Source organism: Acomys minous (assembly GCF_964271855.1).
Source record: "Acomys minous genome assembly, chromosome: 14".
NCBI lineage: Eukaryota > Metazoa > Chordata > Mammalia > Rodentia > Muridae > Acomys > Acomys minous.
This window is the reverse complement of record NC_140496.1, coordinates 36732140-37006360: the sequence shown is the minus strand read 5'-3', so window position 1 is coordinate 37006360 and position 274221 is coordinate 36732140. Positions and strand designations below refer to the sequence as shown.

At 43.0% G+C, this 274221-nt stretch overlaps 1 protein-coding gene and 1 long non-coding RNA gene across 12 annotated transcripts; one reads left to right on the top strand and one right to left on the bottom strand.

Moving 5' to 3' along the window:
• Positions 1 to 21735: 21735 nt before the first annotated feature.
• On the bottom strand, positions 21736 to 23542 carry LOC311583487. The gene is made up of 2 exons (XR_014774539.1): positions 23152 to 23542; positions 21736 to 22223 (listed from the first exon to the last, which is right to left on the bottom strand). It is a non-coding gene; the product is annotated as an uncharacterized lncRNA (long non-coding RNA).
• A 60823-nt stretch (positions 23543 to 84365) lies between these two features.
• Positions 84366 to 255575, top strand: CHD9 (chromodomain helicase DNA binding protein 9). 11 transcript variants are annotated; one of them, XM_084757124.1, is made up of 40 exons: positions 84366 to 84566; positions 123326 to 123457; positions 140452 to 142066; positions 159020 to 159351; positions 173142 to 173250; positions 177114 to 177260; positions 177715 to 177783; positions 177863 to 177918; positions 178901 to 179018; positions 182837 to 182923; positions 184250 to 184387; positions 185894 to 186015; positions 189135 to 189378; positions 191101 to 191277; positions 193434 to 193577; positions 193678 to 193933; positions 194729 to 194939; positions 197549 to 197744; positions 200460 to 200627; positions 201247 to 201426; positions 203700 to 203810; positions 205580 to 205776; positions 206334 to 206533; positions 209836 to 209995; positions 210464 to 210553; positions 215818 to 215921; positions 216887 to 217004; positions 217629 to 217686; positions 219531 to 219573; positions 220890 to 221109; positions 227319 to 227521; positions 232032 to 232937; positions 233612 to 233772; positions 234786 to 235010; positions 236065 to 236233; positions 239346 to 239485; positions 239937 to 240158; positions 243526 to 243654; positions 250114 to 250218; positions 252147 to 255575. In XM_084757124.1, exons 3-40 carry the CDS (start codon positions 140615 to 140617, stop codon positions 253014 to 253016), a joined length of 8637 nt encoding a protein of 2878 aa, XP_084613250.1. In that variant the 5' UTR covers positions 84366 to 84566; positions 123326 to 123457; positions 140452 to 140614; the 3' UTR covers positions 253017 to 255575. The 11 variants fall into 11 exon arrangements, with proteins under 11 accessions (XP_084613250.1, XP_084613249.1, XP_084613247.1 ...); XM_084757123.1 differs by having other exon boundaries at positions 239934 to 240158; XM_084757121.1 differs by having other exon boundaries at positions 234786 to 235058.
• Positions 255576 to 274221: the final 18646 nt, after the last annotated feature.

Sequence of the window (274221 nt, the reverse complement as noted above, 5' to 3'; positions counted from 1 at the left end):
GCAGATCGAGGCCGATCGTAATGTAGTTCCGGTGAGAGAAGATGATGCCTTGGCCTCTGTGACAGTAGCAAAGAAAGAGACTGTAGAGAGCGTGATGGCATCGTGTTGGCTTGCATGAAGAGGAGAGGGCTAAGTCAGGGATGCTTTTAGATTCTTGTTCGAATAAACAGATGGTAGTTAGAGTCAGTTCCTTTGACAAGGAACAGAGGAACAGATGTCAGGGGCGGAGAAAAAGAAAAGTACGAGTGTGGTTATGAACAAATTCAGAATAATGTGCCATAAGAGACCGATCTCTGTACCCATTTATGCAATAAATACTCTAGGCGTGATAGCAGGTGCCTGTAATCCCAGCGCTTGGGGGATAGATGCAGGGAAATCAAGTCCAAGGTCAACCTTGGATACAAGGAAGCCTGAGTTAGAGACCCTGTTTCTATAGCACACACATCCACACCTGCATGAGCTCTTAGTAGATATCAGGCACAAGTTGAGGTTTTTCTTCTTATGGAATTTAGATTGTAGCTCATCCTCTGGGCTCTGGGTAGAACCCTGCCTACCTCTGCTAGCCAGCTGAAAATCCAACCAGGATTTAACTGGTTCGTTGTAAGCGCTGGCCACACAAGGGGCAGTGGACTCAGTGTTTCCCTTGACTCAAAGATTTCCCGTAACTGGGAGTTTGTATGTTTCTCTTGTTTTCTTTTCAGCCCCAAGTTCATGATCTTCCTGCCGTACGTCTTCCAAGTGGTAGGATTATAGGACACAAAGCTCAGCAGAAGATTTCATTTCTGACGTGTTCTTGCTCTGGTTGCCTTGCCAAAGTAACCTTCTCCTGACCAAAAAAACAAAACAAAACAAAAAAAATGGAGTTCCATGACAGCCAGGGCCATTACACAGGGAAACTCAGTTTAAAAGAAAAAAAAAAAAACAAACCAACAACAACCACCCAAAAAACATACCCCTGATGGGAATGGAACCTAGAATCCACATTGTCCTAAGACAGCTCAGTAAAACTGTTGAGGTCAGTAGGAAGGAAATGCATTGTCCCTGTCCTGTTGTCTCGTCCATTCCCTGGACAGCTGCACAGGAAACATTTCTCCCTGCAAGTCCGCAGACCTTCACACTCAAGGGCTTTGAGGCAGGAATGATGCTAGGCTGTGATTGCAGCACTTTGGAAGCTGGCACAGAAGGACAGTAAGTTCCAGACTAGCCTGTGGTACAGAGTAAGACGCTGTCCTTAAAAAAAAGAAAAAAGCCGGGCGTGGTGGCGTACACCTTTAATCCCAGCACTCAGGAGACAGAGGCAAGTGGATCGCTGTGAGTTCGAGGCCAGCCTGGTCTACAAAAGGGAGTCCAGGATAGCCAAGAATTGTTACACAGAGAAACCCTGTCTCAAAAAACCTAAAAGAAAAGGGGGGGTGCTGGAGAGATGGCTCAGAGGTTAAGAGCACTGGCTGCTCTTCCAAAGGTCCTGAGTTCAATTCCCAGCAATGACATGGTGGCTCATAACCATCTATAGTGAGATCTGGTGTTCTCTCTTCTGGTACAAAACACTGTATATATAATAAATAAATAAAACTTAAAAAAAAAAAAAAGCTCTGAGTCCTTACACAGCAGCAAAATCAAAGAACCAAAATGGCAAAGAGGGGGCGTGTAGAAACCATCCAGCCAGTCTTTCCCAGAGTGAATTCCGTATAGCGCCACGTCCTAAAGAGCACAAAAACTTGGTCTAATACCAGCATTTTAAGAGGTTGGAGGACCACCTGTGATTTGTTGAACCTCTTAGAACTTCAAAGTATATACAAAGATTAACGTATCTAAAACTTGCTAAAGAACCTCCTTAATTCTATGGATCACGTGTGACCAAACTCACTTAGCCATCCAACCCTTTCCTTTTAATGTGCCTGGAAACATGTCCCCATAAAGATATACATGTATAAGCCAGGCACAGTGGCAGAATTTGAGAGATGAGACGGGAAGATCAGGAGTTCAAGGTCATCCTCAGCCACAGAGGGAGCTTGAAGCTAGCCTAGGCCACATGAGACACTGTCTCAAAAAAACAAAAACAAAAAACAAACCCAGGAATGATGGCATAAGCAGAGGCAGGTCTCTGAGCTCCAGGCCAGCTTGGTCTACATAGTGAGTTCCAGGCTTCCAGGGGTACATAGTGAGAACCTGTCTCAAAACAAAAAACAAAAAAGAAAGAAGGACAGACAAATACATACACTTACATTGACATAACAATAGCCACATTTTATTCTCTTTGTTTTATTTATTCCTAAAACAACCTTCTTATTATAGAACCTCATTATATTTGTATGTATTGTAGTTTTAATCATGAATGTCTTCCCCAAGGCTTATACATTGAAGGCATAGACCCCAGCTGTTCGCACAACTGGAAGGCCATGAGGACTTAGGTGTACTCTTGTTGAAGCAGGTAAGCCATTGAAGATGGTATGCGGGTGTCGGGCGCTCTCAGTCTCCTTGCTCTCCCCCTCTCTCCCTGCCACCAGCTGCCATAAAGTGAGCAATGTTGCTCTCAGGCGTTCTGCCTCACTACAGGCCCAGAAACAAAAGCCAAGTGACCAGGGGCTGAACCTCTGAAACAGTGGACCAATATAAGTCTTTCTACCTTTCCATTAATTCTCTTTTTCTTTTGATACAGGGTTTCACTTTGTAGCCCAGGCTAGCCCTACGCTTAAGGCCCTCAGGCCTCATCCTACTAGGTTGTGGCAATATACACACATGTCACCATTCCCTGATTTCCTTAAACATCATGTCACAGTTACAGAAAGCTGACTCTCTCTCTCTCTCTCTCTCTCTCTCTCTCTCTCTCTCTCACACACACACACACACACACACACATATACACAATTTAACCGACGAGAAAATGAGGCTCAGCTGGGTGGTGGTAGTGGTGCACGCCTTTGATCCCAGCACTTGGGAGGCAGAGGCAGGTGGATCTTTGGGTTCAAGGCCAGCCTGGTCTACAGCGTGAGTTCTAGGACAGCTGGGGCTACACAGAGAAACTGTCTCGGGAGAAGAAGAAAGAAAAAAAGGGCTAGAGAGATGGCTCAGAAGTTAAGAGCACTGTCTGCTCTTCCAGAGGTCCCGAGTTCAATTCCCAGCAATTCTCATAACCGTCTATACTGGGATCTGATGCCCTCTTCTGACATACAGGTGTATACGAAGGCAGAACACTTGCCATATTCATGAAATAAATAAATAAATCTTTAAAAAAGAAAAGAAGGAAGGCTCGAACACTTCCTCCAAAGCAATCGAGATGATAAGTAGTGACAGAGCTCAATACACAGCCCCCAAAGTATGGCAGCTGGGAGACCGCAGTTTGCTACTCCAAAAATGCCTGTTTGGCATAAGTATTATTTTGGGAAACAGCAGGCAGCTCTGCAAACAGGAGCAGAAGTTCCCCCGCCATGAGAGAAGTCCACAGACGATGACACAGAGGAGCTCTGCACGGGTGATGATTCTTCATCTTTGTACCAGGAAGGAAGGAGGGCTGATCAGCAGACTCTCAACAGTGAAGAATGCTCGGCTCCAACCGCCCTGCAAACATTGCTCTTGTCTGCCCTCTTTTCTTAACCATCTCCCCATAACCAGCCTTTCCCACACCCTTCCTGCTGCTCCAGCAAAGGAGCTCAGCCTTGAAGTTTACCCTACCCCTTTGTTATTTACTGTATGATTTTACTCTGTTTGTTTGTTTGTTTTTCAAGACAGGGTTTTTCTGTGTAGCCCTGGCTGTCCTGGACTCAGTTTGTAGACGAGGCTGGCCTCGAACTCACAGAGATCCACCTGCCTCGGCCTCTGGAGTGCTGGGATTAAAGGCATGTGCCACCATGCCCAGCTATGATTTTACTCCTTAAGACTTCTTTGAGTGGCTTTCCATGCATGCCGGAGGGATATGTGTTAATCAGTTCGTTTGATTTGCTCTTGTTGATCTGTCTTTTGTAACAGGGAATCCCCCACTAAGAACTATAGAAGATAGACAAAAATTCTACAAAGAAGTAACCATGGTTTGAATACAAATTCCTATGCATTTGTCTGCCCAGCTTCCAACCTAGCCAAATCCTCTCCTGTAATAAATGGAATAGGGCCACAATGCCCTGCCCACCCACACCCCCCCACACACACACAAATGCAGTCTCAAATATTTAAATGCACTCAAAATAAGAAACTCACTGTTTCTCAAAATAGCACATTTCATTATTAAATATCTTTAAATATTTAGAAAGTTCTTCATATTTAATTGAAATCTGCCTTTATGTACCTTCTATTCATTATTTCTGGGTTTCAACTCAGAGATGTTGTACATTAAGCCTAACTTATGTCTATAAAGGCACAAGTCAAATATTTGAAGACAATCATTTTGTCTACTTTCAAACAGATAACCAAACTATAATTAATGTTTTAGAAACGGCCTGTAGTCTGTGCGTAGACTGAGGCTTGATCCAGGTCCTCGAAATATTTTTCCTAATCACACTGTCATAGAAGTCTCCTTAATTTCCACAACGACACAAAGAGATTTGTTTTGGTTTTAGTTTTGGATTTATTTATTTATTTTTAATCCTGTAAGGGAGGGAGGGAGATAAAGCTTGAGAGAAAATGTATATTTGTGTACAGAAGGCTGGATTCGTCACTTTTCTGTTGCTGTGATAGAACACCATGATCAAGGCTTGGGGGGGGCGGGGGAGCTTGTTTGGGCCTATGTTTCCAGAGGGTTAAGAGTCTATCCTTTGGGGGAGGGGTAAAGTTACTTTAAATACTTACGTACTTTCATTTTAGGTATATGAGGGTTTTGCCTGCACGGGTCTGTGCACCACGTGCAAGTCTGGTGCCCACAGAAGCCAGAAGAGGCCATCAGATCCCCTGGAACTGGAGTTATGGCAAGTGGTCTTCACCGCTGAGCCATTTCTCCTGACCCAAAAGTCTGTCTTTATGAGGACTGTGTGTCAACAGGAGCGGGAAGCTGAGAGATCACATCTCTAACAGCAAGCACAAAGCAGAAAGAGTGAGCTGGGAGAACGGTGAGGCTCTTAGCTCCCAAAGCTCGCCCCTAGGGAAGTCCTCCCTCCAGCAAGGCTGTCTCCTCATGTCCTCAGCATCACCAACAGCTGACACAAAGTGCTCAAATGTCTGTGCCTCTGGGAGACGTTTCTCATTTAAATGAACTCTGCGGGGGCAGGGCGTGAGTATGTGTGTGTGTGTCTGTATGCATGTGTATGTGTCTGTGTGCAAAGCACACACGCATTTGGTGCTCTGCAATTTTTTTTTTTAAGATTTACTTATTATGTATACAGTATCCTGCATGTACACCTGCACACCAGAAGAGGGCACCAGATCTCACTATAGATGGTTGTGAGCCACCATGTGGTTTCTGGGAATTGAACTCAGAACCTCTAGAAGAGCAGACAGTGCTCTTAGCCGCTGAGCCATCTCTCCAGCCCCCGATGTTCTGCAATTTTTAAAAGGACAGGAAGAAATCTTAGGATAGACATGAAAATTAACTTGACCTGATCACACCAGTCATCACACACTGTGTGTGTGTGTGTGTGTGTGTGTGTGTGTGTGTGTGTGTGTGTGTGTGTTAAGGAACTCAGTTCTCCAGAAATGACATGGCCAGAGCTTGACATCACCGATGTTTCAAGTACCTGCAGGTGAACCTCACACGATTCAGCCATTAGCATTCCCTTGTGGAGCAGGGTAGAGAGCTCACTAGGCAGCTCAGGAGCTGCACCCTGCTCCTCCTGAGGCGTATCGGAAGTTAATGGTTCCTGGGGATTTTTCTTTGATGGAATAGTCACTTGTAAGTTGCTGTGATAAAACACTTACCAAAAGCAACTTTGGAGAGGAAAGGGTTTATTTCATTTTATAGGTTGCTGTAGCCAAGCTTTTGGCTGCTTTATCAGGTTCTTTTTCCTACCTCCCTACACCAGCCCTATCTCTTCCAACCCCTGAATACTAGGTAGGAGAGAAAGAAGTTTATATGGAAAAGGGGGCATCAATATTGTTAGACTACTCCCTACTCATTAGGACAGCTAGTTCCTTAGGACAAGTTTCATCTTCATTTTCAGGACATCTCCAACCAGCAACCAGACATTCAGCAAACAGCAAGCAACAACAGCAGCAGAAGCAAACAGGAACAGCAACAGGGAGAGCAGCAACTGCCACAGGCATTCTAGGCGCTCTTGGATTTATACCCAGAATTCCATATATAAACTATCTGCAGCTGGCAAAAATCACATCCCTCCCAGAGCACGAGACAAACTATAGTTAGCTGCTGTGGTCAGTCTGAAGCGACTCCATATCCCCTCACATACCTGGGATTAAAACAAAAACAGTCACGCATAACATTTCTGGGTTTTTAAAGAAACCAAAAATTCTCACATCATTGAGGAAAGGAAAGGCAGGAACTCAAAAAAGCAGCTTAAAGCAGAGATCAGTAATGGAATGCGACTTACTGGCTACCAGCTAATTGTCTTATACCTATGTCCACCTGCCTAAGGATCGTAACTGCCCATAATGGGGGGGGGGGGGGAGGAGTCCTTCCTGCAACTACTACCAATCAAGGAAATACCTTCACAGACATTGTCACAGGCAATTCTTCAACTGGGTTTCACCCCAGGTGCATCAAGTTGACAACCAACAGTAACCAGCACAGTCATGCTCCTGTGAATAAGCCTAGTTAAACCTATCGCCTCTCCAAGCTAGACTTGGTGGAATCTTTTTCTTTGTTTTGTCATAGTATCCTATCTAGAGTGCGTAAATATTATTTCCATCTCCCCAGAATAAGTTAACATGATATTTGGCACCCAAACAGAGACTATTTTAGTTTGGGTTTCCATTGCTGTGAAGAGACACCATGACCAAGGCAACTCTGATAAAGGAAAACATTTCATTGGGGCTGGCTGACAGTTTGATAGCTTTAGACCATTATCATCAAGGCGGGAAGCATGGCAGCGTGCAGGCCAACATGGTGCTGGAAGAGGAGCCGAGAATTTTACATCTTGATCTGAAGGTAGCAAGGAGGAGACTGTGTCACACTGAACATAGCTTGAGCATAGATGACCTCAAAGCCCGCCTCCACAGTGACACACTTCCACAGTGACACATCTCCACAGTGACACACTTCCACAGTGACACATCTCCACAGTGACACACTTCCTCCAACAAGGCCACAGGGCCTAACTGTGCCACTCCCCCCTATGGCCAAGCATTCAACTGCATGAGTCTAGGAAGGCCCTTCCTGTGAAACCACTACAATGACCAACTGAACCAAAGTTGAAAGTTTACATGTCTCTATGTGAGTGGTGAGGCATGGACTAAAATGTGCTGTCCGCGGAAGCAGTCATAATAATGACCGCCTTTCCCCATGTAGTATGGAATGGCATGGCCTCTTGCTGTAGTAGCAGTCACACTGGGCCTGATATAGATGTGCATCTAAGGATGAAGGGATTCCATGAGGGGTCTTTCAGGATGGTTGGCATAGGATGACGAGCCTCCCTGATGAACAGTGCTTACCATGAGAGTGGGGATTCTGCCACTGGGGCAGCACGGCTAGTAGTGGCCAGATTAAAGGCTGCCACCGCCACCGCCACCGCCACCACCACCACTCAGACCAGGGGCCACTGCAGCTATCACCACTGCCTCGGAGGCTACACACACACACACACACACACACACACACACACACACACACACACACCAGCCTTGTGACAGAATACCAGAATACTTTCCCCAAGCTTCAGGGAGCCCACTGTCTTCCCTTCTCCCTTGTCCTTCAGCCCAGAGTGCCCGACACTATCACCACTCCCAAGAGCTATGTACCCTTAAGCAGCGGGCCACTAAACTTTAAAGTGGCTCACTGCCAGTCCTTTCCCCCACCCACACCCCCTCCCACACCTCAGTGCAGTCAGCCCCTCCTTCCCCCACACCTCAGGGCAGTCAGCCCCTCCTTCCCACCCTGAAGCTGTGGAACTGGGGAGAGAAAATGGCACCCGCTCTTGTCAAGCAACTCAGCAGGAGCTGTCCATGGCGACGGTTCCTGCTTCTGCCTACTGCTCAGTGAAAACCCGGACAGTTTTCCTGCCCCAGAAAGCCTGATGCCTCAGCCCCGGAAGCAAAGAAGGAGGAATGGGACCCAGGCTCCAAGGCTCCTCAGTTCCTCAGGGTTTTGAGACAACCCTTCCCTGAGAGTGCATCGTCTGTAGAGGAGGACCTCCTCTCAGAGCTGTGAGGTTCCTGGGCTCTGGTGCCTCGGGACCACCAGAGTGGTATGCGGTGATCTAGAGGTCCTAGGGGGGGAAACTGTGTCACACTGAACATAGCTTGAGCATATATGACCTCATATCCCACCTGCACAGTGACACACTTCCTCTAACAAGGCCACAGGCCCTAACTGTGCCACTCCCTATGGCCGCAAGCACTCAACTGCATGAGTCTAGGAAGGCCTTTCCTATGAAACCACTACAACGACCAACTGAAGTAAAGTTGAAAGTTTACATGTCTCTATGTGAGTGGTGAGGCATGGGATAAAATGTGCTGTCCGTGTAAGCAGTGGTAATGTGACCGCCTTTCCCCATGTAGTGGGGTGACCCTGTCCCACCTCAGGGCTGGGATGCCGTCCCAGCTCTTGGAGTTGTGGACATCCTTCCACCTGAGTGGAAGGGATATATTAAAATTCCCGGAAGTAGTATGCATGTAATAAGACCATAAGCTGTCTGAAGTATCATCAGTTCATGGCCTCGCTCTGGAGATAAGACATGCAACTTAAGGTGTGCTGCCTGCCCAGAAAAACAAAACAACAAAACAAAACAAAACTGTCCATGTAAAGGAAGAATTACAACAACAACAAAAAAAAAAAAAAACCACACACAGATTCAACTCGAGCTGGCAAGTTCAAAATAGGTCTGTGCTAAATGACAGCTTGGTTCATGGGACTACAGAAACGGGGCAGGCAGGATCAGTCTGGGTGTGATATTAAGTAGGAAAACCGAGAAACATAACCGCCCCTTGAGGCAAAAGCTGCACAGCGTACGCACACAGTAGCCGTAGGAAGAGTCGGTTATTGAGAGACACGGTCCCCCGTTAGCATGAGGAACTGGGGAACAAATGAAGAACGGCAGGCATTACCGAGAGAATTGGAACAGGCAGTGTGTCATGCCCAATTCACTGGGTCAAGTAGGACTGTTGTTCCCAGAGAGTCAGGAAAAAAAGATAACTCATTAGGGGCCTCAAGTCCGCTGTGGAGCTGGAGTGGCTTTGCTGAGGCCCATGGTAAGACATGATTTTTTTAATAAGTCAGAAGAGGTTCTAGCAGATCTGACTGATTTAGACTAGGATATGAATTGGACCCATAGAATGCTAAAGCAATAAAGAGCAGATGGGAAAGCAAACAAACAAACAAAGGAATCTTTCTGGGTCACTCAAGAGCAAATGCGGCCAAGATGTGTGTGGTGATCTAGATCTAATTCCTAGGAGGGAAACTGACAGAAAGACAAAACTGGTGCTTATGCCCTAAAGCCTTTTCATCCTGAACAGAGATTCATAGAAGGAGAAATGATAAAAAATAAAAATAAAAATAAAAAGATTAAGCTTCGGGGCTGGAAAGATGGCTCAGTGGTTAAGAGCGCCGCCTGCTCTTCCAGAGGTGCTGAGTTCGGTTCCCAGCAACCACATGGTGGCTCACAACCATCTATAATGGGATCTGGTGCCCTCTTCTGGTGTGCAGGCATACATGTAGGCAGAACACTGTATATATAATAAATAAATCTTTAAAAAAAAAAAAAGTAAGCTTCCTTGGGACTAGACAGTATCGCCACAGTGTAACGGTGTAGGACATGATCCTGCTCTCCCTGTGGGCCCTGGGCTGTTCTGAGCATCTGGAGGCTGCCCCACCCAGCTTGTCTGGGGTCAGGGAGATGTATGGCAGTCCCTTATCAGTATCCCAGATGGAAAGATAGGACTGCTCATGAAGGACGCCTGTGAATGGGGGCAGGCTGGCTGGAGCAGTGCCTCCCCTCTGTGGAGCTCGATTCACCATTGATCATGTGGGGGTAAAAAGGATATAATTTTCCTCATCATATCGGACCTGTTCACTTAAAAAAAAAAGGGGGGGGGGAGGGTGTCTCCCATAGTCCATACTGTCTTCAGACACGCTGTGTGCTGGAGAATGACTCTGAACTTCGGATCCTCTTGCTTCCATCTCCCAAGGATTTAGGATACAGATGCACAGTACCAGATCCAGTTTAGCTTTATGTGGCACTGGGTGTTGGGTCCAGAACCAGAGAACCGTGAGGACTTGGTAGCAACTGAGCCACATCTTCCTCAGCATGCTTTCAGATGATGACGTCTGTTGTTGTTGTTGTTGTCTCTTTGTTTTATTTTGTTGTGTTTTTTTTTCTTTCTCTTTTGTGGGATGGGGGGGGGGTGGAGGGGCTGGAGTGGGGAGTTTCGAGACCGGTTTCTCTGTGTAGCCTTGGCTGTCCTGGATTCACTTTATAGACCAGGCTACACTTGAACTCACATAGATTGGCCTACCTCCCGCTGCCTCCCCAAGTGCTGGGATCACAGGTTTGCGCCACTGCACTCGGTTTTTGCTTTGTTTTCTCGAGACAGGGTTTCTCCGTGTAGCCCTGGCTGTCCTGGAAATCACTACGTAGACCAGGCTGGCCTCGAACTTAGCACCTGCCTCTGCCTCCCAAGTGCTGAAATTAAAGGCATGAGCGGTTCCCCATCTCCCGGGAGGCTGCTGGGCACCGAGCCGGAAGTGCTTCTCTGCCGGAAGGTCCAAGCACCTCCAGTCCCCAGGCAGAAAAGGATGAAGCTCGGGGTGCCGAGTTCCACTTCTCTCAGGAATATCAGACTACAGGGTAGGAAGAGGTGGAGAAGGTCCATGCCACAGGATTTCCAGTCCAGTCGGGGATGTGGGAAAATATTTTCTCCTCACTAACTGTTACTGCTCCTTTAGCTGGGCTGCTGGCCAGATGGCAGCGGGGCAACTCAGGGCTCCAAAACCAAGCCAGGTGGTGAGTCAGGCGGCTGCCTCGGGAACAGCTGGGTTATGGTTTTTTGGCTAAACAGCCATTTTAGCAGCAGACAAGCCTGATCAGGTTACTGCTGGAACCTGGGTTCCTGAACTGAGCCAAACAGCAGATGAACTAGCTGCAGCGGAATTGCCAACAAACTGCAGAAGCTCATGGTGGCCAGGCGAGTTCCAAGGAACTGCCTAACCAGCAGTCAAATCCAGAGGTCCAATGAGGAATTCTCCAGGAAAAAAGGGAGGCCTTCTTTCCCCAGCACTACAGCTCAGAATAAAACAGCCAGTCTTAGGCTGGGCGTGGTGGCGCACACCTTTAATCACAGCACTCGGGAGGCAGAGGCAAGCGGATCGCTGTGAGTTCGAGGCCAGCCTCGTCTACAAAGCAAATCTAGGATAGCCAAGGCTACACAGAGAAACCCTGTCTCGAAAAAAATGAAAAACAAAAACAAAAAACAAAACCAGGCCATCTCAGACCATCTTCAGTGAAATAGATGGTGCGTATGCTTGTGTGCGTTCCTGTGTTTTTTTTTCCCCTTGTGAAACCAGGGATTTATTAACCTTGGGCAGTGGGTGGGGCTTTGAGGATGAATGCATCTCATTGGCTGGGACTAGGATGCTGGCAATGCTCTATTTACATGGGGAAAGATAACAGGTGACAAGTTCATGTGACTGACCACCTGTAGCCACCTTGGAGTTGTGTCACATGCTTCTGAGCAGGCAAAGAAACAGGCAGAGAGCTTTGTCCCACACCTTCCCTTTGAGAATTCCGGGGTTTGAACATGCTCCACCTCATTAGCTCCATGCTAGTCCCCGGGAGCACAGTCCACAAGCCCCACAGGCATGTGCTACTATGCCTGGCTGAAGCTGGTTTCTTCTGAGAAAGACTGGCACTTGCTTTGTTTGAATGGACAGCTACGGGCCCTCAGGGATTCTGCTAAGTCTCTGTAGAAAGGTGTAATTACAAAGATGGTACATTGAGGGAATCTAAGCTTTTCACAGATTTAGAAAAGCATCTGGAAGAGTGAAAGTGCATCTCACGGAGTGAAGATGGGAAATCCGTTCAGAGAGGGCGCAAGGGCCCAGCACAGCTTGGGAGTTGTAGTTGAGTAAGGTTCACATGACACCCAACAAGGTAAATGAGGGAAAAAAAAATCCCACAATAGCCTATGCCAATCAACATTAATATAATGGTTAAATAAATTGAATAAAGGTACCTTGTGTGAGTGGAGAAAAACACTTCCAAAGCCATAGAGTACCAATGCTAGGGGTGAGCTACCTCCCTACTGAGTTGTTGGCCAGGAAAGTTCCTGAGGCTTCCAAAATAACACAGGGTATTACCACTGCTGTCTTTCACCCACTTGAACTGATGAGTCTGTTGCTGAAGACATGAGTTTTGATTTCAGGACACAGAGAAATCAAGCCATTGGAAGCTGCCAGATGGAAGCAGGCTACTGAACAAGAATGTTTGTCAATAGTCCAGCTTGGAAATAGTCTTTGTGTGATAAACTATCACTAAAACAGACGAGATGTGCCCGCGGGTGCAACAGTGGCAAGACTGTGATAGAGGCAACCAATTACTTCCTGACTGCATTTAAGGCCTGGTTAAGAAGTTCGCCGGGCGTGGTGGCGCACGCCTATAATCCCAGCACTCAGGAGGCAGAGGCAGGTGGATCGCTGTGAGTTCGAGGCCAGCCTGGTCTACAAAGCGAGTCCAGGACAGCCAAGGCTACACAGAAAAACCCTGTCTCGGGGGGGGGGGTGGAGTTCATGTCTAGTACCATAAGTCTAGTCTAGTTTAAATTAAAAAAAAAAAATGGGGAGCTGGAGAGATGGCTCAGAGGTTAAGAGCACTGGCTCCAGGCCAGGCGTGGTGGCGCATGCCTTTAATCCTAGCACCTGGGAGACAGAGGCAGACAGATCACTGTGAGTTCAAAGCCAGCCTGGTCTACAAAGCAAGTCCTGGACAGCCAGGGATACACAGAGAAACCCTGTCTCAAAAAAAAAAAAAAAAAAAAAAAAAAAGCACTGGCTCCTCTTCCAAAGGTCCTGGTTTCAATTCCCAGCAACTACATGGTGGCTCACAACCATCTATAATGAGAAATGGTACCCTCTTCTGGCATGCAGGTGTACATGCAGGCAGAACATTGTATACATAAAAATAAAAAACATTTTTAAAAGTCTAGGACTCACTACGTCCTTACTAGGCCATAGATTCTAGTGAGGAAGCTACTGTTCTTTTGTTTTGCTAAGTGGACATGATAGGCCTATCAAATTTCCTTCTATATATTTGTCAGCCTGGGCTGAGGAAGCGTCTTTGTACAGAGAGGGATGGTTACTAAAGAGACTCGAAACTACTCAAGGTGCTGAGAATAACTACTGTTGAATTCTCAGACCTGAATGGGCAACGTATGCAACCCCCTCTAAGCCTCAGAGAACATTACAAGAGGGCGTGATCAAAAAAACGTAGGCGCTGGGCTAGAGAGATGGCTCAGAGGTTAAAAGCACCGTCTGCTCTTCCAAAGGTCCTGAGTTCAATTCCCAGCAACCGCATGGTGGCTTATAACCATCTATGAGATCTGGTGCCCTCTTCTGGTAGGCAAGCACACATGCGGACAGAATACTGTGTAAATAACAAAAATAAATCTTAAAAAAAAAAAAACAAATATAAGAGCTGGAAGAAAGGGTGGTGTCTTGTTGAACTCTGACGTGGCACTTTGAAACTATAGCAGCCATAACTGCCCGCATGCACCTCTCAGAAGATTGAACCCATTCACACTCCCTCAAGGAGAGAAGGAAAGCAAGTCACAAGAGGCCCACTAGGTGACTCTCAAGCTGTCTGTGAAGGGACAATGGACACATGAAGTCCTGTTTCTCTCCAAAGACTTCCTGGTTAATGACTGCTTTGGGTAAAGCCATGAGTGGTTTGGCCATGCTCCTACAGGTCACCCCCAGTTAAACTCATTGGCTCACCAACGGAAACACCAATGGACCGTTTCTTTGGTCTATCACTGGTGCCCTGTTTGGAATGAACAGACATTTATTCATGTCTTCCCAGGAAAGATCAACACAGCATGTGTTGAAATATCACACTGCAACCAATAAATATGTGCAATTGCCAAATGTCAATTAAACATATGGGGGGGGGGGCGCAACAAGATGGCTCAGTGGGTAAAAGTGCATAAAGTCTTTGTCCTATGAGCCTGACAAACCAGAGCTTGATTCCCAGATCCCATGGTGGAAGGAAAGAACCAACTCCTGAAAGCTGTTGTCTAACTTCTACAGGCCTATTGTAGAGTGCACGTGCCCACCCACAGCACACACAGACACACGTTAATAATACACAATGCGGGGCTGGAGAGATGGCTCAACTATTAAGAGTATTTGCTGCTTTTGCAGAGGACCCAGCTTTGGTTCCTCGGCACCCACATGGTAGCTCCCAACCATCTGTAGGTTCTAATTCCAAGGGGGGAATCTGATGCCCTTTTCTGACTTCTCTGGGCACCAAGCATGCAAGTGGTACACATACATGCAGACAAACACCCATATACACAAAAAATTAATCTATTGTTTATTGTATGCTGGGCCTGGTAACCCACCTTTTTATCATAAGATGGATGTGGTAACCCACCTTCAGTTCCAGCATTTGGAAGGCAGAGGCAAGTGGATCTCCATGAGTTCAAGGCCAGCCTGGTCTACATAGAGAATTCCAGGAAGGTCAGGGCTACATATTGAGCCTCTGCCTCAAAAATAATAAACCAAAAAGAAATTTAATGAAAAGAACAATTAAATTAAACCTTAGTGATTCAGGTCTGTGAAGAAAAAAATAAAAAAAGAAATCTTGGACCAAAAGTAATGGTCTAATTAAATAACAAGAACAGGTTCAGTGCCTGGCCGCCCCCAACAACCCCTGTGGGGAGAGCTCTTCCTTTGCTAGTCTCGTTCCAGTTTGTATTTGTTTGTTTTGCTGGTTGGTTGGGTATCTTGTTGGGTTTGTTTTGCCTTTTAAATAATAAGGTCATGAAAATGATTCTGCAGAACAGAAGGAAGAAAGAATGGAGTTTGATCAGTATGATTGCTCCTTCTGTTACAAAAACAAAAAACAAAAAACAAAACAATAAGCCAGACAAATGTTCTTAATGGCAAGGTAAGCTATTCTAAATCAATAAAGAACCGTGAAGGAGAAAGAGAGGTGAGGACAGAAAAGCCATGAGCTGCGCATGGTGGCTCACCCCACCACCACCCCACCCCACCCCCACCCCACCCTCGTAATCCCAGCACTCCGGAGGCAGAGGCAGGTGAATTTCTGAGTTCGAGGCCACCCTGGTCCACATCTCCAGAACTTGTTTCAAAAAAAAAAAAATTATGACAAGGCTTGGTAAGAAGCTCATTGGCAGATTTGAGTGTGAAAGAAGTAGAGAGAAGCAGGTGTGTGGGTGTGTACACTCTGCATGTTTGTGTGTGTGCGTGCGTGCGTGCGTGTGTGTGTGTGTGTGTGTGTGTGTGTGTGTGTACCCGTGTGTGTGTGTGTGTGTGTGTGTGTGTGTGTGTGTGTACCCGTGTGTGTGTGTGTGTGTGTGTGTGTGTGTGTGTGTGTGTGTGTATTTGTTCCTGATAAATAAACCCAGGACTACGTTCAGGCGCTCCACCACTGAGCTACTCCACCAATCCCAGGAAGGAATTTGTACATGTTAGGAAAGCCAGAATCGAAATGAACCCTATTTGGCAGAAATTACTTAAAACCCTTTACAGTTCCGGTTGGTGCCTGGACGCATTTCCAAGGTTGTGTATCACAGTTGCTTTGGACATCCTTTGTTGGTAAATCCTAAATATACTGTAAATGGGTATTAGAACATTAAAAAATAATTTAAAAAAACACACACACATCACATTATGATAGGATAGTCACCAAAATGTCTGGGGTTTTTTGTTTTGTTTTGTTTTGGGGGTTTTGTTATTTATTTATTTATTTATTTATTTATTTATCACATATATATACATTGCTTTCCCTGCATGTACACCAGAAGAGGCCACCAGATCTCATTATAGAAAGATGGTTGTGAGCCACCATGTGGTTGCTGGGAACTTTGGAAGAGTAGCCAGTGCTCTTAACCTCTGAGCCATCTCTCCAGCCCTTGTTTTTGTTTTTGTTGTTGTTGTTGTTTGTTTGTTTGTTTTTAGTGTGGTATAGGAATAAAGCCAGGCCTTACCAGTGCTGATGAATGCTTCACCACTCAGCTACGTCCCTGGGCTGGTTAGTTTTTGTCAATTTGACACAAACTGGATCACTTGGGAGGAGGGAACAACAGCAACTAAGAAAATATCTCCATCAGAGTGGCCCATAAGCGATGTCTCCATCAGAGTGGCCCATAAGCGATGTCTCCGTCAGAGTGGCCCATAAGCGATGTCTCCGTCAGAGTGGCCCATAAGCGATGTCTCCGTCAGAGTGGCCTATAAGCGATGTCTCCGTCAGAGTGGCCCATAAGCGATGTCTCCGTCAGAGTGGCCTATAAGCAAGTCCGTGGTGTACTTTCTTGATGAATGATTAGTGTGAGAGGGCCTAGCCCACTTCGGGTGAGCACCCATGGGTAAGTATTCGAAGACAGGCTGAGCAAGCCCCAGAGAGCAAGCCAGTGCCTCTGCTCCAGCTTGACTGCCTGCCCTGACTTCCCTCAGTGATGACCAGGCTCCAGTCACGTAAACTAAAAGAAACCTTTCCCTTCCCAAACCGTTATTGGTCATGGTGTTTATCACAGCAACAGAAAGCAAAGACAATGCCCAACTCAATTAGAGATCTTGTTTTCAAACTCTTCAGTTCTGATTTTAATTTCTTTGTACCACTTAATTCAGAGCATTAACCAAAAGTTTATTGTCTTAGGGTTTATAGTGTGCATGTATGGCCTAAGCATCCCTGGTGCTTTTCGTGTTAACCTATCCTTTGCCAATCAAAACTTCCAAGTTCTGGGCTCAGCGGTTTAGAGCACTGACTGTTCTTCCAGAGGACCTGGGTTCAATTCCCAGCACCCACATGGCAGCTCACAATTGCCTGTAACTTCAAGACCACAAGACACGAATACACATAAAATAAAAATAAATTTGAAAAAAAAATTTAATTTCCAGTATCCAGATCTAAGATAAATATAGTGTGAAAGATTGTCCTTTTTTTTTATTCACATGCTATGTGTTAAGGATGGGATAGGATGGGCAGGAAAGAGTTGACCAAAGCCCACAACGTGCATAAGGGAAGGCACTTATTTTAAAAACAAAATAAAACAAAACAAAAACCTGCCCTAACTGTTCTCCATCCCTTCTCTGTCACACTCACAGCCCCACCCCCTTACATACAGGGTCAAATTATACACTGACGTGAGTTTCTCCATAAGGATGATGTTCTCAAGGTGGGATAAACGCAAGAAAGTGACATGTGCAACTGAAGACGACGAATTGGCCCCTGGGTTAGTGCAAAGCCAAGAAGCACAACCAAGAGATAAAAGATGGAAGAAAGGGTTACTGTTTCCAGCACGTAAGGAATATACTGGAAAAAATTCTCAATGTAACGCCTTCCGGAATAAGAAAGCAAAAGATTTATGTTGGGGCAAATTATACATACTCATACAGAAAGGAGGAAGCCACATCTCCGACGCCGCTCGGTTTAAGGTCGTACATATTGTGCTAAATGAACTGTTACAGGCTGTGGAGCCTTGAGGAGATGCAAACGCTGGCCTGGCTGAAGTACCTCACTCGGTGTTCCTTTCCTACTGCTGTAATAAAATAGCTTGACAACAGTAGCTTAAGGGGGAAAGCACACAATCCGTCCCGTTGGGGGAGTAAAGGCAGCAGAGGCTTGAAGCAGTTGCCCACACCATGCCCACAATACAGACCAGACGACTGAACGCATATTGCTTTGCTTAGCTCCTTTTCTTTTCTTTTCTTTTCTTTTCTTTTTCTTTTTATTTTTATTTTTTACTGTCTACAATTCCGGCCAGGGTATGGTGCCACCCTCTGTGAGAAGACTTTCCCAACAAAATTAACACAAGCTGGAGAGGTGGTTCGGTGACCAAGAACACCGGCTGCTCTTCCACAGGACAGAGTTTGACACCTTGTACCCACATGGCAGCTCACAACCAAAGGCAACTCCAATTCCAGGGGATCTGATGCTGTCTTCTGGCCTCTGCGGGTACCCAGCACATACATGTATACATATGTGCATGTAGAAAAATATTCATGCATGTAAAATATTTTTTAAAGATTTATTTATAAAGCCAGGCATGGTGGCACAGGCCTTTAATCCCAGCACTCAGAAGTCAGAGGCAGGTGGATCGCTGTGAGTTTGAGGCCAGCCTGGTCTACAAAGTGAGTCCAGGACAGCCAAGGCTACACAGAGAAACCCTTTCTCGAAAAAACAAGAAACAAACAAAAAAGATTTATTTGTTATGTGTACAGTGCTCTACCTGCATGTACACCTATACGCCAGAAGAGAGCATCAGAGCATATCAAAGATGGTTGTGAGCCAGCCACCATGTGGTTGCTGGGAATTGAACTCAGGACATCTGAAAGAGCAGACAGTGCTCTTAACCGCTGAGCCATCTTTCCAGCCCCATAAAAAAAATTTTTTTAATGAACTAAAAGTTCTTGTTTCAGTTTTTATGTATATAGATGTTTTGGCTGCATGTGGGTCTGTGTACCAAGTATGTGCATGCAATACCCTTGGAAGCCAGAAGAGGGCATCAGATCCCCTGGAACTAAAGCTACAAATGGTTGTGAGACACCAAGTAGGTTCTGAGGCCTAGAGCCAGCTGTCTGGCTCCAAAATCTAAGAGTTTTAAATAAGAAGTGGACAAAGGGAAGGGTAGCCTGTTGAGCAGGACAGGTAAGTTACCTGATCAACAGTTAATGCTCCTCTTCCCGCATTCCAGAAGAATGGAACTAGAGCAATCACCTCAGGTCAAAGACAGCCTGAGCCAATCTGTCTCTCAGAGGCTGGCAGCTACACTTGCCCCTGGCATCTGAGGCATTTCTGAACCTTTGTGGGAGAGATGGGTGACTCTAGGCCCCAGGGGAACAATCCTCCACAGTTATGTGGAGAGCAAGGACTAACTCTGACATGAACTCTGGTGCCCCATATTTGACGACCTCCCCTTGGAGGGGAGCCCTGGTGGCACTCAGAGAAAGAATAGGCAGACTACCAAGATAAGACTTGTTAGCCTGTGACCATAAAGTGGCAGGGGTGGGGGGTGGGGGGAGATCTCCCTCAGACATGGATCTAGGGAGGGTCATAGGGTCGGGGTGGGGGGCGGGGTGTAGGAGGAACGGAAGGATAGAAGTGATGGGAGAACAATTTAGTTAAAATCTGAATAAATTAATTTAAAAAAAAAAAGAATTTAAAAGAAACCGGTGCTTTCCCTTTCACAGATGAACTTCCCACCAAATTACTGCATGCCTGCCACAGTTGGGGGTGGCTGAGGAATCCTGTTCTCAAAGACTTTGTATTTAACTGAAGGAGCATTTTGCTCCATCTCAGTAGGAAGCAAAACCACCTAAGGACCTCAGGCGAGGATTCCTTCCTCTGGTGCTTTGGGAGCTACAGAAAGAAGCCCCCTGCCGCCCCCCCTCCCCCCCTCCCCTGCTGCCCTGCCTTGCCACCAGCTGGGAGCTTTTTGCCCTGGGTTCTGAGTGGCTTGGAGAGTGGTTCCTACCAAGCCTAGTCCTATTTGCGCGGGTGAATTTTCATTAATGGGGAAGAGGAAGGCAAACAGGCATTTAATAGAGTTGAAAGCAGTTCCCAGGGTTTGGCCTTTCCCCAGTAAGCTGTAGAAAGGCCCTAACCTTCCTGAGGCCTAGTCGCAAGCCCAGGCCTGTTTCCTGGCCCACAGCTGGCTTGCTCAGTCTCCCTGCGGGCCTCCAAGGCTAGCAAGGTCCATTCTCAGAAGCTGCTAGGCTCTGTCGAATAAAAAAAATGGGTTCATTCCGGTTAGTGAGGCTTAACTGCTTTACTCTTGGCTTTGCTGTGCCCTAAAAACAGCCTATTGAAGTTGTACAGCGTGGTTTATGCCTGTGGTCCCAGCACTTGCAAGGTAGGAAGGAAGACCTTGAGACTGAGGGCAGCTTGGTCTACAAGGCAAGACCCTCTCTTTAAAAAGGAAAAAAGAAAAAAAGAAAGAAAGAAGCAGCCAAGAAAAAAAAAACCCAACAACAACAAAAAAAAACTTTTATCAATTTCTTAGGACTTTGCAGCCAAAAGCAGTTTTCCAATAGTGTTTTGGGTTGGCTTGTTTTTTCCTCTCCCTCCCTTCCTCCTGACATCACCCCCCCCCTCCTACCAAGCTCTCCTCTCCTTTCTCCTTGCCAACTCACCCCACTATCCCACAAGAGTGAAAAATAACAGGCCCTGAGTTGAACAGGTCAGCAGTCCACTTCTCCCTAGGTCAGTAGGTCTGAATGGACCCAGTAAGAATTTACAATGAATAGCTGGGCGTGGTGGCACACACCTTTAGTCTCAGCATTCAGGGGGCAGAGGCAAGTGGATCTCTTCTGTGAGTTCGAGGCCAGCCTAGTCTACAAAGCGAGTCCAGGACAGCGAAGACTATACAGGGAAACCCTGTTTCGAAAAACAAACAAGAAGAACAAAAATTTAGAATGATGGGATGGCTTGTCGATCATGTGTCTTCCCCACAACGTGCCTCGGGAGTTTAGAGCCCTAACCCAGTGTTTGCACAGGTGGACCAGGCAGCCAGCCTGTAAATCCAGGCTTGGAAGGTGTGAACAGGGGCATCCCTGAGCAAGCTGGTCATGAGTCTGTCAGGTCCTGCTGCAGGGCGTAGCTGGCATGGCCTGCCCTCTACCTAAGGGTGAGTCTTCCCCTCTCCTAGAGAGTGACTATATAATCCAGACATTTTGATTCCAGGGTCCCCTCTTTTCCCCCACCTCCCTACCCTCTTTCCTTCCCTTCCCCAACCCCCACTGTGCACCCCTCCCTTCCCTGCCCCCTCCCCTGCCTCTTCCAATAAATGTGCATTTATAGTAAAGTCCCATCACCAATTAGCTCATTCTGTTTATTTATGAGACTACCTAGATTAGCAAACTCTAGGTTTGATTGAGAGACCCTGCCTCAGTGACTAAACCGGTGGAAGATTCATCAAAAATGGATCCTGACATCAAACTTGGGCACACTTGCATGTGGACACGCTTGTATGCACACCCAAGCACGTGTGCCAACAGCAAAAACATGCATACACGCAACACACACGTCCATGAAAACAGAGAAAAGAAAAAAAATTATTTAGATGTTAGATTTTAGAGTTTTTTTTTTTAGTTCATTCACAAGAAAGACCATAGGTATGTAGTCTTCAATTAAGATTCTGTGTGAGTTGAGGTCACACAGCTGTGGTTCAGAGCTGGTCTCTGGAGATGTGCACGGTAGCACATGCCTGTAATTGCAACATTCAGGAAGAGAGCAGGTTCCAGAACACACACACAACGTGCACATGCACACTTGTCCTGCTTAGTCATACTCAGGCAAGTTTGTACATTTTCTCACCTGTACAACAGAGATGGCAGCGCTGGTTATATTAACAGACCCCTGTTGAGAGGGTTCGTCGCAAAGCCTAGCACAAAAGGAAGGCTCAGTCCTGCTCCACAGAGTGGCACCCACCCTTCCCTGAAAATCCTATAACCACAGAGCCCCAGTCTTGTCTTTTAAATGTGCTGTATCATCATTTATTTGCAAACATGTCTGTTTGATTTCAAGTGAAAAATGCTTTGGGGTGGCACTAAAAACAAAACGCATTCAGGGGAAAAAGAAAAAGGCTGTCAGGCTCAACGTTAGTAAACAGCAAAATGTTTCTGAAGGCTAGACGCAGACAGTTCAGATGCTGGAGGGCTCAAATTGACAGGCTTTTGTTAGCAGAAGACAAGCGAGCAGAAGGACATTTCCAAGGGCTTAATAACCGGAAACTTGAATCTGCCCTTCCCTCCCACCAGCGCTCAGCCATCCGCTTGCTGTGAGCCCAAGGCCTTGGAGCCGCCGTCCGTTCATGGGATCCCTCCCTGCCCAATCCTGATGATTCCCATAATTCATTAATGATACTGCAAGTGAAATGCTAAATTATTCATGCAAACCATGTGAAGAGAGCCAAATGCGAAAGCTTCCTGTCAGGGATGCTGGCTGTTCATTCAGCTGTTGGAAAAAAAAAAAGGGAGCAGGATTAAGACCAAACCAAGATCCATAGTCCCAACGGATGCTAATGGCTACAGAGCCTTAAAGAGTTCCAGGGAAGGGAAGCAGACAGGATGGCTGGACGTTCACAACCCAGAAGCAGAGAGTCTAGGCCAGAAGAATCAATCTATGTTTTTTTCTCTTTCCAGAAGCTGTGGGTAAGGCCCGAGAGGACTGAAGCAATCCTTTTGTCCTCTTTGCCGGATGCTAGAAAAATAGGACTTGTCTCACTCTCATCTCCTCAAGGCCAGAGAGCAAGCCTGGTGAAGGTCATATCCTAAGCAGGGGCCTCTCTCTGCCCTCCAAGGATAGCTCTTCAGGGTGGGGCCTCCCAGGCCAAAGGCAGGTCCAGGGGTGAATCAAGCAAGGGTCCACTGGAGAAAAAGGCTCAGCTCTTCAGCTCAGAGGTCCCTTCCTTCATTGAGGTGCCCCTGCCATCCGCCGCCTCAGTGCCGGGCTCCACCTTCGGCTCTCCTCCCTTGGGGTGATCTCCAGGTTTCTGGGACCCCTCTATCACCGCAGTGCCCTTGCTGGAATGGCATCCCATTTCACAGGGGACGCGGAGGTCTGGTGTTCTCAGACCTATCGGAAAGAGTTCCTTCCTCGTGTCGTGTGATGAACGGAGCCTGGGAAGCCAGCGCTAAATAAACCCTTCCCCATGACATTGTTACAAAGCGAGCTGCCATGGTTTCTATGGCCACAAGAAGACAACCCCTTGGCCGCAACTGTGAGGTAGGCAGGACTTGGAACCCCTTGGGGGTTGGGGTGGGGGGGCGACGACGACTTCCTTTAGTCTTTCATTTCTTTATAGATCGCCTACCACCCCCACTGCCACCTAGTTACGGGTAAACACCAGCCTACACCTTCACAGACAAGAGAAAGCCGTTACCATGCAACAAGCTGTGGGCTCCCTTCTTGACCTTGGGGCACATCCAGCCCTGGGCCGCACAGATCCCCTGCTTGGAGGCCTGTGAGAGGCTCTTCTAGAATGTCTGCTACCATGGGCTCCCAGGGTTACCCAAACATATCACTGAAAGAACTAAAAAAAAAAAAAAGAAAAGAAAAAGAAAACACCACCGGGTGGGTCTCGGTGCCAAGTGCAGTTCGCCAGTTCACAGTTCTGACCCGACACGTCATTTCTAGCACTCAGTCATCCGTTTAACAAAGTGGAGACAACGTGGAGGCGCAGCCAGATAGGAGAGTCCGTCTGAGGTAGTTACTAATGGCCAGGAGGAGTGAAACCCGCGTCATCTGGCTTCACTCTTTATTTTAGTACAGAGCCTCCACGTGCAGGCGGGGCCGACCACAAACTGACAGTCCTCCCCGCTCACCCCCACCCCCACCCCACCCCCACCCCCACTACAGAACGTGGCTCCCTCTCTTCGGCACTCCACTAGACAAACATTTTAAAGTCTCTATCAAGCCATCTTCACACACTGTCACAGATGTCTTCTTTGGTTGTCCTTGAATAGTTTGTTGGCTTGCCTGCTTCTTTTCGGTTTTTTGTTTGTTTGTTTGTTTTGTTTGTTTTTTTTATGGTTCTGGAGATGGATCGCCCTATTGCATGCTGGGTAACGCGCCTCACTCTGAGCAACACCTCCAGCTTGTCCTTGCTCTTTTAATCTGGGTAGGCAGAATTACTAACTAAATGGGAGATGTCCTAAACTGTCTCATGTATTTGATTTTTTATTTTTTTTTATTTTTTTGGTTTTTTGAGACAGGGTCTCTCTGTGTAGCCTTGGCTGTCCTAGACTCAATTTGTAGACCAGGCTGGCCTCGAACTCACAGCGATCCACCAGCCTCTGCCTCCCGAGTGCTGGGATTAAAGGCATGCACCACCACACCCAGCTGTCTCATGTATTTGAATACCCAGCCCCAGGTGATGGCACTGTTATGGAGAGGTTATGGGATCTTTGCGATACAGGGCCTCTCTGGAAGACATAGGCTACTAGGGCCAGGCCTTTTGATCCACACAAGGTGTGAGGGGCCTCCACTTTACGTTTCTTCCATTAATGAACCCCCGTGACTTCCCCCACTTGAAAGCACTGAAAATTGTGAGGCAAAGCAATGCATGCGTTTCCTAAGGGAAGCCTGGCTAGGCTAACAGATCACATCAGGTGTTTAGGATCCCTGTGCTCTGCTGTCTACTCTTGTTTTGTTTTCTAAAGATTTATTTATTTATTATGTATACAGTATTCTGCCTGCAAGCCAGAAGAGAGCACCAGATCTCATTATTATAGATGGTTGTGAGCCACCAAGTGGTTGCTGGGAATTGAACTCATGACCTTTGGAAGAGCAGCCAGTGCTCTTAACCTCTGAGCCATCTCTCCAGCCCTTGGTTTGTTTTCTAATCACCTTGCTTTCCCTTTGTAACTCTAACTAGGGCATCGTAATCATTTTCCATTTCTTTTACGTTTGCTTGTTTTTATTTTATGTATATGAATGTTTGGCCTACATGTACCACGTGGAGCCTGGACTGGACTTATGGATGGCTAAGAGCCACGAAGAGGGTATTGGGAACCGAACTCACGTCCTCTACAAGAGCAATCAACCCTCTTTAACGACCGAGCCACTTCTCTGGCCTCAGGGCTTCACAGTTTTGACCCAACACCCAGGAAGCTGGAAGGAACATCAAGTAAGTTTATGAAATAGATTTTCAGAGGAGCACAGGATCTGCTGTGACTCTCTGCTGGCCCCTTGTACAGCCACCAAGAGTCCAGCCATCAAGTCCAGTGCATTATGGGAGGCTGCTGCATGCTCCCCTTGGATACCTAATAGCAGTCCTCCCAGTTGGGCTCACAACCCTCCGGTGCTATGTATGAGGCGGAGTCATTAATCCTCCTCTGCAGTGAAAATCAAGTCTGTCAGGGTCAGGTCAGTTGCTTCAGGTTTGAAGTCATGAACTTGAGCAGCCGGCTCATGATACAAACTCAAGACTTGTTGCCTCCAAAGCCTATCATCTCCGCCCTCTCCCATGCCCTTCTGCCTCTGCCGGTCAGTAGCTTTCCTTCTCTCTGGGCCTGGGAATTCACCGAGCTGAAAGACTGTGGCCCAGCTCCCCTCTAGGTCACCTTGCTTTGAGTCAACAGCTTGGCAGCTTGGCAGCGTGACAGGAAGGCACTGTGGTGTCCCGTCTTTACATCTGCCATATATACGCCAAAAACAGAGTGCGGGACTGACAGAGTGGAGGGGGAACTCTGTTTAAGGCAAACCCTCATTTGGAAACTCTAATGCCAGCACTATAAACCTCTCCAGATTAACTATACCGATCGGGGGTGATGCCAGGACTCAGGCAGCACAGACCCTGGGAGCAGGCGAATAGCCCTCACTGAGTTTAGACTTTGTGTTTTAATGCCTGGCCAAGAGGAATAGGCAGGGCCCTTGGCCAAGTAAACAGGGTAAGAAATCTTGGCTTGCCTGGTTCCGTGGGACCATTTATATCATCTGTGAGGTCAAGTACGAAATTAGCTTTCATTCAAAAGTTCTTGAGAAACTCAAGACGGCAGCACTTTAAGGGAGGGATAAAGTGTGCATCGTGTGCTACACTGAGTCGCTTCCAGATACGGACTTGCCTCTGATGGAGACCGGCAAATGGCAGTCTGTTAGATGACTTGACACTGGAGGCATCGCCCAACAGCCAAGCCGAAGATGGACGAGGCGTGAACAAGACACATTTAGAATACTTTTAGGCGTTAGCCTGCTTCCTAGCCAGGGATGGTAGTACTTGCCTCTAATCTCAGCACCCAGGAAGCTAAGGCAGAGAGACTCTGAGTTCCAGACCAGACTGGGCTACGTAGCAAGGGCTCAGCGTGCAGCTCCGTGGTACCATGCTTTCTTGCCCCGGTATATGGAAGAGTCTGGGTTTTATCATCGAGGATGAAGAAGAGGTGGAGGCAGAAGAGGAAGTTGTGGCCTCTGGACTGGATGGGGCTGACAGTGAGGAAAGATTACTCGTAGAAGAAGGTGCGGTGGTCCTGGTGGCTGGGTGTGATGGCTTTTAAGGCAAGGTTCCCACATAAACAGGCTCTTTCTTGGCTTTGTGCCCCTCCAGCCTTTGTGAGAAGTTTAAGACATGTCAGGATATATATTTTATCAATACCTTCAACGCACAAACACACACACACACACACACACACACACACACACACACGAGAGAGAGAGGAGGGGGTAATGTGCCGACAGTTTCATAATAGGATATGCTATAGACATAACCACACTTGGGGAGAGGTTGGTCAGTTTCTTTTAAATACACACTAGCCACAGGGCATTTATCTGTATTGCTGGCTGGCTGGCCATCACAAGAGGAGCTTACATAACAGACAGTGACTTTCTCACAGAAGTCTGGAAGATGAGGGCCGTGGTAGTGGTGCCAGCTCCTCTGGTTTATGATGCGAGCTCTTTCCATACATTTCCAAACGCCTCTTTTCCATCCTGAGTGCTCTTGTAAACAGACATGGTGTCTTCTTATGTACAACCCTTGCTGCCTGGGAACAAACTCTGTGGACCAGGCCCGTCTCAAACTTATGAGAAGCCCTCAGCCTCTGCCTCTGCCTCCTCCGCTCTGTCTGCTGTACCTCTGCCTCTCTATAACTCTGCAGTGCTGGGATGACAGAAATGCACCTTCATGCCTGTTATGATTTACAGAATAAGAAAATAGCCGGGCGGTGGTGGTGCACGCCTTTAGTCCCAGCACTCGGGAGGCAGAGGCAGGTGGATTGCTGTGAGTTCGAGGCCAGCCTGGTCTACAAAGGGAGTCCAGGACAGCCAAGGCTACACAGAGAAACCTTGCCTCAAAAATAAATAAATAAATAAAAGATGAGATATGATAAGGTGCCAGACAACAGATACTATATTATAGGAAATTTATTAAGTGAGCATGGGGGGAGAAGGCGGGGGAGAGGTACCCCAGAAAGAGAGAGACAGAGGGACAGACACAGAGACATAGGAAGAGAGGGGAGAGAGAGGAAGAGGAAGAGGGGAGGTAGGACTGTCCTTTTATATAGCCCTGGGCAGGGCCACGCCCCCATGACAGGTAAGCAATGACATCATAGGTAGGCCAACTGAAGCAGAATGCTAACAGTAGCACCCTCCTAGGATCTCAGTAGGAGGCTTGAGCTCAGATCTTCCCTCCTCGGTTCCTGAGAACTAGGATTGTACGCGTGCACTTCCGCTCCCTGCTCAACTCTCCTTCTACCTATTAGTGCTGGTTTGTGTCCCTTTCTGTGTCCGTTGTCAAGTCGGGGGCCCTGTGTATGCTAAGCAAGCTACAGCCCCAGCCTCGAGCTCTGCTTCAGCACAGCTGTCCCAAGTTTCATTTTGAAGGTTGTGTGGCTTACAGACCTTGAACGGATCTCTCTGGAAGAGGCCTGAAGCTGGAGGCAGAAGCGGCTTCAAAGCAGAGACTTACCCTCCAGCTATGGCTGTAGTCAGGACAGCAACTGAGTCCACAAGCATGCTGGGAAGAGGCCGGTGGGCATAGGAACCTTTATTCCCTGTTGAGGTCAACCTTAAGGACACAGGGCAGGAGGGGGGATGGCAGCTGTGGAGGGGGACGCCAGCCATCTAACAAAGCCACCTGGATCCTGCTCTCAGTGTCATGGATTCTGTTAGGAGAGACAGCATCCGTCCAGAGAATACAGGATACAGGAAGCGTTTCAACATGGAAAATAAGTCATAGTGGAAGAGAGGACGGGACATTTAAGTTGGCCCTAAAAGGATGGGCAGAATGTTAGCTACAAGGAAAGGAAGAACATTCGGGACAAAATGAAAAACTGGCTTGTCTTCCTCCAAGAGCTATGTCTCAAAATAAGTAAAAAGGCACACGGGGACACAACTCGGTGACAGGGCAGGTGAGGGGTCCCAAGGTTCAGGTCCTGGTATGAAGAAAAACAGAACAAGAAGACAAAACCCAGGCTGGGTGATGCACATTTATCATGCCAGCACTTGGGAGGCAGAGGCAGGAGGATTGCTGAGAGCTCAAAGTTGGCCTGGTCTACATAAGTGAGTCCTAAGCCAGCAGGGACCTACAAAATGACACCGTGTCTCAGGACACCAGAAAAGGATGAAAGGAGGGAGAAGAAAAAGGAAAGAGGCTGTAGAAGGGAAGAAAGGGAGACATTCCTTCCTAGAGCCCACCAGGGTGACACTGTCTTCTAATGCTCTAATGCAAGCTGCCCGCCCCACCTCCACTGCCCCCGCCCGCCCTTGGGAGCCTGAGGCAGGAGCATCACAAATTCAAGGCTTGCCTGGGCAACTTAGTGAGACCTTGGGCCAACTTCCAACTTCATCTTCATTAGCTTCGTCCGGTTTGTAATGCCAACTGGGCATGCCTGTAAGGGTGTGTCCAGACAGATTAACTCAGGAGAGGAAGGCTCACCAATGGATGGATGCGGGCCTCTGTAATCCCGTGAGCAGGCATCTCAGACTGAACAAGAGGGGAAAGAGGAAACAGCGGGCTGAGCACCATCATTCACCTCGCTCGGCTTCGTGCCCATGGGTATGACATGACCAGCCACCTGACACTCCTGCTGCTGTGCCTTCTCTGCCATGATAGACCACACACACACACACACACACACACACAAAAAAAAAAAAAAAAAAAAAAAAAAAAAAAGAAGTGAAGTCAGAACAAAACAGAAGTGCAGAGACCATCTGGAGAAAAGGGCTGTTCCAGGTTACCTGGTAAAACAGCTGTCAGCAATTATCCTATCTTACAGAGAGGACAAATAACTTGACTTCCACATTCCTCATCTGCTTCTGGAAACACTCCTGGCCGTAAGAAAGGAATTTCTCCCTTGATCTCAGTCCCCGGGGAACAAGAGTGACAGAACCTTAAGCCCACCAATGACGTAATTGCTTGAAACGATGCTAAAAAGCCATAAATACAGGAAAAGCTTCCTCCTCTGTGCAGTGGCCCAGTTACAGAGACAACTCCACGGAGCCCATGGACATAATAAACTCCCTGGTCCTCCACTCCGTTTCTGCGGTGGAGCATGGCAGCTTCCCTTTGTGAAAAACACCTTAAACTGTGAGACAAGTCAACTCTTCCTTAAGCTGCTTTTGTTGGGTATATTTTGGTTGTTTTGTTCCTGTTGGTTTTGGGTTTTTTTTGGGTTTTGTTTGTTTGGTTTTCTTTTGATTTTTTTCAACACAGGGTTTCTCTGTGTAGCCTTGGCTGTTCTGGACTCACTTTGTAGACCAGGCTGGCCTCGAACTCACAGCGATCCGAATAACTGATTCTTGATTGATAAGGCAAGGTCAGTGACAGCCTGCTGTTGGACCTTGTAGTATATGGAAGGAAAAGCATTTTTAAAAGGGGGTGGGGGTGGGGCAATTTGTGATTCGATTCAGCCAAGCCTGATGACCTGAGTTTGATCCCTGGGACCCACATGGTTTGGAGAACTCCCACAAGTTGCCCCCTGATTTCCTCAAATAGACTTGCTGCGCGTGTGTTCACGCGTACGCACACCATAAATAAACGTAACTAAAATGAATGTTAAATGTGGACGCGTTGGCAGGTACAGCAACTGTATTAGCTACTAGTCTTGTTTCTGTGACTGAAGCAATTTAAAGAAGCCTTTTATTTTTGAGTCACAAATTGAGGGTGCCATCCATCGTGGTGGGAGGATGAGGCGGCCAGTTGCATCAGTCCCACAATCCAGAAGGACAGAAATGGATGCTGATGTTCAGCTCACTTTCTCCTTTTCTTTTCTTTCTTTCTTTCTTTCTTTCTTTTTTTTTTTTTTTTTTTCCTGAGACAGGATTTCTCTGTTTAGCTTTGGCTGTCCTAGACTTGCTTTGTAGACCAGGCTGACCTCGAACTCACGGTGATCTGCCTGTCTCTGCCTCCCGAGTGCTGGGATTAAAGGCTTGTGCCACCACGCCTGGCCCGGCTTCTCCTTTTCATCCATTCCAAAGAACCGGCCCACGTAACGGGCCAGCCTAGGCAGTCATTCACAGGCTTGTCTCAGATGGGACTCCAGGTTCTGTTGAGTTGACAATGTTAAGTGTCCCAGCCCCAGACCAGGAGGTGCCCAGTCATGTTCCAGTCATTTATGATTATGTTGTGACTCCTAAAGTCAAATTGTTCTTCAGCCTTCTTCCAAGGCCCAGCATCCTTCCCTTGGTGAGCATCCAATCCATTGCTTCTTTTGTCTCTTTGGCATCCTTGCCCTCTTCCCCAAACATCCTTCTACCAGGTCCTGATGTCATGCTGCCTGCGCCCACAGGGCCTCCCTTTCTCTATCCATCCACTTTGGATAATAGAGCGGGTTCTTCCCTCACTAGCCCCCTCACTCACATCTCTCTCAGAGCATCAGCTCACAGTTTCTTACATAAACATTAGGAAATTTCTCAGAACATAATAAACTTAATATAAAAGCAAAACATGTAATAAAAGTATCAGCAGGAAATGAGAAGAGCAATACGCTTAGACTGAGATGCCTGGTCCCTCCTGTCTGCTGCACACACCTGGAGCTGGTCTGCACAGGTGCGCTGAGGTCAAGCCTGAAGCGCACGGTTACTTCAGCATTACGAATTTGCTTCTTCACTGCTAATGTGATTTAAAGACAAAAATAAAAATAAAAAAAAAATAAAAAAATAGTGCCTACTGTGTAGGATTATTGCGAGGGTTATTTTAAGTCAGTAATCTAAAGTCCTCGGTGTCTAATATGTTATAAAGATATTGAGGGCCTGGAGAGATGGCTCAGCAGTTAGGAGTACTTGCTACTTTTCCGGGGGACAGAGCTTTGTTCCCAACTCCCACATCGGGTGGCCTACAGCCTCCAGTAACTAACTTGGGCCCCATGGGATCAAAAGTCTTCTTCTGGCTTCTGATGGTACCCACACAAATGTGGCATACATTCACAAGGACGGACACACACACACACACACACACACACACACACACACATGTGAGAAATGTGTTTTGTTTTGTTCTGTTTTTCCTATCAAAGGTAGTAAAGCCAACTGAGTATCCACAGTTTCTGAACTTCCCCCATCCCTCACAACCCCCTGGCCTGATTAACCAATCTCATCAGATTGTAGAGTTTTGGCCAATAGGATGATTGGCAGTCACCAGGTCCATCAGGAATGAAAGACAGAGGCCTTCTTGCCTGGTGGTCCTCACTATCTGGGCTTGGGTCCTGAGGCATCCATCCTTTTTACAAAAGGAAACTGCTTTATGAATAACTTCAGTTTTGCTCATGTGTGACACACATATGAATAAAAATAAATCTTTAAAAACAGTTTTTATTATTCCTATTTGGTATGTGTGTACGTATGTGTGTGTGTGTTGTCTGTGTGTGTGTGGGGGGGGAATAGGTCTCTTGAAGCTTGAACAACTTCCTCCCCTTCCTGTCTCTATCTCCCTAGTGCTGGGATTAGAGGCCCGAGGCACCATGCCTAGTTCTATTCTTATTATTGTTGACATTATTTCTACCTATCAAACTGTGCTGTCCCCTAAAGAGACCACAACCTAAGTAAGAGGAAACACATTTGTTGATAGCTGCAGTTTCCAAAACATCACGGTTAATAGAACAGGAAAAGGCTAGGAGAGCTTCTAGGGGGGAAAGTCCTGGGTGCTTCCAACCTCATTAGGTCATGCCGGGCATCAGACGCCCTCCCAGAGCGAGGCCTTTGCCCAGGCATGCACTGGAACATGGCAGAGAGGAAAGAGCCCTGGTAGGGTCTGAGCGGGGGCAGTGGAAGTGACTCAGAGGCATCTGAAAGTGAAGGAATGGGAATTTACCTGCCAGCTGGGCCGCACCTTGGGCTGGCAGCTCTTCTGTGACCTGTTCGCCTTCATGGCGCTACTCTTCAAAGCTCTTCCCGCTAAGGCACACCTTCCACCTGTCCACCCTGCCCCTTGGGCTTCTAGGTATTGTCCCAGGGTCTCACCTTGCACCCACCTCTGCCTTTGATGTTCACCTTGACCAAATTACACCAGGGTAGGGTCCACAGAAGAAGGAGGCACACACGCACAGGGTGACTGAGACCAACCAAGCACAGGGTGGGGTGGGTGACGGGATGCATGGCTTTGACTTTTCAAAAACTTGCCTCAGGGTTCCACTGGTGTCACTATCACCCAGTGTCATGGGGATAACTGGCAGGATTAAAGGAAGTTTTTCATCTAATTTAACAGCTTGCGTATCTTACTGTCCTCCCCGTCTGCCTCTGGGGTCCTGTAAATGGGTATTATTTTGTAATACTATGATGTTGAACTAAATTGCTTCAAGCTGTGTGTGTGTGTGTGTGTGTTCTCATGTCAAATGTGTTAACATGAGGCAGGTATGTAGCTCAGGTAGAGTAATTGCCTAGTACGCTTCAGGCCCTAGGGTCCATTTGTAGCAAAACAAAGGGTTTAGATATTATATTAAATTTAATTTAGAAAAAGGGAGAGATTAAAAAAAAAGATTTTTTTAATTAAGTATACAATGTTTTGCCTGAATGTACACCTGAATGCCAGAAGAGGTTACAGATGTCATTATAGATGGCTGTGAGCCACCATGTGGGTGCTGGGAGTTGAACTCAGGACCTTTGCAAGAGCAGCCAGTGCTCTTAATCTCTGAGCAATCTCGCCAGCTCTCAGGCAAGCAAACAAAGATTTTTAAAATAGTGTTTTTATAAGTTCTCTAAAGCTGGCTGTGGTAGTGCACAGCTTTAATCTCTGGCCTCTGGTCTCAAGTTCAAGGCCAGTCTGTCATAAATTTCAGATCATAAATTTCAACAATGTATTTTGATTATATTCACCACCCAACTACTCCTAAATTTTACTCATCCAGCTTCTTGCTGCTTCTCTGTCTCTCTCTTTCTTCTTCCTCCTCTTCCTCTTCTTCCTCCCCCCTTTGCCCCTTTCTCCTTTTTCCCCTCTCCGGTTTGTGTTGGGGTCAAACTGTTTAACTCAAACTGACTTTCCCTCCCCCAATAGCTAAAGCCAGTACTCCTCAGCTAGATGTAGAGGCGGCGGCCATGGGATTTCGTGGTGTCCTTGTTTGCTCAAGTGTCTGGTGTATAGATGCTCAGCTAATATTCATTTAAAGAAGAAATAAGCCGGGTGTGGTGGCGCACGCCTTTAATCCCAGCACTCGGGAGGCAGAGGCAGGCGGATCGATGTGAGTTCGAGGCCAGCCTGGTCTACAAATCGAGTCCAGGACAGCCATGGCTAACACAGAGAGACCCTGTCTCGAAAAACCAAAAAAAAAAAAAAAAAGAAAAAAAGAAAAGAAAAGAAAAGAAACGAAAAGAAAAGAAATAAACGAGACATAAGTGCACTAAATAATCCACCATTTAAAAAGGATATACTTAGTTACTGTGTGTGGCAAGTAACTATACCAACCCAGCCATTTCTGAGGCTGGCCTAGAGCTTACCATGTAAACCAGGCAGAGGGTCTCCTGCTTCTGCCTCTCACCCCATCACTCTATGGGTTTTTTTTTTTTTTAATTTGTGCTAACCCACTGTTTCTGTTCACCTTGTCTTCCTTAGAAGAAAATACTGAAAACCGCTAGAAAGGGACAGGCCTGAAGATCCCCTCAGCTCTGCAAGGCATGGTAATAGGACTTCCGCGGACAGGGTACTTCATTTAGTGTCATCTGATCTTAATTATCAGCTAATTAGTTCTCAGCCTGGAGCTATTCTCTCTCCAACCAGGGAGACATTTGGAAATCCGGAGGGGTGTTTTTGGCGTCACAGTGATGAAGGGGGTGGCTGCTAGCATCTTATGCTAAGGAGTCCGGGATGTTAAATGACCTCCGGTACCAGCCAAAGACATGCTAATGAGCCTCCGGGAGAAACACCACCTGGGTGGCCAACTCCCAAGGGTTCTAATTGTGTCTACTGGACTCCGCCCCTGTACTGGCACAGACTGGGCGTTTCATACAGGTCAGCCTAGGGTGAAGGAGGGGAAGAGTGGGAGGTGACGCGAAGGGCTGCTGATAGGGCCAGGCATCCCTGGGCTGGAAAATAAACCCAGTCCTGGGCATCTTCGGATGCTTCCTGCGTGTTTTTAAAGGGAGAAGCCATGCCACGCTAGAGTGCACTGAAAGCTGACGGTGGAAAAGATCCACGAGCCCTGCCAGGAAAATCCCAGGGTGGATCCCGGGTCAGAGGCCCAGACCTGACAGCTCCTCGACGCCTCCAAGAAAAAGTACAGCAAATTCCGTTCCCCACGCTCCCCAAGGGGAGAAGGTGGTGCGGCCCAGGCCGGATCTGCGCCCCCGGGCTCCACCGTGTTGGAAGCCGCCCACGTGGGAAGGCCCAGCTGCATTTCCGCCCTGCACTGCACTCGCACCTCCCAGCCCCTGCCCGCGCTACCGCCCTACAGCCACTAGGTGGCGCCTGCGCTCTAGTGGGCGCCTGTCTGGCGCGGGCGAGGGAGACAGATGGAACCAGAGTCCTAGGGTTCCGGGGACTGGAGGACAGCGCCGGCAGCCAAGGTAGGGATTCCTCGGGCGTGTCCCTAGAATGTCTGAGGCTGGGGTGGACTGGCGGCCGCGGAGCTCCGTTTGTGGTCTGCATTGCTGACCAGAGAGGACATAGCGGCCACATATACTGTTGCCCCAGGAGAACCTGGAGCCCCGCAGTCCCTGAGCTGGGCCTAAGATGAGCAGAGCCCCAGGTCCCTGGCTCACACCCAGACATCCTTTACGAGCCTGGGCTTCTGAAAGGCGTGCCCAGCCCCCACACAGCAAGTCCTCATCACAGAACGGTGGCACTACTGTCCAAGGGTGCCTCCAGCCTGAGCTGAGAGGGGTGAACAGGGTCCTAGCACTTCTCAAACTTGGGCATGCATTGGCTGTTGGTTAAGGAACAGTAGGGCAAGCTGCTGTCTGGGTTCCGTACCTCCACCCCCACCCCGAACCCCCAGAATGTAATTGGTTTGAGTTGGACGTGGAGATCTGGCTATTAAAAACTTCCCAGGGGATTCCGGCTTGCAGCCAGATTCAAGGGCCCTTTGACCGAAAGAGTTTTAGAGAAAAACCGAGGGTGCCTATTACAAGCCTGGAAGGCTTCTCCTATCCCATCCCCCACACCCCCTTGCTTTTTTGCCCAGCAATTATCTCTGCCTTTGGGCTTTCAAACTCAGTGTGACAGGCCAACACCCCACCCTAAAACGGGGGAACCCAGACGTGCCAGAAGGAGGGAAAAAGCCAGGCGTGTACAGCGTGAAAGGGCTCCCCACGTGGGTTTTAGAAGAGAGGCGCTCTCCCCCACCCTAATTCCAGATTAGTGCAGGAGCCGATCCAGGCTGCCTTCATCATTCTGAGAAACGGAGCAAGGCAGACTAGGAAAAACCTCTGTATCTAGTAAAAATGGCCTCGTGTATCTTATGTAACAGCCAAGTGTCACCAACAAGAGCCTGGACACTCCCTTATTTATGACCTTAGATAATTCACTGAACCACCCTTGCCTTCCGTTTCCACATCTATAAAATGGGTACAGCAGTATACAACGCTTAAGAGTTGCTATGGGAACCATTAAGACTGAAGTCTGTGTTTACAAACGATTCTGTGCCAGGCACTGTGCATCCTGGGTGCACAGTCGTCCTGAAGCCTTACCATAATCCACAGGGTAGCGGCTAACTATATAGAGATGTCTCCCATCTGATAGCCGAGGTACCCTACTTTGGTGTCCAAGAAAAGCTGGGGTTCAGAGAGGCCAAAGGACCCTCGGAAGGTTATCAACGTGAGCAGAGGCAGATTGGGAGCTTGGAATGTGACTTTGTGGCCCGAGTACTTGCCGAGCATACACGAGGCCCTGGGTTCTACACACACGTACACCCACAGCAAGCAGATCCCGTATTTGTGCCCTGGGCAGCATGACTTCTAGCCTGTGTAGAAAAGGAAGCTCAGTGTTGAGGGATGTGGGGACAAGCACCTAGTCCAGGGGTGAACCCATAGTGTGTCTCCATATTCCTCGTTCGCGTGGGCATGAGGATGACCCTTCCGCTAAGTTCCTCTATTCCTCGGTGGAAGTATAATCATTATCTGACACTTACTGTGTGCCAGAGCAATTTCTTGACACCAGTAGTAGAATGTGGGCAAGGTGTGGGGGTAAACCAGCGCTCCATGAAGCTCACACTCAACAACGGAAAAAGCTAGGAGCTTGCTTAGATGGACATTAGTTTAACAAGCTCGAAGGCTTGCTAAATTGGATCGCGTCTCCTCAAACCCATATTCCTGGCACTTTGGCAGTCTCATTTGGACTTTGCAGCGCAGCACAAAATGTTGTTGCCTGAGCTGGGCGTGGTGGTGCACATCTTTAATCCCAGCCTCCATAGAGGCAGGGGCAGGGAGGAGCTCTAAATTGGAGGCCAGCCTTGTGTACAAATCGTGTTCCAGGACAGCCAGGGCTACACAGAGAAACCCTGTCTTGAAAACAAAAACAAAAGTTGTTGTCCAACACTCCTGAGCTGTGGGCTCTCCAGCAAGGGGAAGCTTTGTCATCTCATTGTGCAGCCTTCCGCGTGCAGACAGCCGCTGGCTTACAACGGCTGAACCTTCGGTCTTAACGGTGGATACAAAAGCCACATGCGTTGTGTGCAATGTGGACTTTACTTCGTTGTCAGTCTTGGTCTTTCCTTGGACCAGCAGTGTGCAGAAGGTCCCTTTCTTGTTCTGCAGAGCAGCAGCGATGAGCTGCGTCTCTCAGGCAGCCATGCATCAGAAGGGGAGCGGCCTACAGGCTCCAGCATGCCCCCTGTTGCTGAGCTAGCATGTTCAACAGGTTGGATGCATGCAAGGTAGCTCTGACCGACACCGTTTTCCCTCTTCCAATTGGCCTGCGGGTATTAAGGTTCCTCACAAGTAGAGGATATTTGTGTAAACTAGTATCTGTTCCGCAGTCTGTTGGTTGCCACGATTTTGTGTGTGTGTGTGTGTGTGTGTGTGTGTGTGTGTGTGTGTGTGTGTTTGTTTGTTTGTACTTTCTCTTGGTGACTTGGCTGATAATAGTGGTCCCTGATCCTAGTGCTAGCTTGCTGACTGATGTCCCCGAGCACAGAAGTCAAGTATGTGTTTTGTGATAGAATTCATGTTGGAAAAAAAAAAATTAAAAATCTTTCTTTAGACAAGTATTGCTGTGCAGCTGGCAGAGTCCAATGCTAAGGAGATAACATGTATTAAATAGGAAGGCAGCCTAGTGGTGGGGTTCACCCAACATGTACAGGGCCCTGGGTTCCATCTTCAGCGCAACGTACACATAGGTCTTTAAACAGGTACACATAGGGCAAGGTTGTGTATTGATGTCAGGTGGGGGTAAAGTGAGAGATAAGGTGTCCTAGGTAGAAAGTGCGAGTGTGTAAAGGTCTGGAAATGGGTAAGTTTAGAGACTTCTGCAGACCCAAGGGCCAGGGAGCGTGGTGGACACTGGGAAGCTATGCTAAAAGAGTAATTTGCTGGAGGGAGCCTGAGCCAGGTGCCACTGTGTTTGGTGTGGCCAGGTCTTATTTCATCCTATTAGCCCTGTAATCCTGGCAGGCTGGTCAGGATCATTCCCACCTTTGACAGAGAGAGGATCAAAGGCCTGTGCCATTAAAAGAATTACTCACCGAATGTGGTGGCGCACGCCTTTAATCCCAGCACTCAGGAGACAGAGGCAGGTGGATCTCTACGAGTTCGAGGCCAGCCTGGTATATACATAGTGAGTTCCAGGATGGCTAGGTCTATGTAGAGATAGATAGATAGATAGATAGATAGATAGATAGATCATAGAAAATTATTACAAAATCAGAAATTACATAGCCGAGATGCCTAGGATTAGGGTCTATGACAATAATCATTATCCTTGGGTGGCAAAGGCAGGAAGATGGCAAAGTTCAAAGACAGCCTGAACTACTTAGGAAGTTCCAGGCAAGCTTGGGCTATAGAGTAATACAATTTTATTATTATTATTATTTTAAGTTACTCTGCTGGTAAGTAGCAATCCCCACCCCCACACATATACTAGTGCCCCCTGCCACCCACCCACCTACACGAAAAAACTCTTCACTTCCACTCCTCCCTATACGCACCAGAGCCTCACCCCCATCCTGCCTGTCTTATATAGTGTTCAACAGACTTTTGGATCAGACCTCAGTGTACTGCTCCAGGGTTGATTTGATTGGGAGGGGCATCTGTGACTAAGCAGTGGCAAGGCCACCAAGCATGAAGGAGACCAGCAGAACAGCAGCAGGGGAACCTCGAACTCACAGGGATCCGCCTGCCTCTGCCTCCCGGTTGCTGGGAATAAAGGCGTGTGCCACCTTGCCCCGCCTTATGCCTGATTATGAACCAGGGGTCAGCTAACACTTCTGGGGTGAAGGTCTTGACCTTGGCTAACCGTATGACTCTAGGTGCAGTTATCCAAATCTGCCACTGTAGCGTGAAAGTTGCCACAGAGGGTGAATAAAGAGATGAGTCTAGCTGTGTTCCAGGAAAGTGTTATAGTCACTGAAGATTGTGTTTTGTATAATAGAAGACTTTTTTTTTTAAAAATGAGGGTGTCTGGGCATAACCTGTAACGCTTGTACCCAGGGAGCTGAGCTGGAGGGTCCTGCAAGTTCAAGGCCAGCCTGGGCTTGAACTCAGAACCAAACAAATGCAAAAACAAGTTTGGGTTTTTAAAATATCTTTTCTTTTTGTTTTGTTTTGTTTTGGTTTGGTTTTGTAGTTTTTAGGAGAAGTTCAGTGCACGACTATAATCCCAGCACTCAGGGAGGCAGAGGCAGGTGGATCTCTGTGAGTTTGAGGCCAGCCTGGTCTACAAAGTGAGTCCAGGACAACCAAGGCTACATAGAGAAACTGTCTTGGGGAAAAATAAATAGATAGATAGATAGATAGATAGATAGATAGAAGAAGAAAAGGAAGAGGAACAAATTCAGTGCATTTCCTGTGCTGAATAAACCCTCCATCACTGAGCTACTAATCTCTCCAAACTCATTTCCCCAGCAACCCTCACCCTCCACACCCTCAACTATATTAAGAATTTTGGAACTTTGGTTTCTTTGAAAAACACAGAAGTGTAGGGCCTTGGATCTCACCCAGGACCAGCGGCACACATCAGCCCAGGCTTAGGCCATGAGCTGAGGTCAGAGCCAGGGATATGCATGTGGTTGGTACTAGGATCCCAGGGCCCGAGGGCAGGATGGGGCTTGGGGGCGGGAGGAAGAGGAGGATGGGTGCTTGGCAAGACCAGCCAGTGCTCTTATCCACTGAGCCATTTCCCTAGCCCCTCGATATGAAGGGTTTTTGTTCTGTTTTGTTTTGTTTTGCTCTTTGTTGCCCCGGCTGACTGTAACTCACTGTGTACACCAGACTATCGCACACAGGAACTCCTGAAACTCGGAGATCTGCCTGCCTCTGCTTCCTGAATGCTGAGATGAAAGGCATATACTACCATTGCCATTAAAAAAAAGAAACAAACAAAACCCAGAAACATTATAAGAATATGTTTCTGTTTTAATCCCATGTATGGGAATATGGGACTGCTTCGTGTGGATATGATTTACCTTGTGCTCTGGCAGGGACATAATTATGCCGACTGTAGATAGTTTCTGTGATTGTGTGACATTTGGAATTCTGGGAACTTTAAAAAAAAAAGATTTATTTATTCATTATTATGCATACAGTGCTCTGCCTGTATGTACATGTGCAGGCCAGAAGAGGGCACTAGATCTCATTATAGATGGTTGTGAGCCACCATGTGGTTGCTGCGAATTGGACTCAGGACCTCTGGAAGAGCAGGCAGTGCTCTTAACATCTGAGCCATCTCTCCAGCCCAATCTGGGAACTTTTAAAGTAGTATATAAATACTAAATCCCTGAGAGCGTTGGTTAGTTGTTGGTCATTGTGGTCGTGGTTTGTTAAGTAGTCATGTGCCAAGAAGAAACAACATAAAGAAATTAGATGTACCTGGGGCTGGAGAGATGGCTCAGAGGTTAAGATCACTGACTGCTCTCCCAAAGTTCCTGAGTTCAATTCCCAGCAACCACATGGTAGCTCACAACCATCTATAATGTGACCTGATGCCCTCTTCTGGCCTGCAGGTGTACATGCAGGCAGAGCACTGTATACATAGTAATAAATACATTTAAACAAAAAAAAAAAAAAGAAAGAAAGAAAAAGAAAAAGAAAAAAGAAAAAAGAAATTAGATATACTGACTGAAGATCAAATGCAGGAGTCCTAATGATAAAGTCATCTCCTTTCCAACCCCTGTCTTAATTCAGGGATCTCTTTCCTTTCCTCTTTAACCTTTATTCTCTTATTGTTAAGGGGTTGAAAGGGTAGAGAGAAGGGGTATAAAGCGGTGGAAGAAAGAAGAGCTTACAAGGTAGTAAAAGTTCAGTTATACCCAGTCCCACCAGCACTAGATAGAGTTTCACTACTGTGTGATCCAAGCCCAGGTTCCTGGGGTCAGGTGATCTTCCTGTCTCAGCTTCCTAGGTAGCAGGAATTGTAAGCATGTGTCACCCACCAGGCTGGCTTCGCAGAGGGTTTTGTTTGTTAGATGGTTGGGTGGTTGGTTGTTGTTGTTGTTGTTGTTGTTGTTGTTGTTGTTGTTGGACCCACACATCCCCAAATCCTGGCAGTTATCAATGCAGGGGAAGGGCTTGTAAGGACAGAAGAGACAATCAGACCAAAACTTGGTGGGAGGTTCTGGAAACTTCTTTCTACCTTAAGTTCTGGTTAACCCAGCTGGACACAGAACAACTCTCTCCTCAAAGGGAGGAAGAGTTTATTCTTTTGTTTGTTTTTTGTTTTTTGAGACAGGGTTTCTCTGTGTAGCCTTGGCTGTCCTGGACTCACTTTGTAGACCAGGCTGGCCTCCAACTCACAGCGACCCGCCTCCTGAGTGCTGTTTGATTTGAATGTTTCTTAAAGAGTTGCCCTTTGCTTTTTTAACCTCTAAAAGGGTAAAAATCCTTCTGAGCTTACTGCCTGTCTGTACAGGGACGTGCAGTGTGCGGATATGAGCTGAGATGTTTTACAGGCTCTTGCTCCAGAGTTTTAGGACATGAAGGGTCAGAAGGAAGTGACCCATGAAGAGGCGGGGTAGCCTAGGGTGTTTCCCCTGGAGTCAGCCATTGGCCCAGGGTTGCCGCTAAGCCATCCTCTCTCCAACACATCTGGCCCGAGCAGCTGCTAGGCATTTTTTTTGTGGCTGGAAAATGACCTACAGCAGAAGGAAGTGGGAGGCACCTCAGCCTCTGTGTGCTCTGGGGAGAAGACACTAGTGAGCCAAAGCATCAGCTACACAGGTTGTCTGACCTTGCCTACTAAGGATGCTTCTCATTGGCTAGGTCTAAGATGATCTGGGTGGCACTGGAGCCAGTGATCAGGATAGGAAAGGCTTTCTCCTCCAGTCTCCCTCCTGCTCTGCCTGCCTCAACAGCAAGCACCCTTAGGCCACCTTTTAAAAATTTTTTTATTTTTATAGGAACAGGTGCTCCACCACATGGGCTTGTCAGGCCTTTCACTTCCTTGACTCACCAGGTTTTTCTTTCTGATGGCAGTCAGCTGGTGGAAGGCCCAGGGATGTTCTAGAATGTTGCAGGGCCTCACGTTTCGTTAAGCAAGAGCTAACACTCCTGGCCCTCTAGAACGCCTCTGTGACACTTGGTTTCTCTCCTTTTTAATTGAAAGACTACTCTTCCAGGTGAATGTTTTAAAGGACAGGAGTAAATGTTATTTAATAACAGCACTAAGGTCCTTACAATTTTGCCCAAGCTCTGGTACCTATGCAAAATAAAAGTACTGAAGATACTGCAGTAGGACCTAACAGAGTCCTTCTCTTCCAATCTAGGATGCCAGCAAACCCGCTAAGAGGACCCTTGCTTGGCTGCAGCCAGACCGGGCTAGATGTGGGAACTGTTTCAAGAGTAACAGTAACAATTGAAGCCCTCAAGAGAAACAGTTTGAAAACATTGTTTCATGTTTATCTCTCTACTTACCGTTCACAAAGGCCAAGATTACTTTGAGTTGAGTATAACAGCAGTACAAAGTTTCCTTTGAAATAAATTAATAAGTGTGAACTCGGGCATGAAGACTGGCAGTAGTGGCATAGACATTTAGTCCCAGCACTCAGGAGACAGAGGCAGGAGGATCTCTGAGTTGGAGGTCAGCCTGGTCTACCTAACCAGTTCCTGGCCAGCCAAGGCTATATATAGTGAGACCCAGTCTCAAACAAAAGCAAAAAAGGCTGAGCAGGCCTGGTGGCCTTGTGTAATCCCAGTATTCTTGAGAAACAGACCTCATCGCCAGGACAAGCTGCCTAGCTGGAATCAGCAAATTCCTGTTTCAGCAAGAGGTTTTGCCTCAAATAAATAAAGTGGGGGAGTGATCCAGGAAAACACTTGTGGGCATGACATGCAGTGCAGACACGTGCATGGGCTCCTGCACATAGATGTGCATCCACATGTGAACATGCATAAGCATATACAAATGAAAAAACCGAACTAATGAATAAATCATTAGAACTGAGGAAACAGTGGCTACCCCTGTAATCCCCATATCAGAGAGGCAGAAACAAAGACAGTGAGTTCAAGACCATCCAGGCTTATGAAGACAGCCAACAGCCTGTCTCAAATGTCTTCAAAAAGCAACACAGTGGCGGCGTGCCTCCCCCCCCCCCCCCCCAGCAGCTGGAAAGGTGACTCAGCGATTATGAACCCTACCTGCTCTTCCAGGAAGCTCAGCGTGGATAGCCAGCACCCTCAGGCATCCCCCAATCCCAGGAGAGCCAAGAGCACCAGGTCCCCACACATGGTAGGTAGACACACATGCAGACAAAATACTAATACCATAAAATAAAAACTGTAAAGATCAACAAGTGCATAAATTACTAAATTAATTGATAGAAATCATGTATCATTTAAACGAAAGCATTAAATAATAAGATAGGTGGTGTAGGGTCTGGAGAGATGGCTCAGCAGTTAAGAGCATTGGCTCCTTTTGCAGAGGACCCAGGTTCAGCCTCCAGGACTCACATGGCATTTCATAACCGTCTGTAATTCCAGTCCTAGGGGATCCCATGCCCTCTTCTGACATCCTAAGTCTGTAAGCACCAGGCAAGCATATGTTTATATGCAGGCAAAAATGTTCATATGCATAAAATAAATCAATTTTAAAAATTAAAAGATAGCTGATGTTATAAGAATTTGCCAGGTGCTGGGTGTGGTCATGCATACCTTTAGCACTTGGGAGTCAGAGGCAGGCAGATCTCTGTGAGTTTGAAGTCAGCCTGGTCTACAAAGCGAGTTTTAGGACAGCAGCCAGGGCTCTTATACAGAGAAACTTGTGTGTGTGTGGGTAGGGTTGGGAGAGCAAATAAAGCTGCTATTTATGGAGTACTTGCCCTATGTTCAGTACTGTTTCAAAATATAAAACGTTAAATTTTATTTATTTGTATAAAGTGCCCAGGACAGGACCCTGGGCCTTATGTGGCATTTTAAACAGCTGCTCCCTAAGAAGCTGTACCTCCAGACCTTGTCTGTTTTCTTTCTCCTTCTCTTCCTTGTCATCATTTTTTTTCTGTTTGTTTAGAGACAAAGTATCACTGTGTAGACCAGGCTGGCCTCAAACTCACAGAGATCCCCTTGCTTTTGCTTCCTGAGTACTGGCATTAAAGACATTTGCCACCACATCAGCTCTGCCCTCCCTCCCTCCCCTCCACCAAAGTCCCACTGCGTGTAAGCACAGACTGACCTCAAACTCAGTTCTCTTGCTTCCTTCCTCTAAATGCTAGGATTATAGGCAAGTTACCACCTCATCTGGCTATTTAATTGTCACACAGTAATTGAGTGTGTTTATGAGATGTGGTATACTATTTCAATACTCTTTTATAATATGTGATGATTGAATCCCTCTGCAAGTACTTACCTCTTTGTCTGTCTGTCTGTCTGTCTGTCTGTCTCTCTCTCTCTCTCTCTCTCTCTCTCTCTCTCTCTGTGATCTACATTATACATTCTAGGTCAAGGTCAATCTGGGTTACACAATGAGACCCTGTCTGAAAAATAGCTGGAGAAATGGCCCCGTGGTCAAGAGCACTCACTGTTCTTTCAGATCACAGGAGTTTTGTTCCCAGCACCCAAGCACAGGGCCTCTCACAACTCCCTCTAATTCTACTTCCAAGGGGGATCTGACACTTCTGGCCCGAGCAGGCACCTGGACTCACATGCACACACATGTAATTAAAATAATAAAAATAAACTAAAAGCAAACAAACCAAAAAGCACGCCCCCTGTGCAACTGTTTTTCTGTACCCACTGAGTCTCCTCTCTGCCTCTGTCTACCCTCCCCCGCCTCAGCAATCTCTAGGAGCCACTGTCTTACACTCTACTTTTGTAAGACTAACATTTTGGGTTTTTTAGCTTCCACATACAAGTGAGAACATGTAATATTTATCTCTCAGTATCTGACTCATTTCACTTAACATAATATCCTCCGGGCTCATCTGCGCTGCCATAGATAGTAAATGAATTAATTTCAACGGGTCGGCCTTTGAATTTATCATAGCTCAGATCCTCCCAAGCATGAGAATTACATTTGTCAGCCTGGTCTACAAAGAGTCCAGGGCAGGCAAGGCTAGACAGAGAAAACCTGTCTCAGGGAAAAAGGAAAGAAGAAAGAAAGAAAGAAAGAAAAGAAAGAAAGAAAGAAAGAAAGAATTAATTAATTTCATATGCACTCCTCCACATCCAGCAAGTAGCAAGATTTTGTTCTTTTTTGTGGCTGAATAATATTCTGTTGTGTATATATATACTGCATTTTCTTTCTTGTCTTCATATTTTGGGTCTTTGTCACATTTTATTTTTATTTATTTATTTATTTATTTATTTATTGAGATTTATTTATTATGTATACAATGTTCTGTCTGCACCTCTGCCTGCACTCCAGATCTCATTACAGGTGGCTGGGAGCCACCATGTGGTCTCTAGGAATCGAACTCAGGACCTCTGGAAGAGCAGTCAGTGCTCTTAACCTCTGAGCCATCTCTCCTGCCCCTTTGTCACATTTTATTCATGCACTTATTCCCTGGTGAAAACCTGGCTTCATTCCTTCTTATGGCTAGCTTGAATAATACTGTAGGAATGCAGATGTCTCCTCTTTTTGACCTTCAATTTCCATTTGTTTGGGGAACCCCTCTGTAGCAGGATTGCTGGATTGTATGCTAAGTCTATGCCTAACCTCCATACTGGTTTCCATAGTGATTGTACTAATTTACATCCCAGCAGCAGCGGAAGAGTTTCCTTTTCTCGGCATCCTGCATCCGGCCACCGTTCTAAACCTTTCCTGTGGATAATTCCACTCATCCTTACTGCAGCCTGCAGGGCTGAAGACTGGCCATTCAAACTAGATGTTGTTAGCTTCATTTCACTCATGAGAACTGGAGGAGTTGAAGGAGTTAAAAAAAAAAAAAGTTTTGCCCAGAGTTGCAGAGCGAGGGAGGGCTTGGCTGGGGATGAACTCATGTGGTCTTCTTGCTCCAGAAACAAACACTGGAGAAACAACAACAAAAAAGTTAAACACTGTCAATGCCCCCATCGCCCCCAACACACGCACACACATGCACATACATGCAAACACATGCACACACACACACACACCACCACTGCCCTCGTGATGGAGGAGTTAAATATAAGGGCCCTGCATCTTAGATAGGCACTCTGTCTCTGGACTAGTATTGATCTATCCTAACCGATTTTTAAACGCTTCAAGGCAGGCCTTGAACTTAGAACCCGCCTCAGCTTCCCAGCCACTGAGATCACACAGCTAGGCCACGAGGCCTAATTTCAAAGCAGGAGCCTCTGAGATGCTTGCAAATATTCTACTTCTTTGTTGTTGTTGTTGTTTTTCAAGACAGGGTCTCTCTGTCTTGGTTGTCTTGGACTCGATTTGTAGACCAGGCTGGCCTCGAACTCACAGCGATCTGCCTGTCTCTGCCTCCTGAGTGATAGGGTTAAAGGCCTGTGCCACTACACCCCAGCCCAAATATTCTGCTTCTAAGCTGGTCGCCAGCCTGAGACAGTGATCTTAGTCACAATGCTGTACTGCTTTTCAGAGAGTTGACAGAAAAGAAAAAAAAAAGAAAAAAAAAAAAAAAGAAAAGAAAAAAGAAAGGGGGAAATGATATTTGAATAACTGAAGTAAAATGTGAATTTAAAAAAGGTTTCCCCCCCTCTGCCCCCCTCTCCCTCTGGGAGCCTGGCCACAGGGGAGACCTGGCTTACCTCTGCCCTCCCCTTCACCTCTCCACCAATAAACACTTCTCTTGTAACTGAAAAACAAAACAAAACTCTTCTTAAAAATATTTAAGCCAGAAGATGGTCCCCTAGCAGGGGAAGCAGGATCTGTGAGTTGGAGGCCAGCCTGGTCTACAGCATAAGTTCCAGGACAGCCAGGGTGGCACAGCGAAAACCCTGTCTCAACAAAACCAAAACAAAACAATTAATCAAGTTTTGTTTTTGGAACAAGGTCTCACTGTGCAACCCTGACTATGCCAGAACTCACTACAGAGACAAGGGTGGCCCGGAACTTGCTATGTACACCAGGCTGACCTCCTACTCACAGAGATCTGTTTCTCTCTGACTCCCACGTTCCGGGATTAAAGGATTGCATCACCATACCTGGCTGTAAGTTTTAATCTTTCTTTTTATTTCCTATCATCATTGTGTATGTGTGGCGGTGGTAATGGCGGGGCGCATACGCGGGTCAGAGGACAGTTGGCTCTCGCCTCCCACCACATAAAGCCGAGTCTCAAATTCATGGTGTCAAGTTTGCATGGTGGGCACGGAGACAAGATGCTGAGCTGCCTTGCTGGCCCCTTTTCTTGTTTTTGGAGACTGGAACTCACTCTGTGGCCCCGCCTGGCTTTGAACTTGAGGTAACAGTCCTGCTGCTGCCTCCCAAGGACCAGGATTGCACGTGTTGTGCCCCCAGGAGGGCGAGGGCCCCTAGGCTTTTTGTTGTTTTTCCTGGTGTTGCTCTGTATCTGTCACCTCTTGGTTGACGTACTTTCTCCTGGAACCTCTGAGAACAATCTTTCCCCTTTCCATCACAACAGTCCCGATTGACACTTGGTGACAGCATGCCAGGTCCTCCTGGATCTTTGCTGTTGTAGCTTGAACATTGCCATTTTTATATATAAAAGTAAGATAGTGATAGATACAAGGTACCAGATAATTATGTCATATGAGGCTTATTAAATGAGCATTGAGAGAGAAAGAAAGGGGGAGGGGAACCCCAGAGAGAAAGAGAGAGACAGAGAGAGAGAGAGAGAGAGAGAGAGAGAGAGAATAAGAGGGAGAGGAGAGAGAGAGAAGGGGAGGTGGGAAGGGGTCATGTGGATGGTTTGTCCTTTTTGATAGCCCTGGGCAGGGCCATGGCCCCCAGGGCAAGTAAGCAACGCCATCATAGGTAGGAGGGCTGAAGCAGAGTCCTAACAGCCATTTCCTTCTGTTTCTACTGTTCTTCCCCCTTGGCATCTTCCCCAAGCAGAGGGCCTCCTTCTTCCTCATTCTTCTCTCTTAAACTTACAGTGTTAGTTTTGTTCTGATTTGTTCTTTCTTTCAGGTATCCCACAACTCATTCTGAGTCAGGGCAGATGACTATGGCTAGGTGATAGATGTATTGAGGGCTCACCGCTTACTCAAGTCAAAAGGGAGGCAAGGCTAGGGAGCAGCTCCGTGGTAGAACACTTGTCTGTCATGTGCAAGGCCCTGGTTTCAGTCCCCAGCACACTCCTCATGCGTACCTCCGCAGGAGAAATCCCTCCTGGTCTAGATCGTACATACTAAGCTGATAACTGGTGGTTCCAGAGTCATTGCAAGCCAGGAGTGGAGAGCCTTCTGTGTGCTTGGAGATAATCAGACAGAAAGGGATGGACCCGTCAAACTTGCCAGAGGCTGGTGTCGAAGCCAGACCACAAACATCAAATCACAATGGGAGAAGGAACTGCAAAACAGCCTGAGCCCCTTATGCGAACTTGTCAGCACATTCCTTCCCCTGTGGGGAAGGCCAGATGGAAAGGCACATTCTAGTTAGAGGGTTGGTATTCATGGACTCAAACCAAGGTGAGCAAAATAAATGATTTCATATCCAGGGAGATATGTGTGCCCTCTTAAGAGGAGTCCAGAATTGCCACCCCCCTGGTGTAATTACCCACCCTTGTTGCCATGGCAGACATAACTGGTCAATTACTGACCTATTTCCTTCCAGTTACTCCAGATACTGGCCTGAGAAAGCCTTGTCATGAGTATCCTGAAGGGGCTGGTGAGGTGGCTCTGTAATGCAAGTATGGAGATCTGAATTTGGATCTGCACACCCATCTAAAAAGCCAGGTGTGTGTGTGTGTGTGTGTGTGTGTGTGTGTGTGTGTGTGTGTGTGTGTGTGTGTGTAACTCCAGCCCTGGGGGTGTATGGAGATGGGCAGATCCCAGCAGCTTGCTTCATGCTCCAAGTTCAGAGAAGACACTGTCTCAATAAGTAAAGTGGGGAGGGGCTTGAAAAAGGGCTCGGCAGGCCAGGGCACTTAGACAATCCAAGCCCGATGACCTAAATTCAATCCCTGGAACCCATGGAAAATATGGAAAGAGAGAACTGCCTCTCCTGGTTGACCTCTGGCCTCCACATGGTGCCATGGCATGTCCCCCTGCATGATGATGATGATGATGATGATGATAATGATTTTCTAAGATTAAAAAAAACAAAGTTAAGAACAATGGAGGGAAAGACCACCAAGGTAGACCACCAAGTAAGTACCCTCTCCTGCCTCAGTGCTCTTCGGCAGGCCTTGTATGATATACATAGGCCATAGCTGAATGATAACAGCCACTAACAGTTTAAAACTGTCATGCAGGACTAGTGAGATGGCTCCGTAAAAGTACATGGCTTGCAAGTCTGAGGGCCTGAGTTCGAGCCCCAGAACCAGAACCAAAAGGTGGCTTCTGTCTATAATCCCAGTCCTACTGGGAGGTGGAAGGTGGAGACAGAAAACAGCCTAGAGTACGCATCACAGCAACAGAAACAAGACAGACCCTGTGTCAACAGGGTGGAAGGGAACAACCAACTCTGGAGATTCCCTCCTCACACACGGTGTGGCTTGCACATGCCGGCATACGTGCACACATGCTCACAAATAAATAAATTGAAAATAAAGCAACAACAACAAAACCCCAAATGCCCTGCAATGCTGCCATTTTGATAGCAGAACAAAGCCTGCATCACATTAAACTTCAACAACTACTTCTTTTTTTTTTTTTTTTTTTTTTTTTTTTTTTTGAGACAGGGTGTTATGTGGCCAGGCTGGCCTTGAACTCACAGGCAGGGATGACCTTGAGCTTGTGATTTTCCCACCTTTCATCTCCCACGTGCTGGAATTACAGACGTGGTTTTATTGTGCTGGGGGTGGACCCAGGGCTTTGTGTACACCAGACAGGCATTCTAACAACTGGGCTATACCCTCAGCCAGCAAAGTTCTTCTTAGTTGCTGCTGGGCGCTACATGTGTTGACCTGTGTAATTTGCCAGGAGAAGCCACGCATACGACATCCATGCTTACTGGCCTGCCAAAGTCCTTAAGGAAGGGACAGGATGTGTCTCGAGACAACGCTGGCCAAAGAATGCCTGGAAATAAAATCAAGACTTAACAATGAGAAAAGAGAAAGCGAGCAGGCAGGCAGGCTGTATTAATGAAAGCTGTGGAAATAATTGGCAGACAGGAATAATCTGGTAAGATGCTCAAGAGCAGCGCCAAGGGATGTCTCTGAGAGCCTGTGCTGTCTCATGTTGTCCAGGCTCTGGAAACTTCGTTAAGCAACCCAGGCAACTCTGAGGTCTGGCCGGAGCTTCCAGGAAAGTCTCTGTCTCATTTTCACCACTCCTCCTTACTTTTTCTCCCCTGTGTGTTGAATGCATGTGCTGATGTGTGTGCGCACACACGTGAGTGTAGAAGTGCTTGTCTGTGCCCGTGCCTGCAGAGCCCATGCCTGACAAATAACTGAGTTGGTTTTTTGTTTGTTTGTTTGTTTGTTTGTTTTTGTTTTCTCCAGTGCTAAGGTTTGAACCTAAGGCCTCACACTTCCTAAGTTTGCTGATGTTGAATATTGCTCCCCCCCCCCCAACAAAAGGGTTAGCATTCTTAGCCATGCATGGTAGTCTTCTGTAATGGAAGTTTTGGTTTCTTTGTAAACTCAGTTATGTTTTTGTTTTAATCCCAAGTGTGGGATTTTTAGTTTGGGCTTTAATTTGTCCACAGCTTATAATTGTCTCACATGGGGTGTGGTCTTTGCCAGCTGGTTAATGGCCTGTCTCCTGGCATGGAGAGGGGCATGGTCTAGGACTCTTAAGGAAGATTAATAGGAGAGCCCAGAGAGAGAGAGAGAGAAAGTGTCAGATGCAGTGGTAGCATGTGGTATGTAACAATTTGGAGAGACCAGAGATGATTGTGTGGTGAGAAACGTTTCAACACAGTGGCTTGGAGGAGAGACTGCTTGGTGCATTTGCTGTTGATGGAGATTGGTGTTGCCCCAAAAGAACCCAGTTGACCCTACACAGCCCGGAGAAGTAAAGGGGTCTGCGCCACCTCTCTACTAACCTTCTCTCACTTACCCAGGGTTAAGGGGTTGGTAGGAAGGAGGTAGAGGCTTCAATGCCTCAGATAAAATATAGTTTAAAAAGACAAGTGTCAGCATTCTTCTCTCATATTCCTAGCCCTTGGAGTGCTGAAGCCTGAGGAGCTTTAGTTCAAGGCCTGACCAAAAAAAAAAAAAAAAAAAAAAAAAAAACAACAAAACCCAAAAACCAAAACCAAACCAAAACAAAACAAAACAAAAAAACGAAAACAAAAAAACAACCTGAAATACATAAATAAGAGAGAATTAAAATTCCTATTATTTTTGAAGCAATAAGACCTTTGACCCTTGACCTTTGACCTTTGGCCAACCTTAGGAGGTGTTTGGGGACTGAAGTAGCACTTGCCTAGTGTGCTTGAGGTCCTGGCTTCCATCCCTAGCACTGTATAAAACGCACAGGCTGCCACAGCTCTTCTTTTCAGACACTAGAAAACCTCTAACTGACCCCCCCCAAAAAGAAAAGGCTTGTGGAGCTCTGGGCCTTCTGAGCCTCTTTGAGCCCCTGAGAAGGAAGGTAGCCCTTGGGTTACAGGTAGGTCCAGACTAACAAAGGAAGTTTGGTTCTCACCTTGGGAAGGCTGCCAGCCCAATGGAAGAGGCACTCACTGTCCCTAACCTCTCGAGCTCTGATAAAGGACAGCACTTACATCCCTTGGTGAGACTGTGGGCCGTCTGCCAGTAAGCAGGCAAGGTGGGGACTGGCTTCAATCCCAGCTCCGCCCCCAATGAACCTGCCCAGGGGCAGCTTCTGAAGATGGGTTCAGGAATTTGCTGTTTGTTTATTTTTGGAGACAGGGTTTCTCTGTGTAGCCTTGGCTGTCTTGGACTCACTTTGTAGACCAGGCTGGCCTCAAACTCAGAAAGATCCTCCTGCCTCTGCCTCCCCAAATGCTGGGATTAAAGGCTTGTGCCACCGTACCTGGCCTCTGTTTGTTTTCAAGATTAATTTTTAAAGATTATGTGCAGGTGTGTCTGTGTCGGCCTGTGGGGGTGTGTGTATGTGAGTGTAGGTGGGGGGCCAAAAGAGTCATAAGCTGGAGTCACAGACATTTGTGAGCCTCCTGGTGCGGGTGTGTGTCGGGAGCCAAGCTCTGGCCTCCCGGGAGAATAGCAAGTGCTCGTAACCACCGAACTATCTCTTCAGCTCCAAATCTGCTTGATTTTTAATAGAACATACACATATACACTATTTTACCATCCTTTTTTTGAAGACAGATTCCCTTGCTCTGGCTAGGAGACCAGAGCTCTCGCTCTTGGACCTAACTGTATGGACCAGGCTAGCCCCAACCTCACAGAGATCCGCCTGCCTATGCTTCCTGGGGGCTGGGAGTAAAGGTATGTGCTACCACACCTGGCACCATAAATGGTTTTATTTATCTTTTTAAAGATTGGTGTGTGCAGCCGAGCGTGGTGGCGCACGCCTTTAATCCCAGCACTCGGGAGGCAGAGGCAGGCGGATCACTATGAGTTGGAGGCCAGCCTGGTCTACAAAGCGAGCCCAGGACAGCCGAGATAACATAGAGAAATCTTGTCTCGAAAAACAAAATGAAACAAAAAAGATGTGTGTGTATGTGTGTGTGTGTGTGTGTGTGTGTGTGTGTGTGTGTGTGTGTGTGTGTGTGTGTGTGTGATTTAGGCATATGTTCTTATATGAGTTTATATGCACTATATTTGTGCAGGAGTCCTCAGAGGCCAGAAGAGGGTATCTGATCCCTTGGAACTGGTTCTAGCCACCCATGTGGGGTCTGGGAATCAAACCTGGGTCCTCTGTAAGAGCTGTAAGAGCTCTAACCACTGAGCTAGCACTCCAGTCCCCAGAAGACACCTTTGTGGAGTTAATTCTTGCCTTCCTTCTACCACGTAGGTCCCAGATACAGGGCTCAGATCACCAATTTGGTAACTGGCTCCTTTGCTCCTGTACTCATTATGCCAATTCTCAGGCCCAGAATTTATGTATTTTTTTAAAAAATAGTTTAAATTTGCATTTGATACAATCGTCCAGAGCTATCATATAACACCAGAGTTTCCCTATTTTAATGTCTTGCCTTACTGTGGTACAATTATCTTAACAGTGACATCCTGTTGAGCATATTTGTTAAAAGCTAGTATTAATATTTTGTTGTGATGGTTACGGTATAAGACTTCAACAAGCATCCCAGTTAACCCCAAGCCAAATAATGACTTATATGTTGTGGTTCTGGGGACCGAACCCAGGTCTCACGTGCTAGGCAAGTGCCCTACCACTGAGCTACATACGGGCCCCATCCCTGCCCTTGGAAAGATTTCTCAAAATGTACCAATGCTCAAGAAGACCCCTGTATGGCTGGTTCTTATCCAAGATCACCCTCTTGCCCAGCTGGCTGTGCTCCTGAGCCTTGGTTTTCTCAGCTGAAGAACAGAACTAAGGCCGGGTGTGGTGGCCCATACCTTTAATACCAGCACTTTAATACCAGAGGCAGGTGGACCGAACTGTGAGTTCGAGGCCATCCTGGTCTACAAAGCGAGTCCAGGACAGCAAAGACTACACAGGGAAACCCTGTCTCGAAAAGCCAAAAACAACAAAAAACAAACAAACAAACAAACAAACAAACAAAAACCAGAACCAATATCACTACCTGCCATGGAAGCTCCTTGAGGGCCATACCATGGCTTCTAGAAGGATCAGTTGTTATTAGTGTTAGTGTGGCCTGAGGATCTCTCTTACATTTCCTTCTAAGGTAACAAGACTCTCTTGGCAGTGAGTCACCACCCCTCCGGTCACCTCCTCTTCCTTCCCATGCAGCCTTCTCACCCACTTTCTGCCTCTCATCACCTCACTTTCTGACAAACAAATTGCCTTCTCCGTGTGCCGGCACCCTCATCTCTTCAAACCCACCGGGACCACCACTTCCTGCTGTGACAACTGCTCCCCGAGCCCAGCAGCAAGTCCCTTTTCCTCCTTGGAACAGCCAGAAGCACAGATACACTCCTGCCCTGCAGCAGCACTTACCGCCTCAGCCCCTGTGACGGTCAGGCCTGCCAGTCTCCCTCTGAGCAAGGCTTTTCTCTCACCCCTCTCTCCTGCCTGCCAGCACTGACCTCCTGGTACAAGCCTGTGGGGCTTGGCACCTGTGGTGAAGCTTTGACAAGACAAAGGCCCTGCATCACTCCCATTAATTATGTCTGTATGTAGCTATGAGTTTTCTGGTGGTAAAATACATGTCACAAAATTTACAATCTTAGCTTCTTTTGAGGTGGCTATTGGGCCTGAGCCCCAAAGAGCCATCTGGAGTGGGTGAGTGTTGTGGGTCAGAGCGGTGGCTCCTACCTGCCCCACAGGGTTGATGCTTTTCTAATTAGCAGCTAGGGGATTAGTGATGTTGAGCATCTTTTTTCCTTTTTCTTTTTGGTGTTTTGAAAGAAGGTCTCCCCTCAGTGTTAGGATTATGGGTGTGTACCATCACACCCAGCATCTGACACTGGGTATTTTTTTCAGGTTTGTTTTTTTAAAAATATATTTTATTAATTTATTCATATTACATCTCAATTGTTATCCCATCCCTTGTATCCTCCCATTCCTCCCTCCCTCCCATTTTCCCCTTACTCCCCTCCCCTATGACTGTGACTGAGGGGGATTTCCTCCCCTGTATATGCTCATAGGGTATCAAGTCTCTTCTTGGTAGCCAGGTTTTGTTTTTTGGTTTTCTTTTGTTTTGGTTTGGTTTGGTTTTTTGAGACAGGGTTTCCCTTGGCTGTCCTGGACTTGCTTTGTAGACCAGGCTGGCCTCGAACTCACAGTGATCTGCCTGCCTCTGCTTCCCAAGTGCTGGGATTAAAGGCGTGCACCACCATCGCCTCGCTTTTCAGGTATTTATTTCCAATTTGAGTAACATACTTGGACACATAGCTGTTCCTGTCCTTTGCTCCTGTTTTATGGTGTGTGTGTGTGTGTGTGTGTGTGTGTGTATGTGTGTGTGTGTGTGTGTGTTATGTGGATGCATGCGTATGGAGGCTAGAGGTTGCCTGCAGGTGTTTTGTCTAATCTTCAACTTTTTTAAAGATTTATTTATTTTATGTGTATTAGTATGTTGCCTGTGTGTATGTATATGTGTACCACATGCATACCTAGTCTCCTCAGAGATGAAAAGGAGGTCAGATTCCTCGGAACAAGAGTCACAGATGGCCCGGCGTTGGTGGTGCAAGCCTAAGCCGAGCTTTACCCCAAGAAGCTCAACACCTTCTTCTAGATGCAGAGACCTGAGTAAAGCTCCAGAGAGGTGGAGGAGGAGAAAGAGGAGGAGGAGGAGGAGAGGAAAGAAAGGAGGGAGGGAGGGAAAGAAGGAAGGAAAAACAGGGTTAAATGGATCCAGAATGTGGCTCCCAGCTCTTAAGGAGAACAGGACCTTTTGAATCATGAGTTCATGCCTACATGGTAAATCAATTCTCATTCATTTTCATATTCTCTCTCCTCTCTCTCTCTCTCTCTCTCTCTCCCTCCCTCCCTCCCTCCCTCCCTCCCTCCCTCCCCCTCCCCCCCTCCTCTCCAGTGCTGGGAATGGAACCCTAGCACTTGGGAATGCTAGGCAAGTATTCTTTCACCTAGGCATACCTCCAGCCACCCAGCTACTCCCGCCTTTTCTCTTTTGAGAAAACATTTATTCATTTGTGAATGTGTTTGGTAGTGGGGGTGGGTGGGTGGGGGGTAGTGTGGGCATCTGTGGAGACCAGAGAACGACCTTCAGGAGCTGCTTCTCTCCTTCCATCTCATAGGTCTGGGGATTGAACTCAAGTCCTCAGGCTCGGCAAACAAGTGTCTTTATCTGCTGAGCTATCTCAAGGGACCCTTCCCTCTCTCTCTGAAAAAGGCCACAATCCCAAACTTGAGTCCCTTTGTAATCTGAGATCAGATAGTCCTAGCCACCCACCCTGCTCTGACTGTAAGAGGGAGCCAGGGAGTTTCTCTTCCTGGGCTAGAAATAGACAGTATATTATTGTCTCAGGTAGACCCGGCAGAGGGACTGTAGGGGCCCAATACTGTAGGACATCTCTCCAGCACATGCCACTGAGAGTGGTCAGAGCCTGGAATTCCTCTGGAACCCCCTGGAGCACCAGCATCAAGGAGCCCTCCCACCTGTCACAGGAACTGCATTTCAGAGAGCAGAGGAGGGAGCAAAGCCAGGTCCCCTGTGCCGCAGCTCAGCTGAGGGCTGTGCTGGGGACAGAGCTGAGGGACAGAGAGCTGCCAGCGCATATCCTCCTGTTACTCTCTGGTCTGCGGCTCAGTGACAACAGACACTTGCAGTCCTTTTCCAAGCCTTGGGTTTATTTTGCTTCCTGTTTTTCAGGCCTGTGGGACACTTAACGTAGCACAGACACACACAGCCTCTTTCTTCTGTGCCAGTCCTAATGACTCCAGAATTCCTGAGCTCCAGAGTCTGAGACACTGTCTCCTTTCCTATCTCTTTCTGTCAGGTAAGCCCGCTCTCTTAGCCCCAGCTGAAAGGCCCTCTGCCACAGGGCCAGCTCCACCCCAGCCGCAGCTACTGCCAGCTCCAGCCAACTCCCATTCCCATTTCCATGGCAACCAAAACACATTTCCCAGCCTTTCCACCTCAGAAAGGAAAGCTCTTGTTCCCTCTCTTGCTCACTCTTTCTTTTCTGTCTGTCTTTTTGGCCAGCCTAGAGCCTACGAGGTGGAGGGCCAGGCTGGCCTCAGATTTGTGCTATTCCTCCCACCTGGTCTGCAGAGTGTGAAGGCTACAGTCACGAGCCGTTGTGGCTGGCTTTTCACTTCTTTTTTTTTTGGGGGGGGGGTGTTTTTTGAGACAGTCTCTACATAGCCCTGGCTGTCCTGGAACGCACTATGTACTCAGGCAGGCCTTGAACTCATACCTCCGCATACCTCTGCCTCCTGGGTGCTGGATTTAAAAAAACATGTGCCACCATGTGTCTGTATGTGTGTGTGTGTGTCTGTGTTTTGAGTCAGAGTCTTATTTCGAAAAGAACTGAAAGTGTATCTGTTGTCATGGAACCCCCCACGGGGAATGACGAGGGCGCCTCCCAGGCACAGGCTCCAGCGGCCTTCAAACACAGCTGGGGTACAGGGGTACAGGGGACCTGGTTTTGTTCTAGTCTGTCTTCAGACTCTTGGCAGTCCTCTTAGCTCCACCTTTGGACTTCCTAACATGCATAAAGCCCTAAGTTTGACCTCAGGCACCTTTTTCTCTTGTTCCGGGTTCTCACTATGTAGCTCTGGCTGACCTAAAATTCACTGTCTAGACCAGGCAGGTCTTGAACTCACAAGACATCTGCTCACCACTACCTCCCAGATTCTAGTGTTTAAATCAATGAAGGAAGGATGGCTTCGCGCTTTGCCAGCCCAGAGGAGGATGAGGGCTTTTGTCACAGTCCTCTGACAGTGCTGACTTGCAGCACTGGGGCGTCTGTTTATTTACCTCCTTGTCTGGAGAAGCCAGAGGTTGCCTGGAGATATCACTGTAGCATCTCTGAAAACGAGCCCCCCCCCCCCCCCCCCCCCGAGTAAAGCATGGTTTTTAGGTTGTTTGAACAAGATTAGTTAGGTGTTCGCTCCTGGTATTAGGTAGATCCAAGCTCTTCGGCTTGCAATAAGCTCACAGAACCTTGGTTGTATGGTGTGAAGGGCCTGGGAACGCGCCCCCCCCCCCCCCCGTACATCTTTAGTGTCTAAAATGTTTCTGTTACATTTGTCCACACGCACACACTCAAGTGCTGAGGTGCACATGTGGAAGTCAGAAGGCAGTTTGCAGGAGCTGGTTCTTTTCTTCTACCATGTGAGTCCCGAGGATTGAACCCAGGTAGGTCATCAGGCTTAGTGTCAGAGGAGTATTGACAAGTCAGCCCTGTGAACAGTGTGCCCAAAGGAGTGTACCGATAAGGTGCTGGGCACTTGGCAGGCCTAGAGTAAAGCAAGGCCTCTGTTCGTCACCTCACCCCACCTGCCTGGTGCATCTCTGTCATTTGGCTGTTGCTGACTTGTATCCTTTATAAAAATGTGGGCCAATGCAAGTGAAGTGTTTTCCCTGTGTTCCAGGAGGCTGTTCAGCCAAACCCGCCAACTTGAAGGGTGCCTTAGTTAGGGTTTTCTATTGCTGTGAAAAGACAATTATGACCATGGCAACTCTTATAAAAGAATGCATTTAATTAGAGCTGGCTTACAGTTCAGAGGTTTAAGTCTGTTATCGTCGTGGTGGGAGCCATGGCAGCAAACAGGCAGACAGTGCTGGAGAGGTAGCTGGGAGTTCTAGATCTTGATCCTCAGGCTGCAGGGTGAACAGTGAGCTATAGTAGGCGGAGCTTGAGTTTATGAGACCTCAAAGCCCAGCCCCAGTGACACACTTCCTCCAGCAAGGCTATACCTCCTAATAGAGCCACTCTCTATGGCCAAACATTCACATGCATAAGTCTGGGGGCCATTTCTTTCTTTCTTTTCTTTCTTTTTTTTTTTAAAAAGATTTATTTATTTATTATTATGTATACAGAGCTCTGCCTGCGTGTGCACCTGCAGGCCAGAGGAGGATATCAGATCACATTATAGATGGTTGTGAGCCACCATGTGATTGCTGGGAATTGAACTCATGACCTCTGGAAGAGCAGTCTGTGCTCTTAACCGCTGAGCCTTGGGGGCCATTTCTATTCAAACCACCAGAAAGGGTTTGTGGGAACCCCCTGAAATTTTGTTTTTGTTTTTTGTTGTTGTTTGTTTGGTTTTGGGTTTTTTTTTGAGACAAGTGTTACCAAGATTCAAGGGGAAAGAATGCCAACTCAAATCATCATGGCCAAATTAATTAAGTCAACTTTTTAACTCATTTACACGGACTGTGACCCCCAAAGGCAGAGTTCAAGAGGTCAACTTTTGGGAGGCTGGAGAGATGGCTCAGCAGCTAAGAGCACTTGAGTTCTTTCCCAGAGGTCCTAAGTTTAATTCCCAGCAAGCACATGGTGGCTCACAGGCATCTGTAATGGAATCTGATTCCCTCTTCTGATATGCAAGAAGATGGAGTACTCATATACATAAAATACATAAATACATAAACTAAATAACTTTTTTTAAAAAGAGGTCAACATTGGATGTGGGGAAGATAAGGTTTTTGTAGCTCAAGAGTAGGAGGTTTTGTAAATGGGGAATTTTGCAGGCAGATAGGCAGAGTTGCAGAAGCAGAACATAATAAAGTGGTCATAACAAGTAGTAGTAACAACAGATAGTCATAACAACCTTTTGAAACAATGGTAGGGTGTCAGGATGGTTATAACAACTTTCTGAAACAAAGACATGGTTGCCATGTTTTGGAACAGGCAGCACAGTGCCATTTGTAGCTAAAGGCTGCAGGTGTGGCATAGCCCCCATCCCTGAGAAACAGACGTTTAATCGTAAACAGGAATGAGCCTAGTTTATCTTTTTTTTTTTTTTTTTTTTTTTGGTTTTTCAAGACAGGGTTTCTCTGTGTAGCCTTGGCTGTCCTGGACTCACTTTGTAGACCAGGCTGGCCTCGAACTCACAGCGATCCACCTGCCTCTGCCTCCTGAGTGCTGGGATTAAAGGCGTGCGCCACCACTCCCGGCTGAGCCTAGTTTATCTTTTAAACCGATGGCTTTCACGTTCCTAAAATGTAAGCGGTCTGGTTCATCACAGGGTTTCTCTGTGTAGCCCTGGCTGTCCTGAAACTCACTCTGTTACCCAAGCTGGCTTCAAATTTACAGAGATCAGCCTGCCTCTGCTGCTGCCACTGAGTGCTGGATGAAAGGGATGCTCTAGCACGACCTGCCTTTCCCTGAATAGTTGTTGGATGTCTCTGTCTTTTCAAAGCTGGATAATATCTAGGTTTGATGCTTATTTATTTATTTAGAGATAAGGTTGCTACATAAGTCACACTAGCTTCAGAAATTGCATTGCTTCCCAAGTGCTGGATTGCAGGTCTGTACCACCATGCCGTCCCCCTGCTCCATGGTAGAGGTACTATGCACAATTTGCTTACCTGTTCATTTCTAGATGGTTCCTTAGAGTGCATCTATTTATTTTTCTTTAAAAAAATTAGACTTAATATTATACACACACACACACACACACATATATATATATGAATGTTTTACCTGCATGTTTGTATGTGTGTCATGTGTGAACTTGGCGCCTGAGAAGAGGGCTTGAAGTCGCAAGCTATTGTGTAGATGCTGGGAATTAAACTCCTGTCCTCTGCAGACGCTAACAACTTAACTGCTGAACCAACTCCTCAGCCTCTTCTTTGTTTTCTTGAGACAGTATCTTCTGTGGACTTGGCCTGGGACATAGTTCTCTGGGGTGTATGGAGCTTTTGAGTACAGACAGTCACTGGGACTGAGCCTGTGGGCATGCCAATGCCAGGTAGCCGGCGGCGTCAGAACAGAAACTACATCGTAGGCACCAGCTGGTGTTGGCGAGTTGGTTGGCATGGGAAATGCACGTACACACATTTGCTATTAGATGAGGGTTCTGTGGGTGAAAACATTTGGGGGGCACATTTTGGTAAGAAAGCATTTAAAAAAATTAGCTAACTAGTCCAGGACAGCCAAGGCTAACACAGAGAGACCTGTCTCGAAAAACCAAAACCAAACCAAAACAACAACAACAACGACAAAAAAACTATTTCTGGCCTCACCAATGCCCCTAAGAATGTAGATAGGAAGAGACTTGTGTAAAAAGTACTGGAATTGGTTATTGGTATAGCACTTTGTTTCTTTTTAAAAGGGGGGATTTTGTGTGTGTGTGTGTGTGTGTGTGTGTGTGTGTGTGTGTGTTGGGAAAATAGAGTGTGCGTACACCCCCACAGGGAGACAATGTTTGTCTAAACTTGGGTCTTTGTCTCAACAGCATGCCACCCCCCACCCCTGCTGTCCAAGCGAGCCGGGGCCTTTTAAAGTCACTTGTGATGTGCTTTTGAACACAACATGGGGGAAGAGCCCTCACAGTCTGCTCAGCTCTCCTCATGAAAAATACAAGCTGGGTTTGACTGAATGACAAAAAGAAATCTGTGGATCCAGGAAGCGTAGTAAATACCGTGACTCTCTGCAAATGTGCACAGCCCAAACAGCTTTTTCCAGTCTGGAAAAATGAAGAGATGTGTCTGTGCAAAACCAGCCAAGGCTCTGCCCCTCCTCCCTTGCTCCCGCTCCACTCCCCCCTCCCCGCCCTCCCCCCCCACCCCAAATCCTGGCAAGGCCTCCCACCCTGCCCCAGACATTCAGTCATAGCTTTCATCCTGTGTGAGTTGTAGTTGCCCAGGAAATAACATTGCCCAAGCTCGGGGGACATGCACCAGCCACTCCCAGGCAGCTTTCCGGGATATCTGTCAGGGTGGGGGTTGCCAGGCATCCCTGACCTTGGCTAGGGCTGGCTCCCAATGAGATTGTGTGGAAGGTAAAGTGGACCCAGCATCTTTTCTATAGCTTTAGTCTCTGCTTCTTCCACCCCCCCACCCCCACTTACCTACCTCCTTTGGCATTGGAGCAGCCTTCATCTCACTCTTATTTCTATTGTAAAAGCCTTCCCAGGGGGTAAAGGTAGAAGGAGAAAGCACACAGTGGCTATGAATGGCACCCGGGTAGGAGCAAACTCTGTACGTGCAGAATATCCGGGCAGAATCTCCATCTTGGAGAGGTTTGCAGGGTCTAGTTCCACACCTTGCCTTGACAGTTCATTTGCATAACAATTGCTCTGCTCCCTGCACGGTATGCTGTGGGTGTGGTGGAGCAAGGAGGCACCCACCCCAGCCCCTGGAATTGACAAATCCTACCTGCAGTTCTGGGTGCTGGGAAGGGCCCTGGGATTGGAATCAGAATCTCAGTGGGTTGCAGGTTGACTCCTTTAAATAGGAAATACTTGTTTTCCTCTCCGATGGAACCACAGCGCCTAGTTCAAGCCTGCCCAGACAGGTAGCTGTGTCATTGAGTGTGTGAATGATAACCCTGGGTATTTTTCTTTTTTGGACCTCAGTTTCCTGGCTAATCAATCAATCAATCGACCAATCCAGGCATGGTGATGTATCCCTAGAACCTTAGCCATTGGGTGATGGAAGATAGAGGATTGGAAGTTCAAGGTCATCTTCTGCTACTTTGCCAGCTGGTGGCCAGCCTGGGTGGACTGCGAGACCCTGTCTCAATAATAATGTGACGTGGGTGTGGCATGTGGCTAATGGCATTATGTTGATAATCCCAAGGAAGTAAAGGTCAGCTTCATCTGTGTGTGCTAGTAGGGTGCAGTGGCGGAACAAAATGCAGGAATGTTTTTTATAAATAGGGATTTAATAGTCAGTTTGTCTTAGACTCTTTGCTTTTCATCTTCTGTTTGGATGCATCAAGGTTTCCTGCATCCTCTTGCTGGCCTCTACCTTACAAAGAAGCCAAGAGTGACCTTGAACTCCTGACTCTCTTGACTCTACTTCCCAAGTGCTGGGATTAAAGGCTTTTCACACTATGTGCCTATGACCTGTGTGCCTGCCTGAGTGCGTTGTGTGTGTGTGTGTGTGTGTGTGTGTGTGTGTGTGTGTGTGTGTGTGTGTCTGTCTGTCTGTCTGTCTGTCTGTCTGTCTGTCTTTGGGGCAGATCTCACTATCATGCCCTTGCCTGTTGGCATGGTAGTCATGATTACTGTGCTGTGCCTGACTCAGGAGAGATTTTAGGGGATGGCTCAACACAGGGTTTCTCTATGTAGCCCTAGCTGTCCTGGATCTCTGTAGACAAGACTGCACTCAAACTCAGGGATCCACTCTCTCTCCCAAGTTCTGGGGCCTAAGGCATGGGCCACCACCGCTCTGCCAGGAGAGGTTTTAAAAATGCTTTTATTACCGGGCGTGGTGGCGCACGCCTTTAATCCCAGCACTCGGGAGGCAGAGGCAGGTGGATCTCTGTGAGTTCAAGGCCAGCCTGGTCTACAAAGTGAGTCCAGGACAGCCAAGGCTACACAGAGGAACCCTGTCTCGAAAACCCCCCCCCAAAAAAAATGCTTTTAGCTAAGTTTGTTGTTGTTGTTTTTAATGTGAGACTGTTCACAGCTCTCCTCTCGCTGATGGCCACTACTATTATGGCTCATACTTTGTCCCACAACTCCCCCAAACCCTTCCCAGGCCGAGCTTGCCTTAGCTACAGCAATAGATTTTTTTTTTTTTTTTTTTGGTTTTTCGAGACAAGGTCTCTCTGTGTTAGCCTTGGCTGTCCTGGACTCACTTTGTAGACCAGGCTGGCCTCGAACTCACAGTGATCCAGCTGCCTCTGCCTCCTCCCGAGTGCTGGGATTACAGGCGTGCGCCACTACGCCAGGCTAGCAATAGATTTTCTTCAAGTGCTGGGCCCCAACCTCCAGGGCTTTGTCTGTGCTGTCTCCCTACCTTACCTGCTCTCCTTCCCTCTGCCTGTCCCATCCCAGTTCATCTTTCAGACCTCAGCTGAGAGGACTTCCTTTTGCACACAGTCCCAGCCTCTCCCTTCTGCCTTTTAGACCCAGCTTCCCTTGGGCCCTCACTACTTCCTCTTTCAGGGCTCTTGGCTGAATGAGTGGCTCTGCTGACCACTTGTCAGCCATCTTTGCCTGTGGGCCCTTGAGAACGGCCCTACTCCCTGCTCCCCACCCCGCGCCCCCATTTCCACTGTCCTGGGGATTGAGCCTAGGGCCTTGCTTGTGCGAGGCCAGCGCTCTACCTTGAAAGCTTTATTTACAGCCCTCTTTTTTACTTTTCTTATTTTGAGACAGGGGTCTCACTAAGTTGCCCAGGCTGGCCACTCACCGTGATCATCTTGCCTTAGCCTCTCAGGTAGCTGGAATTATATTTGGACACTCTCGGGCCTAGCTCTTTTAACTTTGGTGGTGCCGGGGCTCAAACGTAGGCCTTGTGCACGCTAGACAAAACTGCACATTGCTGCAAGTTCCCCTGCAGACCGCCGTACTGGGTAATAAAAAGTGCTCCCCCAAACACATATTACATGGTACAGCATTGAGGTGGGAAATGGACAGTGGGAGGCTCGAGGCATGGAGGTGGCATTTACTGAAATAAGAGAAATAACGCGTGTACCAGAGTGGCCTGCATACAAACCAGGATGTGCACACACCCAGACACGCCTGCGTGCTCCCTGCTAAAGGCAAGCGCTTGTGCAACATGCTCTCCCTTGCTCTGAAATTTCACCTCTTGTCACCTCCTCCCGCTCACCTTTCTCGTTCCTTAATATACAGAGAATGGCAAAGCTAAAACAACCTACCCAGCAGCAAACCGGTAGTAAGTAATGCCAATAAAGAATGAGGTCAGCCGGGCATGGTGGTGCATGCTTTTATTCCCAGCACTCGGGAGGCAGAGGCAGGCGGATCACTGTGAGTTCAAGGCCAGCCTGGTCTACAAAGCGAGTCCAGGACAGCCAAGGCTACACAGAGAAACCTTGTCTCAAAAAACAAAACAAAACAAAACAAGAAAGAAAGAAAGAGGTCAGCCTTGCATCCTTGCTGATGGTTTGCTTCATCTTCTTACTTTTTTCTTTGAGACAGAGTCTCACTATGTTGCCCTGCCTGGCTTGGCTTGGAATTCACTACATAGTCCAGGCTGGCCTAGAACTGAGAGATCTGCTTCTGCCTCCCCAGTGGTAGAATTAAAGGCGTGCACCGTCTGCCTCAACCCCCCCCCCCTGCCAGACTTTTAAGTTTGCGTCTGTTTGTACCTAAAAACAAACAAACAAACACTAAATATTGGGGCCAGGAATATAGCTATAAGGTGCTAAGTTTGATCCTAAACACCATTAACGAAGGAAGAGGAAGAGGAGGAAAGGAGGAAGCAGATAACAGTTTAATATGTGATTTCTTCAAACTGAGCTTTGGGTTCCTTCTTCATTCTCTCAGATATGAGAAACCATTTTTTCCCCCTTAAAACATACTCCTTTTCCTTTTAAAAATAGCCCAAGTCCTATTGTAGTGGTACACACCTATAATCCCAGAGCCCTGGAGAGCTGAGGCCAGAGGAGCTCTAGTTTAAGACCAGCCTGGTGGGGCTAGAGAGATGGCTCAGTGGTTAAGAGCACTGCCTGCTCTTCCAAAGGACCCAGGTTCAATTCCCAGCACCCCACATGGCAGTTCACAACTGTCTGTAACTCCAAGACCCGGGACTTTCACACCAATGCACATAGATTAAAAAACTAAGTAAAATATTTTTTTAAAAAAGAAAGAAAGAAAGAAAGAAAAGACCAGCCTGGGTTGCATAGGAAGATCCTATCTCCAAAGAACAAGAGCAGAATAGAAAACAAAACAAACAAACAAACAAACAGAAAAACCATCTCTTTAAATATGCAGTTTCTGGTTACTTCTTGGAGTGTGAAAGGAAAGAAGGGGTCATTTGACTCTTTAAGATATGCAGACATTATCTTCCAGACTTTTAAAAGCTGACTCCAGTGTGTCAGGTTGGTGGCAACTGATGCTCTCCTTGAAAGAAACCGTCCTGAAGTGGCTTGGAAGTGGAAGAGTGTTTGGACGAGTGGGGGTGTCAGTGGTTAGCACCCACAGTCAAAGATAGCAACTGACCAAAATCACAGAAGCATGAGAGAGTTTCATGCTGGGGACGGGGGTGGGGTGGGGAGTGCAGTGGGGTGAGGGTGGGGGGGAGACAGTGAGGAGGCTGGCCTTTTCAGCTTGCTGCTGAGGACCTCACACAACAGTGAGCTTCATCCGCATCCCTCCTGGCCACCTCTCTTGTACCCTTGGACTCCCTGACGCCCTGTAGATGCAGCACCAAATGGTAGGCTGTTCCAGAGCATGCAGACTGCTGTACAGTTTGGTTTGGTCCATCGTGTCAGCCTTTGGAGCGTCTTCCACTCAGATCTGTTCCTGCTCGGCTTGTTGAGGTAATGGAGGGTGTGGCCGCACAGCGCTCCCGCCCTTCTGTAGTAACAGTCAGCTCTGGGCTCAGAAGTCAAGGCTGCCCCTCTAAGGTTTCTATTGCTGTGATAGACACCATGACCAAAAGGAAGTTGGGGGAGGGAAGGGTTTATTTCACCTTATAACTCTCAGGTCACCCTCCATCACTGAGGGGAAGTCAGGGCCGGAACTCAGGATAGGATCATAGAGGCAGGAACAGAGACCTAGGAGGAACACAGCTTACTGGCTTGCTTCCCATGGCTTGCTCAGCCTGATTTCTTTATCTCATCCAGGACCATTTGCCTAGGGATAGCACCATCTCCAGTGAGCTAGACCCTCCCTTGTCATTCATTTAAAAAAAAAAAAAAAAAAAGAAGCCAGGCAACCTAATGGGAGTATTTTCGCAATTAAAATTTCTCTACTGCTGGGCGTGTTGCACGCTTTTAGTCCCAGATCTCAAGAAGGAGAAGCAAGCATTCTGTATGAGGTCAGCCTACTTTACAGGATGATTTCCAGGCAGGCCAAAGCTACGTAGTAAGAAGACTCTGACCCAGATAAATAAATAGATAGATAGATAGATAGGTAGATAGATAGATGATTAATCGAATCCCTTTTTAGATATGTCTGTGTCCAGTTGAGAAAAACCAGCCAACACTTTGCCATTTACAGAGAACACTTTGTCCCTGGTCCTCACTGCAGCCTTCTGTCTTTTGTATTCCTCCCCTCCCCCCTCCTTCCAGGACATTTATATAGCTTGCTGGATCCCTAAGGGTATCTGAGGCCTCTTGACCTCTGTCTGGGAGGAATACCTTCTGTCCCCGGGGGCCCCTGATGCTTGAACATCCTGTCTTCCATCCCCCCCTCACAGCTGATGTGTCTGCTGTTGTGTGTAGTACAGAGAGCTGGCTCTCTCTTCTTTGAGGGAAAAGTTGCCATTAGATGAAGAAGCAGAAGGCCACGGGGTAAGAAATAGGCAAGGACTTGCCTCTCACTGCCCAAACGACACACACCCATTTTAGCAGTAACCTTCTGGGAACCGTGCCCATTCCCCCAGCGCCCCACCCCCCTCCCCAAACCCTTGATTAGTGACTTTCAAAGGGGAAGTTTCAGCCAGGCAGAGGGGAGCAGATGGCTGGGCCTCAGGCCTCCTGTGGTATGAATGATCTGGGGGAGCCCAGGCTTTCCTGTGCTGAGTACTTTAGTCTCCTCCCTGAACCTCCATCCCTCAGGCTCTTGAGGTGCACGCTCCTGCCAGTCACCCTGGTGATTGAAAACTGCTCTCCTTGCCCCCCTCCCCCTTTTTTTTTTTAAACAAACAGGGGAGCTGGAACAGAGCTTTAAAAAAAAAAAAGGGCTTTTTCATGCGCTTTGGGAAAGAATGAGCAATGGAAAAAGGAAATTGAGAGCTTCGGGGAGTTTACAGCAGCCCAGCTCTGGAGTTTGAAATAGGAGCTGGGAGTCCATATGTTTGAGAAAAGAAAGAACGTAGCAGCCACACGCACAGAGCTTCAAGGCTGTGTGCGGAAATAGTTATGGGAAAGGGGGCAGGGAAGCCCACGTGGGTCTGCCTTTATCAGACCCAGATGTTCAGGCAGCAGCTCTCAAGATGCCTGTGAAAGGGTCCAGAGCCTGCTGGGCTGGACTGTGTTTTCTTAACTACCAAGAAGCACGTGAAATCAGTGGCTGGGCGCTTTCCACTGTGCACTCAATGACTCCCTGGGGTCCTGCTGGGGTCTGTGCCATACCAGTGATGCAGAGGCCTAGCTGCCTAGGAGCAGGCCTTAGAAATGGATAGCACCTGGCTCCCGGGGGTGATGACACAGTCCCTAGCAACCACAGGCTGCTGAAGCTGCCTCAGTTGCCTCTTGCCTCCAACTTACCTTATAATACAGGAACTGGAAACCCAAGGTTCAACCCAGTTCCTAGTTGCATCAATGACATATCTTTTTCTGAGCTTCAGTTTTGTTGGCTTTAAAGTGTGTGTGTGTGTGTGTGTGTGTGTGTGTGTGTGTATGTATTGCTTGCGAGGTGTATACAAGATATGTGTGAGAGAGGCTCTTTACAAAAAATAAAGCCCAAACATGGTGTTAAAAATAGTCACCAGGGGCTGGAGAGATGGCTCAGAGGTTAGGAGCACTATTTGTTCTTCCGAAGGTCCCGAGTTCAATTCCCAGCACCCACATGGTGGCTTACAACCACCTGTAATGAGATCTGGTGTCTTCTTGTTGTGGGCAGGCACATGTATGGACAGAATACTGTATAAATAATAAATAAATCTTAAAAAAAAATATAGTCACCATAGCAGGTCATGGTGACCTAAACCTGTAGTTGCACCTTTTTGGGAGACTGAGGCAGGGGATCACTGAGCCCAGGAATTTGAAGCCAGTCTGGGTTTGAGCAACAAAGTGAGGCCCCATCTCAAAAATTAAACCAAGGTTCTGGAGAGATGGTTCAAAAGTTAACTAATAGCTGCCTATAATATTTCATTTCCAGGGAATCCGCCACCCTCTCCTGGCCTCTGCTGGCACCCGTGGGGTCACAGAGACACATGCAAACAAAACACTTAAACATGTAAATAAACATATTTTTAAAAATTATATTATTTGGAGCTGGAAGTGGTGGCACATACTTTTAATCCCTCTATTTGGGAGGTAAAGACAGGCAGATAACTATGAGTTTGAGGCCAGCCTGGTCTACAATGCCAGAAGTTCCAGGATAGCCAGAGTTATTGCACAGAGAAACCCTGTCTCAAAAGATAGATAGATAGATAGATAGATAGATAGATAGATAGGGCCAAAAATTATTTGGTACATCTTAAAATTTACACTGGCTATGGGGCCAGTGAGACAGTACAGCTGGTAAAAGGGTCTTGCCACCAAACCCAACAACCTGAGCTCAGTTCCCAAAACTCACATGAAGGAAGCAGAGAAACAATTCCCAAAAGTTCTCTTCTGATACAAGCACGCACGCACGCACGCACGCACACCACACCAAATAAATAAAAATAAATACATATAAGAAATTTAGTTATCATAGGTTAGGAGTAACTATGTGTTCAGTCAGGCTGCACCCATAATAGAGCTGCAATGATTATTAACATGTCTCTTTCTATTTCATCAATGTCTCTTCTGACTTCCTTTATCTTAGGGTTATTCTGAATCAACTCCCTAATAGTCTATTGCTTCTCCCCCCGCCCCATTTTCAAAGTCACATGGCTGAGTTGCATCCTTACCCAGTTGAGACCCACCCAGTTCTTGGGTGTCCCTTTTTGTACCCTCCCCTTCTTACATGGTGACATATCTCCTGGCTCTACCATGTACCCAGTGCCCTTAACTCCTTGCTTCAAGACTATCATGACCCATAGCAGCCCAAGACGGCAGTCCTGGGAGGCCCGAGCAGTTTTTGTAACTTAACAGGCTACATTATCTTCTAAGAAAGAAGTGATGCTCTGATGAGCGCAGACAGTGAAGTGTCAGTCCCTGAAAGAACAGAAGGTACTGGGTTCATTTGCAGACCTGTAAGCCCTGACATCACAAATAAGCCTTATGGGGCTGAAGAGGTGGCTCAGAGGTTAAGAGCACTGCCTGCCCTTCCAAAGATCTTGAGTTCAATTCCCAGCAACCACATGATGGCTCACAACCATCTATAATGAGAGCAGGCAAAACACTGTTGTGCATATGATAAATAAATAAATCTTTTAAGAAAAGAAGCCAGGGCCGGGCATGGTGGCGCACACCTTTAATCCCAGCACTCGGGAGGCAGAGACAGACAGATCGCTGTGAGTTCGAGGCCAGCCTGGTCTACAGAGTGAGTCCAGGACAGTCAAGGCTATACAGGGAAACCCTGTCTCGGAAAAAGAAAAGAAGCCTTACACTGACTGATGGAATCCTTTCCTTAATTTGGGAACACAGTACTGAGAATACCAGGACTCTGTGCTCAGTTGTAGCTGCGGGGTCCTCCTCTCTAAGTGAGTTTTCTACCATTGACTAAAGTGTGTGACTGAGGTGGGTAGGAGACGCCAGTCTCTTTCTAAGACTCTAAGCAGTGGGCAGAATGCAGGCTCCAGAGGATCGGAGACCAGATTAGAATCCTACCTCTATGCCTCAGTTCCTCTAATTTCCCAGTTGTTGAGTGAATTATACAATAGCCGGAGATGATGGTGCATATCCATAAATCCAGGACATAGAAGGCAGAGGAAGGCAAATCATGAGTTTAAGGCAAGCCTCAGCCATGTGGCAGTTTGGAGGCCAGCATGGGCTCCATGAGACCTCGACTTAAAAATAAAAAAAGCAGCATCTCTGATGAGGGATGAGTCAATGATCTGACCTTTAGGAGTTGGAGTTCCATCGCAGTGTTTCTTCAACAGAATAATAGTAGCAAGTTTCCCCCTAGAACCTATGACCTATGTAGTCTCAGGCTCGTATCCACTTTAGCAGTGTCAGATAGGGGTTTCCATGACATGGAGTGGGCCTTAAATCCAATTTTTTTTTTTTTTTAAAAAGTGGTTGGTTCCCACGGTTTGTGTCACCGTTGCATCAATATACCTTGCAGGCAGATTGCCGTCAAAGGTCACCGGGTTCATGGCTGGGTGATATGATTACTTTTCTTCCTCCTCCTGGCGCAGTGAACAATAGTGAAGCTTCTTGTTGGGCACCAGCTCAATTTCTCCCTGTTCTATGACATGAGTAAGTTGTGTCTTCAGCAACAGAGCCTCACCATCAGATTATAGAGAGTGGCCTTGTCAATAGCCTATAATGTTTGAGAGGGGAGTTTACGGGACCGCTTTGGCCAGTGACTCAACCACGTAGAATGCCAGTCCTGACACTGAATGTTTTGCTTAGAGGCATAAGATGTCTTGTTGGGGCATTCTCTCAAACAATACTTGGTGACTCCATTTAAATACTTTTCATATATGTCCATATTTTAGGAAGCTTCTATAGTAGTAGGATTTTTTGTTTGTTTGTTTCTTTTTTCAAGACAGGGTTTCTCTGTGTATCCTTGACTGTCCTGGACTCACTTTGTAGACCAGGCTGGCCTTGAACTCACAGCCATCTGCCTGCCTCTGTCTCTGCCTCCACCTCCTGAGTGCTGGGATTAAAGGCGTGTGCCACCACACCCAGGGTAGTAGTAGGATTTCAATGGAGGCCTACAGTGTTAGCTTTCCCTCCTATATTTCTTCCTCCCTTCTTCTTCTTCTTTTTTTTTTCTTTTTAAATGTATTTATTTATTATGTACACAGTGCTCTGCCTGCATGTATACCTGCAGGCCAGAAGAGGGCACCAGATCTCATTATAGATGGTTGTAAGCCACCATGTGGTTGCTGGGAATTGAACTCAGGACATTTGGAAGAGCAGCCTGTGCTGTGCTCTTAACCTCTGAGCCACCTCTCCAGCCCTCCTCCTCCCTTCTTTACCCTTCCTTTTCACCCCTTCCCTGTATAAAGAAGAAGCCTCTGCAGTAGCTCCCTAGGCCACAACTGCAGCTATGTAAGTGCCTGCACTTTCCCCAAAGCGTGTTTGCCCTGACGTTTTAGGTTCCTCCAGCATTTTGGACTTCCTCACTCTTTCTCCAAGGCTTTCTTCATTGCGTGTGTGTGCTTGTCTGCCGGGTGTCTCACCACCACCATATGGCTGCTGAGGTTAATGGCTGGTCCTCGGGATTTTAATGCTCGCTAATAGAATTGTCCTTGAACTTCCAAAAAAAATAATAAAAAATAAGGAGCCGGGCGTGGTGGCACATGCCTTTAATCCCAGCACTCGGGAGACAGAGGCAGGCAGATAGCTGTGAGTTTGAGGCCAGCCTGGACTACAAAGTGAGTCTAGGACAGCCAAGGCTACACAGAGAAACCCTGCCTCGAAAGATCAATATAAATAAATAAATAAATAATAATTAATGCAGTAACCAACAGGATCCTTTTGGTATCGAGTGACAGAAAATTCAACACAAAAATGTCTTTGAGAAAAAATGCCAGTCAAGAGCTCATCTTATGAAAGGGTGTAGGGGCAGGCATGGTGCCCCATGTTTTTACTCCCAGCATTGAACAGGCAGAGGCAGGCAGAAGAGGCCAGTCTGGTCAGCACTGCATAAAAAGACCCTGTCTAGAAAGAGAGAGGGGGGTGGGAGAAGGAGAGGAAGAAGGAGGAGGAGAAGGAGGGAGGGAGGGAGGAAGAAACAAGGAAGGAAGGAAGGAAGGAAGGAAAAGCAACAGCAGCAGCCACCAAGGACATATTGGTGAACTACTTGTTTGGTGTGCGTGAGATCCCAGGTTCTTTTCAAAACCAAACCAAACCCTTCATAGATGGATTGGGGGTTCAGATGGTTAATCAGGATGTGAATTCTTATTTTTATTTTTATGTGTACTAATTTTAATCTTGGGCAACTGTAACTAATAAGATGACAGCATCAGTTCCAGGCCTTGTGTCCTTTCAGGTTTCAGATCCAAAGGGGTTTTCTTTCCCAAGAGACCTGGAGAAAGGCTCATTGACCAGGACTGGGTCCCGTGACCATCCTGGTGACAAACAAAAATGAAACCCCTTAATGTACAGGCTGGGGTTACCAGATCCTCCTGGACTGTGAGGCTGAGGGTGGCTCACACAGGAGGATGGGCATATAGATTGTTATGGTTTGAATGTCCCTTCCAAATCTCATGTTTAACGTGTGCGTGCGTTGTGCTGGGAATGAAACCTTCATTCATGGAGGCCAAATTCATTGCCACTGAGCTACACACTCAGCTTCTACATGTTGAAATGTAATTGCCAACTGTAACACTTTTCAGAAGTGATAAGGGCTCTGTCCTCTGAATGGATTAGCAAGGGAGTGGGGTTAGTTATGGAGGAGTAGGGCCTGGGCATGATGGCACCTTTAATTTTAGCACTCAGGAGGCCACCCGCTGGGTCTACATAGTGGCTTCAAGGCTAGCCTGGTCGGGCCGGGCGTGGTGGCGCACGCCTTTAATCCCAGCACTTGGGAGGCAGAGGCAGGCGGATCGCTGTGAGTTCGAGGCCAGCCTGGTCTACAAAGTGAGTCCAGGACAGCCAAGGCTACACAGAGAGACTCTGTCTCGAAAAACAAAACAAAACAAAACAAAACAAAACAAAAAAAAGGCTAGCCTGGTCTACAATACACAATAAGCATCAGGCTAGCCAGGGCTACATACTGAGAGAGAGGGAGAGGGAGAGGGAGAGAGAGAGAGATTAGCAGGGTTTTTCTATTTCGATTGTGCTCACCTGTCCACCAGTGAATTTTTTTTCTTTTGTTTTGTTTTTTTAGACACAGGGTTTCTCTGTGTAGCCTTGGCTGTCCTTGACTTCCTTTGTAGACCAGGCTGGCCTTGAACTCACAGAGATCCTCCTACCTCTGCCTCCTGAGTGCTGGGATTACAGGCATGCGCCACCACGCCCGGCATCACCGGTTGTAAAGAGCCTCTTCCCAGAGCCATATTCTTAGACTTTTTGCCCTGTAGAACCAGGTGCCAAATAAGCAACCATGTAAATAAATAGCCCTACTATTGTTTACAAATTGCCTAGTGCATGGTGTTCTGTTCCTAAGACAGCTACCAAAATGCAGGTGCATGGGTATCGTTGAAGATGCTACCACTCGCTGTAAATGCCCAGTGTTACTCATGTTGGTTTGGCTTAGCTACTCTTCCACTTTGCTTTATTTTCAAAGCTATGCCACCCTGGCTGGCCTGGTACTTGTTCTCTGCCGTCAGCTTCCCCAGGGGTGGGGTTTAGAGCTGTGCCATGGAGCCCAGCTTACGGCTAGTCACATGGTGGCCTCGCTGTGACAAACGCCTGGCAAAAACAGCTGAAAAGAAGGGGACTTGGACCGTTTGTTTCTGTCTTCTGGTACCGAGGATTGAAACCTGAGGCCTCATACATGCTAGGTACCACTGAGGTCCACCCCTAGTCCAGGAAGCATTTTTTTTTAGTTTGGTCTTTCGAGACAGGGTTTCTCTGTGTAACCTTGGCTTTCCTGGACTCACTTTTTAGACCAGCTGGCCTTGAACTCACAGCGATTCACCTGCCTCTACCTCTCGAGTGCAGGAAGCATTTATTTTGTTCATAGCTTAATAAATTACAGTTCATAGTCAGCTGGCACTGTCACTATGGGCCTGAGTATCATAGTAGAGGGGGCCGTTCACTTCATGCAGACTGGAAAGCAACAGATAGACAAGCACACAGGAAGAGGCCAGGGCCAACAGAAAATCTTTATTATTATTATTATTATTATTATTATTATTATTATTATTATTATTATTATTATTATTATTATTAATTCAGATTACATCCCAACTGTTATCCCCTCACTTCTATCTTCCCGTTCTCACCCTCCCTCCCTCTTCTGCCCTATTCCCCTCCCCTAGACCTCTGACAGAAGGGGACCTCTTCCCCCACCATATGGCCACGTCCTGTCAGGTCTCATCGGAATAGCCTGCTTCCCCTTCCTCTGTGTGCCGGGGGGGCCTCCCCATCAAGGGGAAGTGCTCAAATTGGGGGCATCAGAGTTCATGTCAGAGGCAGTCCCCGCTCTCTGCACAACCGTGGAGAATGTGCTGTCCATTGGCTGGATCTGAACAGGGGGTCTAGGTTTACCGCATGCATTGTCCTTGGTTGGTACAACAGTTTGTGCAGGCCCCCCTGGGTCCAGATCCGCCGCCCTTCATGGTCTCCTTGTCAAGATATAACTTTCAAATGCATGTTCCCTATATTTCTTCCTCTAGGTAGCATCACCTCCCACAGTTCAACGTTCTCATGGGGTGGGGGAGGGGCATGCCAAACAGCTAGGGTATAGTGGTGCACACCTGTAGGCGGATTATTATTATTATTATTATTATTATTATTATTATTATTATTATTATTATTATTATCATTATTCACTGTCTATCAACTCTGTTGAAATTTTGAACCCATGGGTGAATTAACAGTTTATTACAGACACCCACTGAGATCCAGTTGCCCCTGGCAATGCCCTCACACAGACCCAGACCTTGGCTTCTTTAGTTTCCGAGGTGCCCCTCTCTTCAGGCAAGCTGACACTGAAAACTAATCAACATAATCATGGAGCGCTCTGACTTACCAGCCAGCCCTGGCCTTCCATCTTGCAGGGAGGAACTCCAAAGGACAGAGCTGTCACCCCGAGGACAGGACGGACTTTGCCAGCAGTCACCCAGAAATAACGCTGCTTCAGAAGTCCCTGCAGATCTTGAGGGGATGTACAAGGCCTGCCCCTGGCTTTAGGTTAGTTGCCAGGGTGTGTCCCTGTGTAAACAGTCTGGGTTGGTTAACAGTCAGGTCATGTCAAGGACCCATTGTTGATCATCCCAGATGCCCTGGCAGGTGGCAAGGGGAAGGATTGGTGTATAGAGAGGACACTGTCACCTCAGAAACACCCTTTCATGACTGGTTCCTTCTTATTCCAAGTAGCTGAGTGCAAAACTAGGTTTTCCTTGTGTGGGGGTGGGGGGGATGGGGAGAGGGGTGTAGGGGGCAGGGCGCAAGGGAGGGTCACACCAAACAAAACAAGCACACAGACTGTGGTAAGGTGGTGGACACCTGTAGGCCCAGGTCTACACTCTTGCCAAAGAAGCAGGCGGATGGTGAGTTTAGAAGGAGACTGTCTAAAGGAGTGAAGAAAAGGAGGGAGAGACACTGTTGCCTTCTGCCTTCTCCCAGGCGATCTTCATCCCAAAGCCAAGAGCATCTTTCCCAACCCCCAACCCCCCCTGGGGGGCTATCGAGAGAAGGTGGAGGTTAGATGGAGGTGGTTGGCACAGAGCTTAAAGCATCCTCTGTAGTGTGTTCGAAATCTCCAAAGAACCTTGCAGAAAAACCCAGTATCCGTCTTCTGTATCCAGGTCCGGAACACACAGAGAAAGAAGACAAAGGAATGGCCGCGAGCCAAAGTATACCTTAACTACGTGGAGAGGGGAGCGTACTGTGAGCAAAATTAGCTTCTTGATTGAGCCAGCGAGAAGGGTGGAGCTGAGCAGATGATACCAGAGGCTTCCGGAGTCCTCCAGTTAGAGAAACCATGCCACCGGTCACATCCAGGCAGCTGAGATAGATGGAAGGCGTGTTTGGGGGAAACCCCTCATAGTGGCAGCCAGGTGCGTGAGTGTGAGCGACTATAGCACGCTGTTAGCCCTTCTGCCCATCAGTTCATTAAGATGAGAACAGAGCTATCTTCTCCCTAACAGGGAGGCAGGGGTGGTTCAGGGTTCATCACGTGTCCCACATCTGGGTGGGTGGGAAGGCAGGCAGGCCCACAGGCCCGCAGGCAGGCAGGCAGGCAGGCAGGCAGGCAAAGACTGACTGTTTTCCTGTCCAGTTCAGTTCCTAGCAGGTGGCCTTGCTTTTCTCCAGGCATGAAGCCCAGGGCCCAGAGAGCCTCTGTGCTTATGTACTGCTCTTCTCTCCAGCTGTAAAAATTCAGAATGTGGGTGTATAGCGGCTTTCTTGTTTCTTGGCTGCTTCCCAGTCTGTGTTCTCCCACATGGGGCGAGGTGGGGAGAGCGGGTAGGGGAATGGCTGACTTCCTTTTCATGGTGGTGAGTGCCACCCGTCCCAACCCCCATGCCCTGTTCCTGCAGAGCCTGGCTCAAAGTTCAAAGCTGAGATGGCTCTGTTGAGTAATTCAGGGACACTGCTCGCCCGCCCGCCTACCATGTAAGGGGTAAGTCGCACTCCCACACAGGCATTTGCTGAGCATCTGTTGCCCTGCGTTTTGTGGTGTACAGCCTGGGAACGGGCTAGCCACCCCAACCGACCGCAGTGGGGCTGGGCTTCCTTCCTTTCTCTGATGCCCCTGGGCTTTGGGTCTCACACACAGTTCTGTACTGGGCAGGTTTCAGATGTACTCCCAGGGCCACTTGGCGTCGACTGCATCTGGATTCACACCAACCCCTTCCTCCTGGGGGTTCAGAGTGTTCTTGGAAGGAAGCCTGGGAAGGGAAAGGCCTTCCCCAGCATTCCCCAGCCAGAGGTTGGCTGACAGCATATAGCAGAGCTGCCAGGAGCCCTGCAGTCAGACAGAGCCGAGTTCAAATCCCTGGGTGACCTTGGACGAGCTACTCTCTCCACTCTAGTTTCCTCATCTCTGAAAAATGTGACAAGGAACAAGACCCCCGCCTCCTGGGACAGTCATGAGAATTTGACGGGATACTAATTGGCCCATATGCATCTGGCCAGTGGGAGCACTTGAGAAATGGTACCCCTGCTTTCCAGGGGTGTGGTCTCAGGAAAGACAATGAGCATGGCCTCCTCTGCCCCCTCCCACGCCCACGCCCACCCCCACAGACACGGATTCAGTTTTAAAAGGGTACTGCTTCTTCCCTTCTCTTAAAGCTCCTCTGCCTAGTGTGTGGGAGCCTTCAAAGGTGTAAACGCTTGGAGCAAATCAGTGTGGGGGTAAAGGAGCAGGGGAGTCTGGCGGACAGTGGGTTGCAGGATGGTTTCCTGAGCTCTAGGCAGTTATTTCTGCCTCTGCGTTCTCCTTCCCTCCCTTATTTACTTTCACCTTCTTTTCCCAGACTTCCTTCCCTCCCTCCCCCCTCCCTCCCTCCCTCCCTTCTCCCTCCCTCCCTTCTCTCTCTCTCTCTCTCTCTGCTAAATGGAGATTGCATCCCTTTTTTCTTTTCTTCTAATAGCCCGAGCTGCTGGGCCATCCCTTGAGAGCCCTTCACCCAGCTCAGAGAGCAGCGATTCCTCTTTCAAATTGAGTCTGTCCCCTGACTCATTCATTAAAATGCATAGGGCATGTGAGCAAACTGCATAATGATTCTCTGCTGAGGAGGCTGGCAGGCAGGCAGTGCTGCCAACTGCCAAGGCAAACACTTGCCCCCAGCTGCGAATCAGGCTCATTGGCTGTCATGCCCTGGAAGGTTGGGGGCTGCCGTTCATCTCCAGTAAACCAGCCAAGCCCTGGAGAGCTGCAGCCTGGCTCAGGCTGTGGGTCTTGGAAGCTGTGTTGCTGAGGAGATAGTCCAGCCTGTGACCTTTTCTTAACCTTCCTCCACCCCCCCCACTCCACTTACTGTGGTGTTCGCTCATTCATTTATTTTAGAGACAGGGTCTTGTTTTCTAGCACACGCATGCTGATCTCGCACTCAAGATCCCCCTGTCTCATCTCTTGAGTGCTGGGGTTACAAGTGTGCATCCTTGCTTATGCATTTTTAAAGTATTTACTTCTTTAAGTTATGTGCATTTGTGTCTGTGTATGTGTGTATGTGTGTATATATGTATATATATATATATGTAGATATGTGTAGGTATATATATATATGTGTGTGTGTATGCATATATATTTCTTAGCAAATCAGTCAGCATTCATTGGCTCCTATCCACACAGTCCCCATGTCTTCCAGGTGTATCCCACACCTACCTGCTGAGGCACACCTCTTCCCCCTCATACACACCGTGAATCTCATTCTTTGTTTAAAAAAAAAAGCCCTACTGACTTTCTTAGAAAACAGGCCAACCGGATTGCTTCCTGCACGTAGTCTGACATCAGCTTCCCAAGGCTTGTGCCTTTTAATTCTATAGAGGAGGATACCAAAATCTAGTGCTTCTTCTGATTGCCTTGGGCACCAGGGCCCTAAAAAGGTTCCACTTTTAGGTTCTGGACCTATGAAATTGGCCAATTCATAAAACTTGGGCAATAACTTCTTTACTTGGCTGTGTGACCTTGGGAAAGTCACTGCCATCTCTGAATTGCAGAATGGGACTGTTGGCCATTGACTTGTCAGGCTCATGTGGGACTATCCAGAGAAGGCCTGATTAATGGTCGTTGGCAAGATGCAGTTAACGTTAGTGTCATCACCACCATCACTATCATCATGCTCATCTTTTTATTGAGCACCTATTATGTTCTACCCAAGGTACTGTCCTTGGTCCAGGGGGAGAAGTTACAAAGAAGCTAGGCAAGGGCTTTTCTCTAGTACAGATGTATTGCACCTTTGGTTTTAATTAACGAATTTCATTGATTTATTTATTTTTGTTTTTGTTTTTTTGAGGCAGGTTTTCTTTTCCTTTTTCATTTTTTTCCCCTTCTGATACAGGGTTTCTCTGTGTTGCCTTGGCTGTCCTGGACTTACTTTGAAGACCAGGCTGGCCTCGAACTCACAGAGATCCGCCTGCCTCTGCTTCCCAAGACTGCTGGGATTACAGGCGTGCCCCACCACACCCAGCAAAACAAGTTTTCTTTGTGTCGTCCTGACTGTCCTGGAACAAGCTGTCCTTGAACTCACAGAGATCTGCCTACCTCTGACTCCCAAGTGGTAGGCTAAAGGCGTGTGCCACCATGCCCAGTACACCTTTAGGTTTAATAAAGCATTTTTTGTTGTTGTTGTTGTTGTTTCCTGTTGTGCCACATGGTTCTCGTTAGTGCTTTTTACTTAAGCAAGGTCAGTATGGTTGCTGTTGTTGTACCAATAGAAAGTAGAGGTTTTTACAGTTAAACTAATGGAAGCAGGCAGACGCAGACAGGGGTCTTCCTGGCTCCAACACTCTCAAGACAGGCACTGACAATTGTTTTGGGATACAGAGAAGTTCAAATGCGGCTCACAGAGCAAGAGCTCAGCAGAATCAAAAGGCTGTCTTTTGTTTGCCTGTCAGAGTTCCACCTCATTCTGCCTGTGAAGCCTGCCTGTCAGCAAGAACCGACTGTACGCTCGTTCCTGTGGCCCATGCTAACGTCGAGGCTTTTGAGGAACCTTTCTTGTAAAGATAAAGAGAACCAGGGGCAGAGTCATGACAAGCAGGCAGCCAGCTCCCTCACAACTCTGCCCCCGCTGAGGTACCCCGAGCAGGCAAGAAGATGGCTAGGACCACTGACTCTGTAGCCACTGATGATCTTTCACGGCTCCACTGTGCACATCAGCATCCCCCTAGGCAATGCCCGGCAGGACATGCCTGGCGCTAGCTGAAGAGTGCCACTTAGAGGAAGTGAAAGTCCTGCCCAGGGGAAGTGGCTGGGGCAAGTCTGGCAAAGGTCAGGGTCAGATGCTATTAGGAGCCAAGCACTGTAAGGAGCCTAGCGTCCTGAGCATGACCAAGCTAAGGGTTTCCTGACCCCATCGTAAGCAAACTCACCTCAGTCCCACGTGACACTTCTAAGGCTTTACAGTAGCTGATGAAGGGCCAGAGGCCTCCCCACCTTTAGCATCAGGTTTACCCAGTTCTACTGGAGGTACTTATCCCCACCCCCCACCCCCATTCTTTTTACTCTTTTTTTTTTAACACCTCTTTTGGTCCTGCAAACCAATCCTAAGAGGAAGGTGTTCTTTTTTATTTTATTTCCTATTTCTTTTTTATTGACCCCCAAACGTGTGAGGGTTTCCATTATCTCTGACTCTTGATAGCCTTCCATTTTTGGTTGAACCCTGCATAATTCCTGCCTGAGCATTTGGATTTGCCTGTGTTTATCTATGTGCTTAGAATTAGTGGAGTCCACTGCAGATCCCACCCGCATCCCCATCATCCTCCCTCACCCCACCCGCATCCCCACCATCCTCCCTCACCCCACCCGCATCCCCATCATCCTCCCTCACCCCACCCACATCCCCACCATCCTCCCTCACCCCACCCACATCCCCACCATCCTCCCTCACCCCACCCGCATCCCCACCATCCTCCCTCACCCCACCCGCATCCCCATCATCCTCCCTCACCCCACCCGCATCCCCACCCTCCTCCCTCACCCCACCCGCATCCCCATCATCCTCCCTCACCCCACCTGCATCCCCACCATCCTCCCTCACCCCACCCGCATCCCCACCCTCCTCCCTCACCCCACCCGCATCCCCATCATCCTCCCTCACCCCACCTGCATCCCCACCATCCTCCCTCACCCCACCCGCATCCCCACCCTCCTCCCTCACCCCACCCGCATCATCCTCCCTCACCCCACCCGCATCCCCACCATCCTCCCTCACCCCACCCGCATCCCCATCATCCTCCCTCACCCCACCCGCATCCCCATCATCCTCCCTCACCCCACCCGCATCCCCATCATCCTCCCTCACCCCACCCGCATCCCCATCATCCTCCCTCACCCCACCCGCATCCCCATCATCCTCCCTCACCCCACCCACATCCCCACCATCCTCCCTCACCCCACCCGCATCCCCATCATCCTCCCTCACCCCACCCGCATCCCCACCATCCTCCCTCACCCCATCCGCATCCCCACCCTCCTCCCTCACCCCACCCACATCCCCACCATCCTCCCTCACCCCACCCGCATCCCCACCATCCTCCCTCACCCCACCCGCATCCCCACCATCCTCCCTCACCCCACCCGCATCCCCATCATCCTCCCTCACCCCACCCGCATCCCCACCATCCTCCCTCACCCCACCCGCATCCCCATCATCCTCCCTCACCCCACCCACATCCCCATCATCCTCCCTCACCCCACCCACATCCCCATCATCCTCCCTCACCCCACCCGCATCCCCACCATCCTCCCTCACCCCACCCGCATCCCCACCATCCTCCCTCACCCCACCCGCATCCCCATCATCCTCCCTCACCCCACCCGCATCCCCATCATCCTCCCTCACCCCACCCGCATCCCCACCATCCTCCCTCACCCCACCCGCATCCCCACCATCCTCCCTCACCCCACCCGCATCCCCACCATCCTCCCTCACCCCACCTGCATCCCCACCATCCTCCCTCACCCCACCCGCATCCCCACCATCCTCCCTCACCCCACCCGCATCCCCATCATCCTCCCTCACCCCACCCGCATCCCCATCATCCTCCCTCACCCCACCCGCATCCCCACCATCCTCCCTCACCCCACCCGCATTCCCATCATCCTCCCTCACCCCACCTGCATCCCCACCATCCTCCCTCACCCCACCCACATCCCCATCATCCTCCCTCTCCCAGCACCTTGCCTTTTCTACCTATCGTGAGTCTTGGGTTTGCTGTTCTTTCTTTTTTTTTTTTTTTGGTTTTTTGTTTGCTTTTGTTTTTTCAAGCAAGGTTTCTCTGTGTAGCCTTGACTGTCCTGGACTCACTTTGTAGCCCAGGCTGGCCTTGAACTCACATCGATCCACCTGCCTCTGCCTTCCTGAGTGCTGGGATGACAGGCGTGCACCACCATGCCTGGCCTGGGTTTGCTATTCTTTTGTTTTTATTCCATACATTTTTCTAAAAGAAATACTGGGTTTTTTTTCCCTCACTTAAAAGAATACCCTACTACATTTAGTCTTCTGGAATGTACTGCTGCCCTTACACTATTAGGTTGGTAGAATTCACGCAAGCTTGATGTGTAGAGTTGTGCTCCATTCGTTTCTGCTGCCCCACTGCAGTTCCTCTTGTGTTCCACACCTATGTGTCCTTCCACCACTGGGCAGTTGGGTTGTCACCAGCGTTCCATTACACTGAGTGAGATGATCTAGAGATTTTCTATAGGCCTTCTGGAAGAGCAGTATGAATTTAACCAATTCAAACAGTGATGACCTTGCTGATTGGTACCCTTCCACCCATTGGTATTCTTCCCAATTGGAAGGGCACCAAAGGGTAACTAACTCATGTGTGCACTCTGTGCTTTCTGACTGTACGAACACCATTTATCGCTGTTGGTAGCTCCCTGGGGACCTTGAGGATCAAATGAAACGCGGCATACCTTGAAGTCTCTCCCAGTTGGCACCACGTCATTCTCCCATGTTATCTGCTATAGCAGCTCATCATTATCATAAAAACAACAATAATAGAGGAATTATAGATAACATTATTCAGTTTACTAAGTGCCAGGTGCTATGCTAAAGAACACCTCTTCTTTTATTATTTTATTTTATTATTATATCACTCACCCATTCATAACCCCTAGAAGGTAGGTTCCATAGAACTCCCCGTTTTGTAACTCTTTCCCAGAATCACAAACACAATAAATGATGAAGCCAGGGTCTGTACTCAGCACTGAAGTTCTTAGCAATTGTAGTAGAGATGTCCAATAAGTTTTTTCTTTTTCAGCAGTTTAGGTTTTTAAAGAATATTTATTTGCGGACAGAATTTTATAATGTAGCCTTGGCTGACCTGGAACTATGTTGACCAGGCTGGCTTCAAACTCATAGAGATTTGCCTGCCCCTGTCTCCCAAGTGCTGGTATTAAAGGCATGCACCTCTATGCCCAACTATCTTTTTTGGGGGGGGGGCGGGTTATATGTATCTATGTGCATGTGTGTGTGTGCACATGTGAAGGTAAGAAGGCATCAAATCCCCTGGAGCTGGATAGAGGTGGGGGCTGGGAACTGCACTCAGGGTCTCTGTAAGAGCAGCAAGTGCGAGGCAGAGGCAGGTGGATCTCTGACTTCGAGGCCAGCCTGGTCTACAAAGCGAGTCCAGGACAGCCAGGGCTGTAACACAGGGAAACCCTGTCTCGAAAAACCAAAACCAAAGCCAAAACCAAAACCAAAACCAAAACCAAAACCAAAACAAAAGAGCAGCAAGTGCTATTAACTGCAGCAACATCTTTCCAGCCCCCCAGTAAACTCTTTAATGAAGTTCCTTCTGTCCATAAGCACAGGAAAGGCCAAATGCCTTTGGCTCTTTTTTACTTTTTAGCTCATCAAATATGTTTTAAATGTACCCACATCTTGCTTATAAACAAAGCTTAAAGGAATTTTAATATTTCAAATGTTACTCATCTAAGTCATAGTTAATGATGTCTCAGTAATCATCCTGCAGACTTGAGAACTCACTGTGAAAGAGACCTAACCTGCAGGTCACACTCAAACATCAAGAGATGCTCACAGATTCCCCCTTTATCAAAAAATCCCTCATCCTGTTACTATGATGGACCATCTAAGTTACTTATTGTATCTATTACTGATCTGTGTAACTCTGTCATATTTTGTGACTTAGCACTCATATTTGTGATGCCTGGCACACAGGCAGCCCAAAAGATGTTTGTGAGACAACTGAAATGCAAGAATGAATGAATGAATGAATGAATGAATGAGAGAGAGATACTGAGCAGTACATGAAGACTGACTTTAGTATTCTGATTTTGTGCTTTTTAAAACTTTTGTAGCCAACTAGTTTTTCATGCTTCAAATATGTCTTTAGATTGGTCAAGAAGCCGAATCTTTTGTACCCATTGTGTCTAAAGGATTTTTAAAAAGCCATAACCTGGCTACCCAAAGCAATGTTTTACTGCCTTTTCCTTTATCTCTTATAAAGCAATGAGCAGCCTGCCTCATCCAGTATACACTCTGGCAAAGAAGCAGAATGCCTTTGTTTTCTAAACAAAACAACAAAAAACTGGCAGCTAGCATATAACTGGCCATGCCAGCCTTGGGTATCCCAGCCCAAGGCGCCCATTACATAGGCAAAACATCTGATATTTGTGTAACAGGTCCTTAACCCCTGGCAGTTGTGCTTATTACCAAAGGGGTGGTGGTGCATAGAGAGATGCAAGAACTCAAGAACTTCCCTCCCTGTGAAGCATCGGCTGTCTGTGGCTCAGTTCTCAGAGCTGGGCCAAACGGGGTAATTATAGCTTCCCTCTGTGGTGTGCAGGGCAGGAGGCTGATTTAATAAAGGAAGCCTGCTGTCTGCGTCCAGCCTGGCTGTGACTCACGGAACCCCAGAGTCCCGGCAGCACTACCCGAAGAGGGTGGTGAGCCGCTCGGGGTGGGAGGTGAGGGTGGCCAGCTCAGCTAGCCAGAGCCCCAAGAATGAGGAAACTCCCTGCAAGCGGGTAGGAACCAGCAGCTGGAGCCAGAGGAAGTGAGGCTGGGATAAGAGCAAGCAGCTGCTGCTTCTCCCCGGAAAGAAGGCTCCTGCCATGTGGACAGCTACAGTAAACTGGGTTAGTGATTTTCATATTCAAAATCGGGGCGGATGGGGCACAATCCGATTGCTTCTGATAGGAGTGGCCGCCTCCGTGTGATGCGCCAGTGGCTTCCGTTTCTCTTGAGGTCTTGGGTCGGACTGAGTCTGGATTGATCGAGGATGTTAATTTGGTTTCTCACTTTGGCAGGGAGGTGGCTAATGAGGTGTTCACAGCCTCAGAGACAGTGGGGGGCGGGTGGTTTTAGCCAGTCGTGGGATGACAGCTGCCCTGGAAAGGATTTGGATGCCACCTCAGATAGGTCACCACAGGTCATCTTATCCTTCTTTGGGTCTCCAGCCGCTTCTTCCTCTTCTGCTGACAATCAGCCAGACAGGCAACTTGACCTCTTCTTTCTCCTGCAGGCTCAGGCGGCAGGGAGATTCCAGAGCCGCCCCTCCTTCCCTCCCCATCCTTCCCGCTGAGTCACCACCCCCTCCGGGTCAGGTGATCCTCCCCTGGGCCCTTCCGAGAGCACCTTGACCTATATTCCGAACTCGGTGACGGTAGATTGTAATTGTCCCGAGACAAGGCCTGCCAGGCAGCAGGCATGGTGCCCTGGCAGCCCCGACTGCAGACAGGCGCCCGGGGCAGCGGGAGGGGCTCTCCCTCCCCGGAGCCAGCAGCAGCGAGAGGCCTGGAAATGGAAAGTTAAGAGGCTGAAGGCTGTGTGCTTTATGCGGGCGGGCGGGCGGGCGGGTGGCCCGAGGAGGGTGGTGGCAAGCTGAGTCAGCTGGGAAAGCCTACAGCCAGCCACTGGGAGCTTCAGGCTTTCTCCCTCCCCTCCCTCTCCGTGTGCTGCCAGCTCCGGGCCAGGCCTTGCTGTGAGGGGGTAGGTAAACTGGTGCCAGACAGATGCCTCTGTTGCGGCTGTTGACATTACCTCCCACCCAAAGGGGAGAAGTGAAAAATGATGCAAATAGTGGGATAAACCTTGATGACTCATCTGGTCAGTTAGCCCAGGAAAACTGCCCCCCCCCCCAGCGAGTTTCTATGCCCATGTTACCCACAGAATGGCCTCCACTCATCTTGTCTATGGGTTCTTTGTGCAGGCCTGTGCGGTCTTTGTGTCTTCTGAATGGATGGGCCATGGGGGTGCTGTGGGAAGAGGGAGTAAGAGAGAAGCGTTCAGAGTCAAACCTGAAGCCCCATCTCTGGGCATAGTGCCTGAAAAAGGTAACTGCTAGCCCAAAGATCCCAGTCCCCTTTGAATGGGGAAGAGCTCTGAATTCAGAAGCATTTTTAATAACCTCCCTTTACAACCAGCAGTACCGTGACCTCGCAGAGTTAAGTCCTTGTCCGTGTCCTCCTCCTCCTCCTCCTCCTCTTCCTCCTCCTCCTCTTCCTCCTCCAGTCTGGTGGGGATTTCAGTAGAATGTTCCCACTGGATCACAGTGCCCACATTCCATCAGATCATTTGGGTACGGTTTATTCGTTATTATAATGGTGCCAGCACTTGGTGGCACGGGCCTGGAATCTCAGGTGATCGGAAGGCTGAGGCAGGGTGATGAAAACTTCAAAGCCAGCCTGGGGCAACTTAGTGAGCCCCTGCTTCAAATTAAAGGTAAAAGAAAATACAGTAAAACAAGCAAACAAACAAAAATGAATATACAACGAAGAAGGGCTGGAGAGATGGTTCAGAAGCTAAAGCGTTGGCTGCTATTCCAGAGGACCTAGATTCGATTCCCAGCACCCATATGGTGGCTCACATCACAACCATTCCCAAAGGACCCTCTTCAGGCCCACGGGCATCAGGTACATGCATAGGGCATTGACATACGAGTAGGTAAAAGCCTAAACACATAAGCCAACAACAGTAAATAAGTAAATAATTTAAAAAGCGAAGAGCTGAGATCCAGGGATGCTGGCTTGCACCTGTAACCCCCAGTATTTGGGAATTAAGAGTCGGGGGCCTTAGGAGTTCACAGTGATTCTTAGCCACATAGAGAATCAGAGGCCAGCCTGGGCTGCCTGAAACTGTCTCAGGAAGGAGTGGAGGCGAGAGGCCAAGAGGAGATGGTGTCACCTCAGACTTAAGCATCATCTATCACTCTATCAAGCAGACAGCACCCCCAGGTTTGTCATGCATTGTTTTATTCCCTTATATAAGAAAATATGGGGGCTGGAGAGATGGCTCAGTGGTTAAGAGCAGTGACTGCTCTTCCAGGGATCCTGAGTTCAATTCCCAGCAACCACATGGTGGCTCACAACCATCTATAATATGATCTGATGTACACTGTAAACATAATAAATAAATCTTTAAAAAAAAAAGAAAATATGCATGTCTGTCATAGCTTAGGTGAATATCCGTAGAAAAGGCACAATTTTTAAAATTAGCTTTTGTTTCCCCCTCTGAGGCTCAGAGGCAGGGTCTCTTGATACTAGGCAAACTGTCTACCACCGACCAACGCCCTCAGCCCAAGCACCGTTGTTGTCACCTATTTTGATATAAGGTTTCATGTAGCACAGGCTGGGCTTGAACTCACAGTGAGGCGGACCTTGCACTTCTCCAGTGCTGGGCTCACAAGCCTGCAGCGCAATACCTGGTGTATGTTCAAAAGCAGCCCCAGGGTTCCGTGCATGCTAGGCCAGTACTCCTAGCAACTACGCTGTGTGCCTAGCCTCCAGTGTTTTTCCGTTTCATGTGTGAATGTTTTGCGTGCGTGCGTGCGTGCGTGCGTGCGTGCGTGCGTGCGTGCGTGACATGTGACATCAGATCCCCTGGAAATGGAATTATAGATAGTTGTGAGCCACCATGTACATCCTGGAATTTAAGCCCTGGTCCTCAACAGGAGCAGTAAGGACTCTGAGCCACTGAGCCACCTCTCCATTTGTAGGCATGGCATGGATGTGAATTTAGGAAGCTACTGCCTCAGATGCAGTGGGGTGCTAGATGGTAGGTGCTAGTTCACTGGCTTGAAAGGATGAAGGGCCGGGCGTGGTGGCACACGCCTTTAATCCCAGCACTCGGGAGGCAGAGGTAGGCAGATCGCTGTGAGTTCGAGGCCAGCCTGGTCTACAAAGTGAGTCCAGGACGGCCAAGGCTACACAGAGAGACCCTGTCTCGAAGAAAAAAAAAAAAAAAAAAAAAGAAAGGATGAAGGGAGGAAATTAGACAACGTATCAGGACACTATACCTGGTGCTCAGGGCCCTTCAGTTGTATGTGTTCTTTCTAAGGTCACAGACTTGTTTTCTTTGATTGTTTTTGTCTTGGGTTTTTTTTTTTTTTTAGTTTAAAATATTACTAGGCTGTGGCTGGAGAGATGGCTCAGAGGTTAAAGAGCCCTGTCTGCTCTTCCAGAGGTCCTGAGTTCAAACCCCAGTAACCACATGGTGGCTCACAACCATCTATAATGCGATCTGATGCCCTCTTCTGTCATGCAGGTGTACATGCAAATAGAGTACTCACATACACAAAATAATTCTTTTTTTAAAAAATAAATAATTCTTAAAAAAAATAAATAAAATATTACTTGGCTGGTGACATGGCTCAGTGTTTTAAAGAGTTAGGATTCTATTGCTGTGATAAAATGAGAGCCGGGCGTGGTGGCGCAGTCCTTTAATCCCAGCACTCGGGAGGCAGAGGCAGTCGGATCGCTGTGAGTTCGAGGCCAGCCTGGTCTACAAAGTGAGTCCAGGACAGCCAAGGTTACACAGAGAAACCCTGTCTCAAAAACAAAACAAAACAAAACAAAAACCCAAATACCACAACCAAAGGTAGTTTGGGGAGGGAAAGGTTTAGTTCATCTTTGTTCGTTTGTTTGTCTGGCTGCCTTTGTTTTGTTTTAAGACAGCCCCTGGCTGTCATTCACAGAGATTCCCCTTGCCTCTGTGTCCTAAGTGCTGAGATTAAGGTTTGAGCCACCACTGCACAGCTGGTTGATTTCATCGTACACTTCCACAACACAGCCCATCATAGAAGGCGGTCGAGGCAGTTCTCCAAGGCAGGAAGGAACCCTGAGGCCGGAGCTGAAGCCCAGGCCCTGGAAGAACGTTGTTTACTATTTTGCCCCTGGCTGCTTATTATTCAGCCTGCTTTCTTATGGCATCCAGGAGCCCCAGCCCAGAGATGGTACCACTGGGCCCTGTGAAATGGCCCCTCCCACTCCCAATCAGAAAAAGCCCCATAGACGGTGTCCACAAGCCAGCCTGTCAGGGGGTCATTTTCTCAGCTGAGGTTTCTTCTTTCCAAATGACTGTCGCTTGTGTCAAGTTGACATAAAAACTAGCCAGTACAGTGTTTACAGTGGCTTGCTGCCAAGGTTGATGACCTGAGTTAGAATGGTAGCAGGAGAGAAATGACTCCCAAAAGCAGTCCTCTGGCCTTCACCCCCCACCAACACACACAAAATAAATAAGTGTAATTTAAAAACTAAATGAAAAAAAATTTTTTTCAGGGAAATGCAGGGCCTTGTACACGTTAAGTAAGTAAGCCACTACTATCACTAGACTCAACCCCCAAGTTTGTTGGTTTGGTTTTGGAGATAAGATCTTGTCCTTATAACCCTGGCTGCTGGTACTCCCTATGAAACACAGCAGCCTCATCTTCCCAGGTCCTGGGATTGTAGGCGTGTGTCAGCATCCTCAGCCCTAAGCCCTGCCTGTTATCTAATTCTGTATGTTCTTTCCTAAAGCCAGTCCTCAGTCGCACGCCACCACGACACCCCAGCGTTGTTTTAAGATTCACACACACACACAGCAATGCAAATGCTAGTGGCTTAGGGGACATGGCATTTTCTTACTGACTCCATCCCGCCTTCCCAATGAGACATTTGCAGAAAGGTCCATGTGCAGGCCAGGCAAGGACAGCGTCATAAAAACCGAAAGCTTGGAGATGGTGGGGTTCAGGAATATATGGCGTTATCGAGGTAATGCCAGTGATACTCTGGTACTACGCTCTGTGACACTACCAGGTCCTCTGATGCTATAGGGCTCTGCGGCTCGCAGAAGGTCTACATCTGGCTGACACTGGCTGCAGAATGACAGAGAGGCCATGGTTTCTAATCTGGAGCTGTCACTCATCTCATCCTGGCTGGTCTTCACTGGTGCAGTGTATAGTTTCTGCATTTGGTGTCACCTTTTCCTTTTTTTTTGTCCAGCCTCCCACATGCTGTGTAAATGCAGAACCACAGTAGCTGCCTCCCAGCTCTTTGTTTACCTTATTTAACTCTTAGTTTGTCTGCATTTAGGATAAGTGGTAGGTAATTTTATGCCTGTTCCTTAAGTTTTATGAAGGAAGAGACCAAAACCACCCTGTTCACCAGAAGGTTCCTTTCTTAAATTTATTTATTTATATATATATATATATATATATATATCACTAAACTTAGTTTCTTATAGATATTTAAGTTAACAGAACAAGAAATGCAAACGAAACACACACACAAAAAATTCACTCAGATAAACTGCTGGGAACAAGGGCTACATCTGATATCTCAGGCTCCTCCAGTGGGTGCCTTGATCCTGCCCCCTTGGGGTCCTCCATCTTCTTGTGGTAACCAAAATGGAGATTGGGGTCACAGACAAGTATCCTGGGAGAGTTCTTTCTCTTCTTCACCTCCAAAGAAATTGTATTAATACTTTTCATCACAGCCTCCACTTTTTGCCTGTGGCCGTGATGAGTAACACATTTGCACCTGACCACCACAAATAAAAGCCTCCTCACCTCCATAGCAGCTGCCCAGTTTTGAGTCTCCTGTCTCAGATGATGCTCATGACAACTGCCATTCTTCTATTATTCTTGCATATTTTTGTTTTGTTTTTAGAAAGAGTCTCTCTATGTTGCCCTGCTGTCCTGGGAATTCCATATTTAGGCCAGGTTGGCCTCAAACTCACAGAGATCCTCCTGCCTCTGCCTCCTGAGTGCAAGGATTAAAGGCTTGCACCACCCCTCCCGGTCTAAGAGAGTTTTATATTATTGTTTTCGTTTATTTATTTACTTTGGGGTTTTTTTGAGATAGGGTTTCTCTGTTTAGCCTTGGCTGTCCTGGAACTCTGTAGACCAGGCTGGCCTCAAACTCAGAGATCCACCAGCCTCTGCCTCCTGAGTACTAGGATTAAAGGTGTACATCACCACGCCCGGTCCAAGAGTTTCATTTTAAAACAGTTTTATTTTATTTTTTTATTTTGGTTTTTTGAGACAGGGTTTGTCTGTGCAGTCCTGGCTGTGCTCGAACTTGCTCTGTAGACCAGGCTGGCTTCAAACTCTCAGAGAGCCACCTGCCTCCACCTCCCTAGTGCTGGAATTAAATGCAAGTGCCACCACATCTGGCTTAGAACAGTTTCTCACTGCTTAAGCCCACCTTGTCTTATACCTCTGGCTGTCTTTCCAAAGCTTCCTGAGAGCTGGGATTACACGTGTGCATTGCCACATATGACATTGAAACAGTTCCATTGAAAACTGGGCAGTGGGGCAGAGGCAGGCGGATCACTGTGAGTTCAAGGCCAGCCTGGTCTACTAAGCAAGTCCAGGACAGCCAAGGCTACACAGAGAAACCCTGTCTCGAAAAACAAATAAGAAAGAAAGAAAATTGGGCAGTAGTAGATGTCTGTAATCCTAGCATTTGGTAACTGGGGCAAGGGAATCACAGATCCGATGCCAGCATGGGCTACGCAGTGAGACTGTCTCCAAACACCCTGAGGAATAAGGGTGTCACTTGGCAGTGCTCTTGTCCCTCATGAGCAAGGCAGCATGGAAAGAAAGAAAAGAAAAGCAGACAGGACAGAGAGAGCGATGGGTGAGCATGTCCGTGAAGTGTCCCTCCTTGACAGCAGAATAACCCAAGGTTCAGGGAAGGTGATGAATGCCTACTTGTGAGTTTGCTCTGGGCACAGCGCTTGGCTCAGCCTTTACTTAATTCTCTCTCAAAGCATCTTGTAGCTAGTGTTAACCCCATATTTTCAGTCAGACAACTAAGGCTAGGGGACCTGCTATGTTATCCAGCAGATGAGGAGATAGGAGTAGAGTTCTGATCTGTTTGATCCTAATGATTGTATTTGTGCACTTCTGACCACAAACAGTCATCAAGTGGTACTTTGCATCGGGTTATCGGGTGTGGTGGCTCATGGCTATAATCGCAGCACTAACATAGGAGGATCATTGTGAGTTTGAGTGCAGCCTGGCCTATGTGGTGAGACCTTGTCTTAAAAAAGAATAGTAAAAAAGCTGGACTTGGCGGCACACACCTGTAATCCCAGCACTCAGGAGGCAGAGGCAGGCGGATCTCTGTGAGTTTGAGGCCAGCCTGGTCTACAAAATGAGTCCAGGCTAGCCAGGCTACATAGAGAAACCCTGTCTGAAAAAATAAATAATAATAATAATAATAATAATAATAATAATAATAATAATAATAATAATAATAATAAAAAAACAAATAAGTATGGGGAGATGGCTCAGTTGGCAAAGTTCTTGACCTCTGCCTGGAACACTAGCATAAGGCAAAAGCTTGGTGCAGCATCACAGGCCTGAAATCGGTAAGCAGAAGGTTAGGAGGAGGGTTGGTGGAGCTGGCTGGCCAGCCAGTCTGGCTGAATTAGCAAGCTCCAGGTTCAGTGAGAGGCCATGTTTCAAAAATTAAGGTGGAGGGCAATTGGAGAAAACATAGGATATTGACCTGTGGCCTTGACGCATATGTCTATACGGAAACAAAAAACAATTTTTTTTTTTTTTTAATTTTTTGCTTTTCGAGACAGGGTTTCTCTGTGTAGCCTTGGTTGTCCTAGATTCACTTTGTAGACCAGGCTGGCCTCGAACTCACAGTGATCCTCCTGCCTCTGCCTCCCAAGTGCTGGGATTAAAGGCATGCGCCAGCATGCCTGGCTCACAAAACAATTTTTAAAAAAGTGTCTTTTCCTTCCTGATGGTTAGGTCCTGCTGCAGAGCTTGGCTGGCATGGCCTTCCCTCTACCTAGGGGTGGGGCTTCACCTCCCTACCCGCTCTCCGTCCCCTCCCCCAACCCCCAGCCCATGCTTCCCCCTTCTCCCCGCCCCCAATCCCACTCCTCCACCCCCACCCCCGCCCCGTGCTGCTTCCAATAAACCTGCATTTATGTATTATAGTTTCGGCACCAATTAGCTCATTCCGTTTATTTCCCCAATCACTGATGGTAAAATTAGAACAGGCCTGTTTCATGGAGAAAGATGGCGTGTCTGCCACTGGTTCTCAGACCACAACAAGGACACCTCGGAACCGAGCCACCCCCTTCTATAGTCTGTGTGCCAGAGCCCCAGCCCATCGGGAGAGGAAAGGCACTCTGGGAGTTTTTTATTTATTGCTTTGCTTTGCTTTGTTTATGAGACAGTCTTGCTGACCCGGAATTTGTGGTCCTCTTGCCTCTGTCTCCTGAGGACTGAGATTGACAGGAGCGAGCCCTGCCACAGGTGAAACCTCTAGGAAGTGTTCTGGGCAGGTGAATGAATTCCCTCCTCTACATCCCCTGAGTTCAGAACTTCATTAATTTTGGAGTATCATCCAATTTAGTGTCTCTCTCTCTCTCTCTCTCTCTCTCTCTCTCTCTCTCTCTCTCTCTCTCTCTTTCTCTCTCGTCAGACATTTCAGCCAAGCCCCCTATTACTGAGCTATATGGCCCCAGTCCTGAGATCTTTTTCACACAGACACATACACACAGACACACACAGACACACAGACACACACCCTAACGTGGAGATCAGGGAGCAACTTTTGGAGGTTGGTTTTTGCCTTCCAGCTGTCCTTTCCTTTCTGCAGCATTACACTCTCCAGCCTCGCTGCCTCATAAACGTCTAGGCAACACTCTTGTCTCTTCCCATCTGCATGTTAAGGGCTGGGATTACCAGAGTGTGCTGCTGAGTCCAGTTTGTTTGCTTGCCCCCGCCCCCGCCCTCCCCACCCCCTCACCCCCCCACCATGTGCTCCAGGGATTGAACTCAAGTCTGTAAAGGCTTGAATGGCTATCGAGTATCTGCTCAGTCAAATTGCTGGTCCAGCCCTTGGGTTTTCGAGAGAGGTCATTGTGACGTAACCGCAGCATGGGCTTTACATTCTTTTTTGTTTGTTTTTGCTTTTGTTTTTGTTATTCGAGACAAGGTTTCTCTGTGTGTCCTTGCCTGTCCTGGACTAGGCTGGCCGCTTGCCTCTGCCTCCCGAGTTCTGGGATTAAAGGCGTTCGCCACCACTGCCCAGCAGTCTTTACATTCTTAAGTCCCTTGTCTCACCCTCTTGAATGCAGGGGTTATAGGTGTGTGTCCCACCACGCCTGGCTTATTTAATGTGCTTTTCTCTTCAAAGAATTAATTTTTCTATTTTTAACTTACTTGTATTTGTGAGACTAAACTTGTTTCTTTTTTAGTTTTTCAAGCCATGTGTGGTGGCATAACACTTTAATCCTAGGCGAATCTCTGTTGAGTTTGGGGCTAGCCTGGGCTACAGAAAGAGTTCCAGGACAACCGCAGTTATGTAGAGAAACCCTGTCTCGAAACACCAAAACTAAATAAATAAAATAAGAATTATTTTTTCTTTAGTTTGAATAGGAATGATATTTGCTTGCTTTAAAGTTCAAAAGGATGGTAGGAACGCACCTCCTCAGGCCTACCTATCTCAATTAGCTAGTGCTACTTTCTTTTTTTTCTTTTTTTTTTTTTTTCTTTTTCGAGACAGGGTTTCTCCGTGTAGCCTTGGCCATCCTGGACTCACTTTGTAGACTAGGCTGGCCTCGAACTCACAGCGATCCGCCTGCCTCTGCCTCCCGAGTGCTGGGATTAAAGGCGTGCGCCACCACGCTCGGCTAGTGCTACTTTCTAAAGCAGCCAATCAGTTGTTGTTGTTGTTTTATGTATGAGTTTATTTAATAAAACAACAGTTTCCTTTAACCCCAATAGCCTCAAAAATTAATTGACACAGAGACTATGATTTATTTTACAAGCTTAAAGCCTTGGCACTGGGCAGATTTCAACCCTCTCAGCTATTTAGCTATCTCTCAGCTACACAACACAAGTTATTTGCAAATGCCTTGTCCTTGCTGGGCTCAATCTGCTCTGCTCCAGGCGGCTCCATCCGGCTCCATCCGGCTAGCCTAGTCTATCCTCTCCTTCCCTCCTTCCCTCTGACCTTATGGTCCCTTTACCCTACCTAGCCTAAGAACCCCAAACTCTGCTTCCCTTTTTCCCTTTCTTCTGCCAAATTCCAAGCTTCAGCTTTTTTTTTTTTTTTTTTTTTTTTTTTTTTTTTTTTTTTTTTTTACTAACCAATCACTTTAAATTAGGTGAAGCAAGGTTTACACAAGAAAGACTTGTATGTGAGAATGTGCTTGTCTGGGCACCAACCAGTTCTTGGGGACCAGTAATTAGCATTAGAATACAAAGCACCAGACCAACCCCCAACAGTTTTACATTAAAAAAAAAAATTCCATTAAAAAGTCATTCATCAGAGCTTGAGAGATGGCTCAGTGGATAAGAGTGCCACCTGCTCTTCCCGAGGTCTTGAGTTCAATTTCCAGCAACCACATGGTAGCTCACAACCATCTGTAATGAGATCTGATGCCCTCTTCTGGCATGCGGAGTACATGCAGGCAGAGCACTGTATACATAATAATAAATTTTTAAAAATCTTTAAAAAAAAAAAAAAAGAAAAGTCATTCATCTTCCTTATCCCTCCACCCCTTCCTATGCCTTTCTCTTCAATTCATGGCCTCTTTTTCCTTAGTTATTTATTATTTTTCTTTAGTTATTATTATACTCTTCATCCCACAGCACTAGAGGTACAAATTGTGTGTGTGTGTGTGTGTGTGTGTGTGTGTGTGTGTGTGTGTGAAGAAACTGTGGAAGCTCAGTGGTTAAGAGCACCTGCTGCTTTTCCAGAGGACCTGGGTCCAGCATCCATTACTAGCATCCATGAAGCAACTCATAACAGACTGGGTCTCCACTTCTAGGGAGATCTGACCTTTCTTCTGTCCTCCATGGGCTCCTGCACACGTGAACACTTACAGACACTCGGGCATACACGCACATGCTAAAAATTAAGATATATAAAAGGAAATACAACTGGGTGTAGTTGTGTACACCTTTAATCCCAGCATGCAGAGGCAGGTGAATCTCTAGGAGTTTAAGGTCAGCTTTGTTTATTCAGTATGTAGCCTTGGTTGTCCTAGAACTATCTGAGTCCCTGTATAAAAAAGGGAAAAGGGAGGGGGGGCAGGGGAAGAAGCTACATATTTAACTTTGGTGTGTGTGGTGTTTGAGTCTCTCGCTCTCTGTATGTGTGTGTGTTGGGTACATGCTCTTGTGGAGGACAAAGGAAGACACCTGGTGTCTTGCTTTAGCACTCTATTCCCTTGGGTAGTGTCTCTCACTGAACTTGAGGCTCTGTTTTTGGCTACGCTGCTGACTGCTCAGCCCACTCCCAGGATGCAGCAGTCTCCCATGCAGCACTGGGGGTTCCAGCCGTGTATGCCCATACCCCTGCTGGGGATTCCAACCCAGGTCTCCTTCCCTCTGTGCCCTTTCCATGCAGCTATGTATTCCTAACTTGTGACCTTCACCCATCTCTGTTCTTCTACAGCTTGGTTTTCTTATTTGAAACCCATTCTGGCTCATTTCCTGTTTCTTACTTCATCTAATGATTTTGTTGTATTCTGTTTGAGTAGTCCACAGTTAGGTTAAACGGTTCCCTAAGGCAGTCCTTAGCATGTTTCCCAGCCTTGATTGTGATGCTGTAAGGTAGTTCCCAACTTTTTCTTGCATTTTGCTTTGGTTTATTTGTTTATTTATTGGAGACAGAGTCTCAGTGTCTCTGTCTCTGTCTCTGTCTCTGTCTCTGTCTCTGTCTCTGTCTCTGTCTCTGTCTCTGTCTCTGTCTCTCTCTCTCTCTCTCTCTCTCTCTCTGTATTCCCGGCTGTCCTGGAACTCCATATGTAGACCTGTCTGGCCTTGAACTCAAGAGATGTGTCTGCCTTTGCTTTCTGAGTGCTGACGTTAAAGGTGTGTGCCACCATGCAGGATGCTTTTTTCTTTCTTTCTTTCTTTCTTTCTTTCTTTCTTTCTTTTTTTCTTTCTTTCTTTCTTTCTGTCTGTCTGTCTACCTACCTCCCTATGTACTTATCTATCTAAAGATCTCATAGTCCAAATTGACCCAGAAGTTTCTCTGTATCTCAAGCTGACCTAAAACTTTCAGTCCTCCTGCATCAGTTCTCAGGTGCTGGGATTCCAGGCATGGTCCACTGCAACAGGCTTAGTTTGCAACTTTTAAGAGACTAGGTTTGAGGTTCTGCTAAAAGTCTTTGTTTAAAAGTGGTGAGGGTCTCCCTCAGCGTCTAGCAGAAGGCGTTCGCCTGCCATCTGTGAAAGAGGGACCCGCCTAGCCTGCTTTTGGCCTGAGTTTGAACACTAGCAACAATAACAAAAACAGCAATGCAGGAAATTTCCTAAGTGCAAGGATTGCAAAGAAAGGTCACATCTTGTATTCTAACTTCTATTGATGTGTTGAGCTCTGGGTTCTAAGTTACAGGCAGTACTGTCTGTCTCTGGTCTCAGCAGTGATCAGCGCTGTTCTGAATATGGTGTTTTATTTGTGTTGAAGTGGTCTTACTGTTCTTTACAGGCCACGCGTGTCACACATCTATCTATACTGGGCTGGGGATTCTCCAGTTGCTGGATCCATCTAACCTTCGTGCTATGCTGGGTTAGGACATTAGAACCGGTGGCCCCGGCTTTATGAGCTTTGTGCTTGGGAAATAAAGCGGAGTTCTCCAAGTGTGGCTTTGAGGAGCTCAAGCGTAGTAAAAAAGGCATAAACACCAACAAAATACCGTGGTAAATAGCCATTTCCCAAGAGATGGCCGGAGGCGGTGTTGTTAAGTAGTTAGGAACATCCTCTGCCACTTCTGTAAATTGGCTCTCAGTTTTAAGACAGGACCTCATTCTAAAACCGACTCCATTCCATGTTTGCTCAGAGGAAAGAAAGAAAGGATGAGTCTAGGTAAAGATGCCTCAAATGAGGAAACGAGCTACAGCGCATGTGTGGGGTAGCTCTGTGTACCACCTTTCATCCCGACTCTGCCTCCAGTGCTGGAGAAATAGCATAGGATTTGGGGAAAGAAGGAAGGAAGAGTGGGAGGGAGGAAGGATGGGATGAAGGAAGGAAAGGAGGGAGGGAGGATGGGAGGGAGGGAGGATGGGAAGGAGGGAAAGCATCATACTCAGAATCCGAGACTATCTCACATCTCTTCTAGACTGGTAAAAAGAAGGAAGAAGGGTCTACAAAGCGAGTCTAGGACAGCCAAGGATACACAGAGAAACCCTGTCTCAGAAGAAGAAGGAGGAAGAAGAAGAGCAGTATTCAGGACTCTGATCCCTGCCAGATTGGTTCCAAACTTTACTTCTGCATCATCTATTTAGCCAGTAGGTTATTTTAGAGGAGCTAGCAGCAGTTGTGGTGGAGGAGAAAAGGCTAGACCAAGAAGTCCATAGCAGGTGCCTAGTGTTGGTTCTACAACCTAACTGCACCTGTAAGGTTTTGCTGTTGTTTGTTTGTTTGTTTGTTTTTTTGAGATAGGGTTCCTCTGTGTGGCCTTGGCTGTCATGGAACTCACTCTGTAGACCAGGTTGACCTCAAACTCTTGGAGCTGCCTACCTCTGCCTCTGATACTGGGATTAAAGGCATGTGCTAAAACGGCCTACCTGTAAATTTATTTAAATATCTTTTTAAAATTTATCTTTACATGCATTTGTGTTTTGCCCGCATATATGTCCGTGTGAGGGTGTCAGATCCCCTGGAACTGGAGCTACAGACAGATATGAGCTGCTGTGTGGGTGATGAGACCGGAGCATAGGTCCTCTGGAAGAGCAGACAGTGCTTTTAATCATTGAACCACCTCTCCAGCCCAAAGCTGTGTCAATTTATTGCAAAAGGTGTGTGCACAGCTGGACCTAGTGATACAGGTCTGTGATGCCAGCTATTTGGAAGGCGGAAGCGGGAGTTGGAAGGCTGACTGAGACAGAGCATGGTCCAGGCCAGCCTGTACGATTTACGGAGATGCTATCTCATAATGAAAGAAGTAGGAAGCAGTCTGTAGGGGCCTGTGAAATGGCTCAGCAGGTAAAGATGCTTGACACCAGAGCTTGACAACCTGAGTTCCATCTCAGGAACCCGTGTGGAGGGAAGAGACGAACCGACTCCCGCAAGTCATCCTGTGACCACCACTTACACCATATAGTAAGAGGGTGTGTGCACCTACACACACCCCCCCCAAATAAAGAAATAAGATACAACAAACACATACTCCCCACCACCATTTAGAAACCCCTAGTGAAAATCTTGAAGTAATAGTCTCCTTGTTACCTGGGCTAGGGTAGGACAAGTTCATTTGTTTAACAAACATTTATTGAGTACGTGCTGTGAGTCCGGGTACTGTCACGGCTTTGAGAATATGGCAGTGAGCAAATAGAAACTTTGATCACCTGGAGCTTCTGTTCCAGGAGGGAGAGAGAACTTAAACAGCAGCAGTCTAAGGGCGGGCCTCAAGTCCAGCCTGTTCTCACCGCAACGCACGGTGGAGCGGGAAGGGGGTTTCAGTGGAGATTGAACACAGCCACTTGCGCAGGCTTGGTGAGGGTGGAGCCCTGAGCTAAGCCCCACCGCTCTGCTGTGCTGTTCGGCGATGCACCTCCAAGGAGTGAGGAGGCCTTGGGCCTGTTGGGAATCCTGCTGCTGTCTGTTAGTGGGGACAGATATGCAAAGAGCAGTTTGGAGTCCTGAAGTCCAACTAGCGGTATGGTAACAGCCTCAGAAAAGCAAACAGGGTAGGAAGCCCGGAAGTTGCCCTCTTCTCCCCCCTTTCCTTTCCTTCCTTCCTTTTTCTTGCTTTTTGTTATTATTGTTTGATTTGTCTTTTTAAGAGCTGGCTCTTAAAGAGAGTCAAAAATCACTGTCTGTTCTTCCAGAAGGGCCTGGGTTCAATTCCCAGCATGCACATGATGGCTAGCCTTCTTGAAATCCTGGTTCCAATGGTCTGCCAGTTTCTTCTGGGTCTCCACAGCTGTATGCACATGGTAACATGCATACATGCAGGCAAAACCCAGATACATACGATAAAAATAAATATACATGCTGGACTGGAACTCACTCTGTAGCCCAGGCTGGCCCGGGAATTGCTTATTTGGCTTGTTTTTCTGTTTTTTTCTTTGTTTGCTTCTTTGTTTTTCAGGAGAGGTAGGGTTCAAGTCAGTGTCTTACTGTATAACTCTGGCTGTTCTGAACTTACTATATAGACAAGGCTGTCATGAAAGGTTCACAGAGATCTGTCTGCGTCTGCCTCCCAAGTGTTGGGATTAAAGTCGTGTGCCACCATGCCCGCTTGGCTTTAAACTTGCAGCAACCTTCTCTCTGAGTTTTCCATGTGTTGGAGTAACAGGCAAGTGCTACCGCCTTGAACTTTTCTTCTCAACTGCCCAGGGAAACAGCAGTGTGTATGACAGCATTCCCTCCACTTGGAGATTGGATGGCCCCCTCTACAGCCTTGATTTATCTTTGTTCCTAAAAATTCACTTCTTCTAAAAGCTTCTGTGACCATAATAATGACAAACATGCATGTAACAAAGGGACACAAGCAAAGTGTAATGCGACAGAGACAGGTGGGCTGTGACACTTGGAGAGTGCATACTTCTGCTTAGCTCCCAGCACACTGATGAATGCGTTGTAAGAGCTCAGTGTTGCTAAAGTTCTAAAAACCTGGAAGTCTAAACTTTTAGGTTTAAACATTCTGATTTTTAAATATTGGCAATTTGGGCGTGAAGGTGAGTTTATGATCTTTGACATAGACATAATATTTGTATAACAAGCATTCGGGAGGCAGAGGCAGGTGGATCGCTGTGGATTTGAGGCCAGCCTGGTCTACAAATTAAGTCCAGGACAGTCAAGGCTACAAAGAGAAACCCTGTCTTGAAAAGAGGCAGGGGGAAATATATATATATATATATATATTTTTTTTTTTTTTTTTTTTTGTATAATAAGGACCATAATTTTTAAAAGAATGTAGGCAAGGGCTACGCATGGTGTGGCACATGCCTCTCTCTAGTTGTAGCTTCTGGAAGGCTGAGAGGTTTGATCAAGCTGTTAGTTGGAAAGAGGGAATGCACCAGGGAGCTGACCCGCTGCCAAGCTTCTGTCTCCTCTGCTCAGTCCCCAGGTTATTTTGGAGAGAGAAGCAACACCTGAGTCATCCTGGTGCAGCGGGAAAGACGAGCCCCTGTGGGTAACCCCCTGCACCCAGAGTCTAACTTCCCCTTCTGCAGAGCGGGCTGGACTCAAGGGTTTTCAGCATGTGCCCATCTTAGCCCAGCAAGTCTTCAGAGATGCCCTCCAAAGCTGGGGGATGGTGGGACCTCAAAGCTTTCAGAGCGACAGCTCAGCCTTTGTTCTGTTTTCTCTTGGGTTTTTTTTTTTTTTTTTTTTTTTGCTTTTTCTGTTTTATATCTTGGACTTCTGCCAAGAGCTTAAAAATAAAAATCTGAAGAGTTTCCCTAAAGTTTGAAAATCTGGACAAGATGCTCAGCTGTACTGTGAGCTGCTATTAGCTTTTCCTACAGTTTGTCTAACGCTGCTTGTCTGCTTCCAGTCGTTGCTAGGCCTGTCCCCAGGCACCAATGAACAAGTCGCTATCAGATATTATAGGGAGGGCTGACATTCAGCTCAGTGATAGAGCAGGGCAAAGCCAGTGTATACACCTGCACATAAACCCATACATATGCATGCACTACACACACCATACACACACACCCGTGCACAAATATAAACACATGCCCATGCACACGTGCATGCAAACACACACACGTACACACACGTAAACACACAGAGAAAGTCTTATAGGAAGATTCGGAAACATTAGTTCACTAGAGTTTTTTAGATCTGTTTTTTAAAACCCTTTAAAATTAATTAATTAGTTAATTAATTAAATAATTTGAGAGGGTCTCACTATGTAGCCCTGGCTGCCCTAGAACTTCCTATGTAGACCAGGCTGGCCTCAAATTCACAGAGATCCACCTCCCTTGCCTCCCCAGTGCTGGGACTAAAAATGCACCACTATGCCCACCTTCCCCCCCCCCCAAACAGATATGCTCTTATTTCTAGTGTTATATTCCTTATAAGTAATGTAGTCATATTTGCTACGGAAAAGCTTTCCTGGCCATACATGGTAATGTATCTGTAGTCTCTGTTGCTTGAGAGGCTGACATAGGACTTAAATCCAGGAGTGTGGGGCCAGCTTGTGAAACTGCAAAACCCTGTCAAAAGAAACAAACAAAACCCACCGTCAACAAAAGAAACAAACCAATTAGCACCAGAGTCTTATTGAGTCATGAGATTTGATAAAAATAAGTCAACATTTTCCAGGGATCTCCGACCTCCAGTTACGCTGCTCAACGTAAACAAATCTGAATATGACTAATTCACTTTAAAGTATCATCTTTAAAGTTGGATGTAGTGGCCCCAGCCTGCAGAATCTCTGCACTTAGGAGGCCTACACAGCAGGAGCATCAGAAGTTCAAGGCTCATCTAGTTAACACTTAAAAAAAAAAAAAGAGCTATAATTTGTTGATAGCAATATACAGTGAATGTATAAGATTCAAAAAATTAACTGTGCAGAAAAGACATATTTTTGTCTTTGCTGTGATAATAGGGAAACTGAGGCCAGGTGAGATCAAGTTTGCCTGGACCACCAAGACTGTGATGGCTGCCCACCCAACACGGCTTCCCCTGGCTCCCACTAAGGTTGATGGTACCTTTGAGAAGTCAGGTGGCGGAAGGACTCTGGCTTGAAGCAATCTTCAGACCCTCTAGCAAGCTGCTTTCAACGTTAGCTTCCTGGAGTTTCTTAGCTGCTGAAAGGCTCTGGGTGGAAGTTGCTAACACACAGCTGGAACTGCTCACCGCCCTATCTTGACTGATCAGAGGACCTGTGAATTTCAGTCGCCTTTCCAGTGACCTGGATTTCTTCAGTGGAGATGAACTTTGAATCTAGGGTGGAATCTATTGATTTTCTAATGTTCCTGCTGAGTTTCCCCTGATTGGAAAAAAAAAAATCTTTTTCCACACCTAGTTTAAGGGGTTCAGAGTCCCTAGTGATGTTTATATGTGGAGAAGATGTGACACAATTATTGATTGCAGAACTCTTTTTTTAAATTCACTTATTGCTGGGCACAAGGGTTCCTGCCTAATCCGCTAGCATGCAGCAGTTCCCAGGTAGGATGGGGCAATAAAATTAGCTTTCTAAATTATAACCTTCTATCCTATCTAGTATCTTTTTTTTTTAATTATTTATTTTTATTGTATGTAGCATTGGTGTTTTGCCTACATGTATGTCTGGGTGAGGGTGTCAGATCTTGGAGTTACAGAGAGTTGTGAGCTGCCATGTGGGTGCTGGGAATTGAACCCAGGTCCTTTGGAAGAGCAGTCAATGCTTTTAACCGCTGAGCCATCTCTCCAGCCCCTCCCTCCCCCCCCATCTTAACTAATCTGCTAAAGACAGAACCAAGGGCCTCACTGTATAGCTCTGGCTGTTCTGTAACTTGCTATGAAGACCAGGCTGAGTTCCTGGCCCTGTCTCCTGAGTGCTAGGATTAAGGTCTGTGCCTCTGTTCTTGCCTGAGACGCCCCACCCCACCCCCTAGTCTGTAAATGGAAGGAATTCCCTGTCTTCTGCTGGTTGCAGTTGGATCTCCAGTCTCTATTCTGGCTTCTTCCGTTGTGAGCGGGTGGTGTTATGGGCCTCAGTGAAGCTCCTGTCTACCAAACCCGAGTTCTAGCCCGGTTTTCTTTCCCACCTAACAGTAACCACTGCTGTTTTTTTTTTTTTTCTTTTTTTTTTTTCCCCCTTTACCTTCCTCTCCAAGGCAGAAGAGTACTAATTTTCACTTGCACATTCTAGTACTTTCAGCGAATGCTTATGAGCACGTTTATGAGGGACCATGAGGCAGGCAGCATAGGTGTCATTCTCACTTCGCAGGCGAGAAAACGCGCTGATCAGTGACAGCTTGCACTGCAGCTCAGATAATTCTCTTTTCATCCGGTATCCTTGTAATCCTCTGTGTTAGGATTCGGCTTCAGTCTGCCTACCTGCGATGTCATTGCCTACCTGCCGTGGGGGCTTGGCCCTGCCCACTATATAAAAGGACAGTCTCTGTCTCTCTCTGGGGTACCCCTCCCCTCTTTCTTTCTACCCCCCATGCTCATTTAATAAACTCCTCATCTAAAATAAATATCTGTTGCCTGGTATCTTCTTATCATTTTCTTATCTTAAACATAAAACTCTGGCCTTTTGGTATTTGTTAGTTTGTTGTTGTTTTGAGGCACACTCCCACTGTAGAAACACATAGGCCTGGCTGCCCTCTGAACTCACTCTTTGGCTAAGGCTGGCCTGAGAGCCGTGGTCTGTCTATCTTCCAAGCTCTGAGCTGAGAGTTCCCACAGCAGCCTTGTCATTCAACCTTTCCAGTGCAGAGAGAATTGGCTTGTAGTTCCTCTCCCTTGAAAGCCATTTCCTCCCTCCTTTCCCGCCCCGTCTCCCCCCCAACCCCCCGGCCCAACTTTCTCTTTCAGTCCTTTAGAAACAGGATCTCACTATGTAGCCCAGGCTGGCCTGGAGATCACAGTCCTCCCGGTTTTTTTTTGACTGTTGGAATTAGAGACGTGCTTCATCTTGTCAAACACGTGGGGCACGGGTTCTGCCACTCAGCTACACACACCCCTACAGCAGCCCTAAAGTAGTGCTTTTCTGTCTTGTTTGCACAAGTCACTGCGTGAAGAGGTTTAATATCCTGATGCCAAGACCCGTCGCCCCTTAGGTGTGGGTAGGGCGTGAGTAAAGCCAACTTTCAAGTTTCTCTGGAGATGTTATTGTGCGGCATCTCCATCTGTTCTCTGTTGCTATGACAGAACACCTGACACTGGGTAACTTACAAATTTCTGTAGCTCATGGTTCTAGAGGTCAAATGCATAGCATTCGTGTCTGCTTTGTCGTCCACACCTGCCTTATAAAGCCATCAACATTGACCTGGGGAGCTTCATCCCCAAGACCTCATATAATCCTAGTTTTAAAGGCCCTACCTCCCAGTGCCATCAGTGTATGGAACTGAAGATTTAGTTTCTCTCCTGTGAACCTTTGAGAGGCATATTCAAACCATAGCACACGGCAAAGCTTTTTAATTTTTTATCGTTTTGATTTGCTTTTGAGGCAGGGTCTTAACTATACACCCAGGCTGGCTTTAAACTTATATGTGGCTGAGTCTCATCTCAAACTTACAATCCTCCTGCTTCATACACGCTGAGACTATAGGTTGGAGACAGTATGTTTGGCTCATAAAATAAGGTTTGAGAACTTTTGTAAGAAATGTATTTGTTGGGTGCAGTGGTGTACACCTATAATCCCAGCCTGGTCTACACTGTGAATTCCAGGATAGCCAGGGCTACACAGAGAAACCCTGTCTTGGAAAAAGGTGAAAAAAAATTATTTTTATGTGTATGAGTGTTTCGCTTGCATGCATGTCTGTGCCCTACATTTGTGTCTGGTACCAGCAGAGGTCAAAAGAAGGCGTTAGATCCTGTGGAACTGTAGTTACAAATGGTTATGAGACACCATGTGGATGCTAGCAAACAAACTTGGGTTCTCTGCAAGAACAAACAAGTGTTATTAACCACTGAGCCATCTCTTTAGCCCTCAGAGTTGAGGACGTTATTTATTTATATTTTTCTTCTTTTTATTTTTTGAGACAGAGTTTCTCTGTATAGCCTTGGCTGTCCTGGAACTTGCTCTGTGGACCAGGTTGGGCTCAGTCTCACAGAGATCCTCTTGCCTCTGCCTCCCAAGTGCTGGGATTAAAGGCCTGTGCCACCGCTGCCTCCGCCCGCTGCCCCCCGCCGCCCCCCGCCGCCACCACTACCACCCTTCGAGACCTTTTGATAGAAGTGTCCAGTGTCGAAAGCTGGTTAGACGGCAGATATTTTGTTTTTCCCTCATTTTGAGCATCAAGCATGTTAAGCCTGTGCTGTACCACACAGGATCTCACCAGCCCACTGGCAGCGACACTTGTTTCTGCCAGAGCACAAGACATGTTTTAAGGAATAACTCATTCTGTGTAATCTACGCATTGATGGAGCAGCTGAGTACTGGGGCTAGTATGAGAAACCATACTGAACTTGTTTACGCCTCAAGCCGATTTCTTTCTAGTGGATGGAGACAAATAATAAACAGGTAATCAGCGTGTGATAAGTGGCAAGAAGGCAACTGGGGCAAAGGAAGGCTGACTGGAGGTAGCAAGTTCCTCTCCAGACCAGGGAGGTGTGGGGTGTGGGGGAGGGGCATCCAAAGCTTCTGCAAACACAGAAAGGAGAGGCCAGGAAGGCTGGAGAAGACTCCTGCTGCGCTCAGTATCTAAAGGGGATTAGCAGGTAGTGAGAGGTGGCGGCTCGACCTCTCTTATCTTTTACACAAATGACTCAGTATCTCCTTGCCAAGTACTACAGACACTGCAGAGGATCCACACAGCAGAGAGAGCATCCTTCAGGAACCAGGGTGAGGCCGTTCCAGGCAATGGCAATGTCACTTCCCTAGCCTTAAAAACGGCTGCTGCTGGGAAAAGTTTTGACATTAGGCTAAAGGGGGAAAATGCATTACAAATTTGATAGCCAGAGGATTTCGTCAAACCCCTCAGCCCTGTTTATCTTCTTTTCAACTATTACTTGAAAGTAAGCTGTTAGTGTGTAGGACTGTGGAATGCATGCTCTCAAGTGTTGAGAATACAGCTCAGTGGTAGAACACCTGTCTGCTAGCAGTTGTAAGACCATGGGTTTAGTTGTCAGCACGCGGGCGCTCACACACACACACACGTAAAATCTAGATTGTCAGGGAAGCAAACAGACCCCAGACATTTGGTTCTCTGATACGTATTCTCTCTATCTACATAGATAGATAGATAGATAGATAGGCCTATATCTATATCTATATATCTATCTGATATCTACATATAGATGTATAGATATAGATATAGGTCATCCCAAGTTCTCCCGTGTCCTAGGCTGGTCCAAACTCCAAATTCTTTTTGTAGTCAAGGATTACTTTGGGCTGATTAACCTGCCCCAAATTTCAAGTGTTAGGATTATAGTAGGCATATGTCACCATGTCCAGTTTATGTAATGTGGGGAATCTAACCCAGGGCTTCATGGTTGCTAGGCAAATACCAACTGAACTACGTCACCAGCCCCTTTCCCTTTGCTACACCTCTCTCTCTCTCTCTCTCTCTCTCTCTCTCTCTCTCTCTCTCTCTCTCTCTCTCTCTCTCTCTCTCAAAAGTGGTGTGGTGGTAGTGGTAGAAACTACTACCAGGTTCTCATGTATATGTAGCTCAGCCTGGTCGTTAACTTGCTATGTCATTAAGGCTGACTTTGAACTTGGATCCTCTCACCTCTACCTCCCAAGTGCTGAGGTTACAAGTGAGTGCTACCATATCCTGCTACATTTTAGCCAAGAGAGCCCTTCTCTTAATCTGCCCTACTCAAGAAAAATCCTAAAAGGATACCAATGGAACTTTTTGTTGTTTTCTAAGAAAGTTTAAATTGTATCTCTTTAATACGTGCCTTTGCCGGTGAACCACTTGTGTGTTTGGTGCCCACAGAGACAGAAGGGAGCATCAGATCTAGTGGGACTGGACTTACAGGCAGTTGTGAGCTCCCATGTAGGTGATGGGAATTGAACCTGAGTCCTTTGGAAGAGCAGCCTTCCCCCCCACACCCCCACCCCCCCCCCTTTTTTTTTTGAGACAGGGACTCACTGGAACTCGCTCTATAGGCCAGGCTGTCCTGGAACCTAGAGATCCACCTACCTTTGCCTACCAAGTGCTGGGGATTGAAGGTGTGCACCACCACTGAGCACCACCCTGCTTAAAAAATAAAATAGTGAAAGAGGAAAGTGGGGGTGGGGCGCGGGGGGGGGGAGCTCCATGTTCTATTTCCTTTGTTTTGAGTGTTAGAAAAAACAAGATGACATAAGATGTGACAGAGTTGATGGAGTGTTTGCCTAGTTTGCACAAGGCCCTGAACCAGATCCCTAGTAGTCCATAAAACTAGGCATGGGGGTGGGCAGATGGTAGTGGCCCAAACCTTTAATCACAGCACCTGGGAAGCAGAGGCAGATGAATCTCTGTGAGTTCCAGGCCAACCTGGTCTAAAGAGCGAGTTCCAGGACAGCCAGGGTTACACAGAGAAACCCTGTCTTGAATAAACCAAAAAGAAAAAGACTAGGTAAGGCGGCACACGCCTGCCTTGGCAACACACTTGCGATGTGGGATCAGGATGGGAAGTTAAAGGTCATCCTTGGCTACATGGTGAGTTTAAGGGACAGTCTGGGCTACATGAGATCCTGTCTCAATAATAAGCAAACAAACAAACAAACCCAGAATGAGTTTTTCCTAAAAGTAAGATGACTATAATGCAAAGCAGTTAATTAGAAAAATACCATTTGTGTTGTTTGTTTGTTTGTTTGAGACAAAGTCTCACTATGTAGCTCTAGCTGGCCTGCCTAGAATTTATTATGTAGACCAGGCTGGCCTCAAACTCACAGAGATCCTGATGCCTCTGCCTCCCAAGTGCTGGGATTAATCGGGAGGCAGAGGCAGGCGGATTGCTGTGAGTTCGAGGCCAGCCTGGTCTACAGAGCGAGTCCAGGACAGCCAAGGCTACACAGAGAAACCCTATCTCAAATGACCCCCCCCCCCAAAAAAAAAGGGATGGGCCACCACTTCCAGCTCCATCAGTTTTAGGGCTGAGTGGTACAGATTACATATGCTGTTAGATTACAACTATAACTATATAGCATCTATCTATAAGAGTATATAGAGTACAGTAACTATATAGCATCTATAAGCGATGGCTATTACCAAAATTCGTTTCAAGAATTAATGAGATATTTGCTTGCTTTATAAAATAGTTTGCCATGAGGTCAGAAGAGAGTGTCTGTCATATTGGTTGCTGTATTTCTGGTACCTAGCGCTGTGTCCGACTTACTAACAGGTATGTTGTATGCACTACTTGTCTCGTGTCAGCCCTATTTTATGAATCTGCATTCCTCCCCAGCTGATGCACACGCAAGTTTCCCACTCCTGAATAGATGATCCCGGCAGCATGTATGTGGTCTCAGGAGAAACAAATGCATTAGTGGGGTATTGAATACTCAGGGCTGTTTGTCAATGATAGCATCTAAACTGCTATTTTCTGAAGACCTTTTAAGGGGTAGGACATGCAGCTGTTTATAAAAACCCACAGTGTGAGATCTGAACTGTCAAGTAGGATGAGGCTTTCAAGTATATTCCTGGATAGAGGATAAAGCCTAAGTATTCTAAGATCTGCCCCTGATGAAATGGGCCGAGGAATAAGAGTCAGAAAAGCGTCTCCTTGATTGGACATGGCCCTCGGCTGTTGTCACTATCTGCAGACTCTAGATTGGAAAACAGCGCTGAGCCTGCTTGAAAATGATGGATAATGTGCTTAATCTTCAGCTAAAAGTTTGACTGCCTTCTGCTAGCTTAAAGAGAGCCTGGCCAAACAAACAAACAAACAAACAAAAGACAAACAAAGTCAAAAGAGCTTTCTAATGAGGGCTGGAGAGATGGCTCAGTGGTTAGGAGTACTGTCTGCTGTCCCAGAGGTCCTGAGTTCAATTCCCAGCAACCACATGGTGGCTCACAACCATCTGTAATGTGATCTGATGCCCTCTTCTGGCCTGCAGGTGAACATGCAGGTAGGGCACTCATATATGTAAAATAAATAAATAATTTTTTTAAAAAAGGAGCTTTATAGTGCTTTGCTTCACTTCATGTAAGGAAAGCCCACATTCCTCACTGCGTCAAGGCAATTTCACATCTCCCCGAGAGCTACTGGGAAATGAATGTTTACTCAGTAATGAGTCAACCAGGCCCCTTTTTGGGCTCTTTCCCTAGAGTAGAATATTTGAGTTGCTCAAGCTACTTTTAGCGTAACAGATAGAGATGATGTTATCTCCTACAATATAATGTGACAGTATATTCAAGTTAGGAACTCACATGAATGTATAAAATATTTAAGAAGCATACTTTGAGCATTGATGAGTACTTATTATTGGTCTGTAAAAGAATAATTTTTGTCTTTCTTGTTAGTTTGGTTTTCTTTTTATTGTTGTTTCATTTGTTTGTTTGTTTTGAGACAGGGTTTCTCTGTGTAGCCTTGGCTATCCTGGACTCATTTTGTAGACCAGGCTGGCCTGGAACTCAAAACGATCCCCCTGCCTCTGCCTCCCAAGTACTGGGAATAAAGGCGTGCGCCACCACCGCCCGGCTGTTGTTTCATTTTTAAAATATTTATTTATTTTATGTAAATGAGTGTTTTGGTACCTGTGGAGGTAGGAAGAGGGTGTCAGGTCTCCTGGAACTGGTGTTATGAATTGCTGTGAACCAGTTAGTGAGAACTGAGATTCGAACGTTGGCCCTTGTTGAAGGAGCTACAAGTGCTCTCAACTGCTGTCTCTTCAGTCTCTTGTTAGCGGTTTTTTTTGTTTTTTGTTTTTTGTTTTTAAATAGGAATTCTGTCTGTAATCCAGTACCTGCAGCAGCCTTCTGAGGACTGGCTCCTGGCTGCTTTTATCAGAGAGCATCGTATTTCCTGAGCTCATCCGTGGGCTGTGCTTCAGCACTGCATTGCTCTTATAGCTGGGTAATAGATTGCATGTGCGCACCACTGTGTGCCCTTTCATCGGGTAATGGGCAGTTGGATTATCTCCTCTTTGGGATTGTGAGAGTACACCTGCTGTGAACTTTGTGAACAGGTTTTTTTGTGAAGATATTTTTAACTTCTTCTGTGCTGCTGGGTCACGTGGTAACCGGGTCTGCCTTTGAGAAGACATGTTTTGCAGAGTAGCTGCAGCATTTTACATTTCTACCAGCAATGTAAGGCAACTAGTTTCTCCAACTCTTCTTGCTCTTCTGTTTTTATTTTTATTTATTCATTTATTTTGGTTTTTCGGCCCTGGCTGTCCTGGAAGTCTCTCTGTAGCCCAAGGTGGCCTCGAACTCACAGAGATCTGCCTGGGAGTGCTGCGATTAAAGGCTTGTACCACCACGCCTGGCTGCTCTTTTGTTTTTATAATTATAGCCATCCTAATGGGTAAAAAGTGGTTTTTATTTTCGTTCCTCTAGCATTAGGCATATTTCACGTGCATGTTGGCTATTTGGTATCTTTTGGAGAAATGTATATCTAGATACTTTGACCACTTTTACATTGGATTTTTTGTTTTGTTTTGTTTTTGTCTGTTTTGAGTCCGAGTCTTATGTATCCCTGGGTGGCCCCAAACTCACTGTGTATGAAAAAAAGATCTGGAGGTTCTCTCCCACTTTTTTTTTTTCCTTCTTTCTGTTGCTCTTGGTAATTTGGTCACCATCTTCCCATGGAATACTAGTTAGATTTCATTCATCCCACTACCTGGGATTTTGGAAGAACTTCCAAAACTCACTCATATTTGCTAATAATAAAACATACTTGGGCTGGGGGTATATAGCTCAGTGGTATAGTTCTTGCCTAGCATGTACAAGGCCTTGGCTTCAATTCTCTATGGTGAAAAAACAAAAAATAAATCCTATCCTATAACAATAGTGCTACATGGTTTCCTTCCCCTCTTTTTAAAATTATAGTGTCAACATTTGTTTTGTTTTGTTTTTAGTGGGAACAGTTGAGATAGGGTCTCTCTCTTTAGCCCCATCCTGGAACTTGCTATATAGATGAGGCTGGCCTCAAACTCACGAAGATCCTCCTGTGTCTGCCTCCCAAGTGTTGGAATTTCAGATGTGCACTCTCAGGAATTTATTGTTGATTTGTAAGAGCCCTTTCTTTCTACCGGATACTATACCTGTATTAGGTATATGGTTTTCACTTATCTGTGTTTCATCTCCTTCCTTCTCCTTCTCCTTCCCCTTCCTCTCTTGGTCTCTACCTCTTTATCTTCAGAGGCTTACTCTGTAGGTCAGGCTAGCCTGGAACTCCCTGTCTAGCCTTGGATGGCCTTGAATTTGCAGCAGTCATTCTGTCTTTGGGTCCTTTGTACTGGGATTACTCGTGTGAGCCACTTCTTTACGTTTGTTTGTTTGCTTGCTTGTTTATTTAGTTAGTTTTACGTGTATGTGTGTGCCTGGTGCCCACAGAAGAGAGCACCAGATTCCCTGGAGCTGGAGTCACAAACAGCTGCAGACTGTCTGTGCTAACAGCCAATGTTCTTAACCGCAGAGCCATCTCTCCAGCTTACCTTTACCTCTCTTTTTTGAGGCAGGGTGCCATGTTGTCCACACTGGCCGCTTGGGTTTTGTCCATGCTAGGTAGGAACTCTGGTCTACAGAGCTAGTTTCAGGACAGCCAGGGCTAGACAAAAGAAACGTTCTGTCAGCCAGTCAACTCCCACCGTCCTACCAAGAAATAAATCTATTAACTGAAGGTTATCTCCAGTCCTTTTCTTTTTAAGGAAAAGTTTTAGAAATTATCTTTATTTATTTATTTGGTGGGTGGGAATGGAGGTTTAGGTTAGAGGTCAGAGGATAGCCCAAGGGAAGTTAGTTCTATCCTTCTACCATGGGTTCCAAGAATCAGACTGAGGTTGTCAAGCTTGGCTGTAGTGCCTCACACACATACATGCTGAGCCATCTCTTGGATCCTCTTGTCTTTTTTTTTTCTTTCTTTCTTTCTTTCTTTCTTTTTTTTTTTTTTTTTTTTTTTTTGGTTTTTCGAGACAGGGTTTCTCTGTGAAGCCTTGACTGTCCTGGACTCACTTTGTAGACCAGGCTGGCCTTGAACTCACAGCGACCCGCCTGCCTCTGCCTCCCGAGTGCTGGGATTAAAGGCGTGCGCCACCACGCCCGGCTTCTTTTTTGGTTTTTCAAGACTGGGTTTCTCTGTGTTATCCCTGGCTGTCCTGGACTCACTTTGTAGACCAAGCTGGCCTTGAACTCTCAGCGATCTGCCTGCGTCTGCCTCCCGAGTGCTGGGATTAAAGGTGTGCGCCACCACGCCTGGCTCATTTTCTTATTGGTTTCCTTGGAAACAGAACAGTTTTCCCTTTTTGTCTGTTTGTTTTTCGAGAGAAGGTTTCATTGTATAGCCTTGGCTGTCTTGGACTAGACCAGCCTGGCCTGGAACTCACAACGATCCGCCTGCCTCTGCCTCCCAAGTGCTGGAATTAAAGTTTTCCTATTTTGATGAAGTTCAGTCTATCTACTCCTTAGTTTTGGGCTCAAGATTTTCCAAGTGCAACCAAATTGAATTCTCTTTTACCAGCATGTTTGGGATGTCCCGTGTGAGAAACCATTGCCTAATCAAGGGTCCCCAAGACCTTGTTCTGCTCCTGGCTGCTTCTTTCCAGTTACAGTTTTATATGTAACATGATGATCCCTTTGGTTTCTTGAGCGGGGGGGGGAGGGGGGGTCAACTTTATTCTATAGAATGAATGTGCCCAGGTATCCATTTGTGCTTACCCAGTTTAAATGTCTCAACCCTTCTGTAGCTCTAGAGTGAGTTTTGAAATAAACTGTATGGATCTTCTTCTTTTTCAAAGCTGTTCCAACAGTTCCATGGTATATGGATTCAGCTTACCTGTCTTGACTCCTACTTACATGTAGTCTGTTTTCTCCTGTAATAGATTAAAAAAAAAAATCAGAGTCGTACATGTAACTTTTACCAGCACAGAGGTTTCTCTGTGTAGCCCTGTCCTTGACTCACTTTGTAGACCTGGCTGAACTCAAACTCATATCTACCTGCCTCTGCCTCCCAGAGTGCTGGGATTAAAGGCGTGCACCACCACTGCCTGCAAGATATTTTCTTAAGATAAGCCAGGTACATTCTGGCCAAGATGAAGTCACTTTTGTTTTAAGGTATAGACCATTGAGGGGGTTAGGTGTGATGGCTCTCACCCCTGTAATCCCCGTACCTAGGAAACGGGCAGGAATTCAGTCATCCTCAGCTACATAGTGGGTCAAGAAAGACTCTATCTTCAAAAAAAACTAAAAAGGGGAAAATTGTGGGGAATCCAGTTGTCTTGCTTCTGTAAGCATCTTTCCCAATAAATATCACCCAGAAATGCTAGATCTGCAGTCTCAGATCTGTGTGCCTCTCGTTCTTCTGTCCCTGGCAGAAGGGGACCCGTCCCTGTATTTGAGTACAGTGGTGTTTAGAAACATATGGACATCACTTTTCAGGGTTTAATAAAGTAAGCTCTAATCCTGAGTTCTGTGGTTTCAAGCTTGAATGTATCAGTTTACCCCCCTGGGTGAACAGGCAGTGAAAAGAGGTGCTAATAAAGTCAGTTATTTGTTTGTTTTGCCACTTATGTTTTTGGTGTTAAATGCAAGAAACATGTAGGTAGTCAGGTATGGAGGTACATCTGGAGAATTACTGGCAGGAAAAATTTACCAATTTGCATTGTGGAATATTCTTTTGGTGACCTAGATTGAAATGTCTTCACAGGGGATTCTCCCTTCTAAGGTGTCCAAATAGCTACTCACCCCTTCAAAATAAAAGTTTTTATAAACATGAAATTATCTCAAGCTGAAAGCTTAATGTAGTGTGATGGTTAAGAATTATAGGTGTTGAGACCATACAGTTCTGCGTTTAAATATTTCTGTCAGTCAATGACTGTGTAACTAGGACAAATACTGAACCTTATTCGTGTACAAAATGGGAAAAAGAATCCTTTTCTCATTGTGCAGTTATAAAGAAAGACTGTCTCAAAAGAAAAGCAAAGGTACAACGGAATAACCACTACTGCATAGTGCCTGGGGATGATTGCATTTCGGTAATTGACATCCCCTGTAGGATGCTTCATTCAGGGCGTGGAAAACAGCCGTGTCACTGTACAGGCTTTCTGAGGATCTGGATCACTGTGTCCATGGGCGTGAGGCCTTTTTGCTTTTGGGATACACTACGTAAGACTGGAACTGTTCTTTCTTTGGAGTGGGAAGGAATTTTGGCCACCACTTGGCTATGGACATCCATGGCCTGATAAGAGCAGCTTTTGATGTTGTTCATGATATGGATTCTTACTAACTGCAGTTACAGAGTGGAACAGGGACAACTTTGCTTCAGAAATCATCCTCTGCTATTACTTTTGGGAGTTCATTCCAGAAACACCACTGAGAGTACCACCGGGATGTAATAAATAGATGGTCCCAGTTGTGGTCTCAGCACCTGGGAGATAGGTGAAGAGGACTACAAATTGAAGGCTACATGGCAACACCCTTACTCAACAAAACAGAACAACACACTGAAAACCAGTCACTGAATAGCCAAAATAGGTATCAGCAAAACCAGGTGAGAAAGTTGTGGGGAAGGTGATTCCCACCAAAAATAAACTCCTGAAAACTTGATAGTCTAGGGCCAGCAAGATGGTTCAGTTAGGTAATGTGATTTCTGGCAAGTTTGAGGACATGAGTTTGAGCGCCAAGACTCTTATGGTAGGAAAGAACTGATACCCCTGTGCTGCCTTGTGCGCGCACACACACATGCACACACACGCACACACAGGCATACAAACAAGTATACTTACACAATTAATATGTGTAATGAATTTTTAAAATTTTCAATATTTGAATTTTAAGTTCACATAAGAATACCAAAAAGTAAAAAAGCTTTAAAAAAAAAAAAAAAGGAAGAAGAAGAAGGAAGGATGGAAGTTGTTTGGTAAAAGCATTGAGAAGTGTCAGTCTTACAGTGTTGGATTGGAGACATACAAAACCAGACACAGTATCATTGAGGCTTTTATAACAGGAATGCAGTTTTTTTTTTTTTATCAGATCATGGGGGGAGGAAAAGTGTCTTAAAGTAGTCGAAAATTTGCATCTATATGCAATAACTAATTCAATGCCAGGTAAGTGGTACTGGCCTTAAATTTGATTCAAGTTTGCAAATACAAATAAACAACATGGAGAGTTGAGAGTTCCTCGAGCATGACTGAGCATCTCAATCTCCTGGTTCAGTGTGGTTCTCGTTATTAAGTATCCTTCGGGGGAATCACAGTTGTAATCGGAACCTTTCTTTCCTCCCCGCTCTGTCAGTATCTCAGTTGGGAGAATCCTCTTCTGTGGAGGTCATGCGTGTATTCCCTCAAGTAAAGAATGAAATTGCTTAGGCAGAAGATGTAGCTCCCGCTCCCTGTGGAGTACTTGACTGGCACGTGGAAGGCCCTTTAAAACCCTGGCTTCAGTGATGACTCAGCTGGCAAGGAGTGCGTGCTGCCAAGTCTGAGGACCCTTGTTTGGCCACCAGAATCCACATGGTGAAAGGACAGAACTGATTCCGGCAAGTTGTCCTCTGACCATCGCATGCCTCCTCCCCCATAAATAAATGCTTAAAATATCAATGAAAAAAATTAACCACGTCACCATGTACACCGCAGGGACAAACCAGGGCGACACTGTTTCCTTAATGGAGACTCAAATTCAGATTTTGATCCACTGGAGGATGTAGGTTAAATCCTACCCACTCTAGATTTGAAAACAGTAAGCAAGATTTGAATAAACCTATATAGGTAGGCTTACCGAAGTTCACACATTCAGTTATTTTGTCTATCTGAACTTGAATATGGATTGAAAAAAATTTAATTAGGTTATAAGGCCAGTTCTAGGTCTGAAAGTAGAGACTGAGAATTTTAGAGCTGGACCACTTTTGGAAGATGTGTCCAGCCTCTTCGTTATACAGAAGACCAAGGCCCTGAGATATATTGAGACAATGTAGGTCACTTAGTTAATTAGTGACAGTAGGAACTCCTGTGCCCCCGCGCCTTCCAAAGACAGTGATTTTCAAGTGCATGCTCAATTCCTCAACCAGCTTAGCACTCTGATCATTTATTTATGCAGCCCTCCTTTCGTTTTCCTTCCCCTTTTATTATGGGCATCCGGAAGCCCTCCCACTCGAGGCATCCTGTCGCGTGGATTTAGGGCTGGGTCCCAGTGCCCTTTTCGCAGCAGGTGCTCCGCACCTAGCTTTCTTTAATCGCTGCATCATTGGCGGCGGCCTTCCCGGGGCTCCCGATTTTATCACACACGCGTGCTGCCCCCCACCCCCGGGGGGGCCATGGCGCGCACGGTGGACGTGGTGGGTCGGTGTCATGTGGCTCAGGAAGGCTTCCAGAGCCCGCGTGGGTGACCTCGGCACCGACCCCGCAGGCCGCGGGTAACCGGGGCGTGCCCGCGGGGCCTGACGTGGCGGAGCCTGACGTGGCGGCGGGGGAGCCGGCTCTGCATTGCCCCACGCTCCGGCCAGAGGGCGCCCGGCCACAGCCCTTTCCCCGCCCCGGGGACGCGCGAGGAACCCGGCGGGCCGCCCTGGAGCAGAGCAGCAACCCCGCCTCCCGCTGCCCTCAGTCCGAGGTCGGGCCAGCCAGGCAGAGGGGCGCGGAGCGGCGTGGGCATCCTTCTTTCTGGGTACCCCGAGAGGATCCAAGCGACGACCCGAGCCGCGCCGGTCACGGCCGCCCCTGCGCGCCCCGGCCAATCAGCGGCGCGGTCACAGATATGCAAATGAGGCGCCGGTTGCTGCGGGAGTGCCGCTCGCAGGGGCTGGTGGGGTCGCGCTGGGGGAGTGAACCGGGCCAATCAGGCGGGTGCGTGGCGCGCGGGGGGGGCGGCGCCCCTGCTCGCCTCCCTCCTCCGCTCCCGGCCGGGCTCTGACAGGGGGGCCTGGCCGTGCAGCCGGTAAGTGCCGCCGCTCGCCGCTGCCGCCCGCCTCCTCCGGTGTGGGGAGGACACCCCGGGCGCCGCGGGACAGCAAACACTGCTCAACTGGTGGAGACTGGCGGGGGAGGGTCTGTTAACCCGGTGGTCGCTGGAGGCCGCCCCCGCCCGGCCGGCCGCGCGTTGTCAGTCTAGGAGGGCGAGGCGGGGGGCGGCGGGGGAGCCTTAGCCGCGGCGGTGAGTACGTGCGCCCGCCGGCCGCCTGGGGCCGGGGCTCCCCGCGCTGAGGGGCGGACGATCGGGGTTGGGCACCGGGGAGGGGGCGCTGCCCGCACGTGTGGCCGGGCGCACCGGGGCCCGCCCGCCTGTCATGGCTGCGGCGCTGCCCTCGCCTCTAGTCGGGGACCCAGGGTCGGGACCCGGTGCCTCGCCTGTTGCGTGAGCCAGAGGTGAACCCCGGTGTGTCGGGCGCGGGGCGGGCGCTGCTTGTGGTCACCCCCGGGGTCGGTCCCTTCCTAGGCGCGGGCTTCTCTCGTCCTGCAGCCCTGTCCCCCACCCGCTGTCTCGCCTCGGTGACTCGTGACAGGGCGTCCCGCGCGAACAGTGGGATCCCCGGAGCATTGCTTTCCCCTATGCCTCGCCTCTTGGTCCCCCATACTGCTTTCCCCACGCCTCAGGGGCCAACTCAAGGGCCTCTCCGCGTCTGCAGCGTGTGCCTGCCAGCCAATGCTGCTGCTTTCTCAGAGTCTGTCAGGGTGTGGGACATATTGGGTGGCTCCAAGGCTCTCCTCGAGGACATCCATCCCGAAGCCAAGCACGGACCCGGAAAGCCTGTGTGTGTCTTCCTGACCTGTCACAGCTGCCAGCTCAGAGAGTGATTTGCTTGTTCCTTTTTTGGTTTTGTTTTGCCTGTTAAAAAGGGAAAGCAAAAAACTTTTCAGGACAAAGTAGACACGAATTAAAGTTGTGACACACAGTCAAGGTATTAACAGTGCTGCACTGTTCTTTTTTCTGGGAGCTTGGTCCTGAGACTAATGTGACTTTTATCCATTTACCTGAACTTGCCCTATGCAATAAAGTTTATTAATAAAAACCACCATCACACTGAGTTGGGAGAGATGGCTCAGCCGTTAAGAGCGCTTACCGCTGTGTCAGTACCAGAGTTCAGATCCCAGCACCCATATCAGGCAGCTCACAGACACGTGTAACTCCAGCTCCAAGCTGACTTTTGTGGACACGCACACACTCACACTATAAAATCCTAATGAAAGAGTTACTATTGGTAGTTTTCCAGTTCTGTCGCCCCACTTTCTAACTTCTAGTTTTCTCGTTCTTCAACTTAAGATTTGAACAGAAAATAGGGATTGTCTTCTGTAATGTTACTCCACCTAAACTCTACATAACTGTGCAATCATTTTGAAAGAACCATGAGGTCTACAAACACATACACACACAGAATACAAACTTAGGAGGATTTCATATTTGCGGTGTAAGGAGCATGTTTTCAGTGTAAAGGATAATCCTAGTGTTTCTCTTGAATTTACAAAACTTGAATTTAGATGCCCCCCCTCCTTTGCTAACAGCAGGCAGCATTGAACCTTATGCTGGATGTTGGGTAAATGTCACATGAAATTCATCTATTGCTCTGAGCAAGTTAACCTGTGTTATGTGTTCCCCGAAGACACATTGTATTTCTCATGTGGCTTTATGAATCCACACTAAATAGTTATAGTGCCTAGAATTTGAGTTTTTCTCATTGGCTTTAATAATTCATTGGTCCATGAATGGTGACATAGGATTGTAATCGTTGCACTTCCAGGCAGAGGCAGGAGGATCCCTGCAGATTAAATGGATTCCAGCCTAAGTAGGACTACAAAAACAAGACCTTGTCCCAAAAACAACCAACCCAAAAATTCTCACTAAATACAGCAAAGTAATAGCATATGCCAGTGCTTACAGTTTCATTTGAACTATAGACTGTGTACTAGGGACAAGAAATGTGCTGGGGAACAAACTAGTTGTCACTTGGAGTGGGTTAATAGGAACTTTAACATCCTTGAAAAATATCCTGAAAGATATCCAGGGAAATGAATATTGTAGTGAAAAGAAAACACTCCCCATTCTCACACCCCCGCCTGTGTCGGATCGAGTGCAAGAGGATGGTTTAAAGGCACAGAAAATACCATTAGAAAATAACAGTGCTGTTGTAACATTAAAACCCTCTTGGAGTACTTGTTGGCGAGAATGAGTCAAGACTGTGTCTTCACTAGCTGTATAACTGTAGTCAGGTGTCTTGACTCTTGTCAGCCTTGTATTTCTGTTTCATCTGGTTTCTTGGATGTCAGAAGTGGTAGTATACACCTTTTAACGTCAGAACTCAGGAGGCAGAGGCACGTGGATCTCTGAGTTTGAGGCCAGCCTGATCTGCATAAGAGTTCCAGGTCATCCAGAGCAACATAATAAGAAGAAAAAGCAAGGATTCTAAGATCTGTCATCTGAAAACACATACACACACCCCATTTTATGTTAAGAAAAGTCAAAGGTTTAGAAACGTAATGGTATAGTTGGTTTTTCACACACACACAAAAAAAACCATTAAAAAAAGAAAACTGTCATGTTAGCAGGTATGAATCAAAGTAAGAAAGTAGTATCCTTAATGAAAAGTATAAAAAAATTAAAATGCATTAAATAAGAAAATTTTAACTTTGAAGTATCTCAAGCAACTTTTAGCTCAACTCTAACACCCCACAAAACAGGGTCTCACTATATAGCTCTGGCTGGCCTGGAACTCATTAAGTAGACTAGGCTGGCCTCAAACTCATAGAGCTCTGCCTTCCTCCACCTTCCAAGTGCTGGGATTAAAGGCATTTGATACCAGGCTTCAGCTCTAAAAAGCATTTGGATACATTCTACTAGAAGTTATGGCCTGGGTAGTGTGATGCACACCTGTCATCTAAGTGTTTGGGAAGCAGCGGCAGGTAGATTTCTGAATTTGAGGCCAGGCTGATCAACAAAGTGAGTTCTAGAACAGTTAGGGCTACCCAGACAAACCCTGTGTCAAACAAAATTAATAAATCAGTTAGTCAGCAATTTGTACATTTTATTTGTGTGTGCCAGTGTGCATATGCATACATTTGTTTGTATGTGTGCGTGTATGGATTTTGCTCTCCAATCTGAGTTGAAATTCATGATCCTCCTGAAATAATTGGCATTACTCTCATGTGCTGGGCTTAAGGGCCTGTGCTACCATGCCCAGCTAATAAGATACACTTTTTTTGCTTGTTTGTTTTTCAAAATTATTTATTTTATATATGACTTCTCTATTTACATGTACACCTACATGCTAGAAAAGGGCATTAGATCACATTATAGATGTTTATGAGCCACCATGTAGTTGCTGGGAATTGAACTCAGAACCTCTGGAAGAGCAGTGCTCCTAACTGCTGAGCCTGTTTGTTTGTTTTTTGAGACATGATTTCTCTGTAACAGCCGTGGCTGCTGTCCTGGACTCGCTTTGTAGATCAAGCTGGCCTAGAACTCACAGCAATCTGCCTGCCTCTCTGCCTTCCAGGTGCTGGGATTAAAGGCATATGAAATCATGCTCATGGTGTGTTTAATTGCTAAGTTTTATTTTATGTGTACAAGGGTTTTGCCCACATGTATGCATGTGTACCATAGGCCTAGTTGGTACTATGGAAGTCAGAAGCATTGGATCTAGAACTGGACCATATGGGTGCTGGGAACTGAATCCTGGTCCTGTGGAAGGGCAGCCAGCGATCTTACTTACGGCACCTTCTCTCCAGCCCTTTTACAAGATTTTATTTCATGTATATAAGGCTTTGGCTTGCATGTATGTTAATGCCATATGTGACATGGTACCATAGGGGGCTAGAAGAAGGAGTGACATCCCCTGGAACAGTGAGCCACTGAGCCACCCTTTGGATGCCGGGAACTGAGTCCGGGTCCTTTGGAAGAGCAGCAAGTGCTGATTACAGCCCTGGAGACATCTCTCTAACACAAAGATATTCCTCTTTCTCCTCCCTCTCCCCATCCCCCCTCCTCTCCCCTCTCTCTCACTCAGATTTATACAGTATTTGGCCTGTAATTGAGCTAGCATGTCAGAAGAGGGCACCAGATCTCATTATAGATGGTTGTGAGCCACCATGTGGTTGCTGAGAATTGAACTCAGGACCGTTGGAAGAACGGATAGTGGTGCTCTTAACCTCTGAGCTGTCTCTCCAGCCCCCCAAAGTTATTTTTTAAAAGAAAAATATGGCTGAAATAATTGAACTAGTGGAGAATTTTATCAGGTGATGGAATAGTAAGAAAAGACATAGATAAGAATATAGAAGTTTGAGGTTGTTGATAAAAATGAAAGAATATTGGTGTTTAAAAAGGTTTAAACACCAAAAATTAGAAGAAATTTACGAACATTTCACAGAGAGATTTTACTTTTAACTTTCTAAACCTTTGTAATTATAGTCTCAACATGGGCCATAGATTTCTTGCACAAAACAAGGTTTAACCTTTTTGCACTTACTTTGCTACTGAGAGTTGCCAGTTAACCTGCTTTATAATGATTTTTGAGAACTTAGTGCCTCTGTTTACTTCCTTATTAGGGCTTTATGTTATAGGTTTCCACCTCCTGGAGCTTTACCAAGCTTGAATACTCAGGGTTCAATCTACTTATAAATGAAATTATCTCTTGTTATTGTGACTCTTGAGATTTCTCCTTCCTTTTACACATTTGTCTCACTTATTTGACATACCATGCGTGACTTCCTGACTTTGTATTACCTTTAAGTTTTGTTTTTCAAGACGGTTTCTCTGTGTAGCCTTGGCTGTCCTGGACTTGCTTTGTAGACCAGGCTGGCCTCGAACTCACAGTGATCCACCTGCCTCTGCCTTCCAAATGCTGGGTTTAAAGGTGTGTGCCACCACAACTGGCTACCTTTAAGTTTTCAGGAACATTTTTGTTCCTCCTATTTAGAAAGAAATGGAAAGCTGACCAAATGGCACTGGGAGACAGGGAGAAGCGACAAGCCACTTTTACTGTAGTTTGTTTTTTATATGCCAGTGGATCTGTGAACATTCACTCATTAAAAAGATATACTGTGTTCCCTTAGTTACTTTATTAGATGTAACATATTAAATGGTAACATACAAAGTGATTCTTCATGAAACCTATGGTCTAATAGTGAAGATAGAACAAGTAAATAATTATGAAATGACATTTTTTTGTTTTTTTGTGTTTTTAAAAAATATTTTATTTAATTTTAACTTATGTGCATTGGTGTGAGGGTGTCAGATCTTGGCGTTACAGGCAGTTGTGAGTGGTCATGTGGGTGCTGGGTGTTGAACCCCAGTGCTTTGGAAGAGCAGGCAGTGCTCTTAACCACTGAGCCATCTTTCCAGCCCTGAAATGACATTTTTTTTTTTGATGGATCCAATGAAGAAAAATAACCCTTGTTATGAGACACAGATGTAAAGGATTTTAGAGTCTGCGGTTAGGAGGCCCCCAGGTAGCACCACTTAAAGTTAAGACATTAAAGAATAAGGAGTCAGAAGGATAAAAAGAACAGAGACTTTTTGTGAGAAAGAAAAATATATTTGAAGGGTATGAGGAAAGAACTTCATTTATTTACTTATTTTATAACTACTGTCTTGGAGCTAGATATGGTAGCATATACCTCGAATTGCAGAATTTTGGATGTAGGGACAGGAAAACAGAATTCAAGGTCATTCTTGACTTCTTAGCAAGGTTGAGACCTGGTCTACATACATGAGACCTGTCTCAAAAGGCCGCTTTGAAGACTGTTTGTAGAAAGGCAATTGTTCATTGTCTAGGTAAAGCATCAAGGTAGCTGGTACTAGGGTAGCAGCTGTAAAAATGCAGTAAAGAAAAAGGTATATACCTCTTGAATGTTTTATAGATAACTTGGGGGTGGGGTAGGGTGGGAAGCAGTCGACAGCTTCTTGATGGATGGATTGGATATTAGGAAAGGTATCAACAATTATTTCATTGATGATTTCTGGCTTAAGGAACAAGATGATGGTGTGTGATTTGCTGAGACGAAGATGATGAGTGGAAGAAAGGGTTTGGCCAGAAATCGTGTTTTGAACATCATCCGCAGACCTGTGCTTCAGAAGGTTGAGTCTGCCTTTATGTGAATGGTAGGTGCCTTGGGACAGGCTTAATGTATTTGTGAGACTGTAGTAAGATATGTTCATGCAGTGTTTGTTTTTTTGTTTTTGTTTCTTTCTTTCTGTTGCTTATTTTTGAGATTTGCCTTTTTAAAGACAGTCTGACCTGACTGGCCTGGAAGTCAGTGTGTAAACCGGACTAACTTTGAACCCTGCATTGTACTGATTTTTGCCTCTTGAATGTGGGGGCTACAGGTTTGCACCACTGCACCTGGCTTTTTCAGAAAGTATCTTTTTATAGAAAGAAGAAGCAAGTTTCGTACTTCTCCTAAACCTTGATAACTAGGGGCTAGGGACATGGCTTAGCAGGTGAGAGCGCTTACTAGAGTTTGGATCCCAGCACCTAGATCAGGCAACTCTAGCACCAAAGGATCCTGTGCGCTCACTTCTGGCCTCCATGGCCACCTGCATATACACCATAAGAACCTGCATATACACATGGCACACACATACAACACATACACCATAAGAACCTGCATATGCACATGGCACACACATACAACACACACACAGTTAAGTAAATCTTGAAAGAGTAGCTTCTTTAAAAAAAAAACAAACCATAACTAGCTGGGTATGGTGGCATACACCTGTAATCCCAGCACTTGGGGAGGCAGAGGAAGGCCAACCTCTGTGAGTTCGAGGCCAGCCTGGTCTACAGAGCGAGTTGTAAGACAGCGACGGCTACACAGAAAACAACAACAAACAAACAAACAATTTTTTTAAAGATCATGAGATGATCTCTAGCAATACACTTAAATTTTTGAATGCTTATTTTTAAAATTTATGTTTTTTTCTCACCAAGACAGAGTTTCTCTGTGTAACCCTGGCTGCCCTGGAACTTTCTCTGTAGACTGCGCTGGCCTCAAACTCAGCGATCTTCCTGCCTCTGCCTCATTAGTACTGGAATAGAAAGTGTGTGCTACTACTGCCCAGCTCACACTTTTGAGTATGAAGTTTTGATAGTTCAATGGGTAAATGTCACCACCAAACCTAAAAACTTGGGTTCAGTCCCCTGGACACACTTGGTAGAAGACAGAATTTACCTCTGCAAATTGTCTTCTGCTCTCCATATGTATGCCCTCCTACCCTGCATATAAACAAATACAACTGAAAAGTAAGGTGGCTGGCAACAGAGGAATACTTTGACCTCTAACCTCCATAGTCATATGTGCACACATGTACACATCTGTACACATATACATATTAACACATACAAACAAATGATAAATAAAATTAATATAGGAATGTTTAAAATAGTCTTTTTTCTTTTTTCTTTTTCTTTTTTGGTTTTTCGAGACAGGGTTTCTCTGTGTAGTCTTGGCTTTCCTGGACTCACTTTGTAGACCAGGCTGGCCTCAAACTCACAGAGATTCGCCTGCCTCTGCCTCCTGAGTGCTGGGATTAAAGACATGCGCCACAACCACCTGGCTAAAACAGTCTTTTCAAAATTTATTATTTGTATATGTGTTTACCATGATGTGCATTTGGAGGTCAGAGTGTAACTTTGTGGAGTTACTTCTTTCTTTCCACCTTTACATGGATTCTTCCTCACCCAAAGGCATTTAAGACTAGATTTGACATCCTGTTTAGTTTTACAATTGAACCAATGAGGTACATAAAAATTGCCTTGCTTGAGGTCCATATATTAGAGAAGACTTTGAGAAATTCCATATTTTAATGAATTCACTACTTATCTAAGTATGTAACAATATTCTTACTGGTTTACATTGGTCAAAGTGTCTACAAATCAGTGGTATGCCGATCTTAGGAAGCCCTTTTGTAGACCAAGCTGTTTGCCCTTTTTTGTTGAGTGACATCTACTTCTGTTATTTATAAATATTGCCTCATACTTCACCATAGTATTTTGTTGTTGTTGTTGTTGCTTGGCCTTTTTTTTTTTTAAGACAGGGTTTCTCTGTGTAGCCTTGGCTGTCCTGGACTCACTCTGTAGACCATCCTGGCCTCAAACTCACAGCAATCCACCTGCCTCTGCCTCCCAAGTGCTAGGATTAAAGGTGTGCGCCACCATCACCTGGCTGTGTTTTGCTTTTTGAGGCTGGGCATGGAGCTCACTATTTAAGCTAACTTGTCCTCAAACTCACGGCATTCTTCCTATCTCAGCCACTCGTGTACCACAATTACAGGCATGAGCCACTCTGCCTAGCCTAGTTAGGTTTTTAAAAACTATTTTTGTTAAATTATGACAGATGTGCAGAAAAGCATATAAATCACGTGTATTCAAGTCTGTGATTTATTACAAGGTAAACATATCTCTGAAACTACCACCCAGCTTAAAAAAAAATTGAACATTATCATTAGCAGTCCAGAAACTCCCCTCATAGGCCTTTCTAATTACAACTCTCTTTCTGTCTTTCCAGAGGGGAGCGTTTCTCTGACTTCTGTAACCATAGATTAGTTTTCCGAGTTTTGAACTTTATTAAGTGGAATTATATACTATATATTCCTATGCATAGCATTTCTGTGATGTCCATGTAGGAAAAGGACCCTGTATAGTCTCATTGTGTTTATTCTGATAGACACAGTTTTAATTTTGGACTATAGTTCATAATGCAGATATGGGCATTCGTGTCTTGATGAACGTGCACCCATGTGTGTGTATTTCTAAGAGTGGGAAACTTAGTTATAGATATGTGTATGCTCAATTTTTGTTTTGCAGATTTGTTCCAGTTCACGCATATGGAATAAAACAATACATAAAAGTGCTAGTTATCAATTTTTTTCATTTTCTTTTAAGAATTACAGATTTATGGACTGGAGAGATGACTCAGAGGTTAAAAGCCCTGGCTATTCTTCCAGAGGGTCTGAGATCAATTCCCAGCAACCACATAGTGTCTCACAACTATATATAATGTGATCTGACACCCTCTTCTGGCTTGTAGGTGTACATGCAGGCAGAGCGCTGTATACATAATAATAAATAAATACATCAAAAAAGTTACAGATTTGTTTGTTTTATATATGTGAGCTATTGGTGATTGTAAGCCACCTGATTTGGGTGCTGAGAACTTACCTAGGTCTTTTATAAGAGCAGTAAGCACTTTCAACCACTGAGCCATCTCCCTAGCCTGAGACTCTGTCTTTGAGTGTTGTTCTTTTTTTTAATAAATCAGCTATGGTGGTGCACGCCTTTAATCCCAGCACTCAGGAGGCAGAGGCAGGTGGATCTCTGTGAATTCTAAGGTAGACAGATTTACACAAAGAAACCTTGTCTCCAAACAGCAAAAAAAAAGTTATTTAAAAAAAAAAACAAGTTAGCAGGCACAATTTCCAGAGCTATTGATAGGCTGTATATATCATATAAGCAAGTATCCAAGTTGTTGCTCTCTCATACCTTAGGCTTGAAAGGTCAGAAAAGTCCTTAAGGTGTTAGCTGGCTTTCTTTCTTTTCTTTTTTTAGTTTTCTTTCTTTTTTTAGTTTTTTGAGACAGGGTTTTTCTGTTTGGCTGTCCTGGACTTGCTGAGTAGACCAGGTTGGCCTTGAGCTCATAGTGGATGCCTGCCTCTGCCTCCCTAGTGCTGGGATTAAAGGGCATGTGCCACCATGCCTGACTCTTTATTTCTTTTTAAATATTTATTTATTTTTACATATATGAGTGCTCTATCTGCATGTTCACCTGCGTGCCAAAAGAGAGCATCAGATCCCAGTATAGATGGCTGTGAGCCACCATGTGGTTGTGGGAATTGAACTCAGGACCTCTAGAAGAGCAGACAGTGCTTTTAATAGCTGAGCCACCTCTCCATCCTTAGCTGGCTTTTTTTTTTTAAGATTTATTTATTCATTATGTATACAGTGTTCTGCCTGCGTGTATACCTGCACACCAGACGAGGGCATCAGATCCCATTACAGATGGTTGTGAGCCACCATGTAGTTGCTGGGAATTGAACTCAGGACCTCCGGAAGAGCAGACAGTGCTCTTAACCTCTGAGCCATCTCTCTAGCCCCTGCTGGCTTTCTTAAAGTAGTATGAAGTTAAATTTTATATATTTAGTAAGATGTACATTTTAAAGCAATCATTTATAGTATTTGAAGGAAATGGAATGGAATTTGAATGTGAAATGGCATTGTAGAAATGCTGAAATTGTTTCAAGATCTGATTTAGTTTTGAAATCCTAAGTGAATTTAATAGACATTAAGTGGCTGCATAGAACTTTGAATGTGTTAAACTACTTCAAGGAAAACTCCAAGAAAGGAAATCCATGGCACTGTAATGTCATAAGAACCAAAGTTCTTATAAAAAGAAGTTGTCAATTGGACGGAGTTTAGAAAACATTAGAGCAGTTTTCCTTGTGGGTCAGATGTTGTAGCAGGAGCACCAGAGATGAGTTACCTCTCCTTTCCTCTTCTCTCTTCTTACTCATTTATGGGGTTACGTGTGTGTGTGCAACAGCATAAATGTGGAGGATTACTCTCCTTCTATTATTTGGTCCTAGGGATAAAACTCAGGTTGTCGGGCTTGGTGGCAGATATCTTTACCCGCTGAACCATTTTAGCAACCTTAAAGATAGTCAGTCTGTCTGTCTGTCTTTCTATTGTTTGGTGTAGGCCTTTTTAGGGATGAAATCTAACATTGCCCAGATTGGTTGGTTTTATTCCTCTTCATGTCAAGAGGCCTGGCTATAGTACTTATTAAAGCAAAAATTTTATCATTGTATGACTTTCTACTCTCATGAGATTGTATTTTACATGTTTTTGTTTGATTGTTTTGTTTTCCAAGCCATACCTGTAATGCCAGTAACGACTAAGGAAATGGCTGAGAGTTTAAGGCCAGCCTGGGCAACATAGCCAGACCCTACTTAAGAAAAATCAAAATCAAAACAACAGCAACAAAGCTTTTTTCTTCCTTTCTGTGAGATACAAAGACTGAATGCAAACAAAGTAAACAGTTGAATTTAGTGAATGAATTTAGCATCTGGAGAGGAAAGTATTCATAATATCAAACAATACATGAGCATTAAATCCTTTACTTTTCCAAATTTTTACTTGAAAGCAAAGTCTGTAAAATAAAAACATATTGAAGGTGAAATCCTGTAGTGCTAAGGGAGAGAGGGAATGCCTAAAGCTTCTGTGTTCTAAGAAGCTTAGTTGGAAAACACCAACTGTTTACATAATGCCTTACTTGGATTATTTTACAGTTCTTCTATATGATCACCCTTCCCCATTTTTAGAGATAAGAAACAGAGTTTCACAATGACTTTCGTAGGACTACACAGTGTGTAAATGATGCAGCTACGGTTCCAACCACGCTGGCCAGTTTTCAGAGGACACACAGGCATTATTCAGCAGCGCTTAGGAGACTGAGGCAGGATGACTGCCGTGTGTTGAAACCTGGGCTGTATAGTGAGTTTCTCCAGAGACCCTGACTCAAAAAGCCAAAACAAAACAAAACAAAACTCACGTGAACTGCTGCACTGAAGGGTTTTGTGTACAGTGTCAACAGAAACTGTTCTTTCTATAAGGGATATTGGGGAATTTAAATAGGATCACTGGGCCTTTTTTTTTGGGGGGGGGATAATGTGATAAAATATCCATAATTGTGTTTGCCATCTGTATTAGTCAAGCTTCTCTAGAGGAACAGAATTTATAGAATGAATCTATCTATCTATCTATCTATCTATCTATCTATCTATCTATCCATTCATCCTTCCATCTAAAAAGGGGTTTTATGAGGATGACTTGCAGACTGTAGTCTAGCTAGTCCAACAATGGCTACCTGTGAACAGAAAGTCCAAGAATGCCAAAGTTGCTCAGCCCACAAGGCCGGACGTCCGACCTGGTCTTCAATGCTAGAATCCCAAAGAAGTAGGCACCGCTGCCAGTGAAGGAATGGACTTGCTAGTAAGCAGGCAGAGAGCAAAAGCTTCCTTCTTCTATGTCCTGATCCAGTCCTCCAGCAGAATGTGTGGCCCAGATTAAATGTTTGTCTTCCCGTCTAAATACCTGGATTAGATGTTGATCTAGCTACTTCAAGTTAAGCAAAAATCTCTCACAGACATGCCCTCCATTTTTGGGTTTCAGTTCAGTCCAGATGTAGTCAAGTTGACAGCTAAGACTAGCCATCACCCCACCTCAATAAATTATTTAGATTAAAAAAAATGCTTTTCTATTGTATGTGTATGGCATTTCACCTCTGTGCGTGTTTGTGCACCATGTGTGTGCCCTGCCTGCGGAGGTCAGAAGAGGGCAGCATATCTCCTGGAACAACTAACTCAACGTCGTAGATGGTTGCGAGCCACCACGTGGGTGCTGTGACCTGCACCTGGGACCTCTGCAAAAGCAACAAGCACTCTTAGCTGCTGAGATACTTCTCTAGGTGAAGACCTTCTTCATTTTTTATCAAGGTTATCTTCCCTGAGCCACGGTTCACACTGTGCATGTGTGAGGGCATGTAGCAGTTCCTTCTGCCTCCCGCACCTGGATCCTAGGAATGAAACTCAGATCGTCAAACTTGGCAGCTTGTGCCTTTACCTGCTGGATTAGTAGGTGAAGTGAGAAAAAAGACAAGAGATTCTAAGGGCCACCAGATAAGAGCTAGGCAGTGAAGATTTAAACCTGTGCCTCTTCTAACTATGCAGTGACTGATTTGTATTTACCAGATATTTTTCAGTGAAACCTATTTTTGTTGCCGTTGTTGTTATTTAAGGCAGGGTCTCACAATGGCTTGAATATCATTTCTCATTAATTAATTAGTTAATTAATTAATTTTCGGTTTTATTGGGACAGGATTTCTCTGTGTATCCTTGGCTGTTCTGGAACTCACTCAGGCTGGCCTTTAACTTAGAGATCCACCTGCTTCTGCCTCCCAAGTGCTGGAATCGAAGGCATGCACCACTATCTCCTGGCAAATCTCAATTTAAGTAAATACTTTATTTATTTAAGAGAAGACTAGAAGAGGATGTTAGACTCCATGGAACAGTTATGAGCCACCCGGGCATGGTATTAAGAACCAAACATGAGTCCTCTGGAAAAGTAGGATGAACTCTGGCGCTGAGTGAATCTTAAATTTGACCTTAATTCATTTGTTTGCTAGTTGCATGTGCTTTTGGGGACAGTTTCACTAGTTAGCTCAAACTGGTAGGCATCTTGCTACCCTCTTCCCCCTCCCAAGTACTAAGTTATTATTGCTATCATTTTTAGTTTTTACTTCATTATTTTTTTGTGTGTATGTGATATGTGTGCTCACATATGGGTACATTGGAGCCACGTTACCCCCGTAAGGAGGTCAGAGGACAGTTTTCTGGAGTCTATTCTCCCTGTCCAATGTGGGATTGAACTCCAGTCAGCAGGCTTGATGACAAGTATCCTTTAACTTGTTGAGCCATCTCTCAGGATAAGTAATATGGACAATTGTCGACATATCAAGGATACATAGAGGAGTTATGCAGTTCTAGAGCATTGAGGATTATGCTTGGAAGAGGAAAAAATATGGCTACCTGAGTCTTAACACTTGTCCTTTACCATGGAGCTAAGTTTATGGCTCCACCTTTTTCCTTTCTTTAATTTTAACGAGTAAAAGGTTTTTGCCTGCGTATACACATTTGCATAAGACATCTGATCCCTGGGACTAGAGTAACAGATGTCGTGAATCACCATGAGGGTGCTGGGAACAGAACCCGAGCTAAGAGCCTGTATTGTTCTTCCAGAGGACTCGTTTGGTTCCCAGCGCTCACACCAGTCAGCTTACAACTGCTCCAGAGGACCCAGTGTCCTGTTCTGGCCTCCTTGTCCACTCACAGGCATGTATAAATACACACTTAAAATATTTTTTACAACGTTCCCGTCTTGCATCTGATTTAGGGAGGTGCTAGCCATTTGCATTGTCCAGGACCGCTCCCTGTGGTGCTGATGTTGTCACACGCCTCGGTCTGTCCACTTCTCTTCATTCTCTCGTCTTTGTACTTATCTGACCAGATGGTTCCGGTGCCCATGCTCTCTATTTTCCTTTGTTTGATTAAATCTCCCTCAAATTAGTTCTGTTTTCAGCTCAAAATTTCTGATGGGTCCTTTTAATAAATGCTATTTCAGTGTTTTTAATTTGTTTAAGTCATTGTCCTAGTTATTTTCATCCTTGAGCCATGGTTTCCATTTAGTTTTCTGAGCACATTAACAGAGTTTATTGATTCTTTGTCTACTAAATTCAGTAACTTTTTAAGGAACAGAGCCTATGTGTCCTTTTCTTTTTGTATATGTTCAGGTGTGCGTGCGTGCATGCGTGCGTAAAACAGACATATTCAGCATTTGATATTGCAGATCTGTAAATAAGATTATTTTAAGTCTTTTTCCAGCATTTTCTGACCCTGGCCTTTGAAGGCTGGAGTCATTCATTTTCGAGTAATTCTTTCTAAGCATCCTATGAAGTGACTACGTTATTTTTGGGTAGTCACTGAAGTCTCATCTTTAGCTTGTGGTCAGACTCCGTTTTCTATTATTTCTCTTTTGGTTCTAGGGACTGAACCCAGGGTTTCTTCCTTTACCTTAAATACTTTCCCACTGCTATACAAGTATTTTAATATAAATTTTCTTTAATGAGTAGGATTTGCTTTTTGTTACTTTTCTCATTATTCTCTTAGTTGTAAACCTCTGGCTATTTTCCAAGTTCTTGCTAAAGTTGGTTTTGATGGATCCTTTTTGCTTTTTGAAACAGTGGAAAGAAGGGCGTCTGAAGCTGCCTGCTGGGCCGTTTTGCTGACATCACTCTCTCCTGCCTGCCTTTTAGTGAACCAATGATGCCTTTGTGGCTGAAGCAAGGGAGTGATCAAGAGAGGCGAACAGGGCGGCAGGCTGTTGAGGTGGGAGTGGAGGGCGATAACGCAGTCAGAACGAGGTGTGCTGCTTTTATTATGGTGCAATACAGAATCATTGGAGGGTTGTCAGTGAAGTGACCTGAAACAACTGGCATAAGATCACACCTGCTACTTCCTGTTTTGAAATACAGCCAAGTAAAAAGCCAGGGTTAGTGTCAGAGAAGCCAAATATGTGTTAGGTATATAGGTTTGAAGTTGAGGGAGAGATTAATAGATATAAATTTGGAAATTACCAACATATGTGACATTTAATACCACGAGACTACTTAAAATTATCCTGAGAGTCAGTATAGACAGAAACGAAAAAGACTAGAGTACCCTCAAGCACCCCCAACATTTAGAGGTTAGAATGTTTCCAAATACCCTAACATTTAGAGGCCAGTGTACTCTTAAGTACTGCTAGTATTTAGAGCAATGGTCTCAAGCTATGGGTTGCAACCTAAGACCATCCTGCATATCAGATATTCACATTATGATTCATAACAGTAGCAAAATTACAGTTAGGAAGTAGCAAGGAAAGTAATTTTATGGTTGGGGTCACCACAACCTGAGGAAGTGTATTATAGGGTCACAGCGTTAGGAAGGTTGAGAATCATTACTATAAAGAGGAAAGAATCGTGTACAGAGTCTGAAAATGAACATTCAGAAAAAAAGGAGAAAAGTGAGGTGAACTTCTTGTTTATCATTAAGCATTGCAAAGACTCCTTGGTGGTACTGTAACAAACCCTGCTGATAGATCATTTAAGCACAGAGTGAAAACTGAGGAGAGTATTAGTATGCCTTTGGCTGGGTCAGTATAAGGAGATGGTGAGACTAAAACTGATTTCAAGAGATAAAGTGTGCATGGTAGCGCATATATATAATCCTGATACTCAGAAGGCTGGGACGTGGTTGCCCTGAGTTCAGGGTGAGCCTGAGTAGCTTAGATTCTGTCTTAAAAGCAGTAAAAAGAGTTTGGGGTGTGGTTTGATTAACATATATAATACCCCCTGAGTTTATCCCCTGTTAACACACAGACACAATACTTGCTTTTGCTTTTTTGTTTTGTTTTGTTTGTTTTGTTTTTGAGACCGAGAGGCCAGGCGAAGGGGCAGTTCAGGCTAGCCGAGAATTCACTGTGCAGCTGAACTGTACTTGAAGCAATCCTCTCTCAGTCTTCTACGGGCTGGGATACAGGTATGAGGCCCCATGAATAGGGGAAGAAGTTTCAAAAATGTCTCCTGAGGTTAGTTGGAATACTTGAGTTGCAGGCAAGAGTCTTTTTCTGGAATATATGTATTTAGAATAGCAGGTAAGATTCCCCAGGAAGGAAAGAAGACCAAATTAAAAAGTAAATAGAAATACCCTAATGGGAAGAATATAGTTTCCTATATATTTTAATTCTTTTTTTTCAAAGATTTATTTATTTATTATATATACAGTATTCTGTCTGCAGCCCAGAAGAGAGCATCAGATTTTGTTATAGATGCTTGTGAGCCACCATGTGGTTGCTGGGAATTGAACTCATGACCTTTAGAGGAGCAGTCAGTGCTCTTAACCTCTGAGCCATCTCTCCAGCTTCATATTTTAATTCTTAATTTTGTGCAGATTTTTAATAGTCTTTGTTGCAATTTGAAAGTTGTTAATAATGTTGAGACAATTGAGTTCATTTTTTGTAGATATATGCATTTTCATTTAATAATTGTTTGAAACTTTCTTTTAAAAATTGCTTTATAAGAGACTAGAGAAATAGTCCCACTGATTAAGAGCACTGCCTAGTCTTCCCGAGAACCTGGGTTTAATTCCTAGCACTAGCATGGTGGCTACCAGACATCTGTAACTCCCGTTCCAGGGGACCCAACGCCTTCTTAGAGCTTCTGCGGTTGCTGCATGTGTCTGGTGCTTTTGCACAGACATACATGCAGCCAAAACATCTGCATGCATAAAACCATTAAATGATTAGGAATATATAAATTACAGTTTAAGATACTCTTAAGTTAAAAATTATATTTTCTACTAATATTTCCTGGGTTCTGTTGCATTCTAGCATAAAGCTTTTCTAAATCATTTATTCTCAGTAATTATTATAGTAAAGGTGACATCTTCTGTTAGTATGGAAAACATTTTAATATGTATTATAAACTTGGTTATCATATAAAGTACTTAGGGTAGGTGGTGGGCTTTTCTGCTCTTTTGTTTTTATTTACCCCTACTAATAAGGAACCTTGTAAATGACAGTGCCCTACCTTCTAGACTTTACCTTATGACGGACTCGGTGAGGATCATTGTTATCAAGTTTTTTGTGAAACCCTTGTTGTTTGTTTGTTTGTTGAGCTAACTGTGTAGCCCCAAACGGCCTAGAACTTAAAGAGTTCCACCTCTTTCCGACTCCAAAGTGCTGGGATAAATTGTGTGTGTGTGTGTGTGTGTGTGTGTGTGTGTGTGTGTGTGTGTGTGTGTGTTTTAAACTAAAATTGGAATTATTTGCAAATGTGTGTTTCAGAATGTAGATTTGTGCACATGAGGTGCATTGCCCACCAAGGCCAGAAGAGGCTGATGGGTCCTTTGGAGCCAAAGAAAAAAGACAGTTGTGAGCCATCTGATGCAGGTGCTGGGAACCAAACTCAGGTCGTCTGGAAGAGGCGTGCATATGGCTCTTAACAGCCTAGTCATCTCTCTAGTGCCCAGATGTTGGTTCTTTGTCCCATAGAGCAGAACCAATAAGCATGCTCAAAGTCACTTAAAGATAGAGAGTTCCATTCGGGGTTGGCATCAGAAGTCAAGCTCTCAGGTCAGTGTGCATGGCCCTCACTCCACCCCCAGGTGAAAGAAATCAAGTTATATTCCTTGTTAGGATGGAAGGCTCAGGTGGATTAGTACAGACGGAATAGTTAGGACTGTTCCAGCAAGGTGTCTTGTCTCCAAGACTTATTTGTTTCTGCCTTAGTACTTGACCATGTGTGTGTGTATGTGTGTGTGTGTGTGTGTGTGTGTGTGTGTGTGTTGTATAAATTTTACACTCGATCTTAGTGTAAGAGCTGGCGAAAAACTGAAATTGTAAACAGTCATGGTGCTGATGGGCAGAAAATTTACTTTGCAAGAAGATGGTAATGAAATGGGAAAACAACCAGTGGTTAAGAGGGCAGTCAAGTCAGTTTGGCTCAGCCTGGCTCTGCTGTGCCTAGCATCTTTTTTTTTTTTTTTCCCTACAGAAACTCACTATCTTGAAATAAGCAAGCATTCTTAGTGCACATAGTAATCATACAGGGTGTACTTGGGTCAGTTCCCAGGAAAGGAAATTAAGGAAGACCACTAGGGGAATGCAGAAAAGAAAACTTTGTTAGCAACACAGGGAAATTTTGCTTTTTGTTTTCCCCCTTGTTTTCTGAGACAGAGTTTCAGTCCATAGCCCAGGCTGCTCTTGCACTTGTAGCAGTCATCTTCCCACAGAGTCCCCAAGAACAGGAATTATTGGTGTGAGCTACCTAGCTAGCTAAAACTTGGACTGAGTAAAATGATCACAGGGGTTAATACTGCAACACCAGCTTACTTGGAAAAGATTTTTTTTTTTTTTTTGGTTTTTATGAGACAGGATTTCTCTGTGTAACCTTGGCTGTCCTGGACTCGCTTTGTAGACCAGGCTGGCCTTGAACTCACAGCGATCCACCTGCCTCTGCCTCCTGAATGCTGGGATTAAAGGCGTGCGCCACTACGCCCGGCTAAGTTTGTTTGTTTGTTGGTTGGTTGGTTTTTTTGGTTTTTTGATTTTTTTTTTTTTTGCCTTGAGTCATTTTAAATATTTTTAAATATTCTTTTCTTTCTTTCTTTCTTTGTTTTTGCTTTTGCTAGAGTTTTAGTATATACTTCTAGCTGTCCTAGAACTTGCTCTGGAGGCTGGCCTTGAACTAACAAGTGTGTGCCTGCCTCTCACTTTCTAGCATTAAGATTAAGTACGTTAAGATGAAATTATATTGTTTTAGAAAAGCAAGAAAGCAGAGGTGAGAAAGAAGAGCTTGGTGCCTGGAATGACGTGCTTAAGAAAAGCTTATACCTAAGCCTGTATCATTTATAGTCACAATACACCAGTTTAAGGTATTTAAAATAATTTTAGTTGTGTAGTTTACGTACTATATGATTTAATCCATTTAAATGAATAATTCGCTGGTTTTCCACCCTTTTAAACATTTTTATCACTTAGGTCTGTCTGTCTGTCTGTCTGTCCGTGTATGTATGAATATAGCATGTATTGTGGTTGCACATGTGCCATACTTAAGAGCCAGCAGTTTTATCTGTCAAGACATCTCACTGACCTCATTCTTCCACCTCTTCTACTTTTTAAATTTTAGTTTTTCTTAAATTAAAAATGTGTGTCTATGTGTGTATGAGTGTATGTTCCACGTGTCTGTGTGCCCATGGAGTCCAAAAGAGAGTGTCAAGTCAGAGTTTCCAGAGCTGGAGTTAATAGGCTTTGTGAGCCTCTCAGTGTGCATGTGAGACCCAAACACCAGTCCTGTGGAAGAAGAACAGTGAGCGCCCTTAACTGCTGAGCTGCCCCTCCTCCTCCTTTTTGATGACAGAGCCTTTCTTTTAGTCTAGGCTGACTTCCAACCTAAGAATCTTTAGATTCACAGGCATACACCACCACACCCAGCAGTGGTTTCTAGTAATCACAGACTTGTTTAAATATCACTGTAACCAGTTTAGAACATTTTCATCACCTCGAAACATGTGGCCAGTATTCACTGGTCACCAGTCACACCACACAGCCACCCTACCTTCAGCTTTATAACCACTAACCTACAAATCTCTATAGATTTGTTAGGAAGATGGCAAGTTTGAGGCCAGCCTGGGATACATATTGAAACTCTGTCTGCAAAGGGGGGTGTGGGGGAAGCAGAGTACACCTCTGTAATTGTTTTCTCTCACTTAGTGTAAGGTTTTCACAGTTATCAGTTATGAGGCAGTGTTTCATTTTTGTTAGAGTTTTAGTTTTTGCAATGCTGGGAGTTGAACCCAGGTCCTTATAAATGCTATAAAAAGAATTCTACCATAGACTTTAGTTATGTTTTGCGACAGGGTCTCAGCAAGTCACCTAAGTTGCTTTGAACTCAATCTGTAGCCCAGGCTAGCCAGCCTTGAACTTGTGACCTTAAATTTCAGTCTCCAAGTAACTGTGATTATAAGCCAATACCACCAAGTCCAGCTCACTTCTTTTTTTTTTTTTTAAAGATTTATTTATTTATTATGTATACAAATCTCATTATAGATGGTTGTGAGCCAACATGTGGTTGCTAGGAATTGAACTCATGACCTTTGGAAGAGCAGTCAGTTCTCTTAACCTCTGAGCCATCTCTCGAGCCCCAGCTCACTTCTTTTTATTACTAATACTTCATTATACAAATATACCATCCTTTTATTTATGTATTTATCAGTTAGACAGCTGCTTGTTTCCCATTTGGGTATTGTGAATAAATACTGCACTGGGCATTGCCATGTAAGTTTGTGTTTAAGTGTCTGTTTTAAATTCCATTGGGTATTTATTGAGAAGTGCAATTATTAAACTATAAGGAAACTGTAGTTTTAAAGTTTTGAGGACTTGCCAGACTTTTCTACAGAAGCTACATTTTTATCACTAATTGTATAAATTCACTGACTTGCTCTTTCAATCTATCTATCTTCCTTTCTTTCATTCTTCCTTTCTTCCTTCCTTCCTTCCTTTTCCTGCTTAACCATTCTTGCATTCAGTTATTTTCTTGGTGTTTTTACTTTGTCATTCTAATGGTTAAGAAATGATCTTTCTTTCTTTCTTTCTTCCTTCCTTCCTTCCTTCCTTCCTTCTTTCCTTTCTTTTTTGTTTGTTTGATACAGGATTTCTCTGTGTGATCTTTTATGATTTTGGTTTATAGTTCTGTGGTAATTAATGGGGTTGGATTTTTTTTCCTTGTCATTACTAGAGATTTATATAACTTTGGAGAATTAGCTAGATTTAAAAAAAAATATTTGGGCTATTTTATTACTAGTAACTTCTTGAAAATGCTTTATATGTTCTAGATATAAGTCCTTACACATTTTAGATATAATTTATTTTTTGTTTTTGTTTTTTGAGACTGGATTTCTTTGTGGAGTAGCCCTGGCTGCCCTGGAACTTGCTCTGCAGACCAGACTGGCCTGGAACTCAAAGATCTGCCTGCCTCTGCCTCTTGAGTGCTGGGATTGCAGGTGTGTAGTACTGTGCCTTCCCACCTTGGGCTTTTGATTTTAGTGATGTAGCCTGTAAACTTCTCAGGTCAAAGCTTTTCATCTTGATGAAGTAAACACTAGGTTTTCATCTGACTAGTACTGTAGGAGTATTTTGTACCATGTATTATATATATTAGAGTGTATTCTAACCCAGTGAAACTCTAAGAAGTTCCACAGTAATGTGTTCTTTCTAGTTGTTTTATTGTATCTACTCTTCCTAAAACCAAGTTAAGGATGAGTAAACTGCTATTAGCGATTATTTCTATTTCTCCCCTTACAATTTGTGTATAGTGAATAACTTTCTACTCTGCAACTCAAGGGACAACTGCAGTACCTGGGCTTTCTGGGCTTTCGTCACCTTAACCTTCTTCATTGTACTTCACGTCATCCCATTTTACACCATAGTTTTCTCCAGTTAAGATTTTTGTAAAGTATTTTATATTCCAAATGCTTGTTTTTGTTTTGTTATGAGAAAAGGTTTTACACACTAGCCCAGACTGTCCTTGAAGACTCACCATGTATTCTAGACTGTGGCTACGTGTGGCTTACTAAAGCAATAGATGCCATTGTGATCAACATCTAGGTATAACTTATACAAATTTGGTAGTTGAGTTGGGTGGTGATGGCTTAAATCCAAGCATTTGGGAGGCAAAGACAGGTGGATCTCTTTGAGTTCTAGGCCAGTCTGCTCTACACAGTGAGTTCTAGGACAGCTAGGGCTATTACATGGAGAAACCCTGTCTTGAAAAACAAAAACAAACAAAACAAATTTGGTAGTTGTTACTTTTCAGAATTAAAAAAAATAACATCTCCATAGTTGACTAGTTAGTAGAGATTTTATTTAGGGGTGTGTGTGTGTGTGTGTGTGTGTGTGTGTGTGTGTGTGTGTGTGTACGGCATGCATGTGCATGTGTTTTATTTTGTTTGAGATAGGGTTTATCTTTGCAGCCCTGCCTATCCTGGAACTCACTCTGTAGAACAGGCTGGCCTCAGACTCACATAGATCCTCCTGCCTCTGACTCCCAAGTGCTGGGATTAAAGGCGTGTGCCATCATTCCTGACTTAAGCTTTTTTTTTTTTTAAAGATTGTTATAAGTTTATCATTTGTTTAGCTCAGGCCCCTGTTTGTTTTCCATTTAGCCTGAATTCTAGCATTTGCATAGTTTGATAAGTAAAATATGAAACAAGTATATTTCCTAATGATTTTGCAGCTTTGCTAGTGATGTAGTAATGGTCATAACTGGCGGTAGGAAGATGCGTGCATTTCTTTCACAGAAGCCTAAGTCATTTGGCTATTAGGCTGCTCTTCCTGGTAGAGAAGGAAAAGCACCGTGTGAGCTACGTGAGGGAATGTTCCAGCACACTGCAGCACACTCGTGCTAGTGCTTTCAGCCAACCAATCCACATGAGTTTTATTTCATTCTGGGTCACCTTCTCCTGACATCTTTAAAAGTGTGCTTCTGGCACAACTGCATATACCCTGTGGGATCTGGAGAAGGCGACCATAATCTGCTGATGAACCCAGGAACACCTGACAGTAGCTCCTGTAAATCCACAACATTTTGAAGGGCAGTGCCTAGACGTTTTAATCACTGGCTCGAAGTGCTCCGCATGGCTGGGTGACACACTGTAGGGATTCTTTTACATTATTCCATCATAATATGTATACTTCAAAGTAAAGAATGGGCATTTTTACCTTCAAATGAATACTTATATCTGCCACAGAAACCTGTTTTCCTCCATAAATAATAATAATAATAATAATAATAATAATAATAATAATAATAATAACAACAACAATAACAATAACAATAATTTGCAATGAATTATCACACACAAAGTACTATGTGTAAGTTTTGTTTATATAAACTTAACAAATACCTACTACTAATTTTAAATTCCTTCTGTTCTTATTTTCCTAGGATTCTGACGTGTCATGACATGTAGCCTGTAGAGCAATAATGAACACTGACCTGTTTTGGATTAGTTGACAACCCTCAGAAATGATACGGTAATATCTACCACAGGGAAGCCGAACGAACTCTGCTTGGAGTGAACAACTCAAACTGTCATTAGAGTTTCAAAATGACAGACCCAATGATGGACTTTTTTGATGATGCTAATCTTTTTGGTGAGACCTTAGAAGGCTTATCAGATGATGCATTTGTACAGCCAGGACCGGTCTCACTAGTTGACGAGTTGAACTTGGGTGCAGAGTTTGAGCCTTTGCACATAGACTCTTTAAACCATGTTCAAGGTACTCCAACGCATCAGAAGATGACGGATTTTGAACAGTTAAATCAGTTTGACTCAATGAAATTTCATCAAGTTAATCAGTCTTTTGGCAGCCCAGCTGAACATGTATTATCTCCACACTCTCAATTTAATTGCTCTCCAATCCACCCTCAAAACCAACCCAATGGTTTGTTTCAAGATGTAGCAGATGGCAGTCCAATGTGGGGTCATCAGGCAACTACTGGCCTTTCTAATCAAAATGGATCTCCTTTTCATCAAGGACATTCACACTCTCTACATCAAAATAAAAGCTTTGTGGCACACCATGATTTTGCCTTATTTCAGGCCAGTGAACATCAAACACAATGTACTTCACTTCGCTCACAACAAAACAGAGGTAATCTTAACCCAGGGCAAAATTCTCTTGGCCAGTCTAAGAGTTTTATAGACGTCAATGTGTCTGGCGCGCACCGAGTTAATGCTGACCACCCGCCACACCTCACTCACGCTCCCTCCTCACAGCAGTCCCTTCCAGTGCAGTTTTCTCAGACAGCAAACCCTCCAGCACACTTCCTCAAGTGTGGCAATCACCAGGAAGGCAATTTTAACAGACCGTCTCCCAGCCTGACTTCCTGTTCTGTGAGCAACTCACAGCAGTTTCCTGCACATTATTCCTTTTCTAGTGGTCGCGTGTCACCAAGCAGTCTCCTGCAGTCACCTGCTCTTCTCGCACCCAGTCATACACATCAGAGTCTATCCGATTTTGCTGGAAGTAACTCCTTTTCACCTCATCGGGGAATTAAGCAAGAATCCACTCAGCATATGCTAAACCCCACTCCATCATTGAATTCGAATAATTTTCAAATGTTGCATTCGTCACATCCTCAGGGTAATTATAGCAATTCAAAATTATCTCCTGTGGACATGAACTTCCCAGATCCTGTTGACTCAGGACCTCAAATGGGTCATTTCAATGATCATGTGGAAACTAATGGTTTTTCATCATTAGAAGAGAATTTGCTTCATCAAGTGGACTCTCATACGGAACCATTTGCTGGACTTGACCCAGAGGACCTCCTTCAAGAGGGTCTCCTCCCCCAGTTTGATGAATCACCGTTTGGACAAGATAATTCCAATCATGTTTTAGATCCTGACCTTGATCGGCAGTTTACTTCACATCTTGTAGCACGGCCTTCTGACCTGACTCAAACTCAGTTGCAATATCAGGCTCGGAGTTGGCCTTCCTCATTGTCTAACCATCAGCACTTACACAACAGAAACCATCTATGTTTACAGCGACAGGTATGTAGTTCTGTTTTTATTGGGGCGGTTTGACGGGGAGTAGGCTTCTACTCAGTTCACTTTAAACGAGACCAATTCAGGATTTCCTAAAATCAGAATTCTATTGAGTGTGCATATTTTGACAGGTTTATCTTGCTGTTGCGATCTTATTAAGAAGCGATTCTTTGTGTTTTGGAGCTGTAACTTTTAATATGTCTCATTGCTTTTGTGTTTACTTTTAACAGAAGGCTATTTTGTCAAAATTAAACCTTAGTAACCACAATAATTAAATAGGAAACAGCAGTCTAGCAATGGTTTAGTATCAGTATGATAGGCATAGAGCTGATGGTCCTATACAAGTTCATATAGATCTATTTGCACACCCAGCATCTCTCTGATTGCTGAACAAAGCACAGAGGAAGAAATGGCCAAACCAGGCACGGTGGCACTCACCTCTGTAATCTTAGCTTGCAGCTGGCTGGGGCAGGGTTGCAAGTTTAGGCCAGTTTGGATGTATTAGAAAAGCTGTGGAGAAACAAAACACACATCAAAATTGTAAAGCCAAGGTAATGTGGAACTTCAGTTAAAAATCAGTGTATTGAAAAAAATCATAAAATGTAGATCATTTGTTTCATTTATTAGAAACAATTTTTGACATTCATGCTTTTAAAATGTCTTTTTACATTTGTTTAATATGTGTGTATGTGAATGTATTGGAAGCATGCATGCTGATGTGCATGTAGAGGTTGGGACTCTCTCTTGTTTCTGATCGAGATTCTGGGACCAAATTTAATGTCACCAGATTTGGCAGCAAGCACCCTTACCTACTGAGCCATTTCACCAGTCCTAATGTTCATGCTCAGTGCTGACATATTCATGGGGAAAGTACTAATGTGCTTGGTTTTATTCACTGATAGAATACATTTCAGAATGTATGTATTTTGGAAATAATGTTGGAAAACATTTTGACACAAACATAGCAAAAATGATATATCCAAAATATATTGTTAAAATGTATTATTCTATCTGTGTGAGTGTTTTCCCTGTTTGCATGTCTATGTACCACGTACATGCCTGAGGCCCACAGAGGCCAGCAGAGGTTATTGGATCCCCGTGTGCTGGAGTTACAGATGGTTGTGGGCTGTTATGTAGGTGCTGGGAATTGAGCCAGGGTCATCTGGAAGAGTAGCCAGTGCTTTTAACTGCCAAACAATCCCCTCCAGCCCCCAAAGGTATTTGATGTTTATAGCAGGGAACTGGAAACATCACAGCTTATTATTATATACAAATTTAATGGACTACTATGAACATTAAAAAGACCTTGAAGGCTAACACCGAGAAAATGTTAATGATACCCCAGGAATAAGACATAACTCCAAATTATGATCATGATAAAAATAGTTCAGAGTGCAGGTAGTGCAACCAGATTCTGTGCATTAGACTTTGGCTCCTCATACTTCAGATGTGTGATTTTTGAATTAGTTACATAATATCTGTCTGCTCCGGTTTCTCATCTTTTGGGGGTGGTTTATTTTATTTATAGCTGAGTGTGGTAACTCAGCCTTTTAATCTAGCACTCGGGAAACAGAGGCAGGCAGATTTCTTGAGTTCAAGTCCAGACTGATCTATAGAGCAAGTTCTAGGACAGCCAGGGCTACACAGAGAAACTCTTGTCTTGAAAAACAAAACAAAATAAGAAAGATTTGCTTTATTTGCGGGAGTGTCTACCCTCAGAGGTCAGAGGGGGGTTTTATGAGTACTTGGCATCACAGGCATTTGCAAGCCACCTGATATGAGTGCTGAGATCTGAACTTCAGTACTTTGATGGAGCAGTAAGACTCTGAACCACTGAGTTATCCCTCCAGCCTGCTTCCTCATCTTTACATTATAAAACAGTGAGCTAGAGTATAGTGGTGCATGCTGTTAGTCCTGGCATTTGGGAAGCAGAAGCAGGTGGATTTCTGTGAGTTTGAGGCACCCTCGTCTACACAGAGAGTTCCAGGACAGCCAGGGCTTCATAGACCGTGTCTCAGAACACACACACACACACACACACACACACACACACACACACACACACACTAGCAATATCATCTATATAATAGATGTGTTGGGAAGGATTAGATTTTAAAGTACTTGAAACTATTAGATTATAGTTAGGTACTCTTTTTCTTTGAGACAGGGTCTCACAATGTAGCTCTGGCTGTTCTGGAATTCATTCTATAGACTACACTGGCCTCGAACTCAACAGAGATCACCTGCCTCTGCCTTTGGCCTATACATGGGTACTTAATAAATGCCTATATAACTATATATTTTTATAGTGGTATTCTAATATGCAAATGAAAACATACCAGAAGGAAGTAGGCTTTTTTTCAGGGTAATACATTTGTACTTTCTTTCACTTGTATTCTACCATTTTTGTCACGTGAGAGTATTATCTTCCTAAAAAAACATACTAAGTATAATATTTTATGAAGTCTTATTAAATTATGTATTTATGAGATGTTTCAAATTTTTAAAAAAGATTTATTTATTTTATTTATTATGTATATAGTGTTTTGCCTACATGTACACCTGCATACCAAAAGAAGGTACCAGATCTCATTACAAATGGTTGTGAGCCACCACCGTGTGGTTGCTGGGTATTGAACTCAGTACTTTTAAAAGACTAGGCAGTGCTCTTAACCTATGAGCCATCTCTCCAGGCCTGTTTATTTTATTTTATTTTTTGGGGGGACCAAAACCTCACACTTTATAGCCCTGGCTAATCTAGAACTCACTCCATAGACCTTGCTGGCCTTGAACTCACATAGATCCTCCTTCTGCCAACTGAAATATTCCAGTATTTTTACCTGTGAGAATGAGTATACAATGAGACACTTTGGGTTTGGGGGTTTTTTGTTTGTTTTGTTTTGTTTTTGGTTAGACCAGATCTCGTCTTTTACAAGCTGGCCTTGACTTCAAATTTCCTATAGATGACCTTGATCTTCCTGCCTCTATCTCTTGAGTGCTGGGATTACAGATCTATCACATCATACCTGGTTAATATACCTACTTATGTACCTAGTTAATGATTAGGGGATCAACTCAGGGCCTTGAGCATTATAGGCAAGCACTCTGCCACTGAGTTATACCATCAGCCCTCTTTTAAAAATTTTTACTTAATGCTGTATCTGCATGTACACCTGATGCCAGAAGAGGGCTTCAAATCACATTACAGATGGTTGTGAGCCACCATGTGGTTTCTGGGAATTGAACTCAGGGCCTCTGGGAGAGCACAGTAGTGCTCTGGAAGAGACAGCTATCTATCCAGCTCCATCAGTTTTCATTCCAAGATAGACTTTTGTTTATTTGCTTTGTTTAAGACAGTGTCTCTCAATGTCATCTTGCCTGGCCTAGAACCTGGAAGTCAAAGAACTTTCCACTTCTGCCTCCCAAGAACTAAGATTGAAGGAGTGAGCCACCATACCTGGCTCAAGGCAGATTCTTACTAAGTTGCTTAGGTTAGCTTTGAACTAACTCTGTAGTGCAGGAAGGCTATAATTTACACTCCTCTGCCTCAGCCTCACATGTATCTGGGATTTAGAAGCCTTTGCTACCAAGTCCAGCTTTGTTTTATTTCAAATAACATTTCAATACACTAGTTTAAAATTTTTATTAGCATATATTAATTATACATAATAGAAAGCTTTATTATAACCTTTTCATACATATAATATGTGTATATCAGATATATATATATATATATATATATATATTTAATGCATATAAAGTATTTTGATCATATTAACATATGCTGTATTAACTTCTTGTCTCCTCCTCTTGGTCCACCTCCTCTTTCCAACCAGTCTCGATTTTGCTTTTGTTTGTTGTGTAACCTAATGATTTTCATTACAGTTGCTTATAGAAGTGTGACTGGGGGACTATTTATAGAGACCTGAACACCTTGACAATAGCTATAACAGTAATGAAAATCTCTCTCCCTCCCCTAGCAACTGCCTATAGGTTCTCAGAAAGGGGCAGTACCTAGTGAACCTTTCCAGCCTCCATGACTGAAAGTTGGTGATGGATCCAGTCATATGCAGGTTTAAGAGGTAATCACAGCTGCAGTAGACATAGACCTTGGAGACAACACCACACAGTACTCTACCCCTTCCTTCCATTGTGACAGTCTTTATGCTGCCGCTTGTGAAATGTTCTCTGAGCTTTGGATTGGCAATACAGATGTCCCATTTAGGGCAGAACATTCAAATTCACTTACTCTCAGCACTTTGACCAGTAGTTAATTGCTGTCTACTGCAAAAATAATGCTTCTCTGACTTAAAGTTGACAGAAGCTACAATCTAATGGCATAACACGATTATTTAGAAGGCAATTTGATAGGCACATCATATCCACTCAGCAAAACAGCAGCCTACAACCTTTCCAGCCATAGGCTCTTTTGACAAAGTTTACTGTATCAGATGTGGGGCACCCCAATCCAGTCAGACAGCTCTGGGTTATCCTCAAAACAGACTTGTCACTGTTGCACCAGTGGCACATCTTGCTGGGTAGATAATAGTTTAGCACACAAGGGTCACAGCTGAGTGAAAACTGTTACGACAGTTCTCTCCCAGCAGTCTGCATAGCACTTTCTGTGACTATGAGGCAGACTGTGCACGGAAGAAGCTTCCAGATCAAGTCTGACTTTATGTTTCTATCTTTTGCAACCAGAGCATCAATGCACAGGTTTGGGAATGTCTAAGATGGATGTACCAAAGCTATACTTACATATACTTTAAGGGCACATACCTCGCCTCCATTCCACTTGTTGAGTGTTAGGATTTTGCTCCCTCTACTGGAGGCAGAGTCAAGCGTGTTAGTCAGAAGGACCCTGGAGAAGTTCTCCATTAACAGTTCCTCTATTCAGTTTCTTTGTAGTCTTTTACTGGCTTTAACTATTGCTTTGTCCAATGTATGATTAACTTATGAATCATTAAACTTATTTACTTTCCAGCTTGATTTTGTTTTCTAAGAACAAACATGTTTTGTTGGGTTTTGTATCGTTTTTCAATTCATGATTTTCCAAAGATATTTCCAGCTTTGAAAGTAGTAACATTTCTCTTTTTAAATTTTGCAAGGTCACGTCGATGAGTGATGTAGCTTCCTCCATTGCTAGCATATAAACATACAGACGTTGAAAATAAATTATTTTTAAAAAATATTCATTTAAGCTGGGTGTGGTGGCGCCTGCCTTTAATTCCAGCATTCGGGAGGCAGGGGCAGGCAGATCGCTGTGAGTTTGAGGCCAGCCTGATCTCCAAAGCAAGTCTAGGACAGCCAAGGCTACAAGGGGAACCCTGTCTCAAAAAACAAAAAACAAACAAAAATTTTATTTATTTATTATGTAAACAATGTTCTGCTTGCAGGTATGCCTGAATGCCAGAAGAGGGCATTAGGTCATATTATAGATGGTTGTGAGCCATCATGTGGTTGCTGGGAATTAAACTCGGGACCTCTGGAAGAGCAGTCAGTGCTCTTAACCTCTGAGCCATCTCTTCAGCAGCCAAGAGATATTCTTTTAAAACTCCATCTTGGGAGTTGGAGAGATGGCTCAGTGGTTAAGAGCACATACTGTTCTTGCAGAGGACCCAAGTATTATTCCCACTACATACATCAAAGAGCTCACAACTGCCTATAACTCCAGCTACAGGGGAATCTTAACACCCTCTGTCCTCTACACTTATATGTAGATATGTGCATATACACACAAATACATAGTAATAGTAAAGGCCATTTTTTATTTTTTAATATTTATTTATTGTGTGTACAGTATTCTATTTGCATGTGTGCCTGCGTGACAGAAGCGGGACACGCACCAGACCTCATTACAGATGGTTGTGAGCCACCATGTGGTTGCTGGGAATTGAACTCAGGACCTTTGGAAGAACAGTCAGTGCTCTTAACCCCTGAGCCAGCTCTCCAGCCCCCAAAGGCCATCTTTTAAAAACAGCATTTTGCTCTGTATTAATAAGCTGAAAAAGTTTAAAAGCTGCTAACTTTTCTCCCTTTATGAATACAATGTCGAAAAATTTACAAAGGGCATTTGGAATGTTTTTTAATTTTTAAAATTTATGTGTATGGGTGTTATACCTACATGTATGTTTGTATATTGCTGTGTGCTTGGTCCCTAAAAAGGCCAGAACTGGGCATCAGTTCCCTTGGAACTGGAGTTACGTATGTTATGAGTTATATATGTAGGTGAACCCAGGTCTTTTGGAGGAGCAGCTAGTACTCTTAACCATTGAGTGATCTCTCCAGCCCCAGTGCCTTTTTTGTTTGTTTGTTTTGTTATTGTTGTTGTTTTGTTTTTTCAAGATAGGCTTTCTCTGTGTAGCCCTGCTGTCCTGGACCTCGCTCTATAGACCAGGCTTGGTATTAATGGAGATCTCTGCCTCCTGAGTGCTTGGATTAAAGGTGTACACTACCATGTCTGGCTGTTCGTTTTTCTTTCTTTCTTTTTTCTTTTTAAAATCAGGTTTCTTTAGCTCTATCTCTTCAATAATTTTGTTTTGGATTAAACTAGCAAGCAGTATTATAGAAGTTTGGGGACTTAAAGAAATATGAGTGTTTCCTTTATTCCTTTTTTCATAAAAACTAATTCTGAGATAGGCCTGGTGAGATGGTGCAGCACTTGCTACACATGTCTGTCCACATGAGTTTGAAACAGACTCCAAAAGTTGTTTTCCACGTGTGCTCTATGCTGTAAAGCTGTGCACACATACCAACAAGAAAAATAACTTCTGTGCTAAATCCTATATTCTAGATGAGATTTTCTTTGATCTACTTTCTGAAAAGTAACTGGTAGCACCTCACTCAAATTGAGAAAACTCTGGCGAGAACGCTGAATACTTAAAGAGTATTTCTAAGCTTTGCCTCTTCTTCTACCTCAATGACGGTCATGTGGACAAATGTCAAACAACTTATAACAAGGGCTCACTATTTACCTTGGCTTGCCTGGAACTATGTGTGGACAGGGCTGGTCTCAAATTTATAGTGAGACCTATCTCTGCCTCCCTGGTGCTGGGATTAATGGCTTTGTGCCATTCTGCTTATGTATTGTTTGAAAAGGAGGAAAAAAAGTAAGGAAAGAGGCCTGGGTATGGGATAGTAGGAGAAGGGGCAGGAGAAGTCACCTCAAGTGTTTCCCAGTGATTTTTAACTTGTGCATTTTTATTTTATGTACATTGGTGTTTTGACTGCATGTACATCCATGTGAGGGTGTCAGATCCCCTGGAACAGGAATTACAGACGGTTAAGAGCTATCATATGAGTGCTGGGGATTGAACTGGGTCCTCTGGAAGATCAACCAGTACTCTTAACCACTGAGCCATCTCTCCAGCCTCCAAATGAGTGTTTACAACATTGTAAGTGGAGAAAATATTCACTTATCTTCATCTTTTGTGAGAGAATAATTTTGAGAGAGCAGCACTCTAAAACCTTTTTAAAAAATCTTTTATAACAAATATTTAGTTCTGTTTTATAACAGTCTTTAGTTTTTGTCTTTGCAAAGTGAAAATTATATGTGAGTTAAATTCACTGTACAAGTCCTGTAGCAATGAGATGTAGGGTGGCTTAGCTGCTGTTCAAAACAGGAAATGCTGTTTTAGATATGCTTATATATGATGCTCTGTTTCCTTTTAAGCTACAGAGATAATTACTACTTAAAAACTGGTAAAAGTTAGGTTGGGTAGCTGATGCAAGACTTTTTTTTAAGGCAGGGTTTCTCTGTAGAGTCCTAGCTGTGCTTCGAACTCAGGGATCCTTCTGTCTCTACCTCTGGAGTGCAGGGATTTAAAGGCATGTGCCACTATACCCAGCTATAAGGCACATTTTTAAGATAATATTTTCAAGATAAGTTTAATACAAGGTTGCTATAAATAGTTGGGTTATATAAAAGACAAACATGTAAAAAATATTTGTACATGTGATACTGAGTAGATAGGGGTTATGACTGTGTTTCCTCACTCTGGAGATTAAGGCCAGAAGATAAGGAGTTCATTGCAGGCTTGGTCTATTTAGTGACACCTTGTCTCAAAAATGGAGAAAGAGGAGAGAGGGGGAGGAAAAGGACGAAATAAGAACTTGTGAGGCTGTTAGGAAAGATAACCACTGTTGACACTTTGTTATATAAGTAGCCAGTGGGGTCTGTTGTACCAACAGTTTTGCAATTTTTTAAGGAAACAAAGTTAGAAGCCAAGCCTCATTGTTGACACTTTGTTACATAAGCAACCAGTGAGACAGATCCCCTGGCTGGATGGGTTCTACCACCCATGTGTGACTGTCTTCTTGCTTTTGCCTCCCAAAGCCTAGGATTAACCAAATAGGTAGGCACCACGGCATCCTGCTAAGAAAGAGTAAGAGCTAACAGAATAGTGCTTGGCAAAACATAAGTGCTATAAAATACTTGACACACATTAACACATTGGGCCCTCACACTGAACATTTTATTTTGATTTGATCATTTGCTTTAATTTACATGGGAGGAAACTGAGGTACAGAGAAGATAATGATCATCAAGTTGCATAGTAAGCAGTCACTATTAATTCAACCCCGCTTAATTTGACTCTGTTATCACTTTGGGTAAGTATGTTGGTGCTTTATACAATCTATCAATCCTATGCTAATTTCCCCTTCCTGTCCCATTCAGAAGTCAACATTACTACTTCTGGGGAGATGACTCACTGGGTAAGAGCATTTGCTGTGTGAGTAGAGGACCTGAGTTCAGACCCTCTGCACCAGCAGTACTGTGCACTAACTCCTACATTGTGAGGGGCAGCAACGGGGGGATTTGTTGGGACTTGCTGGCCAGCCAGTCTAGTGAAAAGATGCTGAGCTCCAAGTCCATTGAGACAATGTATGGAGGAAATAAGGTGGGGAATAATTAAGGAGGTAATCTAGTATGCTTTGGCGGCTTCCTGGATGTAGGCACACACAGCCACGCCACACCCCATTCAGTTAATAGAAGACCATGAGTTTCTTCAGGCAATGTTGGTAATAGCTTATCTATTAGCAGAGAGAGAACAATCCCAAGGCAAGACAAAAAAAAAAAAAAAAAAAAAAAAAAACCTGAAAAAATTGTATGTAAGATAACAACAGCTGTCCCAAAGGTAAACATAGTATTTGTCTTCAGATGTTTGAAGGATTTTGGAGGCCAGAATGAGAACTCGCAACACAACTGAGATCATATTGTAGTGTGTGGAAGGCGTTCCCAATAATGTCCTTTTACCAAAAGCAGGGAAGTAGAATAATAGCTCAGAATGTTCATAGGAGGAGTTCTGTAATAGGTGGGAAATGGGCTAACTTGATAGCTTATTTCAACTCTTAAAATTCTATGACTGTAGGGGGCTGGAGAGATGGCTCAGAGGTTAAGAGCACTGTCTGCTCTTCCAAAGGGCCTGAGTTCAATTCCCAGCAACCACATGGTGGCTCACAACCATCTATAATGTGATCTGGTGTCCGCTTCTGATGTGCAGGTGTACATGCAAGTAGAACACTCTATACATAGTAAATAAATAAATAAATAATTTTAAAAATTTTATGACTGTAATTTTCGGACATGTTATAGAGTATAGCATTTATATTGTCTGTGTAGCTTCTGAGTAGCAATTACAGTACTCTTAATTCCTTAGTTAATGAAGGGCAAATTAATCTAGAAGATTTGACAAAAATATCAAAACCAAGCATTAATCCTCTAGCTGTAGGTAAATTCCTAGACAATTTCTATTTTGTGCTTTGGCTTAGTCAATTAAGATTTTTGAAATAGCTGTTTTATAATAAGTAGTGACTAGAATTCTCTATTCAAGTAAATATTCAGAACGTATTATGAACAGAAGAAATATTTTACTATGGTGTGGTGGTACTGATATAGGAAGAAATGTTAAGTGCATAATCATGAAACACTACAGCTTTGAGTTACGCACACCCTGGCACCCTGGCTAACTGTGTATAAATCACAGAGAGTGATTTATAAATTGTGGAAAAAGGACAGTCTTTTAACAGGTATTTTCCCTTACTTGAATATGTATTTGTATATCTCCAAACTGACTTTTCATGGGTTCTTGGATTTTAGCACTAGACAAGATCTTTCTATAGTCTAATATACCTAAAGCAAAATGAGTTGGAAAGGCCATGATTTGCCTATTGGAGCAGTTTTCTATCATAGGTAAAAGGCTGTAGTATTTAACAGGTGACCAGAAATGAGAGCAATACCACTCTATGGTGAGACCCCCAACCATAAAATTTTGTTGCTACTTCGTCATTGTGACTTTGCTACTGTTATGAATCATAATGTAAATATATGGTATTCAGAACATCTGGTATGGGACCCCCAAAGGAATAATAACCCACAGGGTGAGAACTGCTGCTCTACAGGCTTGCGTACAGCCCTATCTTATGGAGGCATTTTCTCAGTTGAGGTTCCCTCCTCTCAGATGACTATAGCTTGTGTCAAGTTGACATAAAACTATCCAGTAGCACACCTGTAATCCCAGCACTCTGGGTGACAAAGGCAGACAGATCTCTTGTCAGTTCAAGGCTAGCCTGGTCCATAAAGCGAGTCCATGACAGCTAAGGCTACACAGAGAAACCCTGTCTCCAAAGACCAAAACCAACCCACCAAACAAAAAACCTAGCATTCACTAACTTCTTAGAATAATGTTTTGAAAAAAAATTTTTGAGTAGGACTCAATATTTAGGTGCCTATAAATACCTGTGAATATGTGTGAAGTGTCGTGAGAGAGATAACAGGATTTCATCAGGGATTGGGATGATGGCTCAGTAGGTAAAAGCCCTTGATGTGCAGATACGAGAGCTGAGTTCGGGTCCTCAGCATCCGTGTTGTCTTGTAAAAGCTTAGCATGACTATTTTTACCTGTAACCCCAACAGAACCAAGTTTGGCTGGGTTTACTGGCTATCAGCTTTACTACAGAATGGTGAACTACAAGTTCTGTTGTAAGGGAAGTAGGAAGAGAGCGATGGAGGACAGCAGACATCTTCTCTAGCCTCTACAAATACATGCAGCACACATTAAAAGAGCCCACCAATGTCGCACAGAACACCAGTCTGGTTGCTTGATTGACATAAACTGTATATGAGATATATATGGTAAGATATATAGTGTGAGATATATGTTGTTTGTATAATATGCATGGCTTTATTGTAAATTAAAAATTACTAATATTCTGGCATTGAAGCAAACCTATCTCAACCTATCTCTTTCTTTTTCTTTTTTTGTTCCTTCCTGCCTGCTTGCCTTCCCTCCTTCCCCTTTTCCATCTTACAATTCTTTTGCCTTAGCCTTCTGAGTGCTCAGACTTTTATTTTTAAAGATAGCTTTGGTATATAGCAGTTGGTAGAGCTGTTAGCTATATATACCAGGCTGGCTACAAACCTGTGGCTTTCCTGCCTGTGCCTCCAAGTGCTGAGATTATAGATATGTGTCAGCATCCTTAGTTCTCATTTTTGTATAATCATTTATTGATTCTTTGATTTCCTCTACATAAGGTCTAGATATATTAATCATAACATATATCACTTGATTTAACATTGGTTACTATTGTTCTACATGTGTCCAGTTTTCTTGTCATGATAAACTACTTGTTATTTTAGAACATAATTTAAATGTTAATTATGCTGTCCTGGGCTTGCTCTGTTGACCAGACTGGTCCTGAACTCAGGGATCTGCCTGCCTCTGCGTCCCTAAGTGCTGGGACACAGGTGTGTATCACCACACCTGGCTACTGTTCTAACTTTAACAAGAAAAAAAGCAATGTCATTGTTACCTACTAGGGAAATCTAAGTATCCCAATCACAGGAAAAAATTTACATTTTAAATTATAAATATGACATTTTGCCAGGCATGGCCATTCATACCTTTAACCCCAGCACTCAGGGAGTCCTTTCCCTTTTAAAAATGAAGTCTTAGCTTAGTGTGGCACACATCTATAAGTCCAGCTCTGAAGATATCTAGGCCCCTAGTTAAGGCCAACCTTGACTAAAAATGAGAACTAGAACATCAGCTCACTATCAACAACTAAAATACTATATAAATTAGTATATCAAGTTATTATGGGATATTTGCCTTTTATATTTATACATTTGTGACTGGAGAAATTCATTCATTTGTTCATTCACTCATTTTCTCCCTGCGGATTGAACCAAGTGCACCAAGCATGCTAAACAAGTCGTAGAAAATTGCAATGTATTAAAAAAGTTGTTTTACCTTACCTCATTTGAACAAAAATTGCAGATCTTTAATAAATACTTCCTACACATAAGGATATTTTTCTACATAATCCCAATGTAGCAAATGGGAAATTAATATAATGAAGGCTGTGGTGAAAAGGAAAACAAACTATAATTAAATATATTTGACAGATTTTTATTTGTTTGTTTGTTTGTTTTCAAGACATGGTTTCTCTGTGTAACCTTGCCTATCCTGGACTCAATTTGTAGACCAGGCTGGCCTTGAACTTACAGCAGTTTGCCTACCCCTGCCTCCAGGGTGCTGGAATTATATCTATGAGCCGCTGATTTTGACAGATTTTCATTAATGCTTAGACTGAGGAAGTAGAAATGATAATATTGTGTTTATATTCTTATATAAAGTGTTTGAGTAAGGTAGTGGAAACTGCTGAGCATCTTTGTAAGAAAAGCTAGATGGTTTGGGAATTGTCCCTGATCTGTGACTAGAGCACTAAGGAGAGCAAGGGAAGGAAAGAGAACAAGGGAATCCAGGGTGTGTGTGTGTGTGTGTGTGTGTGTGTGGTGTGTGTGTGTGTTACGAATTCAATATGGCCTTGCTCATGCTACCTAGGGTTTGGACTCATCCCCAGGATCCACATCTTATCTTTTAACCCCGACTACTCAGTTTAAGGATCTAGTTCCAATTTCCAGATGTTAGTGCTCCATTTGAAGCTCAGAATAAGAAGAATTACATATACATACACTTTTTCAACTAGGTTTCCTATTTCTTTTACTGTCTCTTTTACCAGAACTTGGTCTAGTCTCTCTTTGCAGCTCAACCATATTCCATCAATATCTTATTGATATCTGCATCTTTGAAATGACATTAGATGGAGTAAAAATTTTCCTCCTAACTTTATTATTACCAATCTGATATTTTGAGAAAACTGCTCACTTATATTTGTATTTAAGTTGATCCATATAAATTACTATGATTAAATTCTATACCATATTACATAGCTAAAAAGCACGGTCACTTTAAGGAGGCTGTCTTGTCTTCTAATCCATGTTCTCCTATCCAGTAACAATGGGATCTTTAAATTAAATTAAATTAAATTAAATTAAATTTCATTTTATGTGTATGAGTGTATTGCCTGAATGTATGTGTGTGTACCATGCGCATTCCTAGTGCCCAGAGGCCAGAAGAGTGCATCAGAACTTTCAGAACTGGAGTTATAAGCTCTTGTGAACTGCTAGGGACTGAACTGGGGTCCTCTGGAGAATAGCCAGTGAGTGGTAGTGTTCCCAAATGCTTAACCATCTCTCCAGCTCCCCTCAGTGCAATCTGAAGCAGGTCTTTGTGAGAGTGTCCTTGCCTGTAAATGAACAGTTAACAGCAGTGCACAGCTAAATGAGATCTGCTGGATATTAACTAGGACAGTGTATACGAACCATTAATGACTGTGAGAATAGTATTCTATGCCAAATATGCAGTAAGGGGTTTTGTTTTGTTTTATTTTTGTTTGTTTGTTTTTGTTTTTGAGACAGGGTTTCTCTGTGTAATAGACCTGGCTGTCCTGGACTCCCTTTGTAGACCAGGCTGGCCTCAAACTCACAGAGATCTGCGTGCCTCTGCCTGCTGAGTGCTGGGACTAAAGGGGTGCGCCCACGCCTGGCTAAGTTTCAGCTCTTATGTCAATACTTATGTCCCTTTTGTCCTTTGGTAACAATAGCCAGAAGAGTGTCTGCCCTCTTCTGTTTCTCTGTCTCTTTGCTAGTGCTACTACCTGTTTCTCCTTCAGGATTAAATTACTTAGTAGCCATAAATACTTAGAACAGTGCCTGGCACTAACTAATTATTAAGTGAGACTGGGGCTTCTGCCTTGACACGCCTACTACATGCTGTCCAGATTGATCTTTCTAGAACTGCTTAGAGAGTGCTACATTTCTCTTGTAACCTGTAATTTCCCAAAAGGAACAAAGCTAAAACTCTTCACTTTTATACAGTTATCAGATTATTTGTGAAGAAGAGTTGTAAAGGAGGCATTAAATAAAAGACAAAGCCTGGCCACTGGTAGGGGACACCTTTGATCCCAGCACTTGGGAGACAAGAGACAAGCAGATCTCTGAGTTCAAGGCCAATCTAGTCTACAGAGGGAGTTCCAAGACAGCCGGGCCTCCATAGAGAAACCCTGTATTAAAAAAACAAAACAAAAACAACAACAAAAAGATACATTTAAAAATTGGAGCAGTGACGTTTTAACTATTTAAAGATGCTGCTTACTAAAATAGTCTCCTTTTTTTAATAGCCCAGAGTTTGTTTAGTTTAGTTTTGTTTTGTTTTTTGAGACAAGGTTTGTCTCAAACCATGTAGCCCTGGCTGTCCTGGAACTCTGTACACCAGGCTGGTGTTGAACTCTGTCTGCCTCTGCTTTCTGAGTACTCTGAGTACTGGGATTAAAGGCAGCCAATGGCTGGCTAGTCGTCGTCTTCTTCTTCTTCTTCTTCTTCTTCTTCTTCTTCTTCTTCTTCTTCTTCTTCTTCTTCTTTTCTTTTCTTTTTTTAATAGAAAGGAAAGTTTTATCAATCATCAAATTCAAGAGTCAGGTGTAGGCACATGCCTTTAATCACAGCTCTCCAAGGCAGAGGCATGTGTATCTCTGTGAGTTTCAGGATAGCAGAAGCTGATACTGTCTCAAACAAACAAAAACAAAACAAATTCAAGTCAACTTGTTATTTATTTTTAACAAGATATTAAACTTAAATTTCATCTGTGATAGGCTTTGTTAAAACAGAATATGAAGCGTAAAGGCCCAAAAAGATTGAGATTTTTGTCAGAAAATCAATGTGTACATGGAGATAATGAAAATAGTTTTATTTCTCAATTTGGAAAATAACAGTTGCTTTGTTATTATTGCTTTAAGATGCCGTGGAAAGAGACTTAGTTTCTAAACAAGTCACTTGTTAAGTGTTCATTTGCATGACCTGCTCTTTAACCCTTTGTTCATTGGCCTCTACTTTTAGTAGTTTAAATATTTTATTAGAATTTTGTGAAGTAAAGTTTTTTCCCTCCGGTAAAAATTGCATTGAATTAAAAAAAATACTGAGCCACATAAAGCGATTTCTCTGCTGTTTTAGTTACCAGATGATTTTTTTTCAAACTATAGTTTTATGGGTATTTTTAGAAAGCTGACTGTGGGAAGTGGCAGATTGAGAGTTAACGAGTTACGGAGGGAAGAGCAGTCCACTGGGGGTTAAACTGCAGAGTCTAATGGAATAATAACTGGTAGCACCATCTGCTGGCCTACTTCCGCAGAAGGAGTCAGTATTTTTAACGACATCTCTAATATTCATGCTGATGCATTTTGATGCTTTGTGCATTCATTTCTTTCTGTGCTTTGTTGGAATCTGGCTATCTGCTTACAGCTATTGAGGAAACAGCTTTTAGGAGGGCTTGCAGCCTTTATCACCGCGAAAGAGGATGAACAGTAGATGTAAACTTGCCAAGGCAGGAATGTGTTGATAAATCAAAATGTGTATTTGTAGACGGTTGTGCATCTCTTGGTTGCAGCTTCCTAAATAGGCCATTTAGGAATCTTCTTTCAATGCTTTTTTCTTGAGCACTGCCTGGGGTGGTGAAAAAGCAGAGGGCAAGCCTTTGTCTGACGCCAAAAATGTCTTCAGTGAAGAGGCCAAGAGGAAGGGTAAGTGAAAGCCTGAATGAGTGGGAGGAGGAGGGGTTCTTTGGGCTAAAAGGCTAATGGGATTGAATAACCCTCCTCGTTACTGGCTGCTGCTGCTGCGGGAGTCGCGCTGCATCGCCATCTTGAGCTTGGTGCTGTTTTCTCAGCCTTGGTTATTTGTTGTAGTCTGTAGGCCTTAAGGTGGCATTTTAGAGATCGTGCCTAAGCCTTCCTTCCTTTTCCAGTGCTGTAGCACTGCTCGGAAAACCTTGGTGAGGCAGGTATAGAAAAGATACCCAGTAGAGCACTCTGGAATCGGCATGAAAATGTGCTTGGAAATTCTTGTTTTTTCTCTCTGCTGTAGTCAGAGGCATGTTTACGGGTAAGAACATAACAAAACTGCGATCTAAGCCTATATGGATGAATGCGTGTTTGGAGAGAAAATTCTTTTTAAATGCTCTTGGTCTGCTTCCTGTGAGATTGCTAAAATATTAATAATTGTAATATAAAACTGTAGAACTTGTTTCTTTCCCAAATTGTTTGAGCAAAATTATAACGAAAAAGCCAAAAATCCATGTTTAACTCTTTCATGGGAAAACTAAAACTTTCTTTGATTTTAGATATGAGAACGCCTGTTTACTAACTACCTAGCTGTGCTATTGCATTAAAATGGTTTTGTGATCTCTTCTTAGTCTTAAAACAGGGTCTTTATTTTTCTAAAACTCAGTATTAGGAGGAATGATTCTAGGCTACAATAGCTATTTTTCAATTTAATAATAACTTAAGAGTTTTAAAGGAAAGATGAAAGAAAAACGCATCCAAAATGCAAATTATAGTTATGGGACACAATTTGAAATAATTATAGGATAAAGTCAGAAACCTAAGCATGCTGTAGGAATATCAATAAATCCGTCTCTGTTTACTGTGTACTAACATCCAGAGAAGCAGAATGCCTTACTTTTACCTTTGTTTGCAGCATTCACATATTTGCTTATGTCATTAAATATATATATATATACTTTAGTGTGTTCTATTAATTTTTTTCTGTTTTGGTTTCCCTAGCCTCCATCTTCCAAGAAGAGTGATGGTTCTGGGACATATACTAAGTTGCAGAATACCCAGGTGAGAGTCATGTCTGAGAAGAAGCCAAGAAAGAAGGTGGAATCCGAAAGCAAGCAAGAAAAGGCTAATCGTATAATATCGGAGGCCATAGCGAGAGCAAAGGAGCGTGGGGAGCGTAATATTCCACGGGTAATGAGCCCTGAGAACTTCCCCAGTGCTTCAGTTGAAGGGAAAGAAGAAAAGAGAGGGCGAAGGATGAAATCTAAGCCAAAAGACAGAGACAACAAAAAACCAAAAACTTGCTCTAAGTTGAAAGAGAAGACAAAAATTGGGTAAGTTGATTATTAAATGTAGTGTTTTCCAGTTTCTGTTGAAATGCAGCCTGTGTAACCTCTCTGCTTGCTTTTGATTTGAGTGTGATGTATGGACTCCATTAGGAGATTTTTGCATTGCTAGCTACCATGTACATTTTATTTCCATTTTCAATGAATGGTGTGGTAATCCTAGGGTCTCTCAAATACCACTCTTCTGTTAACATAGCATTTTGTGTGTTTGTATTAACAAAACAAAACATGCAGAGGAAGGGAATAAAAACCCATCTTTTTGTGACAGTTCCAAAGTCACTTTCCTTAAAGACACATTTGAAATTCTTTCAAGGATTCTTTACCTCTTATTAGCATTATAACTCACAGGGTATCTAATTGTTTAAAAGCATAATATAGATTTTCCCCCCAGAAAACTCAGCTACTCAAAAACTCTGGAATGTTGGCCAACAATTACAATAGGCATTTACTGGTTTATTTTATATACTAAAGAGGCCAGGTGTTCATGCTTCAAGAGAATCCTGAGAGCATAGAAATACTTACCAATACTATTTATTTATTGAATTTTGTTATTCAATTTTTGTAGTGTTACGGATCAAAACCTCAGTCTTTGTTTTTTATTTTAAAATTTAAAACCAAGGTCTTGTACATGCGAGACAAGCCTCTGTAGCTCACCTTCATTTCCAAGGCCAGTTCTATATATTTTGAACTGATCATTTATGCATTCTCAAAAAATAAATATATGTAGGCTTTGTATGTAAAGCTAAGCTTAATATAAGACCATCATAGCTTACAATTGTTCTCATTGGACTATTTAGTAATTTTTGAGGCTTTATTTAGAATTTTGCATAAAGGGCTTTATCTAAGTTAATGTACGTTTTTTGTTGTTCACATACACAGAGAAGATAGTAAAGTGAGAATTCCTCTGTGTGAGACTCCTTTTCTTTGCTTAAATTATTGCTGTATTGCTACATAGGTTTATTTTTCATTCTGATGTATTCAAATAATTACAGTCTGTTCATGGTATAACATATCAGCAAATAATATTATTTATTGTACAATTTGCAGACAACTGAAGTGAAATTCAAAGTTAAATTTTTACTCCTTTGTTTACTTAAAAAAATATCCTTATGTCAGCAGTCTTCATAGCCAGCATAAATTGTGCTGAGATTCTCTTTTTAGGTTTATTTATTTATTTTCTGTGTGTGCCTGAGTGTATGCGTGTATAGTCAGTTATGAGCCTCCATGTAGATCCTGGGAACTGAGCCCAGGTTGTCTATAAGGGAAATAAATACTATTAACCACTGAGCTACTCTCTAGCCCTTATTTATTCATTAAAAACAAGGCTTTGATACTGTAGCCCTGGGAGGTGCACGGGGAGTCTACAAGTAGCGTATTGGTTAAAAAAACAAAAGAAAACAAAAAACAACAACGAAAAAAACAAAAAAATAACCAAGGTTTTGTTAATTTGTTTTGAATGAAATACCTGTTTTTCCAAAATTAGATTTATTTTTTTAACTTAATAAGCCTGTATGTCACCTTGCAACATACTAAAAGTTAATAATGTTAAGACTTTCTAATTTCAATTTGTTCAGAGATATGGGCAGAGAAATGTAGTATTTAGGAGGATAACCTTGAAAACAGTGATATTGAAATTTGTGGCTAAACTTCAAAAGCTCTAGTAGTAACTGTTATTCGGTCTAAGTCTGAGGGTGAAGGAGACTAAGCATCTAGAGACAAGTAATGCCAGACCTGAATTTGACTTAAGAGAAAAAGTCTAGGTACAGAAAGTAAAAACAGAAATAAAGTCAAAGAGGAACATGGATTTTGAAAATATGAATTAGTATTGTTAGAAATAGTAATGCTGCCATGGGCTGTTTGGAAGGAGACTGGGTTTTTGTTGTTGTTCCTTTTCATTTCCATTTTATATTTTGAGACTGGTCTGGAACCTACTATGTACAGCAGGCTGGCCTCCTGGAACCCATTATGTAGAGCAGGCTGGCCTCACATTCAATGTGGTCTTTCGGCTTCTGCCGCCTCAGCTCTAGGATTATAGACAAGCGCTGTGCCTGGCTTTGGCTCATTTTTTAAGAGGTGTTGTTTTTTTTTAAAGTAAGTAAATTATTTAAAATAAAATATAATACTGTATCACCAATTGCTTTAATGCTTTCCCCCCTTCTTTCTCTCCCCTGCCCCTCAAGTATACCAATCTCTAGTAAGCAGAAAAAAGTATTTGGAGACAATTGTGCTGAAAGTGTCAGGTGGTTTTTTGGGTTTTGTTTGTTTGTTTTGTATTTTGCTTTTCTTTCTGTCTTGGTTAAATACATGGCAAGATACTAAGTAGTTGCTACAAGGAAAAACTTGAGAACATATGGCTCTGTGACAGTTTATTGTCAGACTGGACATTAGCACAAGGCATTGCATTTGGTAGGCAAGCACTCCACCACTAAGCTAGATTCCTATACCTCAACTCTTTTGATAGAGGAATTGGTAAGTTGCAGGCAAGTAAGGAAAATTGAATTTTACCTGCGTATTACAATATTGTTATAATAGATACATAATCTTGATTATCTTTATCACACAGAGATTTAAAAAATACTGTTTATGTCAGGAAAACATAGAATAAAATATTTTAAATTACATTTGCACATATGTACATTCATACTCGCGTGTGCATGTATGTGCGTGTGTGTGAATGTGTGCACATGTATGTGTGCGTGTGTTGCATGCATGCGCAAGCATGCAAAGAAATTTGAGGACAACTTGTGATTGTCATCTCTCTCTCTCTCTCTCTCTCTCTCTCTCTCTCTCTCATTATATGGGTTCTTCTCCTCATCAGGTTGTTCCTGCTTGGTGGCAAGCAACTTTACCTACTGAACCATGTCACCAACATGAAATAGAATATATGAGTGAGGAATGCAGAGTTCCTCTGTTATCCAATTAAAATATTTCATTAGTATGCCTTCTAATAAGGTGGTGACATGATTTATTGTTTTGAACTTGCTCTGTTCTTCATTCTGTTATTTATTGCAGAGCTGGAGGCCAAACTCAGATCCTTTGCATGCTAGGCAAGCACTCTCCCACTAAGCTGCATTCCCAACGCTACTTTTGTTGGTGTTGTTAGGTTTGTCTGCTGTTTTTGGAGTGGTGGCTTTTTTGTTTTTTGTTTTTAAAGACAAGATGTTACTGGGTAGCCCTGGTTGACCCAGAACACAGAAATCAGACAGCTTCACATCTCAAGTACTGGCCTTAGAGGGTTGTAGCACCATGTCTAACTCCTAGCCATTAAAAAAAATTGTTATGTGAGGAGTCATTTAATTAAAGATCAGTTTGTGTCATTTTCAGTAGCATTTAATGATATGTGAATATCATAAAATTACTTTAAAAAATGAAATTTCCTGTGCATTTTAGAGTTGTTCTATTAGTACCAAATTATTGACACCAATAATTTTAAAGACAATACATGCTTCATTTTAATATCTTTCCATCCCCTTCAACACCCAGTGTTAAGTATACATTTAGCAAGCGGATGTGGAGGCTGGAGAGATGACTCAGTGCTTAAGCTTGGGTACTACTCTTACAGAAGATGCAAGTGCAGTTCCCAGCACCCACTTCAGGAGGCTCACAGCTGCTTGTAACTCTAGCTCGGGAGGATCCAGTGCCCTCTTCTGGCCTCCGTGGTCACAGCACTCATATGGACATACACATGTAACTGAAAAATAAAATAAATCTTTAAAAAAGCACATCTGTAAGCCATTATTTATTGATAATGGCCAGTCAGAATTGGTATTTATTTAACCAATAGATGTGATTCTTAGGTAAACCAGGAAAATTAATCTGAAGAAAAAAATCATTGCTTTAGTATGTTTGAAATGTTTTTATTTTTATAGCTTGATGTGATATGTGTGTGTGTGTAGTGTTGTGTTGTTGTGTAATATAGTATATATGTTTGCATGGATATGTGAAGGAGCATGTGTCTACGCATGATGTATGTGTTGAGGCCAGAGGTCTTTATTACGTGTCCTCCTGAACTACTATCTTATTTTTGAGGCAAATTTCTCGTACTTGGAGATCGCTCATGGGGCTAGCCTGGCTGCCAGGGAGTATCAGGTGCTTGCCTGTGTCTACAGGTGAGTGCCACAATGCCTGAGTTTTCACATGGGTGTTAGGGATTCATACAGCAAGCACGTTAGCAATTGAGCCATCTCCCAAGTCCGAGCCCCAACATTGATTTTATTCATTTGTATGTGTGTATGCTATGTGTCTTTGTGGTATGTATGTTTGCATGTGGTGGGCACACATGTGCACTTAATGTGAAGGCAAGGTAGATGTCATGTGACTCTCCACTTTAAAGCAATTTCTCACAGAATCAAAAATTTTCCAATTCTGCCTGTCCTCATGAGCCAGATTACCCTGGAGATCCCCTGTCCCTGCAGAGTTCAGGATTGCAGGGAGGCCACTGCTCTGCTTGGCTTTTTTACGTGTAGGGACTGGAAGTGGGGGGGGGGGTGCTCTGGTCCTCATTGTTATGTGGCAGGCATCCACTGGGCCGTCTCCCACGACCCTAAATTTATGTGTACGTATATGTGCCTGTGAAGGTTTATTTGCAGCGCATGTGTGCAGGTGCCCTCAGATGCTAGAGGGCATCAGATCCTCTAGGACTGGAGGAGTTACAGGCAATTGGGAGCTTTCTGATGAGAGTACCGGAAACCAAACCCTGGTCTTCTGCAAGAGCAGTGTTATCTCAACTGTTGGGACATTGCTCTAGCCCCTAGATCAATATTTTAAAATGTGGGCAGTAAACATTCTTTTCAGAGTACTTCATATCATCTCATTCAATTTTTGTATTAATTCTGAGACATAGCTTGAGCATATAATATGTTAATGAGATTAAATTCTTTGATTTTTGGAGCCAATTGCATTTAGTCACAAGCAATATAAGTCTGCACAGATACTTACCTGCCATCTTTAGAAGAGGGATGATCATATTATATGTCTCATAGTATCATTCTGAGGAGGAAATGGGTTAACATTTAAAATAAATAAAACAATATCTAGAATATATGATCAGTACATACAAGCTATTATTATTTTCTGAGACCAGAAATAGCATAAAGCTATTTAGGAAAGAAATCAAGGCCAGGAGCTACACATCTTCCTAAAGTTTACACTTGTTCCCTGTCTAGGTTATTTCTCCCTCTCTTAAGGCTCTGTTCCTAAGTAAGACCAGTTTAAAAACTGAACAGGAAAAAATATGAAGAAACAGCAGCAACGAAACCCAGTCACTGCTTTATCCTGTTGTCTGAGTTTTTCTTTTGTGGCATGAACCCAGCGTCTTGCACATGCATATGTGATTGGAGGCACTCTTGCTAAACTGAACTGTCAGTCCAAGGTTGCTACTTTCTAAGGTGTTCCTTGGTCAGGACTTACTTTCGGACTGATTATCCGAACAGGCATAACAGAGAGCTTTTGGATCTTCTCATAGCTGTACAAGTTTCTTCAGCTACAGCCCTTGATGACTGGACTCTTTGGTTTTGTATTACTTATAGTTAGCCTGTTGGCTATAGGAACATTATTTATTAAGCACTTGAAGTAGTTTTCTGCTTAGCTATAGCAAAATACATAACTTTTGAGATATTTGTCAAGGTCAAATAGAAATTAAATTGTAGACATTATGACAGAATGCAGTAAGACATTAAACCTCAAGGTTTAATGTGGTCTTGTTGGTTTAGTTACATATGATTGGTTTGGTTTGGTTTTGGTCCTAGGGGGTCAGTTGGCATCTTGTTTGTGCTAGGCAAGGGTTCTACCACTCAGCTCTCTCTCCAGCCTCTTTTAGTACTTTTAAGATCAGTTTGAAATCACCTTGGGGTACATAGACACTATTTGAAGAAATGATAGTGAAATATGTGAGCTGTAATTTCTGTTGGGTTTTTTTTTTTCAAAATAATAGAAATTTTGAAATTGGTGTCATCTTCAAATATGTAAAGGGCTGAATTAGTTGTTTGGCAGATGCTAACAAACGATTATAAAATTATATGGTTTAAATACATTACATATATTCTTATTGTACCGTTAGTAGTCTGTGTAAAGCCAGACAGACAAAATATTCTTTTAATTTTACTATTTAAATCTAAATTATAAAACTCAGATAATGTGAAACAGTAATCTGCAGAGTAAGTAGGTATACATGTTACTTAGGACTTTCAGCTACTGTTTGCTTTTCCATTAAGAATTATGCTTTACAAGACTAGTAAGGTTTCTCATTCGCAGAACAAGGCGTCCTACTTCATTGAATATAAAAAGCTTTTGATCATAACGCACCATCTTTTTGTGTGTCAGTAAGAAAGAAAAGTGTTGCCAATTAAAGCTGTGACAAATTACCAAGAGACTCTTGGTTATAGATAAGTTACATATGCTTTTTTATTCATTTTGTTTCATTTTACCTGTCTTTTTTAAGAATTAAAATTCAACTATGCTGTCAGTCATGATCCCAGCACTGAGGAGAAAGAGGAAGGCAGATCTCTGAGTTCACGGCCAGATTCTTCTATATAGTGAGTTCCAGGACAGCCAGTGCTACATAGCAAGATCCTGTCTCAAAAACTAAAAAGAACTGTACTCAAACATATTAAATGATTGTGTGGATTCTTTTTTTAAGATTTATTTATTATGCATACAGTATTCTGCCTGCATGTGTGCCCACATGCCAGAAGAGGGCACTGGATCTCATAATAGATGGTTGTGAGCCACCATGTGGTTGCTGGGAATTGAACTCAGGACCTCTGGAAGAGCAGACATCTCTCCACCCAATTGTGTGGATTCTTAATAGTTATTAATTTAACACACTGGGGCAGGGACAGAAGCAACATTTAACTCTGGACAGGAAATAATGAAATATTAAAGTTACCAAAAGCTTATAATACAGTATCCTTTTACAAATTTAAGGATTACTGTTTTAACTAAAATAAAAAGCTCATTTAAAACTTGTTTGTTTGTTTGTTTCTTTCTTTCTTTCTTTCTTTCTTCCCTTTACATCCTGGTCACAGCCCCATCTGTCCTGTCCTCTCAATCCCACCCTCCTTCCTCTCCCCTCCCCTATTCCTCAGGAAAGGGGAGCCCTCCTTCCTATCTACTCCAGCTCATCATGCCGCATCAGGACTGTGCACTTGCTTTTCTTAATGAGATTAAATTGAGATGTTGAATTGACTTTTTGGGCGTGGGCACTAGGATTCCCATCTCCTGTCTTTATACTTGTGTAGTAAGCACTGTTCTCACTGAGCCATTTCCTAGTCCCCAAGTGTACTGAGGGGGGGGGAGAGGGGGAGGGAGGGAGGGAGAGAGAGAGAGAGAGAGAGAGAGAGAGAGAGAGAGAGAGAGAGAGAGAGAGAAGAGAGTGTGTGTGTGTGTGTTGTGGAACTCACTCTGTAAACCAGGCTCTGTAGCCTTGAACTCAGAGACCCACCTGCTTCTCCTAGGATTAATGGCATGTCCACGGTACCTGGCTAGAAAAATAAATATTTTTGATACCTTTAAAAATGACCTCATTTTAGGCTGGAGAGATTGATCAGCCGTTAAAGGCTAGGCTCAGAACCGAAAATAAAGCAAAATAATGTAAAAAAATTTTTTTGTCTGTTTTCTGTGTTTCAAATTATGTGGATAGTTCTTGTTTTGGTTTGGGTTGCTTGAGACAGGGTCTTGCTGTGTAATTCAGGCTGGCTTCGAACCCATAGTCTTTCTGCCTCATTCTCCTACATGTGAGGATGACAGGCATGAACTATTTATACCAAGTATGATGGGAGTATTAATCACAACATATGGACTAATTGAGTAAGATTCATTGTCCAATTACTGCAATGAGAGAATCAACAGGGGGCAATTACAGCTTGACACAGTGTAGAGCTTAGCCTGTTAACAGAGTTTACTAGTAATGAATGGGCTGGATGTAGATGAGCGCATAAATTACACTCAGAATCAAATGTAACACATATCTTGGACCGATAGCAAGTGAATTAATCAAGAATTCAATTTTATACCATCATTCAAATTGGCCTTTTCTGTCAGAAACTGTGTGGATATTTAGGAGATTGTGGTTGGTTTCACTTGAATAAATATTGCTAGTTTGTTGATATTAATAACAGATCTTTTTAATATTGTTGTTGAGACAGTATCTCACAATGTGACTGGTTGCTATGTAGACCAGGCTGGTCTTACACTCACAGAGATCCATCTGCCTCTGCCTCTTGACTGCTGGGATTAAGGGCACTTGGCTCCTTTAACATTTTAATTTTTATTTATTTTTATTTTATGTACATTGGTGTTTTATCTACATGTATGTCTGAATGAGGGTGTCAGATCCCCTGGAATAGGAGTACAGGCAGTTGTGTGCTGCCATGTAGGTTCTGGGAATTGAACCTGGGTTCCCTGGAAGAGCAGCCAGTGCTCTTAGCCGAAGAGCCATCTCTCCAGCCCTCCTATACCATTTTTTTTAAATCAAAAGTTGCATAAGGGTTTTATTATGAAGTTGTTTCATACTACTATGTTGTTTTACTTTGTGAATGTGTTTCTCCTTGAATTATAAGTGCATTGTATTTGAAGAATGCATTTACAATGAATATTTATTGTTATTCATAACTAATTCTACATATAGAATTAATAATTCAGGATGTTCTACAACATTTGGGTATTTGTGTACTTGACTACCTCTTATTTGTCTATTACATCGTCTGAGTTCCTTCAGGTACCATTTGTGGCTGTCTGCTGCACTGTATAGCCAGTACAGATCTCTTGTTGTTCAATTGTCATACAAACTTTAAGGTTAAAGATTTACTGATAATAGCACTTCTGTTTTCTGGTTCATCAAACTGTGTAATGCTAAATGTTTATTGACTGAAGTAGATATGCCAGTTTGTTTTAAAATCTGTAAGTGGTCTCATAGTAACCTAGTAATAAAGGGACCTTTGTTGTTGTGTTTGTTTTATTGTTTTCCTTCTTACTGGACTTGACCGTTTTGTTTTGTTATTTGCGCTAAACTCCCCCTGTCTGTTGAGACTGGTTCCTGCTCTGCCTGCCTTAGAGTTTTTCTCAGAATTAACAACTCATATAGGCAAATGAGCTTTAAATTTTTAGTGGTGTCAATAAGAAGTTTAACATTGCTTGGGTATTTATTCCTAATCTTCGGGGACAACAGAGTACTTTGAGGGAAGTACTTAAAACTAGAGCCTATTGTGCTGGCGCATACCTCTAATCCAGTCCCTGGGGAGTCCCAGGTGAGGGGTGAAAGCTGGAGGTGGGCCAGGCAATTTAGAGAGATTCTGTCTCTAATTTGAATGAGCTGTGGGTGTGTCTTAGTGGAAGTGCTTATTTACATGTGTGGAGCTTGGGTTCGACCCCGGTATATTGTTCTTTTCTTTTCTAAATTGATCCTTAGTGTTGGAATCCACCAATCTCAGGTTTCTTTTATTGGCTTGTTTTAGTATATTTGTAGTAGTTTTGATTTTTGCTTTTTAAGTAATTTGAAATAATTTTTGGCTTGCAAAACTAGGTTAAAGGTCTTTTAGGCTTTTTTCTCATCTTCCTCAGATGCTGACATCTTATGTAGCCATAGTACAAGGATCAAAGCTAGTGAGTGAACATTTGTACAGTCCCATTAACTAATCCACGGGTTGCTTTTCAATAGTATTTTTCTTTTGTCTCCTTTTAAAAGAAAACATCCACTGAAGACAGGATCTTGCTGTGTAGCCAGACTTGCTTTAGACTGTTTCCAGTTATCCTGCCTCTCCCTTTCATGCACTGAAATTACAGGTGACATTTTCACTTTTGACATTTACTGGTCAGTCCTTTCTAGGCTTGCATTGTTACTTTCTCTGCTACTTCTCATGAGGACTCTGCATCTTAAATAGACTGCTTTCTATTAACGCCTAGTCTGTGGTAATCTAATACCAAGTTAGTAATTATTACCCTTAGTGTTACATACATGCCTTTTAGGACAGACATAAGCTAATGCAACTTAACAGTTTCCATTCAGTGTTCTGTGTAAAAGTAGCCATGGTTGTATTTCATTTGGTTGGTTTGTTTTACAAGACAGGGTTCCTCTCTGTGTAGCTCTGGCTGCCCTGGACTCACTATGTAGACCAGGCTGGACTTGAACTCACAGAGATCTGCCTACCTCAGTCTCCTGAGTGCTGGGATTAAAGAAGTACATCACCAAGCTTGACTTAGCTGTGGTTTTAAATCTTCAAATATATACATCCTTCTATCCCACCCAGAATTAAGAGAGCCAAGAATTATGTCAAATATAAGAATAACTCTCTGTGACACATCAACTATGTCATTTGTAAACAGAAAAGATTAATATTTTGCACTTAAACTTAGTAAGCTACTATATCTGAAATGCCTGCTACCACATTAGGGTTTTATTTTGCATTGTGATGCCAGAGACTGTACCTAAGGCTCTGTACACGTTAGAGGAGCAGTGTCCCATGGAACTGCACTCCTCTCACAAACTCAGACTTTCCAGGGGGCTGTGGTGGCATTTACTTCAAGTACCAACACCCAGGAAGCTGAGGCAGGTTTCACACTAAATTCTAGGTCAACTGGGTCTACATAGTCAGAAGTTGTCTTTTAAAAAGCCAGTGTGGATTTGAAAAGGATTTTTGCCTGTACAATTCAAAATTATTAGTAAGTTTATAAAATAAAATTATATTCTAGACCTATGCTAGAAGAAAACCATAGACTATGTTAAGTAAAATCATATATATATTTAAGATATATGTTTATGTATATGTGTGTTGTGTCCTCATGTACATATATCTATAGTTCAGAAGATGGTATCTGATCTCATGAGACTACAATTACAGATGATTGTGAGCTGCCATGTGCGTGCTGGGAATTGAACTCAGGACCTCTAGAAGCGTACCCAGCGCTCACTGAGCCATCTCCAACCCTGTGAAATTGAATTTTAAAATTACTAGTTTCTTTTAAAGTTTTCTTTTGTTTAGTTTTGTGTTTACTTATTTGTTTTGAGGGAGGGTCTCACTGTGTAGCATTGTCTGACCTAGAACTCTGTTGAATTCACAGAGGCCTACCTGTGGTGTGTACTTCTATATCTGGTCCTAAGGGTTTGTTTGTTTGTTTGTTTGTTTGTTTATATTTGTATGTGTGTCTGTATATGTGTATGGATGCCTACAGAGGCCAGGAGAGAATGTCAGATCCCCTGAAGTGGGTGCTGAGCCAAACCCAGGCTCACTGCAAGGGCAGCAAGTTTTGTTAATTGCTAAGCCGTCTCTCCAGCTCCTTAGGTAAAATAGTTTTTTAAGATTTATTTCTTATGTACACAGGTGCTTTGTCTGCATGCATGCCTGCAGACCAGAAGAGGGCTTCAGATAGTGAGCCATCATGTGGTTGCTGGGAATTGAACTCAGAACTCAGGACCTCTGGAAGAGCAGCCAGTGCTCTTAAATGCTGAGCCACCTGTCTAGTCCCAGTTTTATGTTTGTTGGTTTGTTTTCTTAAACAACCCACTAATTTTAAAACTCGTTAAAGATTTAGACAGGTAGGGTCCTATCCCATGGAGCATAAACACTGACTTGAACTTTAGAATGTTAGTCTTTGCCTGTCATTACAAGACTTTCTGTAGTCCTCTCTCTGTCTCTTCCTCTTTGTGTGTGTTCTATTCACTATTACTGCGGCACATTTGCCTTGCTTTTCTATGTGTCCTCCTGTCCGGGATGTACCATAGCCTCTCACTATCTGCTAAACTGTTTTTCATCATTTAGTCAACACCTCAAACTCTACCTTTTCTGTAATGCCTCGTTAGTCTTCCATAAACATAAGCACATCTAAAATAGTCACACTGAATTCTTTGCTAACCTCCACTTTTACGTTTCTTGTTGTGGCCCTTGTCTCACTCTGATACTGTAAGGTTAAAGACTGTCATTTTTCGACTGATATAATTTGTACTTTCCATTAGTTGAGAATTACTATCTGTAAAGAGCTAACATAGTATATCAAGTTTCCATTCCTGGAATGAAGCATCTGAGATAAACAACCTCTTCAAATGATAGATTGTTTTGTCTCGTGATTCCTGAGGCCTTAGTCCACAGGCACTGACCAGCTTGGTCAAGACATGGACCAGCGAAAGGGCAGAACTTCATGGCCGTGGGCATGTGGGGAAGGAAACTACTCATCTTCTGTCTGCTGGGAAGCAGATGGAGAGGGTGTGGCCAAGGTCTCAATGTCCCCTCCCAAGGAACACTCCTAATGATAAGCACCACTCCATCATCTTAGGATCAAGCCTTTAATATTAACATCTGTGGAACATTTAAGATTCAAGCCATAAAACAATAACAGTGAGGGATGCTTGTTGTACTAAGAGGTAAGGCTGTCCTAGTTGGGGCTTCTATTGCTGCGACAAAACACCATGACCAAAAAGCATGCTGGGGAGGAAATGAGTTATTTGGCTCACATTTCCACAGCACTGTCCATCATTGAAGGAAGTCAGGACAGGAAGTCAAGCAGGGCAGAACCCTGGAAGCCTTGGGGATGGGGGTGTTGTCTGCAGAAGCCAGGCCCAGCAGCCCAGGGACGGCACCATGCACCATGGGCTGGACCCTCCCACACTGATCACTGATTGAGAAAATTCTTTACAGCTGGGTCTCGTGGAGGCATTTCCTTAGCTGAGGCACCTTGCTTTCTGGTGACTCGAGCTTGTGTGATGTTGACACACAAAGCCAGCCAGTACAAAGGCTAAGAGAGATCAGGCAATTTTCTCAATGTGGAGGATCTAAATTTCTGAATCTGTGATCTTAACATTCTCATAACTTCCAAAATTGGTAAATAATTGTTAAGGATTTGGATCTATTTGATCTACAACATATGAAAATATTGGAGGAGGTTTTTTTGTTTTGTTTTGTTTTTAAGTTTTGGAAATAGCGATATTGAAAAGAGAATTTTGCTGGTTAGTAATATGGCTTATAATTGGTATGGTGCTTTAATACTGGTGCTGGTGAGACAGATAATGGAATCTAGAATCCTTGTACTTATTTCTCCAGCAAACAGAATTTTACTTTAGAGATGCTTGTTTGATATATATATAATATTAAACATAAAAACAGAAAGCTGTACTTACAAATAATAAACTTTTTGTTTTATTTATTTATTTATATTGAGACAGGGTTTCTCTGTGTAGCCTTGGCTGTCTTGGACTCACTTTGTAGACCAGGCTGGCCTCAAACTCACAGCGATCCACCTGCCTCTGCATCCCGAGTGCTGAGATTAAAGGCGTGCGCCACCACGCCCAGCCCCATACTGTTCTTATTCCTAGGTGCATATGGTATAGGTTTGATAAGCCCTGACATAAAATTAAAGTGTTAATAATAGCTGGTTATCATATTGCCTACAGTACAGGAGACATTATTGTAGGATAGAAAGAATTAGAGGCTTTTAGGGAGTGCAGAATTGAAGTGCAATGAGCAGGATCTATATAATAGGCAGGAAATAAAAGAAAGGCCTTGTTTCTGAATTTGTACTATAATAAACTATTTTTATTGTTAAATAGTTGTGTGACTTGAAAATTTTTTCGTGAAAATCCATTTAGAGCCTAAGAAGCAAGTGCTGGACTGTACTATAGGCTGCAGTCCCTCTATTAGTTCATAGTTTGAAATGTCTATATGGATTTCAGGAGAATTAACACGTTCGGCTAGACATGAGCACTATAAAATTATGTTTATCATGGCTCTCCTGACTCACCAAACATAGAAAATGCAGAGTTCTGAATGTTAATTTCTTTCTTCTTGAAACAGCAAACTCATTATTACACTGGGTAAGAAACAAAAAAGAAAGAATGAGTCTTCAGATGAGCAGTCTGATGCAGAGCCGATGTCACAGCACACATTCAAAGAGCACTCTCAAGTGAGTATTAATTCTTATTCTGAGAAATGAAACACGCTAGGAATTATTTAGGGAGCATAATGTTGCCTCATGGATATTTACACTGTAGAGATAAAAGTATAATTTATTATATAGTAAATACCGTAGGATAGCATTATTCCAATATACTTCTAGAATCTTACCATATAATATTAGATGTGGGAGGAAATTAATCTGCCTTCCTTCAACCCCTCATTTTTCAGTAGTGGAACTGAAACTCTGAGAGGTTAAATAACAATACCAAGTCTTGGATGGCTTTTAATGTAAAGCAGTATCCAATGCTATCTTGGACTGGCAGAGTGCTTTGAATGAAATTAGTGGTAGAGATATTAAATTTAAAAATAAAAAAAAAATTGCAGAACAAATGAGTTGACTCATCCCTAGAGTCAATTATTTTTGTCTGCTTATGTTGAAAAAAAGATAACCTATGAAACTAAAATTCCCAACAGACATAAATGTTGTGCATTTTGCCTCTAAAAAACAGGTATATACTCAAAATAATCTTATGGGGAAATATATATATATATATAAAATCTATAGTGAAGGTCATAATAATTCAGGCCACCCTCTGCTTTCTTATACCTAAAATACTGCTGTAGGCCGTAGGGGTGGTGGCAATTGTTGAATTATGGGGCCAGAAAGCCCCTGAATGGCCTTTCTTCTTCCTTATGCAGCTTCTTATCCAATGGGAGAGTAGTGGCTCAAGGCTCCTGGGCTGCTGCAAGAGTTGAGGTAAGGGCAGAGATCGAAGCTCCTAATATCACATGGCCTGGCCTTTTCTTCATATGCTATCCGTAACTTAGGTAAACTTATACTTACCTCATTCAATATCAGAAATTTTAGTTTAATTTTTATTAGAAAAATGCTGGCCATTTTTCCATTTTGTAATTTACCAAACGATGAAACACTAGTATAGTTCTTTGTAAACATATTTTACTTTTTTCACTATAGTGTTAGGTTGCTCTGACAAGTGTGTTGCTTTAACAAAATAAAAAGAGACAGTATATTTTCTAATAAGTATATATCTTCTTATGGTATATTTGATTGTGTCATTTTAGAAATGAGGGAAAGATCCGTATAGCTTTCAGTGACAACAGTGGATTATCAAGATGGACTCTTAAAGTTGAATTAAATTTTAGAGACAGAGAAATCTAGAATGGTGAATATGATGTTTAATTTTATGTCTTTAATCTTGACAAAGAATACTTTCATACTTAGGCCTTAGGCTATATTTAGAGGCCTATATGTTTTTATACATACTCCTACAGCAGATTATGGCAAATTATTTATAGAAAACTATTTTTATCATAACAAAGTATTAGTCACTTAAAAATATAAACCTGTGCTTTCTTTATTCATAGTGCAGTGAGCTGATCTGCCGAAGCCTTTCACACAGGAGGATAAAAGCTAGAAATAAACTAGAAGAGAGAACACACTACTGTATAAAAAACGTGGAGAAAGCCAGAAAAAGACACATTTACTAATTACATGGATGTCAGATTAGTTTGTATATTCTTAAAACTAGTTGGAGATGTCATATGATAGAAAACATAATTAGAGAAGTGATGCGGACTTTGATTTTACCTAAAATGTGTTCCTGTGTATGACATTGAATATGATTTAGGATGAGATCATCTGCAATGTTGTATACACAGACTTTCAAATCAACTAACTAGGCTAATAATCTCATCATAAGATGAAAGATCAGCTTATAATAAGTAGCCCTCATTCTGTCTTTAAATTTTTTAAATTAATTTTTTATTTTTACACATACATTTATATTATTACACACATATATATAATACACTGCCTATAACAGGAAGAACCGTGACATAATCAGGAATTATATAAATGTTACCATCTTAGTTTTTTGGCTATTTGTATTTCATTCTATTGTATGAAGTTGTCTGAGTGTGCATGTTGTGAGTATAAAGGAAAATTGCACACCATACATTTACTTTTTACTAAAGATCAGTGCACATTTCAGAGAACCAAGTAACTAGAAATGAAACTATAATATAGCTGAAAATATATCATAGAATTTTATAATTTTATCATGAACAGTGAAATTTTGATAATACATATATGTTTTATTATATTAAATGCCAAGTTGAGTACTAATTGAAACTATTTTGAACATTAAGATCTATACCTTTAACTTAAGTAAATCCATAAAACTTTCCCTCTAGGGAACAATAAATATTTCATATATTTTTCAAATTAGTAGTGAAAAAGGTGGATTTCTTATAGTCTTTTTATTATGGTTATATAATTTAAAAAGTATTACTTTGATGTTAGAAAATGTAAATGTGTGTCTGGGCGTGGTGGCACATACCTTTAATCCCAGCACTCAGGAGGCAGAGGCAGGCGGATCTCTTGAGTTCCAGGGCAGCCAGTGTTACAGAGAGAAATCCTGTCTACAACAAACAAAGAAATGTAAACGTGTTTATATCCAACAGAGGAGCTGGGAGTTGTTGCTGAGTTATAGAGTCCTGGCCTAGCATTGGCTCAGGCTCCAGTAGAGCCCTTCTCCCACCAATGGGAAGAGTATAAGCAGATGATGACCCATCCTAACAAAAAGGCATGGAATTTGGCTATTCATATATTTCCTTTCTTTCTTGTAGTATTGCTCATCTTGTAAGACAAGAAAGACATGCTCTTATAAAGGCCACACCACTACAAACTTAGTACACTAACAACTGGGTGCCTCATGGCTACACAGATTCAGCTGGTTTTGTTATGGTTGTGAAAATAATGAAAAAGCTCCCACATAGATTGTAGAAGCCATAGATAGAACATATGGGCTATTTTCTGGTTCCACTTCTGTGGAATGTCAGGAATAAAAATCTGCATAAAAGGAAACTAAACAGGAAAAGCAAGAAGGGTTGGATTCACCCAGTAGACAGCTACTGCTTAGTAGACTAGTTAGCTGAAACCCCTCCACCCTAAAGGGTTCCTGGAGGTAAGCAAGTCCTGAAACCAACCTGAACTTTGATTTTTAAAATTTTTTTATTTTAGTAAAAATATCAAAAGTTGTATAACTTTGTTTTGAAATTTTTTCCTTGAATTATAAACTATCATAACAAATATTGGATAAGTAGGGAAGAAATAAAGCCATATACATTTGGTTCTGATTTAAAATTAGACTATTAAAAAGACCTGTTACTACAACTATTACCCTTTAAAAGGTTTCAGTTATTTTTTGTCCATTTTTAATGTTAAAGAAACTATTAAAACTAGTAAAACACCTCAGTATTTCATCTAAATTTAATTAAACAGAATCATTTTATATTATTTTTTAATCTTGAACATTTTCATATGCTTTAGAAAACACTTAATTTTTTTCTGCATTTATGCCCTTAGCAATTATTTAACAAATAACCATTTGATATAACTTTTAGGCTTGGACAAATGTGTGAAACTATTTTTGGTTTGAAGTGTGTATTGTCTAAGGAATAAATTAATTGTTAAATAAGATAACATTTTTATACTTTTTCTAAAGAAAACTAATCCAGCAATAAAGATATTACTAATAGAACACTGCCTTTCCAAGCTGTGAGCTACTTCAAAATAAAATCAGATCTTTTCAGTCTTGATTTACAAAGAAAAATAAACAAAAATGCCACTAAACATTCGTACTTGCAGTTGTGGAAGTGAAGGTTTGGGAACATGGTGAACTCATCCGTGGGCATGCTGCAGCCTTTAATCAGGAAACAGTGAGAGGTTAATTTAAGTGTTGGAATACTTTCAAAGTACTTTTTTTTCCCTAAGAAATCACCAACATAAATCTCTGCTAAAGATTTAAAAATAATTTATATAAATCAGATCCTTATGGTTCATTACAGAAAAGAAGATCAAATCGACAAATTAAAAGAAAGAAATATGCAGAAGATGCAGAAGGAAAACAATCTGAAGAAGAGGTGAAAGGCACCATAAAGATGAGAAAGAGTCCAGCTCCTCTGCCCGGTGAACAGCCGCTTCAGTTATTCGTGGTAAGCCCGCAGTGCAACCACCGCCAGGAGCTCACAGTTCCTTTGTGTTCTTGGTTTCCTCCTCCAAATTACCACCACACATTCTATATTTCCACTTTTAATTTTTCTCATTACACATTATGAGCCAAACATTTAGCCACCACCTGTTTGAGTCGAAACCTTAGGTAAATATTATCTTGTGTATTCCTGTGTTTCCTATATTCTTCTGTATTGCTGAGTTGGTGCGGCAGAAGTGGTGATAGTGGAGGCATCGGAGATGAAGGGCACAGTGTGGTTAGTAACGATGATGCAGATGGTGACAAGGGCAGTAACGACACGACTTGTTTTCTTTTTCTTTTTTTTTTTTATCTCTATCATTTTACATTGTGCTAAATCTTAATACATTGATATTTGTTGAGTGATGATTTTTTTCTTGAGAATATATTATTTCATTTATTTTCCCTCTTTTTCATAGGAAAATCCAAGTGAAGAAGATGCCGCAATTGTAGACAAAATACTATCTGCTAGAATTGTAAAAAAGGAAGTAAGTAATGGTGCATTATACTTTTCACTTTGTCTTTTGTGTCCTGTTTAAATAACAGTTATTAATTTTAATTTTTTAGATATCACCTGGTGTTATGCGTGATATAGAAGAATTTTTTGTGAAATACAAGAATTAGTAAGTATTTGAATTAAAAATTATGAAATGGTGTTTCGTTATATATGAGTTATTTAACTTGTAAGTATATTGATTTATAATTAATGTATTTTTATTTCATCTACATTTTAATGAAAAATTTTAAATTATTTTTAATTATGAGATCTTAATCTTTAAAAAGTAAAAAGGTTGTATTTGAGAACGGTTTATGCTATAATGAGTAATGGTGCATGCCTTTTAATCCCATCGCTCGGCAGGCAGAGGCAGGCGGATCTCTGAATTCAAGGCCAGCCTGGTCTACTGAGCTAGTTCCAGGACAGCTAGGGCTACACAGAGAAACCCTGCTTCTAAAAACCAAAAGCAAACAAACAAACAAAAAACTTTCATGTTAAGATTGAATTCTTGAAATTATATCAAAATGTAAGAGTATTATAAAATGCTATTTTATAAGTTATAGGTACTTAATCCCTTTTCTGTTTTGAGCTCTTCAGGTTGTGTTATTTTTATACACAATTGATTTTTAGGTTGCCATGTCAGATGTATACATTGATTATTTGACTTTAGGGTTGTACATTTTTATCTTATTTATAGGTGAATTATATCAATGTAGCTACCAGTTGTAAGAAAATGTATTCCTTTTGTATAGTTTCCATACTTTGATTAAGTCTTTCAAAGAAAATTATGTTGGTTTTAATGCATATAGCTTTGATCATGACAATGTCAATATAATAAAAGAAATAGGTCATATTGCAGAAACAGCTTTTGGTCAGTTTATCACTATTTACATATGACAAACTGGCTCCTTGGCTACAATTTCTTTAGCATTCAGGGATCAAAATGGCTGTTTTAGAATTCTTACAAAATCTATTGAAATTGAATGAAGTGGTTACCTGTGTGCAAAATCAAAGGTAATATTCTCATATTGGATATTATAATTTAATATACATATGAAAAGCACAGTTTTATATATAATTCTAATATATTGTTTTTGTAAAACTTTTAGCTCTTATCTCCACTGTGAATGGGCCACAGAACAACAACTTTTGAAAGATAAAAGGATCCAGCAGAAAATCAAACGATTCAAGCTAAGACAAGCACAGAGGGCACATTTTTTGGCAGACGTAAGGAGAAAATTTACCACATTTGGTATTATCTATTGAGATTTTAAGGGCGGAGCTAGTAATATAGTTGAGTGGTAGAAAACCTGCCCAGGATACACAGAACCCAACCCTCAGGCCTAGTCTCAGAACCACAGAACAAAACACTGCTTTTTCACAATTCCAGTGTTAGTACTTGATTATAAATGTTATCTACATATAGTATATTTCTCTTCCAAAAATAGCTTGAAAACTCCTGAAATAAGAGCCTTAATATATAGTCATAGTGGCTCATGTCTTTAATATTAGGAGTCAGGGATAGATAGATTTCTGTGAGTTTGTGGCCAGCCTGGTCTCTATAGCAGTTCCAGGCTAGCCATGAACGCCTAGTGAATGCTTGACTTTTAAAAGATAATTAAAAACACTGATAGTTCACTGGCAGTTAACGCTTATATTTTTTAATTAGCATATGTTTTGTTGATTAGAGTTGAATGTGGACCTTTTAATATCGAAAGGCAATTTTCAGTGTGTTCTGCAAGTAATGGAATTGATAATATAGCAAATAAGTGAGAAGCATCATTTTTTTTAGCACATAAAACATATTCCATATTTATCATTCTCGGCCTTGCTGAGTGGCCACAAGTCCTTCTCTAATTCCTATTTCTTTTATTTTTTGCTGTCTCTTTGATATATTTATTTCTTGTCCGGCCTCACTATGTTGCCCCAGCTGGCCTAGAGCTCACCATATAGAGTAGGTTAGGAGTAGACCAAGATGCCTTGAATTTGCAGTGGTCACCTGGCCCTGTGTGTACCTGGCTGAACTCATTGTGTAGTCCAGACTGGCCTAGAATTTAGAGACCCACCTGCTTCTGCCTCCAAAGTGCTGAAAGTAAAGGCAGGTGCCTCCGTACTCAGTTCATTATTGAAATTTTTTAAAGAGTCTATTTTGTTCTTATCCTTTATTCTTTACTCAAAAAAAAAAAAAAAGATGCCACAGGAATGATTGATTTTTCTTTGTCGTGATCATATTTCATGGTGCATGGTAGTTATTTGTTCCATGTTATACCTGGCCAGGAGTGGCTTGACCACTAGTTGACAATGGTAACTGTCAGATTTGTCCTATATATCCCTGGCTGGCCTGGAGCTTGCTCTGTGGACCCAACAGGCCAAGACCTAACTGCCTTTATCTCTCCCTGCAGTGTTAGCCATCACACCCAGCTTATATCACTTTTTGCAATCATTAATTAATATCATCTAAAAATTTGGTTGCTCTGATGACATGTAATATTGTATAGGTGTTGGGAATTCTTCCTATTCCTCTAGAGTCTGACCCATTTAGTCCGGAAATTTCACCAACTGGCAATCTTACAAGTACTTAAATATCATTGAGTCTTTTACAAATATATTTTTTTCTTATCTGACTGAGGTATATCATGTTTAAGACCTAGGTGATTTTTTTTCTTTTAAGCATTGAAATGTCTTTTTATTATTGAACTACATTTGACAAAGATTACAGGAGTTTAATGTTCACAATTTGATCTTTAGTTATATATAAATATTATGAATCACCTCAAATGGATACATCCATCACCAAAAATTGTTACCACTTTTTCTTTTTCTCTTTTTAATTCTGAAAACACCATTCTTACATTGGTTTATGTACATTGTTATCAGGTAAATCTAATATCAAGAGTGTTTTGCTGTTAAGGCATAGCATAGAGCACACTGCTGAGAGGCAATTACAGCTAAGCTGGCTGTGGAAAACGGGCTTTCAAAGATGTGCAGGAATTGCTCAAGCAGATGAAAGAAATGTCAGCAGTCTAGCCAGCACAGAGGAAGCTGAGGGCACAGTTATGAAGCTGTGATAAAATATGGAGTGCTTGGTGTTCTCGGGAGACACTGTGGTACTCTGGAGCAACAGGTCTCAGTTAAAGCGGTGCTAAGCTCTAGGAAATGATGCTTGGGTAAAAGGAAGAATTCTGTTTATTCCTCAGCTAGGAAATGATGCTTGGGTAAAAGGAAGAATTCTGTTTATTCCTCAGCAGTGAGTGCGGGCCTCATCCGAAAACAGGAAGAATCAGTGAAAGCTTTCAAGCAATGGGGCAATATGTGACATTTGAGAAAGATTAGTACTCTGGGGACAGTAAAAAAAAACCCATTCTTTTAAAAAGTCAAAGGAGAAGTTCAGGGATTCCTTGGAAGGGATTGTAACGTTCCACCATTAGGGGCTAGAGAGATGGCTCATCATTGAGAATAGTTGTTGTTCTTGCAGAAGATCAGGTTCGGGTCCTGGAACCTACATGGTTTCATAACTGTCCTTAAGTCCAGTTTCTGCGATCTGACTCCCTCTTCTGTTATCTGCAGGCACCAGGCATGCACATAGTATATATACATGTATGCAGGCAAAACACTCAGTCAGGCAAGGTGAAGTACGTGAGTCTTTAAAAGACTGACATAAGAAGTGTTCAGTGAGGATGGAAGAGACGCTCCCAATTTGAATTAGTTTTTAAAGGAGAGACTGTAGCCAGGTGGTGGTGGCACACGCCTTTAGTCCCAGCACTTGGCATGCAGAGGCAGGTGGATCTCTGAGTTTCAGTCAAGCCTGGTCTACAGATTAAATTCCAGGATAGCCAGGGCTATCCAGAGAAACCCTGTCTTGAGGGAAAAAGTGTAAAAGGAGAGGCTGAGGTAAATATATATACTTCAGTGGTAGAGTACATGTACTGCATGTCCAATGCCCTATATTTGATATCTAGCCCCCCACATACACACATACAGAATCTATATAAAACATGACACATCAGCACATGACAGTACTACCAGTTATTTCATGAGGATCATGAGTTTGATCTCAGTTTGTTTCATAGACCAAAACCTAGTTTTATGCATGCATGTATACATATGTGCTCGCCCATACAGATAGGATGTATAAATTGCCAATTTATTTTGGTTTGTTTTATTTATTTTTTGTGCATCAGTGTTTTGCCTCTATGTATGTCTGTGTGAGGGTCTCGGATCCCCTGGACCTAGAGTCACGAACAGTTGTGTGTTGCCATGTGGGTGCTGCTAACAGAGCCCAGGTCCTCTGAAAGAGCAGCTAAGCCATCTCTCCATCCCCCTATTTTGGTTTTTGAGACAGGATTTCTCTGTATATTCTCGGCCGTCCTGCAACTCTCTCACCAGACCAAGCTGGCCTCCAACTCAGAGATGAGCCTACCTCTGCCTCTCCAGTGCTAGGATAAAAGACGTGCACCACTATGCCCAGCTCCAAGTTGCCAATTTATTAGCTATCACAGGGTAAAACAAGAAAAGAAACCTAACATCACCTCTCCATTTTCGTAAGCTGAGTGTGGAGCAGAGAGCGAGATGTTTCTGTTTTCCAGTTAGAGATTATAGGAAACTCACAGGTTGAAGAGAAAATGAGTGCAGTTGAGTTTGAAGTAGCCACATAGGTCGTTGGTGTCCAGCTAGATACGTGCATGGCAAGAAGGGCCCGTGCGTAAGCGTGAAGAGTATAAAAGGGACAGCTGTAATGTGAGGAAGCATGTGGAGTCATTGGTCTTCATGTTGCAAAGGAAAAGGCAAGGGTGCTTTTATGGCTGTAAACATACCTGCTAGAGTAGGTTACTTACCTGGAATGCATTATTTTTTAGTCCTTTTAGTTTACTTGTATTACTAATAACATGGTACTTAATAACATCCTTTATAGCCTCTGGAAACTAAATTGGAAGAAGTTTGTATATTAGAAATGTAATTGTATTTAAACCAGTGTATTTACTTTTATTTACATCTTTCCAGTTTTTCATAAGATACCATTAAACTGGCTTTTTAATTTATTTTAGATGGAAGAAGAACCCTTTAACCCAGACTATGTTGAAGTAGACAGAATATTGGAAGTTTCTTTTTGTGAAGATAAGGATACTGGTGAGGTAATTATTCAGTGTTGCTGTTAATTTAATGGTATGGCTTAAATAATGTTTATTATTAAGCTATAATTATTCCAGCAGTATTCTTTAACCTGCTTTCTCAATCAATAAAGATACAGCACCTGTTATATTTTAGAATAAGTCTTAGTTTACCTGGAGCTTGCCAGATATTATCCACCTAAACTACTTTCCAATATCTCTTCTCCTGTATTCCATGTCATCTGTTCTAACAATTCCTATCTGGGCTACTTCCCATCCATAATCCCAAAATACTTGCTAAGGATGTTTATCTGGGCCAATTTTTTCATGTGGAACTTCAGAGTTTCTCCTCTGGTCCAGTCTCCTCTTTTTCCCAAGATCCTGTCTTTCCTTGAGCCCACAAACTTTAGTCACCTACCTTCCTCTGGCCCTGCCCAGGTATCAGCTTTCTTTATTAGTCAAACAAGAAGTCAAGGTTAAACAGCAACACTTGGAGTGCCTGACAGTCTGCAGTAAGAATTTCAGGGGGCAGGCAATTAACAAATACAAAGCACCAGACCATACTCCAACAATTCAGTAAAACATAGTTTCTAGGGGGCTAGAGTTCAGTTCCCAGTATCCACAGGGCAGCTGTGGTTCCCACTGTCTGTAACTCTAGTTTCAGGGCATTGAACACCCTCTTCTGGCCCCCGAGGGCACCAGCACTAATATAGTACACTGACATACCTGTAAACAAAAAAATGTATATTAAAATAATTTTTAAAAGTTTCTAACACCTGGAGATAATAAGGCTGCTCTTTCAGAGGACCATGGTTCAGTTTCCAGAACCCACAAGGCAGCTCACAACCACCTGTAACTCAAGTTACAGGGAATCCAATGCCGTCTTCTGACTTCCATGGGTACTAGTTGTGTACTTGGAATACATACATATATGCAAGCAATCACTTATATACATAAAAATAATTAAGTCTACAAATTTATTTTCTAAGAAATACCTTAAAATTTTAAAATATTCAAGCCTAGTACACTTGTAAAGAAAAAAAAAATCTAGTACCTAGCTCATTTTTGTGTGGGGTGGGCTCAGTTCCAAGCACATACATGGTGTGCCTCACCATTGCCTAACTAGAGTGTCAGAGCATCTCCCACCTCTTCTGATCCCTGGAGGCACCTGGCATACACATGCAGCACATAAGTAGATAACCTAATGTACACATAAAATCTTCTTTAAATTTTGTTACTCTGTTTTCATTGATGGAAGTTAGTATGTATCTAAGTTATTTTATAAACATTTTATAATTAAACTATTTACTTCTTTACAAGTGGCAAAATGAAAAACAATTTCTTTTTTAGTCTGTTATTTACTACTTGGTAAAGTGGTGCTCATTGCCATATGAAGATAGCACCTGGGAATTAAAAGAAGATGTAGATCTTACAAAAATTGAAGAGTTTGAACAGCTACAAGCTTCAAGGCCTGACACAAGACATTTGGTGAGAGCCTTTCTTAGATATTAGCACTTTGTATTTAGCAGGTTTAAGGTTGTACAACTGATAACAGTATTCTTTTACATTGCTACATAGTATCTCATGTAACTAATTTAGCTCTTTTCCATTGATACCTAATCCTGTTTTGTTTTAATTTGTTTATTTTTGCTATTATAAGTAATGCCTCATTGAATATTAAGTCTTTGTATAGTTTCTAAGAGATTGGAAATATAATTTATTTGAGTAAATGCACACTTAAGATTTTATTAAGTGTCTATTTACAAATTCCATTCCCACCAAGATGTTCCAGTTCTCCCTGGCTGGATGGCGATGGCCCACATCTTTAATCCCAGCACTCAGGAGGCAGTAGCAGGTAGATCTCTGAATTTGAATCCAGCCTGGTCTATATAGTGAATCCCAGGACAGCCAGGGCTACACAGAGAAACCCTGTCTTTAAAAACAAACAAAACAGAACACATAGTTCTCCCTATCTCTGAATTTGTTTCCTATTATCTCTTTCAGATCATTTATATAAATTTTACTCTCAGTTCCATATGTAACATTCTTAATTTTCCATTAAATGATGAATTTAAGTCAAGCCTACTTTTTCATTATTTCTCTAAACCAGCTATTACTCATAACTATACAATTCATCTATCCTATTCATTTATTTCCTTTTAAGAACTTTTTTTTTTTTTGGTATGGATTAATTGGCTCAACTGTGTTATTCTGTATTATAAATGGTGAAGCTGAGGCTGGAATATTGTGTACCTTGCGATTATTGCTAAAGTGCAATCTTACTGAAGAGCCTTGTACATTCAGCTCCTGTAGTCCTCTTTCTTCCTCATCCTCTGCTCACACACTTGGTTTATGAAGCAGCTTGGCAGTGCAGCACTATGGAGGCGCCCTGCTGTCTGTAGAACAGCTAGTTAACATTCTGTAATCCCTAATTCGATGATATTTGTCTTTTCCTTGTTTGTTGAGCCTACACTACAATGTTGATAATAGTTTTTGTTACAAAAGAACACTTAGTTTCTTCAGATGGCTTTTTTTATGTCTACTAAAATATTTTTTATTTCCTTTTGTTTTCTTGATCTGATTGATTTAAAATTTTAATACTACAAGGCTATTCCTTGTTTAAAAATACCATTGTTGTAATGTATTGCTCTTTTTAAATTTTGTCCATTTATGAAAATTCTGCTTATAAAATTTAAATTTAAATATGTATTCATGAATAATATATTGGTATGTGGTTCCTTTTCATGTAATATCACCTGACATTAGTTAGCATCAGGGTTTCACAGGATGAGTTGCAATGTGAGTCTCACTGTTACAGTTTCTGGAGGAGTCTGAGTAGAATTAACTTGATGTTTAAATAATAGGTAAAATTTCATCACATACTGTGTACTTTGGCGTCTAGGTTCTTTTAAAAGCAAGGTTACTTGCAACGAGTAAGTTGTATGGAAGATAAGAGTGTGAAATGCATCATTCATTTTATTTTTGTTCACAAAGGATCGGCCTCCCTCTAATATTTGGAAGAAAATAGATCAATCCAGGGACTATAAAAATGGTAATCAACTCAGGGAATATCAATTAGAAGGACTCAACTGGCTTTTGTTCAATTGGTATAACAGGTATGTAATGTACCCTAGGATAAGATATTAGCGTATTCATTTTTTGTATATGCCAAAATATGTTAATTAAAATGGGCACTTGCACTTACCCTTCTGTACTGGCAGTGCCAGGAAGTCTTTAGTATTTATAATGAAGATACCTCAGAAAATAATGTAAATTATAATTTGAATGCCAGTTTTAACATTGCTTCTTTTAACTATGCATCACTCACATATTGATTAATAGCTAAATTTAAAATAACTTTCTTATAGTCTGAAACTATCTACTATGTTTTAGCTTTTCAACATACAATTTATGTCAACAATTGTATCTGTATGCTAACACCAGTAGAAATTAGATAGAGCTGTGATATTTAATGTAATCTCAAATGACATAGAATGTTAAACAGTTAATTAATTGAACATAAGATTATGGGAATATAACAATAAATTTCCCTTAGCTAATGTTCATTTTCTAAGTTGTCCAAAATGCTTTATCAAACCTATCTCAAGTACCTAATTGGGGTAAAATGATAATGTCAAATGAGTTGAAGATGGTACCCTAAGTGAGAATGAAGTGTATGTCTAGTAGCATGCATGGATAGCAAGTGAAATTGCTACTCCTAAGACAGCAAAAATTCAATGGCACTTGCTTTGAAAGTCTGCTTTTTCCTGTTTTCATTCTCATCATCCTTCTGAGTTGTTACACTTAGTTGTGTTGAGTTACGTGGTTTAGTTCAGTGGAGTGAGAATGGCCTGCTAGCCCATGCAGGGTTCTCTTCTCTCGTTTATGCCTTATAAATACTAATCATTGTTTCCACAAAGGAATCATACAGGTAAAATAATAATACATTTTAAAAACTGTCTTCCCTTGTTAGCGCCTTTGCATTTTTATATTGCCTGGTTTAAACCTTCACCAGTTTCCTCTCAGCCCTTAGCGTGACTTCGTCCTGGTCACTTTCTTTCTGTAGCAGTGTGTAACTGCAGGGACAGGGGCTTCTCAGTCTAATCCTTCTAGCTCGGCTCCAGAGTCATAGCTCTCGCCTCGTGTGTCACAGCCATGATTCAGTCATGCTACCTCAACTCTACGGGCTGTCTTGTACATCCTCTTTTATATCCTCAGGCCATGCTGCAAGACTTCTTTGCTTAAGTCTATAAGCAATTTGGGTATTGATTAAAATGAAATAGAAAACCGGGAGTCTTTTTGCCTCTGCTTTTCCTTAACTACCTCAAGCGGGATTTGCAATGCCTGAAAAACTAGAGCTCCCCGTTTATTTCCTCATCCCCTGTTTTCTTTTCAATCTGTTACGGCCCAGATTTCTGTTGTGTTAGTTCTTCACCCTGTAGCCTATGTTGGTCTAGAACTTACTGTGTAGATCAGGCTAGCCTCAAACTCATAATCCCATTGTGTTAGTTTCATCAACATTACAGGCGTGTGGTGCTATATCCAGATTTAGACTTTGTTTTTGTTGTTTTTCTGAATTTCTTATTTCCCAATTAATGGACTATTTTTAGCCTTCAGTCCATCTCTCCTGCATTGAATATATACAATTGTCATTTCTTCCTTTAAACTTTCTTCCTATTCTTAATTCCCACACCGTCTGCAGTGTAACTCTCTCCCAGATCTTTTACATCCATGATTATTACTTTCAATGGTTTGCATGTTCCTCCCGTTCTATATTTTAGCTGTTGCTTTTTCCCTCTTGCCCTGGATTTTATCTTTAATTCATTTCTTAGATTCCACAATTATTTTCCCTTAGGCATCTCAACAACCTACCCACTCCCTATTCAGACTAGTTAATGTTTTAATGGCTCCATAACTTTATCCCTAAAGCCTTGAATTATGATTCCATATTTTTTGTCTTTACCTGCCTGAATATTTGATTCAACAGATTCAAAATTAATCTTACCTTTTATTTTCTATATATCGAACTTGTTCTTTCTCCTATTTCCCATATGGTTAATTATAACACAATTCATTCACTCACCCAAACTAAATTCTGGCTGTTACTTCATACATGTAGTTGGTAGACAGGGCCAAGCTGTCGTGACTCTGGTATGTTTCTTAACAGTTTCTTTAGTCCCTGTCCCTGTATTACTATAGCACCTCACTACTTGTGCCCAAACTCTAGTCCTTCACTCTCTACCATCTTTACCACAGCTCTAGAGTAAAGCTACAATGCAAACTTAATTTTATTGTATTTTTAAAAGATGTTTAGTACCTGACTCCAACAGAATGATGTCCACTCTATTCCGTTCATGGATCTCACTTATCACACTTACCTCTTGCCTTCTCTCTTCCTTATTGATCATATTAAGCAACTTTTGGTCCCCTAGTTCATAACATTTTTTTGCACTTCTGATCCTTTGCTTTGCCCTTAAAAAAAAATCTTACCAAGAACTTTCTTCTAGCCATTTTTTAAAATTTATTGTTTTCATATCCCTCTGGTCTTCCATAAGAACAGTTTTACTTTATACATTCTTTACTGGCCACATAGCAAAGTCATTTGTAGCATTTATTTTAAGAATTACAGCTGCTTAGATTTTATTCCATACATACTGAATCAGAATGTATAGAGGAAAGATCTAGTTATATGCTTATTTGGTTTTGTGTTGGTCTGTCTGTCTGGCTATCTGTTTTTCAGACTCTGTAGACTCTTTTAACACAACGCCACATATGAATGCCAGTGCTAACTTTGTTTTCTAAAATGGCACATTGCATGACTACTTATTTAGGTGTTTGCATGTCTGCTTCTCTAATAGATACAAGCCCTGGAAGGTAGAGAACATGTTCTATTTCTTTTGTATCCCATCTTCTCAACTGTCCTGAGATAATAGAAGGTATTCAATAAGTGCCCCCCGAATATTTTGACATGCCTCGCTCTTGCCATTTCACTCTTAAAATCAAGTGCTTTCTGGGCAATATCTCTTTTTGAAGCTATAAAAATCTCTAGTGTTCCCTTACAGGATTATTGTAAAATTGTAATCTTGAACTTACTCTGCATATCAGCAACTTTCTATGTTTTAATAAATGCAAGTATTTTAATTTAATCTTTGCTTCTTTTTATACATTTATCTTTAAAAATAATAGCACTCAGAAAAGCCCAAGTATGCATAGATAACATATTTATTTGTTTCAGACGAAACTGCATTTTAGCAGATGAAATGGGTCTTGGTAAAACTATTCAGTCAATTACATTCCTCTACGAAATACTTCTGACTGGTATAAGAGGACCTTTCCTGATCATCGCACCGCTTTCTACCATTGCAAACTGGGAAAGAGAATTCCGCACATGGACTGATATTAATGTTGTGGTTTATCATGGGAGTCTGATTAGCAGACAGATGATTCAGCAATATGAGATGTACTTCAGGGATTCACAGGTATGCTACTACTAATTTTGTTTATTTTTCTTAAAAAGACCATGGCTGAATAAGATAGTGTTATTTGTCAACAATTTACAATTTGAGATGGATTTTAATTGTAAATTTAACTCTTATGTTAAGCTCCTTAGTATTATATTGTGATAGATTTAGTAGTTAAGAAGCAATGACTAAATAAAGCCAGTTTAATTTTCTAGTTCACTATAGCACAGTATATTGATTTATACAAATGCATAAATTGAATGTAGTCTATATTTTTTAACCAGAATAATTTATTTTTATTTTTCTAACTCCTTTTACATTATACATTATTTCTTGATAAAACTCTCTGATTCCCCTGCTGTAAAATAGAGTTTGAGTCTTCCCCATTTCTCATTCCCCACCTGTAACTTAAGCGACCTGTTTCTAGTACCTTCAAGATGTATCAGACCTGGACACGTCTGACAACACTTTTAATGGTTCTTATGACCCTGTCCTTAGTAGCTTTACACTGTTTCACTTCGGCAGCCACAAAGTCTTAGATACTATCAAATCCCCTTATTAGTGTCTTGTTAGACTTTTCTGTCAGTTTCCAGATTAGTAGCTCTTTACCTGTGTGTCACCTCTCAGTAATACTCTGCCAGCCATCATTTGCAAGCCTGTTATAATCGTACTTTTATTCCTAGCCTTGCTCTGTGTCACAGTGCTTACTGCCTTTCTTACCAGTCATGTCCTGTATTAGGAGCAATAATATGAGGTTCCACTAGGACAACACTTTAGTTTGTTTTACTTCCATTCGTATCTCTAGCCACTAGAACAAGACTAGTACACAGATGCTCAGTAAGTTTTCCTAGAATAAATTGTTTACGTGCCTATTATGATACTCATTTGTTTGCCTTTGTAAACAACAAACATTAGTACTGAAATAGTCTTGGCTAGATTTTATAATGAACACTTAAATAATTGGCTTAATTTCCCCTCACCCCTTCTTACCCCTGAGACAGTCTTACTATGTGTCCCTGAATGGTATGGAACTCATTATGTAGACAAGGATGGCTTCTAACCCACAGATGTCTGCCTGCCTGTACCTTCTTGGTGCTGGCGTTAAAAATATATGCCACCATATCTGGCCTCAGTTTTTTTCTTGACATTTTACTAGGATATACTTACTTATTTAAATAATACACATGTGTAGGCATGCCGTGTGTGTGTGTGTGTGTGTGTGTGTGTGTGTGTGTGTGTGTGTGTGTGTGTGTGTGTGTGTACACATGGCATGTAAAAGCTGGAGAGCAATCTTGGGTTTCATCCTCAGGAACTCCATCCACCTTTGAAGATATGGTTTCTTTCTTTGTCCTAGAACTCATTAGGCTAGACTGCTTGGGCTTCTGTCCCCAGGCCTCCACCTGACTTCACCTGCCTGGTGAAACCACACTGAGCTGGCTTTTTATGCAGGTGTTAGGAAATGAACTGAGGTCCTAAAGCTTATAGAGCAAGCCTTTTGCTGACTGAGCTATCCTCCCAGCCCCATAGAGATGATCTTTTGGTAGTGTTATTGAACAGCTATCTAATACATTTCTAATAATGAAACTCTGTTTCAATGTCTGCATTTGTAAACATGTCAATGAAAATGGTTTATAAAAAGTGTTATTACTCCACTTTATGCCATTTAATAAATGTGAGATTTAATAAATAAAAAGTGAGATTAAGACACTCTACCAGTATATTGTATTTGGTAATTTCTAGGGGCGTATCATTCGAGGAGCTTACCGATTCCAAGCCATCATCACTACCTTTGAAATGATTCTTGGGGGCTGTGGAGAACTTAATGCAATTGAATGGCGATGCGTCATTATTGATGAAGCACACAGGCTAAAAAATAAAAACTGTAAACTCCTGGAGGGTCTGAAACTCATGAACCTGGTAAGTAACTTAAAGAATCATTTTGACTTAGTTTCCTAACTAGATAGTAAAGGACCATGAAAATTCAGAACTAGTGCTAAAACATTGTTTTACATTTTTATTGAATTTGTATTTTTAATCCTGTCTTGCTAATTGAGACATTTTGTTTACATGGCCTTAATTTGCATATGTTATAAAGCCATACCACTTTCTAAAATCACATTTAATTATTTATTAAATTAAAAGAAGAGGGCCTGGAAAGATGGGTCAACAATTCCGAGCAATTGTTGCCCTTGCCAGGGACCTGGGTTTAATTAACAGCATCTCCATGGGCTCACAACCATCAACAACTCTAGTTCTGTGGCATCCTCTGTCCTGTTCTAGCCTCTGTGGCATAGACCTACACTTGTTACACACATCAGGCAACACACACACACACAAAATAAGAATTAAAAGAGGAAACCTGTAGCTATGTACTACTGAAAAGAAAATAAGACCACAAAATTTCAATCCTTAAATTCCTTTCTAGAAAGCCATTTCTTATTCTATATCAAGGAAACGTCTCTTTGCAACAAATGGAGACCATTACAGAAAACCACAACCAATCAAAATGCAGAGTTGTGGTGCCCCAACAGAGATACCTCTACAATAGAACTCCTGAATCTGAGGCTCAGGGATCAGTGTGGAAGAGGGGTTGGAAAGTTGGAAAAATTGTAAGAGCCAGTGGAACAGGCATTTGCTGTAAGATTGTATCTCCTAGGAATACCAAGCTACACCCATAAGGCCATACCACCATGACTGCCTAAACGTGAGCTGAACGAGAACAACAGCAATAGACATGCTAAAGTGGATGGGGAAGGACCCCAGGCCTTAGCCTTGCTCAAGGAATACAGGAGTAAGGATGCTGAGGGCGGGTGAAATAGTTTTCCCAGCAAAGAGCACACCAGTTGGTTTTCCAATACTAAATAGTCAAACCTGAAAACCTGCATACAAGTAACATTATAAAGAATGAACAAGTTATACTTATTATAATGAGAAGAGAGGCCATGAATTTGAAAAAGAGCATGGAGGGGCATATGGGGAAATGGTGTAATTATTAGTCAATCTTAAAAATAAAAGAAATAACTTAAAACTTCTCACATCATTTATGATAGAAAACCCAAGCCTGTTTTTCTCTGAGACACATGTAGAGTCAGAGGGCAACCTGGGAGAGTTAGTTTTCTCCTTGCACCGGGTGGATTCTGGGGATCAAACTCAGGTTGCCCAGCTTGGCTACAAACGCCCTCACTGCCTGAGCCATCTTACCAACCAAAAATCCAATCCATACATTCATAGTGTTTGCCCTAATTAATAATAGAGGTTCTTAAGATCATATTATTGTTTGCATGTTTGTTTCTTTTAAATGTATATATTGGCAACATTTATTTTTACTTACTGTCACATCATTAGTGCATGAATACTTGAGCAAGTCAGCAGAACCGCATACAATAAAAACTAAAGTTCCCCCTTTTGACCCTTATGTATATCAATACCCAGTTCAATTCCTCACTCCTGTATTCACATTTATTTGTCTGTCTTTTGAGACCAATTCTTATTTTATAGATAGGTCGATATAGATATGAAGATATACTGGAAACTTAAAATTATCAACTGAATTTGTAATAATTGTGTTATTAAAATATTCTTACTTTCTCTTAAATATTGATGGAGTTCCATAATCAAAGCATATTCGAGTCAGCCATTTACTTATTTGGATTAAAACCTCAGTGATTCAACACTTTACTTTTCTGTGAATAGCTGAATATCAATATCTAAATTTTGAAACTGAACTTCCCTGAAGCACAAATTCTCACACTGATAATTACATTCAAGGAGACAGCCTTTTTGTTCTTAACGACATCGAAAATATGGTTCTTTAAATGGTTAGAGCTTTTGCAGGCATGCATAGTTAACAATAACGTAGAAAGTACTATGTTGCAAGGTCTATAAAGATGTTTTGTTTTTAACTGGCTGGCTAGCACATTGCGAGGTATTGTCTTGCATTTGACTTGATCTCTGAATGGTATGGTCAGAGACTCTGTGCTTGTCATACAGTGAACATGGGATAACCAACCTATAGACGCCTCCATTTAATTTCAGCACTAAGGTGTTTACACGGTTGTTCTCGTTTTCTGTAGGAACACAAGGTGCTCTTGACTGGGACTCCTCTCCAAAACACAGTTGAAGAACTGTTCAGCCTTCTTCACTTTCTTGAACCCTTAAGGTTTCCTTCTGAATCCACATTTATGCAAGAATTTGGAGATCTGAAAACGGAGGAACAGGTGTCTGTTGGTTGTTTGTAAATAAGCACATCAGGTCTCTTGTTATAATTACTTTCTATGATAATTGAATGTGTACATATTTCTGTCATGCTTTATTCAGGTACAAAAACTTCAGGCTATCCTTAAACCAATGATGCTGAGACGATTAAAAGAAGATGTGGAAAAGAAATTGGCACCTAAGGAAGAGACTATTATTGAAGTAGAGCTTACCAACATTCAAAAGAAATACTATAGGGCTATTTTAGAGAAGAACTTCTCATTTTTATCCAAAGGAGCTGGACAAACTAACGTACCTAACCTCGTCAATACCATGATGGAGCTCAGGAAATGCTGTAATCATCCATATCTTATCAAAGGTAGCTAAAATAATTGCAATAGTCATCTTCCTTTCCAGGAAATAGTAATCAATAAATTAGCAAAGCACCACTGTTTACAGCGATCCCAGTGTTATTACTTTTTTATGCTGTTCAGAGTGCTTACTTACAAGCATCTGAGCGTCAGAGGCAGCATGACCTAATCTGGCTTCCTTTTTGATTTTCCTGCTTCCTTACTTTAATGCCTAGCAGTCACATCCAGATCAATTATAGTCACCCTTTGGTATGACCAAAATTAACATTCTTAAAAATATTAACCATTTGTTTAAAAAATATATGCATGTTTAAAAGCATACCTATTTGTTTCTTTGGATTAGAAATGCAGTTATTTTATTTTATTGGTTTTGAGGGCTTTTTTGTTTGTTTCAATTGGTTTTGGGGTGATTTAGAATGGGATAGGAGGACACAGTAAGGTCTTGCTGTGTAGCGCAGTCTTCCTGCTCCAGCATTCCATGAGCCGCCACTGTGCCCTGCAGCCCGTAGCTTTGTTCATTCTTTTCTAGTAACACTCACTCACTATTTAGCAAACAAAACTCTAAAGACTTTAAAGACTCTCAACACATTGTCTGTATCTTCAATGAAAAGAAGTGTCATGTTGGCAGAGGGTTAGATACACAGTTAAATAATTCTAATAAAAGCAATGTCATTGCCACTAGAAAGTTGTGTATCACACAAATAAAAGAGGAGCACCAATTCTGATTTAAACTACAACAGCTGGAAGTTTCCTGAATTTTTTCATTGTTTTTATCATGTCTTTTTTTTTTTTTTTTTTGATAGGTGCTGAGGAAAAAATACTTGGAGAATTTAGAGATACATACTGTCCATCTACACCTGATTTTCACCTGCAAGCAATGATCCAGTCTGCTGGTAAATTGGTCCTCATTGACAAGTTACTTCCTAAGATGAAAGCAGGAGGTCACAAAGTGCTCATCTTCTCTCAGATGGTGCGCTGCCTTGACATTCTGGAAGACTATCTTATCCATAAAAGGTACAAAAGCGCACTGTGTGTTTTATCTACTTCATAAACTTGGGTGTGATATTTCTATTTCTGTTTTATTTCATTGTTTATAATTAGAACTTATAAATTGCTCTTATATGCTCTGTAAAATTAGCTTATATTTAATCTTTTCTGGTTTGTTTAATATGGGCTTGTTATTCTGTTTCAGTCTTTTGTTCATGAGAATAAAACAGTAGTGACATCAGTATTTATATAAATAAACAGAGCATATATAGAATGTTTTATGAGAATATTAGGCTCAATTTCATATCAACATATTGTATAGGGAAATCAGAAATTTCAGCTGCTGATTTTTTGTTTTTGCTCTTTGTTTGATTGTTTTGTTTTGTTTTGTTTTGTTTTGTTTTGTTTTTGAGATAGGGTTTCTTCGTGTAGCCCTGGCTGTCCTGGAATTCAGTCTGTAAACTAGGCTGGCCTTGAACTCAGAGATATGCCTGCCTCTGCCTCCTTAGTTGCTTGTATTAAAGGCGTGCATCACTGCCACCATCACCTGCCTTCAGCTATCTTCAACAGGAAAAATTTTGATCACTTTACCTAAGTAGAAGTTTATGTTAGTTCATATATATATTTATATAGCTCATTTTTATTGCTAGCTACCTTGTGTGGTATGTGCAGTATGTATGTGTGTGCATGGGGCCATACCTGGAACTTAACAGTTGTCTGGATCGCTAGCCTGTCTCCTCCTCCCAGCCCTGGTCACAGGCCACTGTTCCTGGATATCACTTTTTCATGGACACCTGGGACGAGTACTCAGGTTCTCACCTGTGCATAACAAGCACTTTTCCAACTGAAAAAAATCTTCCAAGCTCCATTGGCACTTTCTTTTCTCCTTTGCAGTACAGTGGTTTGAACCTGAGGCCTTGGTTTTCTGAGCAGTGTTTCCATTTATATGAGCTCATACTAAAATGTGTATTTCTCTCAATTTTATGCCATATAAGATCATTGCATCACAATATTGCCTTTAAAAATTCCTAGCTGGGCCTGGTGGCACTTGCCTTTAATCCCAGCACTCTGGAGGCAGAGGCAGGTGGATATCTGAGTTCAAGACCAGTCTGGTCTACAAAGTGAGTCCAGGACTGCCAAGGCTATGCAGAGAAATGCTGTCTTGAAAAACCAAAAAATAAAAATAAAAATAAATAAAAATTTTTACATTTTCTTGTTTTGAATACTTATTTATTATTCGTTTGTATACATCTGTGCCTATGTGAATTTATGTGCACCACATGTGTGCAGGTGCCCAGGGAGGCCAAAGGGAGTCAAATACCCTGGCAGTTGTGAGCCACCTGATGTTGGTGTGGATGCTGAGAATTGAACCTGGGTCTTCTCAAAGAGCAACAATAGCTCTTATGAGGAAATAAATCTGTGTAAACAGATTTCAGATGATGACTTTCATAGAAAATTCTCAAGACTTTGTTGTTTTTCTTGTTGTTATTTCAAGACAGAGCTCTTATATGAAGATAAATTTGTGTAGCAGTGGCTATCCCGGACTCACTTTGTAGATCAGGATGTCCCCGAACTCACAGAGATACACCTGGGGTTTTTTGGTTTTGTTTTGTAAATTATGAGTAACATTAGAAACTATGCTATTTTGTAGCAAAATACTAGGAAATATGTAGAAAAAGCCATAGGAATTATGACAAATAAATAACATTTAAATCCCTGTGATAGTTTGTAAAATAATATATATGTGATGTCTTAGAATTAAAAAATTGAAAGCCGGGCGTGGTGGCGCATGCCTATAATCCCAGCACTCGGGAGGCAGAGGCAGGTGGATCGCTGTGAGTTCAAGGCCAGCCTGGTCTACAAAGCGGGTCCAGGATAGCCAAGGCTACACAGAGAAACCCTGTCTCGAAAAACCAAAAAAAAAAAAAAAAAAAATTGAATGTTGACCAGATTGTGGTGGTACATGCTTTTAACCCTAGTACTAGGAGGTAGAGGCAGAGACAGATGGATCTCTGTGAGTTAGATTCTGGTCTATGGAGAGAGTTCCAGGATAACCAGAGCTACACAGAGATACCTGTCTCCAACAAACAAAAGTAAACAAACAAAAAAAATTAATGTTAAATGGGAAAGAATAAAAGATGTTAAAGGTTATTGCTTTGTATAATGACTGTAAAGACTTTCACAGTATTTTAGCTCTTCTCCACAGACACTGCTGCATTAGCTGAGAGGATATCATGGGGGACATTAACAGCTTCTTGTGTAATCCTGTCAGCGTTATTATTAAGATGACATCAGCAGCATAGGTTTGTTTGTTTGTTTTTGTTTTTGTGCAGTGTTAGTCAGATAAGGGCCTATGCAATCAGGGCAAGTGTTCCATCACTGAGCAACATTACCCAGATTCAAAAATGGGATTTTTAGCAAGAGTATTATATAAGATGTGCATCTAGGAATGCAGGCATTTGTATCTTTATGTTACCTTGTGTTGCAAATGTAGAAAATATTTGCAATGCTGTTGCTTTTCAACTTTATAGCAGACACTGTGCGCTACAGAGAAGCTGACTTTGCCACTGATTGGCTGAGTGTTCTTTATTTTCTCTATATTCAATTTTTAAACTTACTGCTTTTCATTTAAATAGGTATTTGTATGAGCGGATTGATGGTAGAGTCAGAGGAAATCTTCGACAAGCAGCTATAGATCGATTTAGTAAACCGGATTCAGATCGGTTCGTTTTTCTCCTGTGTACCCGAGCTGGTGGTCTGGGCATCAACTTAACTGCAGCTGATACATGCATAATTTTTGATTCTGATTGGAATCCTCAAAATGACCTCCAGGTAATAAATTTTTGGCTAAAAGGAATGTAAAGTTTTTTAAATTCATGCTACTGGTTTTTTGTTTTGTTGGTAATTCTCATCTTTTATTTTTATACAGATTGACATATATTTCTCTATGGAACACCTGTACATAGTGGAATTATTTTAATTATCATTTAATGATAATAAGATTTATAGTAAAGCACGTTTTGTAGTATTTCTTACTAAGTTATGAAAACATGTAAATAATTGAATACAGTATTTTTCTGTAAAATATATGGCTCGGCCAGGCATGATTTTACATGCTTTTTAATCCCAGCACTCCTGAGGCCAAAGCAGGCAGATCTCTGAATTTGAGGCCGTCTTTATCTGTATAGCCAGCTTCAGGATAGCCAAGGGTATATATAGTGAGACTTTGCCACAAAACAAAGCAAAACACCAAATGTAATAAAATAATACATCATGGAAAAATGAAATGTGAGGCATGGTCACCTAGCTCAGTGGAAGAATGATCCCCTATAAAAAAAAAAAAAGGTGATATCCTAGGTTTGAGTTCTATCTCTGCCTCCTCAAAGAGATCATATAAACTTAAGAGACTTAAGCTGTTCTTTAATTATATCTTACACATAATAAAATTAAAATACTAGAATTTACATGTTTGTCCTAATGTAATCTAAGCATCACATAGGATATCTAAAATTGGCTTGAAGTTGAGACTCTGCCTTAGCCTCATTGAGTAATTGAGTAATTAGGGCCCCAGGACTGCATCCGCACACTCTGCATTTATAACCAGCTATGCCCTGGAGATGAGCAGAATGGGTTAAAGCTTAGGAGAAAGATGATATATTCTGTAGACTCCTTGAAATAAGGAGTTGTTCCAAATGCCAGTTAGCAGGAACTCAGTATGTATGTGTACACACACACACACACACACACACACACACACACACACACACACACACACACATAGCTTCATAACCTCCTGTCTCCACTTCTTACAACATAATGAGATTAGTTTATCATTAAAGAGAAGGTGGTGAGTTAGTCACCTGAGGCTCCAGTCACCTCAGCCCCCAGTTCAGGTTTACCCACTGTCAACCTAAATATACTGCAAAGACTTTCATCGTGCACTACAGAAAAATTTGGAAAATTTTGGGTTAGACTAAAGTACTTAAAGATTGACTTACTGTCCACTAAACATTCTATTTGTAGGTTTTGTATTCGTTTTTAAAATTACAGGTTGAAGATTCTTTATTTACATTTTTGGTGGCCAGAAGTGTTCTAAGTTTCAAATATTTTATATTTGTAAAATTTACAAAATTTTGGGATCTAATTATAAATATTGAATTATTTCTATTTCAAGTACGCCCTATAACACAACTCGAAGTCATTTTACAAAGCATGAAAGTTTGAATTTTGACTAGCCTGTTACACCAGGGCAAGTATAGAGGTTCCCGCTTACTGTCATATTTATAGCCAGAAGTTTTCAGTTTTTAAATTTTATTATTATTTTTAAATTTATTGTCATTATTTTTAAATCTTTTTATTTTAGTTTGAGTAACTTTGTACCCCTGGTTGGCCTGTACCTCACTATGTAGTCTAAGCTAGCCTTAAGCTCACAGAGGTCTGCCGGCCTCCACTTCCCAAGCACTGGGATCAAAGGCATATGGCACTACACCCACCACAATTTCTTGTTTATTTTCATTGATTGATTGATTGATTGATTTTTTTGGCAGCCGTGGAGTTGGGGTGAGGCTGAAGGGTCCTCATGTTGTGGATAGGCTGACCTAAAATTCAACTTTGTAGCCCAGACAGACCTCAAACCCAAAGTGCTTCTCCTACCCTAGCCTCCCAAATGCAGAGATTATAGACACGAACTACCACACTCACTAGGAATTTGCATTTCTAATAAAGGTTGCCAAATCGTATCCCCATTAAAATACAATAATTCATGCTTGCAAGATGACTCAGTAGATAGACACTTGCTGCCAAGCTTAGCGGCCTGAGTTTAATCCTCAGTTCCTACACAGTAAGCGAGAACTAACTCCCAAAAGTTGTCCTCTGACCTCTATACTTGATCATTGGCACACACTTGCCAACATACATGCAAACAGATAAATAAATACATTGATTAATTTTACGTAATTCAAAAACATACTGACCCTGAGACTCACAGCCAAACATTGGACAATACATTGGGAGTCTTATGGAAGAGTGAGGGCAAGGATAGTAGGACCTGGAGGGGACAGAAACCAACAGAGCCAACTAAGCAGGGCCCCGATGTAGCCAGTGGCAGCTCAGACTTCATGTAAGTCCTTCAGTAAGGGGAGTGGGAGCTGTCTCTGACATGGACTCATAATTCTGCATTTTGATCACTTCCCCTTGCCAGGCCACAGGGGAAGAGGGCACGCTCAGTCCTGATGTGACTTGAAGAGCTAGGGAGGACAGAGAGGAGAGAGAATGGGAAGAGGGAGGGAGAGGGAACTGGGTGGAGAGGAGGATGGAGCTATGACCAGGATGTAAAGTGAGCTAACTAAAGAAAGAAAGAAAGAAATCCCCCAAAACAAAATTAAACAAAGCACTTCCTTAATGAATTTATAACTACAATCTTAAAATCCAATTTACTGCTAATTGTTCCTTATCATATAAAAAATTCTCATGCTTTCCTGTTCTATATATAGTTTACTATCACATGTATCTTGTGAAGTGTAATCTGTAACTTTTCTTTTTTTGTAGGCCCAAGCTCGCTGCCATAGAATTGGTCAAAACAAAGCAGTTAAAGTCTACAGATTAGTAACTCGTAACTCATATGAGCGGGAGATGTTTGACCGAGCCAGCTTGAAGTTGGGCCTAGATAAAGCTGTTTTACAGAGCATGAGTGGAAAAGACAGTAATGTCAGCGGTGTATGTATAGTTTTTCACTTGGGCTTTTGTGTTACTTTTACTTGGTTTTACCTCCAGGACCATAGCATTCATATTATTTTGTGCAAAGGGCGTTTCAGAATGGAGAAATGTTTGGTACTTTAGTGCCTGGTGTTCTGTACATGCAGCTTCAGAACTGCAGAACCTTAGGAACCTTCCAAGTCAGAGACATTCTACCTTCTCCTGTGGACATCTGTGTCATGGCTTAACATACTAGAGTTCCCGGGAGCGTCTCAGCTATTAAACAATACCAACTTCTAGCATTGGCTTTCTCTTGTAAATTATTGGCTGTGGCTTGTTTGTTGTTGTTGTAGGGTTTTGTTGTTGTTGTTTTTGTTTTTTTGGCCTTAGGTATTTAGCTTAACATTAATCATAGTACTAAACTTAGTTATTGATTTAGTTTTAGTTAAGTGGTGATTCGTGTTTTTAAAACAACAAAAATCAGTCAATAACTTTAATATATTATTTTAGTGAATTCTTTCTCACATGTGGACCAAGCCCAAAATAAGATGTTGCATGTTTTTAGTATTCTATAGGGGTAGTTCCCTTATTTTGTGATGTTTAAAGTAATATAACATCTAAAAATTACTTTTCTATTTAGATCCAGCAGCTTTCCAAAAAGGAAATAGAAGACCTGCTTCGAAGAGGTGCATATGGAGCCATCATGGAGGAGGAAGATGAAGGCTCTAAGTTCTGTGAGGAGGATATCGACCAGATTTTACTCCGTCGTACAAAAACTATTACAATTGAATCAGAAGGCCGTGGGTCAACATTTGCTAAGGTGACTCACAGTGAGGGTCAGGGCTCTCTCCAGCAATGGTCCTCTCCCTGTGGGTTGCAACCGCACACAGAGATCACGTATCGGATGCCCTGCATATCAGAGATTTACATTACAATGTATAACAGCACCACAATTACAAGTATGACATAGCAATGAAATACTCTTATGGTTGGTGTCACCACAGCTTGAGGAACTGTATTAAAAGGTCACAGCATTAAGGAGGTTGAGAACTGCTACTTTAGAGTTACAGAACTTACAGAATGAGTCTCTCTGTATATATAGCAAGAAGATTTATTAGGGTTACTTCTAGGCTGTGGTCCAGCTAACCCAACAGTGGCCAGGAATCCAAGAGTCGTTCAGTCCATGACACAGGACGTCTCACGTGGTCTTCAGTAGCACCAGAACCCCAGAGAAGTAGGTTGCAATGCCAGTGACAGAGTGGGCTTGCAAAGAAGGGTGAGGGCAAACGGGCAGAGACTTCCTTCTTCCATGTCCTTCATATAGGCTTCCAGCAAAATGTGAGGCCCAGATTAAATATGAATCTTCCCACCTCAAAGACCCAGATTAGAAGTGGGTATTCCAACCTCAAATGATTTAATTAAAAAAAAAAAACCCTCCCATGTGTTTCCAGCCAGCCATTTGGGTTTTTATTAACTGAAGATGTAGTTAAGTTGATAACCAGAACAGCCATCACAGGTCCTAATTTATAAATATGGGAGTGGTGTTTACATTTTGCTTTCCAAAAATATTTGTATCTTTTGTTTCATTTTCATCTTTGAACATACTAAATTAACTCCAATAACCACTTGTGGGTTTTTGTTTTGTTTTGCTTTGTTCTGAGAGAGCCTGTCCTGTAGCCCAGGCTGGCTTCAAACTTAGCCAAGGATACCACTGCGCAGCTGAGTGTGCTGCTTTGCCTCATAGAGTGCTGTGATCACAGTGGTATGCCAGCACCCATAGCCAGTTTTATGTTGTGCTAGGTGTCAGACCCGGGGCTCTCTGCGCACTAGGCAAGCAGTCTACCTGTTGAGCCAAGTCTTCACCTTTATAACAGATAATCTGTTCTGATCAAGTTTTACCTGTCTGTCCTCTTCTCATCCTAGTAAAATGGAATACATGTAATAACTAGAAACAGTTGTACCCATTAATCAGAAAGAAAAGGAGTAATGTGTAATAAAGACAGAACAAACTATAAGGGTGGCTAGAGGAATGGCCCAGTCGATACGTGCTCACCTTATAAGCAAAAGGACCTGAGTTTGCTCTCCAGAACCCACGCAGATGTGCTTGCCATTCTGCTGTTGGTAGGCAGAGGGCGTATGAGACAGACTGAGGAGACTGCTCAGGCATTAACATGCTGCTGCCAGCTACACAAGTGTGAGGCCCTGAGTTCAGGTCTCGATCTACTAGGTTAAAAGCCAGCACGACAAAGCAGGCTAAGTGGTGCACATCTGCACACTTAGCTCTAGACAGCCCTGGAGCTGCTGGCCAGCCTGCCTAGCTGATCAGTGAATTCTGAGTAAAATGAGAGCTTCTGCCTCAAAATAAATAGAAGGTGAGAATGATCTGTGGCCTCCACATGCACACAACACGCACACTATACACACACACACACACACACACACACACACACACACACACACACGTAATTTAAAATTTTAATTATGTATTTGTTAAATGGGGAGTACAAGTGCTATCTTAAATTAAATCCTACCATAATTTCCTTCTTTTTTGTTTATTTGTTAGAGATAGGGTCTCTGTATGTAGTTCTAGCTATCCTAAACAAGCCGGCCTAAAACTCAGAAAAATCTGTCTGCCTCTGCATCTGCCTCCAGTGAGGGGATCTTATCTTCCCATTCCCACCCTCCCTCTCTTTTCTGCACTATTCCCCACCCCAAGACCTCTGATGGGGGCCTCCTGTCCCATTGTCTGGCCTCCTCCCCCCATCAGGTTTCATTTAATGATCCTGGAGTATTTTAGAAAATATGCCTCTGTCTTACGTCGTTTCTTCTAAGAAGAAGATATTGTCCTTGCTTACTGAATGCTTTCAGGTTAACTCACAATAGTAACTTATTTATTTCTGCTCCTAAACTCTAGCCTGTGTTGGTATTAAAAAACATTTGCCTTAAACAAATGCTGTGATATTTCAAGTCACTGTATTGGAACACACCTTGAGTGTTTTTATGCCAAATTCAAATTCTGTGTACAGTAGATGCAAAGAGATAATCGTTAATTTTCAGGGTCTAAGTACTTTAAAAATTTATTCTATATTTCAGGCAAGTTTTGTAGCATCTGGAAACCGGACAGATATTTCCTTAGATGACCCCAACTTTTGGCAAAAATGGGCTAAAAAAGCAGAAATAGATATTGATGCCATCAGCGGCAGGGTAAGTATTTATGAAAATGCCATCAGGCTGTTAACTGCTTGTAGCAGATGTACATATGAACATATGTGTCTGTCATAGAGAAAGTCATCAAAATCTTAAAAGATGATGAGCAAAATACATCTGAAAAATTACACAAATCATTGAAAGAAAGAAAGAAAGAAAGAAAGAAAGAAAGAAAAGAAAAACTTGGGAAAAGGAAAATAGACAATTCTTCCTTATAAAAATTCCAGTTGATAAATGTAGAAGAAATGAGGGAAATGTAAAATCACCCCTAATCCACCGTGATAGTAATTACAGCAGGTAAATCCCTTAATGAGTGTTAAAATTACTGGGTTGTTTAAGAAAAAAAAAAAACGGGACTAGAGAGATGACTCAGTTGTTAAAGAACACTGTCTGCTCCTGAGTTCAATTCCCAGTAGCCACATGGTGACTCAGAACCATCTAAAATGGGATTAGATTCCCTCCTTTGGCATGCAGGTGTGCATGCAGGCAGAACACTCATATATATTAAATAATACAGACAGACAGACATCTTTAGAAAACAAACAGGATATTCCTGTGTTCTCAATGTATACCTTCTAAAATATGTTAAATAGACAAGCAAGACGATTAGCTTTCTACCAGAGAAGCTTAGCAAAGACTACTTGTCTAAACTGGCATGGTGGCATACACCTTTAATCCCAGCACTCTGAGGGCAGAGGCAGGGGGATTGCTGTGAGTTCAAGGCCAGCCTGGTCTACAAAGCGAGTCCAGGACTGCCAAGGCTACATAGAGAAACTCTGTCTCAAAAAATCAAAAAAATATATTACTTGTCTATAATAAGAGACATCAACATTATATACGTATTCTTTAACTACTTTGCATTGTGTTCAAAATAAAATATACCAGGACTTTATCCTCTCATCCCAGCCTCCTTGCTACTGTGGACCCTTTTCTGCTTCAGGGCTTTCCCGAGTATCTGATGTTATTTGGGGTCCCTGTTTCCGGACTTGTAAAGATATTGACTACCTTGCAAAATTCTGATTCTTTGAAAATTGTTTATATCTTAACTCCAAGCCAGCTTTTGTACTCTTCTTGCCTTGTAAACTATTACATCCTGAGTAGTATTTATTTTTAACATATCTTACTGCCAAAACTTTGGATTCCTTTTAAACAGAAACTGTCTTAAAGATTTTGTATCAGTAGTATCTACATTAGAGAAGCAGACACATGAGTTGCACTGAGTTTAGCTGAATTGGTCCTGAGGGATCACAATATTGCCTCACCTTTATATATTGGCACAATTATTTTATACAGAACTGAACGTTTCTAGATCTGCAAAATATTCATAATATGTGACCAGCATTCCAATTCCTGCACATTTTATTTTCCTTTTGTCTTTAAGGTAAACATAGGTCAAAAAATTTTTCTTCAGCCTTATGTGTTATGAAGTTGAAAGCAACCCAAATTAAGTTATTAATCAGCTTTAGATAAATAAATTATAAAGTTGAAATTGGGCCAAAATATATTATGGTGATTATAGAAGCACAGTAATTTTTATACTAATGACCAAAAATACCAATTGTTTTTAGTCTATGATTATAATGACATAAATTATACATGTATCATAACACTTTTAATAGTATTTTTAGTTGACTTGATAGCATAGAAGATCTGTTAGTTACTTATTTTTTCTAATACTATTGTTTCTATAATTTAAACATTGAAAAGTTTTATAATAAATAAAATTCTTTAAGTAACTTCCTTAAATGTAACATTAAATTTTACAGAATAGTTTAGTTATCGACACCCCAAGAATTAGGAAGCAAACCAGACCCTTTAGTGCCACAAAAGATGAATTGGCTGAATTATCTGAAGCTGAAAGTGAAGGAGAAGAAAAACCCAAACTCCGGAGACCCTGTGATCGGTCCAGTGGGTATGGAAGAACTGAATGCTTCAGAGTTGAGAAAAACCTACTGGTTTATGGGTAAGAATATTATGTATATTATTTGTCATAAGTAATTATATATAAGCTTAAATATATACTGTTTTCAATATTATTAGAATCAAAGTTTATTTAAAAGATTTGTTTATTTATTATTATGTATACAGTGCTCTGCCTGCGTGTACACCTACAGGCCAGAAGAGGGCATCAGATCACATTACAGGTGGCTGTGAGCCCCCATGTGGTTGCTGGGAATTGAACTCAGGACCTCCAGCCCCCAAGAAAGTCTATTTTAAAGTATCTCAAATTTCAATGTGTAGCATGTATTGTCTTTCTGTATTTACAATGTTTTAGTGGTCACTAACTTTAAGCTCCTCCTTCTTAAATGGCCCATGCAGTAATATGAAGCAGTGTCACTGTCTGTCCAGAGTAAGATACACTATAAATTACTATTTCATTCTTCTTTGCTCTGTACTCAAGAGAACACCTTAGTAAAACCTCATAATGACAGAACTCTTCCTTTTAACATCTTTTATGCATGAGTTAATGCTTTTTGCTCAGACCTCAGTCCATATTTCTGTGACCGTCCCCTTAACCAGGTGGGGCCGGTGGAGAGAGATTCTATCCCACGGGCGTTTCAAGAGGCAGCTGAACGAGCACGATGTAGAGATCATCTGCCGCGCGCTTCTGGCCTATTGCCTCATTCACTACCGAGGGGACGAGAAAATTAAAGGCTTCATATGGGATCTCATCACTCCCACCGAGGATGGCCAGACACGTGAGCTACAAAACCACTTAGGCAAGTATATGTGTTTCCTTAACACTCAAAAACCGAGCTTCAGAAAATGCCAGGATTGTGGATTGAGGAGGGCTTTATATCACTGTCAAATTTGTATCGCTTTGTAAACTGTTGACCTCATCGTATCCACAATGACTCGATGTAGTTGTGTCTCATTTTTCATCTTTTTCTTAGTATTCCATGGTATGCGTGTGAGATATTTTGACTTGTAGTTTCTTTAATGATGGGCGTTCTGGTTCCAGTTTGACACAGTTGAAAACAAGAGTAAGGAAGGAACTCTGTACACTCTTCTCACAACTATGGGTAAATCTTTCTCCATTGGGGGTATCTGCACCTTTAATGCCATAACTATGGTCCTTGGGTCAGTCAGACCATCTCCTGGGATCTTGTAAGCACAGAATTTTAAGGCCTCACAATCTGCTTTTTAGAGAGTCCTCAGGATCCGTATGTCTCTTGTTGGAGTATGTGAAGCAGTAGTTTGCTGTCCAAAGTGACTAGTTCACAACACAATTATTGGTATATGCAGGTATTTTTTTCACAGCTTTGCTAACAGAATGTTAATTTCTCTATAAAACAAACTTTTACCATAAAACAATTGGATTTTCTATAAAAATTAAGAATTACTGTGCCTTTAAAATTATGTTATAGTCTTGTTCTTCAGAATCACAAAATATTTTATTACCTGTCTAGCATATGGTCTTGTGCAGTGTATATGTGGTATTTTTAAAAAACAAAAAAGACAGCCGGGTGTGATGGCTCACACCTTTAATCCCAGCACTTGGTAGCAGAGGCAGATGGATCTCTGTGAGTTCGAGGCCAGCCTGGTCTACAAAGAGAGTTAATTCCAGGATAGCCAGGGCTATTACATAGAGAAACACTGTTTCCAAAAAAACAAAAACAAAACAAACAAACAAAAACCAATCAAAAAAAAAAAACCCAGCAGATTCCTAAGTTCCTTAACCATTCATTCTAGCTAGGTAGACAGACAGTAGATATAGATAAATTAATTAAGCAGCTGTAGGTTGTAATAAACACTGTGATACAATGCTATAACCTTTGCACATTTCCAAGATAGCACAGAAGCAAACTGGTTTTTTCTTTGTTTGTTTGTTTTGTTTTGTTTTTGGATGAGGTGGTCAGTTTAGGAGACAAATTAATTAATTTGAAGGACTAGTCTTTAGGTAAGGTGAAAAAAAAATCACACAAATATGATTTCACTTTCCCCGTAAAGCCCACGCATAAAGTAAAGGAAGAAATGTAAGGTATTAATCTTGATCAGCTCTATAGAATAGAAAACTTCACTTTTTCATCAAATTAATTGTAGGATTGGGACTGGTTTGGTCTCCGTTGGAGAGCGTCCTGTGCCCCGCTCTCCCGCCTACTCACTATCCTACATCTCAAGTCTGAGTGTGTTGCCGAAATCTAATGAATGGGTAGATTCTAGGTGTACATAAACAGTTTGTACCAGTGAAGAAATACCCATCCCCAGTATTAGTAGTGCTGAGAAAAAAAACCACTGTAACTTAAAATAATGTATCTTAGCAACCTCTTGAATTTAGAGACAAACAACCCAGGGAAAATGTATTATCTTTTCTAGATGCTTGTACATTAGAATATGCAGTATTAAGAAACTATTATTATTCTATTTCCAGACATGCTTTAACTTTTAGATGAAGGTAAATAACAGATTCATGAATTAAATAATATCTTTCTTTGATTTATGTCAAAACAGTGTGAGCAGTTGGAGAAAGAGTGTAGAATACGTAAATTGGCCAGAGCTGAATAGTGATTGGAGTTGGATAGTAATAGAATATGTGGCTCTATCATACTGTTCCATCTACTTTTTTACATGCTTATAGTCCACGCAAAAAGACATAGGCATAAGCCCTCAACAGTAGGGAGACTGAGAGCGGAAACAGCAATAAAAATTTGGAACATGGAAGCAAATAGAGGTGCTGACAATTTTATTAACCTTGAAAGAATTAAATCTTAGCTCATTATTTGAAAAGGGCAGAAACTCTTGTATGTTTCACACAAGAAGTCAGCAACCTCTAAAAACAGACATGAAATGGTAAGGTTATGATTGCAGCTGCTTAACGGAGGTCAGCTCCCTCATACCCGCAGTCTCTTCCAGCCAGATTCTAAACCAACGGATGCTTTTCTTGGGGAGATAAAAGATCTCTCGAGTGTGAGGTGTGAAGGTCGGAAATAAGTGTGTGTAGCCCTGGGGCAGTCTTAAGAAAGAAAACCAAAGACTGAGTGCAACGCCAAATATAATTAATGGCTGCAAAAAACTCCCACAAATTAACCTCTTTTGATCCTGCCATCACAAGCTCTGCCCATTCTTTCATAATGAAGTGCATCATTTTGAATGCTAAAAGGTAATTTTTTTAAGATTAAAAAAAAAAAACTAAACAAACCTTTCTTCTAATTTACTGGGTCTGTTGACTAGTAAGGTGACAATCAAGTGACATAGTCAAAATGGCATCATTATTAATTGCCAAGAATTAAGAGTGAAACAAGTCAGACGTCCTGGAGGTTAATAAAATGAGCACTTCTGGTTACACTGCACATTACTGCACTATGGTTAAAGTTGCTAAACTAAAGCCTCATGAGTTAGCATTGATACATCCTCCGGATTCTGTGGTTAATAAGTACGTTGCAGGACATAAGACCTAGTAAGTGAGACACAGCTTCGAATGCCAACTATTTCATCAGCGTGTGTAGTATGAGTCACAAGGGAGAAGCGTGAAATCATGGACTGCTGCTTTCTGGGACAGGCCGGAGAGGACCGTGTAGACGTTAGTCATGGTTGATTGCCTTCCTGGAAAACTGAATGATTGTGCCACTTATGATCAACCTGAACAGTGATGCTCTTTCATTCTTTTAAGGAATTCATTTAAAACTCTCAAGGACATAAAAATGACCTTAGCTATCTTTAAGACAAGACTGTTCTATGTTACTAATACGGCAAATTCTGTAAAGCAATGAGACAAATGCATGCATGTCTTACTAGTGAGCCAACAGTAGAAGAGAGGGGTAGGTTACACTGCCCGGGGAACCAAAATGAGTGTTGTCTCTGTTTGTGAAATTTAGCTTAATTTTTATAAACCATCTTAAATTGTGTTTTGAGTTGTGACCATGTCATTAGTGTTATCATTAATGTGCTAAAGACATCTGTGTAACTTGCAGAGACCCCAGAAAGCCTCCAGCAATCTCTTGCATTGGAAAAAAAAATGTTTCAAATCATAGCTTCTTGCCCAAATTATTTCTGATTTCAATCATACTTTTCATCTTAACAGGCCTCTCAGCTCCCGTGCCCAGGGGCCGAAAGGGGAAGAAAGTGAAGACTCAGACAAGCTCCTTTGATATACAGAAAGCAGAGTGGCTTCGAAAATACAACCCTGAGCAGCTCCTTCAGGATGAGGGCTATAAGAAACACGTAAAGCACCACTGCAACAAGTAGGTCGTGGGTAGTTTTGAAGCAGTTCTTTAAACATTTACTTCCTAAATGTCCTGATATTAAAACCTAGTCCAGTGATAGCTTGGTGTCCAATCTGACTTCATATGGTGTCTTCCCAGGCATTAATAATGACCATTGTGAAGAGTTTACAGTATCTTTTGTGTAGCATCAGTAATGAGGGTCATTTGATCATATATAATCTTTATTATTAAAAGATTATATAAGCAAGGGGTTGTGCACACACCTATTCTCTAGTGCTTGGAAAGCAAGGGCAGGAGACTTCATCCATGAGTTCCAGGCCAGCCTAGCTGCATAGCAAATTTTCTCTCAAACAAACAAAACAAAAAAAAATTAACAAAAGTCTATAGATACCCCTTTCCTCACTCTTTTTTCTTTAGTGACTAATGCCTTTTTCGTCTTTGGTTTGTTTTATTAATTCACTTATCTATTTATTTGTTTATTTTTAGAGTCTTGCTTCGTGTTAGGATGCTATACTATCTAAAGCAAGAAGTCATTGGAAGTGAGTGTCAAAAAGTATTTGATGGAGCTGATGCAAGGTAACGTAAATGTTTAATAACACGATTGAAGTAAAAATTATACAATGACAGAAAATTGCATAGTAAGGGGCTTTTTCATTCATTGGAGGAAAATCCCCTAGCTATGAAGAATTAACCTCTGCTTTTCTTCTGTTACTCTCATCCTTGGCTCTGTTATAAAATGCAGCAACAAAAGTGGTAGCAGTAGTTTGAAGAATTGTATGTAGCCAACATGTCTTTTGAATAGATTCACATGAAATAGATGATTAATCCATTTCTTCAGAAAAATATGGGTTATTTTGTTTTGTCTATGTTGTTGGGATCAAACCCAGGGTGCTTGTGCATGCTAGGCAAGTGCTTTACCACCCATCTACACCTCTAGCCCAGGACCCATTTTAAGTACTCTGAGGTACTGTGCAACACTGAAGATAGGGACAAGATGAATATTCATCTTAAGTAGTTTATGCTATTAGCAGAAATGAGACCACGCTTGGATGCATGCTCAGAGAAGAAGCCGAGGAAGTACCAGCAGCAGTTTTCCATTTCTAGTTTCATGTTGTTTCTTAACTACTTGCAATGTGTCTGGTTTCTCCTCTAATCTCTGCAGCATCTCTTTTAAACTTGTACACACCTTGAGCACCTACTTAGCCCCTTGCTCTCAGGAAGTATCTATAAGCAAGCCATCAACTAGAAGGGACCTCGGCTTCCAGCCAAAAAATAAGAACTAAAGTTTCCTAAACTCATTCTTTTCTTGCTTTCTTCTAACACAGCGGCCACACGAGACCTTAGCAGCACCCTGGGCTCCTGGGCTCTTGACGTGTTTCTGCTGTCCAGGCAGTCGTCTTTATCACGGGTACACTTGTAGACTTGCTCCTGCTCGCCACTCAGTGTGACTTGGGCATTGCTTCCTCCATTCCAGCTCCCTTAAGACTTGGTTCCTCGCTGGCCTCGTCACAGCACCTTCTCACCACTTAGACAGTAGACAGGACCCTTCTGTGCCCCTCCCTCTTCCCTCATTATTTAGCTTCCTTCTCCAGGATGCTAACTAAGTTCCTTAACCCCACTGCTTGCCTGTCTCTCTGTTCCTTATGCCTATTGTAAGTCAGTTATCTACCTACTTACTGCCTTTCTCTAAGCAACTGAACATTGCTATAAAAAAAAAGCACAATGGGAAATGGATTTCCCTCAAATCCATGAATATCCTCCAAAATCAAGTGAAATGAAGTACAGACTATTTACCACATTGGCTATTAAACCAATTTACTCATCTCATCAAAGCACCCTTCCAACTCACCAACAATGCCTTATAATCACCTGGTGACATATTTCATAGAAAAACAGCCAGCCACTACCTACTTGTCTCCATGTCTACGTACCTGTCCCCTCAGGCAACAAATGCCTCTTCTTTGCCAGTGCTCCTGTGCCTTGGAACACATCTCTTCTGTTCACTTAAGAACCTTACTTTTGTAGTAATCTTTCTTTCCTGAGCCCTTTCTCTCCCCCCTCCCTTCTCTCATATACACACATGTTCATATTGCTCACTTACCATAAAAAAAGGAAAGAGCCTCTATAATCTATATCTTAGCACTATGTTTTTCTGCTGCCCTTCTCAACAGACTCCTGGGTTTTCGGTTTCTCCTTCTTTCTTTGTACTTTTCATCAGCCCATTCTAACTAATCTCTCCTTTCCATGATTGCACAAAAGTATTTCTAAGCATAGACAGTGACCACAGCTATCAATTCTGTTTCCTTTCTTTCTCTCTTTCTTTCTTCCTTTGCCTTCCTTCCAAAAGTGTCCATGCCACTTCTCTACCCACCAATCCTGTCCTTGCATTCCCATCCGTAAGACTTCTCCATCATACTGAATGTGCTCCATGTTGCTCTGGTGTGAATCTTGAGTCTTCTTCCCCCATCATGAATTAGAACCCATCAGCTCCATGAAAAATGTGTCTGTGAGTACCTTCCCTCTCCTCTACTAAATCTCTAGTCCAGCCTCAATTCTCTTTTTAAATTTCTGCTGAGACCTATGAATTAAGTATCCTTGCCTCCACAAAACTCTCTGCATCTTGTCCTCCAAACAGCAGCCAGAGAGATTTTTTTCAAAGCAATGGCACATCTCTTCAAAATGTCCTCTTAAAACGGAATCCAAATTCCAGATAACCTAAGGTAGTCCGACATAATTCTCTGACTTCCTTCACTCTGTGCCTTACTCCCAGCCACTCTTGTTTTTGTTCACCCAACAGGTCAAGCTCTTACTATGTTGTTCTGGTCCAAGTATGCTTTGCCCAGATCTCCCAAAGAACTGTCCATTCAAGTGGCTCTGCAGTTAAGTGCACTGTCTGTTCTTTCAGAAGACCCAAGGATAGATGCTCAAAACTCTGTAGCTCCAGGTCCATGGGACCTGACACTCTCTTCCAGCCACCAAGAGCGCAGAAGTGCCACATAGATAAGCATGCAGGCAAAGCACCCATATACATATAATTAAAGGGGGGGGGGGGACGACTCTCCATTCATGGAATTCAAGTTTCAGCTGACCTGTGCCCTCTCGTGTAGGCCTTCCTGTCCGTACCTTCTAAAGGAGCCGCCAGTCATTTACCACTTCCTTTTTTTTTTTTTTTAACTGTCTCTTAATTTCTTTACTATTCAAAACTCTTTCTTCTGTTGCAATTCAGGTTGCTGTCTTATATGTCATTGTGTTCTCATCCTTACCTTCTATGGCTGGGATTCTAGATAGCTGTAGAGCACTTGCCTAACACACGAGGCCCTAGGTTCAGTTCCCAGCACTCCCCTCCCCAAATGGGGATCTGAAAGATCTTAAAATAGTAAGTACTCAATTGTTGAGCAATTGCCTCTTTTCCTTGGCCTCTGCTCTACTTTTGGTTTCCTGATCATTATTCTGTTGATTATTTCTTTACTTTTCTTTTAAAAAATAAATGTACTTCTGTTTAGATTTTATCAAGCTTACACCTCCCCACCAGGCTCCTGTCCTGGGTCGTTCTGGAGCACATTGCCTTGATATTTGAGATCAACTACCATCCCTTGCTCACCACTTGGCTTTAATTATTTGGGGGTTGTCATCTTGGTGGTTTAAGTTGCTATTTCTATGCTAATGTGTTCAGATCTGTATCTCAAGACTGTCTTCTTGCTTACTTCAAAATCACATTTCTCACAGGTGCCGTGATTAACCACTCTTGCTGAGAACATTTTCTTTCTCTCCTTGTTCTGTTTGGCCCCTTCTTTTCCTTTGTCATGTGGACTAAGCCTGTCTTTCTGCCTCTTCAAGTCTGTGTTGAGGCATATACCATATCATGCCATTGACCATAAATTATTGCAGGTGCCTCTTTACAAAGGCAGGGGCATCTGTTTTAATTGATTGCAGTTATTGGTAGTAAACATTTTGAATGAAAGGCTTAACTAAGGAAGTTTAAAAAGGAAATATTACATCATTTTTTTAAAGGCAGAAATCAATTACTTGGGAGGCTGAAACCGAATAAACAGAACTTTTAGGTCAGCCTGATTTACATAGTGAATTCTAGTCAGCTTGGCCTACATATTAAGACAATGCTCTCAGAAACACAAACCAAACAGAACAAAGAACCACCAAAAATCACAGCATATGCAAGTCTGTCTTATATCCCTTTTGCTAACAGTTCACAAACACCTCGTATTCATGTGGGCACTCAAACTTGAACCATAAACTGTACGTATACCGATTGATGTTTTCACAAGCAGGAACATTTTCAATCTGTTCATCACAATGAGACGGGCCTAAAGCGCCACCTGGTGGTGGACAAGGGAGACGATCTGAACTACTTTTCCCTTTTCTCCTTTGAGTTAGAAACTCTATCAAAAATATTTCCTTTAGCTATGTTTATCTTTTTCAACTTTTAACAAATAGCAAGAAAATCATTCACTCTCTCTTTTTCTCTGCTAAGCCGTTTTTTTCAACTTTGGCTTTTATAGCAAAGATATAATAAAGTATCTATTTAAATTGTTGACAGATTATAGAGGTCTTTTCACCCACAGTCTCAACTGCCAACAACAAAAATGAGCGGCTCATCTTGTATTTACTAAACCCTTGGAAAACTTTATTTCTATTGTCCAGGCCTTCTCTTTCAAGGCCACTGCTGGTCTCATGAAGGGGTCTTTGCCTAGTCCAGTAGCACACGGGCCATTTGTCTGCTTGGTTTTATATGACAAACAAATTACAAAAGGACCTTTGCCATAGAATTTAATTATTACCAGAAAACTTAGCATGTTAAATCTAAAGGTCATTGCTAATTAATTTAGGAAATTAGAGTGATAAGACAGAGATGGCATTACTTTGTATTATATTATTTCTCTAAATCTTTAAACTTTGTAATTTCATGAAATCACATAGCAAAATTCTCAGATCGTTTTGTTTTCTGTAGCATACTCCATTCAGGTTCTACCCTTTGACTACTGAGTATCAGGAAACATGCACAAGGACAGATGTGGGAGTGCACGCGTGCACGCACACACACACACAAACACCATACTTGCCAGTCATCAAACATTAGGAATATATATTTTAGCCTATACATGTTTTAAATCACTGATAAAGAAATGAACAGACCTACAGTTTAGGTTGTCAGCTGTGCTATTTGGAGAAAGTTTCAGAGATAATAGTTTCATCTGGTGGGAGGGAGTTTACTTGAGCTCACCAGCTCTTTCTTACTCATAAAACAGCCAACTTGCCAAAGCATTATGGGTTATTATCAGAGTTTGTAATAATCTGACATTGCTATTTTATATCTTTATTGCTATTGTATCAGAATAATAATTATATAAATACAAAAGTAGTGCTTTGTATGGTTTAATTAAATTATGAGTCAAAACCTAACTTTTTAAGTGTGATCTTCTTAACAAAACTGATTAGGGATTAGCCATAACTTTATTGTGCAACACAAAGCTCTTCCTTTGCCCCTTTAGAACCTAACTTTCTCATATACAAGGTATTTCAACCAGATGATTGTGAGTCTTGCTTTAATGGCTGAACCATCTCTCCAGCCCTCAACCAGATGGTTTTTTTTAAACCAAGCTATTTACTACCATAACATTCCAGTGAAATGCTTTGTGTGCAGATGAGTGAGAAGACTACGCCTTATAAGAACCAGATAGTAACGTTGGCTGAAATGTACTTATTTTACTGAATGAATCGAATGTTAGTTCATTTTATGGTTTCTTTGTTGCTGTTGTATCATTTATACCTTTTGCCTCCTTTATGCATATTTATAAAATTAATAATGTTGTGCTCTTTTTAAGTGACATTGATGTTTGGGTACCAGAACCAGACCATTCAGAGGTTCCTGCTGCATGGTGGGACTTTGATGCCGATAAATCACTTCTCATTGGAGTTTTCAAGCATGGTAAGAAAGCAGGGAGAGAAATTTCTATGGATTATGGAATCCCACTGTTACTTAGTTTATTGGTTTTCTATACTTCATTTCCTTTCCAGAAGGTGGCATTTGTGACTTGTCCTCTGGGCTGTCAGTTTTACCCAGTTATCTCTCTTAGGAAAAGTTACATGAACTATGTATGTGATCAGTTTATTCTTTTTATATATATGTATGTATTTTTGTTGTTGTTGTTGTTAGATGTATTAATTGGTTTTTTTGTTTGTTTGTTTGTTTGTTTTTTGAGACAGGGTCTCTTTATGTTAGCACTGGCTGTCCTAGAGTCACTTTGTAGACCAGGCTGGCCTCGAACTCACAGTGATCTGTTAGATGTATTTATTATTGTTTTATATGTTTGAGTGTTTTGTCTCCATGCACGTACGTGCTCTATGTGCGTGCCTGGTCCCTTCAGATGCCAGAAGATGGCATCAGATCGGCTGGAACCAGAGTTACAGATGGTTGTGAGCCACTATGTGGGTGCTGGGAACAAACTTGCGTTTGCGGCAGAATACCGGCGCTCTTTATTGCTGAGTCATCTCTCCAACTCTGTTTTTCTTGTTTAAGATTTTATTGTTAATGATATGTGCATGTGAAGCCCACATTGTCCCAAAAAAGGAATGTTGGGTCACCTGGAGGTGAAATTAAAGGCTGCTATAGCAGCCTAACATGAGTGCTGGGAACTAAACTTGGGACTTCTAGAAGAGCAGGAACACTCCTAACCACTGGACCCTCCCCTATTTTTCTTTGTAACAGATAAATTTAAATTTTATTAGACTGTGCAATATTTGTAATGATTTCAAGGCAGCATATTTAACCTATATTACTTAAATAGAATATTTCTTCAAGCCCCAAGTATCAGTCCCTCTACATATAAGGAATTCTTGTATTTACCCAAATCTCTCCATGCTCTCTTCCTTTGTAATTGCTGGTGCTTCCAGGTTATGAAAAATATAACACCATCCGAGCAGACCCAGCGTTGTGCTTCTTGGAAAGAGTGGGAAAGCCTGATGACAAAGCTGTTGCTGCTGAACAGAGAGCAAATGACTACATGGATGGGTATGTATGTACGCTCACTCTCCATGTGTGCTCTGTTTCTATTTCAAGCATATTTTTAGTCAGTAAGGTTTATCTTTTTCCTTTAGATTTATTTATTTTATTGCTTAGTGTGTTTTGCTTACGTGTATGTATGTTGAACAACATTTGTGTGCCTGGTGCCCTCAAAAGTCAGGAAAGGGCTTTGGATGCCCCGGGACTGGAGTTAATAGAGTTGAGAACCACTGAGGTGAGTGACAGGAATCAAACCTGGTTTACTACAAGAGCAACAAGTGCTCTAACCACTAGGCCTACTTTCCAACCTGAGCCTCATCTTTGTGTGTTTGTGTTGGGTTTGTGTTAGTGTGACCATGTGCGTGGAGGGCATGGGTCAACTTCAGGCCTTGCCTACCTTGTTTTTTTGAGAGAGATCTCTCATTAGGGCCTCCCTGATTGGGCAAAGCTGGTAAGTGAGCAAGCCCCAGAGATCTTCCCATCTGTGCCTTCCTCCCATTGGGATCCCCAGTGTATACCACCAGTGTATACCATCTGGCTTTTTCTCTGGTGCTAGTCATCAATTTGACCTTTAAGACAACTGAAGGAATCATCAATCCATCACAGTAATTAGAACATTTGTTATTCTAACAGGGATGTGGAAGACCCAGAATACAAACCTGCCCCAGCTATCTTTAAAGATGATATAGAGGTATGTTTTAAATCATGTTTTGAAGGCCTCAGTATTAGGTACTCCTTGTAAATAAGTGATCAACTTAAGTTGACCAACATCACAAATAATCTTTACGATTGCTCAACATCCCCTTCTAGCCAAGATGAAGGCTGGTGTGGACGTGTAAATATAATGCAGTTTGCCTGTATTTTACACTTTTTAGAACTAAGAAGTACAACATCTTGGGACAAAACCTGAAAACTGAGTAAAGGTTGATACTAAGGTAAACTTGAAGACATAGAAATCATACCTCCATGAAAAGGATTGCAATAAAAGATAGCTCCTAGAGGGATCCTAAGGTGCCATAGTAATTTAAACAAAGAAAGTTAGTGTCAATAATTACTAGCTATGATAGTGGGATTTCAGTAATGAGAGCTTGGCTTATACAAGTGAAATGAATATTGGAACGTCAATAAAAGGAGGCTTGCAACTCTAATGAATGAAACCTCAGTGGTGGGAAGAGAGAAAAAACTTCCTCAAGTCTTCCTGTGGCTTATACATGTACACCATGGTTGACATACACACATGCATGCACACAGTAGTTACATAAAAATAATACATAAGTAAATGTGAGAAAATTAAGAGAGAGGTAATCTACCATTCATAGTACTCAGAGTCCCCAAGGAGGATTCACATCCTGGTGTGGACTAAAATCCAGGCTTTAATGGGAAGACATGGCTGTTGGTTATTTAACAGCCAACAAGTTACTCTGCATCCACACACGAAAGCCTTACTAGAGATCTCCCTGCAGGTGGCTGGAAGCATTTCTTACAGTTGCTAAGGGCACTTTCCTCAAGAAAAGTCTTACTATAGACATTTTTCTGGAAAGCACTCAGGGTGGAGATCGGAAGGAAGAGCATCTTCTTAGCAGGAGCTGGGCTCTGGAAGAGGCCATGCTGGGACCTGAGCAGTAGAGAGGGCTTCCCCAGCAGTAGGAAGCAAATGTTTTGTCTTTTCTCCTATGGTATCTGTCTATAGTTTCTTCTACTGACAACCCTTAATGTCCTAGTGACTGTCAACAGGAAAATAAAAGTTGAGAGATGAGATAGCGTGATAGTACATGCCATCTGCCTAGCAGACGTCCCAAAAGGAATGGATGGCTGTCATGCACAAGGGCACTATTTGAAAGAGGTTTCAGTTGTAAAGACATGAATTCTCAGTATTAGTAAAATGAAATCCACATCCTGATACAACTGTAGATCCTCCAAACAAGGCAAGGTTAAAGGCAACCATAGCAAAAGAGGCTCACCTACAACAGGATTTGCCATGCTTCTGACTGCAGCACTTTCCACAATAGTAATGCAGAAGTCTAAATTTGTGACAGCTCTGGGATATCCAGTTGAACTGTTCTATTGGCAGACAGAAGTTGAATCTACATACAAACAGTTTGAGCTAAAGAAAAGACAGATAGTTTAGCAAATAGGAATAAGTGTATCTTTAAGGTGATACATAAAACAGGAAAAGCAGCCCAACAGTAAATCCTAAGGCAGCTCAGGACCAAAGTACTATGACAAAGGGAAACTCTCTTTGAAGGATACCAAGAAAAGAAAGTAATTTCATTAACAAGTGACTGATTTAAAATGTCAGAGGAAACAGAGAAATAGTAATTGTGAGAACTCAGCCAAGAAGTTGTGTTTTGTTTTTGCTAAGTGGATTGATACAAATTCTTTTGTGGGCAAGAGGTAATAGTATTTTAGTTCATTAAGTTCCTAGGTTAATTCATAGCTGAGGCTTTGAAAAGAAGTTTGTTTCTTTTTTCTTTCTTTCTTTCTTTTTAAATTTTGGTTCAATTACTTTGTGACAAATGTCTGTCTTTTTTAAAGGATGATGTTTCCTCACCTGGAGATCTCATTATAGCAGATGGAGGTAGGTTGTACTTTTTCACTTAGCAGTACTCATAAACTATGAGATCAACCAAATCACCTTTTTGTTTTTTGTTTTGTTTTGTTTGTTTGAGACAGGGTGTCCTAGACTTGCTTTGTAGACCAGGCTGGCCTTGAACTCACATCAGTCCCCTTGCGTCTGCTTCCCGAGTGCTGAGATTAAAGGTGTGTGCCACCATGCCTGGCTCCTTTTTGTATTTCTAATTCATATGAGTATATTGACTACTGCTGTGCTTGTCATAGAAACTGTTTATTGGGAAGGTAACCGTACTATTAGTTCTTGCAAATCATTAGCTCTGAATTATAGAATAGACAGTTTGACTATGGCTTGGTTATTAAACTTACATGTGAGATTACATCATTAAATTTCAATGCACTAATAATGCATTTAATTTTTTATTAGTTCTATATAAACGTTAGGGAACAGCCTTATTACTCAGTCTCTACAAAACTAACTGAGCAAGACCTTTTACTGTTATTTTATTGTTGTGGTGTTTTGCAGGGTATGTGTGTGTGAGAGAGAGAGAGAGCTATGGTATTTACTTGTGTTTTTAGACAGGGGTCTCATGTATCTGATCTTCCCAAGTGCTGGGGCAAACACCTGGACATTACGCTTGCTAGGCAAACACTCTTCCCCCTGAGCTCCATTCCCAGTCTCCATAGTGGATTTTTGATATATATATTTAAATACACAATTTTCTACCTAATGGCTTTAAAACTGCTTTGATTGTCAACTGATACAAATTCAATAAAAAAAAACTTTGATGATCCCTAAGTTTACTGTGTTTAGCATCCCATTGACTGGCTTTTAATTTATTTAAGTCATTGAATATATGCAAGGCAATATGATATCGTAGACTCTGGAATTCCAAGAGGGGTACTTCTGTGCCAGAAAAATCCCGTTTAAATAGGAAGCGTCATGACTGCACTTTACCATATCTTTCTTACTTCTCATACTGTAGCGCTTTTTAAAGCTATAAACACCTTTTTCCTTTAAGACAAGGCCTCACTGGCTGTCTTAGCCCTGGTTATCTTAGAACTCACTATAGAGACCATCCTGGCCTCAAACTCAGAGATCTGACCGTACTGTGTCTGTGTCTCATGTGCTGGGTTTAAGGTGTGTACTACCATGCCCAGCCACTTTTTTTTTTTTTAAACAATAACAGATTTGGTTGGTTTACGTCCTATAATCAGAGTGAGGGTAAAAACATAAGTATAACGTTTTTTACTTTTGTGAACGTCATATAATATCTGCTTAGGTTTTATTATTGTTATTGATACAAGTTTCTTTAAATATAGATGGTCAATTGATGGAAGGGGATAAAGTTTATTGGCCTACTCCGTCAGCTCTGACCACACGGTTGAGACGTCTCATCACTGCCTATCAGCGAACTAATAAAAACAGACACATCCAGCAAATACAACCAACCTTCCCAGTGCCTGCCAGTGTCACACAGCCTCTCTACGAAGAAGCCCCCCTTAGCCCTAAAATGGCAGCGAAGATAGAGAGGCAGCAGAGGTGAGACAGTTGCACTGCTTTAATATACAATATCTACGTATGCTTGTTCATTCTCAAGATTAGGACGTTGTTGGGTTATATATGCAGAATTATGAAAAAACTAGCAAGGATTATTATCTTATATTTATAATACCTATTTCATGCTTAATCAGTTTTGTCATTTTTACTAACATTGAAAAATTTTAAGAAATGAAGGCTTATCATAGAATTTTAAATTTTTAATAGATCCAAAGCTTAAATTATATTAAATATAGTCTTATCTATCTTATTTTATGTTAAAACATTTATAACATTTAAGAATGTATGGAAAGCAGTCCCACCTCTACAAGCACAAAAGGCTGAATTGTTGGAACTATTATTGGATGGAGAAGTGAGAGATGTTAAAACAGGGGAGCCAGGCATGGTGGTGCACGCCTTTAATCCCAGCACTCGGGAGGTAGAGGCAGGCAGACTCTATGACTTCAACGCCAGTTTGTTCTATATAGTGAGTTCCAGGACGGCCAGGGCTACGTAAAGAGACCCTGTCTTAAAATGAAACAAGACAAGAAAGCTTCTCAATCACAAAAGTTTTAACTTCTTTCCTTAGAATGTTTTCACGATTTATTCATGCATTTTTATCTGTATATGCATGTATACCTGGTGCCTAAGCAGGTCAGAAGGGGGAGTTGAGTGTCCTGGATCTAGAGTTGCAAATGGTTGTGAGCCTTCTGTTTGTTTGAGACAGTCCTCTGTGTAGCCCTGGCTGTCCTCAAACTCACAGAGATCCACCTACCTCTGCTTCCCCGAGTGCTGGGGTTACAGGTGTCTGCCACTGCACGGGGCTGGTTGTAAGCCTTCTTATGCATGCAAGGAACCAAACCCAGGTATTCTGCATGGACAATAAACCCTTCTAACTGCTGAACCATTAGTTTAGCCCCATGAAATTTGAAAAATATATTTGTGTGTATGTATGTGCACATATGGAGACTAGAGGTCAGCCGAGGCTTCTGTTCCTCAGGACACTGTGTACCTTGTTGTGAATCACACTCTGGCCAGGAAGCCCCAGACACGCCTGTCTTTCTTGTTTGTTTTTACTTATTTTTATTATTTTAATTATGTATATGTAGCAGGTAAATGTACATGAATTTGAGTGCCCATAGAGGTTAGAGGCATCAGATTTTCATGGAACTGGAGTCACAGGCAGCTGTAAGCCACCTGATATGGGTGCCAGGACTTAAATTCAGGTCCTTGGGAACAGCAGTATATGCTGTTAACCACTGAGCCATGTCTCTAACCTCCATCACTGCCTGCGCCATCTCACCCAGATTTTTTTTTTTTCTTTTTACTGTTCTGGGGATCAGACTCTGACACTTGTGCTTGTAAACTAAGCACTGTGTTGACTGATCTATCTTACCAGCCCCAAAAGCTTCAGTTTCTTAAATATGATAAAAAAAAAATGAAAAAGAATACAGAGTATATCAGTAACCTGGGTTCTTTGTTAAATCTAGGTCCTTGAATTTCCTTCATTATACTCTTCTTTTGTTTAATTTATACCCATTCATTTTACCTAGAATTTAGTTTGTGTGGCACCCAGTATGTTAAAATTGCAAAATACTATTATTTCTATAAATATTTCCTTGTAGTCATCCGTTGTTGTGCAGCAGTCACCCCCAAACAGCATGTGAAAGTAGTGTCCGCTTTCAGTTTGTATTCATTCTTTAGATTCTCATTAGGTAGTTCCTCTCCTCGTGATCTGTTGCTTTGGTTCTAGAATAGGTGGGAAATCAAAAGTAGCCTTACTCATGTGGATGGCAGTTGGTGTCAGCCTAGATTTCACCTTCTAAGGAGGGACCTTCCACGTGCCTAAGGCTGCTGCTACTAATTATTATTATATATTTTTCTTTTTCATTGTTGTCATTTTCTATGATTTTAAATAATATCTAAAATAATATAAACTCATTATAGATGTTTCCTTTTTTTAAAGATGTATTTATTTATTATGTATACAGTGCTCTGTCTGAATGTACACCTGCAGGCCAGAAGAGGGCATCAGATCTCATTAAAGATGGTTGTGAGTCACCATGTAGTTGCTGAGAACTGAACTCAGGACCTTTGGAAGAGCAGTCAGTGCCCTTAACCTCTGAGCCATCTCTCTAGCCCCAGATGTTTGTTAAAAGTACAGAAAGCTGGGCTAGAGAGATGGCTCAGTGGTTAAGAGCACTGACTGTTTTTGCAAAGGACCTGAGTTCAGTTCTCAGCACCCATATCCAGCTACTCACTACTGCTTGTAACTCTAGCTCCAGCTGATCTGATAACCTCTGAGCTCCTCTTCCTTCTTCTCCTCCTCCTCCACACACACACACACACGTGATAATTTAAGTTTTTTAAATAGTTCCAAATTATAGACAACTGTAAAGAAACACAAATACATAATGATTGTTCACATTTGGTCATACCACTTCTCTTAGCCTTCCCTCCGCCATATGCTTTCATGAAATCCAATGCACCCTCATTTGGGAGCATATGATGCTTTGTTTCACCATGAATATGCATTTACACTTGATACTAGCTGTCCTAGTTAGGATTTCCATCGCTGTGAAGGAACGCCATGACTAAGGCAACTCGTATAAAGGAAAATACAAACATGGGCTGGCTGACAGTGTAGCGGTTTAGCCCGTCACCATCATGGCAGGAGCATGGCAGTGTTCAGGGAAGCACCGTGCTGGAGAAGGGGCTCCGCAGGCAGCCAGGATGAGACTGCATTCCACATTTGGTGGAGCTTGAGCATAGGAGACTTCAAAGCCTGCCCACACAGTGACACCCTTCCCCCTAAGGCCACACACCTCCTGATAGTGCCATGCTGCATGGGCCTAGCATTCAGACACCTGAGTCTATGGGGGCCATTCTATTCAAACCGCCACACAGACGTTCTTACCCCACAGGGAATAAAACACTCATTTGGGGAAGCTGAAAATGTGGTGGTAGAGGGAACATGTGTCTTAGAAATGATCAACTACGCTTTTTTTTTTTATAAATCAAACTTGAGTTCTCAAGATATTTCAAATTTTCTGTCTTCTTTACTCAAACTATATCCCAAGAATCCTCCAGGTTATAAAATCATTTATCAAAGTATCAAGTTTTGCCTGGTGTGGCAGCACACACTTAATCCCTACACTTGGGTGGCAGAGTAGATGGATCTCTGTGTACAGTGAGTTCCACTTTAGAAAGGGGAGTATAGAAAGACCCTGTTTCATAAGAAGTTTTGGGGGTTTTGCATGGGTTAGAGGTGTGTGTGTGTGTCTGTGTGTGTGTGTGTGTGTGTGTGTGTGTGTGTGTGTGTGTGTTTGCATTCCTCAGCATTGTAATTATAGTGGGCCACAGAGCAAGCACTTTACAGGCTGCAGGATTCATAGCTGTTTAACTGTCTATTACATAGAAAGTCAGAAATTCACAGAACTGTCCCTCGCTAGGTAGATGCTATGTTCATTACATCCATTACAAATGTCATTCTACCACTTTCCTGTGGTGAAAACTATCACAGAACTAGCCTAGACTAGACTAGACTTAAGGGAAGAGAAGCAGATTCCATCTCCACTGGTAATGAATTGTAGTCACTGTTAATGTACTCTGCCCCCTCCCCTTAGTCTGTTAGATGTGGATTAATTTTCCTAAAACAATAGTTTTTTATGACATTTGATTGCTCATTATTTTGCATAGGTATAAAATGTTATATTTTTTGAAGTCTAAGTTCAAAGATTATTACAATTAGGTTTGGATTTTTGTAAGATTTATTATTTTTAAAGATTTTCTTACTATTACTAATTTTGTGGGTATGCCCATGTGGATGCAGGTACCTTAAGAGGCGAGGAGGGTTAGATGCGCTTGGAGCTGGAGTAAAGGAATTTGTGAGCCGCCTAATATGGGTGCTGGAGTCAAACTTGAGTCCTCTGAGAATGCAGTGTGTGCTTTAACCACTCATCTATCTTTCCAGCCCCATCATGATTTTTTTATGTGTATGGGGGTTTGCTTGTGTGTCTGTGCACCATGTGCATGCAGTGCCCACATAGGCCAGAAGAGGTCATCAGATCCCCTGGAAATGCAGATGGTTATAAGCAGCCAAGTATGTGATGTAAATGGAAACTGTGGTCTTATCGAGCCGTCTCTCAAGCCTCTTTTCTGTTACATTTTACTTTGCATTTCTAACTCTACTACAGTTTCCTCAGCCAAGAATGCCCTGCTTATTTTTAGTTCCCCAGTTTATGTTGTCCCTGTCACCTGAAACACCACTCTTTGTACCCTCTAGTCCATAACACAGCCCACGTGGCCCGTGTGTTTGTTCAGTCAGGTTAGCAGTTCTTCCCTGTGCTCACATAGCACGTACCTGATGAAGCTGAGCCATCCCACAATAGTGCTCAAGATATTGTGGTGACATAAATAGATTTTTCTGTATATCTAGGTTGCAATTTTTGTTATGATAACCACTATCATTTTATTGTTTATTTATGTCCTGAATAATGTCCCAGTATATTCTTTGCACCCAAGTCTACAATTCATGACTCAGTTAGTTTCTCAGGCTGTATTTACATCACAGTTATGTTAAACACTCTTTTTAATATGCATGAGTGCTAGCCAGGCGTGGTGGCGCACACCTATAATCCCAGCACTTGGGAGGCAGAGGCAGGTGGATCACTGTGAGTTCAAGGCCAGCCTGGTCTACAAAGCAGGTCCAGGACAGCCAAGGCTACACAGAGAAACCCTGTCTCAAAAAAACAAAACACAAAATATATATATGCATGATTACTTTGCCCACACATGTGTATGTGCATCACGAGTGTGTTTGGTGCCCACAGATGTCAGAAGGCAGCATCATATCCCCTGGAACTGAAATTACAGCTGATTGTGAGCTACCTTATGAATGCTGAGACCTGAGCCCAGGTCCTCTGCTGTAACTACTAAGTCATCTCTCCAGCTCCCCACAGTAAACATTGTACATGGGTTCTGAGAGCTGAACTCAGATTGACCTATTACAATCACTGATGTATGACTATGATAAAAATGAGCCATTAACATTTTCCAAAAGGCTTTGATGCTTTTTCTTTAAAACAACAATTCAGTGAGTTAACCAAGGAAACTAGTGTGTGAACGGATGCTGGAGTATGAAGATCTGTGTAGGAAGTACTCAGTTCAAAAGAGATTACTTCTAGCCAGGCCTTTGGAGCTTTTAGAATTAGACCCCTGCTCTTGCTCTGTTCTTAATATAAGTTCTATTTTTGTCCATCTGGAATAGTTATCAGCCCTTGAAGTACTTCCTGTTTTGCTTATTCTGTGCCTCTCCCTCCACCCAAATTGTAACCTGTCCGATTGTACTCTTTAGTGTACAACTCACCCATGGTGCATTTGTGATTTTTGTTTTTATGTTTTTATTTGTGGGGGTTGTGTATATGTGTGTGTGCATGTGCGTCCAGGCATCAGAGAAAGGCTTGCAAGAATCTCTTCTTACTTTTCACCATCCGTGTTCTAGGATCCAAACTCAGGGCAGCAGACTTGGCAGGAAACACTGTCTTATATACTGAGAGCCATCTTGCCGGCAAATTGATGCTTTTCTTGATCACTCAAGTCTAAACTGACTCTTCTGTCTTCTCTGCTCTCCTAAAATCCCTTCTTTCTATATCAGTGCAATAATAAATAATATTTCATACTGCAAATGTGTCTAAACATACTTTATCATTTTATTTTAGGGCAAGGTTTTACAATTTTATATTCCATGCATATTTTTTCATTAAGTCAGTATACTGAAGCCAGTTAACAATGCCTGAAGGAGCAAAGCAGTATATATCAATCGAGTTATGGATCAATGAGTCAACCAGAATTTAAAAAATTATTTTCAAAGCTAAAATATAGATTTAACCCCATAAGGTATTAGGTACTACAAGTGGTTTTTTTTTTAAGACTTATTTCTTTATTATGTATACAATGTTTTGCCTATGTGTACAACTGTAGGCCAGAAGAGGGCACCAGATCTCATTATAGATGCTTATGAGTCACCATATGGTTGCTGGGAATTGAACTCATGACCTTGGAAGAGCAGGCAATGCTCTTAACCACTGAGCCATCTCTCCAGCCCTACTACAAGTGTTTTAAGTCTGTATTATAGTTGTTATTTTCACCATAGTAAATACTTTAGTGATATGTGTGCTGTTTTGTTTTGTTCTCAATCTGGTTCATTGTAGATGGACAAGAAGAGAAGAAGCTGACTTTTATAGAGTTGTGTCTACATTTGGAGTCGTTTTTGACCCTGACAGAGGGCAATTTGATTGGACAAAATTCAGAGCTATGGCTAGGCTACACAAGAAAACTGATAACAGTTTGGAGAAGTATTTATCTGCCTTCATGTCCATGTGTCGGAGGGTTTGTCGTCTTCCTTCCAAAGAAGGTATGTATAAGTTGTCTTTTCCTTGTATAAATCAAAGTAACAAGATTATAAAAATTTAGAAATGACTAAGTTTTTATAATGTAAATCAATTATGCTGAAAGACCACTGTTCCTGAACCTGTTACTACAGTGAAATAAAGAGGATAAAGATATGCACCAAATTTAAAGAAGTAACTTGTTTAGGCCCAGCACTTGGTAGGCAGAGCAGGTGGATCTTTGAGTCAAGGCCATCATGGTCTACATAGCAAGTCCCGGCTATGTAGAAAGGCCCCATCTTAGACAAAAACTAAGAAGAAAGTAACTTGCGCTGTTTCAAGAACACACTGTTCCCCTCTAGTCATCCACTGCCTCTGGCTCTTACAGTCTTTCCCGTCTCTCTCAGTTCAACCCCAGCACAGAGAGAGGAAATGGACAGGAAGTCCCCTCCGCAGCTAAGGAGCTTTTGACAATTGAGAGTCTTCTTTAAGGATGTAGCCCCTGGTAGGTCTACCGTGCTTCAGTGGCTGGCCATACATCCAAGAGCATGAGAGCCGTGCAAACTGTACTTGATGGGTCTTAGAAAAAATAGCACACAAAACTGGATGGGTAAGGGCTGGAGCGATGTCTCAGTACTCTCCCACTGCTCACTATCTGCTCTCCCAGGGATCCCAAGTTCAGTTCCCCTAGCCACATGGTGGCTCACAACTGTCTATACTGGAATCTGATGCTCTCTTCTGGTGTGCGGGTACACATCCAGATAGAGCACTCATACATAAATAATAGATACAATCTTTTTTAAAAACTGGATGGTAAGGAAGCAAGGGTAGATCTGGGAGAGTTTTGAGTGTGTATGGTCATATCACATTGTATGAAATGCTCAAAATGAGTTAAAATGAGGAAATACCACATGTTTAACAATAGATTTATAGTAAGGAAAAGGTTTGTTTTATTTTGTTTTGCTCTGTTTTTGTAGGCAGAAATAACATATTTTGAGTTCCTCTGAAAAACTGTAAAAGGGTTAGGAGGGTGGGAATGGGAAGATAAGAGCAAAGGGATAACAATCAGGATGTGATATGGATAAGTTATAATCAATAACTTATTTTTTTTAACTGTGAATGGGATTGTTTACCCAATAATTTGCAGAGAATGGGGTCCCCATTTTTAACATGCTTTAAAGAATTTTGATAAGATCATCAATAAAGATGACAGCTGAGCTAACCGACCCTTTAGCTAAGATGCTGTTCTGGAATGGGTATCTCCTGGGAAGCCAGGGAAATCTCATGTGGTATAGTCATGTCAGCACTTCCTTTTATCGTGTAACACGCTGTGGGCAGTCTTTGCTGTTCTTTCGTTTGTTTGGTGTGTCCATATGAGCCCAATATATATATATATTGTGTGTGTGTGTGTGTGTGTGTGTGTGTGTGTGTGTGTGTGTTTTGTTTTGAGACAGGCTCTTACTGTGTAGCCTTGGATGGCTTGGAGCTTGCTTTGCAGACCTCAAACTCATAAAGGCCCATCTGCCTCTGCATCCCACTCTGCACAGCCGAGGGTTCTTTAACTGCTAAATCCAATGGTTTCTTATTTCATGGTAAAAACATAAGTACCTTATTAAGACTCCTGAAAGTCCACATGGAGTTACGGTTTTGCTTTTATTTCCTAACAGGTTTACTGTAAGACTGCCAAATAATGTAACAAGTCTCTTGATTTTCCAGTGTCAGGAAACTCAGGGGAGTTTCAGTCTGCTTTATTTACATGCCTAACATAGGTACTAAGTAAACTTATTATTCTGTGTTACTAGGAAATAATAACAAGGAAAACAAGTTGCACATATTCAGTACAGACATAGTTTAGCCTCATATAGAGGAATTTTAATCCAGCAGCATGGCTACTCTGGCAAGGGATCACATCCAAAGACCTAGGTCTGTGTGATTTGGCTGGAATACAGATGTGACTTTAAGTATACACCTTTTATCCCAAACAATGATGTCTAGTTGAGGGGCAGACAAAGTGACAAATCAGAAAAAGATTTCACAGAGTGGGTCAGATATAGGCTATGCCCAACGCTCATGAGAAGAGACAGGAAAGAGAGAGAGTTGAGGTCACTTGAGTTGGTACAGTTCTATTCAGTTCCTTTAAGTTCTTGCAGTCAATGCAGTGCAGTTCATGAAGTTCAGAAGCAGTTTTCCAAATAGAACACTTTAGTCAGAGGCCAAGAGAAACCAACTTGATTCGATGACTTGGAGAGGGGGAGTTTTGAGCCAGAACAGCTGAGCTGAACCAACCAGGCAGAGTTCAGAAAGAGCTAGAAAGGGTGAGCTTATTCAGCAGTAAGCCTTGGAGGCTGAAAACATCCTAGGCCTAGGTTAGCAGATGGAGGCTGGAAGCTAAAGCTGGAAAGTCTGGGATTACAGAAGATTAGATTGTATGGAGGTTAGAGGCTTCCAGGCCTGGGCCTAGGGATGGTTAGATAGAAACGTGCTGGGCTCAGCCCGAGCCTTGTATTTGTAAAGCTCTCATCTCACTCCCCAACATCTCAGGAAATAAGAGTGGAATTTACAGCCTCCTGAGTATTACGCTAACTGAATCTTTAGATACAGACTATTTGATTTTTACCAATGGTTTTTGTTTTGTTTTTCTTCTGACCCCTGTACATTTGGGGGTGGGGCATGGCACGTTGATGTTTGTTTTGAGACAGGGTCTTGCCATGTAGCCTGGCTGGCCTTGAGCCCACTTGTAACTCAGACTTGCCTTGGCTCATAGTCCTACTGCCCAGTGCTGAGATTATAGGCATCACTACTGTACTTGGCCTCTGCTGATGTACGTTTGTGTTCCAGGACCACCATGTGGCACTTGAATGTTCTCATTGTCCTTATTATCAAGGACCGTAATATCTTTGAAAGTATCATTAATCACGTTGTCATATTTCCTTCTATTTGGATTTGAGTTTTCATATGATCAGATTGAGTGTGTTCATTTTGGCAAGAGTACCACACAAAATGTTATGTCATTTTCTTTTTTTATTATTTTGAAACAGGTCTCGATATATAGACAGGGCCAGCCTCCATCTTTCAGAGATCCACCTGCCTCTGTGCTCCAGTGTTGAGATTAAAGCTGTGTCTCACAATGCCCACTTTGTTGTATCTTTTGTATAATGTTGTGAGGATTGTGCTATCAGAACAATACTCATTTGAATCCCTTGGTCAAAGTAGTTTATGATATATTTTTCTACTTTATCTTTTCCCATGTAATTAGTAAATAACTTGGAATCTCACAAATCTTACTTCTGCTCGAACTTATTGGTGGGCTGAAGAGATGACTCAGTGTTTGAGAACACTGGCTGCTCTTTCAGAGGACTTAGATTTGATTTCCAGCACCCACATGGAGGTCAACAACCATCAGTAACTCTAGTTTCAGGAATTCCACCACCCTCTTATGACTCCTATGGCCAACAAGCTCACACATGGTTGCACATATGTGCATGCAAGCAAAAATTCCACATGCATAAAATAAATAAATCAAAAAATTAATCCTTTGTTTTTAGTGCCGACTATTTAGTCAGTCTTGTATGAAATAGTTTCTCTATGCAATTCCATTTATATGTTATAACCTACAAACTATAAACCCAATACGTTATTTCTGCTCAAATTTCAAGTACATGTAGTTACTATGAGTTCTATATGTTGCATCCTGTAATAATGTAATAACACATTATCTTTTTAAGTTATTTCCAAGAGCCACTAACCAGATTCACAAAGATAGGACCTCATCAAAACAGGTGTGCTGTGATCTTATGCTGAAGCCCAACAGCCTGTCAAGCTCGTGTGGTATTTGACTGATTGACTGTGTTTCCCTCAAACATGAAAAATCTCCTTGTTGCCAGGCATAGTAGCGTACATGGGAGGCAGGGGTAGGTGGGCTTTGTGAGTCTGGGGCAGGCCTAGTGTATATAGGGAGTTCCATGACAGCCAGGGCTATAGAGAAAGGCCCTACCTCAAATAAGCAAAACAAGCAAACAAAATCTCTTTGAACCTAAGCTATCTTATGCATTGTGAGATATGCCAGTTGACATTTGTTTAATGGGTAGCACTAAAACATTCTACTTGTATTTATGAGTAAGCTTAAGTAATTTCTTAAAGTAAGCTCTTATTTATGGTAATATACTTCCAAAATAATTGTATGTTACTGATTTTTAAAACAGATATTTTATTTTTCATGATTTTAGTAATTTTATTTATTTATTTTTGGTTTTTTGAGACAGGGTTTCTCTGTGTAGCCTTGGCTGTCCTAGACTCACTTTGTAGACCAAGCTGGCCTCGAACTCACAGCAGTCTGCCTGCCTCTGCCTCCCAGGTGCTGGGATTATAGGCATGCACCACCACACCCAGCTGATTTTAGTAATTTTAAAAGCAATTTTCACATTTACAATTCTGGGAATTATAATGATATTATATAGAGGTGTATTTTTTATTACATTTTGCTAAATCTCACAAAGCCTTTTTGAGATTAATATTTTGGTCCTTGTTTCAATATAGAATTGGTGGATCCAAATATTTTTATTCAACCAATCACAGAAGAACGCGCTTCTAGGACTTTATATCGCATTGAACTTCTAAGAAAAGTACGGGAGCAGGCCCTTCGACACCCACAGCTGTTCGAACGCTTGAAGCTTTGCCATCCAAACCCAGACTTACCTATCTGGTGGGAATGTGGCTCTCATGATAGGGACTTGCTTATCGGTGCTGCCAAACATGGAGTTAGCCGGACAGACTATCACATTCTGCGCGATCCCGAGCTTTCATTTATGGCAGCTCAAAGGAACTACAGTCAGAGTAAGGCGGCTCATTCAAGGACTTCTACCCCACTTTTACAGCAATACCAAGTAGCACTTTCTGCTTCTCCTCTTACCTCTTTGCCTAGGCTGCTAGGTGCTAAAGGTACTCTTGTAGAAGATATGAAAGTAAAAAGTGAAAGCCTTAAAGAAGAGCCCCAGTCTTCTGAAGAAGAATCTATGTCTTCTATGGAAACAAGGACACGAGTTAAATCTGAGCCTGTAAGTCCAAAGAATGGTGTTTTATCATCACAGGCTACTGGAGACCAGAAGTCTGGTGGGAAAAGTGAAACAGACAGACGCATGGTTGCAGCCAGAACAGAACCCCTAACTCCAAACTCAGCTTCTAAGAAACAGAGAGTCCACAAAAGAGGATCAGAACCCAGTTCTGACTCTGACTCTGACTCTGAGCGCTCATCGTGTTCCTCCAGATCCTCCTCCTCCTCCTCTTCCTCTTCCTGTTCACACTCTCGATCAGGCTCTAGCTCTTCCTCATCCTCATCTTGTTCTTCAGCATCCTCTTCTTCCTCCTCCTCCTCCTCATCTTCATCATCTTCTTCTTCTTCATCATCCGAAGAAAGTGACAGTGAAGAAGAAGTCCAAAAGCGAGGTATATGCACAAATTTGTTATTTTTATGACAGCTTTTCAAATGAAAATGTTTAGAACTTGATTTAAATAACTAAAGCATGCTTAAAGTTGTGAGCTTAAATTTTATGCTTATAAATTTTCTTAGAAAAGCATGATTAAGGAACTAGAGTTACTCACATAATCCCTATTCTGTAATCAAGGTGTTGCCAATAGACTGGTCAGACAGGGGAGTATGAGCCTTATGTAACAGCTTGCATTCTCTATGCTTGTCTTAAAATTACTGTTTTCCCAGAACAAGTTTATTAATGAACAAATGACAGATGTGTATAGCAACCACCAGGAATCTTAGATTAAACAGACAAGCTGGAGTATCATAGGCCATACCTGGCGCTACAGTCAGTAGAGGGATGCACAGTAAGAACTCCTGCCTCTCGGCAGAGTGGCCTCGAGGGGTCCTTTCCTCTGAATGTCTTTGTACCTTGTGCAGGCACAAGGAAATGAGCCAGCATCAAGCTTGTGCAGGAACCACTCTCTACGCGTAACTTTCAGGGATGTCACAATGAGCGTGCCCAGATCTAAGAGTTATCTTATTTAGAGAATTGTGGGGGAATTTAAGAAAATACATAAGACTGTGAGAGTCTGCATAAAATTGTTTTACATGGGTTTTAAAGGGTGGCTGTAATTGTTCTCCTTAGAAGGTCCCCCTCGTGGGAAAGCCTACGATGAGGAAAGTGTTGCATCATTGAGCACTACCCAAGATGAAACCCAGGACAGTTTCCAGGCAAACAATGGGACACCAGAGTCTGCTTACCTGCTACAAGGTGGATATATGCTGGCAGCCTCATATTGGCCAAAGGTAAAACAATAGGTCGTTGATGAGACAGGTCCCTTTTTTTATTTTTCTGAATAGCCTTGATAGAAGACATTCTTTTTCAGACCAGGTCTCACTCTATGGCTCTTGTGGTCAGATTTGCCTCATACTCTCAGACATCTGCTTACCTCTGCCTCCCGAGTGCTGGGATTAAAGGCTTGCACCACCACATCTGGCCTAATGGTAGATATTCTTATATGAAAAAACAGGTCACTGTAAATTTATGGTGATGTTTGGATATTTGCATCAAGAGTATAAATTATTGCTGTCTATTAAGTGAGTTATACTTACATGTGCATGCTTCTCAGTGTAACTTTAGAATGCTCAGAATGAAGGACAGTGGATGCCTTTTGTAGTTGTAACCTACCAAAAGGCTTATTTTAAATAGGTACATTCAGTGATAAAATCAATCTAGGGATTACTATAATCCCCATATGTGACTAGACTCATGCAGGGCACCTATACGAAGGAGGTTGGGAAGTGAGGAATGGAGAGGAGCCTGTTATCTTTCTACATTTCTACATACTACTTTTGTTATTACAAAGAAAAAAGAGGGCTATAGCCCTGCATCTATAGGTGTAGCTCCATCCAAAGAGTACTAGCCTACCATGGCACAGAGCGTGTTTTCCTGGGTATTGCGGCATGCATTTATACTATATTCCTATAATTCCAGTAATTGGGAGGTGGAGGAGGATTGGAGGTTCAAGGTCATCCTTGGGCTATTTATTGAGTTCAAGGCCAGCCTAGAGTACTTAAGACTTCGTTGCAGGAATAAAATATTAAACTAATAAAAATACCTTTGTGGCAATGCTTTTGAATTTCACCTAAGGGAATTTCTACTTGAATAATTTACAGAATTATAATACACATGAGAATGTATGTGCACACTATACACACTCTTATACCTGGTTTAGACCATCAAAGCCTTTAGATTACTTTGTCTCCAAAAGTGTGGCCTAATTACTAAAAGTGTGCCTTGATGTTATCTGTTTTTCTAGGACCGGGTAATGATCAACCGCTTGGACAGTATTTGTCAAACAGTTCTGAAAGGGAAGTGGCCTTCAGCTAGAAGAAGTTATGATGCAAACACGGTGGCGTCTTTCTATACCACAAAACTGCTGGATAGCCCCGGAGCAGCTACAGATTATAGCGAGCCCAGCGTCCCCACTCCCCCAGCTGCCGCTGTCAAGGAAGAACATGAACAGTCAACACAGATGTCAAAGGTGAAGAAGCATGTACGAGAAAAGGAGTTTACAGTGAAAATCAAAGACGTATGTGTATTTTTATTGCCCTAGGGCCTGGTTGCGATTGCGGTGTGCAGCATGCTTTTCCTGCAGACGGCTGCCTGCTCTTACTCTTCTTCCTTCATGTACTTGTTTCATGGTATTTGGATTGCTTCTCTTCTGAGATCTGGGTTGTTCCAGTTGAATATCCCTTTAAAGAGCTCAGCATTAAATATGTTTTTCTCCTGAGTATAGTTCTGCTAACAAGATGTTTCTTAAATAATGTGACAACTTCAGTTCTGGTCTTTTTATATAGCATTCATGTTATGTCAGTGCACTATCTCTGAAACATTTGATGTGCTTCTTTACTAGCAATGCTTATTTTAATATGATATTTGAAGTGTAATTATTTGCTTTGTAAAATACGGGTGAAATGTAATGTGGAGGAGACATATGTAACCCTAGCACGTTAAATAAAGGCTGAGGAAGGAGCAGGGAGAAATTGAGGGCAACTTGAAGGTACATAGTAAGACCATATTTCATACAGAAAAAATGTATATCGGTATATATGTGTATATGTGGGTGATGTCTCTAAAAATGTCTTAAATAATGTACTTAGAGATGTCTGTCTGTAGCTGAAAATGTTAGTTGTCATGTACTTCTCACATGAAAAGCTTTGGTTTGTATCCATAGAAATGATTAATGTGAGCTGGGCATGGTGACACACGCCTTTAATCTCAGTACTTGGGAGGCAGGTAGATCACTGTGAATTCGAGACCAGCCTGGTCTACAAAGGAAGTACAGGACAGCCAGGATAACATAGAGAAATCCTGTCTCAAAAAAAAAAGAAAAAGAAAGAGAAAAAGAAAAGAAAAGAACTGATTAATGTGTTCTCTTCTGCTGACTTGGGAACAGGAGAACCCTAGTAGTGTCTCAGGGACTTGGCCTTCACTCTTTCTAAGTAAAATATTTCTCATAATATCCTACAGTAAGGTTTTTGTTAACATTTTCTGTCTTGATAATGGTTTTTGGTTTGTTCATTGTTTGTTAACAGGAAGGTGGTTTGAAGTTGACCTTTCAGAAGCAGGGGCTTGCCCAGAAAAGACCGTTGGATGGTGAAGATGGTGCCCTGGGCCAGCAGCAGTACCTCACTCGGCTTCGGGAGCTCCAGAGTGCAGCAGAGACTAGCCTTGTTAATTTCCCAAAATCTATGCCAGCGTCAGGTAAATATGCAAATAGTAATGTTTATTAATGGGATATTCTTTGCCATTTCCAAATCCTCTTTTATAGACTTTTTAATTTAATTTTTTTTTTTTTTTAGTTTTGAGACTTCTTTAATGCCTATAAAGTAGTTAACATAATATTGAATGTTATTATTTCCTGGGGTGTGTGTACATGGAGTGTGTGTGTGTGTCTGTCTGTCTCTATATGTGCTAGAGATCAAAGTAGGGACTTCATGTAATGCTTAGCCAGTCACTTCACCACTGAACTGCACCACCAGCCCTGGTGAACTTAACATGACATTTTGAATTATAGCAGTTTGCTTTGAGAGGCTTAAGGATTGAGAAGGAGAAACCATTTTGTCAAGTAGTTTTTAACAGATAAAATTTAAAGTGTCATTTTGGTAAGACAGTATAGCGTGTAGTCAGACTTTGGAAATGGTCCAAGCAGACCTGACACGGGAGTTATTTCTGACTAGTCTTTTCAGTTTCCACAGAACCCTTTCAAAAGCGAGAGGCCCATGTCACTTTAGATAGCTCTTCTTATGACCCAGCAGGTCTAAGTATCAGAAAAATATCTTATTTGGAAGTAAGTTTTGCCTCCTCTTTTTTTTTTTCCTTCGATGATTAGAGTTCTACCTATAAAAGCAATGTAGACTTACTCTTGCCCTATCTATCTGCTTAGTAAATCATAGCATTTTCAAAACAATTACTCTGTTAATTCGTTTCCCCCTTGCTTCTCTATTTCTTCTCACCCTTTGGCAACTTAAATCAACATTAACTGATTACTTCATTTATGCCATGCGCTGTGTACTCTTTAAACAACGAAGAATGCTCGGATGGGCTGGACAGATGGCTCAGTGGTAAAGGGCACTTAGTGTTGTAAAGTGCCTGGCTCACAACCGTCTGTAACTCCAGTGCCTTCTTCTGATTTCCATGGCCACCAGACATGCAGATGGTGCCCACCTGTACATGCAGGCGAAGTAACATACCCATAAAATGAAAATGGATAACTCCAAAAATGCTTTAAATGCTTTCAACACTGTTTTTGTCTTATTTGGCCTCTTTGTACCTGTGTTCTTCTGAAAGTGTCAAGAATTGAGAATGATGTTCAAGACCAGTTGAGTTTTAAGAATGTTCAGCACCATATACTTACCCCCAAAATACTAATTTCCAATTAAAGAAAATGCAGGGGTTCAATTTTCTTTATACCTTCTTTATACAATATTAAAGGTTTACTTTATACAAGGCTAAGGACTCTAGTAAGAACTAAATCTGGTTGCCACATAATACTTGGGGGCATCTCAAGTATGTTAATGTACATGAGTATAGTGTGTGGAACTCCAACAGTTTGGGAGTTGATCGCTGTTTTCAATTGCTGTTGTTTCTGCTTTTTAAATGACAAATTAGCTTGGCTTCGTTGGCATCAGTTTGGTCTCCTGTGGATTCATTAACTATTAATGTAAATGTCCAGTTACTAGGCACCCCACGTGTAAGTCTTGCAGATGAAGGGCTAAGAATATAACTTGGTGGATAAAGTACTTGCCATATAAACCTCAAGATCAGTCTGGGGACCCCTGGTGCTTCATAAAGCCTGGGCAGGTGTGGTATGCCACCTGTTAGTCAGCAGTGGGATCCCTGGTGCTGCATAAAGCCTGGGCAGGTGTGGTATGCCACCTGTTAGTCAGCAATGGGATCCCTGGTGCTGCATAAAGCCTGGGCAGGTGTGGTATGCCACCTGTTAGTCAGCAGTGGGCTCCTTGGGCAAGCCTAGCTAGACTAGGATCAGTGAGCTCCGGATTCAGTGAGAGAACCTGCCTCATCAAATGAAATGAAGGGCAATTGAGGTAGACACCAATGGCAATCTCTGGCCTCCACACACATGCACATGTGTTTGCACACCTGCACACTTGTACGCCCTATCTACTGCACACAGACTCATGTTCCCCCAACCTCTGTAAGAACTGTCAGTGTGGGTGTTCCTATTGATAAAGTATAAGCTTCCCAAATTATGCTTTATGGTGATAGTTTTGTGGTTAAGGGGCTCTTTTCCCAATAAAACATGAGGGCAGATGGAGATCAGTTGTGAGGCCTCTTGCCCACCCTAAGTGGGTTTACTATTCCAGCTCCTAATCTGAAAGCTCCTCTATGGGATACAGTCAGTATTTAGATGATGTGAAGTGGCCAGCTTTCACCTATAAGCAATTCTTTGATGAATAATACTATACATAGTGCATAGTAATTATATATAAAATAATATATGTTGTAGAAAATATAGTTTATGTAGCTATTACTATTATAGGTTTCTTTTTGTATTCTATCAGTTCTTTTTATATTAACAATAGAAATATAAAGCTGAAAGGATGTCTCCGTGGTTAAGAGTGCATAGAGCTCTTGCAAAGGACCTGAGTTCAGTTCCTAGCACCCATGTCAAACAGCCACGGGTGCCTTAACTCCAGCACCATGGGCTTCAGTGCCCTCTTCTAAACTCCACAGGTACCAGTTCTTGTGTTCGTACATCCACACACAGACACACATACACATAATTTAATAATAAAATCTTAAAGAATATAATGATAGTTACATGCGTACTGTGTAACAGTAACTGCAACACTAGTTCTAGAACTGTATAAAACCATGTTAAAGTTTCAAGTATTATTAACACTATGTAGTTATCTCTATTTTACATAATATGCTTTAATAATTGCAAGTGTGAAATCAGGATCTGTCTTTTTTTCCTGGACTTTCTGGAAATCAGTCAACTAGCATTTTTGAGTCTTCTCCTCATCTGTAAAATGAAGTAGGAGGAGAAAGATGTCACATTTTGTGGTGAAGTAAATAAACCAACATGCAAAGTGGCCAATAAAGCTTTAGTACAAGTCCTATAAGCCCTTAATGCAGTGGCTAAGGCAGGGGGTTTGGGAGTGGGAGGCTGGTATGAGCTACTGAGTGAGACCTAGATTACACATCTCCGAGGTTTTACTTTGAGAAATGAGCATGTTTTTAATCCAAGAACTTATTAGTTTAGTGTATAAAAGAACTCATATACACTTAGAAAAGCTGTAATGATTGGTTTAAGTTTTGAGTCACTATTTTGCATCTTCAATTTGATTAGGTACTTCCATTCAGTCAGCCCTTGGTGCCAACGGAGTGATACCAGATAATCAGCCTATAGTGAAGAAAAGACGGGGAAGGAGAAAGAATGTGGAAGGTGTTGACATCCTCTTTATGAACAGAAATAAGCCACCTAATCATGTAAGTAGAACTATTTAACCTTAAGTCTGAAATTCAATCCTAGTAAGTATACAGTTGTTGTTTTATATTTTTAATAAAATAAATAAGGAAATTAGTGTTCCATATTTAAATTGGATCTAAATAATATTTGACACTGACAAAGAGCTATAAAAATTTTAAGTTTAAAAGACTTGGCAGAATATTATATAATAGTTTCTTCTTCTCTAAAACAGAGTGACCATTGAATCTGGGTGTGGTAGAGTACTTGTGTGACCCCAGTAATGAGAAGGCAGAACTAAGAGGCTCACAGCAAGTGTCAGGCCATCCTGGGGTAGCCATAGTGAGTTCCAGAGCAGTCAGGAATGCATAACAAGGCCAGGGAAGGGGGTGGCAGGGAGACAGTGATTCTGCTGAACCAAAATTAGAGTAATAAAGCATGAAAATGAAAATTGTATTTGCTGTTTTTCAGCAGTTTACTTTAGATGTAACCACCTCACAGCTTTCCACAGGGATAAACCCAGCACTGTCCTATGCCCAGCCTCAGAGAATCCCTGATACAGAAAGTCCAGTTCCAGTTATCAATCTCAAAGATGGGACTAGGCTTGCAGGAGATGATGCGCCCAAGAGAAAAGACCTGGACAGATGGCTTAAGGAGCACCCAGGCTACGTGGAAGACTTAGGAGCTTTCATTCCAGTAAGTACACTTTAAAATCTTGGTATTTCTTCTTCTTCTGAGTTATCAGACCTATAATGATGTGAAGTACAAATTCTCAACCACTAACATTAAATATGTGTTTTGCCTAAGATTTAGGAAAATTATCAAAAAGATATAATTACCACCTTTCCCAAAATAAAATTCTGTATTGATTTCATTTCTGCATTTAATAAATATTTAATTATAAAAATCACTTCAGGCTAAGTATGGTGGTACAAACCTGTAATCCTAGTTAGTGCTCAAAAAGATTTTTATGTCCAAAGCTGTTCTACAAAACAAAACAAAAACTTCTAATGTAATATGTTTTATTATACTCAATAAAAGTTACAGTGATATAAAACTTCTAACCCTCTTTTTCAAGAATTTTATTTTAAAGTAGTAATAAATATAATACAAAGCAATATAAATATTAAAAATGTCTAGGCCTACACTTAGTACATTTCACTCATCTCATCTGGGGTGGCTTTATTAGGATAGCATTGTTAAAATTATTTTATAAAGCAGTTGAGATACTGAAAATTTAAGTAAATAAGTAGTTCAAGGCCACACAGCAGGTCGTCTTTAAGCTGTAAGTATAAGCTTCTTTCTCCAAATGGAGGAATTTATATATCAAAATAATGAGTCACTGTATTTCATTTGTATTGCTCCTGTCCTCTGATATGCTGTTGCTTGTCTTTGGGCATGTGCTTTCTCAACCAGAGAAATCTATTGTTTGTTTTTTAGTACATTATTATCAGATAGTAATATACCAAATTTAATGTACTATATATGCAAATGTAACATTTCTGTATACTTTTTAAGGAAAAGAGTAGAAGCATACTCCCTCCTGTGAAGGTAGCATCTTACATAAGTTCTATCTGCCTGTATTATGAAGTTCAAATGTATTATCTCAGGGAAGCAGGGTCTCACCACATAGGCTCCTTGAGGACTATAGGTTTTTTGGTTTGGTTTGGTTTGGTTTTTCAAAACAAGGTTTTTCTGTGTAGCTCTAGCAGTTCAGTTTGTAGACCAGACTGGCCTCAAATTCAGAGATACCCCTGCCTCTGCCTCCTGAGCGCTAGGATTAAAGGCATGTGCCACCATGTCTAGCTTATTTTTTTTTTTTAATCTACTATTTTAAAATGTAAAGTTTTTTAATCCCAGAACTCGGGAAGCAGAAGCAGGTGGATCGCTGTGAGTTTGAGGCTAGCCTAGTCTACAAAGTGAGTCCAGGATGCCCAAGGCTACACAGAGAAACTCTGTCTCAAAAAAACCACATTAAAAAAAAAAAGAAAGAAAAGAAAGAAAGAAAAACAAAACAATAAAATGTAAAGTTTGCAATATGTAGAAAATATGATTATTGCTATTTTATAACAGAATGAAATTAATTTCCTTGTTTTCTTTTGTATAAAGCAACTAGATAATCTCTTATTTTTAGAACATTCTTTATTTTTATAATATAAATTTGATCCAGTATTTCGCTTTTATCACCAAGAAACAGCCTGCTATTCTAAAACAGAGAGCCTTAGTCTGGGATTTTAGATGTCTTTCATATCCCTAGTTTGTACAATAGTTACCACAAATTCTCAATCTTTCCTTTAGTTCTTCTATAATTACATGAGGAGAGGTTTTCACTATAAATACACCAGAACAGAGGCAGTTGGGTCTCCGAATTTGAGGCCAGCCTGGTCTTCAGAGCAAGTTCTAGGACAACCAAGACTACACAGAGAAACCCTGTCTCAAAAACAAGCAAACAAAAGAATATAACAGAGATGAGGTATGCATAAAATGCCATGAACAGAGAGATTAGAACAAGTAACTGCCTAGGCAGAGTGAAATATATGGAGAAAGTAAAAAAATTAAATAGTACATGAGAAAAGACTAAGTGAGCACTGCCTCCTGTCGCATAAGAGGAAGGTATTCAAGGCAGTGCAGAACAGCCATGGAGAGCATTAAAAGAGGGTAAGAGACTAATTTGATGCAGAGTTTTGTTTTTTTATTGCCAGATATGAGGGCTTAGATTTTTTGGTCTTGTTTTTGTTGTTGGTTTAGTTTGGTTCGGTTATTTGTTTTACTGTTCTTGTTTTTGGTTAGTTTTTTGTTTTTGTTTGGTTTTTTGGGGTTTTTTTGTTTGGTTGGTTGGTTGGTTTTTTGTTTTGGTTTGGTTTTTTTTGTTTTTGTTTTTGGTTTGGTTTGGTTTTTGCACACAGGGTTTTTCTATATAGTCCTGGCTGAAGTGAAACTCACTATGGAAACCAGGCTGGCCTAGAACTCAGAGATCTGCCTTCCTCTGCCTTCCTTAGTGCTGGGATTAAAGGTGTGCACCACCACACTCAGCCTGCTTTTCTAATTGATCTTTTTAACTTCTTTGCTAAATGACTTTGAAGAAAATAACCTCTCCAAGTTTTGATATGCATTATAAAAATACAATTAAGAGAGATTAAGAGAAATTAAAGTCTCTAGCACATTATGAACTGTGTAGCCGTGCTTGGTGGCATACACGTGTAATTTCAGGACTTAGGTGTCAGAGGCTAGAAGGTCATTTAGAATAAGATGAGGGCCAGCCTGGGCTACCTGAGGCTCTGCCTCAAAACAAACAAATAAATAAACAAATGGCCATAGCACAGAGGAAGCCTAAGGAGTTTCTCCTGAAATTTACTAGATCAGAAACTTAGCAAAGGAAATTTAGCTCATGAAAACTAACAAGCTGTTTTAGAGGAAACGTCTCCCTTACCTCTGCTGACCCTGCTGTTGTAAGGTGTCTCTCTGTAGGTTTTCTGTGGCTCACTGCAAGGGTCATACTTTCATATAGAACCTTAATAATGGCCAAGCATGGTGGCAAATGCATTTAATCCCAGTACTCAGGAGGCAGAGGCAGGCGGATTTTGAGGCCAGCCTGGTCTACAAAGTGAATCTAGGACAGCCAGAGCTTTTACACAGAGAAACCCTGTCTCGAAAAACAAAAAACAAAAAGAACTTTAATAATGACCATCAAAGTGGTCTCAAATACATGTTCAAGTGTAAAATTTCTAAAAGAAAATGTGAGACTTGAGATAAAAGTTTAAGACTTTAAGTGGACTAACTAGAGAGTAGAGTTTTCACCTCATACAGGGATGAGCTCCTGGGGTCAGCTCACTTGCACCATTCTGAATAGTGTTGCGCTGGGCGGTGGTGGCGCACGCCTTTAATCCCAGCACTCAGGAGCCAGAGGCAGGCGGGTCGCTGTGAGTTCGAGGCCAACCTGGTCTACAAAGTGAGTCCAGGACAGCCAAGGCTACACAGACAAACCCTGTCTCAGGAAAAAAAAAAAAAAAAAAGAATAGTGTTGCACAAGGCCACAGCTTCAGTGTTTTTCTTGATGTTTTAGAGAGTGCCGCTTCATGAAGGAAGACCCAAACAGAAAAGGCATCGATGCCGAAACCCAAACAAACTGGATGTCAACAGCCTCACTGGGGAGGAGCGTGTGCAGCTGATTAACAGAAGGAATGCAAGAAAGGTATGTGTGTCTCCTTTAGTCTTTCACATTGATTATGCATTTAAGAGAAACCAGTTGCATTATACGGTAATCTGTAACAGACTAGAGAACGGGTTGAACCTAGCACAGTTGTGGGAAAAGACATGCGTGGTAATTTTATGTAGTCTAATATGAAGTCCCACATTATTGACAAAGCAAGCCATTCCACAGATGTGGCCAGCAAGTGTTGTTGTATATGGTTGGTACTGTACAAAGACCCTGCGTCTCAGACAGTGGTTCTTTTCAGGGCATAATTTTGTTCCTTCGGGACAAGGAAGGAAGAGGCTGTACCAACCCAAATGTCTTGTGACAAAAGTTGAGAAACTTTACTCAAAAGAGTTATCATTTACATTATCATTGTAATAAATTTACCATATTTTTAGTAGTGTAGTTTTTTTGTCAGATAGGTCAAGTAAATCTTGTTCTCTTAAATGAGTATATTATATAATTTCCTGATGGAAATAAAACATTTTCAAGTTTACTTTATAGGTGAATGGAACTTCATGCTTAGCTCAGGCTAGCTATTCACAAATTATTAATAGTTGAGCTTTTTTCCCTTTCATATATTGTTATTAATATTAACTTTGGTAGGCCTTCCAATAACTATTTCTAACGGCATTTTCGTACATGTATGTCATTGTACTGTGCTCATTGACCAGTGTATTACCTCTTTTGTTTGTTCCACGTACCCGCTAACCCCCATAGTGTACCCTAGCCCTAAATAGTCTCCTTCTGCTGCATGAAATGCTGTCTCAAGAAAGAAAGGGGACAGGTAGGGCGGTCTAGGGAGATGGTTCAGTTAGCAAAGTAGTTGCTGGGTAGGTGGGGACATGAGTTCAAGCTCCCCCACCCCTCCCAGCACCTACCTAGAAGCCAAGTATAGCAATATGTCCCTAGAATCCCAGGGCTGGGGTAAGGGAGGCAGGAGGATCCCCAGGGCTCACTGGCTATTCAGTCTAGCTGAACTGGTGAGTTCCAGGTTCATTGAGAAAACCTATCTCAAAAAATAAGATGGAGAATAATTGAGGCAAACACCTGAAGATGACCTCTCATCTCCACACGAATGCACACACATGCACATATACCCATGTGCACACACATAGACATATTCTTTAAATCAGTTAAAGCTGACTACTACAATCAAATAACCACAGAAAAGCAAGTGTCAGGATTACATAGAGAAACTTATAAAGTTAAAAATTACAGACGGGCAGTGGTGGCGCACACCTTTAATCCTAGCACTCAGGAGGCAGAGGCAGGGGGATCGCTGTGAGTTTGAGGACAGCCTGGTCTACAAAGCAAGTCCAGGACAGCCAAGGCTACATAGAGAAACCCTGTCTCGAAAAAACCAAAAAATAAAAATTACTTACAAAGCAAATAGAATGAATTGAATAGCATAGAGAAAGTAGACAAGAAAAGCAAAAAGGAAAGAAGAATCTGTTAAATAAAAAACAAAACAAGTGAGAAATAAGAGAAGAAAAAACCCAACATACTGACAAAAGGATTACATAGTAAAGATAAAGTAGAAGTTTTAACAAGAGGAATCAAAATCAATAAGCGGCTTCTAAAACTTAAAGGGGAACACGGTGCCAGCAACCAGAAGACAGTGTGTTGGAGCAGCCTCTGTTTGATCCTCCAGTGTCTGTGCTGCTTCTCAGCATGTCTTCGTCTAGCCCTAGGCAGCCTGTCACAAAACCTCGTGTGCTGCGGCTAGATGTACGCAGGCTCCCTGAGTTCTAATTGTGCCTTATATTCAAGCCCCCTAAGTCGCTCAGTCCCAAAACAGTGCATAGATGTAGCCCTCTGAGGTTTACAGAATCCAAAGTTGACTTCTCCCATGCTGATGTGTCGTGCAGGAGTCCCACCTGATTCCTCAATAGGGTTTAAAGATGTGAGAACTCATTCTGTGGGTGGGAGTGACTACCAGTCTCTTTTTAAACTAGGACAGACTAGATTGCCTTCTAGAAGGTTCTATGGGTCTTCCTCCTACTGGGGAATCATGTGAACTGGTTCCTCTCTTACACTGCTTAGCGTTGGCAATTTTTCCAGGTTTTCCCATCTGTTTCGTGATCTCTTTTGTACCTTCTATCACTCTTCTCTTTTTCTCTTAGGTAGAGTCCAACCTTTGCTTCCTTGACTTTTCTCAACCTTGGCATTAAACAGTGGTTGCTTCTAATCCTATGAGTTGAAGGGTTTTTGTTTGTTTTTAATGTTTTTATTTATATGTGTATGGTGGGGCGTGAGTTTGCTTGCTAAGGACAGATGAGAATGTTGGATCTCCTGGAAATGGAGTTAGGGGCAGCTGTGGAGGTGCTGACATGGGTGCTGAGAGGAGCAACAAGCATACTTACTATGCCCACTGAGCTGTCTCTCCAGCCCCGGATTTAGGTTTTTCTAAAGCTCATTTCTGAGCCAGATATGACTTAGTATTTGGTGAAATTATTTTCTATCTTGATTTGTCTCTTTTTCCTTATAATCTAAACAGTAGGTGACTGTGCTATCCTTTGTACATGTAGCTGCAATATGCTGGGGTTTGTTAGGACAGCCAAGCAGTAGACCAGGTGAGAAAGACAAGACTTGGCTCCCAAACTCACTTGCTTCATCTTGGACATTTGTGTTTTGCTTTCTGCTAATTGACTTCACTGCTAAGTGAACAACACGTAAAAACATTTTAACTTCTCTTAAGAAATTCCACATTAAACAAACCATTTAAAAGTAACTGTTGTTTTATATTATTATTTACATAAGCACTACTAATTTCCCCAGTCTGGTAGATGCAGTTTATTCAACTTTTGGTTTGCTAAATGGCACTGACCAAAAGTAAATTGAGGGTGAGTGGCAGCACACATCTTTAATCCCAGCACTTGGGAGGCAGAGGCAGGCAGATCTCTGTGAATTCAAGGCCAGCCTGGTCTACTAAGTGAGTGCCCTATCCCTGGCAAGCCCAGGATACACAGAGAAACCCTGTCACAAAAACAAAAATATTAAATTGGGGAGAAAAGGGCTTATTTCATCTTACATTCCCAAGTAATAGTTCATTGCTGAGGGAAGCAGGGCAGAAATCTGGAGGCAGAAATTGAAGCAGATACCATGAAGGAATGTTTACTGGCTTGCTCTTAGGGCTTACTCAGCCTGCTTTTTTTTTTATAAAGCCTAGGACCACCTGCCCAGGGTTGACCCCACCCACAATGGTCTGGGCCCTCCCACATCAATCATTAATCATAAGAATGCCTTACAGACATGGCCCTTAGGCCAAGCTAATGGAGGCATTGACATCTGTTGAGGTCCTCTTCCCAGATGGCCTTGGCTTGTCTCTGGTTGATAATAACCAGCACAGGCAGAGTCATAAAATGAAAGCATAGACGTCCTAGAGAAAGAGTAAAGAAATATTGTAGTAGCATTTCACTCATTTTCTGCTTGTAAAAGATCAAAGGATGTGCTCGTTGCATTTATACCAAGAAATTCACATTACTGAGCAAGTTATGGTGCACATGCCTGTAATCTAGCATTCAGGAAACTGAGGCCTGGAGAACCCTGAGTTGAGACCAGCCTGAGCTGCACAGAAGGTTGAGGTTTCCTGGTATGGTAGCTGTTCTTGGTTGTCAGTTTGACTACATCTGGAGTGAACTAAAATCCAATCGGCTGGGGAGACCTGTGAGGGTTTGTTTGTTTGTTTGTTTGTTTGTTTTTGTTTTTTCTTAATTAAATCATTTGAAGTGGGAAGACCCACATTTAATCTGAATTGTTTGAGGTGAGAAAGTCCACCTTTTATCCTACTGATAGGAGCCTACACATAGGACAAGAAAGAAGGAAGCTCTTTTTGCCTGCTTGCCCTCAGCTTTCACTGGCGTTGTAACCTCCTTCTTCAGGATCCTAGTGTATCCTGAAAGCTAAGTGAGAGAGCCAGCCTTGTAGACTAGAATCTTGGACTTTGCATTGGTAGACAGCCATTGCTGCACTAGCTGGACCACAGCCTGTAAACCATTCTATAAAGGTGTGTGTGTGTGTGTGTGTGTGTGTGTGTGTGTGTGTGTGTGTGTGTGTGTGTGTGTGTGTGTGTGAGATTTATTTATATATATTTGGATATTTCTTTCTATACCCACAAACTCATCTGTCAGTTCTGTTCTTCTAAAGAACCCCCACTATTACACCTGGGCTACAGTATAATGAGACTCTCTCAACAAACAAAATTTCACATTACTGATTATTTTAATTTGCCTCAGACAGTTTAGGGGTTTATTTTGTTTTGTTTTGTTTTCTTGACAGAAGTGGGGGTTGGTGTTGATTTTTGTCTTTTGAGACAGGGTCTCATGTACCCCAGGTTGGCCTCAAAACTCACCATGTAGCTGAGGATACCCTTGAGATCATGATCGTTTTGCCTCTGCCTTCCAAGCGTGGAGATGACAGGTGTGTACCACCACACTTAGCAGCTTCTCAGATGGTGTTAAGGAGAAGGATTTGCTCTTTATTTGTTGGGTTTAATACTGAGTGAGTGAGTGAGTGTGTGTGTGTGTGTGTGTGTGTGTGTGTGTGTGTAAAAGATCAAAGGACAATATGTACGAGACAGTTCTTTCCTTTTACCCTGTAGGTCCAGGGCTTGAACTCAGGTTGTGAGATTTTGGCAGCAAGTGGCTTGGCAGCATAACCTTGGCCATGTCGCTGCAATAAATATTCTAAATGTTAATGATGTAAACTTTCTGGAATCTTGCTCATTTCCCTTGATGTCTAGGGCTCTCTATGGTCTCTAAGATAAAGGATTAGGCTGATTAATTTCTAAGGAAAGTAATCTTCCTGCTAAGTCCATTTAGTTTTAGGGGAGGAGGTTACATTACACTGTTTTGTTTTGTTTAAAACTAGGCCTCACATCATAGCTCAGGCCGACCTGGAACCCACTGTTTAGGCCTCAAACTCAGGCTATTCTTTCTACACCGGCCTACTGGAGAGTGAATTACAGGTTGTAACTCCACTTCAACCTGAAGCTTTGTTAAGAGCAGACAGAGTGCAACAGAAGTCACTGAGACTAAAGAATGTAAGGAATATTAGAAGAGAACACGTATAGCTATGGGTGATGCTCTCGTTGTGATAAATGAATGTACATCCTGCCAAGACATAACATATGTTCATCAGTTGGGGATGTAGCCATTGGCAGAATGCTTATGCAGCATTCGCAGGCCCTAATTTAGTGACCAGTACTACTCAAGAAAAAAATATATATAATGAATATTCATGAGGGTATAGGTGAAGAAACTGTTCAAAAGAAAAAACCAAACAAACAAACCAGCTTTTAGACTGCAAAGAGACATTAAATTGGTAGGTCAATGTCATTGGTCTCAATATTATTAGTTTGAAGCCTGAATTTATCATGTACAAAAGATATTCATAGTTAACATGCATAGTGAGTAAATAAATGGACTTCAGAGGCCTATGTTTGACTTCTAACTCTAGACATGATTAGATGGCTTATAAAGGTAACTATAACTTCTCTGATGCGCAGGACCTTCTTTTAAAAATAGAAATACTATTTCACAAAGATCCTGAGAACTAAAATAAAATATACAAGTAATGTTCTAAGCCAGTATTTGATTTACACTTACTATAGGCCAGATATTATTGTAAGACACTTTGTGGAAATATTATTGTCACCCCATTTCATAGATCACTAAAAAGACTCAAAGAGATTTACTGACTTACCTGAGTTTCTGTAGCAGGGAAATCTGACTCCAAAGGGTCTACTCTAAGGTAGGCTAGACTGCCTGCCTTGCCTCCTAAATACAACATGAATAACAGCTCTTCATTTTCTGCTCCAGTTTTTCTACTTAAAACACTTAAGATTTTTATCACTTGTGTTTCAGCTCATCCCTGCTGCTCATCCCTGCTTTTGTGTCCAAAAGTAGCTGAGGGAGGAAAGGGCTTGGTTTCTGGTTACAGGTTCAGCATCAAGAGAAGTTTAGGCAGATGTGCAAACAGGGCTGCTGGCTGTTCCACATAGTGTTATCCCTGCCAAGGAGCCACCGCAGAAGTCCTGGAGGGACGGTTTTGGTGCTTTAGTCCTTGCTGTCTTAACTTGGAGGCTCATGCTCAGCTAGCTTTTTATACAGCTACCTGCCTAAGGAATGGTGCCGCCTACAGCCGTCTGGCCCTCCCACATTAATTAGCAGTCAAGACAGTCTGATCTAGGCAATTCCTTAATAGAGAGTCTCTTTATCAATAATTCTAGGTTGTGTCTGCCAAGTAACAGTTAAAGATAACCAGAGGACAAAATCTAATGTGCTTATATAGTATTTCAGTAGCTTATGAAGATTGGTGTGATCTTCTTAAATAACTATACAGATTGTTTGGAGGTTGTTCAAAAATACATATTTTAAAGAAATTCTATATCAGAAATCAAATAAATAACTTCATACTTTGTAGTGTTAACTGTCTAACTTTGTTGGTTTACAGGTTGGAGGTGCATTTGCTCCCCCATTGAAAGATTTATGTAGATTCCTGAAAGAAAACTCAGAATATGGAGTAGCTCCTGAATGGGGAGATGTTGTCAAGCAGTCTGTGAGTATTTCACAAAGACACCATTTCAGAGATTAGAGCCATTTGATCATGACTCAGATTAAACTTTCTTTGCAGAATAAGAGTTCCATGGACATGAGACAACAGCTTTCAGTTCACAGTTTTTATTTTTCAGAATGTGTGATTGGTTATAGAATACGTTGTGGAACCAGAAGTACTTCCTTTTTTTAATTGCTAACGTTGTTTGGATAGTCCTACAAAGAATAATCACATAGGTATACAAATATACCTTTATATAAAATAGTCATCATGGACAAAGTCTCTGTATGTAGCTCAGCCTGGCTTTGAACTATAATCCTGCCTCAACTTCCTGAGTACTGGATTACAGATGTGCGCCACTGCCTAGGTCCAGCATGGTGTAAGAATAAAACAATGGATAATGAACCAGTAGACTTTCTATACAGGAGGTCTATGCAACTCCTTAAAAAATCATGGCTTAGAAGAATATCTGGTGTCAAGAGAGAAAATGTTGACAATATACTAAGTATATTAATAGTTGAGATCTTGGGCTATGAGAGCCTAACTGTACGCTAATTAATTATTATTTCTGTAGGTGTCCGACTGGAAAAGGCAAGGTGTAAAACTAAATTCAGTGTAAATATGTTTTTATTTTGGAAAGGAGAGGGAGAATCTCTAAATAAGTACAGAGCGAATGATGCGTTGTGCACTGTAAACGCTAGCAGTGCTGGGCCGAGTGCTGCGAGCCACGTGGTTTTGCTCTCTTTGTTCTGCTGTGCTTTCTGTGCTGAGCCACAATGCTTTTGAAGCAAAAAGGAAGTTGACCAATTAAAACCAAACAAAAATTAGATCTCTCCTTATTCTGTAAGACTATTATTACATCTGCACCTCCACAGACTGGCCACTAAGCACATGGTTCTAGGTGTGCTCACTGTAAAATACATACTTTTTAGGAACCTGGAAGCTTATTTTAGAAAAAAAAAATAAAACATATCATTTTTATACATAACATAACGAAGTGAAAATATTTAGATCGTGTTTTATTTAATTAGCCTATATTACTAAAATTTATGTGACCACTACAAAATTTTAAACTATGTATGTGACTTTCATTATATTTCTACTGGACAGTGTACTTCAGAGGTAATAAAATAAACCTTTGAAGAATTTGGTATCCCAGAACGTCCTAGGAGAGTTATATAAAGGCAGCACAGATGGTCATTTATCCTGGACTTGTTCACGCTCTGTCAGCAGGTGCCACTGCTGTTCTCAGCCAGGTGTTACGCCCTTATCTTTCTTCCTTTTTGTAAACTGCTAATCACAAATATGTAATTTGAGTGATTATACACCAAATAGCGAACCAGCCTTTTTGAATATAATATAACTTCATGAAGCCTCCTGCCTGTCATAAACATTTACAAGTGATAAGTATGTACACATGCATCAGAGCCCCCTGTAGTATACAGATAATAATGGGTAATAGTGCCTTTGCCCTTTTGAGTAGACCTTTTGTGTCTTGGCTCTGTTTGTCTTATTCCCAAAGTGACAATCAAGACTGATTTGACGCATCTCAGTTTAACACCAACCTTTTGCTTATTTCCCCTGTCTTTCTTTTATTGCTTTTCCAGATCAGAAGGATTTGAACAAGTGGTGATGTGCACCAAGCAAGCGTTATGAAAATACCCTTGATAATATTTATTTGGCTCTTAAGTTTCCTGTCCTAAAACTTAAGCTTTATAGTATAAAAAAATTAAATGCCTCCCTCCATTCTCTATGACAAAAAATAATGTCAGGGGCGCATAGCTGGTTAAGGCCACAACTTAAAGTTATCTCTTTCATAATTATTTCATGTCAATACAGGATAGGTTTATGAGTAGCTACCTCTTAATAGGCTATTTGGTACGGATTTTACCTTCATGTTGCTGTTATTAATAAATGTGTATTTTCTCTAGGGGTTCCTTCCAGAAAGTATGTATGAACGGATTCTCACTGGTCCTGTTGTGAGAGAGGAAGTAAGCAGGCGGGGAAGAAGGCCTAAAAGTGGAATTGCCAAGGCCACAATGGCGGCCGCTGCTCCTGCCAGCAGTGTGCCAGGCAACCCTTTGCTGGCCAATGGATTGCTTCCAGGTGTGGATCTCACAGCTCTTCAGGCCTTACAACAAAATCTACAGAACCTGCAGTCACTGCAGGTGACCGCGGGGCTGATGGGCATGCCCACTGCTCTTCCTTCTGGAGGAGAAACTAAAAACATGGCTGCTATGTTCCCCATGCTGCTGTCAGGGATGGCTGGGTTACCAAATCTGCTCGGCATGGGAGGACTCCTGTCCAAGACTGCAGAATCTGGAGCTGAAGAAAAAAAGGGAAATGACTCTAAGGAGCCTGAAGGAAAAAAAGAAAGGACAGAGAGCCAAAGTTCAGAGAACGGAGGAGAAAGCTGCGTGCCAGGTTCTCCTTCAACTTCCTCCACGGCTGCGTTGAGTCCAGCTGCAGCTGCCAAGCCCATAGCTCTTAACCCTCTCTTGCTGTCTAACATACTTTACCCAGGGATGCTGCTCACTCCAGGCCTTAATCTTCATATTCCAACCTTGTCTCAGTCCACTGCGTTTGATGTACAGAAAAGCAAAAACAGTGACTTAGGTTCATCTAAGTCAGTAGAAACAAAGGAAGAAGATTCCAGAGTTAGAGATCAGGAGGAGAAGGGAGGAACTGAGCCTAGTCCTCTCAATGAAAACAGCACAGATGAGGGTTCAGAGAGAGCATCTTCCGGGTCTGATAGCACATCGTCATCATCTGAAGATTCAGACTCAAGCAATGAAGATTGACTGGGGACTCTGCACCTCCCCCTGAACTGGTTCTGCCTTCTCTTTAATTACTAACTGTAAATATCCCGGTGTTGAGTGCATCAATAATTTACTGACAGAACATTTCAGTTGTTTGTTTAGAAGTGCAAACTGCTTTCAGAGATGTTTTGCATGTTCTATTTCTTAAGATCCATAAGTTTCTGAACTCGGATGTACTATCAGATACATACACGTATAAAGTTACAACAAAAGGCATTATAATTTTGTTGGGGGTTAATTTTATGAAAATAATGCTCAATAAGAGTTGTATATTTAATATATTTGCAGTGAACACAGAATACTTTATGCATATTACTGATTTAATTTGAATATAGTTTTACAGCCTCCTTGACACTTATAATTTACAGATCAAAACTCAGCAATAATTTGGGCAGCTAATGAATGTCATGAAAGCTGTAGACTCTACATCACCATCCATTGCTTTAATTACATAAAAATGCTCTAGTGTCGTGATGCACTGCTGATGTTTCCAATTCAGGTACAAGTATGTTTTAAAGAAGAAATAAGTTTCCCAATCAGCCAATTTATCTGGCTACCTGTTACCTCAGCTGAGTTAGTTTAGGAAGTTTACATTCGTTTCTAATTCTGTGCTTGTTTTCAGGGGTTTTTAAACACATCCTATATATCATGTCAATCTGGCAAGGAACATGACTTGCATTTTACTGAGCTTAATTCAGAAATCAGTAGAAATGAAGTCATAAAATAATCTTGTGTCATATGGCTTTGGCACCCTGTGCACATACATTAAAACTTTTTGAAGTTCGGCCTCCTATTAAGAATAATCATGTCTCAGATGAATAATGTCTTGTTTCCAGGGTTCAGAAAGGCAAACTCATGAAGCGCCACTGAGAACTTTGAACACAGCACCCTTCACGTACAAGAAAGTGTTTGTTTGCTTTATTTGTATAGGTTTCTGCTTGTGTCTTATGTCCTGGAAATACTCCAAAATAGCAGGTAATAGTAGTCGAGTAATAGCAGATAGTCTGCACTAACTGCGTTCCTAGGAGTAAGAAGACAGCATGTTGCCCAGAGTCAGTGTCGGGCTATCGGCTTATAATAAATGCTGAGCTGCCCACTTTGAAAATGCACTTTGACTAATCTCAAAAAGATGTACAAACTATACCTATGAAGTGCAAGGCTTCTGTTCTGTTCCTCACAACCCTTCATCATGTACAATGTGTCTGGTATTTGATTTGTGATATCATTTCTCCTGCTAAAGCTGCTATCATTCTGCCAAGGTAGAGGTCCAAGGTTTACCTTTAAATACATTGGAGACAATTAGAACGGACGTAGACATTCTAAGGAGAGATAAATATTAGCATTTTCCTGATGTCTAAGTAAATCATGGTAAAGTTTGCAAGGTTGTAAATTTGGGAAGAGTACCCAAGTTCTTTCCTGTGGGAAAACTAACTTCCAGTATGTTGTAACAGACCTGTTCTTTGTCATGGACTAAGCGGTTGTACTGGGTTTCCCAAGACCTTTACCAGTAAATTGTTTCTGTATGTAAAAACGTAACCCATTATTAGACAATGTTATATGTATTTACCAAATTATATAAGTTCCATTGGGATTGTACTATTTTAATTTTTGTATTTTTCTCAAAATAGTACTTTGAATTGATAGTTCTTTATGCAATGTCTTAGCAATAGTCCCTGTAATGCCCACCCAGGAGCTGTGGGTAGTGACCCTTCATCATGAAAAGGATGTATTACATTCTTCGTGTGTTCCCTCTGCAGTATTGCACTTTCATTTAACTAGAACACACCTGTGTGATAGCCAAAGTTTTTTCAGACAGTTACCTTGGTTTGCCAGTGGAGTGTTTCAGCACCACCCATATCCCCTCCTTCCCCTAGGTCCACTCACATGATCTTTATTCCTCTCTTTCCCATTTAAAAGAAAAAAAAAAATGAAGTTTAACAAAAAAACTTAGATCTTGTCATTAAAATCTAATTTATAGCAAAATCTATGAGATAAAGTATTTTCCTAATTATGGTCCTAATAAATTTGGGTAACATCCTAGTGATTCTCTTTCTATGTATAAGGCAGTTAAACTTTTCAAAGCATTAAGGCTAGTGTTAACTTTAAACAGTCTCTTGGATTTCAAGACATTTCTTTGTAAATTGATTGGGGGAAAGTTGTCCAGGTGTCAGCTAAGAAAGACATGCAGATGTGAAAATGTAAAGCTAAGGGTTATAAGGAAAGAACCGGTGGAATTATGTCATACTAAGGCTGCGGTTGAAAGGATATCCCAGCATGTGTTGGTAGTTACTGAAAGAGTTATAGCTGGTGTTGCCTTGTATTTTAGCCGTTGTTTCAGGTCTCATGGTTCAAGTCTTAGTCCAGTTTTTCTTTTGGACATTTGCAATATTTACCAGTTGTGTTTTGTGTAGTCTAAATTTGCTTTCTGTAGTTGAGCAAACGTCTTAAAAAGTCATTTGTAATTTATTAAATTACTTTCTATGATGTTCTATAGAGCAAATGGAAGTTTAATTATTTTTTATTAAACATATTCTTTGACTACCCATGATGTCAGCCTCCGTACATGACAGTACTTTTTCACTCGGATTTTATGTATAATTTGTATCACTCTAGTTATGAAAGAAACCATAGTTATAAATCTTTAAAAACACCGTGTATTTTGGAAGAAATACTAAGGATGTTGGTGGTTGTGTGGTTTTTGCCAGGCATTTGTCACCCAGGCTGGCCTCAGACTTAGGGCTCAGTGATGTAGAAGGGTTTGGAAATTGCTATATTTGTATCTACAATAGCATCTTAAATGTCAGGTTTTCATTTTCAGTTCATTGTTCGCTGATACTGATATCTGCATAAAAAGGAAATAGCTCTTTTGGAGCCTTAATTATTAAAGCCCTTGACTCTAAAGTGACCTCCACCCTGTGCCAAACATTGTGTTTCCCTTTCTTCCCCTTGAGCCCCTCAAACTTCCACAAACTTTGTCTCTTAAAGGACTTTGTTTTGGAAAGCAATAATTAGCTCTTACCATAAGAAGATTTTCTGGGTCAGTGCCATGTTAGGCAGTGTGTTCTGGAAACATTCAACAAATAGCTTCTCTCATTATGGAGGTAAAGCTGGGGTGCTGTGCCTTCATTGTCCTGAACACCTACAGCTGTACTGACTTGGATATTTTTGGGAAAAAAAAAACACACACACATATTGGGCACATATGTATATGAAGTGGCATGTTTCAGATTTTGTGAAGATAAGTGTGAAAGAAAATTGTGGTTAAAATAGTGGTCATACTGATTTAGGGTGTCCTTTTGGGAAGGGAACAGGAAAACAACAACCACAAAAGGAAGATGGCCCTGTAGCAGACAGTGATGGCATGAGTTTAGCAACTGCTTAGCAAGGAACACCCAGGACTGGGACCACTGTTAGGGACAGGAGAGGTGAGGAGCAGACTGCCTCAGGGCCTCTGTGAGACACATGGCCAGCAGCCTCAACCAGACTTACTTAAGATGTTCAGTTTGTAACATTAGAGAAAAGCATACATTTTCATATTAAATTATAGTACTTAGTGTGCTGTCTCTAAATTACTGACCCCTGTCTGGTATCCTGCAGTGTAGAAATGAAACCCCTGCTCTCAAAAATGAGCATTTGGCTTTCTATGCTCACTTGCCCTCATCCCTAATAATTCCCTTAATTTCTAGCGCTAAGTGTGCCCCCTTTTTGTTACTTGAGGGGCTGAGAATTGAGCCCAGGGCCTTGCACGTGATAGGCAAACACTGTTGGTGAGCTACATTGAGCACACTTCCTGCTTCCTCTGTATTTAAGGATTTTAGTTTATGTTGCCAAATTCATGGAGAAGTTATCACTCAATGTTTCATCATTGGGAATATTCATCCATTTGTCCCAGTTCCTTAAACGAAGCTGTAGTATTTTTGTAAACTGCCTAATTCATTGGTTTAAAAAAAAATCAATATTTTTATTTCCTTTAAATTGTTCTTTTCCTTTTTGGAAAATAAGACATGCATATTGGAAAATCTGGGTTGGTGGGGTAGAGGCAGAAATACAAGATAAGAATCACCCAATCACGCAGAGTGCTCACTCACACTCACTCGGAAGCATTGGTCCCTAATGACCTTCATATTCTGAGATGACTGCTAACCTTTGCTTTCTCTGTGCACTTATGTAATACTATTTTAATTGGAGTGGAGTTGATTGACAGCTGCATTCCCTATAATCCCAGGGCCAAAATGAGGTCCCTGCTTCACAGCAGAGGAAGAAGAGAAAGCAGGTAAGCTGTACATACTATTTTGTAACCTGCTCTTTGCTGCCTTTTAAAGGCAGCGTATCCTTTAGCCAGGCTAGTCTGGAACTTATTATGCAGCCAGGGATGAACTTGAACTTCTGAACCCCCTATCTCCACCTGCCACGTGCCGGGATTACAGACATGTAACACAGGATGGTAATGCTGTGAATTGAATGCCGCGATATTCCTGCATGCCACTGAACCACACCTCCCTGCAGCCCGCTTACTTCATCTGTTGTATCCTGATTCTATTAACATGCCACTGAGGGATCCTACACATTGTAAGGGCGTCTACCCTTCCACTATACAGTTTATTTCATGCCTGGTTACTGAACATTTAAAATGAGTTTTGGGTATTGGGCTAATTAAATACAATGTGTTAATAGTTTAGTATTTAAGGCGTTGTTACCGCTCTTGGTTTTTGTTTTGTTTTGTTTTGTTTTTGATTTGTGAGTGTTTTGTTTTTATGGTGCTAGGGCTTAAAGCCAGGGCTTTTTACATCCTAAGCGCAGTCACTTACATTCCCAGTGCCTCACATTTAAATCATTGTGTAGTTGTTTTGGGGGATTTGCTACCTGCTTGTTTGTTTGATACTGATTTTTGACACAGGATCTTGCTGTGTGGTACTGGTTGGCTTGATAGAATGCGTATTGCCCAGGCTGGTTTCAAACTCAGTGATCCTCCAGCCTCCGACTTTCATTTTATTCCTCGTTTTTGGAAATCTTTTTCACTAGATGCAATTTGTTGAGTAGTAGTGGTACAAGTTCCCTCCTCGTGCTGTGGGCTCACTCTCCAGGGCTGCGGCACTGGCACTTAAGTGGGAGCTCGTTTTCACAGTCTGTCTCTTGTGTGTGTGGTGCTCATGTTGCTGCTTATGAAACCAAGAGCTTTGCCCATGCTCAGTGTGTCCTCTACGGTCAAGCCTCTTTATTTTTAATGCACAAATATTTATTTTTTGTTGATTTTAGGGTTTTTGAAAACAGTTTCACTAGATAGCCCACACTGCTATGGAATTGGTTGTAAAGTCCTGTACCACCACCCTCAGCGGTTTTTAGGATTTTGTTTTGTGTGTGTGTGTGGTGTATATGCATACACACATTTCTGTCCGGGGTGCACATGTGCGAGTGTATGTGGAGGTCTGAGATCAACGTGAGCTGTTCCTAAACCATCCTTCACCTATGTATCTTGTGTGTGTACGCGTGAATGTGTACACATGTGCATGTGAAGGTCAAAGGTCAACACAGGATGCCATCTTTGATCCCTCTCCACCTTAATCTTTCACACAGGGTCTCTCACTGAACCTGGTACTTACTAACTGGACAGCAAGTGCTAGGGAGCTGCCCCTCTCTGCCCTCACCGCACTAGGATCCCGGATGCACAGAACTATGATATCTTCGTTTTGGTTTCTGTTGTTGCTATGAAAACACCACTGTGACCAAAAAGCAAGTTGGGGAGGAAAGTGTTTATTTGGCTTACATTTCCACAGCACTGTTCATCAGTGAAGGAAGTCAGGACAGGAACTCAAGCAGGGCAGAACTGGAGGCAGGAGCTGATGCAGAAGCCATGGAGGAGTGCTGCTTACTGGCTTGCTCAGCCTACTTTATTTTTTATTTAGTTATTTATTTTAAATAGAACTCAGGACGACCAGCCCAGGGTTGGCACCACCCACAATGGGCTGGGCCCTCCCCCATTGATCAGTAATTGAGAAAATGCCTTAGAGCCGGAGCTCATGGAGGCATTTCCTCGACTGAAGCTCCTTCCTCTCTGGTGACTCTAACTTGTGTCAAGTTGACACCCGAAACCAGCCAGCACATCCAGTACATATGCCTAACTTTGTTGGATGGCTGCTGGGCATCCATGCTGGGGTCCTCAGGCTTGCTCAGGAGGTAGGTGTGCGACATGGGGTTGGATTTCTATGTGCTTTCATGGCAAGCGTTTAACAGCCATTTATCTCTCTAGCCCCAGTGTGTGTGGTGTGTGGTGTGTGTGTGTGTGTGTGTGTGTGTGTGTGTGTGTGTGTGTGTGTTGGCCCTTTTTGGAAAGAGGCCTCTTATGCACACTGGACCTCAGCTGCCTCACTTCCACAGAGTTTTTTGAGTTACTTGATCCAGGTCTCATCCTTTGCCCTAATCAATACTCCTGCATCTGCACCCAGAGTGCTGGGAGTCTAGGTACACGCCAGTGTTCTCAGCTTCAATGTGCAAGTTTTCGGTCTTTTTTTTTTTTAACCTTTTAATTGATTCTTTGTGAATTTCACATCATGCACCCTAATCCCACTTATCTTCCCTTCCCCTCTTACTCACCCTTCACCCTTGCAACCTCCCTCACAACTGAGGGGAAAAAAAATCTTGTCGTGGAAGCCGTAATGTGTCACAGTGTGCCCCATAGCATACCCTTTGGGCACACTTCTTCAAATGTTCACCGCAATGACTCACTGGTCTGGTTCGAGGCCTCTGGTTTCTGTTACTCTATCAATCCTGGAACCTCATTGGGACTTTTCTTGGATATTCTGTTGTTGCCCTGTGTCATGGAGATCCTGTAGTTTTAGATCCATAGGACTGGCTCCTTCGTGCACTCCAGCAGTTCATTGAAGGGATAGGTGCCGAGGTGGGTCAATTCAAAGCCCCCGGATCTGGACCTGACAGGTATCTGAGCTGGTTCATCCTGCCAGTTCACCTGCTTTCACACCCCCGGGGCCAGCTCACCAGGAACATGCTGTACCCCCACCAACCAGGGCCAGCTCTACCTTGCTGCCCAGCCAAGGTGCAGGGTCCACTCTTCTGAGTGCTGTAGCAGGTGAGGGACAAGGCTGGCTCTCCTGCTCTCATGAACCCAGGGCCAGGTCTCTCAAGGTCTGCTGCAGGTGGTGAGGGGTGAGAGGGGAGGAGGGTTTCTCTCCCCTAAGGACAAGTGGTAGGGGCAGCTCTCCCATGCTCATATCCCTCTGGCCATCTTCACCCAAAATTCTGGATCAACCTGACACAAGCTAGTGTCGCCTGGGAAAAAGGAACCTCAATTCAAAACTACTTCCATTACATTAGCCTGGGGGGAAGTCTGTGGAAGTGTTTTCTTGATTACTGATTACTTGGAAGGGCCCAGTCCACTGTGGGCAGTGCCACCCACGGATGGGTGCTCCTGGGTTGTATAAGAAAAAGATACGACAAGCCACAAAGAGGGAGCCAGTCAGCAGCATTCCTCCACGGCCTCTGCCTTGATGACGGACTGTTACTGGAATATATAAACCCTGTCCTCCCCCAAGTTGCTTTCGGTCATGGTGTCTTTGTTACAGCAATAGACAGCAAGCTAGTGGATTCAGCGATTAAGAGCACTGGCAACCTAGGTTCAGTTCCCAGCACCTACATGGTGCCTCACAACTACCTGAAATTCCAGTCCCAGGAAATCCAGTTAGCTCTTCTGACTTCCATGGGCACAAGACATGTACGTGGTACGTAGACATGCCTGCAGGCAAAATACCTAAACACACACACACACACACACACACACACACACACACACACACACGTGTGCGTGTGTAGCCATTTACCCTTTTTAATGGTATACAGGATGCTGTGCCCCTTATTAATAACTTGGTTGGCATAAATTGTGAGTAAATGTAATCACATTGTGTGTTCCCCAAGTCTCCTGTCAGAGTGCTTTGTAACTGTTTTCATGGGATTGTGTGTGTTTCATTTTGACTCCTGTCCAGCAACCAGTCTGTGTCTATGACTCAAAGTATTTTCTTTACATCCTTGTGTTGGTTGGTTTTGTCAACCTGGCACAAACCTAAGCTATCTGGGAAGAAAGGGTCTCAACTGAGGAACTGCCTCCGTCAGATTGGCCTGTATAAGAAAAACTGAGAAAGCCATGGAGGAAAAGCCAGTAAATAGCAGTCCCCTGTGCTCTGTGACTTCTGCCTCCATCCCTGCCCCCCCACTCCCCCCACTCCCCCACCCCCCCCCCCCCGGGTTCCTGTCTTGTGTGGAGATCTAGGCAGACCCATAGGTTTCTCAGGGGCGCCGATGAAATGATAAAGGAAATGTTAGTTTAGTGTCTTTGCCCAGGAGTGGACCTGGCAAGGCCAAGTCTGAGGCTGGAGCCACTGACTCAAAGGAGTCAAGGCTGTGGTTTCTGGGGACTCTTCCCTCCGGGCTGTGGTTCTCAGTCCTAAGGCCACTGTGTCTGAGGTGTCCTCTGCTCTCTTTGCCAACATCGTCTGCCTTGGCTCCGTGCTGACCTTGACCACTCTCCCCTTGCAAACAGTACGTGGGATGCCGAACTTCTTAATACACTTACTTGGCATCATCTTATGCAAGACGACCTGGTCCCAGCTAGTGTTTTTGTCTTCTTTATTTCCCATCCGCTGTTTTCTCACACAACACTTCATACTTCACCACTCAGGGTCCTTATTCCTGTGGGTTTGGGTCAGTCTTGACTTTCTGCCTTGGGTTCCCTCAGTGATTCTGTGTCGAGGGACATGTAAGCCAAATAAACCCTGTCCTGCCAGGTTGTTTTTGGTCGTGTTGTTTCTCAGAGCAATACAAAGCAAACTATCAAAACACCTTTAGACAAGTGTTCTCTCCTATGTTTTTATGAGAAAGGCCCCCAAAAAAGGGTTTAATTCAAGGTGGCCTGTAAGTAAACGAGTGTATGTACTCTTAGTCCAAATTCATTCTAATTCATAAAATGTAAACAAATGTAAAAAAAATTAGTTATTTTAAATTTATGGGGGGGGTGAAGTTGGCATTATATGAACAATGTCATTAAAAACTTTAGAGTAAATGTTAAAAATAACAATTTAAACCTGGGTGGTGGTGCACACCTTTAATGCCAGCACTCGGGAGGCTGGATCTCTGAGTTTGAAGCCAGCCTGGTCTACAGAGCTAGTTCCAGAGTTCCAGAGAAGGCTATACAGAGAAAAACTCTCAAAAAACAGAAACAAAATACCAATTTAAACTTTAGTACCATTCTTCAACTATATCTACTTTATAAAATAAAAATGTGATCAGGTGTGGCCTATGTCTAAGCTTTTATGGCTTTAAAATGAAAGCTTAATATCACATCAGGAATTTTATTTTCAAAAGCTATGCAGAATTATATTCTTTAAACATCAGTTGTAGGTATCAAAATAACCGAGTATCAAGATTATTAGAAATATGCTTAAAATAATTGTCATTTTGAAATTTGAAAATTCTGAGGCATGTGTTGTGGGATGGTCTCGTGTATTTTGATGCTAATTACTGCTTACTATCTCTGTGACTTACTGTTTTGCTTAATAAAAAGTCATCCCACCTGGGCAGGGCAAAGAGACAGGTGGGGCTAGGAGAGAGAGGAATTCTGGGAAGAAGAAGGACTGCCAAGAGGAGCAGGAGAGAGACCTGAGGGGAGGAGAGGAAGGCCGCCGTGGGTTAGCTGGAGGAGAAGCACATGGCCCGTGGCGTGGATGGAGAATCCAGCCCAGATGAAGAACATGAGCAAGTATTTGGGGTTTTGGATCAGAGGTAGCTTGATAGACGTTATTAGAAGCAGATGGCATGGGATCAAGGCAGGGATCCCATGCCTGAGGCCCTACTATGGGAAGTAGTTTAGAGGATTGAGCTCTGCCCTGCCCCAGGTGAACTAAGGCTATTTTAAAATATAACAAGTGTCTGGGTCTTAATTGATTGATAGCCAGGCCTACGGGTAATTATTAAAAACAATAGGCATGCTGATTCATTGTCCCTGAATCTCAAGGAGTAACATGTTAAGAATTTAAAAACATTGAGCAACTTGTTTTGTTTTCGCCATATGTTATACTTCTAAATATAATAGTATATTATTACTGCTGAATAAAATTATTCCGCATATTACATTAAAAAGATAGAAAGGAATCATTACATGTGTGGAAGAGATGTAAAAGGTAGTAAGCATAGAAACGTTTTGTAATTTATGTATTTTACTTGCAGAGGATCCAAGTTCAGTTCCTAGTAGGCACATCGGGAAGCTCCCAACCACCTGTAACAAGCTCCAGGGGATTAAATGCCCTCTTCTGGCTTCTGTAGGCACACACACTCACCAGCACATACCTATACACAGACACAAACGGATACACAGACCCAGATATAAACACACAGAGACACACACACTTCAAATAAAAATGAATTTTTTAAAAAAGATTTATTTATTATTATGTATACAGTGTTCTGCCTGCATGTACACCTCCAGGCCAGAAGAGGGCATCAGATCTCAAAAAACGAATTTTTTTCTTTTTTAAAGAAGAAAGAAATAGTAGCTTTTGTAATTCTAATTCCAGGGGATTTGATGCCCTCTTCTTAACCTCCAAGGGTATACCAGGCACACACATGGTGTACAAACATGTGTGCGGACAGAACACCCACACACATAAACTAAATTGATAAAATTTTTAAAAAGAAGGCACGTAAATTTTATGTAATTCCTCATCCTCACTGAGACTGGCCATCTGAGGTCAACATCATGTGTCATTAGGAGTCAGGCTCTTATTCCTTGTGTGAGGCCTCACAGGTCGCTGGTTCAGGCTCCAAGCTATTATGGTCCAACTAATAGAGACTAGAGGATTTTCATCTTCCTATTTGGTCCTGTTATTTGGGGGCCTTTTAGTCTCCACACTTCCCCACAACAGAGTATCCAGGACAGATCTCAGGCACAGGGGTTAAGAGCTCCTTTCTTCTGAAACAAGAGCTGCTTGGCACTGCTGATCTGTCCATAGCCTTGTGGGTTGTATTAGGGGGAGGGAGGGGATCACAGGAGCTTGAAGGTTGCACTGTGACAGTGCTTACAAACGAAGATGTCCTTGGTGTGGGAGACAGATGTCAGCATAGATGATAATGGTTGTTATCTCTGGAAAAAAAAATTACCTGGAGCTCGATGGCCTGTAATCGAGAATATATCATGCGCCGCAGTGGGTCAGGTGTAAGAAGGGGCTAAAGGCAGAAAGCAAGAGGCAGCGAGAGAAGAGCTTTAGGCGCTAGGACTGCCTAAACACTGGGGAAATCTTCCTATAATAACACTCCTGTTCAGGAGGTCTGCAGACACACGGAAGCGCCTCGAGAAGGCAGTGTGCAGGTGCAGACACAGGGAAGCGCTGTGAGGAGGCAGTGTGCAGGTGCAGACACAGGGAAGCGCTGTGAGGAGGCAGTGTGCAGGTGCAGACACAGGGAAGGGCTGTGAGAAGGCAGTGTGCAGGTGCAGACACAGGGAAGGGCTGTGAGGAGGCAGTGTGCAGGTGCAGACACTGGGAAGGGCTGTAAGGAGGCAGTGTGCAGGTGCAGACACTGGGAAGGGCTGTGAGGAGGCAGTGTGCAGGTGCAGACACTGGGAAGGGCTGTGAGGAGGCAGTGTGCAGGTGCAGACATAGGGAAGGGCTGTGAGGAGGCAGTGTGCAGGTGCAGACACACGGAAGCGCTGGGGGAAGGCAGTGTGCAGGTGCAGACACAGGGAAGCGCCTCGAGAAGGCAGTGTGCAGGTGCAGACACAGGGAAGGGCTGTGAGAAGGCAGTGTGCAGGTGCAGACACAGGGAAGGGCTGTGAGGAGGCAGTGTGCAGGTGCAGACACAGGGAAGGGCTGTGAGGAGGCAGTGTGCAGGTGCAGACACTGGGAAGGGCTGTGAGGAGGCAGTGTGCAGGTGCAGACACTGGGAAGGGCTGTGAGGAGGCAGTGTGCAGGTGCAGACACTGGGAAGCGCTGTGAGGAGGCAGTGTGCAGGTGCAGACACTGGGAAGCGCTGTGAGGAGGCAGTGTGCAGGTGCAGACACTGGGAAGGGCTGTGAGGAGGCAGTGTCAGGTGCAGACACAGGGAAGCACTGTGAGGAGGCAGTGTGCAGGTGCAGACACAGGGAAGGGCTGTGAGGAGGCAGTGTGCAGGTGCAGACACTGGGAAGGGCTGTGAGGAGGCAGTGTCAGGTGCAGACACAGGGAAGCGCTGTGAGGAGGCAGTGTGCAGGTGCAGACACTGGGAAGGGCTGTGAGGAGGCAGTGTGCAGGTGCAGACACAGGGAAGCGCTGTGAGGAGGCAGTGTGCAGGTGCAGACACAGGGAAGGGCTGTGAGGAGGCAGTGTGCAGGTGCAGACACTGGGAAGGGCTGTGAGGAGGCAGTGTCAGGTGCAGACACAGGGAAGCGCTGTGAGGAGGCAGTGTGCAGGTGCAGACACAGGGAAGGGCTGTGAGGAGGCAGTGTGCAGGTGCAGACATAGGGAAGGGCTGTGAGGAGGCAGTGTGCAGGTGCAGACACTGGGAAGGGCTGTGAGGAGGCAGTGTCAGGTGCAGACACAGGGAAGCGCTGTGAGGAGGCAGTGTGCAGGTGCAGACACAGGGAAGCGCTGTGAGGAGGCAGTGTGCAGGTGCAGACACAGGGAAGCGCTGTGAGGAGGCAGTGTGCAGGTGCAGACACAGGGAAGGGCTGTGAGGAGGCAGTGTGCAGGTGCAGACACAGGGAAGGGCTGTGAGGAGGCAGTGTGCAGGTGCAGACACAGGGAAGCGCTGTGAGGAGGCAGTGTGCAGGTGCAGACACAGGGAAGCGCTGTGAGGAGGCAGTGTGCAGGTGCAGACACAGGGAAGGGCTGTGAGAAGGCAGTGTGCAGGTGCAGACACAGGGAAGCGCTGTGAGGAGGCAGTGTGCAGGTGCAGACACTGGGAAGGGCTGTGAGGAGGCAGTGTGCAGGTGCAGACACTGGGAAGGGCTGTGAGGAGGCAGTGTGCAGGTGCAGACACTGGGAAGGGCTGTGAGGAGGCAGTGTGCAGGTGCAGACATAGGGAAGGGCTGTGAGGAGGCAGTGTGCAGGTGCAGACATAGGGAAGGGCTGTGAGGAGGCAGTGTGCAGGTGCAGACACAGGGAATCGCTGGGGGAAGGCAGTGTGCAGGTGCAGACACAGGGAAGGGCTGTGAGAAGGCAGTGTGCAGGTGCAGACACAGGGAAGGGCTGTGAGGAGGCAGTGTGCAGGTGCAGACACAGGGAAGGGCTGTGAGGAGGCAGTGTGCAGGTGCAGACACTGGGAAGGGCTGTGAGGAGGCAGTGTGCAGGTGCAGACACTGGGAAGGGCTGTGAGGAGGCAGTGTGCAGGTGCAGACACTGGGAAGCGCTGTGAGGAGGCAGTGTGCAGGTGCAGACACTGGGAAGCGCTGTGAGGAGGCAGTGTGCAGGTGCAGACACTGGGAAGGGCTGTGAGGAGGCAGTGTCAGGTGCAGACACAGGGAAGCACTGTGAGGAGGCAGTGTGCAGGTGCAGACACAGGGAAGCGCTGTGAGGAGGCAGTGTGCAGGTGCAGACACAGGGAAGGGCTGTGAGGAGGCAGTGTGCAGGTGCAGACACAGGGAAGGGCTGTGAGGAGGCAGGGTGCAGGTGCAGACACAGGGAAGCGCTGTGAGGAGGCAGTGTGCAGGTGCAGACACAGGGAAGGGCTGTGAGGAGGCAGTGTGCAGGTGCAGACACAGGGAAGGGCTGTGAGGAGGCAGTGTGCAGGTGCAGACACTGGGAAGGGCTGTGAGGAGGCAGTGTGCAGGTGCAGACACTGGGAAGGGCTGTGAGGAGGCAGTGTGCAGGTGCAGACACTGGGAAGGGCTGTGAGGAGGCAGTGTGCAGGTGCAGACACTGGGAAGCGCTGTGAGGAGGCAGTGTGCAGGTGCAGACACTGGGAAGGGCTGTGAGGAGGCAGTGTCAGGTGCAGACACAGGGAAGCACTGTGAGGAGGCAGTGTGCAGGTGCAGACACAGGGAAGGGCTGTGAGGAGGCAGTGTGCAGGTGCAGACACTGGGAAGGGCTGTGAGGAGGCAGTGTCAGGTGCAGACACAGGGAAGCGCTGTGAGGAGGCAGTGTGCAGGTGCAGACACTGGGAAGGGCTGTGAGGAGGCAGTGTGCAGGTGCAGACACAGGGAAGCGCTGTGAGGAGGCAGTGTGCAGGTGCAGACACAGGGAAGGGCTGTGAGGAGGCAGTGTGCAGGTGCAGACACTGGGAAGGGCTGTGAGGAGGCAGTGTCAGGTGCAGACACAGGGAAGCGCTGTGAGGAGGCAGTGTGCAGGTGCAGACACAGGGAAGGGCTGTGAGGAGGCAGTGTGCAGGTGCAGACATAGGGAAGGGCTGTGAGGAGGCAGTGTGCAGGTGCAGACACTGGGAAGGGCTGTGAGGAGGCAGTGTCAGGTGCAGACACAGGGAAGCGCTGTGAGGAGGCAGTGTGCAGGTGCAGACACAGGGAAGCGCTGTGAGGAGGCAGTGTGCAGGTGCAGACACAGGGAAGCGCTGTGAGGAGGCAGTGTGCAGGTGCAGACACAGGGAAGGGCTGTGAGGAGGCAGTGTGCAGGTGCAGACACAGGGAAGGGCTGTGAGGAGGCAGTGTGCAGGTGCAGACACAGGGAAGCGCTGTGAGGAGGCAGTGTGCAGGTGCAGACACAGGGAAGCGCTGTGAGGAGGCAGTGTGCAGGTGCAGACACAGGGAAGGGCTGTGAGAAGGCAGTGTGCAGGTGCAGACACAGGGAAGCGCTGTGAGGAGGCAGTGTGCAGGTGCAGACACTGGGAAGGGCTGTGAGGAGGCAGTGTGCAGGTGCAGACACTGGGAAGGGCTGTGAGGAGGCAGTGTGCAGGTGCAGACACTGGGAAGGGCTGTGAGGAGGCAGTGTGCAGGTGCAGACATAGGGAAGGGCTGTGAGGAGGCAGTGTGCAGGTGCAGACATAGGGAAGGGCTGTGAGGAGGCAGTGTGCAGGTGCAGACACAGGGAATCGCTGGGGGAAGGCAGTGTGCAGGTGCAGACACAGGGAAGGGCTGTGAGAAGGCAGTGTGCAGGTGCAGACACAGGGAAGGGCTGTGAGGAGGCAGTGTGCAGGTGCAGACACAGGGAAGGGCTGTGAGGAGGCAGTGTGCAGGTGCAGACACTGGGAAGGGCTGTGAGGAGGCAGTGTGCAGGTGCAGACACTGGGAAGGGCTGTGAGGAGGCAGTGTGCAGGTGCAGACACTGGGAAGCGCTGTGAGGAGGCAGTGTGCAGGTGCAGACACTGGGAAGCGCTGTGAGGAGGCAGTGTGCAGGTGCAGACACTGGGAAGGGCTGTGAGGAGGCAGTGTCAGGTGCAGACACAGGGAAGCACTGTGAGGAGGCAGTGTGCAGGTGCAGACACAGGGAAGCGCTGTGAGGAGGCAGTGTGCAGGTGCAGACACAGGGAAGGGCTGTGAGGAGGCAGTGTGCAGGTGCAGACACAGGGAAGGGCTGTGAGGAGGCAGGGTGCAGGTGCAGACACAGGGAAGCGCTGTGAGGAGGCAGTGTGCAGGTGCAGACACAGGGAAGGGCTGTGAGGAGGCAGTGTGCAGGTGCAGACACAGGGAAGGGCTGTGAGGAGGCAGTGTGCAGGTGCAGACACAGGGAAGGGCTGTGAGGAGGCAGTGTGCAGGTGCAGACACATGGAAGCGCTGTGAGGAGGCAGTGTGCAGGAGAGTCATTTAGTTCAAGGATGCTAGGAGTGAGGGGTTCACAAGACTCCACTCTTTCTGAGGTCATATTCTTCTGTAGCCACAAAGAGTAGACAGGGGAGTAAACATTATCAAACCCTATGCATTTATTGAAGCATCTTACCCATTGAGTGTAATTAATATACGTTATTGACAAAACTGTAAAGTCTGGTAGTTATTTGGAAAGGCTTGTGACAGAATAGCTATTTATGGCAGAGAGGGGATATTGAAAGGGGTAAGAGCCCCTTCACTCTCCTAATCTATTTCAGTTTATTTCACACTGACAACCCAGATATTTAGACATAACAAATCAGGCCACCCAAGAACCACCTGATCTACCCTAAGAAACATCACAGGGGGCTGGAGAGGTGGTGCAGAGGTTAAGGGCACTGACTGCTCTTCCAGGGGTCCTGAGTTCAATTCCCAGCAACCACATGGTGGCTCACAACCATCTATAATGAGATCTGGCGCCCTCTTCTGGCCGAGCACTGTATACATAATAATAAATAGATCTTTAAAAAGAAAGAAAGAAAGAAAGAAAAAGAAACATCACGGGCTGGAGAGATGGCTCAGAGTTTAAGAGCACTGCCTGCTTTTCCAAAGGTCCTGAGTTCAATTCCCAGCAACTGCATGGTGGTTCTCAACCATCTATGCTGAGATCTGGTGCCCTCTTCTGGTGTATAGGTGTACATACAGGCAGAATACTGCATACATAATAAATGAGAGTTGGTTTTATAATTTCATTTACTTTTTAAAGTGTGTGTGTAATATTTAATTTAGCCGGAGCTGGACCGTGCCAACCCCAAATCAAAGGTCTCGGGAAGTGACCCAGGGCACTGACCTGGGAACCTTTTTATAAATTCCTCACCTCCCAGTGCCTCCTAAGCAGGGGGGGTGGGGGTGGTCCTAGTTAGCGTAAGGGGGTCTAACGTCCAAACTGTTTAACTTTCTCTGTTCTCCTTTTTCACCATTTGCTCATGGATGTGTGTCTCTTAGTAATCCCACCTTCTGGGGGGCAGGTCAGTTGCTATCAGATAACGCTGTCTCTGGCTGCAGCTGTGAACTTGAATCTTTTCTTTTTTTTCCTACCTTGTAAGTCTGTTTCTTAAAAGAACTTTGTGGACCTTACATAGGCCATTTGTGGCGCCAAGGTCATCATCCGGTGTTAGCTCAGAAGGCTTCGCACTTCTTCCGGTGTTAAAGCACTCCCCTGGCTCCACTCTTTCTCTCAAACGTTATTCCCAGACTTCTCTCTTTTTCAGATCTTGTCTCTCGCTGCCCAGCAAGCCCTAGGCCTCCACCTGCCTATGTCTCCCTACTGCTGAGTTTACTGTTAGTCTTTTCATCTTAAAAGACTGAGGCCATCACAACAATTCATGTTCTTGGTGGGCCGTTCTATCACTGAGCCTTGAGTACTGCTGTCTAAGCATCATGACCTGGACCGTATTTATACGTTCTCTAATAAAGGATAGCAAGCGGTTAAGAATGCAGGGGCCAGGTACTTTGTCCTCATGACTATTAGCTGGATGGCACCCAGTCTTTGTTTGGTATCAGGTAGGACACAAAGCATGACTAGGCAGGACACAAAACATGACTAGGCAGGACACAAAGCATGACTAGGCAGGACACAAAACATGACTAGGCAGGACACAAAGCATGGCTGGCATGACTGGTTTAGACAGAACTAAGAGTCTAATTTTTGTAACCATTTGTCCCTCATGCCAGAGAGTTGCCCTTGACTTAGCATTTCAGGCTATGAAGTGGGAAAACAGGCGAAGCAGTTCTCTTCTGTAACTTCTTCCAGCTGACACTAGGGGCGCTGTTGTCAGGGCCTAGGAAGGCTGAAAAGCTGGTCAAAGGCTAATGGGGCACTCAACTAGCTGATCCAGTTGAAGAAACAGGGAGTAGTCATATCTGTGGGACTGGTTTACATCATCTTTCAGCAGGTCCAGATCTCAGCAGCTCTGGATGCAGTATGTTAGCCAGGTAAAAAAATCTGTTGAGAAAAATACAGACTAGGGACAGAAGTTAAAATTGTGTCTATAAGACAGTTAGAGTAGGCTTATGCCTTTGAAACCCAGTAAAAGCATGAACATTCTTTTCTCAGTCCGGAAGACTTGATATACAGATTGGACAGACTCATTTTAGCACCCATAAGTCTATATTCAGAATACAACCAAAGGGAAATTGAATCTTGAGCTTGGGGCTGATTAATAAGCAACCAGTACTCCACCAGCTTATTGATCTTATTTTAAATCTATAACTTGCATTTATGTACCTTAAAACTTTTTAAAAGATCCTTTAACTTTTATAACTTGCACTTACCAACATTTAAATACTTTCTTGGACTCTTAAATAACAAACACCTTTTCAGGCTCTCAAACACTTGTATTTTAACTTGAAATACTTTCTTATTAACATTTTTATCAACCTTTAAACGCTTTCTCAAACCCTCAAATGCTTTCCTTGTCTAACTTAAACCTTTAGATCTTCAGACCTTACATAAACCACACCTTTTTTTTTATCTAGTTACTCACTAAGACACACAGGCAGTTGAGTTACACTAAAAACTGTTTTTCATTTAACATGAAGCCTGTGAGCAAGGCAAGCCTGTTTGTCTTTTCAAATAAGAGAGGAGAGCTCGTACCTAGTAGTTTTGACTAGCTATTGAACTGACTAGTGTACTAACAGTAGATCTAATTGTCCTCTCGCTGTCAATCTATCATTACCTTAGCCATCAATGTAATCAGAGGCCTGAGAGGAATAAACTGTAACCTAGACAATATTATGTACCAACCAAAATGACAGAGGTGACTAGCCATATCCTGGTACCCAGACAGTTGTCCCCGTCATCTCCTGTAGTAACGTGGCACCATGGGCAGAGACAGTCTCGCCATCAGGCACAGAGGCACAGAGGCACAGAAGATGAGAGGCTGTTTCTGTGGAAGGAGAACACAGAAGAGATTGACCTCACCTCGTATTCAGCAACGTGAGAAAATGACTTTCCGGGTGTCCAGTTTGTCCATAGTACACGCTGGGCCTAGCAGCAGTTGAAGCGTTGGGGCAGGTTTGCCCAGTGGTTAGAAACCACAATCCAGATTTTGGAGTTATCCGTCATGTCTAACCTTTTTAGAGACCTTGAGGATACTGTTAGGAAGTGTGCAGGTCTCTGATAAGCTTGAGGACCAGCATATCTGTGTTCAATCCTTGTCTGTCTTTAACTATCTGCTCTAAACTACATTTTACAAACATAAAGCAGAATGTTGTCTATAATCTGCAGATAAATGCTAGAGGACCACATCTGTCTAATTTTAGTATATCTGAATTCCTTGTTTTTAGCTATACATTGGCTTATTATTCTAGAAAATACCTGTGATTAGCTGAACTAATACCTAACAAAACCATAAGTTTTAATTATCTTTTTTAAAAAAATATTTATTTATTATGCAAACAGTATGCATCAGATCACATTATAGATGGTTGTGAGCTGCCATGTAGTTGCTGGGAATTGAACTCATGACCTTTGGAAGAGTAGTCAGTGCCTTTAACTGCTGAGCCATCTCTCCAGCCCAGTTTTAATTATCTTAATCTGTTAGTGATAGTAGCTTTTTTTTTTTTAAAGGAATGGAACTATACACGGCATTCTGAGAATTACATAGGCACAATACCTTAAAAGAGTTGATACGTAGAATGTTGTAATTAAAATACAACCCTAATTTTTAAAATCAATATACAAAGATTTGAACATCCAAAGACCATCTACCCCACCTAGGGAAAGAGGCATCATTCTTTGGGGATTGTTTCATTAACTATCAGGCAATTGATTCACTGATATAGCTGACCATAAGTTGTATCAGTTATTAGTACAACTTTAAATGTATTTCTGAACTAATATCAAAGCAAACTTTTAATCATAGATACAGATCATTGATGGGCTGGCAATCTTATTGATTCTGTCACATTTTATCACTAAGACTGAATAGCAAAAGCCAGCTTAAAGGCCAGAGGTTGTTCTTGGTGCTGAGCAAGGCAACTGAATGCGGTTGGCAGCCTTTAATAGAGAGGCTTGACTCTCTCACAACTGGCTGTCAGCCTCGTGACTACCCTTAGCCAAGATGGTGGAGAGGCTACAGCAAAGTGGATCCCAGCCATGTGACTGCCCTTAGCCATATTCAGAAAATAAAGCCAAACATATTTTTAAGGCAGCGATTTTTACCTTTTTTGAGAATGAAGGTAGAACATAATAACCATAAATTTAGGAGACAAAACCCAACTTTTAACAGTGTAAACAATTTAGTTGAATAGCTCTAAAATTAATATTTTTTAACTTAAAAGTATCTTTTAGAATTACCCATTTCCAAAGTCTGCAATACAGCAGTCTGTTAACCTGAATAGACCTTCATAACAAGCAGAGAGCTCATTAGGACCAAGAGACTCTAAAATTATTGCCATATACCATGTGGCTATCTCTAGCTCATGGAATCACATGTAAGGCTACAGAATCATATGGTTGTTATTTAAAAACATCTGTGTTACAAACACATATACACACATATGTTCTTTTTTTAAAAAAAGATTTATTTATTATTATGTATACAGTGATTTGCCTGCATGTACACCTGCACACCAGAAAAGTGCACTAGATCACATTATAGATGGTTGTGAGCCACCATGTGGTTGCTGGGAAGTGAACTCAGGACCTCTGTAGGAGCAGTCAGTCCCCTTAACCTCTGAGCCATCTTTCCAGCCCACACACATATGTTCTAAACAAGCATTTGGACTTAAATTTTAAGCATCACACCCAATAAGCAAATTACAAATCTTTAGATAAGAATTCACAGTATATAGCCTGGATATGCAGCTTTAATATCTTATTAAAGAAACTTGTTTTAAATCTTATCTTTTAAAAGTCTAGTTTTAAACCAACACAATAATTACATAAAAGCCTTAATTTAAAAGTACCTTTAGAGACCTGTTGGCTTATGCCATTTGCTGCTTAGAATGGTTCCAACTCTAACTTAAAAGTTTAAGGTAACCTTTTGTTAATGATGCTAAAGAATTTTTTGTTAACCATCTTTAATAACCAGTAACTTATAAGCAAGGTGTACAGAACATAATACATTTGTACATTTAAAATCAAACATATAGTGGCCACATACATTAATACATTTGAAGATGGACAGACAAACCACGCTTAGAGAGCCAGGCTTGCGACCAAGACTGCAAGCTGGAAAACGCCTTCACCAAGGCAAACAGCAGCCACCCCAAAATCCCTGCAGATCCAGTGCAAGGGGTGGGACATTTTTGAGATCTGGCCCATTTCTAGAACTGAGATGGTTACAGGCAACAGAAACCGAAACCGAATGTTAAAAACAAAACAAATGTGCCCGTACGGTGAGAAGAGAGAAGGACCAAAATTCAGAACTGTCACTGCCGAGAGCCAGCAGTCTC

Coding starts and splice junctions, on each gene's coding strand:
- CHD9 (XM_084757118.1), top strand. CDS start 140,615: ATGACAGACCCAATGATGGACTTTTTTGATGATGCTAATCTTTTTGGT. Junction 197,745..200,459: donor ATCCTCAAAATGACCTCCAG/GTAATAAATTTT, acceptor CTTTTTTTGTAG/GCCCAAGCTCGCTGCCATAG. Junction 240,159..243,525: donor ACTTAGGAGCTTTCATTCCA/GTAAGTACACTT, acceptor TTGATGTTTTAG/AGAGTGCCGCTTCATGAAGG.